At 41.2% G+C, this 288,358-nt stretch overlaps 1 protein-coding gene and 1 long non-coding RNA gene across 10 annotated transcripts; one reads left to right on the forward strand and one right to left on the reverse strand.

Moving 5' to 3' along the window:
- Positions 1–4,993: 4,993 nt before the first annotated feature.
- Positions 4,994–101,429, forward strand: ELAVL4 (ELAV like RNA binding protein 4). Of its 7 annotated transcripts, none has more exons than XM_081009510.1 (7): positions 4,994–5,269; positions 51,620–51,860; positions 76,857–76,960; positions 93,008–93,161; positions 95,541–95,766; positions 98,043–98,081; positions 101,101–101,429. In XM_081009510.1, the coding sequence occupies exons 1-7, from the start codon at positions 5,171–5,173 to the stop codon at positions 101,426–101,428; spliced, it is 1,191 nt and encodes a 396-aa protein (XP_080865636.1). In that variant the 5' UTR covers positions 4,994–5,170; the 3' UTR covers position 101,429. The 7 variants fall into 7 exon arrangements, with proteins under 7 accessions (XP_080865636.1, XP_080865639.1, XP_080865635.1 ...); XM_081009513.1 differs by lacking the exon at positions 4,994–5,269 and adding an exon at positions 21,410–21,648; XM_081009509.1 differs by lacking the exon at positions 4,994–5,269 and adding an exon at positions 21,987–22,118.
- A 2,071-nt stretch (positions 101,430–103,500) lies between these two features.
- Positions 103,501–127,157, reverse strand: LOC308479141. 3 transcript variants are annotated; one of them, XR_013987494.1, is made up of 3 exons: positions 127,087–127,157; positions 105,417–105,599; positions 103,501–104,995 (listed from the first exon to the last, which is right to left on the reverse strand). It is a non-coding gene; the product is annotated as an uncharacterized lncRNA (long non-coding RNA). The 3 variants fall into 3 exon arrangements; XR_013987495.1 differs by lacking the exon at positions 127,087–127,157 and having other exon boundaries at positions 103,501–104,767; positions 105,417–107,584; XR_013987496.1 differs by lacking the exon at positions 127,087–127,157 and having other exon boundaries at positions 105,417–107,584.
- Positions 127,158–288,358: the final 161,201 nt, after the last annotated feature.

Genomic DNA, 288,358 nt, shown 5'->3' on the forward strand with positions numbered 1-288,358 from the left:
TCAAAAACTGAGGTATCACTGTATATACAAGCTGAGCCTAAGGTCACTGGCGGAAGGAGTGCGGGGGGAGCACACCGCCCCCGGCAGCGCAATACCGGTGGGGTGCCATCGTGGCTGCCCCCCTGCCTGCGCTGGGCACCATGCCCCCACGGGAAGAGCGCCATGCCCCCAGGATGCGTGCCAGCCCCGCCCCCCTGCTCTCCCCAGTGCCAGAGCATGAAGCTCCGCCACTGCCTAAGGGCTCACAGCTTTAACACCTCAGAAGATCTTGCTTCCCCATAGCCACAGCCTTGGATTGAAGCAGAACTCAATCGTGGCTTTCATTCTCAAGCTCCTTCCTGAAGCCTGCTTCTAATTTGGTTCACACACTCAGCTTTCATTATTCACCTCACTACCAGAAAGGTGAGGGAAGGGACCCACCCATTCGTTCTTTGGCAACTTCCTATATTATACTAACAACCCATCCTTAAGGACACTACCAAGAAGCTGGCCTGCCTACTTCAACAATGGGATCCCCCATTAGATTTTAACCCTTGATGGATCCAGGAATTAGAAGGGACTTAGGAATACAGCCTACCTTCCCCACCTAAACTCACAACAATGGTTAGCCTCTGTCTTTCTCGAGAGACAATAGAGTGAAGCCAAACTGCTGGAGAATCTCAGGGATATTTACAGGCTAAAATATTATAAAAAAAACAACCAATAAAACATTTTAAAACTATAAAAACCGTAGCCACATGTGAAACAGCAGGAGTTAAAATCCATACAGTGGTACCTCAGTTTACAGACGCTTCAGGTTACATACGCTTCAGGTTACAGACTCCGCTAACCCAGAAATAGTACCTCGGGTTAAGAACTTTGCTTCAGGATGAGAACAGAAATTGTGCTCCCGCGGCAGCAGGAGGCCCTATTAGCTAAAGTGGGGCTTCAGGTTAAGAACAGTTTCAGGTTAAGAACGGACCTCCAGAATGAATTAAGTTCTTAACCCGAGGTACCACTGTACTGCAACACATCTCTCATGCCCAAAGACCCGATAAAATAAATATGTTTTGATCTGCTATCTAAAAATGAATGCACCCACACCAGAATCAATGGAAATTCTGAATGTTTAAAGACAGGTGTTGCCATCCCTTTTATTCAGTAATGGTACTATCGTTGTCGTCTAAAAAAAGAGTATTATAAAAGCTTCCCTAGCGCATCTTAAAAATGTGCATAGTATTCTTTCTCTTCGTACCAAACAGCTATTTTAAGACTCCGTTGTCTAGTCTCAATTTTAAAAAATGTGAAGTAGATCTAAATGACAAAATGATTTGGGGTGTAAGTTCACAAAATAATTTGCCTGTTGTACTCTAACAGCACTGTCAAATTTCAGATTCTACACTTAGTCAGGAGACACTATTAGCAAAAGTTAATATTTTGCTTTTGGATTTTTGTTCTGAGCATGCAGTTTTCTATAAATTGGGCCAGTTCTAATCATATCAATTTCTTCCAGAGGTTGTTATTGTTGGAGGACAAAGAAACAGGGCGGTCTGTGGGCGGAGTAACACAAATTACATGCTCAGGTACAGAGGACGCTATATAGACAAAGTAAAAACAGGTGTTTTTTTCAGTTCATACATACAATGAACCTTTGCAATTGATTAAGAATTTCATACAACACATACAAGACTTTTTCCTGCGAACAATGTAAGTTTTCATTGTTTTCATACTAATTTTAAGAAGATTGCTATTTTGTTTGTGGCAAAATTATTCTAACATTAAAACCATTAATTTTCCAAAATTATTAATATGAAGCATTTAATCTGGAGGAGCAGCTCATAATCTGTTCTATTTTAAATGAAAGTTATAACTATATTTAGAGGGTTAATATGAGTGTTTACTACTTGAATAGTAGCTTATTTCTAAACAGTGAACAACTTTGGTATAATATACTTCTGCAATAATTTTAAATAGGTTATTGCAGAAATGATGTTTGAAAATAACAACAGTTTTTGACGCATTATAATCCCAAATCAATGAACCTTGGTTTAACTGGATTATGGCTCAGGCAGTAAACATGAAGGATGCATTGTCAAAGGGATGTATTCTGAATTGGACATATTTAAAAATAGGTTATATAGAAAGAGTTGCTCTATTAATAATTGGTGTGTGTGGTTATTATTGTTTTGAATGTAAAACACTACTGTACTAGAAGAAATGACTTGTGAAAGCATCAAATCTATATTAATTTTTTAAAAATAGTTTCAGCAAGTGAAAGGTTAGGGGAAATGGTAACTATCAGATTTCTACATGTGAGACACACTATGAGTGGGAATGGTTTTAGACTGGAAATTTAATATCAAACTCATGGCAGTAAGTGTTGTCCAAAATCCTAACCACGCTGAATGTATACAAAATTACATATCTTTGTTTCCCTTACCCTAAAACATAGGAAGATGCATGTGTGTTCTGTGTCTGTCTGATGTCTGTCATTAAAACTGCTAAGAGTAGTGGTTCCCACATGCTGAAATGCTTTGGTCACTGAAGTATATTTGGTTCAGGGGCTTAATAAGATATTACAAACAGGAAATTACCATCAAGGTTTTTTTAAAACAAACAAAATGATGGAATTCAGATTAAATTGATTAAATGTGAATGCATGAGGAACACCCATCTGGCAATCAACACCCATCTCAATTTTGCGAGCTCAATCTCTGTTGGGTTTTGTCATTTATTTATTTAAGTTATGAACAACTTCTTATGAGCATCTCAAAGCAATTTCACAATACAATAAAAACATGTGTAAAACAACTGCTTACATACAAACAGCTAAAACCATTACATATTTAACAAAAAATAAAATGCAACATAGCTTAACTGGGATAAACATAGGTTAACGGGGATAAACAGCTCGACTTGTTGAAAAGGCAGTCTTCAACAGGCATTGAAAATACTACAGAGATGGTACCTGCCTGATATGTAATGGGAGGGAGCTCCAAAGAGCAGGTGTCATCACTCTAAAATCCCAACTCCAATATCATAACAGATGGCTTGATACCTTTTTGATATCTGCAGGATGCTCTCTCCAGCAGAGCAGTGATTGGTTGGGGATGTATCTTCAGCAGGACAAAACCTGACTGTTCTGGAAGGTGTTGTGATGGGCGGTTGATACTCTTGATATTTTTACTTGTTTTTTACAACTCGTTTTACATTTTATTTTTAGTATTGTTTTAGATTGCTTTATGATGACTGTTCATCAGTTTTGGTGACAAAGCTTATGCTTTATAACACTTCTAGACTCTTTCTTTTGGGGAGTATTTGTATATTTAAAAAGTTATTAGAAGTTCTCACAGAGCTAGAGGAAATGAACATTTCCTTCAAACTGACTGAACAGCTCTGCACATGTTAGAAACTTTTACCATGTATTTTATTTCTACACACTTAACCAATCAGAACCATATTATTAATAACAATCCAATTTTTGTATTTAAGTGTTTATTAATGAACTGAAAACAGCCTACATAATGAATTGGACACTTTTTGTATTTTATCATCATATAAATCATATGCAACCAGGGTTATTCTTATTTTTTTAATAAAAAAAAGCTGAGTCCATTTGGACTGAACAGATTTTGCCAGAGATCAGACGTCCATATGCTAATATTAGAAACAGATGGGTTTTCATATTATACACACTGAGTGTAATTCAATGCTAATCTGCCTTTGTTCAAGTACAGGGCATAGGGAGTAAAAATGTCTTTAGTACCTTCCTTAGTTTCAATGATAATACAGAGCAGTGTGAAAGTCAATTAACAGAATCAAGTGTCAGTAGTGCCACCTAATCCCATCCAGACAGATCAGATCAATGTTGAAATTTCCTGTGGAAATCTTAAACAGCTTAATGAATGTTAGATTATTTTCACTTTGTGATAGAAACCCCACTAAAACGAATTATAGCAACACTCAAAGTAGCAATTTAGTATTGGTACACTGGTAGAGATAATTCTACCACTTTCTAGCATTGAGACAATTCAGAGATCACTTGTACTAGCAGAGTTCTGTTAAAGACATTGAAATCACAGGAGTATCTGGTATTTGTAAATGTTGAAAAACTAAAGAATGGCTTCAGAAGAAAATATTAATAGGATAAGTGCCATGTATTTTAGTATATGCTTCTGGGGTCCTGGTTCCAGTGAGACTCTCTGGGAATTGTTAGGGAAGGCCTAAGCTTATGACACCTCAAAACTCCCCCATCCCTTTTAGCACACAAGCAGGAGTAAGGGCGCCAGGGGAGCGCGGGAAATGTCTGGCCTTCTTTGGGAGTTCTGCACAATCGCCGATCTACGTGGCAGCAACGGGGGCGAAATCCCTGAATTACGTTATATGGTTAAGCTTTGGTCGCGGAGCTGTCCTGCGCGAGATCCTGTCTGCTTGAGTGCGCAGCCCTAGTCACCCATTCCCACCCGCTTTGTCCCGATCGTGCTTTCTGGTAGATCCTTCAGGGTTAATTCACAACATGCCCCGATTGGGATCCTCGCCAACATAAGTTCCCTGCTTTATTGGTACCGATGTTCTTCCGTCTGCACCCTTAATTCCATGCACATACCGTGCCTCTGAGCAGCATGGCAATGGCATGATGGGACACGGGGCAGTAGTTGCTGTTTCTGACATTTTTTAATATTGCAAACCGCCCTATGATCTTCGGGCGAAGGGTAGTATATAAATTTAATAAAAAATAATAATACTGCTGTAAGGCTTTTGGATCCAGCTAAACAAAGAAAGAAAGAGAGGCCGCGCGCTGCATCCAGCCCCGTCAAGTCGAAATCTAACGCCCAAAGCAATTGCTCAGAACGCCTGCCAAAGATACGTAAGTGCTTGCAACGCCCGCCTGTTCTGCCTCGTGTCAGCGGCTCCCGCTTCCCCAGGCTCAGAGCTGCATTCCCATTGGGCGAGGCGCGCGCGCTTGGAACGTTGCGTTGCCCTTTACTGGCACGCCGCCGTCACGTGGCGCGCTTTGGAAAGTTCTGCCGCCTTCGAAGGAGCGTTCCGTGGTGCTCGGGCGTTGCTGCTGAGACGCCGAGGCTTCGGAGCTCAGCTTCTTCTTCCCAGGGCGGGTTGCCTTCTCCTGGGCGGGAGAGCGCGTCCCTCGCTTGCTTTCTCCTGGCTGTTGCTCCAAGAAAAAGAGGGGGAAATGCGCCTGAAAGGCAAAGTAACGGCCACCCCTCCACGCCTCGTGCAGCAGGGCCGATTCTGCCGGGATCAGAATGCGGCCAGGATCTCATCCGCTCAGGTATTTGCGGATTAGAACAGCCCCTTTTGTAGGTCGGGACCCCCCCCCCCCAAATTTCTGCCTGGGGCAGAAGGGGCTCCATGCTGACGATTTCCTTTGCTTTTGGAGATAACCTTAGCATAAGTATCTTACTCAAAAGTAAGTCCCGTTTGAATTCAGTGGAGGTTACTCCCTAGGTGGATATAAGATTTATATCAGGTTTATAACTAACCGTGAATTGAATTTAGTGAGGCTTGCTTCAAGGAAAGTAAGCGTAGGATTACAATATTAAAGTGAGAGCATGTTTACTCACAGGTAAACTCCACTGCACGTTGTGGCTTAGACCACTGGAAGTGTGTTTGGGATTCTGGCCTGAGTAAATCAGTGTTTCCCAGGTCCTGAGGGAAGTTCAGACAACTCTCTGAAATATTCAGTGTAAAGTTTACTTCAAGATCAAATATGAAAACAATTCAATCCAAGTGTTATTTAATAATTGTGAGACGTTTCCTAGTTAGCCCCGTTCCCCCTTTTAAAATAAAGGCATTGCTGTTGCACAACGTAAAGCATTTGAAATCTCCACATTTGCTGCTTGGGGTATAGATTATAGTTCTGTGGTCTCCATTCCTCCCTTGCTCTTCAGTTTAGCAATGGTTTTTGTTTTGTTGAAGTTTCTGTCAATGCTGGGTGGATAATGAAAATCTCAGTGTAGTGTGGTGCCTAAGAATTTGAGCAGGTTAGAATCTCGCATCTTCAGGGGCCTTTGCAAATGGAAATGCTGTCTCCACCTCCCATCTGCAAGATCTGCATTACAGGATCCTTAAAATGCTCACTAAATTAATATATGTCACATGTTTTCAAGTATATGCAATTTAGATGGTAATATCAGGGACTGCTGTTTATGGACAATTTCTCAGTGCCTTTAAAAGCTGCATACCGGAAATCAACTGCTGGAGCTGCTCCTTGTTACAGTGATGGGAATAACTTCACCTGCTGAAGGCATACAGCTTCTGTCTATGAAAGAGCAACAAACCTATCAAAACGCAATTGACAGTTTCCCAAGAATATATATTTATTTGGAAGCTGCTACTTATTCCCCCCCCCTTTACAAAAGGCGCAGGAAAATGTTACAGATAACACATCTAAAGGAAGGATAATTTGCAAGTCAATTGTATAAAAAAGGGCAGCTGCATACACGCTCTATAAACATTTGCAAAATATTTTTTTCTTCTTTTACAAAATATGTTCCCATACAAAGTGTTTTTCCTTTTGCAAATAGCAGTTTAATGGAAGCTTACAATTTTCTAGTTACCCCTAATTGCCGATTAAAAGTAGTAGTGAGAGTACTGCTTTCATTAGAAGTAGATGAGCGTTTCCACTGCAAACCTGAACCCACACTTATGTTATTGGATATATCTGTACAGTATGTGGATCAGCTGAGGAATGAAACCTTAACATTTTGTTGATAATACCTAAGCACATAAGAACTGTCCTACTGGATTAGATCAGTCTGTCTATTGCAGCATTCATTTTTGGACTGTAGTAAGACAAATTACCCTAGATAGCAACCAACCAAAGAATTTATTTTATTAGCCAAAGGCAATAACAATTTCATTACAATTTGCCAAACTACAAACCATAACATACAGCATACATCAATTATGTAATAGAAGGCATCAAGGATTTAAGGAAAGGGAGTCAAGAGTTCATTAGTGTAATGTGCTAGCTCATACCTATCTTACTTTCCGTTAGACCTCCAAATCTCCAATACAACTTACTGCAATATTGTCTGTCTCTCCCTTTCTTATATTTCTTGCAGTCACTTTATTTGTCACAAATCTGTAAGTGTCATTCAAAAGAAAGTGAACCATTTCTGACATAGTAAACCTGCTTCCAGGAATTAGCAAAAGTTTCAGAAATCGATCTCTTCGATCCCTATACAAAGGGAAGATTAACATATAATGTACTGAGTCTGTCATATGGAACCCTATGATAGCGGCTATCCAAGACCGCTATGGGCATCACCTTGAATCTTAGCTCTATAAAGGCGTTTCTTAAGGCACCAGGAATGAGTTGGGCCAAATAATATGCTCTGAAATGCTGTTTTCAGAAATGAGAGCCATGGTAAGAATCTGGATTTCCTAATTAAATGAAAATCCCTTCTGGGTTCTGTCCAGAAGATCCAATCCCAAAGTTGTCTCTTATGATGGGATTTGGACTTAAAAGAACGTTGAGATAGCCTCAGATTCCTCACCTTAATATTTTAATTTGGGAAATGTTATAAACCGTATATCTATATGGAACGTACTTATAATGAAAATTTAATAAAACAGGAAAATATTTTTCAATACCACACAGATAAAATCCGCAGAATTTAAAAGTAAGTATACTTAACTAAATTATATGTCCCAGGCTACTTGATAACTTAAAGTTTTTAGCTGGCATCTGAAGCATGATAATAAGGTGCCTGCTAAATGTTAATAGGCAGGGAGTTAGCGCCAAAGCAGGGCATGTTGGCAGTGACCATTCCCTATATGTCCTCAGGATCAGGTACTGAGAACTATACTGCCTCCGAACGTAACGTTCCATTTAGTTCTCATAATTTAAAGCTGTTGCTAGATTTCAGTCAGTGTTATTAGGTGATCGTAGCTCTGGTATTACAATAAGTGATGAATAATTTCACTTTCTCCATGCTATTCACCATTAATTTTTCTATAAAATTGGCACGTTTAAATTTCTCTTCAAATGTTTTAACCCATAACACTTTTGAGAATATCTGTAGTCTTAAGGGGCTCAAACCACAGATACCTGTTCCACTCTCAGCCTCCCCAAATGAAGCAGAAAGGCTTTTCGCAAAATGAAACACTTATAGCATAGGGTTTCAGATCTTGGAGAAGCTACCAAGTGTGTTTAGCTGAACCTGTTTAGAAGCTCAACATAGGAAGGTAGAGCATGGAGCAGGCATGTCTGCCAGGTGCAGGAACAGTGGGAGCAGTGGCAGAGTGTACATCTCCTTCCTCAGTTTGAGCCCTTCCACATTCTTTTTGAATGTCTGAGGAGGGAGAATGAGATTGGATAAAAACATAGAAGCTGACTTCTTATCTGAAACTTGCTTGTTTTATACAGTAGACTAGATTTTGTTCCCCAGTGTGCCTTGGAAAGTAGACAGAACTGAGTCCATAGAGGACTCAGAAAAACATATCCATGGACACCCCCAAGTTTGTTTCTCATATTTGCTATAATAAATGTTGATGATGATGTTTGTAAAACATTCTGATTTTGTAATAAAAATTAAAGCTGACAGAGAATTGGAGCTCTTTTTTCTTTGTAGTTGATTTCCTTTAAAAAAAATGCAGAGGTCAGATTGAGTGCATTCACTGAATCTCTGACTTATTTGGACATTCAGGGACTAAAGTTGACGTGAGTTGAAAGTGGATCATCAATCAGTTCCTCACAAGATCAGTTCCTCACTTTGCCATACATTTCAGCAAAGTTAGTGTTTCCATTGCTGCTCCATCCGGTCTCTTCTGCAATGCTTTTAAGAGCATTTGTGTGTCTGAAAGTAATCCCCAGGACTGGAGTTTCTAGAGGTTTTTTTGCAGGGTGTTTAAAGTCATGCATGCCCACTTCTACTCTAACATGTGGCATGGCTACATTTCTAAGTTTTTCCACATTTTTCTCATAATATGAGGTATGTGACTTTCTCATATGTTACAGGATATAAGTGCATACAGAGCAAGTGTTAATTAATACCTTGCTTGTACAGTACTATAAAATGTGAAGCCAGTGACCCAAGAACGTTAGAGAGGAAGTGTGGCTGAAACACCCTTGTGTATGTAGACAGGTGCTAATTCATGATAACCCTGGGATTGCAACCTCTGCAGCCAGATAAAGTAAGGATGGAATGCCTCAGAATAACAACCCTGAAAAAAAGCTTTAACTTCCCTTTCTGCTCAGAGGCAAGCTATTAGTCTTGTGGATTACTTACTTTCACCACAGTGCTATGCAAAATATTTTGCAGTTTTCTTCTAAAAGGTGAAACGGAGCTATTGAGTTTATATGAGTATCATGTATTTTAAAATTGAGTTAAATGCTATTGAGTTATTTCTGTTTTTTCTACAGGCTTCTCTTATGAAAGTAAATACATTTATAAGTACAGTGGTACCTCGGGTTACATAAGCTTCAGGTTACAGACTCCGCTAACCCAGAAATAGTACCTTGGGTTAAGAACTTTGCTTCAGGATGAGAACAGTAATCGTGCTCCAGCGGGGCAGCGGGAGGCCCCATTAGCTAAAGTGGTGCTTCAGGTTAAGAACGGACCTCTGGAACTTATTAAGTACTTAACCTGAGGTACCACTGTATGGTTGAGTAGAAATAAATGAATGCTATTCTTTGAAATACTTGAATGGAAGTATAGTAGAACCTCTACTTACGACCGCCTCTACTTGGGCCCGATCCAAGTTGTGACCGCGGCGAACCCGGAAGTAAATTGCGGGTTAGCTGCAATGCGCGCAGAAGCGGTTTCTGTTTGCGCACATGCAGAAGCGGCTGCCACCGTCTGCGCATGTGCAGAAGTGCACTGCTGCTGAATGCACCTGCGCACAGCAGTGCTTCTACCAGCGACCCGGATCGACTTATGGACGGACCTCCGGAACTGATTACGTCCGTAAGTAGAGGTTCTACTGTAAATGGATTGTGCCCAGCTGTCGTTTTGCTGGTGGAAGCCTTCTGTCAGTGGAAAGTGGAGGGAGGTAATTCCCCAGCCCCCCCCCCCCCCGTGTCTCCCCTAAATCGTCCCTGAATGGTCCCTGGAGAGGCACCATTGAATTTAGTCCAATTTATTTATTTGACCAAAATTAAACTGAGGCTTAGTTTGCATGTTAAATCAAACGATAGCTTAGCAGTGGGTGTGCAGGAGAGCAGATTGTGGCCGCTTTGTTTTTCCCTAGTCGTTTTTCTCATGCACTTATTTCATAAGCTTTTATTAGATTCCAGACATCATGGACACAGCATCACAGTCCTGGAAGGGACACATGGATGTTATCCAGACTGACCCCTCAATCTTATAACACTCAAGGGAATGCAATTTGTCATACAATACAATAGAATATAAGAAATAAAAGAAGCAATAAAATGCAATTAAGAATCATACAGTATCTAGTACAGTGCATCACAATTGCAATAGCAGCAATCCCCCCCCCCCCCAAATTAAGTGGTCCACCAAAGGCCAGCGTTTATGGGGTGGGGGTGGTGAATTGGGAACGGTTATAATGACAGACCTCCAGCCATCAGGCAATTTTGAAATCCTTCCACATTTTAGGCCAACATTTTAAATTTTCACTGTTGTTTTGAAATGTCATTTAAAATACAATATAGTTTATGGATAAGGTAGTAGTAGTACCGTATAGGCCCCAAAATAAGCCACATTCCCCCCCCCCCCCCACATTCCGATTGAAAAGTTAAAGTGCAGCTTATATTCACGACCTTACAGTATACAGCCAGGAGCGTGGGGCAAACAGTGGCAGGAGTGTGACAAAGCGGCGCCCAGCCCACGCCAAGTCCGTCATCCCCTCCCCCAAGGTTGGGAAGGAAGAGAGAGCGAGGAAGGGGAAAGGCCACCAGCAACACAGCACGGCTCCCCCCCCCCCCAAGTATGCAGCGATGAAGAGAGTGGCTTATATTCTGATATTTTTTCTCTCTCCCCCCCTCCAATTTTAAAGGTGAGTCTTACATTCTGGTGCGGCTTATATTCGGGCCAATATGGTAGTATACCACCCTACACCTGTAGATCTCAGGGCGGTTTACAAAATAAAACATGTTTAAAAATATGGCCTAAAAGTAATCTTTGTATGGCTTTTAGTGGTTTGTGCCTCTGTTACTTCTCTTAAAAAGTCAGGAGATTTATTGTGGTACCATAATCCAGAGTTTGAGTTATCCACACTTTGCAGTTGCCTCCTGTCCATGTGTGCATTTATCACATACAGTATTTGAGATTGGTTGTTTTCATGGGACTTTGCATCAAACATGCTTTTTTCCAGCTTTGAAAGTTTTCCAGAAAATACTGGAACTGGAAAGTTTTCATTTTCTCTAATTCATTTATATTAATTATGGCCCACATTTTGTCTCAAAGGAGACATTCATAAGCACTTACATCAAATAACAGTAAAAAAAACCCATACAATGATTGAAAACAGAGTTTAAAAATGGAGAAGAGAGACAGCAAATAAAGATGCTAATACACTTTTACAGTAAATAGATTGAGATCTGATTTAACGTGTAATGAAGTTAAGCAGACAGTGCAACCCTATGCATGTCTATTCAGAAGTATGTCCCATTGAGCACCATGGAGCTTATTCCTATTGCATGTGCACACTATTGAAGCCTTAGCAAACAAAACTAAAAAAAATGCCATCTTTGTTTTTTATGTGCTGTATAAATATCTCATTTTTCCCCAATAGCCAGAAGTAGTTGATCTGAAATATTAGACTAGGAAAAATCAATGAAGCACATTTAAAATGGTATAAAAAATGTATTATAAGAAATTCAAAGCTTTACTTGGAAATTATTTTTATTGGATTACTTGTAAATATTTGAAGACAAGATCATTCAATAGCATATAGATCCCTTCCATTATTTAGATGGTGGTAGGAATATAAAGGCACTGAAAACATACATACCAGTTTTTGCATGCCTGAGGAGCTGTGCAACAAATGTATGTGTTTCCTAGAGAGAACGACTTAAAGCAAGTTTTTTACAACTTTGATTTTAAGTTTTTTGAACAAGATTGTTGTATACAGTGGTACCTCCAGTTGCGGACGGGATCCATTACGGAGGTCGGGTCGGATCCCAAGGTTTCCGCAACCTGAGGACTGGACTGCTTCTGCGCATGCGCAGCGAAACCCGGTAAAATACTTCCAGGTTTGTTGCGCGTGCATCCCAAAGTTTACGTAACCAGAGGGTTACATAAACGGAGGTTCGACTGTAGTGATAATGTAAATAAAAGGATAACTGTTTTAAAAAAGGAGTTGCTGAGTACAGTGGTACCGTTTTGGAGCCCCGTTCGCATTCCGAAGCGAACGTAACCAGTGTCTGCGCGTGCACGGATCACGTTTTGGCGCTTCTGCGCATGAGTGTGATGTCATTTTGACGGTCTGCACATGCGCGCACGGCGAAACCCGGAAGTAACGCACTCTGTTACTTCCAGATCGCCGCGGAGTGCAACCCGAAAATGCCTAACCCGAAGCGTATTCCTCCCAAGGTATGACTGTAACTGGAATGAAATTATGGTGAATTCATTTCTAATTCCTGTTGTTATACAGTGGTACCTCAGGTTAAGTACTTAATTCGTTCCGGAGGTCCATTCTTGACCTGAAACTGTTCTTAACCTGAAGCACCACTTTAGCTAATGGGGCCTCCTGGTGCCGATGCGCTGCCAGAACACGATTTCTGTTCTCATCCTGAAGCAAAGTTCTTAACCTGAAGCACTATTTCTGGGTTAGCGGAGTCTGTAACCTGAAGCGTATTAAACCTGAGGTACCACTGTATTTGCTATTTTGCTATTTTTGAATTTTTCAGTGACGTGGAGTGGATCCTTCTTCCAGTGCTTTATTGTTTTGTGGAAAATGGATGCCAGTTGCTGATAAATACGTGGCAGTTGCAAAGTTCATGGAATCAGAATGGTAGAGTTGGAAGGGGTCTGAGGGTCATCTAGTCCAACCTCCTGCGATGCAGGAATCTTCTGCCCAATGTGGGGCTCAAACCCACAACCCTGAGATTAAGAGCCTCATAGCCCTACTGACTGAGCTTTTTTGCTTTGTTGACACAGGTAAAATAAACATTTTAAATTAGATCATTACGTAAATCATAACATTTTCCGTTTCAAATTGTTCTTAAAAGTCCACGTCACTGTTTAGGATTATAATTTAGTCAGTTGGGTTGTGTAAATGAACATTCCAAATTTCCCTTCATTAGAGCTAAAATCACTACATGCTATACGCAACTCTGTAATTCAGGATCAGACTAGAATGGCTCACATTTAGTAGGATTTGTAGTAATATATGTGAGTGTAATTGAAATGGGATTTTCCTGGGATTACTGAATTATTTTTAAATTTTTCATTGGTTTTTAGAACAGTGAGATCTAATTTAAAAACAGCAACTAAAAGTTGGCCTCTGGGATAATGTTCCTCTAACAGCACTAAACGTCCTTCCTTCTTTTATGCTGATTTTCCTACCTTTAATTCCCCTCCCACATTGGCTCCAGTGGTGTGGGGGCAGGCATTATTTTTTATGCCAACTCCAAGGTGTTGTAGAGGGAGGAACCTTATCCTAGGGCTTCTGCAATGAATGAAGGGGCCTTGGGTCCAAGGGATCCTATCCCTTTTCTGGAAAGGCCTGTTTCAAAGCCTAACACTAGGAAGCCCCAGTGAAAGGAAAGCCAGCAGTAGATCTGTTCTACAGACCTATCTGTGAGTAGGTCTTGCTCTTTCGTACCTGATAGACTCCTCTGCTAGCAAAGGTTTTCTGCCAGCAGCTGTGTTTCTTCCTAACCCCCTCCTGCCCGTGAATCTGCCAGTTAGGATTGCCTCGCCTAAAGTATACAGTGGTACCTCGGGTTAAGTACTTAATTCGTTCTGGAGGTCTGTACTTAACCTGAAACTTCTTAACCTGAAGCACCACTTTAGCTAATGGGGCCTCCTGCTGCTGCCGCGCCGCTGGAGCACAATTTCTGTTCTCATCCTGAAGCAAAGTTCTTAACCTGAAGCACAATTTCTGGGTTAGCGGAGTCTGTAACCAGAAGCGTATGCAACCTGAAGCGTATGTAACCTGAGGTACCACTGTATGTTTATTTCCTTAATGCTTGTCATACTATAAATTGGCAGGATTTAAAAAATACTGCATTTTTCACCCGGTGCAGTGTAGGAACAGGTAATCTGGTGCAATTGTTTTTGTTCCGAAACAACTCTAAAAATAAAGCACGGCTAGTTTATTAGGGTAGTTTAAAGGTCCCTTATTGTCCAGTGTCAGAAGAACAATTAAGTTTTATCTGAACAGAGCAGGGTGTCTCTAGACACAGGTAAACAAAGCACGTAGTGATATTAAGAGAGAGCGCTTGTTTCATTGAAGAATCCTTTAAAAACGTGAGGGGAAATGCTGGGGGGGGGAAGAACAATAAATCTGTTTCTGGATTGGAATATGTTCCATTGGAAGTTAGTAGCATATGGCAGTGTAGATCTCTGTGCTGCTAGTTTTTCTACAGTTAATGCCAATTGTCTTTCATTGCTAGAATATTCTAAGAAATCTCTTGGTTTGAAAATGTGAAATGTTTATACTCAGGGAGGGGAGGTGGTGAAAGGAAGGTCAGCTTAGGAATTCCTTTTTTAGAGAGATCTGCCATGCCCACTATCTTCTGCATTTGAAGGGCTCTGGCAACATTTTCATTTCATAAGGTTTTTAATGAGTGACTTGTGATTGCCTCTTTATAAATTTTTAATGTTGATATATGTGGTTGATTTCTTTATTATTTTTACGCGATTCAGTTTTAATCGTTTTATTCCTGTTCCATTGTTTTAATTGTGTAAGCTGCCTTTGAAAAGAATTATTATTCAAGGCGGAATAAAAATGACTTTAATAAATGGAGGATAAAAGAAAATCCCAGCTTGCTTGCTTGCTTGCTTCCTTCTGACCCAAATGGTATTGTTTCCACATGGGTAAAGGCTCATCCTTCTCAGGGGTTTTGAAAAAGACTTCCCATTTGAGTTTTATGTCCTGTTATGCGAGTGTGAGTCCCAGATTTAGAGCAGAACCAGCTTGGAACTCCGAGGAACAGAGATGCAGGGAAGTTGCAGAATTTCTTCAAAGGCCTCTTTACTATACAATTAAAGCTTTAATAGTGTTATGTCACAAACTTTGGTTACTCAAGAGGTCCTCTGAGCCACTTTTTGTACCTAGAACATTGCCCTAAAAAATATTTCTCTTCCAAATGACTGCTCTGTAGTAGTGTCCGTTAATTGTACAGTGGTACCTCTGGATACGCACACCTCCGGTGGCAAACCCGGAAGTATTTTTCCAGGTTTCACCACGCGCACATGGCACAGAAGTGCTCTACCGCCGCATGCGCAGAAGCAGTCCCTCCGGTTGCAGAAACTTTGGGATCCAACAGGAGCTCCGGAATGGATCCCTTTCTGGGGGAGAAAGAGCAAGGAGATTGTGAGCCGCTTTGAGACTCCTTAAGGGGCGTGAAAGGCGGGATATCAAGTCCAAACTCCTCTTCTTCCGCGACCGGAGGTACCACTGTACAGTCATACTTCAGGTTACAGACGCTTCAGGTTGCGTGTTTTTGAGTTGCGCACTGCACCAAACCTGGAAGTACTGGAACAGGTTACTTCCGGGTTTCAGCACAGAAGCACTAAATCGCGCTTTGTGCATGCGCAGAAGTGCTGAATCGCAACCCGCGCGTGCGCAGACGTGGCACTGCAAGTTGCGAACGTGCCTCCCGCACGGATCACGTTCACAACCCGAGTGTCCACTGTACTAGTTTATGTAGGACATAATTGTGGTTGCTGCATAATTTTGTCGTTTCAAAGTGGTTTTCATAGTTTTCAGTACATCTTTTAAATAACTTATGATTAGCTTGGGATCTTAACAGGATTTCTATTTCATAATGTGGTACAGGATGGCATTTGACACATTCATTCCTTGCCCACACCTTAGGTGTGTTCACGTACTTCCCTGCATGTTTTGAAGCTGAGGAACTATTTGATGGGTCCGTATAACATCTGAATTGGGTTTGAGAAAGGTGTGTAGTCGTATTCTGATCTGTAGTGTTGACTCCTTGCACATGAAAGCTTTCTTCCTTCACTAATGGATTGAAAATGAGAGTACTGCTCTTTTTGTTGGAGATCTGTTTCAGTCACGTTGGTCTGGTGTGCAGTGCGGCATATGGTGGTATGTCAGTTGTTTGATATTGATTGGCTGCGTTTCGCTCTGGGGATTTCGGCTTCTTAAAAATGTGTCTTATGTCTGCTCACCTCCACTTTCCCTTTGCTGTTTGGCTCCATTATAAAACAGTGCTCTTAACAAACAGGATAATAAAAATCTTGAAAATCTAGGAAACCATGAACATTTTATTCAAAACAGTAATTATGCTTTAAAGTTACACTTTAAAATTAATGTTCGGGAGATTAACAGAGGGACCTAATTGAACAGAAGAAAATGTGTATATCAATACTTCCTTGGAAAAGGGATATATTTATTTTCAATGTAAATATGGGGAAATAGTAATAGCAGGCAGGAAGAAATGTGATGTTTATGTGAAGAAAAAGAAAATGATTGGGATCATCATTTATTTCATTGGGAAATACTAATTGTGTCAGGTGAGGGTATGCCTCTCAAAGGAAACTGTACTACATTTTGATAACATTAGGAGACATATTCTTCAACCACCACAGTAGAGTCTGGAATTCTCTGTGTGGAATCTAACTAAGTCACTATGTGAGGGGAGTTAAATTTGCTTGCACAATGGAACTTTGCCTTCTCCCAGGTATCCATCCCTACCACCAAATCTGCTTGGAGGATTGAAGAGAAACCCAAAGCAGATTTGGGTGAGTGTGGGGGCTCAGGGGCAGGAGGAGAGAGTGAGCATCCTCTTGCACAAGTGAAAGTTGTTCTGCTTGGACAATTAATTGGATGCATCCCTTCATATACCTGGATTTCAGTGTTCTGTACCTTCATACTTAGCCTTTAAAAATCGAAGTCACCTGAGTAGATTTATTAGGACAGTGGTACCTCAGGTTAAGTACTTAATTCGTTCCGGAGGTCCGTTCTTAACCTGAAACTGTTCTTAGCCTGAAGCACCACTTTAGCTAATGGGGCCTCCTGCTGCTGCCGCGCCACCGGAGCACGATTTCGGTTCTCATCCTAAAGCAAAGTTCTTAACCTGAAGAACTATTTCTGGGTTAGCGGAGTCTGTAACCTGAAGCGTATGTAACCCGAGGTACCACTGTATTGAGAAAAGAGCAGTAGCCCAGTTTAGATTGCCACTGTGTTGCTGGTTTTCCAGAGGCAGAAAATAGGAGAAAATGGGGATAGTTTTTATAATGGAGGTAACTTGATTAGTGATAAGGTTGCACAATGATCTATATTAGGACCATTATTAATTTTGCTTGTTTTGTTTTATTACATACAACAGTATTAATGTTGGAGAAATACAGAAACAAACAATGACTTGCCTGTTTGACCTATCTGATTAAGAATTATTTAATTAATTTATAAATGCACTGTAGTCAGCGGTGATCAGCAGTGTGGCCAAGTTTACAGATGACACCAAATGTTTCAGGAAAGTGAAAAGCCAAATCAATACGGCAAGGAGTTCCACATGGACCTCGATATTGGTGAATCAGTGTAAGTGCAGAGATGCACATATGGGCAATAAGAAAAACATATATACACTGACGTTGCCTACATTGGCAGTGACTAACCAGGAAAAAAAGATGTTGACATTAGTTATGTGTTAAATAAGTACTTAACCTGGTCATTTCCCTTTGCTGTTTGGCTCTATTATAAAACAGTGCTCTTAACAAACAGGATAATAAAAATACTAATAAATTTGCATCGGTGCATTCCAGACCTTTTAAATATGGTATAGTCCAGACTACGAAAGGGGCTTTTGGGTTGTTGTTTTTATTTTGATTATGTATTTTGTGGTTTTATATTTTGATTTTATTCCATGAACTGCCCTGAGACCTCCAGGTATAGGGTGGTATATAAATTCAATAAAAAATAGTCATTTGGAGAAACAACAAACATTCTGAGCCAGTTTTCTGCTGAAATCAGTCTCCACATCACTGCTGTTTACCCACAAACATTGGGGGGCTATTTCAGCAGAAAACTAGAATGGGACCCTAATCTAAATTCAAGACCCTTATCCAGAGTACCTCAAAGCGTTGTTCTGGGCAATTTCAACATGCAATCCATAGCCACCTGAATTGTGCCTACTCAGGACATCATGGCTAACAGGACAACCATGGAGCTCTCAACACATCACTGCCCTGGCATATTGGCAGGTCATACTCTGAACTGGTCTTTTCCATGGTTACTCTGGTTGACGGTCCAACTGATGGATTTGTAATGCTTGCCATGGGCAAACCATAGAAAATTGCAGAATCTGATGAATTTCTAAAAGTTCAGGAACAGCCATTTTTGGATAGAAGTAGTCTGGCCACAATAATCCATGCTCTTGATAACCTCCAGACTAGGTTACTGAATTGCACTCTGCATGGGGCTGCCCTTGGAGACTGTTTAGAAGCTGCTGGTGCAGAATGCTGCAGCAAGAGTGTCTTAAAAGTCTTTGCTGTCTGCCTATATGCTACTGAGCTCACTTTAAGGTTCTAATACTTACATGACCCAGTTAGCTGAAAACCACCACTTCCTGTATATTCCTTTCTGGGAATTACAATCTGCTGGAGATGCCCTGTTTGTTAATTCACTGCTGAGTTGAGATTTGCACCTCTGAACTTGTCAAACTACGATCTCAGCAATGGCTCTAGTCTTTAGGAGTGACCTCCCGCTTGAAATTTGGCTGGTGCCAAATTTGCTTAGTTTTCAGGGCTGGCTAAAACCTTAACTCTGTGGCCAAGTTTAAAAGTGAGACTTTTGTGTATTAGGCTGCTGACTTTTGTAGTGAGGTGTTTTTAGAGCAGTTGGTTTTCATAATGTGTGAACGAGTGGTTTTTATATTTGCATCAACAAAAATTCTAATGGTCTCAGTGATCTAATTTAGCAATGCATGTTTCACTTGTACTTAGTAAACAAAGTTAAAAACGTGGAAACGATGAAGCTTGCCCAATAATGTATTTGCAGTTGGCCTCCATTCATTACTAATGAACTGGAAGATGTTCCTAAATGTTAAACTATGGTTAATGCCTTCCAAACAGGGCCTGTTTTTCTTGATGGCCATTGACAATAGTTTCCTCCTGGGATGTTATGGTTAACAGCAACTCCCTGTCTTCTTTCCTTGCTTGCACAAAAGAAGCAGCAAAGTGGATGTATGTGTGTGAGGCTCATTCATATCGCAGCTTATTAAGCCACATTCTAAAATTGGAAACCTCCTAGGCTACATCTTAGGTAGGTGCCTGCTGAATGGGGGTGGAAATGGAAATCTTCGTTATAGCTGAGTAGGGAAGGGGAGTGTCTCTCCTTAAGGGGGTATAGTTTAGATGCAATAAGCCACATACTCCTGCATCCCTGAAGTACCAAGAAGAGGCCCTGTAGACTTTTTTGCTCAGCAGTCCCCTAGGTCCTGCAATCATTCATTGGACTCAGAAGCCGTCTTCCTATGAATTGTCCAAGTGTAGATTACAGCACACAGTTGAGTCTTCTAGTACATATGGACTGGATCATTACAGCACTCTCTCGTATTGAATCTTACCTAGTCCTTTTCCCAAAAATAATGTTTTCTGTTAAGCTTTTGACAGAATTCCTGAAATCTCCAGCCCCTACTGAAACTTAAGGCTGCATACACATGACATTCTAGAATTAATGGAGATGGAAGTTCTTTTTTCTACGTAGTCCACATGCTGTCTAGATCCGCTGCATATTTTTTGCCCTTGAAAAGCTCTTCTTGAAAAACTTGTTTCATGCCCAAATTAAAATACCATTGATTCTGCATCACTGGGATTGTATCCACACTTACCTAGTGATGTTGTGGGTGGGCGTATACAATGGTGGGTTTTCAAATGGGTACCAGTGTGTATCAAGTAACCACACCCACCCTTGTGGAAGGCAGGACTAAATGTAGATCAAAAACAGCATGTCGAGGACAATTCTTGATTGAGAAAAATCATAGAATCATAGAGTTGGAAGAGACCACAAGGGCCATCGAGTCCAACCCCCTGCCAAGCAGGAAACACCATCAGAGCACTCCTGACATATGGTGCTACAAATGGGTTGCATGTGTACACAGCCTAAGGTGAAGTATATGCAACTGAATGAACATACATTATTCCCAATATCTCTTCATTCCATCTGCTGTCTTTCTGAGCTCATGTTTAGATTTTAAGCTCTTCGGGATGGAGAGCAGTCCTTTTAAACTTTATGGAGTACTACTACTGCTACTACTACAACTACTGCTACTAATAAATATAGTATTCCTGTAGTCTTCTGTATCTTGTTTATATTCTCCATGAAATGTCATACACAAATCTGAATTGTAGATAGCTGAACGGGGCCTTGCAGTTGTTTAGAAAAGGTACTGTTTTGTTCCCAGTACCACAACCTAAAATCAAGGGTGCTTTGTTTTAGCTGGAAATCACACACTGAAGACACTGAGATGATTTTTTAAAAAAATATTTTAATCATCACTTTTAGCTTATCCGTTCAGTCACAAGGACTATAAACATCAAGCAAGAACTTGCAAGTGGCATAAAAGCTAGGATGCTCAGCTTTTCTGTAGGCATTGTAAATTTTTCATCCAAACATTACACTAAACCTGCAATTTACGTGGGGGTCATGTTCCAGCGATCGCATCTAAAGCCAAAATCGTGTGTAGTCAAAATACATTGGATTCAATGGTGGGTGGATTGCCAAAGTCTGTTTTCCTGGAAGTCCACCCCCTTTCCGCTCCCTATTTATTTATTTATTTGCCAACCATGTAAAGCTGAATGCGCACAAGGTAAAATGCACATAAATTGCAGGGTTACTGTATTCCAAGCAACTAGACAAGTTAAATGGGATTGTTGTAGAATTCCGCTAAACTGAGCAAAGGGAACAGTGCTGAAGTTTAATGAACATTTTACTAAACCCTTTCAAAAGTGGTAATTGGGGCTTTTCATTTAAGATGCCTTGTTTTCTTAGGGGTGTGGGGGGGGAACCCTGGTAAGTAATTTTTGAAATGGCTCATTTATTCCCCCCCCCCCCAAAGCTGTGCATGATTCATTGACAAAGCAGATGATACAATCATGCAAGCCACACCTTTGTCCCTTATAAATACTTGGCATTTTATTTGTATAAGGAGCCACAGTTAGGAGCTGTTCAGTTGCAATCTCAAGATGTTCATTTTGAATCATTCCACGCTTCCCACCTGGTGGCTAGAGAGTGAACTGTTACTTTAAAGAACAGTTTAAGTAACAACCATGCTTTGGAGTAGCAGGCAAAAGAGAGCAGTACATGTTACAGGAGTGAGTCTGCTCTGTATGCGAAGAGGGAAAATGCAGCTCACTGACTAGGTGTTTTAATGTGTTAAATCTAGGGAGAAAACATTGTTGTGTGCAGGAAATTTGACTTCCCCTGTGCTGATAGAGGACTGGATTTGCAAAGGATTCTCTTTTCCGTTTCTCTAAAACCAAAATCTGTGGCAAGATGTTTGAAATCACCAGGACGCTTAGTGCTGCTTTGTTAAATAATGAGGTAATATTTTGTCACATCTTCTGGGCAGTGTTTGGTTTTTCTTCTTCTTCTCCATATGTTTAGAAAAGATTCCATCCTCAAAAGTGAGAGATTTAAAAGGAAAAAAAAGAGGGGGGGGGAATAGAAATCCTTCGCTTTATTTTTCTTTTTTCTTTTTTTAAGCAACACCTCCCATCAATCATTTTGGATAACAGGATTCTCTTTTATTTGTGGTTTTAATCAGCTGCTGTTGCCTAGGACATTATGCCACGCAAGCCTTCTTAACTGCACAGTGTAGGTAGTTATTAACGCTGAATTGGCTTCTAGTATAGTCCATCTGGACTCTGTATGAGAAAGCTTGCTGGCGGTTCCTGATGCTAAGATACCCGCAACCTTTGGGATGTATGCATGGTGGAGAGGGACACAGTGCTATGAGATCACTTCTTTTAAGGGAAACTGTCATTAATGAGTCAAGAAACTGCTCATTTATGGTAAGGAAGAAGAGGGAGGGCAAAAGGACTCGTGTGGTTTCATTTTGAAAATGGATTAGCTGCATTTTGAGTCAAGTTTTTGGGGGGAGGGGGAGATAAAGGGGGTTTCATGAAAATAGCATCTCCACTTGGAGGCTTCTCTCGGTTTATGGTTGAGAGACTTTATTGAAAATTTTGATGCTTTACAAATTGTGTCACTGCTGGTGATGCACTGGTCAGCCCCCCCCCCCCGAAAGATGAATGGTCCTATTGGAAATCTGATAATAAGACTGTTCCCCAGCCCCAACAATAGGATTCTGCCTTTGTCTTTAGAGAGAGGCCTCTGTGGACATTGGTGTATTTGCCTTGTGGTTTTTTCCCCCACTTGCTTTATTATTTATTTATTTCAATTCTCTTAAATATTTTTCTTATGTGGTTCTCAGTGTTGGTGCACATTGTACAAAATGCATGGATTTTTAGGTTGGCAAGACAGCCAATTTATGCTTGTATCTGCAATTGTATTTTAAGACAAAGAGCTGAATAATGATTCTGGACATTTAAAAAACGGTGGCTAATGAAGTGCGTTGAGATGGAGAAAAGGATGGAGAAAGGATCTCTTTACTCTGTTTAATTTTTTTTAACCTCAGAAATTAATTCAAAATCACTATTACAAATGAAACTTGCATGTTACAGTTGGGGTTCACCATCCTCTTGCCCAGCCATTTACACTACCGTCGTACTACTTGATGTTTTTAAGTTTTGAAATGGGTTAGTTGAATTTCTTAGTTTTAAGTAGACAGCAATCAGATCCAGAAGCAAAAGGGAAGCTTACAGTTATTTAAACAGTGTACAATTTTCCTTTTCAGTGAGTTGCTTTTATTTCAGTTTTCACTTCTTTATTTTCGTTATGGGTTATGTTTGCTCATTGTATAGTAATATTGTGGTCTCAGTGGAAGATGTGTATGCTGCATGGCCCATGGTAGTGTTTTACTCAGATGTGGCTGCATTAGAAACTGACAAACAAATCAGTTTCTAATAGCTTGGAAACATTTTAGCTAATTTCAGATCGCACACAGAATAGTTTTGCTCAGAACATTCAGTGAGAGCATATTTTGTGTGTGTGTAAAATTGTTAATCTGAGTTGGCTATAGTATGAGCAGGTTCTAGTTTATAGACTAGGCTGCTTAAAGCAAACATAAGAATAGTGAATGCGTTTTGGAAACAAACTCTTTTTTATTGCAAATGTAAATGAAAATATCCTTATCGAAAGTGTTTTCACTAAGTGGGTGGACAGTGAAAAGTTTGTGACATTTTGTGTCACATTTGTGATTTTTATTTTCTCAGATGCAAATAAGCAAAGAAATTTCCACAACCATAGCAAGACTTAAAAATGCTCTCTTGTATAGTGTAGAAAAGCATTACTGTCTTTTGTCTTAAACCAGAACAGAACAGTCCCTAAAACAAATCCCTAAAATCTCCCTCCCCCCATTTTCTACCTGAACATTCTGACTAAATTTTTGTCCTGAGAAATATCCCGTGACTGTAATTTTGTAAATCAAATTTACAAAATACATGAACGTCCTTTATTATGGGCAGATCTTCGGGAATTACGTAGAGACTAAACACTATAGCACCAGTGAATAAATACAGTTAAGATTCGCATTAAAGTGTTTTTGTCATATCTTTTAAGCCTAGAGGCAGATCATTAAATATGCATTTCTCTGGAAAGCAACTGTCGAGAAAGATAAGGTGGTTTAAATGGTCTAGACTTCACAGCCTTGCATGGAAGAGGTGAGAGGATGGAGTCAGTGGAGCATGGCTGAGGTGTAACACTTGAGTGTCAAAGTGCTGGAAACTCTAAGGTGTGGCCTGAAACTGCCCCTCTCTCTGAGTGACTGATGGAGGAAGGGGGAAAGAGGTGTGGGTAAAATCCATGCATGTGTGATGTTCCTAAACTGGCCCTTAATTACTAGACACAAGCAGCAGTTCAGAAATCTGGTCTCTGTTGTTGTAGAGGTCACCAAATCATTAACATTGTCAATCTGGCAGTAGCTAATTTCAATAGCACCTGATGTTGCAACGCCTCCTTTAGTTTCCCTAGCCAATCGGATCTTGCTTTCAGCTGACAGATGGTCCCATAAATGGATGTAAAAAGGAGAAGCTGCTAGCCAATTTCATCAAGGCTCTATTCAGTTGTTAGCTACGTTCTAAAATCAGGGGGCTTCATCACAGTGCTTGGGTTTTTGTTTTGTTTTCCTCATTTTGCTGCACCCTACAACAGCACTGTGTGTTTTGTGGATTTTTGATTTTGATTTTTAATTTATAAAAAAAGATACAATTCTAACACATTTAGTTCCCTGAAACCATATCAAATCCTTAGAGGAATTGAAGCCTTGCAAGACCTATTATTTGCCATTAAGAATGGTTATGGTAGGTATTAGTAGTTTTTAAAATCTGTTTGTTACAGCAGTCTTTCATAGTCTGTGTATAGAACATATAGCTTTCCCCAAGTCTGCATTTTGATCAGTCTGTGTTGTCACATGAGTTTAGTTTGCTCCCGCTGGCTCGCTTGTTAAATGTCTTTCTCCCTTCATTTATCTTCCTTCTCGCTCTCTCCTGCTCTCTCTCGCATTGATATACTTGCCTCGCTTTTAATAAAGGGCAGCCGCAATGTGCTTTGCCATTTTAAGGTCATTATCATTTCTCTTTTGGAATAAAGAAAAGGCTGGCTTCCAGCACGAGGCTGCGTGTGGCCAACAGAAATGCTGAAGGCGGGGGTTGGGGTGGTTATTTCCCCCACATTCACACGCGGGCATCACACATGCAAAATGGAATCCTTGAAAAAAATAAAATAAGGAGGCAATTGCCTTGGGACTGATACTTTTTGGTTTGGTGTATTGCGCAGTAGGCATGGTATTTCTTCCTTCCTTCCTTTTTTTTTAAGAGAGTGATTTATAGGAGCTTCAGTAAATGCTGCATATTGTATTTCAAAGAGTTTCCTGTCATGACCTCATAAAAAGAGGAGGCGGCTTGTATGTGTACCAGCGCCTAGTATATGCCGATTTGTTGCATCGTTGGGCAGGAGTTCTGTAAGAAGGAATGTCAGCTTTTACATAACGTTCTTTTTGCTTTTGACACTGTGCGGGGCTGTAAGGGTCCATCTTTGTGATCACAGATGGAGTGGAATGGCTTGAAAATGGTAAGTGGATGCCGGCAGCAAACTGTCCATATAGGCTTAGTGCAGTTGGTATGCCTTGTGAATTATGCTTGTTTAGGGTGGCAGATTGTGAGCCATAAATAAAATTACAGGTCATTTTGGCTTTTAATGGGGGCACCTGTGTATGTAATGTGTATGTACAAATATTATATAAATATAGTCAAGTGTCGTGGCACTGAGTGTTTCATCCAGTGAGCATGCATTTGGATGATCTCCGCTGACAGTCGCGGTGCTTTTGTAGTGTGTCCCCAGCACAAGACACCTTTTAATCTTCATTTGTGCTACACGATTGCTAAGTTGAAATCTAATGACTGCATGTACTGTTGCCGTAGAATCCGAACGCTATTGTGAAACAAGGGTGCTTTCTTTTCTGCCGAAGGAAGTTAAATCCATTGGTGTGATAGTAGTATTTCTATTTTTGGAGCGTTCTTCCAGCAGAGAAAAATCAGAAACTACATGACTTGTTCTTTCTACTCCCCCCCCCCTCCCCACCACCCCCTTTGCTGTTTCTTGTGCTTTCCTTATAGATTGTGCAAAATGGCTCTATCAAATATGGACTTTTGAATCTTTCAGAACAGAGCAAATCACGGAGGTGGGGGGCAGCAGGAGGGAGGGAAAAGGCATTAACATTCACCTCATTCTTCCTACTTTTGTTTCAATTAAACATTTTGCAGGCATTCCCTCTTCTCTCTCTGGATATTTATTATAAACTGGGAAACAAAGCTGTGGTCTTTTCCCTATTCTTATAGGATTTCTTTGTCTAGCTGCTTGTTTTGATGGGTGTAAAACAAATAAGATTAGACTGAGCAGCCGAACTGAAAGCGATAGCTGGGAGGAAAAGCCAATGAAAGGTTGCCGGGGAAACGAGCATTGGGGAAGCTGAGTGGGGGAGCAGGTGGCAGTCATGTGGGAATACTGCAAACAGCGTAAAAAAATTCTGGGGCTACCTCAATTATCTTTGGTGTTCTTTGTGGCAGTCACAACTTTAATTATTCTTTATAAATAAGTGTTAATTACATTTCTGGCTCAAGCTTACAGTGATTTCTAGAATCCTTTTTTTCTGCATCTGTTCTTTTTCTGCATATGGTGGGTGGGGGCTCTTTAACCATTTTATTTCTGATGTGAAATTGCATGTGCAAGAAAGTACAAGGTGCAAGGGAAGCAGAACACTATAAGGATACAGGATGCTGAATGGAACTAGCAGACTTGCAAATGCTCTCTTAGAGTATTCATCAAATGTCAGGGTGAGAACTGTGCACAAACTTACCCTAAGTAAAGGTTTTTATGTGGAAGTGCTGTTCGTTGTGTGTTTTGTGAAATGCCATGGTTCTGTAGTGGAATCATTATTTAATGCAAATACAGCCTGTCAGTTACTTTATGCATGGAATCACAGATTTCAAATATAATGAAACTACTCTTTTTCCTACCCAACTTAATTTCCACAGTCTTACAGATCTTTTATCACAATACGTTATCTGTCTTTTGTGAAGCAGTACTTAAAATACAAAAATATAAGCTAGGGGCTGTTAAGAACAAACTTAAGTATCTGTTGCTAATTTTTATGGTGCCATATGTTGTCGGGCTCAAAATAATAGCATAGCATCTCTTAAAAGAAGGTAATAGGCATGTAAAGCATTAGAAGACTTTGTTGGTTGGCAGGTGATGGTAAATATAATACAGAAGGCTAAGGATGCATATGCCCGGAATGTATGGCAAGGATAAAAGAGAAGCATACCAGAAATACAGGGGCACACCTTTTATGCTTGCCAAATTTCACATTCCCTTTCTTTGGCACATAATTTGAATCATCAGTTAGAATGGAAATGCTAGTGTTTAGAAGGATTAAAAGACGAGAAATCAAGTCTGCTTGGATTTCATTCCTTAACTAATTCTTTTGGAGACTTCAGGGTAGATGAAATTGACCATGTCGCTATATAGGAAAAGAAAGTTGTATGGGTTCATATATGGAAACTGATGAATTTTAAAAAATCATTTTCAGATGCAATATTATGTTCATAATCTTCATTCCACATTCAGACTATTGAGTGTCTCCCTCCCCATTCTCAAAGAGTATCGGCATACAGCTCTATTGTTTTCTTGAATCATTTTGGTAGGTGTTTTTTTAGGGTTCTCTTTTCATCTACTCTACACAATTTTAGTGTAGATTTTCATTTCCTCCGTACATATATCTCATTGGCATTGAACTATCAGATTTTTGGTACCAGAGATGGATGTAATATCCATAGCTTCTATGTATATGTGGCTCTTTATTTACTGTTAGCTTATACACACAAGATTTTCTTGGATGACATAAAAGCTTATGAATAGAACCTTTGTAGAAGAAAAATATATAAAACCAGCAGATTATTTATGATTGTTTCTGCACTGAACCTTTAATTGGATACCTAAAGCAGGTGAGATGTGTGAAGCATTTTATTTAAATATCTATAGTTTACAAAATTCTAGTCAGGACAAATAGTTATGGATTGTTTAAATATTGACTCCATCCTTTAATTTATAATTATTCCTATTGCAGTGCACATAACTAATGAAACTGGCATGTTACGTAGAAAGATGCTCTTCTAGGTGGACATCTTTCCTTTGGCTCCTTTCTTTTTGTTGCCTCTTTTGGCTGCGTTGGTAAAGGAAGAACTAGCATGCTGTATTAGAGAATCACAACAAAGGGGTGACCAAAAAAAGAATCACAACAAAAGGATGCTTCCAGTGGTGGGCTTGGTTATATTCTGTTCTTAATAGGCATAGAAGAGTTCTAAACCTCTAGAGTTCAAACTTCAATGGATTATTTTTTCAGTGTTCTGGAATCTTAATAAATTGTTTTTTGGTAATACCTTTTCTTTTTTCTTTTTTCAATCTTCCACACGTTTTGCCCCATAAGTTATGTTTTAAAAACTTTTGAATGCCTAGTATGTCGCTGGGAACGCTTGTTAGGAATTACTACATACGTAACATTAAGACTTATGTATGCATGACCTTGTGGAGAGGTTATGGTTCTAGGCTGTGCATGATTACCCACATAAAGTAACTTCAGCAGTATATAAATCCTTGATATTTTTGTACATAATCCAGGACCTTAAGATACAGAGTGGGTATGGAGTACAGCTTGAATATTTAATTGCACTCGCAGCATTGTCACACTTTTCAGTTTCTCTATTGTGTGGCATTTACTATATGTGATTATATGCCTTCTTATTTGGTTTGACTTTGGGGCATCTGACAGAATACCCTCTGATACACTGGCAAATACTGCAATGCAGTATTTTTTTCAATGTCATTGGGGTTTAGGGAGAAAAGAATTGCAAGAAATTTTATGCAGGGCTGAATCACTGATGGCATCAGATTTTGTAAAATTGGCCAGTACCTTTTGGAAAGGCAATTACCCATCTTGTGCCATTTCTGCTCTTCTCTCAGAGGTAGATGAGTGAGTGGGGTGTATGTGTCTGCGTGTTTATGCATGCGAGCATGTGCGCACTTGTGCTTCTATTGCTTTGGTTTAGTAAAGCTAAACACATTTGGTCTTCTGTGAGAACAGACAAGGATGCATGAGATGTACATAATCCTATGGTAGAAAAATACATAATTAAATGAAAACATTTATTCTTTTCACCCCTTTCTAAAAAGTACTTTGGCTAAACTTATCCTATATTTTTAGTTTATTATAACCAGTGAAGAATATGTTCGTTTACATTAAACACAGATTTACTATGTACAGGAGAGCTATCAGTAATGTTCAAAATTTACTTAGCTGTTCCTTCAGGCGATCTCTTAAATACCTTAAAGTGTAGAAGACTTATAGGTCACTAGCTTCAGAGTTGAAGAAAAGAAAGCACAGGTAGTAAATTTATATGCCATTGCAAAAATTGTGTAAACTAAGCTGTCAAGGGAAAATGAAGGGATAAACAGAGGAGGGAATGTACCAATCCAGTACGAGAGATAATGGACAAATTTTGAATTTGTGTAGTAGAAGTGTCAATAGCTTGACTTCTTATGCTTTTTGCTTTAATTATTATCTATGTTTCTTCTTAAATGATAGCATGGGGCAGCAAAAACAATCCCTTATTAATTGTTTTGACAATAGTTTTGCAGCAGCAGTGTACTTAAAAGCCGTATAGCTGTATATGGCGAACATATATTTAATATTTGTAATAATTTGATGGGGTTCCCACAACTAGAAATCAATTATGTATTAATTCATTAAGAATTACCTCCATGGGCAGGGCTATTTATTTTCTCTAATAACTACATTAGTTTGCTTTAGCCATGGCACAGCTTTTGTGCCCATGGGGCCCTGTAGAAGTAAAGAGGAAACTGAGAATAATTCCCATCCATTATTCTTCCCTTAACTCTACCTTTTAATATGAAGTAGTAATCTAGAAGAGCCAGGAAATACCAAGAAGCAGCGAGAAACCCTTAATTAAATTGGATAAAAAGGCAGAGAGAACATTGAAGAAACAAGGTCAGTTAAAGGCTGAACATGCTTTTTAGAAATGCTCTATGCAAGGCTGGCTGGGGCTATATTTGGGAATGGGAACATATATAAAATGCTGAAATGTTCCTTTGTTGCTAAGGTGAACACAATTATGCCCAGTACTCTACCGTGATGGGCAGATGAGATGTCCTTGGCCTGGCCTCTTAAGAGGTACTTTAATTTTAAATTAGCTTGTATCATTAAAACCAGCAGAGACAATGCTGTGGGCATATGTGGTTATCTGCACATGTAGGAGCACTGGATTGGGTGTTGATCCAATGTGTTGTGTGCCATTTCAGTGATCCTAAACCTTGATGATACAGGGGATATTCTGTTTGCCTGTTTACTTGAAACTGATGCACATGAATGTAGAAGTTGTAGTCATTTGTAACACTTCAAGGAAAATCCTTGCAAAGCGCTTCTGTGCGTGCTTAAGTGTTTCTGAGTGTTGGTTTTGGACTGTGATACCACTGGAACCTTTCCAGTAGACAACATCTTTAAATTCTGATCACTTTTGCATTGCCCTAGGCATATTTGCTTTTTGATTGATATGATACGTAGACACTCGTAATTTCTAACTCCCTGTAGATTGGAATATTGACCAGAAATACGCCTGTGTTGTAACCTAGAAGTTTTATAGGCAATGTTAGAAATTCACTTGTATTGTAACAATAAGCAGTACTTCACTCTGGCTGGTAATGTAAGTTGGCCTTGCAGAATAGCCTTTTTGATATTCACTCTGCTGGTTAGTGTATTTATTCTCCAGGTTGCACCTGAAAAATAGCAGGCTGGCTCCATCTTCATAAAGTGCCCTCTTTAAGCAGACTTAGCAGTGGGAAAGAGCTGTGAAAAATGAAGTGTAGCAGTCAAACTTGTTTAAAAACTCTCCAAGCTGAATTATAGTTAATAAAGGAGTGTTGTCTTTTCTATCGCTTTCTCTAACAAAGGTATTTTGGAATTAACATAGAAGTAAGTAGTAGTGGGGTAACTTTCTCCACCAATTAGTTCTAACTGGAGCTGGCCTTTTAATGACTAAAACCCTGGTGTATTATCAGCTTACATAAGAATTACAGAAGCCTCTGCCCCATGGATTTCAAGACATATTGGTTGCCGTAAGAAAAACCTAACCCTAAAACAGCTTTTCCATTAAAAACAACACCCTACACTTGTGTTCTACTTTTTGTGGAATACAAGGGTATTCTTATTCTGTTAGTGTTTATCATCACTAAAGCACACTGATAATTAAGATTAGACATATTTCATATGAGAATTGTGTTAACATACATTTGGCCTTGAAAGCTTCCTGTCAGTGCATATAAAAATGGAAATCAGTCTGGTGTTTATCACAAGCTTAAAAGACAAAGGCTGTGATTCTGCATTCAAGCTGCTTAAATCTTAGTGACCTCAATGAAATTTAAGAAGCCTAACTGCAGAATTTCCTGCCAAAATGTGGGCCTAAAGACAGTTGAATTACAGTATTCTGTTTACCTGCAGACCTAGAATCTAGATTTTAATTCCCTCTGGAGTAAGATAGAAATTCCCACTGAAACATTCAGATACCTTTTCTAAAATCTTCTGCAACCTTTAGGATAGTTTGAAAGGTGCTAGTAGTTGAGCTAAGGTGAAACATTCAAGTAGAATACAAAGGGAGAAGGTTGAACCATATAAAATGAAACTACTAGAACAGGGTATGCCCACCAGCTATTGGGAGTTGAAAGAGACATGTGTTTTGAAGGTTGATCTAAAATGTGTTACATTAACTGTCCGCTCATAAAGTCAAAGAAGAAGCATACATGGTCTTTTCTTCTGCCACCATCCATCTAACACTGGCACTTTTTTGGTGCTGCCTTCAATGTATGCTCCAACTGTAAGCATTTCTTAGTACTGAATTAGTTATTGAACTGAAGGTAATCCTAGTGCAGCAGTTGCCGCTCATTAGTGCAGTGAGAATGAGCTCAACAAATACATATTTTTGGGATGAAGCAGGCCACTTATTTATTTTGGATTATTCAGCAGATAAGCAGTGTTGGCGTGGCAGTCGGGCAAGGATCTGGTCTTCATTTGAATCAGTGTTGGAATAAATACTGCTGCCAGACAGTTGGGAAGCACCCATGAGAGTTGGCCAGCAGTAGACTCTGATGTGGTGTAGACCGGGCATCTGGGTTCCCACTGGGCAGCTGGGGGGAGGCTGGGCCCCTTTTGATCTAGGGGTGTGGCTTGATTAGCCCCCCCCTCCACCCCAAGACCTCCTATGGAGGTTCTCATTATGTTTAGATCCTGCCCAGTGCTGTTCCACCCAAGGTCATCACAAAGTATAGAATGCGTAACAGAGTGACCTTGACCATCCTGCCCACCTAGTACTCTCGCCAGATCCTGTGGGACCTTGCATGAACTGGCTTGGGAGGCTGCAGCCTGGCAGCTGCCGATCTACCAGACAACGGCATCCCAAACAAAAGGCATGGGAAGCTATGGTATAACATATTGGTCCAACTTTATCTACAGGTTTTGGTCTTACATTTAGGCTGAAACAAACGTGGTATTTCACAAATAGAAATGGGATCCAGACAAAATGTTGCTTGAATGCAGTGAGCAGTTTTTAACAACTCATTTTCAGTGTTAACTTTGAACTTGTAAATTTTATAATTTATATTTTATAATTTTATAATTAACATATACAGTGATGTCTCTCTTCCCCCCTTTTTCTTTTGGCCTGTATTGCTGTGCTGCTGTTGAAATGCATGTATTTTTGATTGCACAAATATCCTCATCTCTTTCTAATGTGTGCCAGGTGTGCTGTTAAGGTGCAGCTTTTACAGTGCCACATTGCAGGAGCCTTTTAAGAAGCAAGCTCCACTGAATTCACTGAGGCTTAATCCTACTTAAGGAGGGCTACAGCTTTGGAGCATCAGTTGTTCTTTCTGTAAGAACAGCTATTGTAGCGAATTAGCCAGGTCTAGACAGATTCATGCATTGTAAAGGCAAACTTATAATGCAATCCTAGTCATATCTATACAGAAGTAAGCTTCATTGAAATCATTTTGACCTGCAGCACAATCCTAGCCATGGCTACATCAATACACGTTCTACTGAATTCAGTGGGGCTTAGTCCCAATTAAGAGGGGTTTAGATTACATCTTTACTCCTAGGTAAGTGTATTTAGGATTTCAGTGTTAGTATAGCAACTAAAATGGCTTTGAATGTGCCCATTTGAAGGAACCAATTCAGTAGCTCTGCATAGTAGCATATGTGTTTGGAACACTTCAAAAACTTTACTGCGAGTTTAACCAACTCAGAGAATCTTGAATGTGGTTAATGAGTTGACATCATGTTTGATCATTCAGAAAGTGTGGTATATATTTAACAGTAGAACTGCTATTTCCGTAAAATGAGTATATTTTTAGTATCTTTTCTTTGCCAGCACTAGATCTGAAAAAAATATTTGTAAGTTGAATATTTGATGAAGTGGAAAATAAAAGCTGAAATTAACACTGTGTTTCTTATACAACTTTAGTTGGAAGTTTAGTTAGGTGTGGAAATCATGAGGTGTGAGTTAGCAACACATTTTAGTGAAGGAGGAGGAAACAATATTTTTCCACCACAGTTTTGGTCTTTAAAGGGCTTCAGTCTGGATCCCAGCGGTCCAAGTCCTGGTATACGCATGCAACAGAATGAGATGGTAGAATGAGGCAGTACCCACTTAAACCTGCAGGTGATAGGGAGTGCCAGGCCCTAAGATGCTAGTTTTCCACTTGCAGAGAAACTTCTGCATAGGGGGATTTTTTAATATTAAAAAAATGATTTATGCCTGCAGCCCATCCTGTGACCTGTCTCTGTCACCTTGTTTTGCTGAATATGCAGACCAGACCTAAGCTGCCCTTCTGCGGCTGTAGATTGCACATAACGACATAGCTAGCTTCCTGTATTATCACTTCATTGTCATGTCCTATACACTTGAAATGAACTGATAGATTATTCTCAATTTGTGAACAAAGTAGGAGACAGTATGAATGCAGGTGGACAGTAATTGAACATCATGCACCATTTGCAAGGTGTTACTAATCCTGTAGGGGCAGAGCTGTTTTGTAACCAGAATTTAATCTGTATTGTTCTCTACACAATTATTTTGTTATGGTATGCAGTGCCATGATCAACTTCAGGTGAGGAAACTTCAGTTAATTTAGGGTAACCAATTTGTGTGTTTATTAAAAAATAATAATCCTATAATCTATATTTTACCATTTTAATTTGAGATTTCTTTGTAGGATGAGGTGCACATAGGAAGAAAGGAAACACCGTTTATATTGTATGGTTATATTGGATACAACTGTAGTTTAAACTTGAATATCCCAAGTTTACCTATTTGACTGTCACAACTTCAGCTGTCTTGGGAATCAGATATTGGCTTTGATAGAATATAATTAATTTTGTATACCTTAATATTTTCAGGGTGAAATTTTGCATGACAATTAGTATACACATTTATAATCTCTATATTTGAAAACAGTTTCTTATTGGCTTGACTTGTTCATAATGATGAAACCTTGTTTGTATAACATAACATAACATAACATAACATAACATAACATAACATAACATAACATAACATAACACAAGTGCTCCTATTTTCCTCTGTCAAAGTATATATTAGAAGGCTTTATTACTGCCTTAAACGTCCAGCTGACTGTAACTGAACGGTCATTTAGAGTTTTATGCAGGAAGTATAATCCATTTGTAATATGTCATCTGCTGTTTGTTCTTCAGTGTAGCATTCGCCTGTGTTGTTACATGCTGCTCACATTTGACAGCAATGAAGTATTTCATTCACGTGCAAACTTAAGTTCATCTTTGCAAAACTTGCTGGTTTAGCAATATACCATCTTGTCTGCCTTTCAAAAGCTTTAGAATAACTGAAAAGTTGCAGCAGTAGGTGTTTGGTATCTCTGTGCAGATCTTGTGCATTTTTTGCCCTTGGAATATACTTTTCATACCTAGAGCTATGCTGGAGTCATGACCCTTAGACCATGTGTATACCATGCCATCCCTTTGGTTGGTGTTCTTTTCATCATGGTACACAGTGCACCTCAAAGCACCAAAAATGTATTCAGCTTCACCTGCTCCTGAGCATTTCAGACTCCTGAGAAATGCTTTAGTTACCATGGGACTAGATAGCTGCCACATCCTTAAATGGGGTTGCCTTTAAAATTGTCTACAGAAGCTCCAATTTGTTCAGATGCAGCAGCTAAACTTACTGGAGTTGTTTGTTGTTGGGACATTTAGTTTTCATTTTGCAACAACTGCAACTCAGAGCCTTGATGATGACCTTTTAAAAGCCCCAAGTGACGTGAATGTTGGTTGCCTAAAGGTTTTCTCCTCCCATACCATCCTGCCTATTCCTTCAGACCTTCTAGAGTGGGCTCTCCATGTCACAGCAATGACCTAGGCACAGTTGGTTGCAATGGCACATGGAAAAGATCCTTCTCCATTTGTGTACCTAAATAGCAGAACTTCTTACCTCAGGAGATGCATTTAGCCTCTTTTTATTGGTCTTGTGCCACCAGCTGAAGACAGTTCTTTCCCCGCAGGCATTTGCCAAGCAGTATAATATAATATTAGAGCACTGATCCCTGGTTTTAAAGTTTCCTTTATTTGCTGGCAGTTCTTTTTTATTTAATGTGAGGTTTTCCTTTTTAAAAAAGTGTTAGATCTTATGTTTTAATATTGGAGGGTAGATGCATTTATTTGATACATCTAATAAAGAAATAAAAAGTAGTATTGAGATTGGCGCCTTTTCATTTCCCCCCATAAGTGATCTAGATTCAGAGGTAAAAATAAGACATCAAGTTTGATAAAATCCCATCAGAGCAGTTTCCGCATGTGCTGTAGATGGAAGTGAGTGGCACATGGGGATTGTCAACCTGGGAAGGTAGCTCACCTAGGAGAAGGAAAACTAATCCTAAACCTCCGCTGCCTTACAGGATATCTTTGGGAGACGAAAAGGCTAAGGAGTAAAGCCTACACAAATCCACTGTAGAGTTTCTAAGATGGTTGGATGGCTCCTTGTACGCTTCATTCTGTCAGCTGCTCTAGCCAAGCTGAGGATACCATGCTCAGTGATAGCAAACACCACATCAAGGTCCAGAAGTGAGAACCAGGTTGCAGTCCCACCCCCACCCCCCGGTCGTGATCTCTGTAAAGGTTCCATGGACAGACCATAACCCAAATAGAAATGGATCTCAATAGAAGTGCTATCCAAGAATGCTTGCAGCTTGCCCTATCACAACACTCTCCACCACATTCCCCTAAGGGGGTTTTGTGACGGTTAGTTTTTCTGTTCAAGGAGTCGAGGCACTGTATTTTAAAAATGTCATCTATTAAATAAATATTGCTGGAATTTTAGTGAGCATCTGTAATTACAGGTGTGATAGTGTTAAACTTCTAAATATAACCATATATCACCAGAAATGTTTTCAAAGGCAAAACAAGTAACATCTCAACTGATCTGTAGAAAATGTAACTTGGAAAGAGACATTGCACATACTTTTGTAAACCAAATTTTTAAAAATAAAAATAAATTTTAAAACAAAAAAAAAATTAGATACTACTTAATTGCAAACAAAACATGTAAACTGATTTAGTAGTATTCCCCAGTTTTGCTGGGGAAACTTGAGTAACAGTGCCGTGATGTTCAACTGATAGAAGTAGAAAATAAATATTCTTGTGTTCATCCAGGTAGTGGTAATATCAGTGATAGTAATATCTGACTACATGAAGTATTTGGTGTCATTTGTGCCCTCTTCTCAGCTTCTTCCACAATTTAACATTTTGGCACACCTTTTCCCCTCTAAATTTTGATTTCTAAACTTTCCATCATTTCAGCTCTCCCCACCCCCTTTAAAAATAGTTGTGAATATGTTTCAGACCATGGGTAGGCGAACTAAGGCCCGGGGCCTGGATCCGGCCCAATCGCCTTCTAAATCCGGCCCGCAGATGGTCCGGGAATTAGCGTGTTTTTACATGAGTAGAATGTGCCCCTTTATTTAAAATACATCTCTGAGTTATTTGTGGGGTCTGCCTGGTGTTTTTACATGAGTAGAATGTGTGCTTTTATTTAAAATGCATCTCTGGGTTATTTGTGGGGCATAGGAATTCGTTCTTTTTTTTCCAAAATATAGTCCCGCCCCCCACAAGCTCTGAGGGACAGTGGACTGACCCCCTGCTGGAAAAGTTTGCTGACCCCTGTTTCAGACCTAGATTACATGTCAAAGTGTGCACCAGTGTATATCCAAAGAATCATAACTCTAAAACAAACATTTCAGTATTATCGAATGTTTCAATTCTAAGGATCTGTTTTAATAATATATATTTTTATGTCCTACCTTTCTTTCATCGTGGAAATGAAGGTTGCAAGCAAAGGAGTCCCAAGTGAGCTCCCACCCAGAGCATTCATCAGATGCTGCTTCAGCAAAGTTGTTACAGTGGTACCTCGGGTTAAGAACTTAATTCGTTCTGGAGGTCTGTTCTTAACCTGAAACTGTTCTTAACCTGAAGCACCACTTTAGCTAATGCGGCGTCCTGCTTCTGCTGCGCCGCCAGAACACAATTTCTGTTCTCATCCTGAAGCAAAGTTCTTAACCCGAGGTACTATTTCTGGGTTAGCGGAGTGTGTAACCTGAAGTATCTGTAACCTGAAGCGTATGTAAACCGAGTTACCACTGTACTTCATTCCCTTCCAACCATGCTCACATCAGTCCAAACACGAGACTTTATTTATTTTACAGTGAATTAGCACTTTAGATGGCCATGTCTCTTCCACAAGTAGGAAACACTAAAATACTTTCTATCTTCATCCTAGATCTGCCAGATAAACTGGTTGTAAATACTTTCCCAAGGAACGGTTTGTTATTCTGTTTCAAACTCTTAATTGGTGCCTGCCTGTTAAAGGCCACAATCCATTCTAAGGTTGGATATAGGAGATAAAAAGATATGTATTTGGTGAGACAGGATTATATGTTTTTATTTCCAGGTATTTGGTGAGAGAAAGTAGTATGTTTTTATTTCCAGGTTTTAATATTAAGTGCCCACTAAAGGAGCGACTCAAACATTAGATGGCCGAACATTATACGCTTGCACTGCTTTCTGCAAATTTCACTCTAGCCCCAATTCCCTTCCTAAGAAATCACTGCTGATGTTGTTCTGCGCTACTTTTTCTTTTTCTCTCTCAAGATACTTACTTGTACAGAATCAAATACATTATCATTAATCACACTGTTTTCAGTTTCATCAAATGAAAGTGTGTTTTAGGACTGGGTAACGGGGGAGCAGAAATAGATCATTAGCATTGCCCATTGCTTTGTGGATGTGTAGTACCTCAAGGTTGTATCCAGTCCTACTCAGAGTACACCCATTGAAAGTAATGGCCTTCTCTGAGCGTAGTTTACTTGGATACAATCCATGATGTTGGGCTCACCACCCATTCATACTTGACTATGGATAAAGAAAACCCATTTTCTCCGATAAAAATGGTCTTGTTTAATTGGACTAGAGGTCTGTTAAGAATAGCATTGTCTGTGATGGTGTCCAGTCTCGTGTCACAAAGATGTTTTCAAACAGGACAGAATGATTGTCAACCTCTTATTTGTCCCCAGCAACTGGCAGTAGAGGTTTATCACCTTGGCACATGTATATTTTCTTTCTGGCTTTGACGGCAAATATCCCTTGATTATGTCGTCTGAAACATACTTAGCCTTGTGATCATCACTTTATTCTGTGACGGTGAATTTTGTTGGGTTGTTACTCAGGTGGAGGTGGGAAGAAGGTGCCCCCCCCCCCCCGGGCCTACTACACTGAAGGAATTAAATCTGAAATCTAAATATATGAATGACATGTTCTGCTATTAAACTGTTTGTCATTGAACTATGACCCTTATGTCCTTTATTTCCTAGCAGTAGACGATTACAACAGATAGTTAAATTATCATCTCCCAAGTACTTAGGAAAGCAACACTGACCCTGTATGAGGATAGTTATGGTGCAACCATTATAAAATTAACTTACTTGCTTGCTCTTATCTATCTATCTGAAGATAGTAGCATAAAGATATAAAATGAAAACACAAAATAACTTAATAAAACCCCAAGACTCACAACTGAGATTGCCTCTTGCCTCCTTAGCAACCTCAGCATTTTCTAGCTGGTCACGGGCTAAGCCATTTGCAAAGTGTTTGCAGAGATGGCCTATGTATTCATACATTTCTGAAATTTAAATTTATTTTTTTTAGATAGGTGGCGGAAATTGAAAGCTCACCTTCCCATTGTGCATAGTTTGTTGGAGAGATTTCAGGAGTTAAAACATGAGAGATCTGATCATAAGAACATAAGAAGGGCTTGTTGGATCACACCAGTGGCCCATCTAGTCCAGCATCCTGTTCTCACAGTGGCCAACCAGGGGCCCATGGGATGCCAACAAGCAGGATTCAAGCGCAGGACCATTCTCCCCTCCTGTGATTTCCAGCCACTGGTATTCAGAAGCATTACTGCCTCAAACTGGAAGCATAAAATCCTATTTTTAAAGATAGAAGTTCTGTTCGTATATGTCATTCTTCAGACTCTCATCTCTGCAGATACTTGCTTGAAGTACAAGGAACACTGTAGTTAAACAAAACAAAAACAGCAAAAGATTGTTTAATACAGTGGTACCCCGGGTTACAGACTCTTCAGGTTACGTACGCTTCAGGTTACAGACTCCGCTAACCCAGTAATAGTGCCTCGGGTTAAGAACTTTGCTTCAGGATGAGAACAGAAATTGTGCTCCGGCGGCGCTGTGACAGCAGGAGGTCCCATTAGCTAAAGTGGTGCCTCAGGTTAAGAACAGACCTCCAGAACAAATTAAGTTCTTAACCTGAGGTACCACTGTAATTTTAAACAGAAAATGAATTTCTTGGCTAGAAAGCAAGTTTATTTCCGAATGCAAACTAGATAACAACAGAAAAGTATGTGAGCTGTAAAAAGGTTCACTCCATGCACACTCCGAGCAGCTTCTAACACATGCAGGGCAGCCACATTGAAAGAGAAATGGTACGATTGCTAATGCCTGCACTGTATCTTCCTTGGCTTCTCCCCCTCATGACATTTACGCTGCCATTGGCAGGCAGTTTTAAAAACTTAATTGCTATTGGAATTTCTGAGGGAGCAGATAGTAAGAGAAGATTTTACTCCTCCTGCATTCTGTGGTGTCCTCTCCATCCCCGCCCCCCAAGCCTGAAGTTTTGGGATAGTTTTTTTGGTGGACAGGTTCTGCTCTATCTGTTCATTCCTCCTTGGGCCACTTTCAGAACCTAGGTGATGGGTGTGTCTGACCTCTCTAGAGAGGCAGAGCTCAACCCAGTGACTGACAGCTCTGAGATGGGTGGCATTAGAGGTACAGAGGAAGTGTTGGAGATGAAAGCAGGGCTGAAGAGGGAGGGAGGGCTTGGGGTTCTTGTCACAGGCGAGCAGGTTGAGGGATCCTCCACTTGGCTCCTTTCCAGTATCCTCACTGTCAGGCTCCCCCAAGTTGGGCACCTCCCCAGGGTCCCTACAAACCATCTACAGTGGTACCTCAGGTTACAGATGCTTCAGGTTACAGACTCCGCTAACCCAGAAATAGTACCTCAGGTTAAGAACTTTGCTTCAGGATGAGAACAGAAATCGGGCGGCGGTAGCGGGAGGCTCCATTATCTAAAATGGTACCTCAGGTTAAGAACAGACCTCCAGAACGAATTAAGTTCTGAACCCGAGGTACCACTGTACCTGCATCGTCCTGATTTGACCAGCCCATGACTGTGTGTGTGTGTGTGTGTGTGTGTGAGAGAGAGAGAGAGAGAGAGAGAGAGAGAGAGAGATGGTTCCACTCATCATTGGCATGTGACCCCCAATAAGTTAATCACCAGGGAATGTTGACCTTGGACAGAAAAGAGTTCCTCACCTATGATGAGTGCAGCAAACTCAACAACACAAGAATACCTGTTTGCTAATATGAACAGAGACTATGCAGACAGTGGTCATTTTTGCTGTGGTTAATTAAAAATATATGTGCTATTTTTGTCTTGGAACAAACTCTTTAAAAGCCGAAGCTCTGTGGTTATGCTAGAACTAGCTCAAGAGTGCAGTCTATGTAGGGATTTGTAGCTAACACTGTTTAATTATAAGAAATATTGGAGTAAATTTGTCAAATATATCTTTGTCACATACATAGTTTCTGGGATAATTCTTTTTCTGTGAGCAACACCTTGGTGAAAAATCAGGCTTTTATTGTGAATTTTGTCAGCATTTTGACTAAAATAAGTTTATTGATGCTCAGAAACATTTATGTAAGGATAGGTTGCATATGGCTATGGAGCACTGGTGATTATCAGAAGGCACATAATTTTTGCTTTCTAATTCTCACAAATTTTACACATCAAGAGCCATCTTGGATTTGTCACACTTGGAAGGTAATAGTTGCAGGCCCCTAATAGCATACAGTAAGTTGGACATACCTTACAGATATAGTCTTGTATCTTTCTAGATAATGAAAATGACGAGTAAATGAAGCTTGTATATAAGTAAATTACTTGTACACTTCCTGCTCTGCTTTGTTTCCAACATGTCCTTCAGGACTCACTAGTCCCAGTCTTGACTTGCTCTGTGACCATGACTGCAGCAATAGCTTCACAGCATCTACACTGCTACCATTTGTCTCACCCTCCTGGTAAGGTTGTGTCTCTGCTGGTTCACCAGTGGAGCCAATTTGGTGCTCCCACCGGTGTGCAGCAGTAACCATGCTGTCACCTTGTAAGCAGCTACTGCTGGGGGCTATTAATATGGCTTTGTCCATCAGATAGAGCCGCTCCTGTCTGGGTGGCTCTCTCAGTAGCAGAGCAAGGGCTAATGCAAATGTAATATCATGTGAGATAGAGATGGAGCAGAAGTTTTATTCAATTCTTATGTCTGATTCAGTTCTTAGCTGTGATACCTGCAGTCCAATGACTCTTGGGACACTGTTCTATGATTCTCATTTAAAGGCAGACCTACCTAATTTGCACTTTTCAAACTGAAGCACAGCCATCTTTTAAAATTCTGGGACTTTCTGAATGCAGAACACAGGCTGTACCATTGAGCTACTGCCCCTCTGATTGGATTCTCCCTTTTCAATGACTTCTGTTATACTATGGAAAAATAAAAACCAGCAGGAGATCTCATCAAGTCTTCTTTGGCCCTAACGTTATGCTAGGATTCTTTTTAAAGAAAGTTGTAGCCATAAGCATATGCTTCTCTCTTTTTTGGAATTGATATTGGCCTAATTCAATGATGGCCAAACTTTTCCCTCCAGCTGTTTTTGGACTACAACTCCCATCATCCCTAGCTAACAGGACCAGTGGTCAGGGATGATGGGAATTGTAGTTCCAAAACAGCTGGAGGGCCAGGTTTGGCCATCACTGGCCTAATTCATGCACCACATTAAAGTATAGTAGAAACAAATGGTCATTTTATGTGAGAGTGCAGTCTGCTGCTGGAACACTCTCGTTCTGCTCTGGACCCTACTCTTGTTGTCTTTGCTTGTTGTGTCTGAAGCCAGGCAGACTCACAAACCAAAAGTGATAACCCAACAGTTTGATGGAAAGAAACCAAGAGCCTGGATTTGGATTGTTGTGACAAACCAGACTCTGGCTTGTTTCTGGCAGCGCAGCAGAAGCAGAGCAATAACTTTTCAGAAGCATGTACGTTAAGATACAGTTTGTTCTTGATTTAATATGATGTGCGAACCAGTCCATTTCTCTCATGCAATATGTCAAAAACCAACTAATGTAACTGAGACAGAAGTAGAAATGCAAAAGTAGAAATGCGAGTCTGGGATCAGAATTACAACCTGTTCTGGTACTTTTTCTAAAGGATTAGTTTAGAGGGGTTTCTGGATGTACAGACAGCTGCAATATCTAGGAATGCCTTTTCCCAGCTTTGAGTGGCGTACAAGTGCACACATTCCTGAAGAAAGCAGATCATCCATTGTTACACAGCCATTAATCATATCCAGTGATATGAGAGCCAGTGTGGTGTAGTGGTTAAGAGTGGTAGTCTCATAATCTGGGGACCGGGTTCGCGTCTCCGCTCCTCCACATGCAGCTGCTGGGTGACCTTGGGCCAGTCACACTTCTCTGAAGTCTCTCAGCCCCACTCACCTCACAGAGTGTTTGTTGTGGGGGAGGAAGGGAAAGGAGAATGTTAGCCGCTTTGAGACTCCTTAGGATAGTGATAAAGCGGGATATCAAATCCAAACTCTTCTTCTCTTCTTCTTCTTCATCATCCATATTAGATTATGGAAACACGCTGCATGTGAGGTTGTCCTTGAAAAGTGTTCAAAAACTCCAGCTGGTACAAAACATTTTGGCCAGAATAATTTCTACTGTTCACTTTTCTGACCATATTACTTTGGTCTTGCTTAAATTACACTGGCTTCCACTTTTGTTTCTTGCTCCAATTCAAGGCACTTGTTATTGCCTACTTTGGGCTGCCTTTGAAGATGACCTGGAAACTTCAGTTGGTCTAAAACGCAGCAGCCAGATTACTGGCTTGGTTTCCATTTAGAGCTTATAAGCCCTGTTTTAGAACAGCTGCATTGATTGCCTGTTTCCTGGCCCAGTTTAAGATGCTCATGCTAATGTTTAAACCCCTAAATGACTTAGGTCCCAATAGCTGAAAGATTGCCTCTTCCCCTACAGATCTTCTTGGATTTTAAGTGGTTCAAATGCCCTCAAAATCTTGAGGGTTGTTGGCCCAGGAGAGAAGATTCTCTCTAGCATCCCTGAAATTGTGGAATTTCTGCCTAGCATAGGTGCATCTGTTACACAGTAATATATCATGGCTGAAGATGCACCTATTTGCTCTGGCCTTTGACACTATTATATATGATTTTAGAAAGCAATTTACAATGATATGAAAGCATACTTACCCCATAAAATACAATATAAAACCCTGTAAACGTTTAAAACATAAACTTCAATATATTTTTGTTATTTATAGTTCAATTATTATGCAGGTATTTTGCCTGTTACGGTGCCCAGTAGTATGAAACCATAAAAGTGCCAATTTTTAACTTACTCATGTTACAGGCTGAATCTTACATTTTATATAAAAGTTGTAACGTTTTGTCACTCAAAACTTTAGACATTGATAAGCATCTGTTAGACCAGAAGCTTGTAATTTTTCTTGACAAGTTATTTCTGCAACTAAGAAGTTCTGTTTTTCGCTAGGGTTCTTTGGAAAAATGTTGATGATACCCTCATACATTTTTGCAGGATGTTGTGTCAAAATGCAGAGGGTTAAAGATTTATTTTGGGGATACTGGATTTGCCTGAAGGCAGAAATACTCTGAAACCTAGTTTTCCCCTTTTATTTGGAGTTCATAATGTATTTATTAAGTAAATAATAGCAAGTCTTGTTGTGCAGTACAGAAGCTTTAATAAAAATAGTAAATGACATTGAAACGTGGCAGTTTTGTTATTGAGAAGAAAATACACTTTTGAAGGTCCCACAGATAAGCTTTTATATTATTTCCATGGCGTTTTTTTTTCAGATACCAGCCTACTTAAGCAAGAATAAGTTTATTGATTGATATATTAAGAGGTTAAACCCTGTCCTTGAAGCACAGTATCAGGATTACTTCCAATAAAATAGTGAAACACTATGCAATAGCTAACACATATCAAGAAGACATTGATTGCACAATCTAAACAAATTTAAGCATTTATCCCAATGTTTTAAATAGAAGAAATTAAGTATTTGTTGAAAGCTTATGTCCACTTCTCTAGGAATAAGCCCCTGTGATCTTATTGAGACTTCCTTTTGGGTTTGCATGTATGAGATTGTGTTGTAACTCACCCTTTCAAATCAACACTCGTGAAAACCTTGGATTTGGATTTACCTTATACTTGAGGGGCATTTCTGTTTTGGTCAGAGTGTGACATGAGAGATTGGCTGGAGGTAAGAGAGAAGACATTAACTGATGTGATTTGATCACAAGGATCATCAGTATATCCTTTTGCTTTCTTCTAGTATTTTTCTAACATTTTGGCTAGAGGAAATATGGGTTTATCATGTCTGCACAAGATGAAGGATTTGGGGGTCTCACATTTTAATTCTTCATTTCCTAGAGTAGTAATGCTATATCAGCAACTGAGGATGGGTGACTATGTTAATTTTTGGCTTCTTATTTTTTTGCAATATTAAGTTCGATTCTTCACATTTTCAAATCAGGTTGTAATTTTTTAAATGCAAATTTCTCCTAATATACAATTTTTTGCACGGATTCTTTTTAACATGCATGTTTTTTGCAAAGTATTTGTATTTTTCACTAATGAATGCATTTATATGCACACTGTACCCCACTGTAGGCATATTTTACATATTACATGACTGGAGAACAATATTGCAAACACTGGAGATGTGAATTGTGGAGGATGGCTGTGTTATAGTTTGCATATTATTTCAAAAAGTGTGAATTGGGTAAATTAGCTTTTAAATGCAAACTGAATCCATTTTCTCCCACATCTCTTATCAGCCACAAAGGAAGAATCAAGAAGCTGCCAAAGTGTGTGGCACAAAAAGTTAGGAGTATCTCACCACCTAATTTACTGGAATCTGAAGACTTCCCGGGTGGGGGGGGGATCAAGAATACAATTTCCCAGTGCAATATTATTGGCAAAGTTCATTTCAGCTTTTTAGAAGTTGACACTACTAAAGTCATGATGGGTGGAACTAATACCCCTAGATTGAGTTTATCATATTAACTTAATTACTTAGTGTGTGTTTAAAATACTTGATTAATTGGACATGGGTTTTCTGTCTATTAGCTGTAACTTGGACTGAGTTAATATAGGGATTCAGACTGGATTCAGATAATCAAGAAAGGAGTATAACTGTAGATTCAGGTAGGTAGCCGTGTTGGTCTGATGCAGTCAAAATATATAAAAAATATTTTAAAAAATTGTCCAGTAGCACCTTAGAGACCAACTAAGTTTGTTCTTGGTATAAGCTTTCATGTGCATGGTATCTGAAGAAGTGTGCATGCACACGAAAGCTTATACCAAGAACAAACTTAGTTGGTCTCTAAGGTGCTACTGGACTATATATATATAGAGAGAGAGAGAGAGAGGAGTATAACTGTGTTTTGTATTTCGTTTTAAATGCGTGGACTAGCTACCGTAATCTTTCAGCTACAAGTCAGGTTCTGAAACATGGATGCTATACATGCTGTAGTTTGCAATTGCAGAATAGAGCACAGTGTTGAAAATAATTATTTTAAAGGAGTGCATTTCTGCAAGTCTTAAGTTTGCAATGGGTCCCCTCTGACACTTTGTTCTGACATGCAAAAGCATGTTGGAATGATAAAGAATTGCCTTTGACAACAGAATGCTGCATTATTTATCAGTGTTTATTTTATGAAATAATTTTCTAAGTCTGTTCATTAATTAACATTTAGAAATAATATGAAATTATAGTTAATGAATTTTTGATAAGTTATATTTTACCACAGTGACTTTCCTTGCCATTATAAACTTTCACAGTCCCTTTGAGTATTTCCCCTCCCTTTTAATTTCAGAACCCATCCAACCAATTTGGAAGTGATTCCATTTTATTACCATATTTCCCAGTTCCCTTTGCTCACTTAGAAATTGCTAGTTTGTGAATGCTTGTCAAACTTGTTTTAATAATTTTGGGGGGGTTACTTTTGTTGCTCATTCAGACATACTTTCCTATTGGAAATAGATGTTTTCATGTACATGCACAAGTCAGATTGGGATTTAATAGATTTTATTTCTACAATGTGAGGTTCTTTCCAGTTCAGTACCCAGATGTTGCTTGACATCTGAGAATATTAACATTTTTTAAGAAAATGAACATTTCCCTGTATTGATCAGGGGCAGTGGGAGTTGTAGTCCAATAACGTCTGGAATAAGCCACATTGGCAACCTCTTCTTTAGGCTATGGGGCAACTGAGTTTAGAAGCTGCAATAAAGGTTATTGTAATTTAAGTTGTCCTTGTTGATACCACCACTTTGCCAAATAAGTGGAGATAACGGGAAGAGGGAATGTAAAGAAAAGAGGCAAGAGTAACAGGATGGATATAGAGTAACAGGGAGAACCACCTATCCACCTGCCATTATATTTTTCCAAGTGATTGTTCCTCAAGGGAAGCCACTCTTCCCTTGCAGGGTTCCAGATATATAGTTGTATATCCTGTGAGATTTCAGGCATATTTGCAATGGTGTGTTGTCTCTGAAAAATTCCATCTACTGCGAAGTGCACAGCAGTGCCCCAATTCAGCTCCATCTAGGTTTGGAAACTCCACTATGCACATGATGCTTGTGCATCCTGAAGGCTTTCTTGCTAACTTAAATAGAGAGGGATGGGCTGTACCAAGTGTTCAACATGAAGTGTGTATGGGAATAGGAAAGTCCACTTATCAGGAGCTCTATGTGTGTCTGGGTGTTAGGCTTTGAATTACAATATTCTGGTCCTTGATGCTCCGTGGAACAGCATGCTTCATCTGCCCCACCATTTTATTGCTGAGCATTGTTTGAAGAAAAAGGAAGGGTGTTCCAGGAAAGGGCAGAGAATTAGAGGCTAATGCTTAGGTGCAGCACTTGCATAAGGCAAATGGAGCTCCATTTCCTCTTTTCACCTTTTAGTCCAAACTTTTTGTTGATGGACAGGGGATAGGAGAGGAACAGCTTTATGTTCTGCACAGATAGCTCTTTAAACATGGGTCAAAAAGTGGCAACTCTACATGAAGTATATACAGGCTGACTGTTGACTTGTCTGTCTTATTTAAAGGAATGCGGATTTTTGCTTCTTGAATTGTTTTGCTGGTCCACAGCATCCATCAGTATTTAGATTTGAAATCTGCTTGATGCAGCTGTGTGAGCACTGGGGGGGGGGGTATGTTCAGTTGAATTGGGACTCTAGAATACAAATAGAGATTTAAGGTTTGAAATGTGGGTGGGAGCAGGGGGGGAATGTTGCTTTAGCAGCCGCTCATATTGCCATAGCCTTTTTGTAGGAGGAAGAGCCAAGGCAGAAATTTCCTGAATGGCTGTGAGTCCTGGGAGACCTGTTCCCTGCCTTTCAGGCCTTTTCTTACCTGGCTTGGGAGGGTGGGGCCCTGACTGATTCCAGCTACAAAAGCTGAAGCTGCTGAACAGACTCTTGGGCTGGGCTTTTGTTTGGGGGGCGTTTTCTGTTGAGGGAGGTTCTTGCTGTTGGCTTTGTCTTTATTTTAGATCTTGTTCTGATTTATGTGGAAATCATTCAGGTTGGTTATGTATTTTGGTTGTGTACTGGTAGTAAGATGGAGCCATTACCTTGATCTTCTACATCAGTGGCTCCCAACACAAACACCACCACCACCAAGAGATCGCTTGAAAATTACTGAGGGTCTTGGTGGAGCACTTAATGATTTTTATGCCTGCTGCAGCTATTATAACGTGCACTGCTAGATCATAAGGATATATGTCCAGTGCCTTTGCTATACCTGTTGCACTGTATAGGCACATCCTCACTTGCACATGATCAGCACACGTGTGACGGCTGACACGTGTGTTGTTTTCAGTGCCAAAAGGGGGTGGGGGCGGAATGGACTTGGGCATGTCCAGGAACAGACTCCCCTGCATAACCAGGATTCCCCTGTAGTCCATGAAGTTGTGGCCCAATTTAATCCAATAACAGTTTGTGTCTGTCATTAATTGCCACCTGCTCCTGCGCTGCCAGCTCCACTGTTCTTAGGTCTGCAAAGTGGTTCTCAGAACTGCACTTTGTGGTATATGTGCTTCCTGTGTTTATATCTAGAATACTAATGCAAAGATTGCATTCCAGAATTTCAAAAACCAACATCGAGTTAAACACCGAGAATAATCGTATTTTGATTTTGCTAGCACTCTTAGAATTTGAAGCAGAGTATTAAGCAGTAGGCTAAATCCCCCTTACTTCCACAACTTCCAATATCATGTATGTGGTCTTTCTGAAACAAGAAAGCTCTTGAGAAAAGCTTTTGATTACAAGTGGTGCATGAAACAAAATACTGCAATGTGGAGTGCTTCTGCCTAAGATCACAGCCAGCTATGCCCTCACCCAGTTTCAGCCCCTTCTCCTTTTCCATCCACGCCCTGCCAGTCAGCATTCCATGCCTGCTGAGCCATTGACATTAGACAATGTTATTTGCATGAATGGTGTTGCTTTGGCTGCGTAACAGTTGGCAGGTTGAGAATGAGTTTGCCATAACTATACATTGGTCTCCGCCCCTGCGAGGCAGCTTGCCCACCTGCCCAAGTCCCTTGCCCAGTGCTTCCCAACATCCAACAGCCAGCTGGTTGCCAGGCACTTGGGAACCGCAGTGTAAGGGTTTGTGCCAGCCCTGTGCTTGGCATTTTCCAAGTGCTGAACACATGGCTGGCAGAGCTACTTTCTGCAAGGATCAGCTGTGCTAGAGTTTCCTACAGGGAACCAGTTTGCATATTTTATCTGGCAGACTTGAAGACATTGCCCACCAGCTGATAGGTGGTGACTTCAACCCTGCTTTGTGCATATACTGGCTGCATGATAAAGTTCTCCACAGGGAACTTGGTCGCACAGCTGGCCCAGTTGTGCCTCTGCCCCACACCTGATGTCACATATGATATCATATTAGGCAGGTATGTATATTTTGGAGGGGCCCATGCCTTGCCTAACTTCCTCACCCCCGTGTCTTTACTTTTTCTACCAAGTCAGCAAGTCCCCCCCAAACAGACCCTAAGATAGTTTTTCTGAGGCTTGTAAGAAAATTGTTCTCCTAGCCATTTTTGCAAGAGGAAGTGTCATCTTCCTGGTGGTAATTCTATTATTTCAAAAGATGCAGTGAACCTTCCTGTAAAGTGGCTGTCCAGTTCAAAGGGTAACCATCCATTGATGACTAAGGATTCCTTGGGAACCCAATAAATATTATGATTTTTCTCCTACTCCTATGCATCAAGAAGATTCTGATGCGGCAAAGGATGTGTCTATGCATGCATCAAAAGATGATGATGACAGAGCTGTGGCTTCCCGCTTCCTAACATTTGCAGTCCTGGTGAATATTTGTGAGAATTTCACACAAGGCAGCATGCACCTTACGTTCACAAACCTGTCTATGAACAAATACAGTTTGTTAATTGGTTGTTGCAGAGTAGTTTGTGTCATCAGTAGTTTGCCCCCAACTATTTTATGTTCCTTTTGCACAATATCTTGCATAATGAAAGCCTAACTAATTTCCTTTCATTTATTCATATGTAAAATTTAGTTCTGAACTTTCATTGCTATTGGCCTATGTAAGGAGACAACTTTGAAATCTGTAGCATTTGAAAATTGTAGGTTATGCTCAGAACCATGTTTTTGTTTTTTCTCTTCTATGATAAGAATAGAACTGTTAAATGCATTAGTTTGCTTTCATAACTCACTATGGCATACCCAATAATAGTGTGATGGAACAGTGAGAGATTGTTCTTAGAAATAAAGTTAAAGCATCTTTAGGACCAGGTGGGGTCACTAGGTCTAGAGGTGGTAGCTCTCCATTTGAATCATTTTAAAAGACTGAAAGAGTGCACAACTTTTCTGCCCTCCTCTTTCAGTTCCTTTGCCCATCTGCTGTGGAAGATAGGACACTGGTTTTGCACAGTTGGTAAAAGGAAATAATGATAGCATTCCCCTTTTTCCAATCCCCACTTCTTTCAAGTTAAGAAAAGCAAACATCCCTAGATCACAATCAGCATAAGTGTATGATAGAAGGTTCAGGACAGACAACAAGAAGTACTTTTTCACGCCGGCTATTTTATTCAGAGGGCTAGTGCACACATGTCTTGCTTGCATAGTTCCCAGAGGCTTCTCGTTGGCCACTGGGAAACAGAATTCTGAGCTAGATAGGTATTTGATCTGATCTAGCAGGTAATTTCTTACGTCTTAATGAATTATGTTGAATAATTCTGTATGATTTTAAAGCTTGCGTATCCTTAAAAGAAGAGAAGTTGGCTTAATAAGAGTTTTACATTCCCCATCTTGTACCCCCCTTTTAAACAAACAAACAAAATGAAGAGGTTCTTCCAGTTTCAGCAAAAGTGGGGCTGTTTACTTGTGCAACATTAGCTCAAATATATAAGTATTTGCAGTTTCAGGCCTTTAGTGTAAGAATAAATCAAAAGAAGCCCTTGGTGATAAATGTAACTGAAGAATCCGGGCCTTTCAGTGATACAAGTAAGTGTGTTCGGTAGAGACTTGAGAGGTTATTGCTTCAAGCTGATCACAGTCACATCTTTCTGTAGCTTGAATGCCCTAGATAAACCTGTCACAGCGCTGGGTGTTACAGTAATTAAATAGCTAATGTATTTTTACCTTTTCAGTTTCTACCTCTATATGGGACTCTTCCACTTACATGGAACTATGATTTTAATCATAGTCATTATACCTTAAATCAATTAAATTGGTGTGGTGTAAATACACATTTGTGAAAAAGGTTACACCAGGAAAAGAGAAATTAGCTTTTCATTAACAAAAAAAGGAGGAGAAAAAATAGACGGGGAGGTTTTATTTGCCTCTGCATCTTAGTATGTGCTCTCTGCCAAAGACTAGCATGACCTACTTTACAACAATAGCAGAAGAATCAAGCTGGGTTTTTTTGTTAACTGTCTTAAATTGGCCATGAATGCTACCTACGTATTCATTTGTAAGTATCTTTTTAAAAATAGCAACTGTATCTCAGACTTTCAAGATGGTATTTCCCTCCCTTTTCCTTTCTGTTCTAGATAATTAGCACCATGGAGCCTCAGGTGTCAAATGGCCCAACATCCAATACAACCAATGGACCTGCCAGTAACAGTAGGAACTGCCCTTCCCCTATGCAGACGGGGGCTGCTACAGATGACAGCAAAACAAACCTCATAGTCAACTATTTACCCCAGAATATGACCCAGGAAGAGTTCAGGAGCCTTTTTGGGAGCATTGGTGAAATAGAGTCCTGCAAGCTTGTGAGAGACAAAATTACAGGTAAAGTGCTTCATTGTTTTCTTATTTCTTGAGATTGGGACTTGCATGCCGTGGGCTTCTTTTTCTTTGACTTCTGACAAGGTCTTTACAAGTTGCCAAAGTTTACTACATCTTTTTTATAAAAACACTTTACATTGCCCAGCAATATAGAAATCATGTGTCCATGTTTCATTACGATACTTCCCTCAGTCATCCAACACCAGTGGCATGAGGTATGCTAGATATTCTGAAGAAGAGCAAATCGCACAAGTGCCTGTGTGTGAAATTACAAGATGAGGAAGCTGAGATGCCTTAGACCTAGATGAAAGTAGTATCATCCATATGACCAGGCATTAACCATAGCTTTGATGTAACACACGAGGAGGGGCGCTGCTGCACACCTCACCTCCAGGCTACACTGCTACTTACCAAGGGGGTGAGGGGTAAGACAGTGGGGATGTCAGCAATATGTGGATATAGCGGTGGAGCCAGTCCAGCGCTCCCACCAACACGCCTACAGACTGCCCAATGAATACGTATAGATGTTTACTGTGAATGTAGTACCATGAGGCCTAGGTGGTGGAAGTAGATGCAGGGGTTCTCATGGGGACTGAATTTCTAAATCAACGCAGAAAGGGCTGGAACCATGGAGGTGAACCTGTTTGCAAGTAGGTCACACAACTAACTCATAATTTCAGCTCCCTTTCAAAATTAGGACCATTTTAGTTTCTTTTATTGTAATCAAAATGTGTATTCTCTTTTAAGTTATCATCCTGTTCCTCTCCCTCCTCCACTTTATAAATTAAAATATGGTTCTTATGTTGATTCAGTTTAGTTCATCATTATGGATTGTTTTCTATAGACAGTTTGGTACAGCTTAGATACAGTATGGTAATCAACCTTTTCCCAGTACTAGAAAGGTTGACTAAATTTGGTGTATTCTGGACATAGTTTGTTGGGGTTAACAAGCCAGGGTGGCCCAATTAGCTTGGTAAAACAGCTCATCTTGTTTGCTTCATTCGTTATTGAGAAGAGATGACTGCTGCCAAAATGTGCAGAGGAGTTAACAAACTTCCTGCTTTAGTTTCTTTATTTCATGGTAACAATAATAATATATGACACATTGTGAAGAAGCAAGCCTTTTAATCCAGAGGGTTTAGGAACTGTATTAAATTGACAGGAGCATGTGGTCAAGGATGAATGGTGTCTTGGGAGGGGCTGGTAAGTTAGGGAGGTTCAGGAAAGGGTTTGGTGAAAGAATGGGTATTATAAAATCAGCTGAAGCAGGAATGGATATGACTTGAATAACAGGGAAGACTTGTAGACAAAGGGAACAGTGATGAAGCTTCAGGGGGAACACAGAAGACCTGTAGACATAGGGAATAATGATGAGACTGCAGAGGGGAACAGTGGTGGTTCAGATGATCATGGAGAAGGCAAGAAAATGCAGATGAGAAGAGCTAATTGAGAGTGCAGTAATTGAGAAGATTTAAAAGTAAGAACTAGAAGCATAGAACATGATAAGGAATCAATGTAAAGGCTTGAAGTGACACATTTTGACTTGGTTGAAAAGAGTAGAAGTGGCTGAAGAGGACTTGGAAAGGGGAAGTTTGGTTATCTATGAGAGAGGTGACCAGAGAATGAGAAACAATTAGAGACTAAAGAGCTGTGTGTGGAATTTAGATGTGCACACTGGGACTTAAACCTCCCTCTACCACATTTAATAGACCCGTACATCATTTCAAAACCCAATTCCAAAACTCATGAGACTCTCCAGAGTGTCACCCTATATATATACCATGAAAAACTGAAGCTGGAGCCAAAAATTTATTGGGGTTATCCGTGGGAATCTCCATCCCAGCTATAAATAGGAAATTGAATACAGGACATTGAAAGAGATTTAGAGGCTGCTTGAGTGTAAGTAAAGAAAAAAGCAGGAGGAGTCAAGGAAAAACTGGTATCTCAAAGAGTGACCAAAAATATCTATATACAGTTAGTGGGAAAAGCAATGAGAATGGATATCATCTACATGTAGACATGCTAACAAGAAGTAAGCAGAGGATGATAGAAAAGGCTGAAGGCAAGTAGATGAGAAAATTGAAGCAAGGCTGAAAAAACCCCAAAGGAGATGGGATGCAGGTAATGGAACTGAAGCTGATTCAGAGCTGGAAGAGCTGGAAAATAGAGACCAAAGAAGATCATATGGAGGGTTGGAGAATGTACAGTAGATAGAAATTTTAACTGGATTGTGTCCACTTCTGCTTGGCTACAACATTTCCTGTAGGGTAAGAGGAAGGTTTATGTTATATGGAAGATGAATTTATGGGTCTAGTAGGTGAACAGTGCTCATTTGTATTTCTATTGAGATTCAGATGTTAAATGCTTAGTATATATTTTAGCAAATAAGCCCTGCCATATAATGTGCTGAATTCAAAAAAGTGTAATGTGCGGCACAAGCGGTATGGCACCTGGCCTTCTCATCAGCATCTTAGTGAAGAAAGAACTGCATTTGTTAGTCGCTGTGCAGTTCTGTGGACAGAGAGATGGCTTGCAACATCAGCATCCTTCCTGATAGGATGTTTACTTCTACATATGTGAGCTATATATGAGTTGTCACCCTTGTGAATGATACTTTGTTGGAAGGAACACAAGAAGCTGCTATATCCCAAATCAGACCATCGGTTCATCTAGCTTAGTATTGTCTACCAGGCAAAGTCAGAGATTGAGCTTGGGATCTTCTGCGTGCATCTCAAGTGCTGTACCACTGAGCTGTGACACTGTCACCAGCTGCACTACATTTTAGGCAATGCAGCAGTGGACAGAATAAATCTGAAGAGATTCAAGGTAGACTCAAGTTGCTAATTATTAAGTTGCATTGCTCCTCTTGATAGTGAGCCTTCATAAGAATTTTGTTTTTTTGGTACTTGTTGGCCCATGCTTATCCTGTCCCAGCTGTACTAAGAGCCAAGCAAGGTTCAGCTGGAGCTGGAGTTGCATGGTATCAATTAGGGGCCATTGAGCAACATTCTTGGGAGCCAGTTCCATATAGCATGGAGAGCTCAAGATTCTGGCAGAGCCAGCAGGCATTGTTTTGGCGGGGGCCTCAGCTCATAAGCTAAATGGCAAAGCAGCCTCATGAGCCCCAAGATCCATTCTCTTTCGCGAAGAGCCACCAGACAATGAATCGGGTAGAGCCTTTCACTCAAGCACATAGCTGTCAACTTTTCCCTTTTATTGTGAGGAATCCTATTCAGAATAAGGGAATTTCCCTTAAAAAAGGGGAAACGTTGACAGCTATGCTCAAGCATTTCCTGCTAGTCTCCATGTGAGCATTCTCTCTTCTCTGCCAGCAATTTAGAGGGAATGATAGGTCTTGGGCTGTAACTGAGGTTGTGGAGCTGTACATTTTTGTTCTCTTTTCGAGAGAATCCCTGGTCTTACAATGTTTCTTCTGTATTGCCTTAGATTTCAATCTGGCTTTGAGTCTGAAATTCTTGAGGCAAGCACCTGCTGGCCTATATCCATAGAGATCCCCTGTAGTTTGGAAATACTGTCTGCAATATCTGAAGATTGGGACATTCCAGGGCAGGTATTGACCCAGATTCCTATACCCCAAAACTTGGTTACCAGGATGCCGTTGAGTTCTAGTTCAGTTTCATAAATTGTGACTGATTTGGTTTCACAGTTTGACATGTTTGGGTAATATATTGATAGGTGTTGAAGGTATGTATTGATAGGTGCTGGAAGCATTCATGTAACTTCTTTCTTATGTCAAAACAACTTGCAGTGGCTTTTATGTTGGAATGGCCATGTGCATTCCCTTTGAGGAATTAGTTTTTATTGCGGGTTTCACACCTGTACTATATGAAACTGTTCATATTTATAACCCACAGTATTTATAGTCTAGAGTGACTGGCATAATGAAAACCTCAGTACTTCCACTTCTGCAAAGGAAGTAGATTTTAATAGGCTAACACTTAACATCCAAAATAATTTGATGATAAATTCAGGGTGTGTGCAGTTCTGATATTTTAGACAAGTATTTAAATGGCTATTGTAGGGCTGAATAAATCCCAAATATCTACCTGCTGGAGTACCTAAAATGGGGGTGCTAACACAACAGAATTTAAAATATTTTTCCAGCTTTCAGTTAACTTAATAATAATGTTCAGCGTCATCATGCTGGCTTTTAGGTAGGTAGACTTTAGAATCTGATTCATAATGTTGCGCATTGCTTTTGAATATGCTTTTAAACAAGCATATTCTTTTACAGAAAAAATGCTAATTTGGTAGTATATCAAACCAAGTTGACTGGGAATGACAGCTTCTGAGACAGCCTTTAATTTGGACTTCAAAACCAAAATTGTAAACTTCAATTGTGTTTAGTAGCTTCCTGGAGCAGGCATAAAATGCTAGTGATCTATATTTGCTATAACTTGGGACAAACTTTAATTGTGACAGAGTTTGCAATAGGGGAAATGTCTTAATTTCAGAGTTTTAAAAGAATGAGCCCATAAGAAAAGGAAGTCAGGATAGGCCAAAGATGTTTAGCTTTGTTTGGCAGAGATGTTTAATAAAAGCATAACTTCTAGTTGTAAAGTGTGCTTATTAAATTCTTCATTTACACTACCTAATTAATTCTAGCATTTTAAATTAACACTGAAACTGGTCCCTGCTGTATCATTTCAAAGCTGCAGCATATTTTGCCCAATAACCCAGTTGTGAGTTTTAATCAGCTGCTCTTCCAAAACAAAAACAAAACAATGGAACCTTGAGTCAGTGAACTATCTTGCACAGAGAAGGTACAATATCAGAAAGAGGAAATACTTTTCTCATTTGGGTGGGGTGGGGTTTGAAACCTAGGGCTTAAAAATTGAGACCGAATTGAAGCAAATTATTTTCCTAAATTATATTACTCTTCATGTATGATAAACAACATATGATTCTTCCTACGGATAAGCAATAGTGCCAGAGTATTTTGGCCAATAATTAAAATACAAGTCAGTTTTCTGTGCATTCCTAAGAAGTACCGTATTTTTTGCTCTATAAGACTCACTTTTTCTCTCCTAAAAAGTAAGGGGAAATGTGTGTGCGTCTTATGGAGCGAATGCAGTCTGCGCAGCTATCCCAGAAGCCACAACAGCAAGAGGGATTGCTGCTTTCACTGCGCAGCTATCCCTCTTGCTGTTCTGGCTTCTGAGATTCAGAATATATTTTTTCTTGTTTTCCTCCTCCAAAAACTAGGTGCGTCTTGTGGTCTGGTGCGTCTTATAGAGCGAAAAATACAGTAATTTAGGAAAAACAAGAGACAGAGAGCTGGATGCTGCACATAAAAGTACAACGTGTAGTATGATTCTTTGTCTGGAGCTCAGCACCACTTGGTTCTCTCAAACCCTTGGGCAAAGTGGTATATCTGCTTTGGTTTTCATCTGTTTTCCTCAACTGTGGGGGAGAGCCCATTTAATCTGAATGATGTGATGAAGTAGCTTCCATCTAGCAGTGGGTAGATTTTTTTCTTTTTTAATGGTTTGAGTCGCTGGCCAGGACTCCCAGTCCTACTGTAAAGAGTTCTACAAGGACATTTTCCCATTATGTAACTGGATGTTAGAATGCCACAAAGAGTCATTGTGAGGAATTAATCCATTTGTGTAAATTAAATTAAATAATTAACCGCATGGAAAAATAGATCATGAGTTCATGGTAGATAGCTCAGTGAAAATACGTACTTAGTAAACTAGGAAATTTCCATGTTAGGGATGGAAGTTAATACTACCTGTATTGTAGTGCTGTTGTTAATAATAATAATAATTTTATTATTTATACCCTACCCATATGGCTGGGTTTTCCCAGCCACTCTGGGTGGTTTGCAACACATATAAAAACATAATAAAGCGTCAAATGGACTATTGTAGCTACATTTGGACTATTGTGTACAATATTATCTTAAATATTGTGTACAATATTATCTTAAAAATTATATTTAGTAATGTCGTCAAACATCAAGAGAGAGAAGGAAATAAACAAGAACTATAAGGTTTTCATTGCCTGCTTAAAAGTGAACAAAGGTGAGGCAAGTCAGACCTCTCTGAAGGGAGTATTCCATAATTCGGATTCTGTGTTGAAAAATGCCTTTCCCTTGTCCCACCAACCAAATAAATGTCTGCCAGAAGGGCATCCAACGCGAAGGGGATGTAGTAGAACCAAAATTACCACGGGGGCTTCTAAAGCACTTGGAAGCTTTTCACTTTAGAAATTATATCTAAGGAGGGGTCATGATAGCGGAGGCCTTTAAAGAATGCATAGAGGAAGTGAGTATATCTGATTTCTCATTCTCTGGCGTAATAATAGAAGTCAGAGTCACCCAGTTAAATTGATGAGCAGTGGAGTCAGGATGAGAAAAGGAAAGTCTCCTGGAATTTGCTGCTACAAGATACTGTGACTACCACTGGCTTTAATAGCTTTTAAGGGGAATTGAGACAAATTTCTTAGTTCTTTCAGCGGCTGCTAACCATAATAACTCATCAGAACCTCCCTGTTTGGAGGCAGCGTAACTTTGAATACCAGTTGCCAGGGAGCAAAACAATTGGGGAGTGATGTCGCTTTTGCTCTACTTGTAGATTTCACAAAGGCATCTGGCCACCTACTGTTAGATACATACCACTGGTCTGATCTAGCAGGCTGCTATTACATTCTTAACAGTGCCTGCCTTTTGCTGCACTATAGCTATGAAGCAGAAATTCAAAGAAGAGACACTGAAATATGGATATGTTGGTTCTGTGAAGCTTGGAGTTACTAAATATGTTTTTAGCTTGGTGCATTATTTTTGCTACTTAATCCACTGTTTTTGTTTTTGGGGGAAGAGTTATTATTTCTTCAAATGTATCTCTGTGTGTGTGTGTGTGTGTGTGTGTGTGTGTGTGTCATACACATCTGTGTGTCATAAAATTCATTTACATAGACCATACAGTGTTCTACCATCATTTGTTAAATCATTGAACCCAATATTTGTAGTATGTCATATAGCACCAAGAAGTAGAAAATAACAGTTCTCTGATACCTGGATTTGTAAAATATGTTTGGTTGATATGATGTTTGCTCTGTCTGTTTCCAGGCATTGTCATTACATTTTTTTACCCATAATCCTGCTTATCTCCCGCATAAGTTTTTTATTTTAGAAAAATATGCATTTAAATGTGCATTTTCTCTAACTATATGTATTTAAACATGTAGTTTGATAGGTTTAAACTGCATAGAACTATCCCAGTGTTAAGTGAAATATGAAATTGGGGTGGTGGTGATTAACACCTGATTTGCAAATTTGCAGAGAGTTAAAATATATTCCTATAAGAGACCATTATTCATTGGTTGGATCTTGCCTCGATGGAACCAGACAAGCATGGCTAAAAGCATCTTCCTAGGAGGAGGGACACCTCCCCCAGCAGTTTCAGGGAGGCTTTAGGTTTCATATCAGAATCCAGCATTTTAGCAAGAAGCACTCTTTCCTCTTCTCCTGTCTAACTTCTAGGGTACCAATACACCTTTGAAAGGCTACTTAACTTCCACTTATCCAGGGATTGGTAGTAGCCCATGGGTAGGCAAACTAAGGGCCAGGGGCCGGATCCGGCCCAATCACCTTCTAAATCCGGCCTGTGGACGGTCCAGCAATCAGCGTGTTTTTACATGAGTAAAATGTGCCCTTTTATTTAAAATGCATCTCTGGGTTATTTGTGGGGCATAGGAATTCTTTCATTATTTTTTTCAAAATATAGTCTGGCCCCCCACTATCTGAGGGACAGTGGACCGGCCCCCTGCTGAAAAAGTTTACTGACCCCTGTAGCCAGCCATGCCACATGCACTCCAACCTAATTCTGAATATTAAAAACCCAGTGCATTCAGTACAGTATTTGCGCAGAAATAAAACCGCTAGCACATTTGCAAAGCCCAGCCGGGTCCAGCATAGTTCCCCGCAAGCTCTCTGCTACCTCCACCTACAAATAAAAATTCTGGGATGGTCACGTGTTTCACACCTTTTCAGTGTGTTAACAGGACAGACACCTTCACTGTTGTACTGCAGGGTCTGCTCCAGTCTCTAGGGCTCATCATGGTATTTGTGTCGAAATGTATTTTAAAAAATTAAAAAATTGTCCAGTAGCACCTTAGAGACCATTGGTCTCTAAGGTGCTACTGGATTTTATAGAGAGAGAGAGAGAGAGAGAGAGAGAGAGAGAGAGACAGACAGACACTGTGTCAGACCAACACAGCTACCTACCTGAATCTAGAACCATAGTATTTGTGTGTGCAGGATTTACTACCCTTCCTTAGGGTGTAGATTTTTATTTTATTTTTATTTTTTTCCTCTTCTAATTTTCAGTGTTCTCATCATGATGGGAGGAGGGGAAATTAATATTTTCAGAATTTCTGTACTTCGCTTGGAAAGAACAATCTGCCCACCCTGGATAGTCACATGAATCCTTCTCAAACAGATTGTGCTAATTGCTGCTTTGTTAGTGTTGGACTCATTTGCTGGTTTTGTAGTAACTTTTTTTGTTTGTTTGTTTCCTATCCACTTCTTACTTCAAAGACCTTTTCGTTTTGCTTTGAGTGCCGCTCTCCCTTGCGTTGCTTGAGATTGGTGGGATAGCCCTCCGCACAGGGCAAGAGGTATTTCATTCACAGGAAGAGGTTTTTAGCGGTGCTTAGACTCAGCTTTGTGGAAGTCTTTTAAGTGCCCTTCTAGTATTTGTTTTATCATTTTCTTTTAACGTGTGCCTTGTGTTTTGAGCAGATAAGATGATGTGCCCTAACCTCTAATCAGAAAGAATCAGTGCAGTCCTCATTTATTTTATCAATTAATGCCATCAAGAAAACCTGGCTGTCAATTTGTTTCTAAGTTGTGCTGATAAAGCCTGTTACGACTCAGGACCCCATTTCCCATGCCCAACGATTAGCATCAGAGGCCTTTATGTTTGTGTTCTGAATTGCGGCTGTTCAGACAGTGGTAACAAGGTAATCAGCCTTTTCAGTAGTAGCCCCTTTTCTATGGAATACTTTCCTAAAGGGGCTTGATTGAAAAGAGGATCTCTCTGTCACCTTTGCCTGCACCCTGTCATTTCACTGCCAGTTGCTCTGAATGGTCAGCTTTATTGAGGAAGAATACTTAAGACTTTGAACTGCTGTACACAGTCTTTTTTTTCCTTGTCTTTTTTTAGAAGGGTAAGATTTGATGTGAACTAGCGGGAAGTGATTAAATGCCTCATTTTGAAATACAGATGGTTATCTCTCATGCTATCTTCTCCTCAGGGACTAGTTAGGAAATAGAAACTTGAATCCCTTTCAAATTGATCACTATTAGGCACATTACATGTGTCATTCCCCATCTCCCAATTTTGTAAACAAGATACTAGAAATACCAGATATTTGCCAAATACATGCACCTAGAAACTCACTTCTTTTTGTTTTTGGAGGTAATTAAACGTAGGTCTGATTGCATACCAGGTGTGCTCATAAGAATAAAATGTGTTATAAACGAGGACCAGGAAATATAAAAATACCCCTTTTATGGGGTTTTTTCTTCCCATTTGTAGATTTGCTAGAGATAGATTTTGTGCTAGTGCCAACCCCATATGGCCTTCACATACTGCTCGGCATATAGTGTTTCTAAGATTGGCATTTAACCAATATAAAAAACCCCCCAAAAAACTTAGAGAAATATTACCAAATAATAGCCAAGTACTTAAACATTAATTTTCTACAACAGTATTAAATAAAAGTGAATGAAAATTCAGAAAATGCTGTCTTCAAAAGGATAGCAGACCCTTCCAGAAATTTCACTGAACCTCATGCTCCCTGCACATGGAGACCTTTCAGATATAGTTGAGTCAATGGCAGTGCTGATTCATTGACAGTTGTGATCTGTTACCTTTTGGTCACAAAGTTCACTTTTTGAACTTGGGCTCTCCTTAGGAAATCCCATTATCTTCCGTATCCTCTCTGCCCATCCACCATCATCCACCCGTTGGGCAGATTAATGTGCAAAGTTCCACATCTGCAGTTGCACATTAAAATCTGTGGACTGGGGATGAATAAGTATTCAGAAAGTTAAATTTTCCACTAGTTTTCCTCATTTGATTTCTCCCGACAGTTTTGAGGGCAGATGCCTATAGTTTAAAATGAACTGATTCTCTATTGTACCTAGCCACGCAAGAGGAATTGTTAGTGTCCTTTTTACTTAGCTCTGTGAATTGGGTTCCTCAGCTGATTCTTCCCCCCTCCCCACCAACCAGCACAGCTTTAAAGGTTTTTCAAAGTGCTCCAAGTATGAGATCCTTTACAAATTTGAATTTGTAGATACAGCTTCCTGTGAATGTGTGAACCGGACAAGAGTCTTCCTGGACATGAAAAAATAAATTTCAGAAGCTACTTTTTTTAAATTATTTTGCTGCTCTTTTTGGCTTTAGGCTTTGTGAAGGTTTTCAAATAATGTATGCTATAAAACAGGTATCTTGAAATACATCGATAGTTATTTGAGGTACTAACTAGGCTTGAGTTTAAGAAGGGTGGATTCTGGCAGGGGGGAAGTAGGGATGGGGATTTGCCCTTTGGAGATCTATCCAAGGGTAATGTTTTATGAGTTTAATATATATTACCTAGGTTTGCCTTTAATTGATGTCTTGAGTAGCTGAATTGAAGTACAGGCAGCCCCCTGTTTACACAGGTATTACATTCCAAGTCACCATGCCCATCAGTGAAATCGCATATATTTGTACAGTGGTACCTCGGGTTAAGAACTTAATTCGTTCTGGAGGTCCGTTCATAAACTGAAACTGTTCTTAACCTGAGGTACCACTTTAGCTAATGGGGCTTCCCGCTGCTGCTGCGCCGCCAGACCACGATTTCTGTTCTCATCCTGAAGCAAAGTTCTTAACCCGAGGTAATATTTCTGGGTTAGCGGAGTCTGTAACTGGAAGCATCTGTAACCTGAAGCGTATGTAACCTGAGGTACCACTGTATCCCATTGAAAAAGCCTGCAAACACCCCGTAATGTCCCCCTCCTTCATTCTACCCTTTTAGTGACATTTTTATGGCATTTCTGGGTTCGGCGCAATACATGTATTCACTGTCATGTACATACTGAATGTGCGTAAACGGGGGGCTGCCTCTACTGAATACATCCTAATGGGTGCTTCTGAATTAAACTAGCTTCTTGAGCCTGCACCATTTTTTAATTTTTAAAAGAAGAAGTAGGATTTTGCCCTTAAGAAGGCTGTCTTGAAACATTGTTCAAAATGACCCCTCTTCAGTCCCAGTGCAGCTCACAATGAGCCCTTTTAAAAGGCCGAAATCTGTCTGATCACTTGTTTGGAAGGGAAGACACCTTTTTCTCTTGAACAACATCTGTGGAAGCTTAGCTTTTTAAGTACGTTTCCATTTCCTAAGCAGTGGAGAGGGGGACCCCACATGCAATGCCCACATTGCATATTCCACCTAAGGATATGTACATGGTTGCATGTCTCTTAGTATTGGGGATGAGAAGAAATCTCAGTGGTGGATTGCTTGGGTGGGGCATAAATGCTTGTGTACAAGGTAGTTTGTTTGTATTTTGTGAAATGGTTTTGATTTTGTCAAACGATCAAATTGCAAACACTTTTCTTAAAATCTAAGCACCAGAGGGTAAGATTACACCTAGCTCTATGGACTTCAAGAAAGCCAGGTGTTTGCACTTGGTTTTGTTCATGTTTCAAAATAAGTGTGTCTTTTGTTGTTGCCCTCATTATTTTTCTATTAATTTCTGCAAATGCATCTTGCCCTTCCTACAAACATAAACACTGTTTTCCAAAACATGCACTGCTTAAAATTCTGCAGTTTAATAATTTTTTATGATCTCTAAATAGCAGTTTTATTTCTGTTAAGATGGTATATTATTGATAGATGTGATTTCTCTTATCAATTATTTTTGAGGTATCTGTAGAGTCTGCATTGCTTCCACCCCACCCCAGTTCATTTTTCCAATTTGGGGACTGCGTCCATTTAAGTTGCAGAAGTAGATAGGGTGCAAAGACCTGTTCAGCTTTTACCTTTCAATTCATGATGTCTACATAAACAGTGCTTTTGGTATACGTGTTCCAAATCTATTTAACCATTCGTATAGGATTTGATGAAGAGGAAGCTTGCCTTCTAATTTCTCTTCTGCAAGTTGCCTATATTTTATAAATGGTTGCATTTTGTTTGTTCAGCAAACGATGCACAAAATGGATCAGATGTTTATAGAGAATTTAAGTAGCTGGCAGAAGCAACCCAAAGAGGAGAGTTCCCATTAGAAATGCCACTTGAATCCTTACGTCATCTATATCCAGTTATAGTGCAGAATAATTGCTATTGTTCCCCATTAGTATTGGCAGAATTCAAATACACGTAGGCTGCTAAGGCTTTTAGTACATTCCCAAAAATAATTCTGTATCCTCTCGCATGTGTGTGTACGTATTAAGGATGTGTGAATAGTCCTCAATCCATTCCGACATTTTGCACTTTCACCTGGCATTTTCTGTTCCCCTGCAATTGGTTTATTTTGTGCAACTTTTTCTTTTGTTTCATCATCCACTGTATCCCCTTTCAAAGTTGATGCATTTCCAGAGGGGTAGCCCTCTTACTATTTTGCAGCAAAAACAAGAGTTTGTGGCATCTTAAGAACAATGTTTATGAAGGGGCTGATGGCCCATTACAAAATCATCAGTTGCTGCAATCCTAACCATGTCTACTCAGAAGCAAGTTCACTTCTGAGACTTACATTTGGGCTTGCTCCCAGGTATGGGAGGTTAGGATTGCAGTCTTACTGTCCTGATTTTATGGTTCAGTATAAACATGAGTCCAGATGGCGACCATTTTGCGTGCGTTCAGTTGACACATAACCACTGACACACAGGTTATTTTTGACCCGGAAGATGACCAGGGCGGGCTTATGCATGTTCTGCTGATGTGCATGGGGGCCAGGAACAGAACTCCTGCACAAGTTAGGAGTTGCCTGTATATGTGTGTAAGATAGATGACTGAGTGTGTTTTCAATAGGTGCATAATCCAACGTATTTGGTATTTGCTGATCTATTTCTTGTATCCAGAATATCAACATTTGAGTGGGCAATTTATGTAATTTATTTGTGTATTAAATTTCTTTACCTCCATTCATCCAAGGATCACAGGGTGGATTACAACTAATCCAGAATGCATCAGCTAGACTGGTGACTGGGGGCAGCTGCCGAGACCACATAACATTGGCTCCCAGTACGTTTCCAAACACAATTCAAAGTGTTGGTGTTGACCTTTAAAGCCCTAAACTGCCTCGGCCCAGTATACCTAAAGGAGCGTATCCACCCCCATCATTCTTCCCGGACGCTGAGGTCCAGCGCTGAGGGCCTTCTGGCGGCTCCCTCACTGCGAGAAGCAAAGCTACAGGGAACCAGGCAGAGGGCCTTCTTGCTAGTGGCGCCCACCCTGTGGACTGCGCTCCCATCAGATATCAAAGGGATAAACAACTACCTGACATTTAGAAGACATCTGAAGGCAGCCCTGTTCAGGGAAGTTTTTAATGTGTGACATTTTAATGTATTTTTAGTCTTTGTTGGAAGCCGCCCAGAGTTGCTAGGGAAACCCAGCCAGATGGGCAGGGTACAAATAAATTATTATTATTATTATTATTATTATTATTACAACATAAAAATACATAACATAGTATTTTACATAACATATACATAACATACCCTCCCCACAGTTTCAAAAACCATAGGTTGTTTAAATAGCCAAAGGCCTGGGAGAAAAGGAATGTTTTTGCCTGACGCCTAAATATATGTAAACAAGGCGCCAGGCGAGCCTCCCTGGGGTGAGCAGTCTACAAGCAGGGAGCCACCACAGAAAAGGCCTGCTGTTGTGTTGCCACCCTCCTGACCTCTCGTGGAGGGGGCATCTGAAGACGTGCCTCAGATGATGAGCGCAGGGTCTGGGTCAGTTCATATAGGGAGATGCGGTCCTGAGATGTTTTGCTACCTCTTCCAACCGTGAATTGTTTGCATGATTCTTCTCATTGTATTTTCTTCTATTCTTGGGCTGTCCAGATAGAAGAAAATGAACAGTTGAATTCCTGCATGATGTTTAAAAGCATCAGTTCATTATTACAATTTGTTGACATATCAAGCCTGTCCCACTTGTTTTCTCTGTATAATACTGCTATATTGTAGGAGTGCCATGGTGGGTTCTCAAAGAGAATTCCTGCATTCCTAGATGCAGATATGCAACACAGTCCTGTGCATGTTTACTCAACAGTATGATCTAATTTCAGTGGAACATGTTCCGTAGTAAATGTGTAGAGAATTGCAGTCTAGTTTCTTGGTATCAAGGAGAAGCGATTAGGAGTAATAACATCTGGCAAGGATAGGTCTGTCTAGCTCACTGGTTTCATGAAAGAAGTTGAATGTGTAGGGAGGCAACTGTTTTGCAAGCTGTTACTTTGTTACAGAAGAAGATATGGGATGTTTTTCTAGGGGATGCATTATGTTACATTCTAAATGTTTTTAACAAATGGAGCAAAATATATAATTTATATAGTTGTATTCAGAATTTCCAACATTGTTTTCCTTATTTATAGATGACTCTGCCCCACTGTAAGAGCTAATTCAGAGCAGACCCATTGAAATAAGTGGGTTCAGCTTACTTTAAACCAACATTGAATGCTACCCTTAGAGTCCTCTGGCCCGTTCTATTTTCAAAGTTTTCTTTCTCTTACAATGCTGTTCTTTTATTATATTGGTCAGAAGCAATCCTGTTTTTGCAAAACAGACCTTTCCCCCAAACATATTTTTTACATTTTCTTCCAGTGTCTGCATAGTGTTACATGGAGTGCAGTGTGTTAACATGAGACTCTTGTTGTCAGAAGTTGGCCACTTGTCGTCTCCGGCTGACCACGCAACTAATTATTATTTATTAATTTACCACTTAATGCCCAGATATCTACATAAGCTGATTTATTATTATTATTATTATTATTAGCTAAATTTGTATACCACCCTTCATCCGTAGATCTCACAAAATATACTTTAACTAAGGGACATTCTTTTATTGTATCTGGAAAGCTGTTTTGATACATTCTCCTATATTGCCTAGGACAGTGGTTCTCAAACTTTTTTCTCTGGGCCACACTTTAAGAATAGAAATTTGCTCGTTCCACATTGGAAAACAAAAAGAAACAACAACTAGCAGTGTTTGATTTATAATGTAGAGCACGACTACTTTATATTACGATCATGGGACATCCAGAAAGTATAAAACAATGCAGCTACATAATAACATGAATCATTCCCAAAATATAATTATAAATGAACCTCTTACATATGTACCTTAGGTATGTATACAAACCCAATGAGAGGTGTGAACTTGCAGTATCATGTGATTATCTTGCACTTTGTTTTGATAATATATATCCTGCAAATAATAATTTAAAAAATATATTATATTATATTATACTATACTATACTACACTACACTACACTACACTACACTACACTACACTACACTACACTACACTAAAATGTTTAAATGTTTCTTTGATTGTCCTTGAATCTTCCCGCCATACTTGCCATTTATGCTGCCACACCCTTTGAGAACCACTGGATTAGGATGTCCTTTTAAATCACGGCTTAGTAACCAGTCCTGCATAATTGTTCCTAGCCAAAACCTAAATCATCTTCAAATACCCAGTGATATTTCCAAGCCTTGGCTTAAGTATTTAATGGCAGTTTTTACACCTGCTAGCACAATTAACACTCCAGTACTCCAGCATTTCAGTGATATGACATATCCATATAAACCAATTTGCTTTCATCACTAGACCTGCCAAGTTTGGTAGCACAATCCATTATTGGTTTTTTGAATATTACAAAAGCAGTTTAGGGCTGTGGCTGGAAAACAGATTTGAGAGAAGAGCACAGGACCAGAAACTGTAAATGGCATTATACTCGCAAGATAATGTTGGTGCATTTGTTATAGATTTGTTACTGACCTTTCTCATTTACTGAAGGAAATGTTTTTCGGAAGCCAAAAAGCAACTTTCCGGAGTACATTTCCTTGCATTTAAAGCTTAAATATATTTTTCCATCTTACTTACAGTTTACTACAATTTTTGTCCTAAGATTATTTTCCTGATTCTTATAGGGAATCATCAGTTATTAGTCACAATCACTGATGCTTGCTGACTTCCTGTAGCTGTCAGCCTGCCTTGCTTAAGGTAGGGTGGTTCCCACTTCAGGGGAATACTGTGCAAACTTCATGCTGTCATGTATTTCAAGATCCCCACTCCATTTATCAAAATTAGCAGGATACAGTGTTCTGCAACATAAGGATGGCAATATTTTGCTGAAATTCTGTAGTTACTTCATCTGTTATGGAAACACTTCAGTGATAACGACCGAGAGGTCCTTTTTTCTTTTTTTCTTTTCTTTTTTTTTTAAATGATATTTATTCCAAATTTAAAGTTACAAAAAAGAGAAAGAAAAACCTTACAAAATACAAAGAAAAATTTAACCTTAACAAAGCGAAAAGTAAAAAGATAAAAATGAACAATAAAATAGAATAAAAAAAGAAGACTTAACAAAAAGTATAAAAATGCATTAAGTTAAAATGAAACAAAAACAAATTAAACCTTTACATAGCCTTTTCCCTTTACTTATGTCCATGACCTCCTCTCACCTCCCAGTTTTGTATTCTAGTTCAGATCGTATTTCCAGCAAGTCCTTCTAACCTTATTTTCATTTACGTATTTTAATTTAAAATAATGTAATTAAACCTCCTCTATTTCGTCAATTTCATCAACTCATTTTACTTAATCCTTTATATCATATCTACCAAAACGACCTGATTTTCATTTTCCAACCTCTTTCTAACAGTCTTTTATATTACAATATTTTTGAAGGTATATTTTGAATTTTTTCCAATCTTCTTCCATCGACCCTTCTCCCTGGTCTCGAATTCTGCCGGTCATCTCAGCCAGTTCCATATAGTCCATCACTTTCATCTGCCATTCTTCTCGGGTGGGCAATTCTTGTGTCTTCCAGTACTTTCCGATGAGTATTCTTGCTGCTGTTGTAGCATACATAAAGAAAGTTCTATCCTCCCTTCGCACCAATTGGCCGACCATGCCCAGAAGAAAGGCCTCTGGTTTCTTCAGAAAGGTATATTTAAATACCTTTTTCAATTCATTATATATCATTTCCCAGAAGGCCTTAATCCTTGGGCATGTCCACCAAAGGTGAAAGAATGTGCCCTCAGTCTCTTTACATTTCCAACATTTACTATCTGGCAAATGATAGATTTTTGCTAGCTTGACTGGGGTTAAGTACCACCTGTAAATCATTTTCATTATATTTTCTCTTAAGGCATTACAAGCCGTAAATTTCATACCTGTGGTCCATAACTGTTCCCAGTCAGCAAACATAATGTTATGTCCAAAGTCTTGTGCCCATTTAATCATAGCAGATTTAACCGTCTCATCCTGTGTATTCCATTTCAACAGCAAGTTATACATTCTTGATAAATTCTTAGTTTTAGGATCTAACAATTCTGTTTCCAATTTTGATTTTTCCTCCTGGAAGCCAATCTTCTTATCTAAATTATAAGCCTCCCTTATTTGATAATAATGAAGCCAGTCTCAAACTTTAGTTTTTAATTTGTCAAAACTCTGCAGCTTTAATCTATCTCCATCTTGTTCTAAAATTTCACAATATTTTGGCCAATTTGTCTCCATATTGATTTTTTTCAGAGCCTTAGCCTCCATTGGTGACAGCCACCTTGGTGTTTTACTTTCCAGCAAGTCCTTATATCTCACCCAGACATTAAACAATGCTTTCCTGACAATATGGTTCTTAAAGGCCTTATGTGCTCTTTTTTCATGAAGCAAGCTCCATACTGTTTTAATTTTATGTGAAGAATATAAATTGAGCTCCTAGTGAAGCTAACTCAATTCATTCCACATCAGCTATTATGGTTGGATTCTTCCACATCAGCTGTTTGCTTGTTTGGCTATTTCTATATTGCCTTCCACCAAACAGTCACAGGGCAGTGTACAACATATTATAACACACCAATACACCCTGAGGAACTTAGTCTCCACACAGGGGAAATAGTAGAGGGGAAGAATTAGGCAAGGAAAAGATTTAACATTCACTTAAATTGTAGTAGCCAAATGACTTTAAAGGGGCCTATCTCTTTTTGTGTGATAGTTGAACTGCTGTGTGAGGGGTCATTTTGGTGTGGGATAATTTCCCCACATCCGCAGCTGTTATCAAACTGGAAAATGTGCAGTGCTACTTACAAAAAAAAAATGTGTTTTCTTACTTGCAGAAAATAACTTTGTAAGGGGCAATTTAGATGGGGGAATGATGGAGGGAAGCTTCAATCTAATTTCCCCAGATGTGTTTACTTTTGAAAAACTGGGGACTCCTACATTCTTACCTATTTTCACCCTAGGACTGTCCCAGACAATATTACCTCTTAAACTAATGCTGTCATAGTTGTACAAACTATCCAGTTGACATAGTGTACTTGGACTTTCAAAAAGCTTTCGGCATCACCAGAGACCCATGACTAAGTTTAACAGTCATAGACTAAGAGGAGAGGCCCTCTTGTGGAGTAGGACTGTATGGAAAGTTCTCCAAATGGAGGGGTGTAAAAAGTGGCTTCAGTCACGGGGGGGTGGGGGTGGGACCTGGGCTTTTAAAATGATTTAGAGTTGGAGGTGAGCAATGAGGTAACCAGGTTTTCTGTTGAGGCTACATGGTTAGGTTGGTTATAACAAAAAGGGATTGCTAAGAGCCCCAAGAAGATTTTTCTAAGCTGAATGAATGGGTGGTGAAATTGAAAATGCAATTCAGTGTAAACAACCATAAAGTGATGTACGTCAGGACAAAAATGTATTAATTTTACATGTACCTTCCTGGGGTCTGAACTGGCACTATTGATTAGAAATGAGTGCCTAGAATTGTAGTCCAATGCAGTGCAGAAATCTCTACTAAAGCATCCATGGCAGATGGCCATTCAACCTCTGCTAATAAACCTCCAATGAAGGAGAGTGCACCACCACCTTCCTACGTAGGGAATCTGTTCCACTGTTGAACAGCTCTTGCCGTCTTGTTGATGTTTCGTCTGATTCTCCCTTCTTGTAACTTGGATACACTGGTTTGGGTCCTACCCTCTGGAGCAGGAGATGTCAACCCAATATGTGGCGACTGTGAAAAAGGCAAATTCCATGCTAAGGGATCATTAGGAAAGGAATTGAAAATAAAACTGCCAATGTCATAATGCCATTATGGAAATCTATGGTACGGCCACACTTGGAATACTGTGCACACTTCTGGTTCTTTCACCTCAAAAAGGATATTGTAGAGTTGGAAAAGGTTCAGAAAAGAGCAACCAAAGTTATTGTGTTGCCTCTTGGTTGCCTTTTCTCTTGGCTTGAAGCCTCAATTGCTGTAACCTTTCCTCACAGGGGAGTTTGCAGGCTTCCCATAGGGGTCTTGGCTGGCCACTGTGAGAACAGGATGCTTCGTCAGGTGGGCCACTTTCCTGATCTAGCAGGCTCTTCTTAATGTACTTAAGTTTCAGTATATGGTCTCTTTTTAATCGAGTTGTTTACTTCTGATCCAAACATGGCTGTGTCTGGTCATCCTTACAGTTGGTAATACTTAAAGGCAGTCAATCCTGTGACATGTCGTATAAAGCTAAGGTAGCCTTGGAAAATAACCTCTATTAAGGTTTACTAGCCAACAGAATGTTTTACTCATCTGCTTTTTATATAACAGGGCAGAGGAGGATGGACAGATCACTCTGTTCCTCCTTTGCCAGTCCCTCTTATGAGTAAATAGTGGATGAATAAAACATTTTGTAAGCTAGAAATGAGCACTCTGGGCCTCTTTTGACAGCCCACTTGGTTTCTGTGCTGACCGTGCAGAAAGAGGCTTTGCTTCCTGCACATCCAGCCTTGAAGCAGATGAGAGGTGAAGTGATCCATGCCATTTTATTTCTACGGGAGAGGGCTTCAGCTCTCGCACATTCAGCATAAAAAACTCTGCATAGATTACTGTACCCCTTCACCCACTGTGCACCTGTGCTAGATGTACATCCAGCATAGAAACCAATCATGTGGCAAGTGGTGGCACAAAACCACTCAATCCCTTTGCCATCAACCTAAGTTGGCATTTATGTGCTGGATATGCAGGAAGCGAAACTTTCCTGCACACCCAGTCCGCAGGGTTTCTAGGCTAGATGCACAGTAGGTCCTCTGGGTTTCGTAGGAAAACAGCAAGCCGGCAGGGGAGCGAAGGAGCATTCTTTTCCTCTTGCTTTCTGTTCTTATCACACAGGAAAGAGCTTCACCTCTTCTGTCTTCAGTATAGAAGCATTAAAGGGCTGCCAGCAGAAGGATGGAACGATTCATAGCTCCACCAGCAGCCTGCTTGGTTTCTAGGCTGGGTAGAAAGCATGGATCTTTCCATTCTCGAAACGCAGGGCAGGATTCACCCAATGAGCCCTATCAGCGGAAGCCCCATGCAAGGACCTCGTCTTGTACAACAGGGCTTTCCACCGCGCCTGCAAAAATGGCTCTGGGGAGGTCAGGGGAACCCCCAGAGCAGCTAGGGGGCAGGGAGGAGAGGGGGAATCATTCCATCTGCAAGCTGAAATGCTTGCACAGACAGGATGATGTTTACAGTGCAACATTGAATTCCACCCACAGAAGGCCCCAATTGTTTAATCCTCCCTTTGGGGGCCTTTCATTTTCTGCATCAGGCATGGAGGAGTCAAAGTACTTTCCTCCACACCCAGCATAAAAATGCTGGAAGTACCTGGAGAAGGGACTGGAAACTTGATCTCACTTCGGCTTTCTTGCTCACTCACCACCAAAGAAAAATTACTAGTCATCTAAGCAACCAAGTGGACCAAGTTGGACTGAGGCTCAAATTACCGTATTTTTTGCTCTATAAGACGCACCAGACCATAAGGAGCACCTAATTTTTGGAGGAGGAAAACAAGAAAAAATATATTCTGAATTTCAGAAGCCAGAACAAGAGGGATTGCTGTGCAGTGAAAGCAGCGATCCCTCTTGCTGTTCTGGCTTCTGGGATAGCTGCACAGCCTGCATTCGCTCCATAAGACTCACACACATTTCCCCTTACTTTTTAGGAGGGAAAAAGTGAGTCTTATAGAGCAAAAAATACGGTACATATTACAGGCAGAGACCATCTAACATGTGTCTGATTGTGCGCATGCTCCTTGCTGCCGACCCAGAAGAGGCCCCGAAACATTGTGGGCTTATGCGCTTTGCCCATGCGCACAGGGGTCAGGAACAGAACCCTCGTGCAAAATGGTTGCTGCCTCTACTTCATTGGCAGTTTTATATGTCTTTTTAAAACAAGATACTTTCAGGAATCGGGCTTCAAGGCAGGGAAGATATAGGCCTACTTAATTATTGATAATTCAGCTCAAAATCACCCTTTCCAAATTGATCTTTTTGTTCATATGACTGTTCGAGAGAGAGAGAGAGAGAGAGAGAGAGAGAGAGAGAGAGAATATATAGATGTAGGCTGCTGGGGGTGATGGAGGTTGTAGTTCAACAACATCTGGGTGGTCACAGGTTGCCCACCCCTCTTGTAGGTGAAAAGCACCAGGAAATCGGTGATTTTAAGCAGAGTAGCCAGAGGGGAAAGAATTAAGCAAGCTTCTTTTCCCTATTACACAGCTTGTCTAAGCTGATTTTGCTTTAAAAATGTGGGCTTCACCTTAACATGTACTTTATTTCTGAAAGCAGCCATTTTTTGGTATTCACACTCCTTCAATATTGCACTATCCAAATTGTTCCAACTGCAGAAACGTTGGAATATATCACAAGATATTGAGAAGACCTTTCTTGCTATTTCTATTACTCTTCCTATTCTTTCTTCTTGAGAGTTTACATTGTAGCACCGGTTGGGAATTTTTGGACATTTCACTGGGACCAGTGCTGGTCCAAGATATTTTGAAGCTGCCCACTCTCCCCCCCCCCCCCCCCCCGCTTTTGGATTAATATTGAAGGGCAGGCAATTTTTAAATAATTTTAATTGTACCTTTGCAAACAAAAAATTACTCCTTTATTTTAAAAGAAAAACAAAAGCCAAGCCTTTTCAAGCCCATTTTAAACATAAACACTATTGTTTGATTTCCATGTGAGTTCATTAGGCTGGGGGAGATCAGAAACCAAGTGGCAGGCACTCATTATTTCTGTTTTCTTGGACAATCAATTCTTCTCTTCCCCATGTCCATTCTCTCTTCCTGGGAGTTTACGAGAGAGCATGCTTAAAAATAAGTTTGGTGATAGAGAACACTAATGGAGGACTGAGCTGTTGTGCACTGCTTGTTTGACCATTTCCGATTCATGGGCAGCAAAATTGCCATGTTTCCAACTTTCCTTCTCTGCTACACAGCATTGCACTGGAAATTATGGCATGAGTGCATAGAAGTGTGAAAACTATTTCTTCACCCTTTACAGAATGCTACAGATGTTCTAAAGGAGGCAGGTGACAAATTCTTCACTTCGTAGTTTAATTAAAAGATTAGTTAAGTAGCTGTCACCATAGGGGAAATGTCATTTGCCTTCCGCTGCAGCAGAAATGTTGCAGCTGATTGGAAGTTGAACCAGCACTTCTGTTCCTCTTTGCTTGCGCCGAGACGGCAGTAGCAAAGGAAATAGATCACTGAATTTCATCCCACTGCATGTAGAGTGCTTTGGCTGCTGACATTCCCATTGACAGGACTTTCTAACCATGATTACTTTCCTCTGAATTTGTTCTTCAAGTTCTTCACACCTTGATTGTGGTTATCAGCTGGGAATCTGTGGTGCATGATGAGACCCATCACGTATCATTGCCTCGTACCTTAGCGTAATTCTCCTGAATGAGGAAGAGAAGTGAGGTTGCTAAGAGACAGTGATGCATCCCATGACGGTGGCAGTGCTTAGAAATCCTAGCAGTGAGTCAATCCCATAAATTATCTTGTTGCAGCCTTTAAAACAATCTTGCAAGGTAGGTTAGTATTAACTCCATATTGCAGGAAGTAAGCTGGGGGGAGAGAGAGCCGTTTAGCCACCTAGTGAGATTTGATCCAGGTTTCCTTGGTTGTAACTCAGGGCTGTTTCACACTTACCTTTCGTTCATGCTTTAAAGTTCCCTGTCCGAATTCAGTTTGAACCTGAAAACTCGCCCTTTCATCTTGCCTGGGTGCAGTTTTCACTGCCTTGTCCGCATCTAGTCCCCAGTGGGTAGTCAGGCATTTTGTAAATTCAGGGTGTTAAGACAGGCAGAAAACATGGCATCTCCTTCTGAATTTCAGTCTCTCATTCTCTTGCCTCATAATGGAAAAAGATGGAGATCTCCCACTAGATGTAGGAAAGCTGCCTCCGCTTATCGTTTAGTCAACCAGTTTCTCCATGTACATTGAAATCAGTTGTGTGTATTAAAAGCTGTTGAATCAAATCAAATGGGGAAGATGCTATATAGAGATAAAGGGGCATTTAGTCTGTGCACACACCCTACATTTAAAAGCTTTGCCACCACTGCTCCCAAGAACCTTGGGAACTGTAGTTTGTTATGGGAGCTATAAGGGTTAAACTGCAGTTCCCATTATATATTTTTTGACCAAGTGGGGTACGCTTTAATTGGATGGTGTGTGCCTCCTGTGGGGGGACATAGCATATGTAAAACAATGAAAAACTGAATATATTGAGGCAGAAGAACTGAATATGAACTTGGGCAAACCTGTAAGCTGCATGTGCATGGTGTTGATTGGCGTTGGTTGTCATTTTTACTGTAATTATACTCATTACCTTTGAATTAACGAGGGGTGGGTTCTGATAGATTATAGGGGGGTGACAAAAGTTTTCCTTGGTCAAATGTTCTTACTGCGTTGCAAGGCCAAGATCATCCCTGACCTGTGTGAGTCCCTATGGTATGTAGTTAGCACCATGTTAAAAAGCTAAGCTGTTTGTACTGGATAAAGTTGATCTGCGAAACGTAAACACGAAACACGACAATAAAACAGAAGCTGTTGAAATTTTGGCTGCTAAAATGGGCTCCTGCCATCCGAATGCAGAAGCAGATTTACTGTTTTGTTCTTCCTAGCATCACCACATGAGCACAGTGCAAAGAGCACAAAGTAATCATCTATCCTGCCATGTGATATTATGTCATTTCCGATGGTGTATGTGCTGTCACAGATAAGGCAGTAACATAGATGCTAATTTATTGGCTTTTACATGTTCATTTTTAGAGTTCATCCTGATTTTTAGATAATCTTTCTGTTTCTTTAAGCTTCTTATTAATAAGAGCCCTTCCCTGCTGAAATGCAGTATATAAATATTGTAAATAAATACTATTTTCAACCAAATCAGGTAAAATAAATGCAGGGTTTCTTATTTGTAAGAAAGGTTTCTTATTTGTAAGAATTTGGTTAGCTACTGATATGTGTTTTAGTTTAAGCATTTCATTTATTTCACTTTAAATTGCAGTTGAGTTGCTTGTACAACTAATTTTTATTTTTTTAATTCTGTCTGTTGATTAAAATAACACAAATCGTTTATAAATTCTGCATGTAATCCTGCTGCTACCTCTCTCTTGTCTTTTATTCTCTTAATGTGATTCCTGTAGGGAAAAGCTTCAGTAAGTGTGGCCACTAGTAAATTCTTAATATATCCGTTTAGTTTTCCTAGTTTTAAGGACACTATGGAATCTAGAAGAATCAGCACCTGTTAATGACAGACTCTCAGGATAAAAATATTTCTAAGCAGTCCTCCTGAAAGCTGTGTTGGCTGTATGGGTGTGCTTTCTGGATTGGAATGGAAGTGTTAGGTGAAAAAGTTTATCAGAGAAAAAGGATTTCATTCCCCCATTTGGAAATCGTACACGTGTGCTGCAAAGAATACTGAGTCCTTTTTTTTTGTTTCTTATGTTTCAACAGGGCAGAGTTTAGGGTATGGATTTGTTAACTATATTGATCCAAAGGATGCAGAGAAAGCCATTAACACTTTAAATGGACTCAGACTCCAGACCAAAACCATAAAGGTAAGAGAATACAAAGAGTATTTTGCTAAATTCAGGAGGAAGAGTGTAGTTAAGACAGTGTCTGGCTATCTCAGCAATGTTGCATTCTTCACAGCCCAAAGGGTGCAACTAGCTCTTACTTTGGAACAAAGGAAAGGTGTATAGCAGATGGCACTTTCTTCTTCTTTTCAAACTGCCTATTGTTTTTGTTTATAAAAAGAAAAGAAAAAAAGCAGAAAATCTTTAAATGACTATTACAGGATTTCAAGTCAGCATGTCAAAAGCACAGCGTTTAGAGAGTCATCCACAAAAATCATAGCAGCAAATTAGGGGGGAAAATAGGCTTTTTACGAAATGGCTACTGCATGGGGTTTGGTTGCTTATTTCGGCTATCATTATCTTGCCATGAGATAACTGGGCATACGACTGATGCTCTTGTCAAGATGCACCTGTAGTTACCCTAGAGTAAATGGTGATCAGGTACCAGTTTTTAGCATTAAGTTTGTTTTCCAGAAAGCAGAACATTCTGAAGGAAACTCAAGATCAAGTGATCTTAAAGCATTTGTCTGCATTCTGTTAGCATTTTTGGTACTGTAGTTCTTTATGGGGGGAACTAGAGTACTGGGCTGTAACGTCTTCCTGATTTCAGAGAGAAAAACTCCATGCAAATTCTTTCATAATATAGCTACATGTACGTTGTAGTAATTTAATATATATTCTATTTTTAGCATACTCCTTCTAAATCCACTTAACATAGTATCAAATTTGATATCTTTTACACTAAGAAAATGCTTACTATAGGATTCCCTGCAATTACTACACATTTTGCTTCAGTGAGTTAATATGAGGAAACAAAACAAAAATATTCTTATTGTTACAGTGTAGTACTGAGTCAGCAGCTTCCTTGTCTGCTTCCAAATTAAAGGAAGAAATTGCTGGCTTCACCTGAAAGCCCATAAGCAAAAAAAAGGGGGGGTCCTCCACTTTTTAAAGAAAGAAATAGAAAAATAGATTGTAGATGTCTTAAATAGTCCAACTTGCATTAAATTTACCCTCAAGGTAGAGATTTTTAGTGCCGTGTTCACTTTCTGTATTATTTTTCTGCTTGAAAGCTTGGTCATCTTTGCTGTTTTATAAGTTGCTTTCTCGTGTTATTATCATAGTGCTATAGACTCAAATTCGGGGTGGGGAGAAACCATGATAAGTAGGATCCTAGAACCCCAGAATTTATTGACTAGGACTCTAGTATCCACTTTTAGATGCACGCATTTAAATAGGTTTTCATACTTAACCAGTTAATGACTAAAAAACCATTATATTTTAATGGTGTTTATCTCTTGTTTTACTCTTTAAAGTAAAATGTGTATTTTGAGGGGCAGGGGTGGTCTTGATCTAAAGGCTAAACTTCTTTTAATTCAAATATGTCTACCATATCAAATTTGGATAGTTATTGTTTTTTAAAGACTATGGGTATGATTTTGGTCCAGGGTACATCAAGGTGGTTAGCGAAGAAATAATAAAGGAAAAACCCAATAGAACTGTGCTGTGCAAAGGTATGAAATAATATGTAAGAAGCATTAAAAAAGTTTTTAAAAAAACATCCTATCTCTTCCCTAAAGGTTTGTTTTGCTGGTTAGGGTGTGAAAGTAAAAGAGAATGTTCAGCCATTTCAACCCATTTGTTTATGTATAACTCGTTCTGTGTCCTTGTTTATTTTTCGATTGTGATATGTTCTGATCTGTGTAAACACACTAGAGAGGATTATGTTCATCCGTAATTTTTCCTATAGCATTGAAGGTTTTCTTTTCTTCTTAGTATCTGCTTTGTAAAATGACAGGCTGTTCTCCTTGGTGTTAAATGGGACACCTTCACCTTGAAATTTAATAATTTAACAATTACTTATTTTATTATTATGGCCTAGAAATGTTACTGCTTCTTTGTTTTAAACCTTCTTGTTTCCTACACTAAAGTGCCTCCCACACATGTGCACTGAATATGGAAAACAATAAATAGACAGGGATTTGTTTTTGCATTTCTTCACATGAAAGAAAGCCTAAATTCTCTCTCTGCACATGGGGGAAAAATATATTGTGAAGAATGCTAGAATTCCCTCAAAAACTAACACTGTGGGCAGGGTTGTGTTTTTTTTATAAAAAAAAAATTGGGACAGCAGGGTCACCTAACTGCAGTTTGAAGTGATACAATTTTATATAGATCATGTTAAAGAATTATATTTGTTATCATATAATTAAAAAAACAGAGGGGGGGACCACCACAATTACCAGTACTTAAAACACCATAGATGTGTGAAATAAGGACATAGAGCTTGCTTAATTCCTTCTGATTGGTAGAATGCTTGATTAAACTATGGTGGGGTTTGATTAACTAAAGTTGCTCTCAAAACAAGGGTAGTTAGTGATCTGCATGTGGAATTACAGAACCAGGATAAAACATCTGTATGTAAATTGTGCTAGATAATGAGATAACAGTTAGTCATCTTGTTATAATCATAGTACATAAGAACAGATTGCTGGATCAGGCCAGTGGCCTTTGTAAACCAGCATCCTGTTCTCACAGCAGCCAACCAGATGCCTGTGGGCAGCCCACAAACAGCATCTGAGCACAAGAGCCCTCTGCCCACCTCTGGTTCCTAGCAACTGGTACTCAGAGGCATTTCAGTGCTGTAAGTTTACAGTGTCCTCATAATTTTAAACTTCATGTAAAATTATGAATGAATGAATGAAACAATGAAAATACTTCCTGAAGAAATACAGCCGCTGAACAATATTGTCTAGTTTTAAGATGGCTCCTTCTGTCCATCCATGACCACGATAAAAAGTGTAATTACACAACTGTCACTATTTTCTGACAGTTTATTTAGTTTTAATAAAGTTTACATTTTATCATACTTCTGGTACTGAATTACAAAGTTGATTGGCTAGAAGATGAAACAACGCAAATGGCATCAACGAATCTGAAATCTTTATTTTTATTTTATTGCACTGACAGTGTGCATAACACTTCTAAGTATAAGAGGATAGGTTTCTACTCCAAGGTGTGAAATCTGATGCTGGTCAAGCTGCAGAGAGAGAGAGAAGGAATGGGTCTACATTTCAGTGGCACATGCTTAGTCTTAATTACAGTAGGATATTGCGCTGAAGGCTTAATGGAAAAGCTGGGTTTCGAGAAGTCATTTGAAGGAGATGAGATGTTGCATGTTGAGACCCCAAAACCACCCCCTCATTGATGAATAAGACACAAGAACATGTATATTCGGTTAATGGTTATTGGGCAAATTTAGGCCACAGCTATATTGGTTACAGAATGTGAGCGGTATTGGCTTAGGCATTGGAATTGACCCGACTATATCTGACTCCTACCCGTCATGCAGGGAGTCTGTAAGGGTCAACCACTGGTAGGAGGAGCCCTGTTGATGCAAACCAACTCAAGCTCCCCCTGGGTTCCCGACAGGGTCGTGGCATGGCCCTAGCCCTGCCCCGGGCTTTGGACAAGATCCACACCCCCGAATTCCTTTAACAGAATACCCTTAAGCTTAGAGGTGATGGCCACACCTCACCTCCCCCATCATAAGACCAACCAATGCCTAGCCACAACCCTAACAAAGTTGTGACGATTGCTACAAGGTAGGCAAAAACCAAATGACCCATGCCAATTTGCCAAGTGGAAAAATTCCTACCAGGCCCCTCAACGGCAACCAACCGATGTCCATAGCAAGGCCAATTTCGAAACCTGAAACTAGGGAGGGCAGGTGGAAGATCGAGGAAGTGAGCCAAGAGGAAGCTCTCCGGTTTAAATGGGGCCCGGCCACGTCCCACGCCCCCCCACCCCAACCAACAGATTGGCTGGCTGGACAATAACGTGGCTGGTAACCTCTGGGTGACGTGGGACTTCGTCCCCCGCCCCCGGAGGGGAGTGGGTGGCCATGTGGTCCACTGCAAGTAGAGTTTATTTAGCACCATTCCGGGCTTCAGGGGCAGCAGTGGATAAAGGGGCACAGCATTTGAGGGAGCAGAAGATGTTTGCACACTTGACATGGGTGGAGCTTGAAGAGCAAAGACCACAAACAGGAATGCATTGGGATGTGAGAGCAGAGAGATCAAACTTGAAATAATGAAATAATGTTCACAAACAGTCAAGTGAGAAAATACACGGGAAGTACAAGGCTTGGGAGCAGGGGGGAAACAAAATTGAATTCTTGAGACATACTGTAACCCTAGAAACTTCTGTAGGGAAAAGTAATTGGTAGAAAGTGTCGGGGGAAGGAGGGAATCCTCTTTCTCAAACATTTCCTATTATTAAAGGGAGAGGGCAGGGAAATAAATTTTATTATTTTGCTGTTTGAATACCATAGCTGTTCTACCATACTTGTCTCAGGATGTGGAAGTAGAAAATTGCAGATTTAGTGGTGTGATTCACATCCCACTGAAGTTAATGGCGAAGTTTAGTTGATGATAAGGGCTGTGGATTGCCGCCTTACAATAACCAATGGGAAGCGTTCTGTTGGCTGTGGTGCTTTAACCCACTTGCGAATTTTATTCCCATGGTATTGCCAAAATAAGTTACTGTGTAAGTTTTGCTTGTCAGGACCACAGTTGCTTTTACAATCAGTAATAGTTGCTATGATGCTTAGTTATATAAATATTCTTGACATTTTTAGCATTAGTTAATGTCATTGGCCTGTCAACAGTATTGTTGCTTTTTTTTTTTTTTTAAGTGACTGCTTTTGGGTGACCTGAGTGAGTGATTCCACTTCAGCAACAGGCCAAGTAATTGCATGAGGGCAAGTAGTTAAATTTTGTCACATAAATGGTTGTCATTAAAAGGAAATACATTGCTAGTGTCCGGTATAATTAGGTTTTTAAACTCTCTCATGTGTCATCTTTGACATGATGTCAGAGACCACTGTAGATGACCAGAGCATCTATCTGCAGCCCTAGCTCTTGCAATGACAAGCATTTAAGAAAAAGGAAGATGCTAGCAAATAATCACACTTTTAATGGAATAATGATCACCATATATAATAACATTCCCATGAGACAACACAAATTTCAAATACCCTTGTTACAGAAATTATTTTGACATCTTATAGTGTGTGTCATGGTGTTGGTCACCCTGTTATGCCCATCAAATTTCAAACATCTTGGCCATTGGGCAACATTTAAATTTTTGGTCTTCATCTTTGGAGGCGTAACAAGTGGAGAAGTTATAAACCTTTTGTTTGAACACAGACAGAATTTTTGACCAGTATAAAAGCATTGGCTCAGGGAGGTCAGGCCAGGGAAGAAATGCATTAATTCAAATTTTCTTAAAACACAGTTTTGTCAGAGAGGAAGCTGTAGCTTTTGGAGTGGGGGGGCTGAGTCCACAATGTGAGACCGCTGGCACCTGTCTGTTTTGCTGCCGTGATAGATGTCCATTGTGCACACGAGGAGCTGATTGCAAAGTCAGGTCTCACAGTTTAACTGTCAGGTGCCAACCATGCACTGAAAAATAACAGCATGCCCAAAGTTGTCGTCCACCTTGTACTCAAAGATCTATATAACTATCACATTTGTCACTTCTGTCACAATCTTCACACCGCATTTATTTCAGCCTCCAGTGAGGCATCCAGTGCAGTGGCTGCTGTGACATGGATAGGTTTCAGCTGATGTCACCTAAAGATGTGTGCAAGATGCTTGGAACAATGCACCCAACCATTTGCTTCCTCAGCCCTTGTTCCCTCTTGGCTTATTAAAGCACGCCAAGCGAGGTTGACCGGGTGGGCCCTGGGTGTGGTCAACACATCATTGCAGGATGGAATGGTCCTGGCAGTTTTGAAAGATGCTTTGATTCAACCACTCCTGGAAAAGCCTACATTGGACCCCCTCGTTTGTGACAATCACTGCCCTTTCACAAATACCAATTCTTGAGGGAAGGTGATTGAGGGGGCTATGACAGGACAGTAACAAGTATTATTGAGTGATATGAGTTATTGACATATTCCAGTCAAGAATCAGGCTTGGTTTGGGGACTGAATCAACAGTGAGCACCCTAGCGTATGGCTTTTATCAGGAGTACAAGGGATGTGTGACCCTGTAATGGTGTGTGATACCATTGAACACGATGTGGTCCGGAACTGATGAGATGAGCAGTGTTTTTAGTGTTTGATGTTGTATTGTGTTTTAATTTGTTGGAAGCTGCCCAGAGTGGCTGGGAAAACCCAGTCAGATAGGCGGCATATAAATAATAAATTATTACTATTTTACAGTGGTTCTGATCCTTTCTTTGAGGTCAGTTTCAGAGAATAGACTGGTGGTTTTTCAGCCCCCTGGCAGGGGGGTGCTGCAAGGTACCATCCTGCTCCCCCCCGGTGTCATTTAGTGTGTATGAAGCCATTGGGAGCTAACATTAGGAGATTTCAGTGTTAGAAACTGAGATATGAAAGCTAGGAGCTAAATGGCACCTTAAACCTAGGTTATGGGTGCAACAAGAGAATGTCTAGGCGCACTTTTTTAATAACAAGAATGCAAAGCTGAAAATGAATGAACTGCAGCTAAAATACTGTGTTCATTTTTCACATGGTCTAGTCCTTCTCCTGCCCACCCCCCTTAAATTTTTAGGAGGGTCTGTTCCAGTCTTCAAAGAGTAGCTAGAAGTGGGGAGGCAGAAAATGGTCCTCCTTTCCTTCCACTCTGCAGTTTTAATCTCATACCTTAGGTGCAGTACTGCGCCCAGAGCTCAGAAACTGCTCACACTAAAGAAATTCCCAGTCACAAAATGTGCCTAGAACAGTAGGAGTTTCGAACACTGGCAGATTTTAAGGCTAGGGTATCTAAAAGATTAACTCACCCACACATACCCAATTGAACACTATACCCTGCGCATGTCTTCTCATCAGGAGGTATGATATAGGAATCATACCCTTAGTGTGGTTTGGGTGCGTAATAAAGATATTCCTCTTGTCACAAGCCTTTCAAGTGAAGGTTTTTACCTAATATTTATCTGCATTGAACTGGAAATTGTATTTATATATCTTTTTATAGTTGATGTATGTTTGTTTTTATTTATTGTTAACTGCTTTGGCATGTTTCGTGGTAAATGATTCTTACATGAAAACAATCCTAGTAATAACACACTATCCTTCCTTTGAGGATCTCAGTGCAGTGCAGCATACATGGGGTTTCCCCATTTCATCTTCACACCATTACTGTGAAGTAGGTAGCCTGAGAGTGATCTGGGCCAAAACCAGCATTTAATACACTACACTACACTACACTACACTACACTACACTACACTACACTACACTACACTGGCTCAGTGTGAGGTCCATGTGAACTGCCCCTCCTGAAGATAGTGTGATCTCTTAACCTATAAACCTATAAAACCTCTTAACCTATAAAAGTTGCGATGTCTAAATAATTATAATGCTAGTATCCTGCATCATAGTTTTATATCTAGCTTAAAATAAATTCAGCTCAGACACACCTGCTTTAGGGCTTCATGTAATTCTTGCCTCCTCCTTACCATGTTCTAAGCCCTAGGACTGAATTACCAGATGGCAGACCAACTGAATAACTTCAGCCAAGCAGTTATTCTAATCCATTTGATGTTGAATTAGAATAGCAAATTAATTTGAAAATAGCAATATAAAGCATCATCTGATGTTACTGAGCAAAGTCCTTAAGCGGGTGGTTGCTAACCAGAATCAGGTTCTCTTGGATCCCGTCTGGTTTTCTAGATCCATTTAAATTGGGGTTTAGGCCTTGTTTTGACACAGAAACTGCCTTGGTCGCTCTGTATTTGTTGGGTTAGGGATGGATGAGAAACAGGGAGAGTGTTGATTGACCATGGTATTCTTTTAGAGTGGCTGTCCAATTTGGGAGTGGGTGGTTCCACTTTAAAATAGTTCCTACCCTACTTAGATGCCCATCTCCAGAGAGTGGTGTTGGGAGATGCTGCTTGGCCCCATGGATTCTCCAGTGTGGGATGCCACACGGACCAGATTTGTCCCCCCAGGCTGTTTAGCATCTACATGAAACCACTGGCTGGGCTCATCCAGGGATTTGGACTGTGTTGTCGTCAATAATCAGATGAGACACAAATCTGTTTTTCATTACCTGTTCTGGATAGAGTTGAGCTTCTCCTAAAGGAGCAAGAATACAGCAGGTGTCTGTGGAGACACAAGTGACCTCAGTGGCACAGAGTACCTTCCATCAGCTTTCACTGGTGGCACAGTTATGACGCTGTCTTGACAGGGGTAGCCTAACTTCTATTATAAACACTGTACTAACCTCTTGCTTTAGATTACTGCAATGTGTTATACTTCAGGCTGCGTTTGAATACAGTTCAGAAACGGCACATAGTGCAGGATTCAGAGGGCAGACTAGGTGATCTGGTGATACCATACTAATCCTGGCACAGTTGGCTGCTAATTAAGTTCCAGACTCAGTTCAAAGTGCTGGTCAAGATTCCAGTACCTTAAGGACCAGCTCCTCACACATGAACCTACCCAGACCCTGTGTTCAACATCTGAGGACCTTCTTTGTGGACCTAAAGGGGTTAGTGGAGGGGGTTGGTGAGGTCTTGGGGGGGTGACGAACGAAGCAAGCAGGGACACAGCCCCTAGCAATAAATAATACTGATAATGATGTTCCTAATAGGATCCAGTTTGGTCTTTTTTTCTCCTTAGGAAAGGAGTGAGTTGATTATTATCTTGCTTCTCACATATATTTGGATTCACACATTTTTTTAAATTGCTAAGAGCACATTTTTCTTCACTTTTCTCAAAAGTAGCTCTCTGGTAAGTGGGGAATTATTTGCTTCCCCAACAATAACATTTCCCCATTTGGAAGAGTTAACGGTGTCACCAAAAAGATGCTGTACAAGAAGGAATATTCATGCCACATTCAGTTTTGTGTTTCAGGCATGAAAACAAGCACCTGGATTTTAGGGTTCTTTAATCCCGAAAATATGCATAACATGAGCAGATCTCTTTAGGTTCCTCTGTGTTCCCCTGTAGAACCCTTCCTGAACTGTTGTGCATCCATTCATTTAGGTACATAATGCTTCACATTCCCTTCTTCCTTCCTTGTTGCTTTTTCATCAAGTCTAATCTTTCTCTCTCATTTGCATCTTACCTACACTCCTTAATGTGCACCCTCAGAAGCTACTTAGTCACCTCCATATTAAATTACCTATTTGTGCTACTGACTGGCACAACTTAAATATTAATAATGAACATGGTAATAAACATTACATTAGGATAAAGGTGACGTGATCAAATGGCCCAACTCCTGCAGCGTATTTCACCTCAAGCAGTTGATGAAACCCAAGAGCAAATGGTGACAAATGGAGTGATCTATTTCTTTTCCTTTTCATTGAACTTCCTGGTTTAGGTATATCCTGAAGCATTATCTGTATCCCCTAGAACATCTTGACTTAATAGTTATTGATGCTCCTATTTCACTTGAATTACATAATCCCCCTGTGCAGCTTGTTATGAAAGGTAAACAAAGCATTCTGGAAAGTACTGTCCGCACATGAATTCGGTTTTTTTCTGTGCTGCCTCCATGGGTACCACAGCAAGACACTTACTAAGCTCCAACATATTTAGTACTTACGCTCTGTGGAAGTTCAGAGTTAACAGATACAGAATAAATATACAAAGGGTGTAACTGATAGCCGTTGCTTGGGAAGGGGAAGAGAGAGGAAGCCCCAGAACAGCATATAGGGAGAGGAGAGGGGAGTTAGCTTTGTCAAGAAAGCAGAAATAGTTGAGCTGAATAGTCTCTTTAGCACTATATTGATTTCTACCTATTGTTTGATTGGGTAACTATATCACAAAATTTGGTTAAGTGTGAATTTCAAGGGATGGTTGTGTTTTGGTTCTCATTTTGTTTTGGAAAGCGCAGGTTTGATAGATTCGCCTTTAAATGTGACCTGAACCAAATTGGTTCCGATCCCTACTTTGCAGACAGCTTATATAATTTGTGTTCTTGCTGGATGGATTGTGGAGGGATTTAGGGCAGATCCTGAAAAGGCTCCGGCTGCGTGCATTCCCAGAGATCCCTCTTGTTTTTTAAAAGACATTTCAACAAACTTTCCAGACCCATGATTCTAACTAAATAGTACATCCACGTTTCTATATATCCCTCCCACATCTGGAATAGAGCATAGATGTTACAAGAAAATGGCAGAAAATTGAATGACGATCAGAAGTAATTGTGCCATCTAGAGTGACCACTGAAAATGAGCCTTAAAAAGTGGCTTTATAAATATAGAAGCTTCAATATATGCAGGAGGGAATCAAAGAATTGTAGAGTTGGAAAGGATCACGAGGGTCATCTAGTCCAACCCCCTGCAATGTGGGAATCTTTTTGCCCAACATGGGGCTTGAACCCACAATCCTAAGATTAAAAGTTTAATGCACTACCTACTGAGCCCCTCCCTGCAACACTTCATTTTAGATCCTTTCAGCAGGACGTTAACACACACAAATTCACTGGGCAGTAGTGAGCGCTCTATGCCAGCGTAAAGTTATTTGGATTGCTCTGTCTGAAAAACAGCTCCCACTGTACTTTTCTATGCCTTGTAACTCTGTGGGCAAGAGGGGCTGATTATCATTGGGAATCATGATTTGGGAAGGGAGGGCTAAATCTTCCCTCCTTTTGGAAATGACCGTCACACCTGGTATCTAATTTTTTTAATAAAAAAAATATATGCAGTTGCTAACCACACTTAGTAAATAAATGTGTGTTTTGGCCTTCATTTTAGGATTTGTCAAACTACTACTCTAGGCTCTTCTTTCCAGTTGTGATGTATTGGTCAAACTGCCTGTTAGCGCTTAATACATAGTGTGCAGCTACATTGCTTGTTTGTCCTTAACTGCATGCTCAGGGGGCTCTGTTATTGGGATTGCAGCATGTGGGGAGAGGAGGTTTATCCCTGTCTTCCGGTGCCGCAAAACACACAGACGCTGCATGGCTACAAGGCTTAGAAAATAATTCCCACCTCTCTTTGGAGTGAAACATTTTATTTGCAGCTGTCTCCTGAGTCCTTTCTCTTTGCTGTCTCTGCAGCTGAACTACAGTGCGGTCTTCTGACCTACCCCGCTCTTATTTGAAGCCCTGTTTCTTATCTGCATCCATTAATATGATCTACACAACTACCCAGTTACCACTGTGTTTAAATTCCACAGTTATGTCCCCCCCCCCCCAATTTCAAGTAAGTGAAGGGAGCAGCAAGAAACATTCACGCAGCTCTGCGTGCTGCTGCTTCCACCACTTTATCAGACACTGTCCTGCACATTCTAGAACCCTGACTTTCCAGGGTATTGAAACAGACAGGGAACCCCAATGAGTATAGGAAACTATGCAATTGAGACATTCACCCTCCACAAGTTGGATGGTGACCAGTATGGCCAAAAGAGACAGAGCTACTGCCTCCTTCCCTTTTCCTGTAGTAACTTAACACTTAAGCCAGGCATAGGCAAACTCAGGTCCACCAGATGTTTGGGACTACAATTCCCATCATCCCTAGCTAACAGGACTAGTGGTCAGGGATGATGGGAATTGTAGTCCCAAACATCTGGAGGACCAGAGTTTGCCTATGCCTGACTTTAGCCATTACAATTATCTTGTTATGTGAATAGGAAGGTGCTTACCCACCATAAACAAAACTTTAAAATTCCAGCGTTAGGAATGTGTCCTTTACCTTCCAAGATTTTGGGATGTTTTGTTGTCATTCATATAAAGCATAGGTTGTATTATTTAAGTTAGATTTGTCCATTTTGCTTTCTCCTGGTTTCTTGTTTTTCCAGTGTTCAACTTGGTAAACGAGAAAAGGAAGAGCACCATGAGGCTAGTAACATTGAATGTAAAAGAGGCATTAGCTGCTTCGTATAATTATTAGAATATTAGACTTAGAGGACAGCTTCCAAGAAAGTTAAAGCTCAGGTTGCTTGGGTATTGAAGTTTGAATACATGTAGTTTTCATTCTCCAAGTCTTACATCTGATGCATTTGTGCATGTCACCTGAATGAGTACTTTCCATTCTCCTCCCCCCCCCCCTTCCACTCCTTGCGGTCTTATATGTGTCTTAGGAGTCAGAATTAGGACAAACCTATGATCCACATATAGGGATGCGGGTGGCGCTGTGGTCTAAACCACAGAGCCTAGGACTTGCCGATCAGAAGGTCGGCGGTTCGAATCCCCGCAACAGGGTGAGCTCCCGTTGTTCAGTCCCTGCTCCTGACCACCTAGCAGTTCGAAAGCATGTCAAAGTGCAAGTAGATAAATAGGTACCGCTCTGGCGGGAAGGTAAACGGCATTTACGTGCGCTGCTCTGGTTTGCCAGAAGCAGTTCTGTCATTCTGGCCACATGACCCAGAAGCTGTCTGCAGACAAACGCCGGCTCCCTCTGCCTATAGAGCGAGATGAGCACCGCAACCCCAGAGTCGTCCGCGACTGGACCTAACGGTCAGGGGTACCATTACCTTTATGATCCACATATTTTGAAGACACTACAATGGCAACAAGTAGTTTTACTATATACTGATGAATGCATTAAATTATGTTCACAAACACAATTTATATAGAAACACTAGGACTTAAAAAAATAGCATGTATTATTTAGGCTATGAAATTTTGAGTGGCACCTGTGTTGGTATGGTATAGTTAAAATAAAAAAGAACTTTTGCCTCCTTAGACAATGTTATTGTGACATCGGTTTTTGTGAATTACAACACACTTTATCAGATGCATGCCATGTAATCCTACATTCACACAAGTGCTGAGAAGAAGTGAAAAAGTCTGTATATAGTAGAGCCAGAAAGTCATTACAGTTAGGGGATAACAGTAGGTGTTTGCTACATTGCTATGACGAATCTAATTTTTTCAAGATAAAATCAAACTCTACCTGGGCACTCCATTGCCTCTAGGTTGCAAATCATAGTACCCTGGCAATATTCCTACATTGGTGGTGGTGGTGAGTAGCCAGGCTCATTTGTTTTATTGCCAGAAGAAATAGAGTGAGTACTTTGCTGCTAATATGCCTTACCAGTATGTTTTTAATTCTCCTTTTGCTCCCCAATCCTTCCTCACAATACATGGCCTAGTACATTTTTGTGCTTATCTGCAAGATCATGTGAGATTAGAGGAAGAAAATCCAGTGAGTAGGCAGTTACAGGATCACTGCAGGCAGTCTTTCATATGTCCGATGCCTGACTAAATATTGGGATTTTTTGATTACATCCCACAAAGGAATAGAACTGATGGCTGTATTTTGTATGTAAGCCTCTTTAAAAAAATTGTAATCACTGCAGAAACAAAATAGGAATTAACTTGATAAAAATAAACATGTTTTTGACAAGCTATGTTTATGTTTATTGCAGCTAGTTTTATGCATACACAGGTGTTTTTAAAATGCTGAAGTTAGGCTGACTTCCAAACCTTTGCTACCTAATGGCCCCTCAACCCAACTCTTATAATCTGTTTCACATGCAGATATGCCCATTTCCAGCATATGAGGACTTGTTGACTGGGGTAATAATATTGTGCAAGTATTACAAGAGGAATAGCCAATATATCTTTGACATCCACCTACAACCTTGCATGGGGAAATAAAAGAAGAGAGCAGTAGCTCTTTCCCCAAAACAATTTGGGATGAGGTGTAAGTAAGGAAATGTTATCTTCACAAACCCATTGTGGATAAGTGTACATTTGCCACATCACAGGCTTTGCTGATGACGAATGATAGCTGATGGGGCTTGAAGACACTGTGTCTCAGTATCCTATGCCTCTGTAGAGTTTTGTGAAAGACTCAATGTTCCCTGAACCTAAAATTTGAAAACCACTGTCATACACTATAACCAGTCCCTCTAATTGTTTGTTCCCTTTTTATCACAATTCTTTTTAACATTTATATTTATATGCACTGGGATACTTTAGAAAATAAGTTATGTCTGACTCCTAAATATTGAAATGTGGTTTTAAATTCTTTGCAGTGTAAACATGTGTAACGTGTTTATCTTCTTCTAATGAAGATTGTGGAGGCAAATATTAGTTTTCTCTGATATTTTCTTTGTTGACTCATCTGTTTTTAGAAGTGGAGAAAATACATCTATCAGTTGCCTTTTTGAGAGACAGGTGTTGCTTGTCATGTTACTGACTTGAACCCCCTCCACACATGCTGTTGCGTGAATGTAATACAGCAATTTATGGATAAGCTAGACTTTAAATACTTAGTTTTAGACAAAAGTGAAAAGCTTCACAAAGTTGTTGGGTTTGTATATTCGAGTATTATAGTGTGCCGGAAAGCTTAATCTCTTTATACTCTGTGTGGAATTGCTAGCAGTACAAGGAGTGGGTTAGCAAAATGGCTTTTTGTAAGATGAAAAATACATATTTTCAAACTGGAGCTTGTGGAAATAGGAAACAATATTGACAAATTAAACAGACCTCTATATATAAATCATACATTGTATGTTGACTGCAGTTATTAAAATGAATATTAAATCATTCTTTCACCGAAATGTGTTGTATTTTGCTAAAGCATTATTAGAATTCTGCATAATATTTTAATATGTATTGACTAGCATCAGCTGGATGTTTTTCCAGTTTGAGGGGCAGTTAGAACTGAGTTGAAAATAGCATGATGCTGAGAATGGGTTCACTAAGCAGATGTTTCGTTAGTTATTCTGTAATGCAATCAGGGCAGATCCTGCCAGTTTAGTATGAATACATAAAGAGAAAATATCTCTCTGTAAAAAGCCTCATCTGTTTCTAACCATTAAAGCAAAACAACACTGAACCTGTACATACCAGGTTCGTTCAGATTGTGCTGGATACAGTAAATCATTTTATACACCCACAGCCCAAAGGGGTAAATTTACAAAGCTGATGTGTGGGAGGCTGCACATTAATCTGCCTATCTTCAGTCACTGTTTTTATTCCTGCATTTAAGGACCTTATCCTTGCATGTGTTTTAAAATTATTTCCAGCTTTCCTTTTGTTCTCAACATTTTTTCTACTTCTCAGTTTCTATAGTAAGAGCAGGTAGAATCAAGTGAGAAGGTTATTTTAAACAAGCTGTCGGAACTCAAAAGGTTGAAAACAGTCTGTTAACCAAGTGTGTGATGTAAAGGTCTTTGTGGGATTTGTGCTTTTAAGCTTGTCCACATATGATCTAGGATTGGGGTGAGTAGTGAGGCAGCCACGTTTGCTGATAACAGTAAATTGTTCAAGGTCATTAAAACAAAAAAGATGGGTGGCAAAATAACAAATGCAGTTCAGTGTAAGCAAGTGTGAAGTGATGCGTGTTGGGACAAAAAGGTCTTAATTTCTCTTAAAACTCATGAGAAACTCAGTGACTGACCAGGTACAAGACCTTGGGGTCATGGTGGATAGTCGACCTGTGTGTGGCAGCTTTGAAAAAGCACTAATCCCTGGTGCAACTGCGTTTGGAAGACGGTGAACGGTTCTGGTTCCTCACCTCAAAAAGGATATTGTAGAGTTGGAAAAAGTTCAGAAAAGGGCAGCCAGAATTATTCAGGGGATCGAGCAGCTCCTCTATGAAGAAAGGTTACAGCCTTTAGTTTAGAGGAACGGCATTTAAGAGGTGACATGGCTGGAGTTTATAAAATTATGGCATGGAGAAGGTGGGTCGAGAGGAGTTTTTTTTCTTCCTCTTTCATAGTACCAGAACTTAGGACATCCAGTAATGTTGGAAAGCTCAGGACAGACAAAAGAAAATGCTTCTTCATGAAGCACATAAACTATGGAACTCGTTCCCACATTTAATGGCCAACTTGGATGGTTTTAAATCGGGATTAGACATATTCATGGAGGACTATGGTGATGTTCCTCCCTCACTGTTGGAGGCAGTGCTTCTGAATACCACTTGCTGGGAATGGGCAGAGTGCTGTTGTGTTTTTGTCTGCTTTCAGGCATCTGTTTTTGGCCACTGTTAGAACAGGATGCTTGACTAGATGGGCCACTGGTCTGATCAGCAGGCTATTATTATGTTTAAAACATAATACATTATTTAACCACGTGTTGTTTAACTCCTAGGTTTCCTATGCCCGTCCAAGTTCGGCATCAATCAGAGATGCTAATCTGTATGTCAGCGGCCTTCCAAAAACGATGACCCAGAAAGAGCTAGAGCAGCTTTTCTCGCAATATGGGCGCATCATCACCTCAAGAATTCTGGTTGATCAAGTCACAGGTTGAAAAACGTTTTATTTATAAGCACATTTCTAAACTTGAATTTGTTTGGAAGGTCCTTCATTTGCTGTTTTAATTAAAGCTCTCAAGTGCTTTCGCTCTACTTTTTCTACACAGGAATATATATAAAGGAAATTGCATATTTAGATTTGCTGACAAAGGGAGGGGAGGTTGATAATCAGCTGTAATTTCCAAATGGTGGGTTGGGGACAAATCAGTAATTTGGGGAAGTCTTGTAAATGTGTGATCAGTTGGAATGGGGGCAGGGAATTCTGGTTCAGGCTGAAATAAACATGGTTTCATCATAAAAACATTTCGACAAATATGATATTCCACATTTATAAGAGGGAAAACAGCCATATGTTTACAACTATATCAATTTTTAAACTTTTTTTTTTTTACCTAACTGTGTATAGGACCATAAATGTTTGTATATAGGTGGAGTTATTAAGGCTGTATCTTTGTAAACAGCGCAGAGATTACATAAATAGTGTGTGAATTATTTAAATTAAATAAAACGGTTGCAATTGCAATAGGTTTCTTTAAAGGCCAACTTAATGCATGCAAAGAAATAGAGGAAAACAACAGAATGGGGAAAACCAGAGATCTGTTCAAGAAAATTGGAGATATGAAAGGAACATTTTGTACAAAGATTACCACAATAAAGGACAAAAGTGGTAAGGACCTAACAGAAGCAGAAGACATCAAGAAGAGGTGGCGAGAATACACAGAGGAATTATACCAGAAAGAAATGGATGTCTCGTACACCCCAGGTAGTGTGGTTGCTGACCTTGAGCCAGACATCCTGGAGAGTGAAGTCAAATGGGCCTTAGAAAGCACTGCTAATAACAAGCCTAGTGGAAGTGATGATATTCCAGCTGAACTATTTAAAATTTTAAAAGATGATGCTGTTAAGGGGCTACACTCATTATGCCAGCAAGTTTGGAAAACTCAGCAGCGGCCAGAGGATTGGAGAAGATCAGTCTACATCCCAATCCCAAAGAAGGGCAGTGCCAAAGAATGCTCAAACTACCGCACAATTGCACTCATTTCACATGCTAAAAAGGTTATGCTTAAAATTCTACAAGGCAGACTTAAGCAGTATGTGGACCAAGAACTCCCAGAAGTGCAAGCTGGATTTCGAAGGGGCAGAAGAACCAGAGACCAGATTGCAAACATGTGCTGGATTATGGAGAAAGCTAGAGAGTTCCAGAAAAACATCTACTTCTGCTTCATTGGATACGCAAAAGCATTTGACTGTGTTGACCACAGCAAACTATGGCAAGTTCTCAAAGAAATGGGAGTGCCTGATCACCTCATCTGTCTCCTGAGAAATCTCTATGTGGGACAAGAAGCTACAGTTAGAACTGGATATGGAACAACTGATGGGTTCAAAATTGGGAAAGGAGTACGACAAGGCTGTGTATATTGTCTCCCTGCTTATTTAACTTATATGCAGAATTCATCATGCGAAAGGCTGGACTGGATGAATCCCAAGCCGGAATCAAGATTGCCGGAAGAAATATCAACAACCTCAGATATCCTGATGACACAACCTTGATGGCAGAAAGTGAGGAGGAATTAAAGAACCTTTTAATGAGGGTGAAAGAAGAGAGTGCAAAATATGGTCTGAAGCTCAGCATCAAAAAAAATAAGATCATGGCCACTCGTCCCATCACCTCCTGGTAAATAGAAGGGGAAGAAATGGAGGCAGTGAGAGATTTTACTTTCTTGGGTTCCATGATCACTGCAGATGGTAACAGAAGTCTCGAAATTAAAAGACGCCTGCTTCTTGGGAGAAAAGCAATGACAAACCTAGATAACATCTTTAAAAGCAGAGACATCACTTTGCCGACAAAGGTCTGTATAGTTAAAGGTATGGTTTTCCCAGTAGTGATGTATGGAAGTGAGAGCTGGACCATAGAATTGATGCTTTTGAATTATGGTGCTGGAGGAGACTCTTGAGAGTCCCATGGACTGCAAGAAGATCAAACGCATCCATTCTGAAGGAAATCAGCCCTGAGTGCTCACTGGAAGGACAGATCCTGAAGCTGAGGCTCCAATACTTTGGCCACGTCATGAAAAGAGCAGACTCCCTGGAAAAGGCCCTGATGTTGGGAAAGATTGAGGGCACAAGGAGAAGGGGACTACAGAGGACGAGATGGTTGGACAGACTCTGGGAGGCAGTGGAAGACAGGAGTGCCTGGCATGCTCTGGTCCATGGGGTCACGAAGAGTCGGACACGACTAAACGACAACAATGCATGCAACACTTTATTTTCTGTGGTGTTACGTAACTTCCTGTGGCCTTGTGTAGTAGGTTCTTGAAACTTTTTTCCCTTTCTTCTTTTGCTTATTTAAATGCAATATTCTTTTCACAGGTGTTTCTCGTGGTGTAGGATTTATCCGTTTTGATAAGAGAATAGAGGCAGAAGAAGCCATAAAGGGACTAAATGGCCAGAAGCCTAGTGGTGCTACAGAACCGATTACTGTGAAGTTTGCTAATAACCCCAGTCAGAAAACAAGCCAAGCCCTCCTTTCCCAGCTGTACCAGTCTCCCAACAGACGCTATCCGGGACCTCTCCACCACCAAGCTCAGAGATTCAGGTAACATTCTCCAAATAATTTATTTTATTGTTGTTTACCAAGTTATAGGTTAATTTTCAGTATCTTATGACTGGGAGTTCAGTGGGCCATCTTTTTGCAGGTTCCTGAGTTGACAGAACTGTGGTTTGACCAGATTTTTTCGGGCAAAAGGAATGATAGGACAATCATGTAAACAAGAAACGGAATATGTGTGAATTATTACCCCACATAAAAATGAGAAACAGAATTCATTTTTCATTTATACATGGTGCATTGATACAAAAAGATACAAAAGATTAACATAGCAGTTGGGTAATAAAAAATAAAAGCCCCAGTTGAGGGAACTAGAGTTACAGTAAAAAAAACCTATGTACTTGTTGCCATATGCCCCAGGATATGATTAGCTTGCAGCAATCCCTTGTTAAGCAAAAGGTGCAGGAAGCAGGTTATATACTAGATCTTTTCCTCTGGCAATCAAAGTTGACAATACTGATCACCTGTTAGATGTCTCTAACACAGTATAGTTGCCCTGCTTATGAACTACTGTTGTGGGGACTTTCCCTATTCATGGCAGCCTTTTGCGTAAACTTGTTTCTACATTTGGATTGGTTTCCATAGAGAAAGCATTGGTACCTATTCGCATTGCTTTTAAAGTGCTCAGATAAAGTACAAAGAACACACAGCTTTATTTCAGTATCTGTTCATTGAGTATAATACATATGTAGATAGAAATAAATATAAAGTGGCCTCCCTCACACATAATACTAAACCATGGCTAGTTTAACCAAAGTGGCATGTGTTTGAGTGTCAGCCCATGGTTTTTTTCTGGTACCATCACAATGTGAAGCCATGGTTTGTTGTTGACTACACAAATCCTAGGTTGTTTTTGTTGGGATACTGCCAGGGAGACAAAGTCCATCATGACTCCATGTCGCCTCCGGACGTCCATCAATCTCCCGTAGATACAGTATCAGCAATTAGCGACACGAGGTCCAGAAATAGCTTGCCACATTCCAGAGCTCATGCACGCTCTATCAGCAGAATTCACACAGCGAAAGATGCACGCAGGAGAGCATTATTTACAAGTTTATTCAGCGTTGGTCAGAACAAAGAAAACATGACTGCCTGCGTCGGTGTCTCAGGCACAGAGAGAGAACGAAAGCAAAGACACAACAGAAACATCCTGTGAACAGGAAATACGCAGGCTGTGACACAAACATCCTGCTCCCTTTTAAGGTGGAACGGAGATATCCTAACAGTTTTAACTGTGGTTCAATGTTATGTCCTCTCTCTCAACAGTCTTGCCTAATGATGGTTTGTTGGCCACCTTTCCTAGATGCTTGCCGAACTTTGGCGGCAAGAGCAGCTGGAATGTAAACCCAAGTTCTGGGGAAACAAGCCATGCCTTGTTTACTTGTCAGTTGAGACAAATTGATATCTGCTTAAACTAACCAAGGTTAAAACAAAACCACAGTTTAGCATTCTGTGCAGATACAGAATTCTGAACAGAATATTCACAAATTGTTTCACATTTAAAGCATTTACAGAACACTTCTTGTTTTTTCTGATGAAGTGTGATGGATGTTACATTTTTATTTTAAAGTTAATTCTTCTGAACAATGTAGCTAATTTCAGTTCGTTATTTTTTGCCTACAACCCTGACCCCTTGGAAAACAAAAACCCATTTGCCTAATACATTAATATGGAAAGCTCCGTATTTTTAAAGTTGGGGAGGCCTTTATACATGCTACATTGTGACTGCCCATCATACTAAACATTGTCAACTTTGTTTAATGATCTGATCTGAAAAATGTTAGGATAATCTGCTCTGGCTTTTAGGCATCAAAAATAATTTCTCCCAACAAAAGAAAAATGTCTACAATTCACAATGCTAGTACAATCCTAAACGGCTGCCACCAGTGTATTTTTTATTATTATTTCTATTTACAGGTTTAATGACAATGGAAAGGTAAATAGTGGAAATCATAGCAAAAGTTACAATTTCAGGCTAATATAGTGTGCAGAAGCAAAACCGCAAGGGAATTCTTCTGTGATGAATCAAATTGTAAGATGGTGGAATGTTACCTTTCTTCATTACCAGCACATTTTTAAATGTCATTTGTTTATTGTGGAAGTAAAAGCAGCTCTATGGCTGCTGATTCATTAGACCCGCTAGATGTACAGGAGTTGATGTTACAAATTTCTTCTTTGAAAATGGAGCATTATTAATAAAAGTTCCATTGAGCAATCTTGCCATCTGTGAGACATTAACCCAGAGACCCTCCTTCTCTTTTCAGGCTGGACAATTTGCTTAATATGGCCTATGGCGTAAAGAGGTAATTAGAATTGAACAGATTGCCAGATGTCCATGTTGGCACAGATTGGTGCTATAATTTTTTTTTTAATCACTAACTTTATTTTGTTTTTAATTCTTTCCTTTTTTTCCCCCCACCAGCATGCCAAATGTTTTCTGTCTTTTCGTTTGGACTTCAGTTCGTTTTCTTTAACACCATGCACAAACACACACACACACACACACAAATAGTGTGTGATTTTTGTGCGCATGTTCTACTTTTTCTTTTGTTACAGGTCTTCTAAGATGGTTTAGGTGCAACAGCTACAAGCATTCTGATTTCCTAAGTGTATTGTTAAATGACTCTTTAAAAGTCTCACTCAATCAGAGTTTATTATAACAAAGATTTGGTGTCACTGGGCTTATAGTGTGAAATTGTCACTGAAAATGTGACTCAAACCCAGTATTGTTTAGAAAGGTAAGGGAGCTGCCCAAGTTTCATAAAACGCTGTAACTGTGTGCACCTTAATCAGGCCTCTTATTTTCTTTGTTGCAGGTTTGACAAGTGTTTCCAGTAATTTGGAGCTTGTGGTTTGCCTTCTTTTAAGTTAAATTGCTTGTTCTGATTTTTATTTCATAGTGTCACTACTGGAAATTTGAAAATACTGTCCTGATGGCATGAAACTGTTACATTAGTATGACTTCTCTGTTAATAATCCACATACATCAGCACAGAGGTTAAAGGACTGTTTCTTACATTTATAATCCAAAAATGCTGTATGTATAGCCTCTCACCGTATCATGACATGGAACATACACAGCTGTGTGCACACATGTCCAATTGTGATCCATCCATGTTGAAAAAGTAGGGTGTGACAAAACAGGCCCACCCACTCCAGTCTTTGAGATGGGGTGGGCTGCAAGGCACTCTGTGGATTTCCAAGTAGGACAGAAATTCACCAGTGGGGAAGCCCCCTCTCCTTGACACCACATTTGTCACATCCACAGAAGAGAATTTGATCATTAGCATTTGCCAACATTCCTGCGAGGTGTGAATGGGGCCATTCTCCTCCAGATGGCAGACACAGGAGGGGACATGCCCAAGGAGGGAGATGCTTTGGATGTGCTTTTGCTTTTTCAAAAAATAGATTTTATTGACACATCAGGACAACAATAAAATGGAGGGGGGCATAAATAACATAAAATTTTGACTTCCTTTGGATGCGAATTGATCTCTCCTAGTTAATGACATGAAAATTTCTGGGTGCAGATATTTTCTTAAAAGGACAGCGTGAGGTGGGTTGGGGGCTAGCTTTTTATTACAGGGTGTAGGTATCAGAAATATAGAATGCCACCCACAGACTGCAGGTATAATATTTCATGCTGCATGTCAATACTGTATGCACAGTGTAGGTGCAACCACACACACGCAATATTTCTGGATTGTAGCTTTGAACCAGCACTTGGTCTGCCTTATGAAATCACACAGGGTGGGGCAGCCATGCTCCCCAACATTTTGAGATTTTCAGCTGTTTTATACATTCCCCAAGTCTTTCTGATCATTGTACTCCTGGCAGGGTAAAAAAAACATTCCTACTGCACTTTAGAAGTAACAGAGTACCTATTTTTCCTGCACAGATTCAGTTGAGAGTGATCACTTCAGAACTTACCACCTGGTGCTTGAAAGGATGAACTTAAACTAGGGTGGTTAAGCAGTTTTGCTTGAATAATCTCAGCGTTAAACTTTGTTCCTTTTTACCTCCCCGCTTCCCTTGATTTCTGGGGTGGTTGTGGCGCACCAGTTACAATCGGCTTAAATTGCATGCTACTGAATACTACCTCCCCATGTGATTTCAGGTGACCATGTGGTAAGTTTTTAAGCAGCTACCATATAGTTTCTGGACACTGGAATCCATCTAGATCAGGGTGCTAATGTGAACTAAAGCTCCCATCATCCCTGACCATTCACCATCATGGCTGGGCCTCCCAAATACTAGAGTCCACAACAACTGGAGGGTGTCCTGCTGACTACCAGGACCTAGATATTATATCCATGTAGGACAAAGATTTGCATGAAGCAGTCTTTAGTTTTCATAACTTGTCATGTTAATGGTATAGCAAGTAATAAGTCTAGTAAATTACAGAAAACAAAAGTGCTTGCTGCCCTCTGTGGGGATCAACAGTTGTGGTTCAGCTAAGCTAGCCCCACACAGATTTAAATATATCTATGTAAAGAGACAGAACTCACACATGTAATACACATTCATATTGCACACAACATCTTAGACAGGATAGCAATGCTTTTTCTAGGGCCTCAGTAGTTTCAAATAAAGGTACTTGGTAATTCACTGATGCCTGTGTGAATACAATAGAATTGTAGAGTTGGAAGGGTCCCCGAGGGTCATTTTGTCTAGAAGTCTGCAGTGCAGGAATCTCATCTAAAGTATCCATAACAGATGGCCATCCAACCTCGGCTTAAAAATCTCCAAGGAAGGAGAGCCCACTGCCTTCCGAAGGAGTTAGTTCCACCGTTGAACAGCTCTTACTGTCAGAAAGTTTTTCCTGATGTTTAGTCAGAATCTTCTTTCTTGTAACTTGAAGCCATTGCTTTGGGTCCCAGCCTCTGGAGCAGGAGAAAACAAGCTTGCTCCATCTGCCATGTGGCAGCCCTTTAGATACCTTTGATCGAACCAATTAAGCTTTCATCAGGCAATAAAGGTAGTAGCTACAACCTACTCAGATAAAACCATGTACTAGATCACAACATAAAGGAGACTTCATTTGATTGCAGGGTGCAGCCAAGTTCTCCAAGGGAACCACTAATACACACTCAATTTCAGTTCCTTATATTGAGTTCAGCAGCTGTTGTTTCAGAGGCATTTAGTAGTGCTTTTTAAACCGAACGTTACGCCGTGTGCTGAATGTGCGTTCTTCACTGCAGAGAATTTAACAGGCTCTTTTTCTTTCCTTGGTCTTGGTTTTATGTAACGTATGCTTGAAAACTGATCTGTAGATTAGCCCTCCTCTCTTTTTTTTGTCTTTTGTCTTTGTTAATCCGATAGGTTTTCTCCGATCACAATTGATGGGATGACGAGCCTTGTAGGAATGAACATCCCTGGCCATACTGGGACTGGGTGGTGCATCTTTGTCTACAACTTGTCCCCTGACTCCGACGAAAGTGTCTTGTGGCAGCTCTTTGGCCCCTTTGGGGCAGTCAATAACGTCAAGGTGATTCGCGACTTCAACACCAACAAGTGCAAGGGATTTGGCTTTGTCACCATGACCAACTACGATGAAGCTGCCATGGCAATTGCCAGCCTTAACGGATATCGCTTAGGAGACAGAGTATTGCAAGTTTCCTTTAAAACCAATAAAACCCATAAATCCTGAATTTCATATCCTTAATAATTATTATAAATATATATATATATAAATATATATACGAACAAACAAACAAAAAACTTTCAAGGCTTATACTCAACCATGGACTTTTATAAGCCAGTGTTGCCTAAGTATTAAAACGTTGATATCCTGTGAACAGGAAAGGATTTTATAATGCTTAGAAAAAAAAACAAAAAACCTTTGATGCATTGAATGTTCTTTCATAGCTGTCGTTGTTGAATATAATATACATAGATAACAATGTGCAGGGATTTTTACCCGGCCAGCTAGTTTTACTACCTTCCTTGAAGGTGGGTCTTTTTAAGATGACCATTCACTCATTTGAAAAATAAATAAATAAATGAAAAAAATCTAAAACCATTTTTACAGACTAATGGGATTAGCAGATTTTGCTCTCTTTTTTTTCCAAAATGTTTGATCCAATCAGATTGGTAAACCCCCAACATAAATTAAAGAGGAACAATAAAAATTGCAAAATGAAAAAAAAGAGAAACATAATTTTGCAACTTTTTTATTTTTCCTTTTTTATTTTATATCATGTGAACTAAACAGTCTTCTGTTAGGGATAGGGTAAAAGGGGGGGATACCTGATGACATAACAGTTTAAATAACATTAACAATGTTGCCAAAGAGGTGGTCTCTTTGCTGAAAATGGGTTTCAAGAAAAATCTATTTTTATAAAATATAAAGAATTTTTACAAGAGAATCTGGATTTGAGAAAAAAATATTTTGACTGGCTAATTTAGGGGAAATTGACAACTTTGTCATGTTCATACTGCACTGGTAACTTTTTAGAGATCAAGATGTGTGTTTTAAACTGGATTAAGTAGATTGTTTTTTGAAGGATGGGCTACAAACAGATGATCTTCGTATCTTTTCATAGCATGTAATAAAAATATTAAATACAGAACGGGAGAGTGTTCTTCCCAGGCACACAGTTACCCACAGTCAAAACCCAAAAGCAAGGAGATGAGTTGCAGGATGGTTTTTCTTTAAGTCATCAGTATGGGATATCAGCAGAACAAAAGTTTTGGAAAAAAATTAATTTTAATCAAAAAGTTCCTTTCTTTGAGCAGTAGGTGCTACAAAATTATTTACATATCTTAGTATCATAGTTAAATGTAATGTGTTTAGAGGGGAAAAAAGTACATTTGCTTTAAATTTGTTAAGAATTTTCAGGTTCACTTTCTAGCCCATACTGATATAAATTGGGCTGTGTGGGCACATTTGAAACACTCTTTACGTTGCTTGAAACACTTATTTATTTAATTGCTGATGTGACGCATATGCCAAAATCAAATATTGCTAGTTTGGCTAGTCTACTTATTTGTTTACTTAAACTATGGGAAGAAGCATATTATTGTGTCATTTTGTTGTGTGTGTATGTGTATATATAATATAAATATATATATATATATATAAAAAGAAGTTATTTTTTTCCTTTTGGTTAACTTATTCTAAGTTGTAACACTTTGCTAGTTTCGTTTGTATATGTCTTAAAATGTTTTCTTAATGATACTTAAGTGGCAAGAGGTATCAAGGTAACCTGTGTAGAAATATTGTTTGATATATTGTCATGTTTGTCGTGAATATTATTTTTTTTTCTTACTGCACAGTAGAAAACAACAACAACAACTGGGTCTTTATTTTAATGTAATTCAGATTGGGGAAAACAGAGCTAAGGGAACAAAATGACTGAGGGAGTCCTCTCCCATGTTCAGTGCACTGATCCTTTTCGTATGTTTGTGCTTTGTATGGTTATATATTTAAAAGAAAAAAAAGTCATGCTCTTCCCTGAGTACTAGAAACAGTTACTCGCTATGCATAATCTAGTTGATAGTTAAATTTGCTATTGCTTTTCTTGTCTTGTTATATACAATTTTTTCAATACCAGTTTAGTCTTAATGGTAATAAAACGTTATGGTTCTTTATAACTTGTGCTTATTTTGTGCATTCCCCTCCCTCCCCGCCCCATGCTTATACCCACTAACTGCATGTAAACTACATACTGGTTTTATTTCATTTATTTATTTTCCACACTGAAGCAGCAAACATTTTGTAGTACAAAAATAATTTAACAGCAAAGGCTGTGCATCCTAAATGTCATCAGTTCATTTACATTTTGAAATAATTTTAAATTTCAAACAAAACAAAACAAAAAAACTGAAAATGCCCTCATTCAATGTTTGGGGAAAACCTTTCTACACCATCTGCTGTGAATGAGCGCAGTTTGCTGGGAAAGTTTTGATGCAATTTCTAAGCATTAGTGGGGAAGGCATGTCAGAATCTTTTCTCTACAATGTGTTTTACTATCTGAAATTTAAAATAAAAAAATCTTTCTTAGGACCAGGCAGTTGTATATTTTAGTTATAATGTATTACTTCATGTTTAACTTGCTAGTTTAGATCATTTCTGAGGGAAAGTATTGTAAATGTTTTTTTTCATAACCTTGTTGTGTTTGAATTATTTGTATTTAAATTGTCCAGACAATAAATGAAAGTGTGTAGAATGGCTATGGACTTGCCATATTTTTAAAAGTGTTCAACTGTTTTCATAACCACAGCTTCATCCATATATCTTAATAGTTTTTAATCCTGTAGATCCCATTTTTAAAATTCTGGTTTCATCTTTCCAGCCCTTATAACTTTTCCATGCATACAGTTAACAATGCACTTACTAGGGGTGTATGCAGGCACTAAGATTTGCCTTGAATCTGTCTGTTTCTGTACTTGCTCTGCTTCAGTCTGTGTTTTGAGTTCCAAACCATTCTGTATAAAACAAAGTTGTGTGTTTTCCCATTAACTGTAATGCAAGAATCTAAAAACATCTAAACAAATTTACCATTTTTTTAAAAAAAGTGAATGAAATTTACAGGTACAGGGAAGTCTCTCAAGAGTGGCCTTAGCCTCCCAAATTGTAGACAAATAGTTCCAGGGATGTTTTTATAGGAATTAAAAGAGAGCCGGTTTCCTACATAATGCCCAAGTCTCTCTTCCTCATCTAGAATGTATACATTTTTGTCTCATAATTATAAGCTGCCAACCAAAACCAGATTCTCTTTGGGATAAGGTGGAACAGTGTCTGTTCCTCAGGAGCTGTGATGATGTAGCTGTAGGTCTTTATTGTCTGAGTGATGCTTGTCTGCAAAGGGCGGGTCATAGCCATAGAAGCCCTAGCAGTGAAAGGCATTTCTCATGGCTTTTGTTAATGATTAACTATATTGCTAGTGCAGAATAGAAAAATAGTACTTCCTACTTAGTAATCACAGTTTTGGAGAGAGTGCCGCTGAATAATCCAGTCAGAAGAAACAAATATACTGTGTGGCAGCTGGAAAATAAAATGTGGGAGGGACAACAGTGAAAATGGAATCATAGCAGCCAAATCTTGTTCCTAACCTTTAAGTGTTTGTAGGGATCAGAGAGTATCCATGATCCACTTGGGCCTCTTGAATGGCTTCTTCCCCACCTCACTGGTTTTCCTGCAGTTCCCTCTTCGTCAAAGCTGAAGGGAATGCAGGCTGAGCCCCTGATGATTATTACCTCCTTTGTATATATCCTGACAATGAGAAGCCACAACATAAATCTGTTAACTGACTGACTGACTGACTAACTAGGAACAACAACTTGGGAGTCGTAGTGGATAGCTCAATGAAGATGTTGCTGATAACAATTTCACAGGATTTAGTAAACCTGGTGATTTGAATGGCATCAGAGAACTCACTTAAGTGATCAACCAACCTATAATCACAGCACCTTAAATGGCCTGGAATTAGAATTTCAAGAGTGAATCAGTCTCTAAGCTTACTGAAAGAATCAAAACAAAATAAAAAAATTCCTTCCAGTAGCACCTTAGAGACCAACTAAGTTTGTTATTGGTATGAGCTTTTGTGTGTATGCACACTTCTTCAGATAGAATCAAGAAAGAATTCTTCAGAAAGAATCAAGAGCACTTGTTAACATTTAGACTTTTGACTCACCTGCCTTGTATCCTTGGTTAAGTGGCCATACACACAAGACGCATTGGCTCTAGTATACAGAAACTGGTAAAGGGATCTAGAAAACAAACAAGCCAAAGCAGGTTGAATCTGGAACGCCGGAACACCTGGAACTCCTGTTTCAAATGATGTAGTCATCTTAACCGTCCAGTGATAATCTCTAACCTGTGTAAAGAAGCAATGAATCACTTCAAATAGCATGAAATAGTTTAAATGACCAGTTGGCCATCCATTTTGAATCCCCGAGTGTTTGTATATTTTGTAAGCATCTGGAGTCCAGAGAGAAATCGCTCTGTTCAGCATCTCTGCTACAGTACTGTCTTCAGCAACCTTTGTTTGCTTCTAATGCGCATAAATAATTGGACGCTGTGGCTGCATGAAATCAGTTCATTTCCCTCATACTTCTAAACCCTACTGGAACTTGCATAGCAGTAGTGTCTGCTGAATTATGATCCTCTAGGTTGTCCTAGATTTCAGCACTTTCCCATGGATACCTTTAAAGCAGAGATGAGGAACCTGTGGCCCTCAAAGTATGCTTGGACTCCCACTTCTATCAGCTGACCAACTGTCGGGGGCGACTGAAGTTGGAGTCTAGCAACATGGAGTATCACAGGTTCCCCTTCTCTGCTTTAAAGAGTAGGACAATATTTTGACATTCATTTGCAGTTTAAACAGATTTCTCCACTTTGTTTATAGCCCGGACAGCCTCCTAGAGGTTTATATGAATCTCATAAATACAAAAATTTGCTCCACATTTATCTTTTCTTCAGGTTCTGTTGCTAATTGGAAATACATAAAACTGCAGCACTGCTCTTCATGTCCAAGCTTTGGAATAATATATCAGCTATCTGCTTGATGGTGTGCTGTTCTACAGGACTTTTACTAATAACAAATATTTCTTTCTTGCAAGAGATTAACAATGGTGACAATAATTAGTTTCATGCTGTGGGATGAGTTTTTGCAGCTTACGGCCGTCTTAAATAAATTTGAGTATTCATTTTAACATTGCAAGATCATCAAGTTTCTTTATGTGTGCATTGTAGATCACTGATCAAATGATGATTGTGGATTATGTGTGGAAGGAGGTTGCTTGTATTCCAGGGAGAGTGGAATATAGAAACTCTTTATCCATGTATTTTATGGGTTCTAATTAGTGGAAACATGTCCACCAGAGGTTGGGAACTGCAATATTGTCCCCAAATGTTGATCTGTTTTCCTTATGAAGAAGACATAACTGTGTGCCCTCTGGACTATGACTACTGGAATCCCCAATTCTAGTCAGCTTTCTCTCATTCTCCAATCTTTTAAAAAAAGAATTGCTGCAATAGTTGCTCAGAGGCATAGATACCTTTCACTGAAGACAACCTCCTGAGGGCACATCAAATCTGGCTAGTCTCATGAAAACTCACTGTTTCCTGTTGACCCTCAGTGTCTAGAAGTTTCCAGCATTAGATATAGAAATGTGACAGAGAACAGGTACCCATCGCTATTCTCTTTTACTTCCCAACCTTGCTTAACTTCCAGTCTAATCAGTGCTGCTTGGTGGTCCCAGTTTCCATTGCATCGGAACAGATCTAGGTATTGCTCTCTGATGACTACTATGACTGAGCTGTCAAGAATTCATGTAGGCTGACTCCTTTGTGATAACTAGCCTACTCTAGACTTCACCTGTGCCGGATTTCTGTTGATACCTGCTCATGTCACAGCCTGGAGCTGACACTTTCCTTAGGTAAGGAGACTGATTTTAATTGTGATGATGCATAGGTATGTTCATAGTTCAGTAACAACATCTGCATGACCACAGAGCTCTAGAAAATGGATACTGTTAACTTGTCAGATATTTCATCCTGACACTTGTATTTGATACACAGCTTCAGTTGCACTACCAGAAAAAAATAGTTTGGATATGGGCATCCTTCCAACAACTTCTGCGGTGAATATAAGAATACTTCACATCCACCAGTTTTTCTGCAATCGGCTCTTCCCTGTCTTCATTCAGTGCTTCCTGCCTACCCGTTTCATCTGATGGCCCTGATGTCAGTTTTTGGTGCTCTATTTCTGACATAAATTGCTACATTTATAATAAATATTTGCAGTAATGTGAGTGCCTATAATTTACTTCAGCTATTAGAGCAGGATTGTCCAAAATGTATATTTAATATGAAGCTCTGCACCCGGGGGGGGGGAGGTGTTTCCCAAGAATGGTTAGCCAAGATTACTATAGTCACATCTTGAGCATGAGGATATCTTGCTAATGTTTAAGGGCGAGGAGAGATTAGAATGGGTGATGAAAACTAAATCCTGCTACTTTTTTATGTTCCTAAACTTTTTCTGAGATTCGGTATTTGTCACTATTGTAGGCAATACATTTGGCTAGATGAGTTGCCTGTTTGCCTAATAGTATGGTGGTGCTTTAACCATGTATTTGGTATTGACCGTTTCCAAACATTTTCAAGCACACTTAAGTTCTCTGTAAAAAGCAAGAAGTTATCTTTTTACATTTTCATTTCTTATTTCAAAGAACTCTGTAGGATATGGAAGCTTGTGGAAAACAAGCATTCTGAGAGCGCCATTGTACTGCGTATAATTGAACACTGATTGATTTCCTTAGCAACCTTCTGCATAGCAACATCTGGAAAAACTAATACTCCAGCCAAAAATATGACACTTATTTACAAGTGAATTTCAAATTTACAACAGCAGTAGCATTTCAGTCTAGAAGACATGGCTGCATTTACTGACTAATTAAAGGAAATACTCGAAACACCAAATCTTGTGTTGTGTACATCCTTAAAAACCAGAAGCATGAATTAGCTTTTAACAAATAATACAATTCTGATTTTAAGTCTCAGTATGAAGCACTTAATTAATTTTGTAGGATAAGGAATCTGTCGCAAATATACAGCACTTCACCCACTCAACACCATCTGCTGTGGAGAATTAAATGTACAACTCGCAAATGAAATCCTACAGAGCTGGTGCAAAAAGGTCTTTGCTTGAATTTAAACAAGGCTGTGGAAACCAGCAAAACACATTGCAAAAGATCATGAAAACAACAACAAATGTGTCCATCAGTGAGTCATTCTCACAGTGGTTTTTCATATACTGGTTCTGTTGCAAGAACATTTGCACTTGATGCTAATTTTCCATATGCAAAATTCTTGCTTCAGCTTCTGATTGTACTGCCTTGCTTTTGCCAAAGCTTTCAAACATATTAAGTCTATGATTAGCCCAGCAATGTAAGCCAGAGTTAAGAAAGTAATAAAGTTATTTACCATAAAACCAAGTTGTCATTTTTAAACCATTCTTCTGAGTGTTACCGGGGTATTACTGGTATTTAATTTCCCTACCTGTGCCTATTAGACCAATTTAAGCTGGATTAGACATTATCAATGAAACATCTTGTCAAATTTTAAAGTTGAGATTGTCTATTTGAAAATTTGGCAGATGTGGATATTGTAAATCCTGTCTCACAAATCTGTTCAGATTTCTTCAATAGTGTCAGCAAGCAGATGTGATCCAGCTGACATAGTACACTAGGACTTTCAAAAAGCTTTCGACTAGGTACCTCCCCAAAGACTCCCAAGTAAGTTAAGAAATAAGAGGAGAGGTCATCTTGTGGATCAGGAACCGGTTAAGTAATCAGGAAGCAGAGAATAGGAATGAATGGACAATTCTTCTAACAGGGATGTAGAAAGGGGATTCTCCCAAGGTAAGTATTTACCTGTGATTTTTAACTTGTTCATAAAGTGTTCAGGGTGGCTTAAACAAGAGATTGTGAAGAGCTCCAAAGGGGCTTCTCCAAACTGGGCAGTAAATTGGCAAGTGCAATTCAATGTATGTAAAAGTAAAGTAATGCATGTCAGAGCAAAAATAATTTAATTTCACATCTACATTCATGGGGTCTGAACTGGTGGTGACTGACTAGGAACAGCAACTTGGAGTCACAGTGGATAGCTCGATGAAGATGTTGCCCCATGTGTGGCAGCTGTGGAAAAGGAAAATTCAGTGCTAGGGGCCATTAGGAAAAGAGTTGAAAATAAGACCGCCAATATAGTGCTATTAAGCAAATCTATGGTGTGACTGCATTTGGAATACTATATGAGCAGTTCTCGTCACCTCACCTCAAAAAGGATATTGTAGGGTTGGAAAGGGGTCAGAAAAGGGCTGCCAGAATGCTCATTGGGACCAGTGGCGGAGCATATCTAAATAGTGCCTGGGTTGGGGGGAGGAGCTTGCTGTGGCACCTGTGCAGGGGTGCCCCAGTCCAGGAGAGTGGGTGGCAGCCGCTCTCCGCCCCCAGGGAAGGAGGAGCCTCAGCTTGGCATGCCACAGCTGCTCTCTGGAGTTGCAGCCAGGCGCGGCAGCTGGGCGTGCCAGGCATGGAAGGACACGCAGAGAGTGATCTTCACCCTCTGTGCTCTCCAGCCCCCACTGCCAGCAGGGTGCGAGGCGGGTCTTGGGGGTGTGCCTGGTTCATCCCCCCCCCCCCGATTTTGCACCCGGGGCCACAGCCCCCATGGCGCATCCCACACTACGCCACTAAATGGAACTGTTAACAGCCTTTAGAGTTTTTAAGTTCAGAGAAAAGGCAAGTAAGAGAGATGGTAAAAGTATAAATTATATATGATCTAGGGAAAGTAGATGGAGAGAATGTTTGTCTCCATCTGTTATAACACTAGAATTCATGGACCACCAATGAAGCTGAATGTTGGGAGACTGTACAGGCAAAAGAAAGTACTTCCACACAATGCATAGTTAAACTAGGGGCATGATGGTCGCCAACTTGGATGGCTTTACAAGAGGATTAGACAAATTGATGGAGCATAGGGCTACCAATGGCTACTAACCCTGATTCCACAGTAGAAGGCAGGGTGCTTCTGAATATTTCCACCCACTCCATTTTCTGTTCCTTCCAATAAGTCTGCATTCTTTGCCCATTTAGTATGATCAGTCCAGTTTGCACTATTTGGTGGAATTCCCTCCTAGATCTGCAGCTCTGCAAACATTGTGGTCTCCCCAGGCCTGCTTGTTTCCTATTTTGCATGGAGAGTACCATTTTGGCTGCATAAGAACAGGTAATAGGAGAAATATGGGTATTGCTACGAGACTGCCCTTGGATGGGCTCAGTTTGCAAGGGGAAATTGCCCTCAACCTGCCTCCACTACTTTCCTCCCCCCGCCCCGCCCTGCCAAGGTTGGATTAACAGCAATAGTGGGGGAGGGAGATTTAGTTCTTGCAGGTAGGGTGTGTTATTTTAAAGGGTGGAACTTTTTTTTTTGCAAATTTCAGTGAGGCGGTCTTCAAAATACGTTTCTGGGTACGTTTCTGAAGTCACATTTGCTATTTTTGTGATTGGACATTTATCTTGGTAAGTCTACATTGGATAAAAAAGCACATAAACTGCTTTGAGTCAAGCAAAGATGTTTAATTTTACCTTATGAAAACCTCAGGTAATGCTGAATAATAATAACAACAAATATTAATATATATAATATAACAGCAATTACTTGGCGATCATTTTTAATGATTTCTATGCAATTTTACACACATTTTGCTTACAAGCAAAAGTAAATTATATCAATTTAATCAATGTATGTTTTGGATTCCCAAATCATGTTACAACTTTTTAGCAATCCTCATTTTCGGAATTTGAAAGTTAAAAAATCCAACACACCCTTAAGCAGGAGCTCTTGTAACTCCTTTCTGCTGATCTCATGACTTGAAACTGCTTTAATTAACTGTTTTGATTATTATACTGTTTTAATGGAATTGTTTGTTGTACTTTTTAATTGTGGATGTTTATTTTAAAGCATCTCTGACCCACAGGCTTAATTGGTCCTGTCAGACCATTTTGGCCCAACCACACTTAATTGCCCGTATGGGGCAGCATAAAAGTGCCACTTGGCTGGGTTTGCAGGCACCACCGATCAGCTGTTTGGTGGTACCTGAAATGCCTCCTGCTCAGCAACAGTTGGCTGATCATTGGAGATGACCTTGGTCTAGGAATATTTGCACAGGTATCAAAAATGTGTCTTCATTGTATTCCTAGGCCAAGACAGTTATATGACTAATGGTGATAGGAAGGCATGGTATAGTTCAACCTTTGCCAATCTGGTGCCCTCCTGATGTTTTGGACTACAACTCCCATCATCCCTAGCAACACATGCCTTGCTTGCTCTGTTGGTCACTCATTTGCCTCTTCTGGACCAGAACGCAGGCAGCCATTCTATAAAGGATCAGCACCCTGGGCAGAGTTCTTGTGCTGGCCCTCCGTCAGGAACTTGGGTCTCAACCTGTGCCCAACCACACCAGCCCATGGCACTGCACCATGGACTGTTCATAAATGTTAATAAAGATACACTAACCTCTGCTGAGTTCACATTCTGTTTCAGTAATGTAAGCATTGATGTAAGTAATACTGGATGTGCTGCAACATCTTACAGTTGTATGGTTACTACTCTGCTGATTTTAAACTAGTATGAAAGATTCTTTTGTTCCCCTAGACAGTCTTTACCGCAGCTCTCCCTCAGAGCTAGTCAATGGGAATTTTAAATATTTGCCAACGTTTTAATGAATTCTCATTTTCAGTGGTCCTCCTGAGAGAGAGAAGAACCATAGATTATCCAAGTGTTTTGGGTTTCCATCCCTCACCCCCGGGCATTCAAATTAATGTAGTTGCAACAAACATAAGTTTGAGCTTGCAAAACTGTTCCTTTTCATTATTAGAAATAAAATGTGCTTGTGCTATATATTAAACTGCATTTATATGCAGATGCAAATTCTTTCAACGTAATTAAAAGCACAGGAGAGGTAGGACTTTTCATAACGGAAATGCTGACAGATTCCTTCAAACGGTACAGAGGGATTTCTGCTGCTCTTTTGACCAGATAAACCAAACAGGTAATTCAATGTGATGTGCCAGCCATGAACTTGCCCCATTTTAGTTTTAGGCACTTAGGGAAGTTAAATATAAAACAGTGCAAAACTACACTGGCTTCAGGGCTCTATGGTTACACAAGCACTGGGGGTGAAGCTTTTAAGTTTTGCTTTTATTTTTCTCAAGGGCAATTGTTTCTCAAGTGAGATAGGCTTCCTCGAAGAAATGCAACTCCCTACTCTGCCTGTTTGGACCAGAAAACAGAGTGGAACTGTCTGTAAATCAATGCATTTCAAAACTAAACCTCAATCACTGCTTGCCAATAGTGGTAGCCAGCAGTCCCAAAGATGACAATTTTGGGGAACAGCAGGCCTGCTTTTCTCCACCCTTTCTGTTTGGATCTTCTTGTTGTCTGGCTGCAAGAAAAGGTGAATATTTCCAGCAATCTACCTTAGTTTTAGTTTCCTATGCATGCCACACCTCATTTTTAGCTGCAGCGTAGCAAACCAAATGAACTAAAATAACCACTATCATAAAATTCTTAGAGCGACACAGAAGCAACCGCTGTGCTCCCCAGAGACAAACATGAAAACATCCAGCCAGACTAGTAGCTTCTGCAGTGCAATAGGCAAGACTACAAGCTTGGAACTATTAAAATTTCTTGTGGAGCCTAAGAGTTCTATTCTCCACACTTTTAAGAATGTTGCTGTAAAAACACCTGCTTTAGAAACATTTGTCTTCTGTGAAGACACTTCCATTAGAACTGATTTAGTTATTTTGATTCTGTTATCATCCCTGAACATGCCTTTTAGACTGGTTAAAAAACATAGGATTCCGTCTCGAATATTCCTAGACTTTGCCATGTGTTTATGGGGGAGCTTCTACTTTTGCTTTTCTGCATTTGAGATAAATGATGGGAAGTGTGACTAGTACCTGCAAATACATGTCCACTTACACCACAAACTGAAGCATGGATGGGGGAAGAGAGCCTAAACAACAACAGTGTGCCTATGCCACCGGTGAGCAGTCCAGAGCTGACAACATGGACAGAGTCTGTATCGTTTTTAACTCGACTAATTTCTTTAAAAGGAAAAAAAAACTTAACTCCCAACATACCAAAAAAATAATAAATCTGAAGCTCCCCAAAATCAAACATGTTAATTAAAACTGAGTTTAACAGCATGCCTAAACTGAAATGCTTTACAAATAACAGGCAATAACTTTCACAGATCTCAGCAGGTAATCTGTTTTGCATCGTGGTGGAACAATAGAGAAGTCCATATCTCAAGTCCCTGCCAAGCTGCCCCTCTTTGTTTGCTGCCCTCTCCCCAGATTTTAAAGGTTAGGTGACCGAAGTAACATTGAGGAATGGCCAGATGGAAAAGGGCAATCGCTAGGGTACATGAGACTCAGATTGTTTAAAGCTGACATGGGGAACCTTTGGCCCACCAGATGTCACTGAAGTACAGCTCTCCCCTGATGTTGGCCATGCTTGCTGAGACTGATGGGAGTTGTAGTTCAGCAGCATTTGGAGGGCCCAAGTATCCAACACCTTGTTTAAAGCTGTTTAAGAGAAACTTTTGGCAGTGACTACTGTTAAAGGAGGGACATGGGTGGTGCTGTGGGTTAAACCACAGAGCCTAGGACTTGCCGATCAGAAGGTTGGCGGTTCGAATCCCCGCGACGGGGTTAGCTCCCGTTGCTTTGTCCCTGCTCCTGCCAACCTAGCAGTTCAAAAGCGCCTCAAAGTGCAAGTAGATAAATAGGTACCACTCAGGTGGGAAGGTAAACGGCATTTCCGTGTGCTGCTCTGGTTGGCCAGGAGCGGCTTAGTCATGCTGGCCACATGACCCGGAAGCTGTACGCCGGCTCCCACTGGCCAATAAAGCGAGATGAGCGCCGCAACCCCAGAGTCGGTCACGACTGGGCCTAATCGTCAGGGGTCCCCTTACCTTTACTTACTGTTAAAGGAGTGGGACAAACAGCTTTGTGAGGTGGTAAGCTTTCAGATGAAGATATTCAAGCAATAGATGGTCTCCCAATATCTCTCCTAACTCTATAATACTATGTATAACCAGAATTGGCAACAGAGGTGGCCAGGGTCACTGTTTTCAAATTGTGTGGATATGACGATGCATTCCTGCTCCTATCGGGAGGAGAAGCAGATAGCCCACACAGACTGAATCTATGGGTCGGACACCAGTGCCTGTGTGTCATGTGGTTTGGCTTGGACACGTCAGCAATCTTTTCTTTAGGGGGAAAATTGCAATCAGATGCAGGAAGGGTTGAAGCCAAATGGGTAGAGTACATGGTTTTTTCCTCCCTGCCCTAAGTTCCAGTTTCAATATCCTAAGACTTTATACAGTTTCCACAATCTCTGGTAGGAAGGCTGGGAAAGACCCCTGCTTGAGACCTTGGAGAGCTTCTGCCAATCCAAGCAAACAATATGGAACAATAATAGAGCAGGCAAGATGGAACAATAGGTGTTTATGTGGCATGCAGTTAGACGGCCTCTTACTGTTCTAAGAGTTTTGTAGACACTTTGAGGCTTGATTATGGTTGTCTGGAATTGTTTCTTCTTCATTGCTCTTGGTGACCGGAGTAACATTGGGGAATGGCCACCAAGTATTCTAGCACAAAAGGCACAGTCACAGTGAGAGTCCGGCAGCTTATGAAATGCTAAAAATGCCCCAGAAAAACAGTGAAGTATAAATTCTATGGTCTTCTCATTCCCCACCCCCTTAAGCTCTGAAGGAGAGAATTACTATCTTCTGAGATGGATAGCATCATTAATCAGAATCAGACAGTTCAGTTTCTTGCACAATGCCAAATCATCCTGGACTTATATTTGCTCTGACTGCACAGGAAATAAATATAGTCAAGCAACTGTTTGATTAGGAATGCGGACAGAAGAGGGGGTGGGAAAATATTAAAGGGGAAATTTTTGAGGCATAAACAGAATTCCAGCAAAAGGTTACTTCTCTAACATTATTATAAATAAGATTATGGGGGGTTATGCATGTGTATCTATGTATGTATGTATGTATGTGTATGTTTTTATGAGCTTAGCAAAAGGACATCATAAAATAAAATGAAATTATGTGTTTCAAGAATTTTAGATGCTTTTAACTAATACAAGTTGTAGCCAGTTTGAAAGTATTTATGAAAACATGTTTTAATTTATTAAGTATCCCAAGACAGGCATAATTCTAAACACTTCATGATCTCACCTGTTTTGGTTTCACAAATGAATGGTGTGGGTGACTATTTAAGACAGCTTCAAAATAAATGCAAAGCAGCAATAAACAGAACACCTCACAAAAATAGTAAGCGAATGCATAAACCTTTTTCCATGTAGGATTAACTAATTCTTCTCTATTCCTCCTATACTCTTAACAACATCTGTGTTCTCTGGCTTATATATGGGATTTAAATTGCATATTGTAAACTGCCTTGAGTGGAAATAGGAGGTGCAATTTTAAAAACTCAATAAATGTGTACTGTTTTTTCTCACTAGGTTCTTAAAGAAAGTCTTAGACCTAGTTTTCAACTCAACAACCTTCTGTCCTTCCACTCTGGTCAAAAATGTCTGCTAAGGGCTCATCCACACTTCCTCTTGTCCCATTGCTTCCACCCAGGGAAAACTGCTCTTTAACACTCAATAGGAGCAAACAACAATACAGGTTTTTTCCAGATTCACATTTGCTCCAATTTAGCACTAAAGAGTGGGTTCTCCATGGCAAAGGAGCAGGCAAGGGGAAAACCACTCAGACCTGTGCCTAGAAACTGTGGGTCAAGCAGAAAACCACTTGGACCCATGTTTTCTAGGCATGAGACAAGTATTGATGAGTTCTTACTCCAAGTTGGCCTCTATGCAGGGCCATTGTGCTGATTTAGCTAGTGCTGAGAGATTGGGGCTGTTGAAATAGTACTAGCTCTCCAGCACCATTACGAAGAAGAATAGTATCCATCTCAAACTAAGCCACTTAAGCAAATGAAGATTGACGTCAACAAGTCCATTGCCCTAGAATAATCGCAGAGCCTCTTCACATATTCAAACGTTAGCAGGTTCACTGTGTGAACTACCTTGTAACACATGAGAAGATTTCTTGCTGCTCTTCCTCCATGTTTACGCAATGTGTACACACTGCACAGGATTGCAGTGGGACTCCTACAGGTACACACAATATACAATTGGAAAAAGAAAAATACATTTACTAGGTCACACATTACAGGATACATGCATAGCACAAGTGATAGAACCAAAGTATCAAATGTGAAGAGCTTTTGCAGGATTATTTCTAGGGGAAGGCTGGCAGTGTTTCTCAAACTTGGGTCCCCAGCTGTTGTTGGGCATCATCCCTGCCACTGGTCCTGCTAGCTAGGGATGGTGGGAGTTGTAGTGCATTGGCAGCTGGGGACCCAAGTTCAAGAAGCACTGTGGGAATGAAAGCTAAGCCTATATGGGAGAACATAATCTTATGGGCATTCATAGAATCATAGAATTGTAGAGTTGGAAGGGGCCACAAGGATTATAGTCCAACCCCTGCAATACAGGAATCTTTCATCCAGTGTGGGGCTTGAACCAAAGACCCTGAAGAGTATTGTGCTCTACCAAATGAGAGCATCCCCAGGAAGAGTGGATTCCTTACTTGGGTAGTCCCTTTAGCTTCAGTCAAACTATTCTGAAGTTGTTAAAAAAAGAAAAGACAGTGAAATTTACTGAGAGCAGCTAGAGCCTATTCTTAGCATCAAAACCTTATGACACCCTTCATTGTTTAATCACAATGGTGTGGCATGAACATTGCCATTCAAGTATCAAGCATGTCAGAAGAGTGCTGTTAGTTCAAAGGTTAGAGAGTTCCAGTATATTTTCAAGTGGACATGATAAAACAACCAAATGACTGATTCTAAAGGTATGGTCAAAGCAACAGCTGCCAGTGTGGGGTACTAGGACATACACTGTCATGCTTCAGATGTTGTAAAGAACTGCTTTTACTGAAATTTTTATTGTTTCCCTCCCACCCCCCTTTTGAAAGCCACCCCAAGGTCTTATTAAACCAAGTGGTAGATAAATCTTGTAAAATAGACAGAGAAATCAAAATAGGATACACGAGTCAATAAGAACCTGATATTGTGCACTGACAATGAAGTTCATTGTCCTCAAACTGATGGAGATCACAAAAGTTGTCTTCAAACTGGTGGAGCATTGGCTCCTTCAAGTTGTTACCTGATGCCAGACTGTAATAAATGTAGGGGTTGCTCGTGCGCAAGTTGGTGCCACTCCTGGCTAGGTTGCCTTGTTAAACCTTTTCTGTCTGGACAGCCCTGCACTTCCTGGCTGTTCAGTCACTAGCAGAATCCGTCAGTGGGCGTTTCTTAAACCTTTTCCAGCATAAACGTTGTTTGACTCCAAGTCTCCTCCTACTCTCCCTGCACGGAAGCCTTCTGCGCAGGGAGGGCGTGGGTAGCGGAGGACCCGTGCTCTCCTCGCTGATCTCCGGCGAGGAGTCCTGGAGCCCCCTCGCCGATTCCCCCATCTGCCCCCCTTTATCCCTGGTGTTACGCTGATTTCTTTCCCCAGCTGGTGAGCCGCCTCTCCCCCTGCTGGGCCCTTCTCCAGCATCGCTTGAGAGCCTAGCCTCCGCCTCTGGCTCCGATGTCAGTTCCCTGACACATTTCCCTGACACATACGTAGCTTCCTGGGGGTGGAGCGGTGATGTAGGGCCAGTATGCTAACTTCCAAGCAGGTGGGTCCTTGTTGCTTGCTGAAAGGGAGAGGTGGTGGGGAGGTTGGCTCAGTGCAAGGAGTGTCTGATTGCCTCTGCTGCTGCATTTGCACCACGGTGGCCTCTGCATTGCCCCATGTCTCCCTGCTCTCCTGGTAAGCAACCCACCTGCCAGGAAGTTAGCATAGTGGTTTCACCTCATCCAGCAAGCTGCTGCTGCTTAAACACTTTTATGCTTAAAGAAGTATCAGAAGACAATTGCAATACAAAAAAAGAAGAGCTTGTTGTGCTGTGAACACACTGCCAGCTTTGCCTCGAGCATCTGTGCTGCTATCAGAGGTCAGAATCACCGGGCACCTACCGAGGCTCAGTCCACAGCAGGGCAGCCAACTTCTAACTCCTGGACTGCTGCCCCTGACACTGCTGCCAGTTCGTCAGCCTTTCTCTGAGGGAGGGAGCAACAGTGACATCAAGGAGAAGCAGCTTCTACTTGCCTTGCCCTTTGAATGCTGGTGCAAATTGGGCCCTTTGAGAGAGGACAAACAAACGAGCAGTTGTCACTGTGACAAACAAGAAAGGGACCTACTGAGGACATATTGACAAAGGACTCCCCCAAACCTGTCTGGTGTATCAGCCAATCAAATACTATGTCATTTTTGCCCCACTTTCTCTCATGCACACCCATCTCCTACTGCTGTCCACCTCCTCATCCAACTGGGAAATAAAGCAATTAGGTGACAAAGATGGGAGCAGTGCAGCCTCCTGCAGTCAGAGGCATTCAGCTGATGGGTGCCCTGCTTCCCAGACGGAGGGTGATACCATGGCAGCAACTGGGTAAAAGAGTGAGTGAGGAGTGCCAATGGCAAGTTTGTTTGATTCTCTGGGTTGCTAGAGATGGATATTAATGCTAAAGAGAGATCTCACAGCGTGTTTACAGCACTGTGAGCTTCCTTTTTATATGACAAATGTTTTCCACTTAAACCTAGAAGATTCATACTGAACTAGATTGTCTGATGCATGGGCCTTGAAAGAATCTTGAAATATATTGGAAATGCATTCTATTTAGGGGGGGCACTATGCTTCCCTGATTCTGAGAATTAATATTATGGAACAGTTCATTTGCTTAACCCATCCAGTCTTTTTTTTCTTAATTAATTGTTCACGGTAATCCTTTGTCCTCCAGCATCGTATACGTTGCCAGCAGCACACTATAATGTTGAGCTACTGATGGCAGCAGGAGGATCCTGCCTCTTATCCACAGCTGCATCATAATTCTTTATGATACACAATTAATCTTCTGCATAATTGGCTCAAAGCTGGTTGTCCCATGTAAAACCCATCCAGCCAGTCTCTGAATTTCTGGTGTCCCGAAATGTTCACAAACATTTTAACTGCTAAGGGGAAAGTTTCCATCAAAGAACATCAGCAAGCAGAACAGATTCTATGAAGGAAGGAATTTCCAGTTCCTTTGGAAATTATGAAGCAAACAATGTATATCAGTTTGGCTGGCAAAACTGGACGCAGAAGACTGGCAATTCATTGTAGGGAAAAATGTGGGGACACAGGCAGGATGCAGAAAGGTGTGGAAACACATACCTGGAAAGCTTGGAGGAAGGTACCTGAGGAGCAAGGGCCCAGATCGCACGTTAGGTCGATGAAATGGGACAAACATAGACATTTGAATTTTGAAGCAGGAACTAAATGGGAGAATCAAGGGAGAAGGAAGGAAGAAATAGTGAGGAGGAGGCAGGGAATTGTAGGAAGGATGAGTTGTTGAAAATGTTGTGTAGGAGGAACAATTCCACACAGTGCTCGGAAATGGCGATAGATGTGCTTTTTGACTGAAGCAGAGCAGATAAATCACACAGATTCATAGGTCTGGAACACTGGGGAGAAGAGAGACCAAAGGAAGGAGGAATTTGGTTCCTTGATTTGAAATGACTAGTCAAATAATCTGGTTGCAGATTTGAGTATATGTATGGTGATTTACGTTTTAAAGGTCAAAATTCTCAGAGTATTGCAGGAAAGAGCTCTAAATTTTTGAGCGCCATCTGTAACCTAGACTAGATCTAGACACATCAAAGAAGCATTCCAGTTAAAAGCGTTGCAAACTTTGTATGAGAAATCGGGTTAGCAAAAACGGAACTCCACAGCACCATCTGGTGTCACGGTGTTAGAATGCATAAACAAGGCATATAAAGCATTTTTTCTTTACCAATGTAGCTGAGTCCCTAGAATGCATATTAATCTGGAGTTTATGAACTAGCAAAGTTCTAAAAGGCATTTGTGTCAGCATAACACTTATAGATACCAGGCTGCCAGCTTACTTGGGAATCTGAAGAAACCATTGGCTGTGAAAAGCACTTGTTACTGATCTTTAACTTAGTATGATTTAAAACTGTCTAAATATACAGCTAGTTGCTGAGTTATTAATAGTGGGACTTTCACATTCATTACTGCTATTCCTCACTTTTTGGAGTGTCTAATTAAAGGAGTGATAGAGGAATTGTCATTTGCTGTTAAAACACTGCTGGCTGAGAGGTGTGAAAGTAAAGACTCTTTTCAAACATTTGAAACCCTAATGGATTATGTCTATCAGAAATCTCAAATGCAAATGGAATTACCACTAGTCTTCAGTCATTGCAAACAAAATTAGACTGAATGGAAATTAGGCACTGCAGAATCTACATAGGAATTTTCTCAGAAATGCCACAAAATATATCAATCTAAAAAGCCAAAGCAGCATTTTTCTGGGAAACAGATGCTTTTCTCCGACTTCAGCTAATTTTAAAATATGGAGAGGTTGTTTTTAATTTCAGAGATGGATTCAGACCTTCCAGTTTCAATGTGTACTTGGCAAAAAGAAAAAAATCGAGATTTATTTTTTTTAATCTCTACTGGGATTCTGTACAACTGTGCATTGCAGAAAGGATGCGGGTCATTGCTCCCTGCTGATTTTATCTTCCCCACAATGAACATGCAGAATCAGCAAGCTCCTGCCTTCCTTGTGCATGTTTATGCATTGGTCAGGACCAGGTGTCATAGCTGCACGTACACATACCGGAAGCCAGGAGATGGGGGAGTTGTGGAGGGCTTCTTTGTTTTGTTTTTTTAATGTGGCTGAGTGCAGAAGAGAGCCTGCTGATTCTGTATGTTCACTGCTGTGGAGGGGTGGGGGGGAATCAATATGAGAGCTGAGAACGGGTGCAATGGTGTACTGCAAAGTGTAACGTTAAGCTGTTTCTGGATGGAAACAGAGCTGATTTATTCTTAATGACTTCACTTTGCTGACCATCAGGTTTTTGTTTCATTATTCAAAGGCAAACACTGAGCAAGCATTTTCTGAAAGTGCCAAGCACTCTAGAGCAGGAACAAGCAAGCACACTGTGTGTCCTTCGGATGTTTGGTTTATTTATTACACACAATTTGAGGGAACTGTTTGCTCTTGAAATGCATCCGGAGAAGAGCTTTTCTAGCAGGCCTTTCCCCACCAAGTTTTGTGCAACTGCTCTTTTTTCTTATAGGCATTTCAGATTTACACAATATCTATGGTGAGATGCAAAGAGCTTATTTTAAGCGCAAAAAAACCTTGTGTTTCTGAAACTTTCTCTTACATACACACACACACACACACACACACACACACACAAACACGTGTGTCAATTACTTGTAAAATTCTCCTAAGTTTCAACCTAACCAGATATTTGGAGGGGGCTGGATCTCTTCTGCCCCACTGCTGCAGGCAGAAATAGCCCAAGGCTTTTTGCTGCCTGAAGTGAAGGACAGAGTCAGTAACCCCTACCACCACCACATTTTACATATAGAAGGCAACCGGATGGGCAGCTGGATCATATTTCAACATCTGCAGCAGGACAGTGCCCTCCCCAACACCTGAAGGCAGCAAGATAGCTGCAGCTTCAGTGGTCCAGAGCAGGCCCCATGGCACACACAGCTCTCTATCCTCCGAACACTTGCTTTGCTCACTGCTTCCCCTGACACCTGCTTGCTGCCTACTCAAACACGTTGTGTGAGCAGAGTGGAACATGCACACACAAGTCGGCTGCTGGAGTGTGTGGCCGGAGTTGGCAGGCTCTCTGCCTGCTCACTCGGTCAGGATTTAGGAGTCTTTCAAAGTATTTAACACACTGGGAGAAGGCAACATGGTAAGGCAGCCTGCAAGCCAAATCCAGCAACAAGCATCACTGCCTCTGGGGCTCAGGACCATAGGATTGGCCCAGTGAAGGCATTCCGGAGGACAAGGTCATATTTTGTCCACTTATTCATAAAATTGTTTTATTTTTAAATTACATCGAAAGCACTGCCAGCTAACATAGTTTCCTGAAAGGTGACACTTGCAGCTGAGATACACTCTACATTCCATTTCCACAAACCCCAAAATTCACCCAGTTATATAGAACATTGAAGACAATGGCAAAGATTTATGTACGACACAGCTTTTCTGTAATTCAAACTCAGATTTCCCAACTGGATTAATTTACGGTGCTGCTATTAGTGTCACTTTTAACTAAGTATGAGCAGAGCAGGATCTTGGGTAATTGAAACTGCACGAGGAAGTTTTATAACTTTGAAAGTGAGATGACACTTTCCTATTATAATATATTTCTGGATGTAGCATGTGCCCATTAAGATTGATTATGCTAAAATGGCTCCATCAAAATCTGCACAAGTCCTTTTGGAGGCAGCACTAGACAGATACTGAATAAAGAATTGTTTTCAAGGAATTATAGATTTGGAAGGGCCCAAAAGACAGACTAGACTTGCTTAGAGCAACCCTCCACCACCAATCAAGCAGAATAACCAGACTATTTGTAGATAATCTAACATCTACAAATGCTAAGAGTTCTCCTTGCAAAGTTTAGGAATCCATTAGAGATATGAGGAGCTCACATGTTGGCAATCCCTGCCAACTATGAGCCCAATCATAAATATATTTACATATGTTATAAACACATGCATGCTTCACACACTGAGCAAAAACTGAAGACTGCCCAGAAATGTCCCTTAGATCAGAATACAGCTGCGAGGTTACAAACTGAGACCAGGAGCATGAAGCATTTGAACCCAGGGCTTAAATAACGGCACTGGTTGTCTGTCAATATAAAGGGGATGTGTAAGTCAGACAATGCAGATGTTGAGTCAATATTGTAGTTATATCACTAGATGTTGTGCAGAAACAACAGCAACAACTAACCCCATGTGGTTTCTTTGAGATGTCACTACTGCTTCATTATAATTATGAAGCAGCATCCAATTAGGTCAGGCCTTCAATAAACGTAACATTTCTTAAATACACCATATGTACATCTGCTTCCTAACAAAAACATGACCACCAAGTGGCTTGCAATCATAAAACCACACATGTAATCACATATGTAAAAAGATAAGATCATTCACAGACACAGTTTATACTCTAGATACCCTATCCGGATTGATTAGTAGGCAAAGTTAAAGTTCCAAAGTGCACATTGAGCAGTGTCAATGTTAAGGTTCATAATTTTTATTTCAGTTACAACTATGTTTTGCCCTGTTAACATTTGATTTGACCCAGCTCTGCAAAAATGAGCTGTGCAGACATTTTGGAGTTTAACTGGGGAGACCTGTGTTCAAATTCCTGCTAGGCCATAAGGCTCTCTGAAGGTTAACTGGGGCTGATCTCCATATCTCAGCCTAACAAGTCTGTTGTAAAGATAAATGGGGGGAAACAGTCTATGCTACCATGGATGCTTTGGGGAAAGGAAGAGATAAAAATATAACAAATCTATAAATACATTCTCTGTTTACCAAGCAAGCTTTCATACAGCCTATATTAAGCCACAGCATACAGAAATTTTAGACTGGGTATGACTTCAGTGTATTTCCTTGCCTGAAGTAAAGCCTTCCGCTGGATAGTTTCGGCCAAGTTGAGAAACTACAACTCCCATCAGCCCCAGTCAGCATGGCTAATGGCCAAAGGTGATGGGAACTACAGTACATTGGAGAACCAAAGATTCCCCACACTTGGAGTAGGTCCTTGGGGTATGCAAAGATCAAGCACTAACTGCAATGCCAATATCCCTTCACTCCCACCTGTTTTTATTTCATTTCACTTCCACTGGGAAATGCTGTCACCTTAGAAATAAAAGTTCCCCTCTCTATTTCTGCAAAAAACTCCAATGTGAGCAGAGCAGCTCTTCTGCATTGTTCTCCACATGACTCTTTGTTTTAGTCAGTTATGGCTGTATATACTCTCATTTTCTCTGATTCCGAAAGCTGTTATGTATTTAGGTGGAAGATCTGTCAGCCCATGCTCCTAATAAGAAACGTACACATAGACATGAGCAGGACAGTGGGTGAAAACACTGACCATTAAAATGTAGTTAAAATGTTAGTTAATCTGATCTACAGAGCTCTGCAAAATGATTTTGTATGATTTCCCCCCAGCTTAACATTGTAGCATTAATATTTCATTGCCTAGAATTCACTATGATTGTAGTCCTGTTACTGTCTTGCTCAATTTATTGCTTGGGAAAGTTATTTTTAATCTCTTGCAGGAACTAAAAATGCACACTTAAGAAAAGCCCTCCCATTTGGAACTGGCTTGATACATTTCTGATTAAAGCCATGTGAAGATGGATCCTGAAGCACTGTTTATTGGAACAAAATTATACAGTAATTTTCTGCTGCAGCTGAAACTCTATGCATGACGATATTAGATCACACAATTAGTTTTAATAGACGGCATGGCTGGGGGGGTGAGAAATATGCCACGGATGGCGGATATGATGTGTAGATCCACTCTAAGTGAGCTTGCTTGAGGCAGCTTGCTGACATGGTTACATTGGGTGGTGTCATGGACCGGATGGACAGAAGAATGGTGGGAGGCACCAGCTGGGGAATGCTGAAGAGAAGAAGACTCAAGAGCCCAGGGACTGGTGGTAGGTTGACAATGAGTTTTAGAGGGAATGACCACTCCCCACATCAAATGGGGGGGTGCCTTTTGCATGGTCATGCACAACCCCCCGGACCCCAGTGCAGCTCCCGGTAGTTCAGGCCAGCTTCACCCTCCCCAGGCTGGATACCTGGAGGTCTCCGCCTACCTCAGCCAATCGCCCAATTCCGCCTGGGGAGGCATTGCCAGGGGATCGGCCAGGTAAGGGGAGGGACCGCCCTACCCACACAACAGAAGGTGAATCTTACCAGAGGCAACAGGGTTTAGTGAGCAGGGAGAATCTGTGGCAGAGAACTCCAGAATCAGAAGCGGAAGCAGAAGAGAATGGAGACCAAGAAGCAGAGATGAGTCAAGCTAGTGAAGAAGCAAGGGTGTCTCCCCTTCCTGCTGCAACAAGCTCCCCAACCCTCTGGTCTCCCAGGACCAGGAGAGGTATGAAGTGGGAAGAGCAAAGGCAGACACGATGATGTAGTCTCAGATTGCATTGGGAAAAACCCATTAGAGGAGGAGATTTAGACAGCTGTAGGAAGGCAGTCTCCACAACTTGCCTCACAGGGTCAAGACCTATTGAAGAAGAGTTGCTGTGTTCATTAGGCCTGGTACTCCCAAGCGGATCCTGTTTCTTCTAATAAAGAATTAACTTCACTTACTCCATATGATTTATTGCTAGTTCACTCCTGGCAGGTGGCCAGATGCTGTTTGACTCCAACTCCCATCTAGCTAACATGGCCAGTGGCCAGGGATGATGGTGTGTGCGGTCCAACATCTGAGGACCAACGGTTGGGGCAGACTGGTCTAAAGGATTTATCTTATTATGGGAAATTAGCAAAAGAGCTAGAAGACAGGCACTCCTAGGTTTTATCATGTTTTGTGTTTTGTGGTGGTCCACCATGCCACCGCTAAATGAGACTTTGAATTACATGTCAGTCAACAACAAAGATCATCCTGTCACAATCATGCTCTCCTTTTTTAATTTCTGGCAATCATAAACTGTACATGATTGCTACGCTCTTCTTGTGTGGCTCTCTCTGCCTTTAACAACTACAGAGTAAGGAGATGGAGATAAGCTTTCCTCATATAAGGGGGGAAAGGTGGAAACCCTAATTGCAGCATGCACTCGCACAGCAATTGTTAACCAACATGTCTGTTGTGTCTTATTGGTGAGGAGAAATTGGAGCTGCATACAGCTGAGGGTGCAGGGGGCAATTACTTGAGATGCAATTGAGGCCAGGTGCACCAAACGGAGTTAATCACTGAACTCAGGTAGATATTTGAATCCTAAATTGGTAGAATGCCAAAATATCATCAATCAATGCTACAACACTGGCAAAATACCATGATTAACCTCGGAATATGAAAATCCTTTAATTGACATACATGAAAAGAATTTGAAAGAAAGGATCAGCCTCCTTGCACACTTTAATTGCTCAGATTGTGTGAACAAAAGATGGCTAATGATGATTAAATCACATTCAAGGGTATACTAATCCAAGATAAGCAGTCTTGACAACATGCACCCGAGATAGCTCATTTGATAGGCCACTGGTAGTAACTTCTATGATTTTTGCATATTTTTAACCAACTAATTCACCTAATCCACTCTGTTAATAATGGATTCCTGGGGGGAGGAGCCATGTTGGCTCTCTGGAGAGTATACACAATAGAGTTTTTTTCTATATTGAGAAAGGGGAAGAGTGAATGGATTGTAAATCTTTGTGCTATTTATTGTTCTGCCAATATGCATCACAGCAATATTGTAATATATGCAGGCAAACTTATGGATTTTATTTATGTTCAAAGAAGTCAGTTACTTGCACTCGCTGAGACTCGATAGTCTCATTTTACCATTGGGTCTGCTGAAAACCTCTGGAGAATTAAAATTCTCATTAAGTCCACGGGAAAGCAGAATTTAATCAAATGTATTCTAAAGCTCACTGTTAAAAAATATGCAACTATAAATTGAATTTCTCTTAGTAGCTGGCACAGCTCTTCAGCAACAGCTAAAGTCTTTTTTTATTTATTATACTATGAATGCAAAACAGATAAAATTAAATCCTACATCATCAGTAGCTCCAATCTCAATACATTACTTACTAGTGAAACTTTTCTGCAGTACCTACAAAAAAACACCATCATGTGTCATCTTTCCAAGCCTTAAGGAACATCCTAATCTGAAATTGAAAGATAAATATTGCAGTTATGAGTCTTTCTGTCATGACTCAAATAATTTTAAAATTGCTGAGATGTATTCCTCTAACAATGGTAAAATGGGTCTAATGCAGGATAAAATGGCAGTTTTAGTCTCAGTAATTTTGATAGCAGCTTGTAATTTTCATGTACTTGTTACATTTCTCAGATCGGCAAAGATTACAAGAGAACACTTTCCCATAAGGGAAAAAATATCCCATTTTACTGCTCATATTCTTTACACACAGTATACTTCAGCTTTGAGAATGATGAGGACTTTTTTGAGTTTGATGCTATAAATATAACATTGGACCATTTGGCACTGGAACAGATTGCATGAAATTAAGATGTTGTTAGGAGCCACCTGGCCAGTTCTAAACCAACCTGAACTGGGATTTTTTTGTTTACATTGGTAGTTTCTTTAAAAATCAGCCTTAGCGTTATTTACAATTTGTACGCAACTTAATTAAGTTCTGCAAATGAGTACTGTATTGGAAAGTGACAATTCTGTTCTCCCGATTAATAGTGCTTACTGCGTTCCTTTGTACCAAGAGCTGGATTCTCCTCAGGATTCTGCACGGTAAATGTCACAATGATTCCTGTTTTGTCTCTCGCAGAGGTTATTTCAACTTTAACAGGTGAACAAAAAGACATGCAATACTTTTTTGCTTATTGTGAATGGGAAACCTGCCCTTGGTGCACTTCTACCTGTCACACCACTGTTAATAGCAGAAGAGCTTTGGAGAAGTGGGCTACTTCATATTAACCCTGATGGAACAATTGTCATTCCCAGGACTAGTTACTTGTGCAGTGATCCCAAGCAAAATTCCCAAGAAGTATTAAGTGCCACTTGGTGGCCCCTCCCTTCCAAGCAAATCTGTTCAGGGTTTAGGTCCACCACCCAACCCAAGGCCGGAATCCCTTTTCCAAAGAATGGCACGTTTTCAAATAACTAGGTGCCTTAAGCCTTGTTCAGATGTTTTTCCTTGTAAACAGCAGGAAAAGAACTCAAGAAGGTGCCAAAGTAAGTAGAAATACAGTGTAAAACCATTTCTCACACACGTTCAAGAATCGGGCTTACAACCAGGTAAACAGGTATAGGATTGCAGCCCAAGATTTTAAGTGTTATAGCAACAGCCAACAGGCTGGAAAAGCATATTCACGTGTGGAGTTCACTCAGAAGCCCGTTTTCAATCTATTAGTGTTATAGTTCATTTCTTTTTCATATTAGCAAATCACCAGCTTACAAACTATTTAAAATTCAAAGTGGAGGAAGCTTAAATATACAACTGAAGTTTTTCGCTGCTTTGCATAAAACTTTGGAGACACTGAGAAAAGGCTATCCATGACCCTAATATATAAAGAGGATTATTAATGTCCCACATTTTTTGTTCCCTGCTATTAATTTAAGACCAGATCACTAGATTTGGTGCCCCAGTTAACAGGACCATGTTACTGAGATAATAGTGAATTATTTTTATCCTCCCTTTTCCTCCCGCCCCCCTTTTATTTAAACTCTCTGAATGTGAAGCAATGAGGATAAACCCAACCATGCTGTCCTTACGGAGAGAATGAAACCATCACATAACAGCTCCTGCACATAGTTTTCTGTCAAATCTGTCCCTTGTTGCCATTGTAATTAATAGTTATCGGCAGCACCGTCCAGTAAACATTGCTCCCAAGTAACCTGAACAGAAATCGGGTAGAGAGATAGGTATAGGGTGTGTGTGTGTGTGTGTGTGTGTGTGTGTGTGTGTAGATGTGCAGACCTTCCATGTGTCCCTATTTTCCAGAAGCCATCCTGATTTCTGATTTGGTCCTGGAATGTCCTGCTTTTCCTTAGGATGTCCCTAATTTCATTGACAAATATTGGAGGGTATGGAGTTATGTGACCCTTGAGCCAAGGAGATAAATAACTATACAACCTTTAGTAAACATCTGAAGGCAGCCCTGTATAGGGAAGCTTTTAGTGCTTAATGTTTTATGTTTTTATATATGCTGGTAGCTGCCCAGAGTGGCTTTAGCAACCCAGTTAGAAGGGCAAGGTGGTGGTGGTGTTGAATAGAATGTCCCCATTTTCATCAGGAAAATGTTGGGTGGGTATAGGCGAGAGCTGCAGAATATATCTTGCTTTTTATATTGCATCCTTGGTAATCTGTGTGGCCTGCTATGGTCTATGTAACAAACTGTGCTGTAGACAGTTACACTTCTTAGAAAGTTTATTTCCCATTTTGGGAAATATTTTATTATTCTTTGTAAACAAATGTTAAATTTACTAAATCACAGCCCTTTATTGGAAAAATCTGGTAGTGTCAAAATTCTCTACTAAACAGAAAATAAGGACTAACTCACATCTTTAATTCTAAGACTTACAGTGTATAGAGATGTCTGCTCAGAAGTAAGCCCCACTGGGTTCTGTTTGAACTTACTCCTGGATGTGTATAGGACTGCAGTCTTATTTCTTTTGTCATCCTGGACCAAATGTGGAAACAATGGTTTGAATATCCCAGCATGGTCATGGAACACTGATTTATTGCAGTGCTAGACACAATATTTTTGAAGTGTTTGTAGCGGTGCACTATTAAGGGTTGGACTCATGGTGAAACATTCAGACAATTGCATTACTACCTCACCTTTAAATTCTGAGTTGACACAAAGAGTCACTTTAATTGCCAAATGGAAAACACGGCTCAAAAGTGGTTATATGAATGGCTCTCACTGTTACAAAGACACTTTGTGTGCTGATTCAGGTGATGTTTTCAAGAATGTAGTGAAACATTTTGCTTGCATTATGTTCTATCAGGACAGAAACCCATTTTAAAAAGCAAACAACACAGCACGGAAACTCTGAACTATTGTCTGCCCACCTAATGAAGGAAACAAGTCTTTCCCACATGTAATTAGAATTAAAATGTCTGTGCTAACTTTAACAGTCTAGCCATTGCAGCTTGTCCTACCCCATTTTTCCTGTTTTAATGCTTTAAGAAATAAATTTTAATCCCTAGAAATACATTTTAATCCCTAGCAATCAGAATATATGTCAAGAGAAGATATCATTGACCAGAATTCACACCTTAAGGAAATGTACTCTATGTTGGACTGAAGAGAGCATCCTCATTGTTCAACATAAATTATCATTCATGCATAGTATTTATTTTTAATTTAAAATCTAAAACAGTGAATAATTAAGTACCACAGAGAATACTAATATGCTGAACAAAGTGGTGCTAAATGGGACTTCTTCTGCAAGCTTTTGGTGAGCCTCTTCCTATTACTATAAAAAGAGGTTCTATCGGGTATTTGCATAGTACATTGGATAAGCGGCATTAACACAAAATGAAGTGATTTTTATTTATTAATAGTTTCCCCTTCAAATCCAATAAGTTTCCTGAATTTGTGAAACATTAAAATGCAAAATGCACAAAACAAAAACAATATTAATGAAAACTTTGAATTATTAAAATGTATGGCCACTAATTATTGATCTGATGCTGTTCTATATAAAGGCAACATGCTTGGCTGCACAGAAATATTTGAAGATCATTAATATACATGTGTTTATTTTGCTGAGCCTAAATTGGAAGTGGTAGATTATTCCTATTGTCTAACAAATTAGGAAGTGTGACAGTTACTGCCATGCAGGCATGATGTACAATTTCTTTCCCCATCTACTTATTAATTTCTGTCAAATTAAAACTAAAATACCATTGCAAACCTTGAAGAGCAATAATATGAAAACTAAATGTGAATAGCTATTAGGAAAACGTACTACTTCTGATTGCAAACACACACAGAGAGGAAAGGAGCAAGAAAGAAAACTAAACTCTGTATTTGTATAAGTAAAAAGGGTGGGGGACTCTTTGAGGAGCTGCTGCCAGATCAAACTTAAAACCTTGTCAAAACAACATTTATACTGTGGGGAAATTCTGAAATCTTAGTCCATCCTCCTCCCCTTTCAGGTTTCCCCTTAAAACAAAAACCAAAGTGAAACTCAGTTCACTATAGAATTGCCAATGCATGGTTTCACTCCGAGGACAGATTAATAATTTCTTATCTTGTTTCAGATGAATTTCATGACCAAGATATCCTGTAATTTTACACCTCCTTGTGATGACCTTTCTACTGTACTTATTTCACCAAATATCACCGGCAACATTCTTTCCATTCCAGCAACCTTCAGGATACATGGATCTTGATATTACTTTGGAACGGCTACACTATGAAGCCCTCCGTAAATAATTGATGACATGTAGCTCATTCATTGTGAAATTCTGAAGAGTCTTAATACTGGCAGAGAGCATTCATCTTTAATGCATTTTGTATAACTCAAAGTTAACCTTTAGAGAAGGTACATGCTTCCTTTCTATGAATCCCCAAATCAGCTTTTCTAATCTTACACTGGATAATCACATATATCTCTCAGAGCAAAAGCTGAGCTCATGCTGTGAGTTTGACTTCCAAATATAAAGCGTTACAACAAAATGCATTTTTGGTGTAAGCTGAAAGAACCTGGCAACTGGTCCCAAAAATCCTTTTGTTAACGCTTCAAGAACGCGTTTCTGCTCAGTGACATCGGCTAAGCTTTTATTCCCTGGGCAGCTCCATTCTTGGTCACTGTGAAGAGCAGTTTATTAGCAGGCATTTATCCCACTACCATCACAATATTTCACTAAATATCTGAATTGATAGAAACGCCATCAAACATAGCAGACTTACCCAGCCAATGAAGAGGAGGAGGAGGAGGAGGAGTAGTTTGGATTTGATATCCCGCCTTTCACTTCCTTTAAGGAGTCTCAAAGCGGCTAACATTCTCCTTTCCCTTCCTCCCCCACAACAAACACTCTGTGAGGTGAGTGGGGCTGAGAGACTTCAAAGAAGTGTGACTAGCTCAAGGTCACCCAGCTGCATGTGGAGGAGCGGAGACGCGAACCTGGTTCCCCAGATTACGAGACTACCGCTCTTAACCACTACACCACACTGGCTCTCCTCAATGAAGTTATCAGGTCCTCATGACTGACCACTGAATAAACCAAACAAAATGGCTGAAGCATACCCACGGAAAGGCAAAATCTAGTTGACCTATACAGCTGTTCAATCAGGTCACATGATTCCAAGACCCAGTTATTAGCCAGAAATAAGTTAGAAAGTTCTTAATTGTTGCAAACAGGCTTTGTGGACTGGTCAAAATACTGTTTGTAACACTCATCATTTGCAGCAATGTCACACAAACAAATCAAGAACAAAAATTGCATTGTTCCAGTAAGCATACATAGCTTACATAGCCACATGTATAACACAAATATTTGCAGCATGTTATCAAGGAATTGAGCATTCAAAAGAAATTCTGGAAATCCATGTACTCATTTCACAGACAGGAAACACTGAAGCTGAGAATTTCAAGTCTGAAGGACAATTGGTCAGTACTGAGGAACTCAAAACCTATGTAAAGAAGATCTCCCAGGGAACTGAACCATGTTGCAAGCTTCAGGTCAAGCAATCCATGGAGAGAAGTCAAAGCCCATGCAAATATCTTATTCCTCTATTATTCCAGGAGTGCTCTGATGGTGTTTCCTGCTTGGCAGGGGGTTGGACTCGATGGCCCTTGTGGTCTCTTCCAACTCTATGATTCTATGATTCTATTCATTCCCTCTTTCTCTCACACACATTACATGCAAACACACACGTCCCACTTCACATTTGCTCACGGTTGTGTCCCATTAACCACGGTTTGTCAGTTTGGACAACATGACAGGTGGTGGTTAAGCAAAAATGGGAGTAAAAACTTCCGAATGTCTTGTGGTATTGTTAGAAGCAGAGAAGAGTTTGAGACCTGTTGCAGCTTGTTCATGCCATGTTAATTTACAGTATAGTGTGGTGTCTGAATGCACCCTTCTACACAGAGAGACAGACATATGCCACACACATTTACTCTTGTATATATACAGTGGTACCTCAAGTTACAAACGCCTCAGGTTAAAAACTCCGCTAACCTGGAAGAGTTACCTCGAGTTGAGAACTTTGCCCCAGAATGAGAACGGAAATCGTGTGCCGGGGGCGCAGTGGCAGCAAGAGGCCCCATTAGTGAAAGCACGCCTCTAGTTAAGAACAGTTTCTGGTTAAGAATGGACCTCCAGAACGAATTAAGTCTGTAACTAGAGGTACCACTGTATATACTTTGTCATCTGTGAGAAGTCAGAGGACAGTGGCTGGAGCAGAGCTGCCCAGTTTCCTCTGCTTTTTGGCAACTCACCACTTATCCTCTTGAAAGCCCAATATGAAACTCTATGCCAGTGCAACTCAACCACCGCTCCACAGCACAGAGTTTCGACTGTAGCACCAGTTCTACTTACCACCATTTGGGGGCATGCATATTGCTACCCCAAGAAGCCATCAAGCCAGCCAGCCATGGCTCAGGATAATGGCTATTATCAGGTACAGAAACTATTTCAAACTTTGCACATATATCCATGAACACGCAGACACGCTTCATTCCTGCTATTTATCTCTGAGCTCATTTTTTTAGAGACTTTTCATATTAGTAAGCAATGTCCTAAATTTCAGTTGGCTCACTTCATTCCACTTGCTCATCACATGTGTATTGAGAGTCTTTGTCTGCCTGGGTTTTATTGCAAATACATGCTATTATCTGACCACAAAGGGTATACTCTGCAGGTTAAAATAATAATCATGTTGTCAGGGCTGCCTCAAGTCTCAGCTGACAAAAGACCAACGCCTTTCTTTTCTTATATACAAAAGTGTTTATTGCAGTTCATTGTTTGCTTCACATCCGAGGCGCGCAGCCCTACGTCTGCTAGGCTTAGACCGCTGAAGTCCCCTCTGAATCCGTCCCTCCCCTGCACCAGTTTAAGAGGCTTGCGCTGCTCCACCTCTTTCTCTCTTTCCTTTTCCGCAGGGTCTTTCTGCCCGCTGGGGTTTCGCCCCTCCTGGATTCCTCCGACGCGGAATCAGACTGCTCTTGCCCCCTCCTGCGGGCTTTGGGACCTGGCCCCTCCTCCGGGCTCCCTGTACTTCCGCGCGCCTCTACATTTGAACTTGGCGCGCGCCCCCAACCTCTAACTTTCCTTTTGACAGCTACGCTACTCCCTTCACTACTCCCCTCCCCTTCCGGGAGGGTGGCTTGCTCCGACCTCCCTCCTTTCTCTACTGCCGGAGCCGCCTCCCCTGATACACTGGAACCTCCACCCCCTTCGCTGCACTCTGGCGGGGAGGCTGGTCCTGACGCCCAGCTGCCACTTTGGGATCCCCCGCTGGCCCCCTGCTCCTGACAAGTCCCCCCTGGGGCTCCCCTGGCCTTGACCACCGGCGCCCCCTTCTGGGAATCCTCTGATTCGCTGGAAAGACTCATGGAATCTCTAGAGTCATTGTCATCCTCTTCCTCGCTGTCCTGGGATTCATCCCCATCGCTCTCCATCTCCTGCCTACCCTGTGCCTCTGTCCCTGAACCCCTGACATCCATCCCCCCCTCGAAGCCCCCCCTTCCCCCCTCCCGCTGCTCGGGCGCAGGTTCCGGGAGCTCCGTTGTAGCGGGGGTAGACGCTGGATACAGTTCATCGACGTCGATCTCCTCTGCTTCCAGTTCAGTGTATGCGTGCTCGAAACCGGGGTCCTCCCCCAACACATCCAAACCCTTCCCTCCCCCTGTTACTTCAGGCGATGCTGCTTGCCAAGGCCCCCTTCGCCACCCCACTTCTGGTTGATCGTCCCACCAATAAGAGCGGTCCGTGTCCACCCCCGAGCACGATCCCCTTGGAGGGCTCGATTCCGGCGTGGTCTCCTCTGCGGAGGAGAACCCCCGGAAGGTGCTGCCTGAAAGTGTGGGCGTAAAAAGCCAGTCGTCAAAATACTCCTCTGGCATGGGCCTGTGTGGGAAGAGTGCATGGAACTCGTCTTTAAGAAGAGGTTCCTCCAGAGCATAATCTGGCACCCAACTGTTGGCGCTGGCCGGGGTACCTTCCCTGGCGAGGAGGTATTCCACTCCCTCCTCCCCCCATCTCGAGTCCAGAATTTCCGTGACCTCGTTGAGTATCGGGGTCCTCGGTGACTCCCCCCCCCCTGGTGATTCTCTACGTGGGTCTGGTGCCGTCCCTGGCTCCTGAAATCTGTGTGGGGCCTTGTAGGGTGTAAGCACCGACCTATGAAAGACCGGGTGCATTCGGGAACCTTCTGGGAGGGTCAACCGAAAAGCTACGGGATTGATCCTGCCCTCAACTTGGTATGGCCCTAGCTGTTTGTGTCTTAGCTTCTTCTTAGCTAACGACTTGGCCGGCACCGCCTGGGCTGCTAACCATACCCAGTCCCCCACCTGGATGTCTTCTCCTGCCCTCCTGTGCCTGTCTGCCTGCACTTTGTAGGCGTGTTTAGCTAGTTCCAAGTGCCGTCGTAGCTCCTCGTGGACCTCCTGCAATTCTGCTGCTAAATGCTCAGCTCCCTGCGACTCCCCCTGCGTCGTTGTCTCCAACGCCGGGAAGGTTCTGGGATGTCGCCCATTGTTGGCGAAGAACGGTGTCACCCCCGTTGACGCGTGCTTCGTGTTGTTGTAGGCAAACTCGGCCATCGGTAAGTAGTCCACCCAAGTTGCAGGCTTTTGATTGGCGTAACATCGCAGGTACCGCTGCATGATGGCGTTGACCCTCTCCGCTTGGCCGTTGGTTTGCGGGTGTCTCGCCGACGCTAAGTTGATCTTGACATTCAGGATGCCCAGGAGCTTCTGCCAGAAACTGGAAATGAATTGGCGACCCCGGTCGGACAGGATGGACCGCGGTAAGCCGTGCACCCGGAACACGTGGTCTATGAACAGCTTGGCGGTCTGTTCCGCTGTTGCCATCTTCGCGCAAGGAATGAAGTGCGCCATCTTGGTGAACAGGTCTACAACCACAAGCACCGCCGTCTTGCCCCGCGAACTGGGCAGATCAGTAACAAAGTCCAGCGCCACCCGTTCCCACGGCTGTAGTGGCGTCTCCAGCGGTTCCAGCAATCCCGCTGGCTTCTTGTGCACTGGCTTGGACCTCTGACAAATGTCACACCTGGCGACGTAATCCGCGACCTCTCCCCGCATCTGGGGCCACCAAAAGTCTCTGGCTACTAAGTCCGCCGTCTTTTCTTTGCCGAAGTGACCCGCGCTGGGTGCGTCGTGTAACTGCTGTAAAACCTTCGCGCGGAGATCGTCTCCGGGCACGTAGAGAGCACCTTTGCGGGTCAGCAGACCGTCGCGTATCTGGAATTCGCCGTCCTTTGCTGTCCCTCTTTGCACCTCCTCCATCTTGGATTGTGCGAACAGATCCGTCTGTAGCGCGCGTCGTACCGCGTCCAGGTCCACGGCGGCGGAAGCGCACGCCCACGCTTGCGGTGCGAAAATGTGCCTGGCTGCCACTGGTGCCGCTTCCTCGAGATACTGCGGTTTCCTGGAGAGCGCATCCGCTATGACGTTGTTGTCTCCCGGGATATACTCTATCCGGAAATCGAAATCCGCAAAGAACTCCGCCCATCTCATGTGCCTCTGGCTCTGGAGCTTCGCCGTGCGCCAATACTCTAGGTTCTTGTGGTCCGTGCGGACCTGCACGGTGTGCTTGGCTCCGATAAGGAAGTGCCGCCACGCCTTGAAAGCCGCGTGGATGGCCAACAACTCCCTGTCCCAGATGGTGTAGTTCTGTTCCGACTTGCTGAGCTTCCGGGAATAGAAAGCGCAGGGCCTCCAGTTCCCTTGCGGATCTTCCTGCAAGAGGACGGCCCCCACTGCTCTGTCAGATGCGTCAGTCTCAACCCGCATGGGCCTGCCGGGATTCACGTGTAGCAGCTGGTCTTCGGACGCGAAGAGACTCTTAAGTCTCCTGAAGGACTGCTCCGCCTGGTCCGTCCAGGTGAACTTTTTCTTCTTGGAACTGAGGGTGTCCGTGATAGCTGCCGTCTCTTTCGCGAAACCCCTGATGAACTTGCGGTAAAAGTTGGCGAAACCGACGAACCTCTGGACCTCCTTCCGATTGCGCGGACTATTCCAGTCCAACACCGCGCGGACTTTGGCGCTGTCCATGGCTAGTCCCTTGTCGGACAGCCGGTAGCCCAGGAAATCCACCTCCGTCACGTCGAACTGGCACTTCTCCAGTTTGGCGTAGAGCCTGTGCTCCCGTAGCCTCTGCAGGACCTCCTTTACGTCTCTCTCGTGAGTCTCCTGCGATTCTGAGAAGATCAGAATGTCGTCGAGGAAGCATACGCACTTCTTGTAGAGGAGTCCTGCTAGCACGTGGTGCATGAATGCTTGGAAACAGTGGGAGCCATTTTGGAGACCAAACGGCATAACTCTGTATTCATAGGTGCCCAGCGGCGTGAACATGGCCGTCTTCCACTCGTCACCTTCCCTCATGCGTATTAGATTGTATGCTCCGCGTAGATCCAACTTGGTGAAGATCCTCCCCTTCCTCACCGTCGCGAGCAGGTCGTCAATCTTGGGCATGGGGAAGGCCTTGGGCTTTGTCATCGAGTTGATGGCCCTATAGTCCACAATGAGCCTTTTTTGGGGCGTGTCCTTCTTCTTCACGAAAAACACAGGACTGCCCCCCACGGCCTTGGATTCTCGGATGAATCCCCGCTTCAAATTGTGATCTATGAACTCCCGGAGTTCCTGCATTTCATCTTCAGACATGGAATACAGCTTCGCAGTCGGCAGCGTCGCCCCTGGTAAGAGGTCAATTGCACAGTCGTAGGGCCGGTGGTAATTGGTCAGCTTCCTTTTCACAGAAGACCTCCAAAAACCCCTTGTACTTGTGGGGCACTGCCTGCACCATGCCTAGATGCAACTGCTGCCCTTCCTCCTGGCCCTCCTCCTCCTGGCCTGTCTGGATGCAATGTTGTGCGCAGTAGGACGAGCCAAAGGTGAGCTGCCGCTGGTACCACGCTAATGATGGGCTGTGTCTATCCAGCCAACTCATGCCTAACACTATAGGCGTGTCTGACAGTTGGGTGACATTGAAACTGATGACCTCGCGATGATTCCCAATTTTCAGCAGCATGGGTGGCGTCTGTTGTACCACTTGCCCACCCAGCAACTTTCTGCCATCTACCGTGACGACGTTCAGAGGCAGCGTGGCTGGTAGTAGCGCTATGCGATGCTGCTTGATGAACTGCATCCCCACGAAGTCTGCGTTGCTCCCTGAGTCAATCGTAATGGGGACTTCCAGGGTGAGTCCATTAGGTAGCTGGAGAGTAGCAGTGAGCTGCACCACTGGCTTGGGTGGTAAGGGGTCTGTAGGCTGCAAAAGCGCTGGGGACTGCTTCACTGACTTGCCTGGTGGAGCCCCAGCATCTCTGCTTCCATCCAGGCATTCTCGTTTCCCTGAAACTGTTCTCCTTGGAACTCTTCCCCTGTTACTGTTGCTAAGGCTGCAGTGTGCTTCTGGAGCCTCTGGGGACACTCTTTAGCCATGTGCTGTGGGCTGTCACAGATGTAACACTTCCTGGTCCCTCTAGGAGGCTTCGCCTTGACTGCTCCGGACGCTGAGGCTCCGGCAGCTGACTGAGCCTTTGCACGACCCAGCTCCATTGGCTCCTCCCCTCCCTTCAGCATAGGCGAGGGATTTGTACGTCCCAGGTCCCTGGGAAGAAGAAAAGGAGGCGCTCTAGCTGGTGGGCGGACGTGACGCCCCTCCTCACTGTGCCAAGGGCGTTCTTCGTGGCGCACCCCTATCGTGAGTGCCCTCTGGACGACGTCTGCTAGGGTTTGAGGTCTGTCTCCCCTAGCCAGCTCATCTTTTACTGAGCCATGAAGCCCCTCCCAAAACAAGTCTCTCACTGCCAGGGAGTCTTTTTCCCAGCCCAGCACATTCAGCAATGCAAAAAAGCGAGAATGGTACTGACGCACTGTAGCCTTGCCCTGCCGCAATCCATGCATCTCCTGGCGCGCCACATCAACGTCAACGGTAGATTGGAAGCAAGCGTCCATGGCTTTGATAAATTCGTCAGAGTCCCTGCGGGCAAGACCATCTTCGCGCCACAAATTGCGTAACCAGGTTCTAGCTTCCCCATGCAAATGGGACACAATAAAGCCTACTTTCTCCTCCTCATCTTTGAAGTCTTTTCGAAGCAAATGCAGCGCGTATAGGACGTCTGCTCTGAAATTGGGATAATGCTTCAGGTTCCCATCGAAGTGGGCTACTAAATTGCCCCCCCTTCGTCCGAGAGCGATTCCCTCTGATCTGGACCCCGGGAACCCCTGTTTGCACGCCTGATCCCACCTGGCTTGCAGATCCTGGCATCGCGCTTCTGCTTCGGCAACTGTCTTCTGAGAGACCCGTACTGCAACGGAGAGTTCAGCGACTGCGTTTTGCAGGGTCGTTATCTGCTCCTCAGTAGTCATGTCTGCCAAACTTCGTGAGCTTCGCAAAAAAAAATTTTTTGCAGTTTTTTAGAGAAGGGACTTACTGTCAGGGCTGCCTCAAGTCTCAGCTGACAAAAGACCAACGCCTTTCTTTTCTTATATACAAAAGTGTTTATTGCAGTTCATTGTTTGCTTCAGATCCGAGGCGCGCAGCCCTACGTCTGCTAGGCTTAGACCGCTGAAGTCCCTTCTGAATCTGTCCCCGCCCTGCACCAGTTTAAGAGGCTTGCGCTGCTCCACCTCTTTCTCTCTTTCCTTTTCCGCAGGGTCTTTCTGCCCGCTGGGGTTTCGCCCCTCCTGGATTCCTCCGACGCGGAATCAGACTGCTCTTGCCCCCTCCTGCGGGCTTTGGGACCTGGCCCCTCCTCCGGGCTCCCTGTACTTCCGCGCGCCTCTACATTTGAACTTGGCGCGCGCCCCCAACCTCTAACTTTCCTTTTGACAGCTACGCTACTCCCTTCACTACTCCCCTCCCCTTCCGGGAGGGTGGCTTGCTCCGACCTCCCTCCTTTCTCTACTGCCGGAGCCGCCTCCCCTGATACACTGGAACCTCCACCCCCTTCGCTGCACTCTGGCGGGGAGGCTGGTCCTGACGCCCAGCTGCCACTTTGGGATCCCCCGCTGGCCCCCTGCTCCTGACAAGTCCCCCCTGGGGCTCCCCTGGCCTTGACCACCGGCGCCCCCTTCTGGGAATCCTCTGATTCGCTGGAAAGACTCATGGAATCTCTAGAGTCATTGTCATCCTCTTCCTCGCTGTCCTGGGATTCATCCCCATCGCTCTCCATCTCCTGCCTACCCTGTGCCTCTGTCCCTGAACCCCTGACACATGTAGTATAAAATAAATACGAATAATGGTAGTAAATGTCTGTATGTAAAAATATTCCTGATCAATTGCCTATGCTTTTTTAAAGCTAGAGATGCAGGAAGTATAAACAAGGCACGAATGAAAAAGCATGCTGCCTTATTAACATTTCCCCTAAGCAGGCACAAAACACTGCATCCGCTAATATTGTCTTCTAGACCTTGTTTTTTATATATTTTCTTTTATTTATTGAGACCACTTCTTAGTCATCTTTCCAATTGAGTGGGTGCTCAAAGCAGTGTAGAAAACAATTTAAGATCCAAAATTTGAGGACATTTGGCTCAAATTCCAGAATAGCTGTTGGGAGTATTGAGTGAAGGTGTGTGGCGGGTGGCTACATAGCAAAGTGTTTGCAGGATTTCTGTTCAATGAACAACAAGTTAATTAAACTTGCAAACACGCATTTTTAAACTTCTCTTATTGAGTGTCAAATGAAAGCTGGACGAACGCTGAAGCTATCTCAGCAAATGACAACGTAATCAATAGACTGCTTTCTTTCTCCTCCCTTATTTACTGCAGCTTTTTCTCAGACAAAAGATTTCCAGAGCAGCTGACAAATATTAAAAAGAAACAAAGGAAAGAGATGGTAACAAATATCTAAGAAGCTGAGAAAAGGGCCTATGGTGATGATTTTAACACTTTATTCATTATTAATATTATTAATATTTGTAATTCCTCCAAAGATCTCAGGGTGGTTCCCAGCATTAAAATACAGAATAAAACCACAAAGTATATAATAAAAACAAGGACAGAAATAAAACTACTTCTCAGTAGTGGAGCACAGCCTGTGGAATGCCCTCCCATCAGATGTCAAAGAGATAAACCACTATACAACTTTCAGAAGACATCTGAATCAGGAAGTTTTTTATGTCTCGTGGTTCGTTATGCTTTATATTCTGTTGGAAGCCGCCTGGAGTGGCTGGGGCAGATGGGCAGGTTATAAGTAACAGAAAATAATCATTAATATTATTATCACACCTCCCACAAATATATTCATAAGGACATAGACTATTAATTAGCCCAAGGCCTGGTTGAAGAGTAACTTTTTTTTTTTGTGCCTAAAGATATATAGTGAAGGTGCCAGACAAACCTCCCTGGGGAGGGCATTCCACAAATGAGGAGCCACTGCAGAAAAGGCCCACTCTCATGTTGCCACCCTCTGGACTTCTCATGGAGGATGCATACAAAGAAGGGCCTCAGATGGTGATTATAGGAACTGGATCAGTTTATATGGGAAGAGGCGGTCATTGAGGTATTGTGGTCCTGAGCCATTTAAGGCTCTATAGGTCAAGAACAGCACTTTGAATTGGGTCCAGAAACCATTTGGCAGACAGGGCAGCCAGGGCAGGATCAGTGTAATATGCTCAAACCAACTTGCCCAGGTGAGCAACCTGGCTGCCAAATTCTGCACCAGCTGAAGTTTCTGAACCATCTTCAGAGGCAGCTCTACTTATAATGCATTGCAGTAATCTAATTTAGAGGTTAAGGGAGTCGGGTGGCGCTGTGGTCTAAACCACTGAGTCTCTTGGGCTTGCTGATCAGAAGGTCAGCGGTTCGAATCCCCGTGACAGGGTGAGCTCCCGTTGCTCGGTCCCAGCTCCTGCCAACCTAGCAGTTCGAAAGCACATCAAAGTGCAAGTAGATAAGTAGGCGGGAAGGTAAACGGCGTTTCTGTGTGCTGCTCTGGTTCGTCAGAAGCGGCTTAGTCATGCTGACCACATGACCCGGAAAAACTGTCTGCAGACAAATGCCGGCTCCCTTGGGTCCTTTACCTTTTACCTTGTTTAGAGGTTACCAGAGCATAGACAACAGAAGTTAGGCCATCCTTATCCAGATGGGGCACAGCTGGGCCGCCAGCCCAAGCTGGTGAAAGGCACTCTGTGCCACTGAGGCTACCTGAGCCTCAAACGACAGCAAAGGATTCAGAAATACCCCCCAAGCTATGTACTCATTCCTTCAGAGGGAGTTTACTCCCATCAAGAGCAGGCAGCCTCCCAGGTCTCAAGATATTTACAGCTTTAAAGGGCTATTTAGGGCTTTAACCAACATTTGTGTTGGTTTGTTGGCCAGTGTTTTGGTTTTAGGACTGATGAGATATGTTTCCTTCAACTGGTCCCAGTGCATGATCTTGCCACTGTACTTTGTCTCAATCAAGGGGTCTTCAAAGATAGCCCACAGACAATGCATTACAGTAATCTAAATTAAATTAAAATTAACTATTGCCAGAGCATGTGCCTTAGCATTCTCTATTCAGAAACTGTCTCAGGTGACTGATGCTAGTGAAGGTATATCATGCCATTGAAACCACTTGACTCCCCAGATAAGGCTAAATAATAAAGGACCCGCAATCCATGAGCTTGATCTTTGAGTCCTGCCTAGGATAGGCTGAACACCAGTTTTCAAATCAGACAAACCACTCATTAACAATAGCTCAATCTTTTATAGTGCAAGCTTCAGTTTCTTGGCCCTGTTCCAGCCCATTACTGCTTCCAAACACAAACTTAGCATCTCACTTGAAGCAGACGAAAAGGAGAGATGGAACAGAGTAACATCAGTTTAACACTGCTTCACCTAAAATTCCCCAGATGACCTCATAGAGCCATTTCATGTAGACAGTAAAACAGCTTACAAGACAAAACAGTCTGATGGCACGCCACAGCATAAGAGTCATGGGATCAAATCACTGAGCTAGTAGTCCTTATGGAAATGACTGTTTAGATAATCGTGTGATGGCTGGGGCACAGTGTCCCCAATTCCCATCCTGGACAGTCCCCAACTTTGCTGATTGTGCAAGGTTTTAAATCACTCAGGGTGGCTCCCCACTTCAGAATTTGGCCTTGTGGAGAGCTCTAACCCGGAGAGTGACAACATAACTTCTCCTCAGTGTTTGTTTACACACCAGAAGACTGAATACCCACCAATGGAGGTTAGGTACCATACACATCTGAGTCACATGACCTCTGGCAGCATCGTTTACTTACTTTCTGGACTGGCTGAAGTGCCCATTAGCAATGCAATTATCAAAGCACTCTGTCATGGTTGCAAACAGTTATTCAATGTGTCCCCACAGACAGAAGGCATCAAAGGCCATACAAATTAGACTTCACTCTGTAGCATCAAGGGTATTATTTTGTTTTGCTGAATGTTCTCTGGTGTTTTAGAGTATTTCTTACCTGTAACATCTTGTTAGCTCCATGCCCAATCCTCTACCACTGTCTCCATGGAAAGGTGGGTATGCTCTTCAACTTGATGGGTCATCAGCAATTATCCAGGCTTGCTATGCTTACGTGCTAAGCCTCAGTTCACTCTAGCAAGGCCTAACCACCACTATCCCTCTTCTGTGAGAGAGGGAACAATGGTATGTCAGGCTAAGATTCAATCCAGTTATGCCAGGCACCAGGCCCAGTTTTAGTCCTAGGGCACTTTAAGGTAGAAGGAGAGCACTTCGCCATTCTAGAATATCCCAGAAGGAATCCCATCCCCACCCCCCAAAAAAAATCAGTAGGGTAAAAATAATTACAAACATTCAAAAATGTTGCTGAAATTTAAAATGTCATATTCAGTGACAGTTATTGGAATCCAATGGGACTAGACGATTTTTACACCTCTTTCCCCCTGCCCTCTTAAAAGTACAACATTCATTGAATTCTAAGAGGATAAAATTGCAGTATTTATTTATGGAATCTTATCCTGCCTTATCCCTGAAGTCTCGGGACATATAACATTAAGAACACAATCAAAATGCTAGTAGTAAGCTGTGGCAGTGGTTGTATATATTTAAAAAATGTATAGCTTGTGTAGCTCCTTAGAGACAAATGTCATATTATAAGGCAGTAAGATTTCATACACGTTGAGTCTACTTCATTGGATGCCAGAAAATGGAGTTATAGCAACAAGGCTATAGAAACAGTCACTCAATTTCTATAAACAGATGAGGTAGGCTGCAGTCTGCTTGTGGGCTCTCCATAGGTATCTGGCTGGCCACTGTGGGGAAAAGATGCTGAATTGGATGGACCTTTGGTCTGATCCAGCAGAGCTGCTCTTGTGTTCTTATGTTCTAATTTAAAACAAAAACCTGAATTTCCCCCTTACAATAAAAAAAATTAAGTCTCAAATGTGCCTCATGACTCATACATTCAGAACAAAAATCTTAAAATGCTGCTTAAAAAACAACTACTAGCACAACTCCCTTCTCATTGTTGTCCGTAAAGTGAATAAAATAATCTTATATCACTTAAGGGATATACTCACCTATACCACAAAGTTAAACTGGTGTGCAGAACAATCCTGTCCACGTTTACATGCCAGTCAATTCCACTGTGTTCAGTGGGATTTACTCCCTAATAAGAGCTGGATTGCATGATACAATAATGCAAGCTATGGTTTACTGGTACCATGTAGGTGGATACCCTGAGAGCAGCTTATTGCTGCTTTGCTCCTCTCTGGTCTTTTTCACTCCTGTGCCACATTGAACTCAGTGTTGACTGAACCCAGGCTTGTGGTTGAGGTCTCTTCTCACATGCTCTTCTCACAAGGTTCGTTCTTGGCTACAGCTTGTGGTTAGTGAGAAGAGAGCTTACCGTAACCACAAGTCCCAGTTCAGATGACATGCTAAGCCAACTTTGCCTTAGCTCAGGACAAGAAGCAGGGAGGAGCAAAGGCTTCAGGTTCACATAATATTATTAAGCCATTGTTTCGCTCACCACACTGTGCAAACCAACTCCAAGAGTTTTTAAGATCAAAACCTTTATAACCATTCAATCTCCACAGGCAACTCTGGGAACTGCAGGTCTACTCAGAAGCAAGTCCCATCAGGTTCACTGGGACTTACAAGCAAGTGTGTGTAGAACTGCTACCTTGCAGACATATACATCTATTATATTTCTCTCTGCATTGTAGAATTATAGAAGTCACTTCCTATTTTTGGAAATGCAATAAAATAGGAAATGGGTGGAACGTCATTCAATACTCCACCTGCATTGTATGTTCTGGTAAAGCATTTGATTCTATTATCTGCATTAGGAGAAGATTAAAACTGCACTAATTTGTGACGTGGGAGAGGTTCCCAGTAAAAGCTTCCATAATACATTTATGGCATATCTTCTACTCTCTCTAATGTGCCATCTAGCCATGAGACCCCATTAAGCCCTTGAAAGCTTAAATGCCCATGAATTTGATTAGAAGGGGAGAATCGTTTTAGTTTGTAACAAGAAAAGGGGTTTGTACATATGTCTCTTTAATAGGATTTTCTTTGGAACTAATCAGATAGCAACTTGTTATTAAAGGTTAAGATCATTTTTCCAAGAAGTATGTGTACCAACAGCATCTGAAATTTCAACGTCAGTTGCATCGTTCCATCCCCTGCTTTGGTTTACACATGACTATATTAGATTTGCTGATGATATAATGAAATGACACTGCAGTGGCTAGAATGAAGGAGGGTGCAGCTGTTTTATTACAGAATATTCTTGGTGCCTTCGATGGACAGATTTAGACAGTCTAATGGACTGGAAACATTACAGGAAATTTTAAATACCTTTGTGGATCTTTTTCCTCTCTCTCTCTCTTTTAAAAAAAGCTGCTTTAGCATCAGCTCACCTGGTACTTACATTTTCTGTCTAGATTACAAATTTTCTATTCCTGCCAGTAAGAATCTTTAGGAGTTTGATTCCCATACACTATTTTGTGCTGAGCAAGTCTCCTTCATCGATTCAGGCCCTGTAACCATGGCCTCTTATGAACACTATTGACTGCAACAATCTCTGACTACCCAGCCAGGATTGCTTGTTATTATGAAGTGCAGTTGTTTCATGTCAGCACTATGGACCCTCGCTCTGCTGCTGCAGCACCCTGTACCATTCAACCGTGAATTAACAAAGGTGACCTTGTGGCTTATAGGAACTGCAATACTTTTGATTTGAGTTGGTTTATTAAACTTGCATCATACCCTTTTGATATGATTGACTTGTAATAAGTACAAACCTTGCAAACTCATTAAGAGGGCTTTGGCTACATGAGTCCCTCAGCCACCCAGTGCTCCTACTGTGCCTTATTATGTCTTCTGCATCTATGCTTGCTTGCACGATTACCACACCTAAGATTCTGCTTGCCCTGTGTTTTTGTTTCTTCATCTTGCCAGTTTTGGCTAGACCACCTGTCTTTAGATGGGTTTGTGGCACCTTGCTCTGTGTTTTTGGCCTTTTCTATTGACACTTCTTTCAGCACTTGGTATTTGGTGGTGGTTTTGATAAGTGCATTTAGGCACGTGCATGAAGGAGTGCATTCGGCTTATCCTTCCCTTGCTATATGAGAACATGGAATAGCCCCTTGATGCCAAAATACTATGTGATATTTGAATATGTTTGTTACAATTGCTTTCTCTATACATATGTTATGGTTAGAACATATCGGGCTTTTTCAGCTACTGCCATTATGGTTTTGATTACAGGGGCACCTTAGCTGGAGGAGGGGGAAAGTCAGTTGGGGAGCATAAGATGGAAGGAGACATAAGCTCATACAGAGATGAACCCGAAAAGAAAGGGATCAAGAGCTGAGCTTATCGAACTATGTAAAAAGTTTGACCATCATATCAAGCTGGAATATCAATCTATCAGAGGTTACTAGAGAGAACTTCAAAACTACTATGCAGTGGAGAGTCTACGTAGTACCAATTTGCCATGAATTGTGCATTTGAATCCGCTTTGCTTATTTCTTTTCTCCTGTGGCAGTATTCACAATGATTCACTCATTGTTTCAGCCACTTAAATTATGCTGGTTATAACTATGCCTATCTCGTTTCAAAAACAGATGTAGCTTGCGCTTACTAAGAAAATTAATATCTACATCACACACCAAATGCTGCAAATCTACAAATCCATAAAAGCATAGGGTAGAATGAGGAAACAAATTCAGAACCATCTTGGGTGATTTAGGCTGCAATCTTATGCACGCTTACCTGGCGGCAACAACAGGTGTCAATCTGCATCATAATGCTTATCTGCATAGGGAATGTGAATTTCCTTTCAGGGGTCTTTGTTGTATGTAGCTAAAACTGGATTGAATCTCTATACATTCTGATAGTAAGAACTGTTTGGCAGTGGAACAGACTCCCATGAAAGGTGGTGGGCTCTCCTTCCTTGGAGGTTTTTAACAGAGGTTGGGTGACCATCTGTCATGGATGCTTTAGCTGAGATTCCTGCATTGCAGGGGGTTGGACTAGATGACCCTTGGGGTCCCTTCCAACTCCATAATTCTGTGATTCCCCATGTATCCACAAATGACTATGTCCCTAGAAGCACTGCTATCTAAAATGTTATATTAATGTTTTAGATGTCCCAGCCATTTGGATGAATGAAATTGCACACTTTTATAATTGCCACAGTCAGAGATTACAGCTGGATTTTGTTGGTTTTGTTCCATAAACTAGCAGCAGAATGATCAGAATTCCCACATCTAATTGATGGAGAGGCTATGGACTCTGCATTGGTGTAAAGTGAAATTGTTAATGAGAAATTAGGGTTGCAGTCCTATATACACTTTCCTAGGAGTAAATCCAACTGAACTCACTTGGGCTTACTTCCAAGCAACCATGCATAGGATTGTACTGTTGGGGTATCTGTACTGAGGAAAAAAGATATAGGATATATTAATACTGAAAAATTGTATTGTTTAATTAGCAAATGCTAATTGCACAATGGAATATTCAGTGCAAGAGCAAAATATCATGTGGTAAGAGAAGATAGCAAAGTATTCTTATGCTGAAAAGGCACGATAGACAAAAAACACAAAACATGATAAAAAGGGAAGCATGATTGTTCTTTCAAGCAGCAAAATGCTATTACCTGACAAAAATAAATGAAGGCTATTTTTCTTTCTACTCTGTATAAGGCATCCATAATATGTTCTTGTTTCATTTTCCATTTGCATATGAGTTCAAAAAGAAATATATTATAATTTGGACAATTCAGCTGGATAAATCAAGAAATTCAGTGAAGTAGGGGGGAAATCTACTCAGAATGGATACATTCTTATAGGAAGGATGTGGAAGATGCACAAATAGCATAAGAAAAATACAATAGCAAACAAGCAGAGTATAGTACGCATTTCCTTGTTACCAAAATGGAATTCCAATAACTTTAGCAAACCATTTTTACAAGCAAGGATGTTGGACTCAAAGTGCCATGAGCCTCAGCCAACATGGCCAATCATCAGGAGTGATGGGCAAGGCCAGATTATCCATGGTGTAACTGGAGCAATTTCACAAGGACCCATGTCCAGGGGGCCCAGAACCCGAGCTTTCTTTCTTTCTTTTCTTTTTTAAAAAGGAATCTAGCCCTGCTAGATGGCAAGTTTTGAATCAAAATGTGCAGGGTGCCAATCTGACCAGAGATAACATTTTCCTAAAGTCCAGGACACAAGTATCATTTTACTCTGTGGTTTCATAAATTGGAATAGCCTATAGCCTATATATTCAAGACACTGACTTCAATGGGTAGGTGAGGAGTGTCCATCTCCCACTTTTTGTGGGATATATCCAGCCTCATATAACCAACATGCTTAACTCTAGTTAATGTATGATGGAGTTAAGACCATAGAGTAAACTGTCCTGCCAGGCTTAGCTAGGTCATACCCTCTCATCTTGGGAGGAAAGGTTACCAAGCTCTTTGTTCTCTCCTTTTTTCCACCATGTGAACCCAACAAGTAAGGATGTCTATAGTGGATGCTCCAAGCTTATATCGTATGACTTTATCTATCCATATTTATGTTTCTATGCAAATAATTTAGAAACATTTGCCAATTTTGAAACTAAGTTGTACTGCCTGTCTTTTCTTGCTGCTGTATGGAAAAGCACATGACCTTTGAAGAATTTGTAAGTAAACAATTTTTAATTTATCAAATGTGTGGTCTCTTTCTATGCTAAGGGTAGTGGGAAACTTTGAAAGCGTTGTAGAAGGGGATATTTTAAAGGCCAAACAGCTTATATATCCATGCTTTACTTTGCTGCATGTTTTGTGATTTTAAATCTCTGCTGGGGCTCTCTCACCAAAGTCCTTGCCCGAAATTCTCTTTTTCTTTTTTTAACCAAATACACAAAACCATCACTTTTTAACCTAAGAGAAAATTTATTTATTTTTGCAGGTAACAAAAATGTCATGAGAAGGAAGACACGCCATTTTCTGTGCTATGTGCAAACAGAGGTATTGCCATTGGAAGAGTTCACTAGAACTTAACTAGAAAGACAGGTACGTGTTATAAAAGCTGCTAGCTGATTATTCTTTTGTTGTTAGGCAAATCTGGGCCCTTCCCTAGAAAGCTGATTTGGCACACGCTTAGTCCAGGATACTCTGATGAAAAGAAAAGTCTAAAAGTGTGTAGGTCTTTCCCAAGAGAATTGAACAAAACATATATCCAGAGACAATTGTGGCTTTCATAAAAGTTGCCAACTGACCACTGCATAGTCTCTTGCCTGTTTCTCAAACGGAACTGTTTGACATGTTTAGAAGTTAATAAGGCTGTAGATCAGGGGTGGTGAACCTGTGGTCCTCCCATCAGTCCTAGGCACCATTGCTATAGCTCAGAGATGATGGGGATGGGAGATGAACATCAACTGGAGCGTCACAGGTTCTCCATTCTGAACGTAGAGGGTCAAATGTAGGAATTCTGAAATCTGTTACAGTTCTACAGCCTGCCATAGGTTCAGTACCTGGGCCATAAAGCCTAATCCTAGGAACTATTCTGATGGGACTATTGTTTAAGGATGCTAGCACTACCAAGAAAGCACAATTGTTTTCTCAAACTGGGACCGGCGTTCCATGTTAATGCTGTCCAAAGGTTTTTTATTTCTGCCATGAACAAGCATGGGATTATAATCATCCTGTATGAAGTATCATACAAGTTCAGGGGCCAGGATTAGCAGCACAATCATGCATCACAGTTCCTCATATGAAAAACTTTGTAATGGCAAACAAGCCATAAGAAAATACTTTAGCTTTAGCCAGTAGAACGCATTTGTCGCATTCAGCTTGCTGCCTAAAATGCACAAGGTTCAGTTCCGGTTGTGTAACTGGCATTCACTAATCATCCCATTAGATTTGAAATATCACAGTAGCAATGCCACTGCCACTTATTACACAACTAGAATACATTATTTGTTATGAAAAACACAGTAAAAAGATGAAAAAGACACAGAGGACTTAATTAAAATGAATTCCACTCCAAAACCAAAACCCTCTAAATCATAATGAAATCCTGCTAGCTGTGAGCTGAATCCCACATGTAAGCTGCACCTTCGCTGAAATGTAGATACTTTGATAAGAATCGCAGTCCCAATATAGGTATGCTAATAATGCAATATATGGTGAAGCTTCACTGCAACTCATCACTGGGGTAAGTCTAAGGGGATGCACGCAGAAGCAAATGATCCAGCTTTGCATACATGCTGATTGGATCTGAACTGGCTGAGATTCTCCAGGAGGAAAGAGGTATTAGGGGTTTGTGAAGGACAGCTCATTGAAAACATCTACTCAGCATTCAATAGCAGGGATAAACAGAAGATAGCATGTTAAGGGAATATTAGGAAAGATACTGAAAAGAAAGCAGACATCATCATGGTGTTGGTGAACCCTTTTGTCCAGTGGGCCAGATTTCTCCACCCCTGCAGGTACACTCTGACAGGTGTGTGGTAAAAGGTAAAGGTAAAGGTAAAGGTACCCCTGCCCGTACGGGCCAGTCGTGTCCGACTCTAGGGTTGTGCGCCCATCTCACTTAAGAGGCTGGGGGCCAGCTCTGTCCGGAGACACTTCCGGGTCACGTGGCCAGCGTGACGAAGCTGCTCTGGCGAGCCAGCACCAGCGCAGCACATGGAAACGCCGTTTACCTTCCCGCTATAAAGCGGTACCTATTTATCTACTTGCACTTAAGGGTGCTTTCAAACTGCTAGGTGGGCAGGAACTGGGACCGAAAGACGGGAGCTCACCCCGCCGTGGGGATTCGAACCGCCGACCATGTGATCGGCAAGCCCTAGGCACTGAGGTTTTACCCACAGCGCCACCCACGTCCCTGACAGGTGTGTGGGGAAACCACTATTCAGCCACCTGGTGGTGTCTCCAGAGTTGGATGTGGCATTTTAGATTGGCCCCCAATTTCTGGATCAAATTTCAGAAATCTTGATCTTCAGTCCACCCACTGACTTACATTGGGAAACCAAAATGGGCATAACATTCCCCCCCCCCCACATAGGCGCATGAAATTTGGAAGCTTGGTAGCCCATCATGAGGAGATTAACTCTGCCCAGTTTCAGACAGATCAGATCCAGGCCTTTTTGTGCTGGCTAACTTAAATTTTGCTTTATTTCTTAAAAAGTACAATTCAGAAGGCATCAGCTGTATCTTGGGATAAAACAGAAAGTCATTTTTTACCTCTCTTTAAACAGAAACCTACTAGTATGGGGACATTCTGGGAGCTTGGACAGTCTTCTGGCTGCTTTCCATGTTGGGGAGATCATTTATTCCCCTTAGCATATTACACTAGAAATGCGAAAAGTTCCCTACACTTCCTTTTACTTAAATTTCCCTCTTAACTGATAGTCCATATATGCCATAGATGTTAAAGTTAAGAGTGCAGTAAGAAAATATCAAGAGCATGGGCATTTTTCATGAGAGAGAAGAAAGGGGGAAATTACATCCCCTCCAAAGAGGGGATCACTCACAGAAAACATGATTGGTCTAGGGCTTAGAACAAATGAAAGAACAAATTAGAATAGCCAGGAGATCCCAAGAAATATGAATGCTACACAACAAACAGCACTCTGGTACAATGTCAATTTTGGGGCCTTTCCACACTGACCACTAATTATGGTATAATTGCTTCTTTTTCTTTGGATTATTTTTTTTGTCAAGATCAATTTAGGTCTATTTAGTTCTACCATTTGGTAGTCTATTAGGTCAATTTAGTTCTACGATTTGGTAGAACTTTCTTGGATCCAACCCAAAAGTTATTTTCTACAATTGTTTTTCTGCGAACTCCACACAGTACCTCAGAAGAGCAAATTGATATTTAGACCTTTCATCCTGCTCTTAGTTGAGCAGGCAGAGAGCAAGCAGTCTCTTTCAAATGCGGCCCTGTCCCAGCAATACTCTTTTCTAAATGACTCTTCATCTGCAAATAAATAAATAAATAAATAAATAAATAAATAAATAAATAAATAAATAAAAATTGCTTTATTTTGGGAGCACAGTATTTTGTTTTGCAGTAGTCCTGGGGGCTATTTTTCCCCCAACTTGGACCAAAGAAACAGTATTTTGTGTACTTCCTAGGATGGACACTTATGCGTTATCTTTGAAGGACAAGAAAGAGCACAGATATGCATATGCTAAAATATATGCACAGAAGCAACATTATATACTATAATTTAAATGTAAATACAGTATCTCTCTTCATAATGAGGAAGACGTAGCTGTGTGCCTGCTCAGTCTGTTCTCCAGGTGCAACATGTTGATGGGGAACTTCAAGGCTGCTGCTGTCCTAAGCCCAACTTGTATTAGTCAGACGTTCAAATGGAAGACTCTATTCTACAAAGTAAGACACATGGCCACCCCATGTCTCCAGATTGGGGTCTTCCTTATTTTTCAAATTAGCTCAGACAATTTCCCTTTACTGTAGAACTGTGGCTTTTATGTTCCTTTCTGCTGCCTCTCCACACTACCTCCACCTTGCCAAAAACCCCACATACTTTCCATGCTCAAATCCAAATGGGAAAATGATGTTTTCGTTACCTGTGCTGGAGAGACTGTTGGGCTGAGCCACACTGAAGTGCGACTTTGTCACTTTAATAAACCGCTTCCATAAGAGAAATGTCCCTAGCATTCAAACACAACCCCTGAGAACTTCAATTATTTTATCTACCAATCATGAAGATTACTGACACCTTCCCAGGGGAAAGCTGTTTTAGATTAGCCAAATCAGATCCTGCCTTGCCCTCCTTTGAGATGGAGAATGATTTAGCTGCTTATCCTTGGGAAATCTGTGTAATCCAAAAATTAATCTAGAAAGCCCTCCTCTCTTTGCAGTAAAACACCATTTTTAACAAACTGCTTTCTTTGCGCAAGCATCATTGTCTCAGTGCCTTCCTCACCCCAGAGTAAAAGCAGCTCTAATTGTCCTAATAAAAGTACCTTAGCATCAAAAGGCAGCAACTGTCACAATATAATTTCTTGCCCAAATACAAATTTGTCCAGGGACAGGAATGGCTGCTACTTTTCTAACTCATGAGAAAGGGAGTTAATTACTTACTACTAGTTAAACCAAAGCCCAGAGGAACTGATGAAGCAGCTTTCTCTTAGGCTCCCCCGCCCAACGTATCCTAGCCTTCCATACTCCCACTGCCATATGCAACACGGCTTTCAAGGCATTGTGACAAACGAAGCCACGCAAGTTGCACCACCTGAGCTGCTTCATTAGTCTGATTTACCTCCCAGGTTCCTGTTTTCAGCAGTCTGCTGCTCTTGTGTGAGAGAGAAACAGGCACAATCTCCCTCCAGAGTTATCAGAGTCTTTTGTCCTTCCAATCAAAGGAATATGTGCAGCCAATATACAGGAACTCAAACACACCAAAATAAAAATAAGACTCTTTTAGAACAACTGGGGGTGGGTCTAGCACATTTTAAGGCCACCTTTTCAGATTCAATTTCTATTATTTTTCAAAGTTCATTAAAATTCAACCCCACTATAATTCTGAATTCTTTTCTTAGAAAAAAACCCAGCCTATTCTACTGATTTTTCTACTACAGAAAAACAACCAAGTCTCAGGAGTTCAGTAGCTCATGGTTTAGTATGAAATAGCACACTTTCCATTGTATCCATCAAAACAACCTCCCCCAAACTGGGACTTGGGCTGTTGGGAGTTGTAGTCCAAATAAGGAGGAGGGCACCGGTTTGAGGACGGCTGTCTTAAAATATAGTTTACATGATTAAAAGGGGAGGGTAAATAACATTGTTGAGGAAGCACAGATTTGACCACAGTATTTTCATATAACATGGAGACAACAATATGGTAGTATTTATATTCTTATAAACTCAATATATGTATCTGCCAGGATATATATATACATACAAATGATATCAACCTCACTTAACCTCGTTTTCAAGCTTTTTCTTTTTCTTTTTGTGGCTTCCCAAAACAGCCTTCCTCTTGTTTCTCCCCAGGCCCTGTTATTCAAAGTTATGCTCCTCTTGAAAATGGAAACTTCATTAAGCCATCAATAAATATTCATAGATTTATTTTTCATAAACATATCCAAGCATTTTTAAGCCAACTCAGTTAGTGGACATTACTTCATCTTGTGATAGCAAGAGCATAAATTACACGTCAAACGAACAAGTGTCCTGCCAGTCAGTTTCATTGGATGGCCCCATACATAGTGACTAGTTCAAAAAATTACCTCAGTCTGATCTCTCTATACCAGTCAAAATTCTATTAACCTCCTATTACTTGTTTCTTTGTTGTGTGTCCCCCGCCCAAGCTGTAGGGTCCCAAATACTTCAGCTTTTCCTCCTAAGGACTCCAGCACCTTGCTGGTTTTGGTTGCCAAGCTCTTTTCTATATCTTTTTTCCAAGTCTACAAAACCATTTTTTTGCCATTGTAGCTGTTTTTCAAGCAACCGTATTTGCAAACAGATATGAGAAAGGGTGGGCCTCAAAGCTATAGTTTGTAAGATGTACTCTTGGAATAAAGTAAAATGGCCAACATACATTATTTGTAACAAGCTCAAACATCGGCATGAGATAAAGCCCATCAGAAATCGATGCCCTCAGCTGCCTCAAGACCTAGCCTTTAAAGTTTGTGTGTAAGACCTGGAGTGGAGCAATCCTTGATCCTGGTGAATTGGAATACACATAAATCGTGGGTTGCATACCCCAAAAGTTCACTGTACTGGACATGTGGCCACCCAAATAGTAAAGCAATCTGTTTTACAGTGGTACCTCAGGTTAAGTACTTAATTTGTTCCAGAGGTCCGTACTTAACCTGAAAATGTTCTTAACCTGAAGCACCACTTTAGCTAATGGGGCCTCCTGCTGCTGCCGCGCTGCCGGAGCACAATTTCTGTTCTCATCCTGAAGCAAAGTTCTTAACCTGAGGTAATATTTTTGGGTTAGCAGAGTCTGTAACCTGAAGCGTATGTAACCCGAGGTACCACTGTATATATTTATAATGAAGTAGCATTTGAAGACAAGTACCTTTAAACACTACAGAAGTCCCAAATGATAACAGAAGAACCTGCTCCAGAATGAGTGGTCACTTCAACTTACGTAAACCGTGTTTGTGCCACAATTCCATAGTTTCTTTTCTTTCAAGTCAAGTGGAAGAAGATCCTGTGCTCTGTGTCAGCAGATAAACAAGGTAACATCTGTGGCTGAGTGGTCCAACAATAGTGTGTGCGTGTGCACCCCCCAACAACAACAACAACAACAACAACATGGAAAAGAGAGTATTCAAAGCTATGTTGGTAAAAAGCTTGCAAAGTTAATGCAGTTTTCAGTGTGAGCAGTTGCATACTGAAGTCAAGTGCCGCTTGTAACTGAAGTACGGTAATCTAAGTAACTTACTCTCTTGCTAATCATTGGGAACAGCCGAAGAGATCAAGCTTCTTGGGGAGGGAGGGGAGAGGAAATGTTTTCAAACATCTTCCCTGCCATGGAGATCTGTAATGCAATGCACCACAAGTAGACCTTGTTGTCAACAGCATGCTACAGGAGAGGCATAGGCCCTTTCTGTTTACATTTATTTGTATTCCCTTATTGGTTTTTCCTCCACCTAAATGACTGCCCTCTGAATTTTCTCAGTTTTACGTGCACTGCAGTTAAATGACTTTTAACTGATAAATATGGAAAACTTGATGACTTGGAGAGAGAAAAAAACCTTCCATGTCAATTCGGCAGTTCATATTCATGCTGAGATTGTATCTAATTTTGAAAATCTTCACACTTGTGCCCTGCCATCATGTGTAATCTTTTATGCATGGCTACCTCCACTGCTGCTGATGCAGTTGCTATGCGACAGATGAACCTGCACCGTAGGGCCCTGACATTAGTAAAAGCAAATTGACCACGGGAGCACTAATCTAGCATGAAAAGCAGTTGGTGCCGCACATTTCCTTGAGAAGGATTACCTAATCAACAAGCAAAACCTCCTTTCAAACGTGAGGTGAATTTACCTGGGCTCGGAGTTCCCTCATTCACATCTTCTTTGCTACATCATATTAGCTTAAAGGGGTAAAAAATCTATACATGTGGTAGTCACAAGCTTGCTCTTTGCAGAGCCTGTGGCGTTTGCTGTGCATATTTGTAGATTTCATGTCTTCCTCTTGCTTACTGAAAGCAGCTTCTTTTTCGAGGTCACTGAGGGTATATTCACAAATCATGATGCCTAGGATGCCCCTGGGTATTTGAAATGAATAGCTTTTTACTTTCAGGGATCCCTTTCGAGATCAGCTCCCCTGCTGAGAAAGGTTAGCACGTTGCCAAGGATTCTACCACTCGATCTGCACCACACATTGAGTTTGTGTGGGGCATTTGCCATGTTTGTTGGTCTTCCGTATCACCACCTGATGTTTGGTTCTGATCTTGAGCAGAGCATACCAGCATACCCTCCAACATTTCTCCAATGAAAATAGGGACGTCCCATTCCATAATGATAATTTTACTATTTATACCCCACACATCTTACTGGGTTGCCCCAGCCACTCTGGGTGGCTTCCAACATATATAAAAACATAATAAAACATTAAACATTTTTTTAAAAAACTTCCCTATGCAGGATTGCCTCCAGACAGCTTGGGGGGGGGCGGATAACTCCATACCCCCCAACAATTCTCTAATGAAAATAGGGACATCCTAAGGGAATGTGGGACATTCCGGGATAAGAAACCAAGACAGCTTCTCTAAATCAGGGACATCCCTGGAAAATAGGGACACTTGGAGGATCTGTAGCAGGCAGTGAAAGGAGGATGCAAGCTTCTCCCCACTTCACCCCATATGGGGGTGCTATACTACGGAAGAAGCTCTCTTTTTTTCATAGAAATGGGCAAATCTGACAATTCTGGTTTGTCATTTTTCCATTCTTAAGCTCATTTCTCCATATTCACACATGACTTTGCATTTTTTTAAAAGCCTCATGAAGTATTTCTCCCAATATACACATTTTTATATCCAATTATATGAGAATTTCTGGTTTGAAAAGTGTGTGTGTGCGTGTGTGTGTTCTCCTAAACATTGTTGCTGAGTGGCAGCATTTTTTCATTCCTGCTCAGTGATGCCTGGTGATTCCCTGTGACTCTTTGCACTTGGTGAATAGGAGGCATTTGACTTCCTTCTCTTGAGCAGAAGCTTGAATTTTGTACACCAGCACAACTCCTTTCTATGTTCACAGTGTGGGTTTGAGCAGTGATGTGAGAAATTCCAAATTAGGTTTGCAGGAAATATGTCATTTGCCATAAGCAAAAATCACACAGGACCAGCTCTACCATTAGGCAGACTGAGGCGACTGCCTATTAGAAGGCTAGTGTCCTTTGGTGCAGCCATTGGCTCTTCTTGGCAGTGGGATTTAGGGCAGTGGGGAGTTGGTGTGTGAGAGTTGTACAGTGTTTTCTTGACCATCAGAGAAGTACATCAGCAGCAAAGCTGCAGCCTCAGGGTTTTGAGGCTTTGGTACAGAAGCTGGTGCTAGTGGATCTGCTCAGTATGGTTCAGGTAGTCTGTTTCCTTCATGAAGGACTCTGCATGTGAGAACTTGGGGTATGGGGTCATGGCAAGAGGTGCATACAGAATTTTCAGATGCCAAAATAACTTGGCTGGCCTTGGGTGCTATGTCCCTTGATTGGGGGTGGGTGCTTGAAGCTCTTCATCAGCCAGCAAAGTGTCACAGGCAAGCCCTGATGTGCACGGTGGCACCAATGGGCAGATATTTAAGTTACACAGGTGTATGCAACATCCCGGAGCATGCAAGTGTAACAGATTTAGATTCCAGAATGTTCATCTATGTTGCCCTGGGTCATCTTGGGTCATGTCTGCGTATTTATTCAACTTCCCTCACTTGTGTCATTTTTTTCTTGCTTTAATGTGACAGAGTCATCAATCAACTAAGATATTGCCAAAGGTGAATGCAAGGTTTTGTTTTGTTGCTTATTCTCTTCCTTGTTTCTTGCTAATTGTGAGTAGCACTTACTTCTCAGCTGTCACCTTTTATCAATATTAACACAATATCTGAGCACTGCAGTACACAAAGCAAAATAAAGGAGGAAGGAAGGAAAGCTTACTTACTGCACTTTACGGATCTAGGGATTTGGAGCATTCCTGAGAAAACAGGCAGAACGCCTTTAAACATTTGGCAATGATGAAAATAATTTGTGGGCATTTTATGTTGTCAGCTGGAGCTACCTGAACAGGAAAAGTATTTTTGTTCACTTATGAAGTGAATTTCCAACATGAAATCATTCATTTAAGATTACAAATACCAAGGCCATTTTTTCACAAGTTATGTCAAACCTCTCTGCCCCAACCCCTATTGATACATTTACCCAAATTTAGTGAAAAACCCTGTATATCCATTTTTGTTTTGATGCCTTTTAAATGGCTCGCTTTCCCCCTTTCTGCATTCATAACTTCATCTTATGTTATGTTAAATATATGTAGCATCTTTTAAAAAACAGCTGCCACAGGGAAAGGAGCCCTAGTCTGGATCTTGACTGAATCAGGGATTGTGGGTGTGCTTGGTATGGTTGTGTGGGTACACCTTGCCATTATAGCAATGAAAATTACCACACACACACCACCAGCAGCGGCTTATCACACATGCAGTAGCTGTTTTTCTCCCAGGGAAAAGAGTAACTAGGGAATGACTTGGGTGGAGACCATAGTTGGGGAAGTAGGGGAGGTTACAATCATAAGAATAGCCCTGCTGCATCACTTGCAGTCAGTTTTCACAATGGCCAACCAGAAGCTTATGGGAAGTCCAAAGAGAGGACATGCACCCAAGGGCATTCTCCCAGTCACAATCTCTCGTATCTAGTATTCAGGTGCATACCTTCTCTGATACTGGAAGTAATATAGACATCATGACTACTAGCCACTGATAGTCCTATCCTCTGTGAATTGGTCTAATTGACTTTTGCAGCTGTCCAATTGAGGGTCCATCACTACCTCTCGTAGGATAGAATGCCATGGTTTAACTCTGCACTTTCTGAAAAAGTGCTTTCTTAGTGTCTGTCCTGCATCTTCCAATATTTAGTTATTTGATGACCCTGTGTATTATGAGATAGAAAATGACCTCTAGACACTTCCCTTGTACCATGCATAATGTTATATCCTTCTGTCATGTCTCCATTTACTTGCCTTGCTTCCTAAACTGAAAAGCCTCTGGTGTCGTGATCTTTCCTCATTGTGGAGTCTCTCCCTCTTCATCATAATTTAGTTGCCCTTTTCTAGCTCTACAATATCCTTTCCAAAGTGTGATGACTAGAAGTGCAGTATTCTGAGTGTGGTGAACCACATTCTACCCCGACTGTGGTCCCACTCTGAGTGGCTTCCTTTGTGGCTCTTTTTATTTATTTGTTATTAAATTTATATTCCATCTTTCCTCCAAGGAGATCAGAGTGGCCATCCCTCTCTCTATTTTATCCTCACAACAACTCTGTGAGGTAAGTCAGGCTGAGACACTGTGGCTGGGCCAAGGTCACCCAGTGACCTTCACAGCTGAGTTGGAATTTGAACCTTGGTCTCCCAGATTCTTGTCTGACACTCTAACTACTACATCACACTGGCTCAGTGAAAGAAAGAAAGAAAGAAAGAAAGAAAGAAAGAAAGAAAGAAAGAAAGAAAGGCAAATATGAACTATGTATTTATTGATTGATTGATTGATTGATTGATTGATTGATTGTATTGTATAGTTTGACCCTAAATCCCATTTAAGATGGGGATTATTTTCAAGTAAATAAGAATTTGATCTGTTTCCATAGAGTACAGCATAACTTCCAAATTCTTTTCATTTATATGCTGCAAAAAAGATAGCATTTTAAAAGCAGCAGAAATCCAGTGGTGTGTTTTGGGCCATATGAGCCTTTCTTTAATGGCTTCAAATAGAATGCTGTTGCTACATTGACCCCAGAGGATGAGGGACACCAGAAAGGTAAGGAAATGGCTTTTATAGGTCTAGCATCTGTTAGTGAGAGAGTTCAAGCTTTTCACCCCAGTGAACTCTGCATGAAGAATAGCACTTAAAAGCTTGCACATTCCCTAACCAACAGATGCCGGTCCAATAAAAAAGTATCATTTTACCCCCTTGTGTCTTTGTGTTCCTTTAATTATTTCATAATGAGATCTCACTTGAGCTCTAAAGCAGAAGGCCCACATTTCTGAGCTGGAGGGTCGTGGTTGTGTAGGTTCTGGAAAATGCGAGACACAAAATTGGTAAGATGCTATCTTTATTTGAATCGAGTGATACAGACAAAAGACTGTGAGTGCTTATGAATAGATAGAGCTATTTGTAGTGAATTTGGGGGAAGAGCATGCAAGCTTTTGAATGACACAATGGACTTGGTCTGTTCAAAGTCTTGCATACTTCAACTTTCTAATCCAATTACTTTACCTGAGTTTAATGATGAAAATGGAATGTTTGCTTTTCTTTAACTAACTTTCTATAACCTGAACTGAATGATCTATGTCGGTAAAATGTTTTCCCTTCCTTTCAAACTACATGATGTTTTGTTGGTGCTTCGAAGCTCATATTGGGTGCTCAGCACTTAAAATTACTAACTGGAAAGTTTTAAACCCACTTGGCCAATTTGTTTCTAGTGGCTGGTGTACAAGCAGGCTGACAGATACACAGGAAGAGAAGTTCTGTCTCAGTAGAAGGTGTGTATGCAAAGGATTCTGTCTTAATCTCTCTTCTATTTTTCAGTGTACCTCAGATTCCAAATGTAATCATTATTAAAACCGGTTTCTCACTGTCTTGCAAAATTGCAGTTTCATTTAACTCATCCAATGAGCTGCCTTTCCAGTGCTGCCGCTGATGTTTACTTCTTAGTTCCTGCCAAATCCTGGCATACAGGGGTGGCAGACTATTCAACATGCTATGTTTAGGGATTTAGCAGTGTGACTCCCATTAACCTTAATGGGGATTCATGCAGCTTAATCCCCACCCTGAATATTTAACCTCCGCTGTCTCTGTCTTTTCCAGTCGGTATAAATTGCCTTGATAAGTGAAGTAAATAACAACAAACACACTCTGACTTTAATATGATATTTAAATGTATGCGTTTTCAAACTAGCCTTTTGTATATTGCACTTAACAACCATCCACTGCACATTCTCTTCCATGTATTGAGCCATGAAGCCTCTCCACAAACAGCACATGTGCCAGTCTGGGAAGAGAGGAGATGAAGGTCAGAGTCAAGAGGTATGCACATTATTACCCACGTTACAAAAATATGTCCAAATAGCCTTCCCCCTGCTATGGCCAGTTAAATCTGAATAGAGTATGCTATATAGCTCCTTTCCAGATTAAGTCCTCCTTTTGAGTTTCATGTTTTCTTTCAGCAGAATGAGGTCCTCAAAGCGTGGCCTCCATAAGTAGCAAAAGAAAGTGGGAATGAGCTGCTGAGGTGGCAGAATGCACTGTCCACTTCAGAAGGCAGGCATAGAATCCCATTTTTAAATGTTCCTCCATATTATAAGGACGGGGTGAGCTCCCGTTGCTCGGTCCCTGCTCCTGCCAACCTAGCAGTTCGAAAGCACATCAAAGTGCAAGTAGATAAATAGGTACTGCTCTGGCGGGAAGGTAAACGGCGTTTCCATGCGCTGTTCTGGTTCACCAGAAGCGGCTTAGTCATGCTGGCCACATGACCCGGAAGCTGTACGCTGGCTCCCTCGGCCAGTAAAGCGAGATGAGCGCCGCAACCCCAGAGTTGGCCACGACTGGACCTAATGGTCAGGGGTCCCTTGACCTTACCATCTTATAAGGGAGATGTCTTTAGTATATTATTCTCTGGTGCGGAATTCTTTATTTTATTTAACTTTCAGGGAGTTTGTTTACACCAGGGACTATTCAAAAAGGGTATCTCCCACCTGAAATTTGAAATGGTACATACCATAATTATAGTGCCTCATGTTATCCCCCAATTCTGCTGCATTTGTAAAGGAGGCCTTAATGTGCCCTTTTGGAGTTACAATTTTTCCTGAAGGCATTGATATAGGAAAACCAGGTTATAGGAGACCAGACTGAAATAGGTCCAGATAATTAGCTTCCTCCAAGCACACCTGAAGTTGAATAGCCATCAACAGTGTTGGACACCTTGGCCAGAAAAGGGATATTTGTGATTTGACAATAGTTGTCGCAAACCTCTAGAACTATGGAAGGCTTGTTGAGGAGGAACTGTGCCAGCGTTCTTTGGACCCACCAAGTGAATCTCTCCAGCTGGCTCGTACCAGCAAAGATAGACAAGGGTTGAGAACACATATGGTAGGCTAAACTCCCCCAAGCACTCTGTACACTTCACCAGGCCACAAAAACTGAAACTGATCCCACACTATCGGAACAAAGGGCACTCTGTACACTTCTAGATCTGAACTACAGTGCTGCTTGTGGCAAATACAAGCAATTTTACTAACTTCAAAGTCAAACTAAGGTGAAAAGAAAGGGGGGGAAATCTTAAAAGTTAAATTTATATATTTACAGATATATAAACTTTTCCATAGATTCCTATGTCTGAAAATGCCCAACAATAGCTGCACAGTGTATTCTTCAGGGTCCCAATTAAGATACTGAACTGCTGTTCTCTGTATGATAACAACCTGAAGTGCTGACAACATGCTACCTGTCAACAGGCAAATGAAGGCCAACCATCTGTTCTACTATAAATTGTCTCCATTACCTTAGATGTGGAAATCTCTTTTAAAGACACCCTAATTATCTGGTAACCTGAGCTAAATGATGCAATATTATTTTAACTAGACCTGCCATTAAAAACAGGGGGAAACAAACATTAGAAAATTTAAAGAAAGAAAAGTTATTGAAAACAACATTTGATTGCATGTCTGGGAGTCTGATGAACATGCTTGCTTAGGTATGTGGATGGTTGCTTTCTAGAATCAGAACTATAGAAAGCAGCAGTTTAGGACACTTTCAGATGTCATACTGAGTTTCCGTTGTCACAGAGAAGTACAAATCAAGACTCCCAGAGTCCTCTTCTCTCAAATCACTGTTCGAGAAAATTCCGAGTAATACGTGAAATGGCACGTTGTTTGAAATTCATATATTCTACTAAGCATATATGGAAATTAATAGATTTACCTATCAGACAGGCAGGAAAACAGCATTAAAGGCAATGACATATTCTGTAGTTTTGATGATGGAATATATTTTCAACAAGCACTATATTTCTGCATTTAGCTGAAATAATTAATGCATAAACAGCATATTTACATAACTAGTTGAAATAATTAATGCATATACACCAAAACTTGATTCTTATAACCAGCACCCATATAGTTAGTGAATGGTGGTTATGAAAACAGCAAAACAATGGGAGCTATAGTGATCAGAAATGCTATTATGAAGATACTTCCATACAAAATTATTAGCATCACTTCAGTAGAGCTATTAAAACATCTTTACATATCTGTTATATAGTTATTTCATGGTTTTTATGTGAAATTTTATTTATTATTAATTTTGTTTAAGGGTGGTTTACAATAATAAAACACAGATTAAAATGCATTTTATACTGTGCTGCTTTTTGTATTTCTATTATTTTTGTGAAATTGATTTGTCTGAGGAGAAACACATTACAAACACCAAAAAGACAAATGGCAGAATAGTATAAAATAAATATACCAAAAAACAAGTCATTGGTGGTTTTTTGCGGGGGGGGGGGGTTAAAAGTCAATCTTAAAATGAAACCACTAGCTGGGAAAAATGGCTATGAGTCTAGAAGCCAATAGACTGTTGCTATTTTGGGGTGGGATTCTGTCACATACCAACATACTGAGGTTGTGCAATTATCAGGACCAGCAAGGATCCACAGGTGCCAGAATCCACAGAGGCAGCAAATCCCAATGTAAATCTTTATTTTTACATATTTCTACCTTGCCAGTGAGGCAAGGTGAAGCAAGGTGAGGCAACTGGGGCAGCAGATGCAGATGTCAATCTTTCCTCCCCTTGTTCCTGATGTAGAGCACCTCTGACCCCTTTCTTCCTTGGTGGGAAGTTGGATGCCATTTGGGGGTCTACCACAGGGGCCAAAATGTCTTGGGCCAGCCCTAGCAGTTATAGTTGATTGAGAGGTCTTGTGCAACAAAGCCACTTCCCAAACCATTGGAATTTTTTCCAGTAAGGAAAGTGACAGGTAAATGCACTGCAAATTGTGGGGTAACACTTTGGTGCAACATCATCTAATCTCTCTGCAACAAATTCAAATGACTGCTCATTAAATATTGTTATTGTTAGCCAACATTGTCTGCAAACAAATCAGGATGAATGCTCAATAATCAAATTGTCTAGAAGCACTCTGTGCCATCAAAATACTGGCTTGTCAGAAATACACTAGACTATAATATCATAGATGTTTCAGGAGTAAGTTATTAATCTGTAGCTAAAATAGTGGACTCAAGACATTATACACAAATTGGAGTTTATCAACATCAAGAATGAACCATAATTTGGAGCAACAACCAGCCTGTTTTTATTATGTCATTTGCAAGTTGTTTTGCTTCCAATGTTTTTGGTCATTGGGTTGGATCTAGATTTTATGGATGGAGAGTCTTCTTCTGTACTTGGTGATCTGTGATCTGTGGCAGATGGGGTAGACAACTTTTCTGATACCCCTACCCTCTATAAACTCCAGTGGCACCTACTACACTATTTTCAGAGGATCCCCAGAAGAATGTATTTGGCATCCTTTGATGTCTTATACATTTCTTGCTCCACCTACTTTTGTATCTGACTCTGCAAGGTTACCCAGAAGGGAATGTGGCAAAGGTTCCCAATCCCTGACATATTCTTTCCTAAGCTAACTCATGACTTTTAGGAAAGATGGAATAACATCTCCTCCAAAATAACAATTTCCCATTTGTTATAAATGGCATTATTCAGGGAATTGGGAATTGTTTAGAATTCATGTTTCATAGTCCAACAAACGGGTTGCATTCACTTTTAGCATGCCAGCTATGTGTGTGTATATGTGCTTTACATTTCTGTTATCTGTAAATCTCACATTCATGTCTTACTTTATGGGTCTATGTATATCAACCAATGTCTATTTCAGGCTTCCTCAACCTCGGCCCTCCAGATGTTTTGAGACTATAGTTCCCATCATCCCTGACCACTGATCCTGCTAGCTAGGGATCATGGGAGTTGTAGGCCAAAAACATCTGGAGGGCCAAGGCTGAGGAAGTCTGGTCTATATGCACCTAGCATCTTCAGAGTCTGTAGGTTGTTGATAGTAGGTTGTTGACTACAAAAGATCATGCCAAAATATTTTTTTTAGGCATCACAGCATTTCCCCCCTCTTTTTTAATGTACACTTTGGACACTGTTATGTGCAAGCCACCTCGAGGCGTTATATATCATGAAAGCACAAATAAGAATCCAAAAGGGAAGTGCGATAGATCAATGACAAAGCATCTGCTTTGTATGCAGAATGTCCCTGGTTCAATTCCTGGTATCTCCAGGTAGGAGAGTAGCCTGTCAGAAATCCTGGAGAGCCAGGGTTACTCAGTATAGTTAATGTGTAGCCAGATGGACCAATGGTCTGGCAATAAGTGAAGTTTTTTCTAGGAGATACTTTTAAACCCAGTATCTAAATTTTGGATGTTATGTACAGTACTGATATACTCTTTAAAAATCCATTTTTTTCTGCCAGATTTTAATCTAAATTCACTTTGTTTGTTGACTTCTTATATTTCAGAAGGCATATCTTTTAAGAAATTGAACTCGGTAGCTGTTCCAGGAGACCTTTCTATTAAATGAAATTGGATCAACTCATGATTATGTGAGCCAAAGTTATGTCCAATTTACCACTTTTCTCTCATGATTTTGCTGTTCTCCTGGAACCAAATTTGACTTAGCATCTCATCTTGGTTGAGTAGGAGGATAGATGATGGAGAACAGGATTGGTTATCACATACATGAGTAGTTGGGGTCTCCTTTTGTTGGTGGCTTTTATTTATTTCCAGATCTATATCAGGAAAATTAAAGTCATTCATGATAACATAATGCAGATTGGTATATTGTCCAAGATTGCAGGTCTATAGCACACCCTTAATTTTAACTCAGTTGGAACCACTCTTGTCATTCTTGCTTCAAGAGATCTTAGGCCACACTGATTATGACTGATTGTTCACACATTATTATCATCAGTACAGTTGTGTTGTTGGATGTATAATGCAATCTCATCATTAGCTCAGTCTTTCCTTTATAGCTCAGACTCATCAATGTCAGCATTTCAATCATGGCTACTATTTTATCACATTCAAATGATCTCTAAAAATACCTAGGTTCTATCCTGCATCTGATTCATTCCTCCATGTATGAGTATATACATGCCGTGCCAGGCCGCGTTCTCAGATGAGAGTACATCTTAAATCTTTATAGGTGTAAGATTCCATGCTCTTAGCAGGCACTGATATCAGAGCCAATAACAAGCAAAGGCCTGTTTTTCAGAAGTCACTGACCAAGACATGGCAGCTTATTAGAACAAGTATACTAAGTAGCCCATGAACCAGAGGTTCCATTCTAGGAAATCAGTTCAAATCCAATGGGCCAAACTCATCTCAGATCCACCCATCCAAAAACCCTCGTAGTTGTTTAACAACAATAACAATAATGCTTTGCTATTGTTTCAAATTCCTGACCTATCACAATGGGCAAAATCACAGAGAGACCCAATCACAAAAATCAGGCAGAAAAAAATCCTATTATTCTAGTAAACCTTACTAAATCCTTTCAGATTTTCAAATCCTAAAGTGGCCAAAACAACAACATCAACCCATGTCCCTTCCGGATCTGCACTCTGGGAAAAGGAAGGTTGGTAAAGGAAGAATAGGGAGGGGAGCTGTGGGGTCTGTCTGTTTTCCTCACAGTTCCTTCTTGATTTTTTTTTAACACAACCTTGCCTTCTTATTCAAAAGGTGGAAGAGAGAAGCTATAAAGGAAAGCCATGAAGTCACCAGGCCAGTTAAGTATTCAGCAATTTGGGCCACTCCTGGGCAACCTTCTGCTCCTTACCTCCACAAGAGGACACAAGGCCTTCAGCAGACCTGCTCCCCTCTCTTCCCCAGGCCCCTCTCATGGCCACAAACCACTAGAGGTCTTCCTTTCCCCTCCCATTTTCCAAGGGCACCTTAAAGCCTTTCATAGGTATTCGTATCTCTTGGAGGTCTTTATCAGGCTTATAATATCCCTCAGACCTTTTTGCAGGCCTGTCTCATCATCCTACACACCAACTAGCACCGCACAGCAAATCAGTCGGCTCTGTTCCTTCTTCCTTTCTTAATTTTTCTCTGCAGAACTTCTCTGCAGCACCAGCACTTCTCAGCTGGTGCTGGTAGTCACTCACTGAGACATCCTTCTTACTCTTACTCATGTGCACTTCAAATCTTCCCATTGCAGAGTGGGTCCAGCCAGTCAGTCACTGCCTGGCCAGTTAGAGCTCCTCCGTCCACCTCCCATCTTATTTGTGGCTTGGTTGCACTTTTCATTCCACACTCCATCATATAGCTGATTGCCATTCAGGGGAAGAATGAGTTAACGTTGACTTTTGTATGCAGGCAAGCAGCTCCTTGAGCAACAGATCAGCACCACGGACAGTGTGGGCAAGCCACGCAATTGATTCGGGCTTCAAGCTTCACAAGTAAGGCCACATCCCTGTACAAGGGGCAAAAGTGAACAGTGGAACAAAAGAGAAGTTGCTAAAGCTACTTAGGTCCTTAAATATACTGGTTGGAAAGCAAAAGCAGTGTTGGAATATACAAATTCCCAGAAAACTAATACCACAGGCTCCCCAAATTTCATAATCTTTGTTCAAAAACAAGGTCAATGAGTTTCATATGGAAAAACTGAAATGAGAACTACATCATGGCAGAGACGAGAACAGCTCAATTCCCAGTTTAGAACTGGTTGTATAGAGCAGGGGTCAGCAACCTTTTTCAGCCATGGGCCGTTCCACCGTCCCTCAGACCATGTGGTGGGCCGGACTATATTTGGGGGGGGGGGGAATGAATGAATTCCTATGCCCCACAAATAACCCAGAGATGCATTTTAAATAAAAGGACACATTCTACTCATGTAAAAACACGCTGACTGTCCACGGGCCAGATTGAGAAGGCGATTGGGCCATATCTGGCCCACGAGTCTTAGGTTGCCTACCCCTGGTATAGAGCATTGGTACTTTGTGATTTGAAAGAATTTGAACCTCCAACATAAAAGCACTTCTAGGACCCGTTCAACATTTTGATGAAATTTAGTTTGAGTCAACAACTGAAGCTCTAGAACTATGAGACAAAATTGGTCAGCAATATTCCCCTAAGCACAGATAGGAAAAAGTATACAAAATGTTATTTCTGCCATAATTTTAGGCTTTGATGCACTACAATACAGATGTGCAAATATATGTTAATCAATATATTGTATTAAGAGCAAAAACTGCTTTTGCTACATGATAGATGTTTCATAGTATCTCATAATTAGTTTTGTTAGGTTATTTTAATTCTGTTTCTATTGGCAAGATGCAGTATGAAATATCCACTAATTAGATAGGAAGTTCCCCTAAAGACATCTATCAACTGTTTCTATTAATATGGGCATCTATGAGTAGGTAGGAAGGAAGAACATTCAGGAACAACTTTTTAGTTAATTAAATTGATGTATGGCTGCAAAACATTTTTCCCACCTCAACAAATGCTTGATCATGTCTCCTTGACAACCATTTTAAAACTTTCCACAGTCTTATTTCTGAGTGAAAGATAATCCTGAAGCCCACAGGACCAGAATATGTTGAATCCACACAATATACATTCTTCATATATTAGGCAAAATGCATCTCAGCTCTATTAAGTACATAGAACAACAGACAAAAGATTTGTTCTTTTCTTTGTTGTTACCGTAGATAATTATATTATCATTATTTTTATTACAGGGGTACCTCAGGTTACAGATGCTTCGGGTTACAGATGCTTCAGGTTACAAACTCCACTAACCCAGAAATAGTACCTCGGGTTAAGAACTTTGCTTCAGGATGAGAACAGAAATTGTGCGGCGGCGGCAGTGGGAGGCCCCATTATCTAAAGTGGTACCTCAGGTTAAGAACAGTTTCAGGTTAAGAACGGACCTCCAGAACTAATTAAGTTCTTAACCCGAGGTACCACAGTATATACTCTTCACCATCAGGTTCCAGGGCAGGTTGCAACAATTTAAAAATCAATACTAAAAATAGTTAAAACAATTTACAGTCACAGGAATAGGGTGGGTCTTGAAAATGCACATTTCAGGTGTCAAAGGCTAGCATAAAGAGGCATAATCTGGCTGCTGTATTTTGAACCAGCTGAGGTTTCCAAGTTGTCTTCAAGGGTAGCCCCGTGAAGAGCACATTGCAATAAGCCAATTTGGAAGTTATCACAACAGGGAGTACCATTGTCAAGCCATCTCTGTCAAAAAGGAGCTACAGCTGGTAGACCAGCCATAGCTAGAAATGGGCACTCATAGCCGCTGCCTCATTAAAGGCAGATGGTGCCTCCTCGCCTCCCCTCCAGTGTAGAATTGATCATTCCCTGGATCTACTCAGGCAGTTCCTAATGGTTAGCTTTAAGAAGCCAACATAGGCCACGATTAAGGGGGCAAGTGGTCAGCTGCCCTTCTTCAAGCAATTTGTTTGCATTATCAGGGTGCAATGGAACAGATGGAACAGACAGTATATTGGATACATCCATTGAATTTGATCTAATTGTGAAATCCAACTCTTTGAATCTGAGCAAATTTGCCCCAAAGTGCCTCTCAGCATTGTTTTTGTGAGCTGCTGAGGGTATCCGAGCAACTCTCTCTTGGCCAGGTGACAAAAGCCCATTCACCACGCAGAAAAACTATTCCAGACTGCTAACTGCAGATGCAATGGTAATGGAGCAGAAAGTTTTTGCCATCACTGTCGCGTGGTAGGGACAGTTATGGAACCTCACATGTGTTTGGCCAGGTTTACACCAAGATTTACACCGTTTGTACTCTACCTGTCAAACTTCCTGTTTTATTGAACACGAGGACACTCAGGAGTGATTGTGTTGAAGACTTATCGCTTACTATTTCACATTATGACCACAGTCTCAACAGAAGCACCATCCATATCAGCCAGAAAACCCCCCAGAGCATTCAGGAATCCATCATATACCATAATTATCCAAGGGCGGACCACTTCAGTACATCCTCCACCCCTGCAATGCGAAATTCAGCCCAAACCTTACTAGGGAATGATCCATCCATTACAACACACTCACAATAAGACCCCAATCAGCTGAATATTATCATTCTTCTCTGTGGTATATACCAGGCCACAAAGGTTCCTTAAAACTGTGTTAAACTATAGTTTGTCTAAGTATAGCCAGTGAGTTACTTTTATAATGCTTACTCAAGGATAAAAGTGATTGCTGTGGGTGACTGCATATTATTAAAATCCGTAATTCTTATAACACAACAAAAATATGAGTCATTTAGTTCAAGGTGTTTGTAATTAATTTTCCATTACACACTTCTATAGCCTGCATAAATTCACCCACGAATTTGCCCTTTTTACCCAAGGTGTTTCTATATTTAAGGAACATATTAATTATAAGTAGGTAAAAGTTTCTGGACATAAAACCCTCTTCTTATCCAACTTAAATGTTTCTGAGAGTAATTCATAGATATTAAAATACACACACAAAAACTTGAGCTTGATAGCAAGGTTCCAGAAACGTTGGTTGGTTTCCTTAACTTTATTTGAATCTCTATGCTTTAGCATGGCATCTGAACGCATATAACTCACAGCTGTTACCAACTAGAGTTTGTATTCTAACCAGAGTTTGAAAGCAGGTTTAAAGTTAGCATCAAAGCTTAACCCAAATGAGAGTTTTGTAGTTGTAATTTGAGTCCTCAAGAAGACATCCAGTAGAGCAATTCTGCGTTGTTCAGAATTGATTCAGAATTGATTAAATCTAGCAGTTCAAAAGCACGTCAAGTGCAAGTAGATAAATAGGTACCACTCCGGCGGGAAGGTAAACGGTGTTTCCATGCACTGCTCTGGTTCACCAGAAGCGGCTTAGTCATGCTAGCCGCATGACCCGGAAGCTGTCTGCGGACAAACGCCAGCTCCCTCGGCCTATAGAGCGAGATGAGCATGCAACCCCAGAGTCGTCTGCGACTGGACATAATGGTCAGGGGTACCTTTGCCTTTACCTTTTTAGCTTAGTATTTGGGACTCTATAGCCAGAGGCCTGCTGTGACAGATTTGCAAGACACTCAGAGGATAAAACCACTCATTTCCATGCCAGCTTCACCATTGTTATGATAGGTCTGGGACAGCATCCAATGCACTTTGTGGGATCAGTTTCAGTTTCTGAAACTATATTTCATTTTAAAATACCCCTATTCCACTCTCCATGCTCTCCATTCCAGTATAGAAACTGATGGTATCACTTGTGGGCTTTGTTGGGTCATCATACCAAATCACACAGACATACACACCCTCAAATCATATGATTCCCACAACCATTTTAGAGGTCTTCAAATGAGGGTAATCCCCACAACCCCTGCAAAATTAGGCTAATGTGTTCACCTACAGTACACAATCACTCGCAAGCAAGTCTAAAGAGTGCAGACAAGTATGTGTGAAATCGCACATGGGTATCATTGTACATGTTTGCTCATACACATTTATAACATAGCTAACCGAATGGGAGCATCCAAACAATGAAGGGTTCTGCTACTTGGGTTTGGTTCAACAGTCAGTATACCATTTCAGCTCATATGTGAGAAATAACAAGAGGAGATCAATCAGTTTGATGCTAGCTTATTTCACTTCTCCCTCTCCCTCCCACTTCTTAAATTCAGATTCTTTATCACCTGCGTGTTGAGAATGGAATGAGTAATGATTGCCACTGTGATGGAGGGTGTCTGCTTAAATCCCAGTAAGTCATCAAATGGCTGTTATGTACAAAGATAGTGCAGTCAGTAATCAAGAGTTTTTTCAGTAGGGTTAGGGAGCAATGTTATATGTGCATGTTATAGTAGTTACAAAAATGGGTATTTCGCTATAAGCACCACATGTAGATCAAACTGACAGACTCCTTGGGGAATAAGCCCCATCACCTTCTGAATGCAAGACAAGCATAAAACTACTGCAGCAGCAGGGGGAAAAATATCAGTTTGAAAATAATTAAACAGCAAGTCAGCCACCCATAATGATATTCAGCAGTGCACATTAGGGACAGTTTGCTGGGAATGCACAAGAGCACTCCAGTTGTTTAATTAACATTGAAACGGCAGTTCCACAAGAACTAAAAATCCTGTTAATTTATGTGTCTCTTAATGATGCTCATTTAAATACTGTCAACTTTTCTTGGGTTTAATATTCATGATTTCTAGTCATTAAAACACCAAAGCTCCGTTTGCGGATTCATTGCAAAAACACACATTGTTTGATAAGGATGAGTAGGACGACAGTTCTTTAATAAAAGTTAGGGTGCTTCCCTAAAGTGTACATTTCCAAAGAGGTCATGGTGACTTGCTCTATAAATGATCTCACTTTGCTCACTGTGGCAATACAATAAACCACTTGGGCTTTCTTCAGATTTTACATGTAACTCCAGCTCACCATATGAAAAATTATGTCCATAAAAACAATTACTTTTCCATCACGGAGCATGTTAGCTCCATGGAAATGTGTCTATATATGGAAATTATGTGTTTAAATATAAAAATAATGCCCTACAGGCCTTGAAATACTGCATCCAATATCATTTGGGTTCAGCTAATGGCCTTACAGTTTGGCTTCATCAAGGAAAGGAGAGTTTTGACTGGATCAGCTACCATACATGCAAAAGTACTGAATTCACAGTTGAGAACTCAAAGGATAGAAATGAAGGAACATGAAACAGAAAAAAGGGAAAGGGAACTGACATTTCTGCCTGTTGCCACTACTGACATGTAGCCCAGTCCTATGTATGTTTATTCAAAAGTGAGTCTAAATTCAATGGGCGTTACCTCCTGGCAGGTATATAGGTATTAAAAATAAATTCAATAGAGACAAATGCAAAGTTCTACACTTAGGCAGGAAGAACCAGCTGCACAAATATAAGATGGGGGACAGCAGAACTGCCAGTAGTACATGTGAAAAGGTTCTAAAGGTTTTAGCAGCAAAAAAGGCTAATGCTATTCTAGGCTGCATCAACAGAAGTATAGTGTCTAGATCAAGGGAAGTAATAGTCCCACTCTATTCTGCCTTGGCCAGACCACACCTGCAATACTGTGTCCAGTTCTGGGCACCACAATTTAAGAAGGATATGGACAAGCTGGAACCATGTGCAGAGGAGGACAACCAAGATGACCATGGGTCTGGAAACCAAGCCTTAATGGGGAGCAGTTGAGGAAGCTGGGTATGTTTAGCCTGGTAAAGAAGAGACTGAGAAGAGATATGGTAGCCATCTTCAAATCCCTAAAGGGTTGCCACATGGAAGATGAAGCAAGCTTGTTTTCTCCTGCTCCAGAGGGTAGGACTCAAACCAATGACTGCAAGTTACAAAAAATAAGATTCCCACTAAACATCAGGAAGATGTTTCTCACAGTAAGAGCTGTTCAACAGTGGAATGGACTCCCTCAGACTTCCGGGTCAGCGCCATCGTTAATGGCGGATTCCCTCTGAGTCTCGGAGGGACCAGCTCCGCGGGATCGGGTCTTACCGCTGCGGCAAAGCGGGGACCCTTTAGAAATCACAGGCGGGGGAAGCCTGTGAACGTGGGGACTTGGCGGGCACCATTTGCGCCCCCCGCAAGCTGCGAAGGGACCCTTTTAAGGGCTCCGGAGCGGGATGGGGTGAGCGGCGCGGTGCTGAGAGTCGACTGCTTCTTCCGCGGAGTGAAGCCGCACAGCCGTTATCGGAGAGCGCTGACTTTTTCCTGGGACAATTGGACTTTGAAAGCAACTACCCGTGAGTAGGATTAAATTGGATTTAAAAGGAGAAAAATTAAGTTAATTCGACACCGAAGCGGGAAGGTATAACCAGGAAGTCTGCCTTCCTTTTTTGTAAATAGAACAAAGCAAAGAGACTGTAAAGCGGTAACTCGGAAAGACGTTTGGAAAAAGACTTAAATCTTAACATCTGGAAAGCGGTCTCCCCTCCGGATTGCAGAAGAGGAGGGGGGAAGCTTTGAACTGTGTTCATCTGCAAAAAAAGGGGGGGAAAGGAAGCTAAAATCCACTGCCTAAAACCTGGGAATGGACTGCCCCTAGACAAGGAATGTCGTTCAATGGAAAGCCTATCGGTAAGCAGTAGACTTTGACAGCTAACTCTGCAAAAGAGATACAGTGTTTCTGGACCTCTCCTGATTCTAAAGTTCTAAAGTAACTGTTTAAGTGCAATTGAAACTGTTGTTTTTAGGTGAATTGGGGGACTTATAAGGACCATTTTTGTTTTTAAAAGTTGCAAGCTCTGGCTGTTACTGTGTCCCCCTAGAGGAGCTTTGACATTGCTACAATAACAAGAGGAAAATTGGCCAATTGGTGCCAAAGAAGGATAGAACCTTTTTTATGTACGCCACAACAGCAGCAAGAATACTCATTGCAAAGTATTGGAAGACACAAGATCTACCCACTCTGGAAGAATGGCAGATGAAGCTGATGGACTATATGGAACTGGCAGAAATGACTGGCAGAATCCGAGACCAGGGAGAAGAGTCGGTGGAAGAAGAGTGGAAGAAATTCAAAGATTATCTACAGAAATATTGTAAAATTAATGAATGTTAGAATGATGTTGGATAGAAATTAAGTGGTTTCCAGCTGTAATGCTTTAAGGGAATATGAAAAAAGGGTTATAAAGAGGTAAAAATCTAATGCTATTATTTTTAAGATCAAGGATTAGGATAATTAAAGAGGGTAAGGATTTGCTGAACCAACAGATTGAAGTGGAATACAAAAAAGGGAGGTATGAGGAGGTCCAGGAAACAAGCTAAAGGAAAATGAGTAATGGAAAATCTGGGTGTTTTTAACCATTTTTATTTTGTATTTTTGTTATTTTCTTTTCATTTTTATTGTAATATTTTAAAAAATCTTAATAAATACCTTATTAAAAAAAAAAAAGGAATGGACTCCCTCAGGAGGTTGTGGAGTCTCCTTCACTAGAGATTTTTAAGCAGAGGCTGGATGGCCATCTGTCATGTATGATCTAGTTGAGATTCCTGCAATGCAGGGGCTGAACTAGATTATCCTTGGGGCCTTTTTTAACTCTACAGTTCTTTGAGTCTATGATTCTATGGTTTAATATTCATTCACCTGTCTGATTTAAGTCCAAAACGCTGGATGCAGAGTTATGCGCAGATGGGCAGGCCTTTCTGGTGGACTCCTTAATCCATGCCAAATCCTTACCCAATAGTTGACTGCAGCTGGATCTGAGGACAAGGTAGAAGAATAGTTTATTAGCTGTATCCCAAATAATTGAAATGAATATTAATGGAGTTTCAATATTACCATCTATCTGAAAGAGTTTTTGGCAATGAAGCCTTGGCCAACTATATAGAAATGTTAAGTGCTCCCAAGAATTATTGCACTAGGCTGAATTTGCAAAATACCTGGGAATTAAATCATTTCCTAGTGAGAGATCAGCATCAAAGCAATTTACCAAATTCTCATTCAGCAGTTCATTTCAATTTGTGTGTGTGTGTGTTAATTAACAACAGGAACTAAGAACATTCTGTGGATGTAAAATACAATTGTAGTTAAATTATAAAACACAGTTTCTTAATATTCCAAGCACTGTTTAGTAGAAACAACATCAATGCATTCTTATCTCTCTGGAAGTACATTTTTTATTAAAATGAAAAGTTTATTATTTATGATTATCTTAGTGAGAGCATAGGCTTATGCCTATATGGAGGAGCTAAAACTTTCATATTCTCTTGTGCCCTATATTTGCCTGGCTGCCTTGTTCACTTATTGGGGGCTCTTTAATGTATCAGCTTTCTCTGGTTATTTTGTACTTTATACAAACAACTGTGAATAAATTGTTATTTGTGTATAGAGAGTACTTTCTCGGCTCTGGAATGTGATAAGGTGAGGCCCGGAAGAAAGTGATCATTTAGTCCACTTTATTTTAGCTTCTGAAGGGGATGGGTTTATGGAGGCCATTGAAGGTTCAGTTTTACAGCCTCATTCTACCATCCATTGTACTGTAAAGCAGTACTTGGGAGGAAGAACAATGACCCTGACACCAGCAGGTCATTGCTGTGGCCTTGTGAGCTAGCCCATTATCTCACTATGGTTTGACCTCTCTGCCAACCGCTACCACTCTGCTGATTGTGATTTAATGACTGGGTGGATGGGCACAGGCAGCAGGGCAGTTAAACCTAGTGGTGCAGCCATTTTGTAAAAAAAAAAAAAAAAAAGAGTTGCACAGCGTCAGTTCTTGTTCCATGATTCAGTTGTCTTTCATGTCATTTTGGACAGTTTGCCATTTCAAATATTACAGCCATCATCACCAGAGATGTCACATACAGCCTGTATGTGGGAGACAAGTGGGCAGAGTGGTTGGGGGCTTTGGCTAGATTAGGATGAGCAGATCAAGAATATGTCTCCTTTGGAACAAGACCAAAGGCAATATTTACTAGGGAGATGAGAAGCATAAAGCTGCCATCTACACAGTGATTACATTCTGAGAAGCAAACTACATGGAAATGGACTGATAGGTAAAAGCGGACACATTTTGTCTGGAGGAGGATTCAGTCAGGTTAGTCATACCTGAAATCTGGAGCAGTACAAGCCACCAGTGAGAACTAGGCCCCATCTGCACTGTACATTTAAAACAGTATCATACACTATCTCACTTTAAACAGTGAGAAGTATGATTCCCCTCCCAGAGCTACAATTTCTAGAGTTCCCCAGAGATTGACTGTTAAACCACTTTAAGAATGGAAGGCCTGTGAGGGCAATAGGTGTCTCCTAACAACTCTCAGCACCCTTACCTTGGGGAAAGCCACACACTGTAGCTCTGTGAGGGGAATAGGGGTCTCCTAACAACTTTCAGCACTCTTAACAAACAAATGGAACCAAGATGATAGGCAACAGCGATGGAGGGGAGTCTGTGGAAACAATTTTCTGGGAACCAATTGCACACAATGAGTTCTTGTAATGAGACAAAATTATGTCCAGGAACAATCAAGTTGTTACTTGCTGTGACCCAGCATTAGTTGGTCAGTGAAGTGTGGATACACCCAATGATTCCTCGAGCAAGACACTTGCCCGAGTCTTTAAGATGTTCTGTTTTCAGACTAGTGCCCATGAAAGTAGGAATAGCAAAATAAAGGAAGGATTGGGACAAGGGGCTAGTGGCCAGAAAAGTTGAAGGACTTTCTCTCCCAATATAGACCTACTCACATATATCTATTCATCTTCTGGGGTCCTTCTCCGGGTGCCACCACTAAATGAAGTGAAGCGGGTGCCACTGGCTACTAAAGTGTGAATTTATCTGCTTTTATTGGGGAATAGTTTCCTGTTTAAATGAAAGTTTTATTGTTCCCCACCTTGAAATCTTAGGCTAAAGGGTAGGCTGTAAATATTTCAAATGAACGGATGGAAGGAGGGACATTGTGAAATGCTTTCCCTGGATATTCTCACCTAGCACCCATTTTGAATTCTTTTCAACATCATGCGAAGACCTTTTTATTCACCCAGACCTTTTAGAAAAAGTGCTTTTAATGCCATTTCCTCTGTCATACATTTTTATATCAGTTTTAAACATTGCTGTTTTATTTTGTTTTAGATTTCACATGCAGATGTTTTACAGTTTGGGTTTTAAAATGTGTGTTGTAAACTGCCCAGAGAACTCCAGTTATTGGGCAGTATAGAACTGGAATAAATAAACGAACCTACATATCTGTATACCTGCAGTGAGCTTTAATACTAGGATTGATAGGACAGGTTTGCCCTACGAAGTATGTTGCTAAATCAAGCCACTTATTGCATCATTAGAGCTCTGCATACCTGGAAGACTGCAGTGGCCATCTGATATCTCTATAGCAGCCAATTCTCATTGGGTCAGGGTTTCTAGATATTCTTCCTCTTTCTGTTCTTTGAGTCAGAAAAAAAGACAGCTAAATGTTCTGACTGATGTGGGAGCAGCACATTTATTGATTTTATTTGCATTCACATGGATGAAGTATTTGTGAATATTTTTCTATATATGTATATTTTTTAACAGGAAGCGACTGAATGAAATGAAGACAGCAGCTAAAGAAGGGAGAGAAGAAGGAGTTTAATTTTACACTGTGTAAAATTAAACTTTGTGGGGAAGTAAACCCTGGGATTTTGGAGAGGACATCAGAAAAACTGAGCTTTTAATATTTAAATTAAGGCAATTACGGTACATAGAGATTCAGGCAAGATTTTGAGGCAAGATGATTTTCCACATCTATATTCATATGGCAAACTGGTTTCAGAAAAGTAACCCTATATCATAATAAATCAAGTTACCACATCCTTAGTACGCTAGACAACTCTGTCATCTTAAAAAAATGATCATATGAATTGGTTTTTAGTCTGCTTAATGGTGAAGTATAATTATCAGAAGCTGGGTAATAAAGAAGCAGCATTTGGCTCATTCCACTTATTCTCATATTTACAGGACAGTTCATGTGATAAATCATGCCATGACTACAACTGCATGTTTTATTCATTTTGCTGTTTATTTTTTAATCCTGCCTTCTATACATGACGTGTCCTGTCTTGAATACAGGATCTTTTGAGTATCCATTGACCATGGGAGCATGGCTAACATTTACTATTTTGTTCCTACCTCCTGAGACCTTGAGGGACGGAATTGACCTAGGAGAATTGTTTTGGGGGGAAACATTAGAAGATGTGTGGATTTTTGGTTCCAGTTACCTGTCTTGATTTTACTGGTGGTTCACCACTGAGATGGCCAAGCATTTGATCCCACTTTTAGTTGCTATTTTAATGTTTGGTTGTAACTGGATTAAAAGAACAAAAGAAGAAATCCCAGGGTCCCTAAGATCTAGGTTTGGGGCAAATATTCTCTTAGTGAGAGAAAGCTCCAGCAGAGATTTAAAATCACAAAACATTCAGCAAAGTAAAGAGTGGAAATATGGGCTGTTAGACATTTAAAATATTGCCTTCTAAATATCTTTCCAAAATTCCCATTTTGTTTTTCTTCTTTTAGCATAGAAAAAAAGAGCACACATGTGCTAAGTTAAAACTGTTTACTTACAAATGCTTCGAAGGTCAGATTCTTGTGCTTTTCCATACAGCAACAAGAAAAGCCGTGGAGTTTAACTTAGTTTCAAAAAGGTAAGAGTTTCTTAATTATTTGTATAGAAACACAAAGATGGCTTGACAAAGCCATGCAGTGTAGGCTTGGAGCATTTATCTCAGATGTCCTTTCTGGCCGGATTAACATGGTGGAAGAGAATAAACAAAGGCTTTGGTAACCCTTCTCAAGGTGAGGGTGTGTGACCTATCTAGGTCTGGTATGAATGCTTACTCTATAGTCTTAACCCCTTTGTACATTAAGTAGAGCTAAGCATGTTGGTTACATGAGGCTACACACTTTTGCATTAAGTTTCAGTACTTGAGGTTTTGCATGCCTTGTTTGAGGTTTGTGTGCCCTGAATGTAACCTTCCATGTTTCGGTGTGGGTGTCATCCTACCCAACCTTTAAAGCCAAAGACAGTCCACTACAGTGTGGCAACCAACAAGTTTAGCAGGACTCAGCTGGAGGTATCCAATGCCCTTGTTCCATTAGTGAAAGGATTTCTGTGTGCACAGAGGAACTTGTCCCTTTCTCTTCCCTTTCACATGCCCTGCATTCTCCCAAATCTGCTCTGAAGGGTTGTGTGGGGACCCCCCAAAATAGCTTTGGGGAATGCATGGGGAAAGAAAGGAGAGGAAGTTCCATTGCGCAAGCAGAAATATTAGAGCTCATGGAATGAGTGACTTTGTGCTACTTTGAATATAAGCCCACTATGGGTCCTTACAGCAGGGGTAGCTGATGTGGTTCCCTTCACAAGTTATTGGACAAAAACTTCTATAAGCCACAGCCAGCATGTTTAATAGTTGGGAATGATGGGAATTGTAGTCCATTTTTTTAAAAAAACACACACACATGGAGGGCACCATTAGACAGTGGAGAACAGTGCTAAAAACTGAGTTGTGGACTAGGGGAATGAAAGAAAAAAGATTGTGAGAACAAAGCTGATATGAGGTTTGCTACTTGCAGTTACTTTGGGAGCAATTGCCTTTATTTTACAAGCACTGAAATGTGCGAGAATAAGCTCACTGTTATCATTGGCTGCATTTGGTGCTGAGCTTTTTATTTCCAGTCTCTTATGAACTCAGTGTTTGGCAAAAGCTCAGAGAAATCCCATCTGCTTTAGCATGTGGTAGGAGGTTAATGGTGACAAAAAGTCACACTCCATGAGAGCTTTTCTCATTTCTTCAGTTTTCCTGACAAGTGGCTTTGCCAGCTTTCAGGCCTCCTTTTCCCACAAAGGGCATCAATGTTTCATTAACCCTTCCCCCTCCAGAAGATGGCCTGTTTTATGTCAGGAACACCGCTCCTTTTTCCTGCACCTTCTGCTTTTCGCAGGCAGGGCTGTATGGGGCTCCTAATTTAACACAGTTTGGGCAGAGACCGTTTCTTTTCTTTCTTCAAATGCCAAGGTGAAGCCCAGTAAACTCCTCACATTGCTTTGTGCCATTCCATCAAGGAAGGAGAGAAAGAACTTCCATTATTGGGCAGGTCACCATTCTTTCCTGATGTCAAGTGATGAGTTTCCAGACTGTAACCATGCTGACATTTGCTGCTGCCCTTAGAAAGCTGAAGCATTGAATTGAGTCATAAATGACTTTTTGACTGAGCTCAGTCTTGCTTCTTGTGAATTTTGTTACTTCGCTTGATACAGATTACTACTGAAGGGTTCTGGGAACAAAATAAAACATCAGCTCATTTCCTATGGTATAAACAAATGCCGTGGATAAGAAGAGAATCATATGCCTGGTATTTGTGTCGATTTTTAAAAAATCACAACTAACTGTATTGGGGGGCTGCCTAATGCGTGTAATAAGACATTGGCAGAATTTGGGGCATGCAGTGAGTGCCTGGTACCTTACCAAGTGAGAGAAATATATACATATTAGAGTGGAAGGTTGAGAGAAAGATGTGTGTGTGTGATAGAGGGAGAGAGAGAACTTATGATCAGAGAGATCTTATGATCAGAATCTCAAAACACAACATTTACAATGGTGCTTGTGATCACCGTTGGCCAAGTGAGGGACTACAGTGCAATCTTACCTATACATGCCTACTCAAAATTCAGTTTCACTATTTTCAGTGAGTATTACTATCAGCTATCTGTTTATACGATTGCATGCTTACTCTTTTGTTGCTTGGCAGTCAAAATAAGGATGGATTTGGCCCCGGGGTTTCTTCCTTGTGCAAAAGTCGTATGGCGCTAGAGCTTGTGCAAGTGGCCTCGCAAAATTAGCCACCTATTTCTGGTTAGAGAAATTATGGGGTTGGAGAGGTACCGTTTCACCAGATTTATCCTGGGGAAGAAAAATTATCCAACAGTGTCTTAAAAGGTGATGCTCACCTTCAGCGGTGGCAATAGTGCAGCTTATTTCTTTTTTCCAAAGGGAGTGTTGGTGGTTGTTGCTGCTGAGCCTTTTCACTGGCACTGTCCACAATGCCCCAAAATGTTGTAGCTGTTGCCTGCCCCTCCAGACTTTGGGGTATCATGTTAAAGGGGTCCGGAAAGAGTTGGGGTTCTTACTTGATGTATGTCATAGGACCCCCTCACCTTTGATTGATGTCTACAAGGTGTACATCCAGCAAGTGGGATGGTTGTCAATGGTCATACCCAATGCCTATGCCAAAACCTTTACACCTGTAATCAGTAAAGTTGTGGCCTGATTTGACCCAAAGTAATGTTGCCCTATCCGTTTATGGGAGTCAGATATTGGGGGGTGGGGGGGTGGGAGGGTGGCGGCACCTGGCCCTTGCAACTTGCTTAACCAGCTAACCTGCTTCTGGTGTAAATGGGCTGACTCATCAGCACAGGGAGAACAACGAAGCATACTACTACTATCACCAGGGGACTGCTGACCAATCATACTAGACAAGAACCACAGCTCCTGCCACTGCAGCTGGCCAGCCCAAAACACAGTGTGGTCTGTGCAGGTGATGATGGGCAGTCAGGCACACAATTTCTGCTGCAGCTAGCATCCCCAGGTAATTCAAGATAGGGGATGTCGTCACACCAACAATAATGCTTCTTTTGCCACAGCAATCATGCTGTTAGTTTTGTTACCACCATATTGCTCTCCCCCCCCCCCTTTTCCTCTCTCCTTTCAAACAACTGGAAGAAGCCAGGAAAAGGGCAAAGCAGCGCAGTGGAAGAAAATGGAGGAAAGGATAGACCACACATTGCGCATCTTAGCTCGGAGTCTGAGCACAGCCCTGACCCCAAAATGTAGCTTGGAGAGGGAAGGGCTGGAGGCACTGGGAAGGGCAGTGGCAGATGGGCTGCTGCCACCACCTCTTCTGCTGCTGCCTGAGGAAAGCAACTTAGTTTGCCTCATTATGAAGCTGGTTCATTTCTGCATCCCCTTCATTTTGCACCTTTCATTTTAGATCAGCTGGACTCTTTTCTTCTCTTTATTTCTGCTCTTTTTAAAAGCAGTGCTCTTTTTACTCTTCTGCCTTTCTTCCACTCTCTTTTAGGAGGGTGTAGATAGCTTCTGTGCACAACATACAAATTGCTTCCAATGTTCTCATTTTGTTTCCTTTGGGTATGCTTGCTAACTTTTAGAGTGCAAAGATGCCTGCACCCATCACATCCTGTTCAGCCATTTTGAGATGTGATAGCCTCAAATGCCATTTCTGCACTTAGATGATTATCTTAATAGCCCTTGAAACATCATTATTTGTTAATGTGCACTTAAACAAAGGGCAGTCATAAACGTCCCATTGAAAGTGGGGGGAGGAATTGGCAGCAGTATTTAAAAATGCATTTAGTCCATTAGTGTACACCACATACATAAGAATAAAAAATGAAGGATCTGGTATTTGTTTCTAACATTATACAGCAGTTTTATATTTACTGCCAAACCTTGGCCTAATAACTCTGCACACTGAAAAATGAAAGCAACCTTTCTTACTTACAAGTGGCCTTTTGCTGGAATCCAAGTGGGGAGTGTGCATTCCACAAGGGTCCTTCATGAGGGCTTCACATCGGCAACTGGTTGGCCACTGTAAAAAGAGGATGCTGGGTTAGATGGGCCATTGGACTCATATGTTGTGTATTTCCAAGAAAAGAAAAGAAAAAAAGAAAAGAAAAGGGCTAAAGTTTTAAATTTTAAAAGGCCCTTATAGAAACTAGGGTTTATTCACAATAGTTTCTCTATCTTGAAAACAGCATGTAGCCATACAAACTTTCTCTTTATAGCAGATTCACAATCCAGATCCTCCTCCTCCCCCCGTTGTTATTTTTTGCCTGGTTTATTGCACTTTCCCCAATTCTAATAATTATCTTGAACAAGATACCTGCAAAATATGCCTGCTTAGTTTCAGAAAATAATGGCAGTGGCCGCTACCAGCAGATGCCCATGTCATACTATCTTTTGTCAAAGTCTTTCTACAATTGCCTTCTCTGTGGTTATTCAGCCACAAGGGAGACAGCTTTTCAGTAGTGGTACCCAGCTTCGCAAGCCCCTTCCTAATGACAAGGAAGGGGCTCGCAATGGCAAGCCTAATGGCAAGCTCCTTGCCATTCCAAAGCATGTTTATTTATCTAGACACTTTAAATTGTCTAAGCCAGGTATGTGGCCCTCCAAATTTTGTTGCACTACAAGTCCTGTCATCCTTGACCATGGGTTGTTTGGGCTGTAGCTGATGAGAGCTGGGGTTCAGAAACTGAGGAACCACATTTCTCCCACCCCTGACCCAAGCTCCAGTTTACTTGATATTTTAAAATAATTTTGAGTATCCTTGTGAAAAAAATCCATATTATAGTTAATGGGTTATATCCAGTCATGTTGCTCAGCTGACAACAAGGCTTCTGTCAGCAGAAGAAGGATGGTAGCCACTGCCAGTGATTCCCTCTCCTGTTGCAGCCCCCCGCCCTCTGCCATAGATATAGGAGAGCTCAGAAGGGGAAACTGCCAGAAATTCCTTCCCCCTTTTGCTAAAAGAAGGTTTACTGTCAGCTGAATAATACTGTGAGACACAGCCCAGCTGGTATTCAACATGAACGCTTGAGATCAAAAGTCAAATGTGGCCTGATTAAGGAGGAGCAAAAGATACTGAGATTTTGGAGATGTAGCATCTGATCCCAAAACTCTTCAAGCAGTAAAGGGCCGTCTGACACCGCTGCCCTTTGGGAAGCACATCAGATGCAGTCCCCTACTCTGGTGGGGCTGCCAATGTTATTTGATTTTGTGAGAACATGCATATTGTTGTACACTGCTCTGGAATCTGAACTGAACAATGGCTATGCAGATGTTTCAAATTAATAAATGCTATACCCTTTCTGAAGGGACGTGGGTGGTGGTGCGGGTTAAACCACAGAGCCTAGGACTTGCTAATCAGAAGGTCGGCAGCTGGAATCCCCGTGACGGGGTGAGCTCCCGTTGCTCGTTCCCTGCTCCTGCCAACCTAGCAGTTTGAAAGCACATCAAAGTGCAAGTAGATAAATAGGTACCACTCTGGTGGGAAGGTAAACAGCGTTTCCGTGCGCCGCTTTGGTTCGCCAGAAGCGACTTAGTCATGCTGGCCACATGACCCGGAAGCTGTACGCCGGCTCCCTCAGCCAATAAAGCGAGATGAGCACCGCAACCCCAGAATCGGTCACGACTGGACCTAATGGTCAGGGGTCCCTTTACCTTTTATACCCTTTCTGATAGCCAAGGAGAGGCAGCCGGTGACAAACTGTGTCTGTTGCTCTCTGAAAGGCCTGACGCTGGAGAGAATCCTATCAGCCCCAGCTTGCATAGCCAATGGTCAGGGATGATGGGAGTTGGAGTCTGGAAGGCACCAGGCTCAACTCCCCTGATACATACTGTATGAGAACCAGCCAGGGGAAGACTAGTTCTTATGCATGGGGATGAAGATAGCATTAACTAGGTAATTCTGTTCATATCCTCCAGGGCACTGAGCCTTATTTCCTACTTGCATTTGCAGCAACGGCATTTGTTAGCTTTTGGTTTGCCCATTCTAGAAACACAATTAGCATAGGCTAAATATGATTTCTGATGCAACATATTGTTGTTGTAGTTATTCTTATCAGTGGGAGGCAGCCACATTAATACAATGGTAACTAATACCTGGTGCTTGGAAGGCGGTAAAATAAAAAGCTACAGAACATGCCAAGCAAATTATCCATTGCTGAACGGGGGAAGAAAATTTTCTTCCTGATTTCCACAGATGATCAACTTATGCCTTGAAGCATTAGACTTGATTACGCTAATCATTATTTTAGCTTACATAGCTACAAACTTTATTAGTGTTGCCCAGTGACTTTGCTACTTTGGGAATTTAATCAAACGGTTAGAGTAAATGGAGCTATTTGCTTTATCCCTAGAGGTGTGCATATATATATATATATATATATATCTCCACTTCAAATATCATTGAAATAAATATTTGACTCTATACCCCAGTGAATTTTAGGAGGTTATTTATTTATTTATTTATATTCCACATACTCTGGCTGTATCTTAGCCATTGCAATTTCCCAGGGGCTTCTTCTACAGTTTCAGTTGCTTTGGGGCGTTTATAATACTGGATGCCAAACTCTGGTTTTTATAATATTTTGCCTTGCACCACAATAGATGTGCCATAGTATTGTTTTCTTCCCCACCCTGCCACTTGATAGCCAGAGCTGAGCTGGATGTTGAGGTTTTAAGAGTTCCATATTTTAATTTGCTTTTAATAATTAATGTATATGTGGCATTGCTTTTAAAATATTATTCTCCACCTATGCTTTTACAATCCTTGCTGGAGGCCTTTTGGTACAAGAGGGAAATGCTTTGGGATACTGATTTCTACTTTTTAAATACTATATGCTGCTCACAGAGCTGGCCCAAGACATTTTGCTTCCTGATGTGGAAAAGCAAATGTCACACACAAATCAGGTTGCATAATAATACCTAAGGCCAGCCAGGTTATTTAGGCACCTGAGGCAAAAAACCAAAAATGAAAAATGAAACAAATTTCCTGCTTCTTGGAAGAAAACAGAATAATGATGAATTAATAAGTTTTGCTGCCCTTTCATGGCACTCAGAATCATCCACCTGATGCACCTGCCTCACTCTGTCTAATGGTAGAGCTGGCTCTGGCTACACGTCTAAACTATACACCAAAATGCCTTCAGGAGGGGGAAAGTGTGAACATATAACGGAATAAACCACCAGTGGGAGATGTGTTGGTGCATTCATTGTTGGTTCAAGGGGGGCGGGGAATTGACGCACAGCACAAATTAATAATGCAGAGTTTTAAAGAATAAAAGCTTTACTGAGTTAAAATAAACTTCTTTATAAACAACATGGTTCCAAACAGTTTGACTGAGATTACATACTGACTCTGTTCACAGCTGAGGCAGACAGACTCTCACTGAAATCTTACAGAGAGCACAAAGTGAAACTGGTTGCTACATCAGGTGTCAGAATGACTCAACAGTTAGCAGTTAGGCTTGAATAACTTTAGTAGGCCCAAATGATTGTGCAGTCCCAAGCACTTCCCAGCCTGCTTTGCTGCTTCTGCTCTAATGTGTCTTTGTCACATGACAAAAATTGTATAAAATAAGAATTCCTGCACACTAAGATCAAAGTTTGGGGCATGCTCAAAGCAGATGCATAAAGTAGACAATACTGACCTAGATGGAGCAATGGCCTGACTCTGCTGCTATGATCGAGCATCCCTAAAGCACTGTGCTTAGCCAACTGCCACCTTTGCATGCCCAAAGGCTTCATCTCTTCAGCAGGAGGACCTGGAGTGGGGCTGATTCTTTGTAGGGTTAAGATCAGCACAGGCCAACACCTGAGGCAACACAAACCCTGTCACAGCAAGACAAGACAGGCATTCACAAGCAACCTGCTCCACCTACATCACCTCAAAAGGATTCAAAATCCAGATTAACACCGGTGACTTAATCGTGTTGTCAAGCTTATTTGTGAAACAATTGGAAAGAAAAGCTTTCCAATGTTCAGCACTGGAGCATTACACCTTTGAGCCTCACACCTTCAAGATCGTGCCCCTTCTCACTGGGCTCATATGCCATGTGGAGTAGTATGCATCTCCTTAGGGGTGGTGACACACAGAAATTCAGCCTGGGCTTCACTCCCACAGAGACAGGAAGATCTGATGCTAGTAGCTGCTCAAGTTTCCAGCCATTAGACATCACAGAATCTAGCTCTTTCTGGAGTTGTAGCACCCTGTAAACATAATTTACTGGTACCTGTAAATATTCCGCTTCTTCAAGTATAGCTTTCCCTGTGAGATCTCCATGTCAGAGATAGTGCAGCAATAGTCCAGGTTGCATTTCTGTCTATTAAGTCACCAGCTGTGACTTGTTGTAGTCAAGGTACAGCTGGCCTGGCAGAGGCAGAAAAGAAAGCTTTTGGGGTCCATGCAGAGCATCTGCCAGGTGCCACCTACACTCAGCCAGATCAATTCCTGGGGGTGCTGACAAGAGAGGGAGGGGCAGGAATAGCAACTCCCTTGCAGTTGTGAAGAAGAGGAGCTGCAACAGCAGCAGGAAGCAGAGGTAGATCTGGGGTCCACATTAAAAAGAAAGGCACAGTCCCATTTGTTTTTCAGTTCCTCTCTCCTGTTGGCCCAGAAAAAGTTCATGTCTTTTAAAGGCTGTTCTTTCACAATACAGGAGCATGTCTATAATAATGAACAGTATTTCTGAGCAGCTTTTGAAGCCACTTTTGAAGAAACAGCTTTGTATTCCATTATCTTTTCACAATGGAGAGTAGTAGTTTTTTTTACCTCCAGTTTCCAGACAAATCTGTCAGTTCCATGAGACCAATATATTCTTTCAGTGCAGCTGCTTGTTCCATGTTGAATTAATTCAAATGTTATCTGTCAGACCTTCCTCTGTTTGAACCCCATTACTAGAAGCCCCGTCTTCAAGGAGATGTGCATAAACTGCTACTTCTCCTTCACTCCTCCCTGCCTCCTGCTGCTTGTTTTTCCTCCTTCCATCTCCCCCTCCATTCCTAACTTTTTCATTCCTCTAACTGTGGAGTATTTATTCTAAACAATTCACTTTTACTTGTGTGCCTCTGAATTGCAAACTGCCCTGTTTCCCTGCTGAATGTTGTAATCTCCTCATTTGCATCCCTTCAACTTGTGTAGATTTATTTCCTTGGCCAGGTCAACAAGGAGGTCAAACACTTGATAATTATCAACCTGAACTGAGGCTGCTTTGCTCAGGTTGATTAGTATGTTTCCAACCTCATAGGTAATCACTCAATCTTTGTCTTTGCTTGCCAATTCACACTGCCTTTCTGGCAAAACAAATCACTTCTTAGATCCAATTTAATTCCTTCTTGTTCTTTTGTCTTGATGACATAAACCATATATCCCTTATTACAAGAGTCTACAGGGCATTATCAAATGTCTATGTGTCCAAACACCATCCAGGATTCTGGAAGGAGAAAATGGAAGCTATATGAGAGAAAGCAAAAGGAAATAGATAATTCTAGCATTGGGAAATGACAGCAGGGGAAGTCTTCACAACAAATGCTCAATATCAAAGGCCTGCTAACAAAAACATAAAGAGCACTTGCTTTTCACTGCCACAGGCAATTGCCCCAAACTCAAAAGTTGCAGGAACAGCAGAAGGCTGGATAACTGCTCTTATATTTGTATACATTATTATTATTATTATTATTATTATTATTATTATTAGATAGACTTGTTAGTAGCTTGTTAAACAAAAGTCTCCAGGTGACCTTGCATTTAAAATCATTGATGTAGATACATTATAAAATTGACACATTCATACAAAACTACATTCAATTCATAAAAAATACACAGAACACACAAACTGTAGATATGCAGTCCCTAGTAAACAAGTTTATGCTGTCATGACCTACAATTTGGGGACCCTGCAGTACATGGCAGAGGACTCTGATGAGGATGAGGTTGAGGATCCTTCCGGGGAGTGGGGAGAGAACCACCAGTACCTCAGTTAGGGCCCTTCCAGCCAGACGCCACAGTCTTGCAACTATCCTCTGATTCAGAGGGTGAGTCTCCTGCAGCACCTCTGCCTCCCCAATTGCACACAAGCCAAAGATTCCCTGAAGGTTGCTCAGTCTAAAGTCTCTAAACGGCTCTCTAAAATGCTCTACAATCTTTAAATGGTGACCTAAACTCAAGAGGCTGTGCCAAATTTTCATGGTTCCATTTGTCATATTAAAATTTGCAATTTCAGTTGGGTAGACTTCATCATCATCAGATCATTCAGCAAATTATCAAAAAAGGCCAGATCCTTCCCTCATCGCCAACTACATTTCCAGTCAAGCTGCCCATGAGCTGCCAAAGCTGTTGCTGCTTCTGCCTCCATCTTTGGCAACAGTTCTGTAAGTGGATCTCTGTGCCAAATCAGATGCCATGTAGCAAATGGGGTGACGTTGCACTGTGATGCATGAGATGGCGAAAGCCAACAAAATGCTTTATAGTAAATAGTATACTGTATGTCATCATGTACTGATGGGAGGCATGGCAAGGTCACTTGAACAAGCACAGGGCTTCATGATTCAAAACAGGTACACAAATGCCAAGGGGTGGGTGGGTGTGTCACAAATTGCCCTTGAATAAGTCATTTTTTGACATACAAAAATGTTTTTCCTCCTTTGTCAAAAGAATCTGAAAACACATGAGTAATTTAGGCTTGGATTTGGACACTCTGCAAGGAGGGGGTAGAGACAGTGCAGATGGTGAAGTGGAAAATATATATAAATGCTCTCAAATTGTATTAGTAAGACAATATTATTTTTTCAAAAGTTCTAACTAATGCTTCTTTTAAAAATCTACATTCAAGGGATATTCAGGGATGCAATCTACCGTATTTACGCAAATCTAATGTCCCATCGAATCTAATGCACACTTCCATTTTGAAAACCTTGAAACCAAAAAAGGATTTGCTGGTGAATGTAAATGTGCCATCAAATCTAATGCACACCCTAATTTTCATGATGTGATTTGGCCAAAAAAAGGTGTGCATTATGTTAGAGTAAATACGGTATTGCTATGTACGTCCCATGTCCCTGCACAGAGCAATCCCCATGGGGCTCAACTGAACCCTGTTGCCACTTTTCCCCAAGTCCTCATGTGACCTTCTTCTTCTGCTCAGTAAAGTTATGCAAGCTCCATCCAAGGGAAAGATGTGCAATACAGGAGGTGCACATAGCCATCCATTCGCCACAGTGTCTTGCTGATGTCTGTGCTCATGTGCACACATGGAGGTAAAGAGTGGGTATTTTGGATAAGTCAAATGAAAACAGAAATAGGAGCAGAAATCATTGCAAGGAATATGATCAGTATTCACTAATGTTCTTGCTTTCCATCTGCAAACAATTTATAATTGATTGCATCACCCCTTTTCCTTCCCATTCCTTTACACTGAGATGAATAGTGTGGAATAGAGTCATGCTGACATAATTTACATAATTAGTTATGTAAGTTAAGTAATTTTGACACAGAAGTTTTCAGCAGACGACGAACCGCAGTGGAGTGGAAACACCTCTGCATGTGACAAATACAAAAACTGATGTCTTCTTACTGATCTTTAGTGAGTGGGGGAAAGATCCATGAGGATCCATCTGTTTATAGGTGAGTAATCTGTGTGGGGAACTGTCATATCCTTTGTTTTCTCTAAATGGTCATGCTGTGATTATATCTTTTTAAAAAACAGCACAAACACAATATTTTCATATGAATTGATAATGAACTTCTCTTTTCTAATTACAAATCTAAGTTTATTACCTAAAGAGGAAAGTGCCTAGAAAGCATTCAGTAATACTGGAAAAGGCAGACCAAAGTGAGAGAAAAGTTCCCAAAGATACAAAATCACCATTTCTCCAGAGTCCTATCTCAAAAGAAACAACTTTCCAATTAGCTTACTCCAGACAAAATGTCGTCTTCATTCTCAGAATTTTTTTCAAAATCTGTCTCCCATCTCTATGTTGGCTTTGTCCTGAAAATCACAGTCAGTCTCCTACAATGAACATCTACTCTGAAATGCCGTCTCAGCAAGGCACTACAATGGAAGAGTCTGCTATATGACCCTTCTTTTCTCACCAGTAATGTACATAATGTAACCTATGTATCTTGGCAACACAATGCTCTGCAGCAGAATGTTCTGCTCATTTGAAGATGTTGGTATAAATCCATGATGTGTTATGGAATATAACAGGATATTGCTCTAGTGAAACTCCTCAGAGCAGTATCTCCCGTGATCTTCTGCCCAGACACTGAGGTCCAGCGCCGAGGGCCTTCTGGCAGTTCCCTCGCTGCAAGAAGCCAAATTACAGGGAACCAGGCAGAGGGCCTTCTTGGTAGTGGCACCCGCCCTGTGGAATGCCCTCCCAACAAATGTCAAAGAGAAAAATAACTACCAAACTTTTAGAAGACAGCTTGTGATGGCCTGGGATTCGGACTCAGAGGCTGAACCTGAGGAATCCCAGCCTGCACAGGAGTCCCCGCCTCCAGAACCAGCTGAGCTGGGGCTGGGGCCTGAGCCTGAAGGGTCCTCAACTGTTAGGATAAGATTTATTGCTTTATTGTTGTGGTCCGGCACACTTCCCTGCACCTCTGCAGGTCGTAAAGCAATTAGCAGAATTGCACAGCAGTTCGTGTAGAAAGGGCAGTAAAAGACGTCCCACACGTTTCTTCTTTCCTAGTAGCACTTTATTTGCTCAAAAATAGCATATTTACAGTCCATCTGATTCAAGTTGCATTTTGCGACCTGTCTCTCTCAGCAGCTGCGTAGCAAAGCCGCTTTCACTTTTCACTCAGCTCACAGCATTCCAAGCTGCTTTCGTCACGTCCTGGCTTACTTCCCTTGTAAGCGCCTCCTCTCAGCCTCGAGACACAGAAGGTTAACCCTTCACTACACCCAACACCCCCTCTTGTCTCGCGTCTGAGGGGAGAATCGACCCTTGGTCGTCCCAAACCCAGACCTTCACAAAACTCTCCATGTCTTTGGAAGGTGAGTGGCTTCGTGAACCCATCAGCTAGGTTCTTGGCAGAGGGACAATACTTCAGCGCAACTAATCCCTCCTGAACACTCTGGCACACATTCCGAAAGCGAATGTCTAGGTGTTTCGTTCTGGCCTTGAACTGACCTGACTCTGCCAAACGCAGGCATGGTTGATTGTCCTCGAAAACACGTATCGGCAGACAATCCACTTCGCAGAGTTCCTGCACCAAACAAGCATAGAACTCTACTTCTCTGCACACCTCTGAAAGAGCACTGAACTCAGCCTCAGTGGATGAGAGCGCTATCAGACTTTGCTTCTTGGACCTCCATCCAACTACTGAGTTCCCAAACTTCACCACTAGGCCAGACACAGACTTGCGATCCTCAAGATTCGCCCAATCCGAGTCCACAAAGCAAGTCAGTTTGACTTCTCCTTGTGCTGGCAACCTAAGACAAAAGTCTTTGGTCTCCTGCAAATATCTCAGAACTCTCTTGATGCCATTCCAGGCTTGCACACTAGGGTTTGATGCCTCCCTGCTGAGCAGATTGACAGCAAACGCTATATCAGGTCTGCTCCACTGGGACAAGTACAACAAACTCCCTAGGGCTGACTGAAACACTTCAGTATTTTCGAACGCAGCGCGTTCTGCTTGCTGGCTGCCCTTCACAAAACTAGTCTCCATAGGACTTCTCACTCCTGCACAATCACTCATCCTCATTTTCTGAAGCAGTTGCTCAATTTTACCTCTCTGGCTGAGCAAAAAACTTCCATCCTGTGCACGCTCAACATTGACACCTAGATAGGTTTTGACAGCACCAAGCTGTTTAAGCTTGAATCGTTTACCTAGCTCTTTGGCAAACTTCTCCGCCTGTTCATCTGTTTCTGAGACGAAAAGCACGTCATCAACCCAAATCAGCACCAGTTCCTGTGAGTCTCCTGATCCTCTAAGGAACAGGCAACTGTCAGCAAGACTCTTCCTGAAACCTAGCTTCTCCAAAGCTTCATTCAGGCACATGTTCCAGTTTCTAGCAGATTGACGTAATCCATAGATGGATTTGTGCAATCTCCACACAACATCCTGCCTTGAGTTCTCAAACCCTGGAGGAGGAATCATGTACAGCTCCTCCTGGAGATCTGAGTTAAGGTAGGCAACATCCACATCAAAGTGGTTTACCTTCCAGCCTCTCTGTGCTGCACAAGCTAAAAGCGTTCTCAGAGTCTCCGCTCGTGACGTTGGCGAATACACCTCCGTGAAGTGTATTCCCTTCCTCTGCGTAAATCCTCGAGCAACTAACCTGGCTTTATACTGCGGCTCTCCAGCGTCAGTGGGTTTCAAGCGGTAAACCCATCTGGAACTCACAGCCTGCTTCCCCGGTGGCAACTCTGTGAGTGAGAACACACCTAGATCTTTCATGGACTTCATCTCTTTGTCCATTGCCTTGTGCCACTTGCCTGCTTCTTCCTCAGGTAAACTCTGAATATCCTCGAAGGATTCAGGTTCACATCTTGCAGAACCTACCCAGACGCCTGAAGCGCCGTACCGATCAGGAGGCCTCCTTGTCCTCGCTGATCTCCTCAGTGTGACTCTTGGTGACCCTGCCGCTTCACTGGGTCCAGCTGAATCATCCTCAACTTCAGTGTCTTCCCCCTCTGACCTGCTGCGCCTCTTGGGCCTTACAGCTGGTCCAGCAGGTGAAGAAGGCTCACTCTTTGGCTCAAACTTGACACTTGCCTGAGGAGGTGTTCTAGGTTCCCCCCTCTGAGGGATCCTGAGCTGTCCCTGCCTTGGACTCTGTCCCTCTGGACCGTGGTCCCCAGCTCCAAGTTCCTCCTCCTCTTCGTCTGAGTCATAGAACTGCTGTGGAAGCACGTCTGGATTAGCGTGCAGACGCTTCCAACCAGCTTGCTCACAGAACTCAGCGCTATTGCTGATAACCAACCTAGACTGGTCTCCACTTGGGTATGCAAACCTCCAGGCCTTTGAGCCAGGCTCATACCCTACAAAGATCATCCTTTTGGATCTTGGCTCACCTTTCTTGCGTAGAGCCTTTGGAATAAGCACCCAAGCCTCACAACCAAACACACGAAGGTAGTGTACCTTGGGCTTCTCTCCATGAAGTAAGAAATACGGTGTATTTCCTACACTAGAGTTGTACACTCTGTTCTCGGTATAGACCACATATCTCCAGGCCTCCGACCAAAACTTCTGGGGTAGCCCTGCGTCCCACAGGATCGCAGACACCGCTTCCTGCACCGTCCTGTTCTTTCTCTCTGCGACCCCATTCTGTTGCGGAGAGTAAGGAGCGGTCAGTCTGTGGCTAATCCCCTTCTCCCTAAAGAAATCCTGTAAAGCAGAACCAGTGAATTCAGCACCTCTGTCACTTTGAAAACCACGAACTTTGGTGGAAAAGGTTACTTCAACTGCGGTGATCCAATCCCTGATCATTTTAGCCGCCTCCCCTTTCATTTTCAGAGAGAAGGTCCAAGCAGACCTCGAAAAATCATCAATCAAAAGCAAAGAATACTTCGAACCTCCCAGTGACTCAACAGACATGGGTCCACACAAATCTGCATGAATTAATTCAAAGGGTTGCGTGGTCTGCCTCTCTGACTTTGGATATGAGCATGTCACAACTTTCGCCTGTTTACATGCATTGCAATCTAGAAATTTGTCACAAACATTAAATTTGCACCCTTGTGTCAGCTCTGGTGCTTTCTGGAGAAATTTCCAATTTAAATGAGCGAAGCGTCTGTGCCAAATATGTAAACAACCATTGTGGGGAGCTACATTCACACATTGGCCCTTCGCATCTTCGGTGTCATCCTCTCCTGTGGAAAAAGGCACATTTACAGCAAACAAATTATCTTTAGACTGCACTGTGTACACGTGTTTCCCATCCTTGGAAAATTCACATTTGTCACCTGAAAAAGAAATTTGAAAATTATCGATCAATAGATCATGCACACTTAACAAACAGTTAGTTAAACCGGGCACTGCATAAGCTTTGACTTCATGCTTAAGGAAAGGACAGAAGAACAGTCCTGTTTCTGTCAGCTTTTTTCTGCTTCCACCTGCAAATGTAACATACTTCTCAGTTTTTACTGTCCTGCAATTCCTCAGAAGATCAGCAGATGGCACTAACGAATTTGAAGCACCACTGTCTATGATTATAGTGAGAAAGTCTTGTTGTTTACATTCCTGGGTCGCCAGGGCAACAATCTCCTCACTACCCCCCTCCTTGGGGCTTCTGCAGATGTCCTCTCTGGTTGTCACGGCAACAGACTCCCCCCGGCAGGAAGACTTGCCCACGACCTTCACAGCTTCCGTAGATGCAACTCTCTCAGTTGCCATGGAGACTGGACTTGTCTCGGCGTTCCCACACAACTCTGAAGCGCTTATCTCTACTTGCTGCAGGTGGCTGACCTTGAAGCCTCTAGCACTTTTCAGCTTCCCAGGCTCCGACTCACGACGTAAACAACTCTTGGCAGCTTTTGGAGAAAGAGGCGTCTCTGAGCTTTCACTGCTCACTGCCCCCCCCACTGCTCTTGGGGTCTCCAGGACGTTTTTCTGCACCCCCTCTGAAGGGTAGAGGGCTCTCAACACTTGGCCTCTCTTCAGGCTTCACACACAGACACGTTGCAGCATCCACACAGCTCCCAGGCTCAGCAAAAGCACAAGCAGCATTGCTAGCAACAACAACAACAGGAACAGCAACAGTCCCTTCGCCCCCCTGTGGGGGCTCACAGCTCCGCCCAGCTGTGTATCGGCACTCAAGAATGTGGCCGGCGCCATCTTGCCTCTCCCTTTCGGATGCAGCCCCTTCTCGGCCCTTGCTTCCCACTCCAGCTCCACAAGCTTCTTGGAGTGCTAGCCAAGCGGCCTCTGGCTTTCTTGCACCCAGGACAACAGGCACCAGATGAGCATCCACGCTTTCTGCCAAAAAAGCAAGCACACGCTTCTCCACTTCACTTTGCTCTGCAGCCCTTTCAGCCTCTGCTTTCCCAGCTGCATTCTGTGTGGGGTGAATTACATTCCACAGCTGCTCCCCCACCAGCAAAAGCTCCACTTGAAAGCTCCACTGCAGCCAATTTTGGCTAGTCAGTTTAAGCTGACATGGCAGCTTAAGCTCAAAGCCAAGTTCACAGGGCTGAGCCATTGCCCTCCCTTCTGTTGGCTTTTCCCAAAGGTACTCACTCAGCCAAACTGGGAACTCCGGACGTCATGGCTCTTAGCTCCCACTCTCTGTCAGCCTCCTCCGATCTGCCCCTTTGAAGTCTCCGGCAGTCGATCAAACTGACGTTCAGCAGATAAAACTTCAAAGCCCTTCCTTACACGCTTCACGTTGACCCATAACCATGTTAGGATAAGATTTATTGCTTTATTGTTGTGGTCCGGCACACTTCCCTGCACCTCTGCAGGTCGTAAAGCAATTAGCAGAATTGCACAGCAGTTCGTGTAGAAAGGGCAGTAAAAGACGTCCCACACGTTTCTTCTTTCCTAGTAGCACTTTATTTGCTCAAAAATAGCATATTTACAGTCCATCTGATTCAAGTTGCATTTTGCGACCTGTCTCTCTCAGCAGCTGCGTAGCAAAGCCGCTTTCACTTTTCACTCAGCTCACAGCATTCCAAGCTGCTTTCGTCACGTCCTGGCTTACTTCCCTTGTAAGCGCCTCCTCTCAGCCTCGAGACACAGAAGGTTAACCCTTCACTACACCCAACATCAACTGTGCTGGATCCTCAGGTGCAGGCACCAGCTGAGTCTGCTCTGGCCCCTGAGGTGATGGAGGACCCATTGCCTGCAGGTGCTCCACTCTCAGCCCCGTCAGGGAAGAGAAGGTTGCCTTTGGGTCCGGTAACCCTCCAGCCTCTCCTGAGTTGCAGAGGCTGAGGGCAGAGAGGCGGAGGGAACTAAGTTCCTGCACGAGGAGTGCTCGCCTCCAGGCCAGGAGAGGCAAGTCACCTGTGGACCGGGGCCGCCCTATGCCTCGGGGCAGATAAAAGCCAGTCAGCCCCAGTCCCAGGTTGCAGGAGCAACATTGTTGGTAACCTGTTCCTGCCAGCACCCTGTCCTGCTCTTCGGCCAGGGTTCCTGACCTCGCCCAGCTCCTTGCCTTGGACCCCGCTTCAGCCTTGACGGACAGCCTCCACACCACACCCTCGACCCCGGACTGGATATGGACCTCGCCGCATGGTAAACCCCCCCCCCCCCGGGACCAGCACACATCTGAAGGCAGCCCTGTTTAGGAAAGCTTTTAATGTTTAATAGGTTATTGTATTTTAGTGTTTTGTTGGAAGCTGCCCAGAGTGGCTGGGGAAACCCAGCCAGATGTGTGGGGTATAAATAATAAATTATTATTATTATTATTTATTATCTTCTAGAACAGGTATGTGAAACCTATAGCACTCCAGATGTTGTTGGATTCAATCATCCTTATCCAGCATGCTCGGTGATGGGGGTTGGGAGTCCAACAACATCAGGATGGCCACAGGTTCCTGTTCTTTTGTTTCTTCCCCTGCCTTCTGCTGATGTTATGAGGTGTTGCAGGGTTGAATGGTTAGCTCTTAGATGTCTTCCGCTGTCCCTGGAAGCTCAAACCAAATAGGAATAGAGCTCCAAAAAGACCTAATAACAAGATAGATATTACATAATCTCATGTTGTGTGACTTGAAACTGAACATTGATTCTGGATCCATATAATAAGACACAAGGTGTGTACCACAATAACTAGGGAAGTCTGTACTGGAACCATTGTTCAAAGGATGCCTGCCATTCTAGGAGAAGCACATGACTCTTGCATCATGTTCAACTTAGTTGCCCTGTCATTCAAGCAGAGAACACCCCTTACAGTTTTCTGTGATACTGATATGGTTTACTTTCACTGGGAAGACAAAGGTGGAATCTACACACATATAAAAAACACTGTGAAAATGCTTTTTTTAAAAAACGTTTTGAAAAATATATTGAATTTGCCATAGCTCACCATCATCACCTAGTGTCACTTTTGTATATTGCCCTTCACAACACACTTAAAACTTTTTATTTGAAGCTGTATAGCTGAGTCCTAAGTCTGTTTAGGGGGGCTCTCAATTTATTCGGAGGACTGAATGACATTATTCTAAAAAGAAAGGCTGAACTGTTTCAGACTCCTATATTTTCCTCATTTTTATTTTTGTTTTCTGTATTCAAAAATTTACCCCAGAACAATCTAATGCATTTGGGAATTATTAGTTTAGAACAGTGGTGGCTTTTGAGAGGTTCTGAGGCAGAAGTGCCTCTGTCACTACAGCAGCAGTGTGGTCACTGAAATGGGGATGCGGCGAGTTTCGCGGAAGCGTATAACTCAGGATCATCAAATGAAATAAATTAGCAGCAGATGAAGGATAAAAGGAAAGATTTCTTCACAAAACACATAATAAAAGTGTGGAATTTGGTACCAGAAGACAGCAACTAGCTGACATGGCTGCTCTGAGGTTTAGAAGGCGTATGCCACTGAATACCAACAGCTAGGGAGCAATAGTATAAGAGATTGTCCACTGTAGAAAACAGGATGTGGAGTCTGGTGGGTCTTGGGCCTGTCCCATTTGAGCGCTTCTCTGAGATCGTCAACATGGAAGCTCTCAACAAAGTCATTTCTACTGCAAGTTTCAACCAAAAGAAAACTAGCATGTTCTTCCTTCACAAACTTTGTGATAGGGCTGGTGACAGTGAGTTTATTAAATTTAGCCTCAGAATGGGCAAAAGATATATGACATTTTGGTGGCAAATGTTAATTTCTCCACATAGCCATATGGCCACATAATAGTTGGAGCTGGTTTTTTTCTGTCATTTAGCAGTTATTAATAGGCTTAACAATTCACTTTTTCAAAAAAAAAAATATTTAACAGAACACATTATTAATGTGTTCCATAATATTGGGTCTATTTGTCTCATTGTCAGTTTATTTTAGACAAATCCAAATACCATGGAATTGAGGTGCCAGGAGCTGCAAGCAGCTTTCATTCTCTTGATTGTTTCAGCCCAGGCCATACTGGCTGTGCTACAAAAGGCACCATCTGGTGCTGTTGATGCTTGAAAAGAAGCCATTTTCCTTTGTGCAAACCCTGCAGTCCACAGCCCTGAAGAAGGTGTGCCTATCAACTGCTTTGCCTCACTAGTATATGGGTCACTATTTGTAATACTGAACAGGATCTGTCCTTATCATGGCATCTAATGTCTGCACTACATCTTTCTTCTTGAATCTATAGTTAACTGAAGGGAGCTGTTGTGCTATAAATGGCTAGTAGTCTATATGGTAGCTGTCACCTAATCAATTTAAGGGAGGTTGAAGACCCATAAATGACCTGCCTGTCTCTAGCTTATCTTGGACCATAGAGATCTCAAATATTTTAACCAAAATGGACCACATGATGGATTAGCTGATGGAACAAAACCACTACAACAAGTATTTCAGTGAAGCATCACTGACCCACCATTACCATACCATTAGCATACCAGGAACAAATTCCTATCATATTTTGGAGGAAACTTCATTAACTTGAAGGAAGCAAGGCAACAGAATAAATGATATTAGAATGCACAACGTAACCACCACTTCTTTCTTCCTTTGGTCCATCGCATGGCATAAAAGCATTCATTCATTCTTCCCTCTCCCCTTCTTTCCACCCATGACCTTTCCACTCATGGTTTTCATTCCTTGTGATGGCCCAAAGGGAGAAAGAAGAGGTTATTTGTGGTATCTGAAAGCCAGTTTACCTCTAGATACCTAAAGATAACACAGAATTAATGTAACATGCTAGCTATGCTTTGTTGCTTTGTTGTTCCTCTGCCAATTCAGGGGAGCAAGCAGGGATGTCTGTAAGTTTTAAAGCTTCTTAATGGTTGTTCAGTAGCTCAGATGCCTAAGATGGTGTATTATTAAAGCATGAGACCATAGTGGTTGAGCATCATCGTCAAGATGACCACAGGAGGGAAAATATCCCAATTTCTGGTTCTCGTGAGTAACCTTCCCATCAATCCTAGCCAGCATATACTGACTGGGACTGTGAAAGTTGGAGCTCAAACATGTGGAGGGGACCAGACTGTATTGTTATGAGACTGGAAGTTGTGTGTCTTGTCCAATGGTCATCTCTATCCTGCCTTGACACTAATCAAACCTGCCTTAGTATTAACAGCATATTAATTCAATTCATGCACTTTGTGCCGTATACAACAATGCATGCATAATAAAATCAGCCACAATATACACCCCCCCAAAGTCCCACTAAGCATGTTTACTAGAGAGTAAGGACTGTTAGAAACAGTAGGGCTTACTTCTGAGTAAACATGCTAGGTTTTTGTCTATGGACTCAGGTAGCATCTGCACCAAATATTTAAATTCCTCTTATACCATTTTTAACAGTCATAGCTTCCCCCCAAAGAATCTTAGAAACAGCAGTTTGTTATGAGTGCTGGAAATTGTAGCTCTGTGAAGGGTAAACTTTGGGATTCTTTGGGAGAAGCCATAGGTGTTAAAGTGGTAGAAGAAGGCTTATGCTAAACAAGGACTGCTTGTTATGGACCAGATAACTGTATGCTTAGTTATGGAATTGGCTAGTTAAATCAGAGGGTAAAGCTAATTCATTGGTCCTAATCCAGCACACAGCATTTGGCACATTTAAGTCCATTGAAAACAATAATAAATAGCATTAAGCAAAGACTTTTCAAACAGGCAAAATCATTTTATGTGAATTTATTGTGAATGTGTCTTTCCTGGTTTCTTCAAAGACTGGATTGTTTTTTAGATGCAGAACTTGTGGCATTCCAGATGTTATTGGACTACAACTCCCATCATCAGTGACCGTTGATCATGCTGGATGGAACTTGTTGGAGCTGTAGTACAGAACATCTGGAGGGACACAGTTTGCCCATCTCTGCTTTAGGAGCAGGAGGTGGGGGTGGGGGTGAGCTGCTGCATTTCTACATAAAATGGTTTCTCTTGCTAGAATGCTTCCTACAGTAAACTCTTTGGCTTAATGCTAGCTGTTATTGTATTGGCAGAAGCTGCACACATCTGTAAATTTCCTTCAGCTAAGAATGTCATTATACTGTGATTGTTCATAGATGGGTTTTTATTGTTAATTAAGAAGTATCCGGTTGAATCATTTCCCCTATATTAAAATAAAGATCTAAACGTAACCTACAGTTACTATCAGAATATAGCACAGAAACTGAGCATTGTAAATGCAGAAAAGGGGAATGCTGTTAAAATGGCAACATGATCTTCCTCGATGCATCTTGCCTACTGATTATCTAGAGTAGGACTTTATTTTTTTAAGTGCAACTCTCTTTGTCCAGATATAATACGACTTTTTTAAAACAACAACAACACCAACACATATTTTGAATCTTCAGAGCACAACTTGGGCAGTCCCACTAACAGCACCAGCATTGCTACAGCTCTGCCAGTCTTGCACACTGACTCCAGTATATTATGCAAGTGTTGTCATGATATGGCACTGATGCCGTAGGGTAGATCTTACATGCCATTTCACCATCCCAGCACTGACATTTTAAAAAATCAGCTAGTGTGGGTTTTGTCACAATACAATGGTTCTGCTCCATTTTCCAGTTGTGGACATCCATGTTATGAGCAACAGTACAGATTGCGCTTTATGTGATTGATTGATTGATTGATTGATTGATTGATTGATTTTTTTCAGATCCTCCCCCCTGGGGGGGAATTGCCACACAGCTGCATGTGCTTAAGATTCATTTATTTCAATGGGACTGACATGTGTTGTTGAGCTGCATGCAGGATTGCAACCCAAAGTTGGCAAGTGAGCAGAACTAACAGGTGAGAGGGGTGCTCACAATGCATCCTCTATGCAGACCCATGTTAATGTAACCCTGGGCAAACAGCTTTTCCTTTTGCACGAACCTCTGATTATCCAAATGTGTTGGAGATCCCCCAGGCAATTCAGGTATAGAAGGTTAGTACATTTCATATTTCACTCTAGGAACTGCTTTATGACAAAAAGCAATTTTTCATTTTAGCACATTTGCATGCAGAATATAATTTACTCACTTGCACCCTCTAGTGGATTCCTTTAGATTAATACAAATACCGGTACCTTTTCTTCAGAGGCTTCATGGTGCAGTCCTGCCACTGGTTTTGAGCAGGTGGTGTTTTGGTTTTTTTAACTTCTGTGGATTTTATACGTGGTCAGCGGTGTGAAAGGTTGCTTCTTAATCTCCTTTTTTTTTTTGTCTGTGTTAAACCACTGCCATACTCACAATGACTTACTAGTGCAACACTTTAAATACTTTTAACAAAGAATTGTTCTTACTTTTGTCTGAACATTCCACCACTATTTCTTAATTGCCATGTGGCTGTTATGCTTTGCCATGTTGGTTGACATCTGCAATATATACAGGATGAACTCTCATTTTTAAAAAAAAAAAATACTTCCATTTATCAGACTTTTAGCTTAAAAAGTAGCAATTAAATTGATGCAGCTGAAGATAACAAAGGAGAAAGAAAAGAGACAAAAACAGGGGGAAGGAACACATAGTGCAATAAAAAGATTCAGCCATTTAGTACATCAATTCAATGCCATTTGTGACAATCCTGGCTTGTTCTCTTATAATTTCTTCAAGCTTTCTTCCAAAGTCAGGGCCCCTTATGCTGGACTACAGTGACAATGGAAATGGCACAGGAAAACTGAATTGCATATAGCAAGCAAAAATAAAGTCATTTTGCAGAGCCACAACTGACACACCTAATTTTTTTCTTTATTTAGGTGGTTTCCTAGGAAGGCAAGGTGAAAGAGAAGTGGAAATAGAAAGGAATCTATCAACTCCTGAAATAAAAAAAATACATGAATCCGAATTTCAAACATGCTAATGGGGGTCTGAGTTAGCAGTGACTGGCTAGGAGATGGTTCACGAGGTTACCTTGAACAGCTCAGTGAAAATGTTGGCCCAGTATGCAGTAGTTGTGGAAAAGGCCAAAAGACGAACTTCATGTTAGATATCTTTAGAGAAAGGATCAAAAGTAAAACTATTGTGATTACAATGCCTTTACACAAAGCTACAGTGCAGTCATACTGGGAATGTTGTGTACAGTTCAGGTTGCTACACTTCAGAAAGTATATTGTAGAGCTGGAAGAGATTCCAGGAAATAATCAAAGGGCTAAAGCAACTCTCCTGTATGGAAAGATTGCAGTGCTCGGGGCTTTTTAGTTTAGAAAAAGTGAGAAAGGAAAGACACAAAAACACAACAGAGGTATGTAACATTGTGCATGGTGAAGTCTCTAACATGTCACTGCAGCAGACAGGTTTCCATGATATAAACACATGACATGTAGCCATAGGAAATCTGAGATCATGTCACTTGTCATGTATTTACCATGTTTTCATGTATATGGAAAATGCTATACCAGAACCTATTGAAAAGGCCACATATAAACCAGCCTCTGAAGCTTGCAAAGGTGACCTCAACTGATGATTCACACATGTAGGTCATGACTGGCTAGAACAGGAAAGTGCAGATCCACAAATACATTCTAATCAAAGAGTCATATTTTGGGGGATGAATTGTCTCCTCTACCCTGTCATGCATTATCCATATTTACAGGTGAAAAAATGAAGTAGCAGTAGTGTTCTTAGTGTCAATTTGATCCAATCCATGTCTTCCGAAGTGCAGATGAAGTTGCACTAATAGTTGTAAGAATGGTCTGAAGGCACCTGCTTCAGTTCTGGTGGCTTAGGCTTTGCTATATCTGGATGGGAGGCCACCCTGTGGATGCCCCTGTTAGCTCATGAGAAGAAGAGTAGGATACAATTGCAAAAGCCAATTGTTTCCAGCTAAGCGGAGCACAACAGACACCTTAAGCCTGCAAAGCCAATCTGATTTCATTTTGTCCATTGCATTGATTCTGCACATGCACATTCCCTTCCTCCACAGTAATATACACCCAGCTTTACATATGGTAAATCCTGATTCAACAAATCACATGATCAGGTTTATTGTACATTTATAATACACACATTGACCAAGTCTATGCAACTTTTTGGGGGAAGGAAATCTAATCGGTTGTCGTTACCCCCTTGATAATTAATGCAAATTCTGCTGACATGGTGTATTATATTAAATATGCACAGCAAGATCTATCACCATGCTTCTCTCTGCTACTGTGATTTAATGTACCAGGATATGCATAACAATCTCAGATACTGGGTGACAAGAAGAAGAAGAAGAAAGTAGATATCTAGCTGATCTTTTGCATTTAGATGTATTTTAAAACTGAGTACCCCCCCCAAAAAAATCAATGTCCCTCTCATGAATCTAGTTCATTTGCCTTTCAAGACACGATGGTTGCATTCTGTGTAAAAATAGCCACATGAAAAGTCTGCAAAATCAAGCATGATAATTTACCGACCTCACTAACACAAGCCCTTGGCAATCCACAACAATAATGCCTTTTTAAAGAATCAATTATGTACATTATAAGATTAGCCTTAAACTGTGGGCCTTGGCAAGACAATTTGCTCATTGCATGGTAAACCACTAATACATATTTGGGTTGCATATTTGAATGTTTGTCCATCTCATGGGGGGGGGGGAGGCTGCCTTAGTTCTAGAGATATAAAAACTCCCAACAGCTCAGTTCAAAATGATCTCGGATAATTTAAGCTGTTTTCCAAAATGAACAAACCCGTTTCTTGTGAGTCCATTCGAAACTTTGAAAAGTTCAATACACTTTTTATTACATGATTGTGAACATGAGATTCAAATGCTTCCTCCAATAAGCTTTATATCTCCTTACTGCTCCAAGATATAAATCCTGATATAACACATTCAATGGCCAGATATTGTATTGCTATGGTTGACATACGTCAGAGGGTGGTATGTGCCACACAGCAGCTCTAAAACTGAATGTTTGATTTACATGTTTTGTGTGCTTTTATCTTATGCTTGTCTACTGTGAGAATATGAGTATGTGTATCCTCTACTTCTGCAGTTACTCTATTGCCCTTCTAACATGTTTTATTTACATATGGAGGTGCTTTTACCTTCTGCTGATCTATGACCGTAATAAAGATTTGGATGATTGGAATAAGCTTCCAAAGTCCACTGTGAACCCTGCACACTTCCAAACCATGAGGTTGGGATGAATTTTGGGGGAAATGCTGCTCAATTTGCAATACAGGGAAGCATTATGAGCTATAATTCATATTCTGAACCAAGTAATAATGAGTTTTGTCAACCTCATTACCTGGACTCCTTTCCTCTGGCTGGGTTTTCTCTGTGCAGGATGTTGCTTGGAGTTTTCCTACGGTGGAGCATTTGATCAAGCAATCCTTCCATTTGTTGTCTGAAGTGGTGCATCCCACACACAAAAAAAAGTTACCACATGGTGTGTCGTTTGTCTTTCACAGTTAAAAACCTTTGTTCATGGGAATGAGGGCCAGACATATGTTTGATTTAAAAAGAAAGGAAAACAAAGATTCTCGGGAAACAAGATTTTCTCTCAGATACTCTACTGAATGGCACCACATGTAGGCACACTGGATACATACAGCCCTCTGCTCATAAACTGCTAATGAGATACTTTCAAATGTCATAGGATGCTGCCTAGCACCAGCACAACTCAGTTATAATCAGTTGCTCTATTCTTAATCACACAGCATTGGTGTGGTACAATATCCCTACAAAAGTCCGCAGCCTAGAGTACAGAAACCACTGTTTTACCGGTGGGGGGGGGGGAGGTTAACTGCTCAGTCTTACCTATAGGAAATATGGGTCCAAACCATCCAAGGTTAAGGTACTGTCTGACTTGCAGGCAAAGTAGTGAAGGGATGCCATTTTCAGAGAAACACCTCTGGAGGTAGAGATTATACCTCTTCCCTCCTCCTGCCTACCACTGCTCTGAACAAATTGACAGCCTGCCATGACAGCATTTCAGGGAGAGCTGGGGGCAGAGGAGTTAGGAGATCAACTGTAGATCTCCTGCAGAATGTGTTGTTTGGCCCTAACCTACATATTTCAATGGAAGAGATTAATCACATGCAGGTATCTTCCTCACATGTTGAACTCTTAATATTGAAATTGATGAAATACGAAAGTGCATAACTGTTGGATAGATAACGTGCTTTGTTTTTAAAAGGTGCCTTTGTCTAAATGAACATTTTACATTTTAAAAATATTTATTTCTTTAAATTCACCACCACCATAAGCTTTTCTTGATAGTCCATAGTAGATTTTATACACACACAACAACAACAACAGGTTGAAAACCAGCAAATAATAAAATGTAGAAAATAAAATATAAAATACTATTTTCCCCTTAGCATCATTTTCTGACAGAAAACAGAAGAAACATAAGATTGTGTTGGGGAAGGCAAAATGAAAGAGAAAAAAATAATTTCCCATATCCTTACAACTGTTAGTGTCATCAATATCCTATGTGTCATCTGATCTGACAGAATAAAAAGCATGATATTATTGTCTCTCCTAAGGTAAGCCTGAAGAGCATTCACCTGTGCTGCTTTCCAGAGTATTGCTGATGATGGTTCAGAATCATAGAAACACAAGCTATGTGTGCCATTTATTTCACCTACATTGATAGTTTCCCAGTGTATGTTTTATGCAAAGAAAATATGATTCAAAGTTATTGTAGGATATATGTAGCCTTATACAGGGTGAGTCTTTTAAAAGAGGCCCTGTGGAACATGTGTACTCTGTATTCACGGGGCCTCTTTTTAAGGAGACACCCTGTATAACCAACATGATTAACCTAATTAATGCATGAATGGGGTTAAGACCATAGAATAACCGGTCCTCCAAACTTAGCTAGGTCACAGCCCACTACATTGGGAGGAAGGGTTACTAAACTCTTTGTTCTCTCACTTCCACAAGATGAACTCTACCAATAAGGTGGTCTGAGCTGGATACTCGAAGCTTAGACTGCATGGCTTCAGCAAGCCATCCTTGTGTTTCTATACAAATAATTTAGAAACCCTTATCATTTTAAAAATAAGTTAAACTGCCTGTCTTTTCTTGCTGCTGTATGGAAAAACACATTAATCTGACTTTTGAAGAGTTTGTAAGCAAAGCTTGTAAGTAAATTACCAAACGTGTGGTCCCTTTCTATGCTAAGGGAAGTGGGAAACTTTGGAAACAATTCAGAATGGAATGTTTTAAAGGTCTAACAGCGTATATTTCCACACTTTACTTTGCTGCACGTTTTATGATTTTAAATCTCTGCTGAGGCTCTCTCAACAAAGAGTCGTTACCCCAAACCTGGGTCTAGACATCCAGGGAATTCTTTTTTTATTATACCATAATACAAAATTAAAAGCCAACGGTTAAAATGTTTTATGAAGTAAGAATCAAGTCCAGTCCTTGGAATACAGTTTTAAATCTGAGCGATGCATGTAAAACCAATCCAAAACATTTGCAGCTTTCAGATATACAAATGTGAATTATTTGAGTTTCTTTTTCCTACTGCCTGGGAGGCTTGAGAATAAAAAAGTTTTATAGGCCTGGGCAGTTAGTCTGGATATCATCCATGGGTTTCTGTTGTGGAGGGTGGGGTGATTTAAAAAATAAATCTTCCTGTCAGACTAGGAATATGCCCTCACTTACCGAGTTTAGGATATTCCACCATTTTTCAGCAGAGTTTCTTTTCTTTCAGCAAAGAAAGTGGCTCATGTGTATGTCAAACAAAGCTTTAATAATAAAGAAAATTGTAACACAATAACAAACTGTCTGAGAGAAACTGAAACAACATCATGAGGCAAGAAGCAAGAATGACAGTTGGTCTCTCTAACTGAACTTAACTGAACACTTGAAGGGAGGGGCTGATTCTGGAGCAGAACACAAAAGCCCCGCTCACCAGATGCCAGACATTCTACTATTCAAATTAGGCCCCAGTGTTTTTCTAACCATTTCATCCATGCCTGTAGCTTAATTTGTAAGATGAAATTCTGTAGTAGAAGGAACTACGGAAATGGCAAAACTCTGACCAAGTTTGTTAAGTATATTTTTGCATGGCTAAAAAGCTGACCCAATCCAGATGTGTTGCCAGAGAAATGACTAGCTAGTGATGCTTCCAAAAGAAAAGGACAGGCTTTTCCTCTGCAGGCATAAGACCAGTTTCATTCAAGGAAACCAAACTCAGGATATGTGCTCGTACTCCATAAGTCTCTCGACCCTCGGAGATTGGGGTGTGGGTAACATTGTATACAGCCACAGTCATGCCACAAGTGGTGACAAATTCATAGAGCATAGGCCTATTAATAGGTAAATGAAAACTCAAGACTTGGATGTTGTAGCCTTTGGAGTTACCAGATACTAGGAACCAGGAATACGGTGTGGCTGTTGCCTTCATGATCTGCTTATGAAATTAAGCTTCCAGAAATATATCTCTAGTTGCTGTTGGCAACCATATGCTGAACTAGATGGACCAGCAAGGCAGTACTTACATTCTTATAGCACCATTAATTTATAAAAGTAGTGAATTACTAACCCTACAAGTCATTGAAAAACAGTTGACAAAGCAAGAGGGGGCCTCCTAGCACCTTTTTGTTTGCATGCTTTTACAAGTTTAAGGATGCAATCCTGTATACTTAATTGGAAGGAAGTCTTACTGAATTTACTGGGACTTGTTTCTGGGTAAACATAATTGGGATCATGGTGCAAATCCATTTGGCTTTGGGACTATTTAGAAGAGGGGTGGGCAACTTTTTTTTTCTGTCAAGGGGCACACTCCCTAGGGTGAATCTGCTAGAGCCAAAGGTGAGTGGGCTTGGGCTAAATTGGGTGGAGTCAGAACCAAAAGTTTGTGGGCCACACCTCTCTCTCTGTCTGTGTCTCTCTCTGTCCCCCTTACCCACTACCAAGAAGAAATTAAGTCGATGGTGCCACCACTGATTTAGAGAGTAGATAATTAGGACTGCTATTGCAGTGCTTCTTCCCCCCTTCCCCGTGTTTTATGATAGTAGAATTTTCTTGAAATAAAGTCTGGAACTCAATATATCAGAAGCATTCCACCAAAGAAGTCTCCTGCACAAGCCTCATCCAAATTAATGAGAGGTGTGCAGGAGATTAATATGACTGGAGAAGGCCTACCTAAGTGGTTTCTACCCATGATCCTTTGCCTTCCTTGCAACAGCTCTCGCCTAGTTATTTCTTTACTTTTAGTTCTGGTAGGAATTATAAAAATGATCTCTACCTTTTTCATAGGTAAATAGTTTTAGAGCTGCTGTGTTTTTATTTGCTATATGGGGGGGGGGAGTGTAGAGAGAAAGAAAGAGAGAGGTTTTACTTAGGTGAAAAGATAGAAATAAATTGAAATAAATAAATGAATGAATGAATAAATGTTGACCAAAAAGAGTTCCAACCTAAACATAAATACTGTGTTATTTGCAGGTTCGATCAGAAATCCGAGTGCCATGCTCATTGCAATCATCATTCATGATGTGACTGTTATAGAAGTAAATGGTTTCTCTCTCACAAACCAGAATTATCTCACACAAAGCTATGGATGTATTAATGGCGCATGGGAGAAAGATTTATATGCAGGATGGGCCCATTGGAAACAACCCCCCTCTGCTTGTTATTGAACAACTGACAAAAAGAAGATGTACAGTGTCCACATAATTCCTTATTCTCAGGAAGCTCTCTCACTTTATAGGAGGGTACAGCCATGAGATTTTCATGCCTCTAAATCTGGGAGGAAGCAAGCATCTATGCTCATGGATCACAGAAAATACATTGTGCGCCTCAGTATGAGAAATAACCACTGATAATATTAGCCCACATAGTGGTAAGTACCTTTCTTAGCAGTTTAGTCCATCAGAAGCCCTAGAATCCAGTACATGTGTGTATGAGAGGCAATCCTGGAATGTGCCAGCCTCTGGATTCTCACTTCAATAATGCTGAAGTATTGTTAATGTTTTGTTTGTTATTCTGTTGTGTAATTTTGTGTTTTTCTATTGTGATCCTCAGATGAAAGGCAGTATTTAAATTTACTAAATAATAATAATAAATTCAGGTGAAGACAAAATATTGCCACAGGAAGTCCAAAGCTATGAACACATCACAGCTGGAAATTGGGTCAGAAAATACTGCCACCTTAAAAAAAAGAAAGAAAAGGCTATTACAGATAGGAATGCTATGTGAAGCAGAGAAGAAGACCTCTTACATAAGGACTTCTTCCTAAAAACAGAGATTTCTTATGTGCAGCCCAAGCATCACATGTGGTGTACAAAGAAATGAATAGAAGAATAAATTATCAGCAATTTAATTTGACCCAAATAGAAGGAGCCAGGATGCCCTGCTTAAGCTGTCAGCAGCCCTCATAAAGTCAATCACCTGTGTTATTTAATTCCACCCTATAATACCAGGTACAGTATGCAATATGGGTTATTATGATTTGAGTTGAATCACATATCTTTACTACCTTGCCTATAATGACTGAAATAGTTACAGAAAAATACTAAGGGCAAACCCACACATGATAAGGTTGGAGAACCTTTCTTTGTTTGTTAGTAGAAAACAACACATGAAAATTAATTAATTAAAGAACATCAGCTATCTTTCCCATATATAATGGTGTCATGATCCTTTAGAATTTTTACCTTTTCTTCTGCTATTTTTTTTCCCTAGCAGCAAAGAGAACCCATATAATTTCATAAAATATCTGCAATTTTTTTTTAAAGAAAAAATAATGCTTTTGTTGCAAAAATGTTGGTGTGCAATTACTTCCATCTATTTTTTTAAGGCCATAAAGAAAAAGCACCTATTTGTTCTGCACTGCAACAATGCCAGCTGCATTCAATCAACTAAAAAGCTGCAAGCCATAAACCTTCCTCCACAGCTATAGAAGAAGAAGAGAGAGAAAAGGCAGGGCCATAAAAATTCATCAGGATAATGTAGAGATGAGACGCGTTTGAATCACCATCCCTGCAATCAACCAATCACTCATCCTGTGGCATTTACAGCACATCTCATTCCCCTGTTCCTTAAGGACAATTGATTTTCCTGATTCCATTAGCATAACGGCGAGGAAAATGACTGCAGTGCAATATTTCTGGAAAGTTCCAACAAGTAAGCTGTGTGCTGGAGTGTGACCACAATAATAAGCTACCTAGCTAGCAACTGTGTGTGCTGCTGTTGCCACTGCCGCGGTATCACAAACAGCAGTAAAAAGGACACAGCCTAAGTAATTTTGGGTTCAAGCATAGAGATATTCCCTCTTCCAGAGAATATGAAATAAAAAAACAACTTAAGCAAATAAACATAATTTCAAGGTGGACTGAACAGTTGGCAACATCCAGCAGCCTCTGTGTGTCAGTGTGTCATGGTTAATAATTCCATTTTCTGAAACATTAGCAAATACTCCTGCATTCGTTTTCCGGGGCTCCTGTTTTTCTGCAGCTTTATAGAGAGAGAGAAAGCAGCATCTTTAATAACCCCAGTTTCTGATAAATATACAAGAATAACTCCTCACGGATTCCCCAAAGAACACCTCTAATCATTCAGAGCATTACACAGTCATCAGCCCCAAGCAGGGATCTACTCATTTCTCAAATTTTCTCTTTAACTTGCAATGAGATAATAATGCACATATTGTCTTAAATTATTCAAGATGATGAAAGTTTACTAGTGAGCATGCACTGTCTACATTTAAACACTGTACACAATTATCTATGCCCTTGCAAATGCTCCTTAAAGATGCGTGCAATTTTTTTGAAGTGCAATTCAGAGATGGCTCTATCTCAAACAACATAAAATGCATTTCCATCTTTTGAAGCATCCTTTAAACTTCCGGGTCCCTATCTGTTGTAAATATTTGAGTCCCTTTATTGTTGCGAACCCAGTGGGTTATTCATGTTAAGCTCGGTCTCTAAATTGAATCTGGAGTTGATACAAGCGCTGCCCACCAAACAGCCTTCCAGTTACAACCAGGGAAAATCAATAAACTCCAACAATTTCATTGGACAACAGAAGCTGTAGGACTATATTATTGTAGGACTAGGACCCAAAATATGGGATGCGGGTGGCGCTGTGGGTTAAACCACAGAGCCTAGGACTTGCTAATCAGAAGGTCAAAGGTTCGAATCCCCGTGACGGGGTGAGCTCCCGTTGCTCGGTCCCTGCTCCTGCCCACCTAGCAGTTCGAAAGCACGTCAAAGTGCAAGTAGATAAATAGGTACTGCTCCGGCGGGAAGGTAAACAGCATTTCTGTGTGCTGCTCTGGTTAGCCAGAAGCAGCTTAGTCATGCTGGCCACATGACCCAGAAGCTGTACGCCGGCTCCCTCAACCAATAAAGCGAGATGAGCGCAGAAACCCCAGAGTCGGTCACGACTGGACCTAATGGTCAGGGGTCCCTTTACCTTTACCTTAGGACCCAAAATACCCTTCGTTGTTATTGGGTCCATAATGGCAATAGAACCCATTGTGTCTCAACCAAATATCCTGGTGTGTTTGGCATTTGCTTTTGCATCCAGTGCTTTTTTCAGGGGGATGCATACCCCTAAACATTTTGTGAATCTTTGTACTTTTGTCTTTTTACTGTATTTATTCTCCCTGATTTGAACTATAAAGTGGTGATTTTCTTGAGTCAAAATGAGAGTACCCCTAAACATTTTTAAAGAAAAAAAGCACTGTTTACATCAATTTATTTTATAAGATAGTTAACATTATTTGTGTTGATTTTGCACACAGTTCCCCCCCCCAAAAAAACTACTGCAACACGCTCTACATGGGGCTACCTTTGAAGGTGACCTGGAAACTGCAATTAATCCAGAATGCGGCAGCTAGACTGGTGACTGGGGGTGGCCGCCGGGACCACATAACACCGGTTCTGAGAGATCTGCATTGGCTCCCAGTACGTTTCCGAGCACAATTCAAAGTGTTGGTGCTGACCTTTAAAGCCCTAAACGGCCTCGGTCCTGTATACCTGAAGGAGCGTCTCCACCCTCCTCATTCAGCCCGGACACTGAGATCCAGTGCCGAGGGCCTTCTGGTGGTTCCCTCATTGCGAGAAGTGAAGTTACAGGGAACCAGACAGAGGGCCTTCTCGGTAGTGGCGCCCACCCTGTGGAACACCCTCCCTTTAGATGTGAAGGAAATAAGCAGCTATCCTATCTTTAAAAGACATCTGAATGCAGCCCTGTTCAGGAAAAATTTTAATATTTAACGCTGTACTGTTTTTAACATTTGATTAGGAGCCTCCTAGAGTGGCTGGGGAAACTCAGCCAGATGGGCGGGGTATAAATAATAAATTATTATTATTATTATTATTATTATTATTATTATTATTATTATCTATGCCTTCATAGTGAAATGTCTCATTTGTAGTCCCATAAACAGCACTGATAATAGTAATGTTCCTTAATTATCCTATACTTAGATGTGCTGCTGCTATTGTAGGTCAAAGGACGGGAAAAATTTTGCTCAGGCAAAGTGTGGTAGATCAGTTGCAGAGCGCAAATTTTGCCTTCAGGCAGTCTTGAGATCAATTCCCAGAGACCTCATGTAGGACCTTCTCTGAAATTCTGGGCAGCCATTGCAGAAAATACTGAGCTAGATGGACCAAGGATCTGACCTAGCATACTGAGCAGCTTCCTATATATGTTTCTATATTAACAGAAAGCACTGCTTGCCCACCCTCCCCACACTGGTATGGTTCCAGTTGTTGTTTCTCCATTTGCTGACCTGTACCTGCTGACCACGAATTTCAGTAAACCATAATGATCTTCACTGAACTGAAATGAACTTCAAATTAAACTATGCAGCCAACCGTTTGGTGTGTGGATGGCACTGAAAGAGGCATGTAGGACTCTTAAAGGGCCCTTTATACCAGCTGTCTAGGAAACACAGTACAAAAGAGAACCAAAAAGAAATAAACCTGCTCTCTTGGCCCTGCAATAACCAAGTGTTTACACTGTGAGAGTATTTCATGGTTGTTTTGTGGTGGTTTTATTGTGGCCGTGATGCTTTTTATTGTGTGTGTTTTTGTTGTTGAAAATTGCTTTGGCTGTCAATCTGTCAAAAAAATATAGTAAAATAAATCTAGGAGAGCTGGGCTCCAAAGGAGGCCATTGGGATTTCTTCTCACTGTGCCTGACCTTACATGGGGTGGCTAACCTCTTTCAGGCCAGGAGCCACATTGACTCGTGGTCAGGCTTGAAGAGGCTCCAGTGTAAAGTAGACATGGAACATTTTGCAGAGTTTGGGGGAGATCCACAAATACCTTTTTTCATCACAGAATCACATCAGGGGGCCTAGAGGGATATATAAACTAGCAAATGAAGGGGCTTGGGAGGGTCACACAAAAAAATTCACTTCACAGCATCACAGTGTGGGTTCTATAGGAACAGTCGATGGTGATGATGATGATGAAGGAGGAAACAGGACCTCTGTAGAGTAGGACACATGGTTACCCTGAGTGAGTGAGTGAGTGAGTGAGTGAGTGAATATATGACTGACGATTGTGAGGATTGTGAGGTGAGGATTGCCTCTCTTGGTATCCCATAAAGCAAATCCCCTTGCTAATTGTCTAGATGGTGATGAGAGAAGCCTAGAGGGAAAACTACAAAGGCAGGGCAGCCAGACTGGCTAAAGCTGCATGGTGAATGAAAGACCTTGCTCAAAAGGAGGAAAGAAGAGGAGACGCAACAAGCAAGGTAAAAGGAGGATAGGAAAATGGAGGGAATGGGAATCAGGAATTGATAACTTTGAGGAAGCTGGGGAAGTGAGAAGCTAGCAGAGATGGTGAAAGCAGAGCTTGGGATTTAGGAAGGTTCAGACCATAAGCCTTAGGGAAATGCCCCGCCCATCCGCCAGAAAGGCCAGCCAAGAATGGGAGATCCCAGGAACTAGCCCACCAGTCAGATCCAATTCCCCATGGCTGTCATAAGGGGACAGCAGCTGAGAACACAGTGGGGAATGCCAAAAGGATGGTTGGATGGGCAGAAAGAAATCATTGTTGCCTGTAAGCAAGCTATGGGCTCACAGGGGGAGACGTGCGCACGCACACACACGCGCACACAGGCGCACGCACACACACACACACACCAAACCAGGCTTGGCTAACAAGTGAGAATGACAGATGTAAGAGCAGCCTTACTGAATCGGAACAATCCCCCCCCCCCCCCGAAAATATCAGCACCAAGGTGATACAGCTTTGTAGGCATTTGAGGTGGTGACCATGACAAAAAGCTTTGTTTACCCTTGATTATTCACATACATAGATTTCCTTGCTCTTCCAGCTACCCTTTTTTCACACAGGAACTCCCCACCCCACCCCCACTCTGTTTTGTACAGTGTTCTAAAGAGAGCAAATGCTCCCAGTGCTCCTTGGGGACACTGTATGATAACTCATGCAAGCATTATGGCTGCTGAGGGGGATGAAAATCACCCTTATTAGCAAATTAAAAACCTGTCTGTACAGCAGGATGGAGAAGGACAAATTTGGAAGTTCTTTGCTCCAGCCCACAATGTAACACTTCTCAGATTACCATTGGGTATCTAGATACAGGCTCACGTGCTTGACTCGGTTTTTAATTTATTGGCCTCAGGTTTCTGTTTTTAGATTCCTTTGCTGTCCCAAAGGCAAAAACTCTAGTTGATGTTTATATTACACATTCGATCCAACCTAATCCCAAAGCATTTTACAAATTATTATACACAGAGATTGTTCATAGGTGCAAAGTGACAGCCGAGAGCTATGCGTCTGACTTCAGGACTCAAATGTGAGTCACAGAGAGTTGAAGAAGCAGAGGAACAAGGCTGCAGTGTGAAGCTGATACTTCTGTCGTTCTCATCACCCAGCCTCACAGCTTTGGTGTTATGTTAATGCGCTAATAGTATGAGCTGCTGTTGTGAAACCAGGAGTGAGCCTATATAACATCTTCAGGATGTGTGCAAATGTAAGCAGTGGCTGCTTGCTTAAAAGTGCTGTCAGCACAGAAGCAGTTCCCCAAATATAGATGGGGGCAAAGGGTGCTGATTCAGTTGTCCTGCCACACAGGACTGTGTCCATCCCCAGTCCCAAATGTAGATCGGAAGACTACAATAGGTGATCCAATCCAAATGAGCCATTTCCTTGTGGCTGAAAATCTCTCTCTCTCTCTCTCTCTCTCTCTCTCTCTCTCTCTCTCCTGTACAATTTTGTATCCCTCTTCTGCAGTACAACTTTCTGGATCTCTAGTTAATGAAACCAATACTAAAGGGAAGGCCCTTTTGATGTTAACCAAAGTCTAGTCTATAGCAACACTACCAATTAGATAGATGTCATACTTTCTAAGGAAGAGTCTGCTTTTGCAAATGATATTGTACATCTAACACCAAAAAAGTGAACCAGGGCATTTTGCCGCCTGAGGCAAAGAACAGGATGGCTTCCCTGCTCTATTCCACATAAAGAAGCCAATCCTATGTCAACACAAGTGATGGGACAATGTTCCACACTGCAGGTGATGGTAGTCAACTAGCTTAAGGGCTGCAGGACAGGCTGTGTGGCACACCTAGCTATGTTCATCAGCACCTCACTGCCACTTCCTGTTCCCAAGCAACTGCTGTTCAAGGTGGGCACCTCACTCTGCCTAATGGCAGCACTCCTATATTTGAATTTGCTTCTTCTTTCCGGTAATTCATGTTATATTTCTTGTAGTGGGCTGCAAGTACCTACCATGTGGCTCACATCTGCATCATACATTTAAAACACTCCTGTATCACTTTAACAGTCACGGCTTCCCCCAAAGAATTCTGGGAAATATAGTTTGTTGGGGGTGTTCTGCCCGCACAGGGTTCAGTTATTTAGTGATAGCAAATCTGTGTATTAGTATTAGGTAGAAGGAATAACAATGCTGCCTCTTGCTGCTCCTTTAAGAAAAAATAGTGTCTTTCTTCCTTTTTAGACCCCAAGGCAGACTGGGAAATGTAGGCACAATATTCTACTTTTTATTGGTTCTGTCAGATAGCAAGAAAAGACCTCCCTTCTATTGGCTCTGGACAGAGCGGAAAGAAACCCCCCTTCCTCCTTTGCAATCTAGTGGCAGTCTAGTTATGGCAAACCCAAAAAGAAGGGTGAATTCACTTTGTCCTTACAGAGCTCCACAGAAAACTTCATAAAAAGCTTCTAACAATCTTCATTCAGAGTCATAGAACAGCCTATTGGAATGTGAGTTATATTTCTACATGTGCCTTGATTTTCTTCAATAAATCTTTGTATGAGAGCTTTGTGGAGTTGTGTTAATCCTATCCAGAAAGAGAGAGAAATATCCAGACGGAACAGGAGGTGCTGGGAATTATAGCTCTGTGGAGGGTCTTTAACAACTCTCAGCACCTTTAACAAACTACAGTTCCCAGGATTCTGGGGGAGGGGGCATGACTGTTAAAGCGGTAAGAGAGTGCTTTAAATGTATGGTGTGGGTGTCACCATGGACTGTATTCCAAGGTGACCAGGTAATATCTGTCATCCTGTATAAGGATTTATATAGGATTAAATCCTCCACCTATTAATATTGAATAACATCTCGTCTTCAAGACAAAAAGTTTTTCATAACCAGGCATTTGTTTTGAGATCTGATTTTTCAACAGGGTAAACGGTTATTCATTAGAGCAGACATGAATAATATTCACCAGGAAATTCACACTCACTGAACTGTTCATAGTCTACACATGGGAAGTTCTCAGAATGATTCTGTGATGCTCATGAGAGAGGTTGAGAGTTTAGTGCTGGAAGAAGCACACGTGCTGCCTTTTATGCATTACAGATTGCATGTATTATTCAAACACTGGTTTGAGCCTCGGTGTCAGAAAAAGTAACATATAAGGCAGTCCTCAGAGGACACAAGAAACAACTCAGAATCTGAGGACAACAGTTACCCTTCCCAACTGTAAATGAAGCAAAATAAAACCCTACTCCATCTTTAAATGTTTTTTCTGCACTTATACCATCCATATTTAAAACAAATGGGAGCCTTTGTTTCCATGGCTGATGAAAGAACCCTTTTTCCAGAATTTCACCCTTGCAGATAGAAATCTTCTTTTGATCTTTACCCTAGATATAATAATGAATAACATGTTCATTTGTTCTGCTTTAACCTAAACAATTCTCCTACTTTTACTGCATTAAACATCCTGATGAATCTATAGAGGACAGCCTTATTTCCATATTAATAGAGCAATTACATCCGATAATGAGGAAATAAATTGTAACTACTTTGACTATCCCAGCTAGAGAAAGTTCAGTTCCGATGCACTTAAAAAGACATAAAGGTTTTCTATCGATGGTTGCAGGTTGCTTCAGACTCGAGTGTAATGAAAAGGTTAATTTTTCAACAGCACACTGTACTGAAGTGGCATTTTGAGGCTGCACAATAACTTTGAATATATAGAAGTGCTATAGTTCATAATGAGTGGGGCAGGCATGGATCAAACCACATTGGCTCCATGCTTTGTAGTCAGAACTGGAGAATTAGTCCAAAGTAAAATGATGGCTAATGTTCCAGGTATAGTAGAATAGAGTAATAAAACATCTATCCCAAACTAGAGTATGCTGCAAAATATATGAGCATCAGGAAACTCAAAAGAGTTTGGCAAACAGCAATTACAAATTCATGGAAAGATATGCTTATTTGTGACTCCACAGTAAGGCTAAAACCACTGTTGGGGAAGTATCTCGGCAGAGGACATGCAGAAAGTGCTCAGTGCAAAATGGCAACGAGAGGTTGCTCCATTTCTTGTATGTCACGTAGCCTGTGCCTAGAGATCTTAGATTTGTTGAACTGAAGTCTGACATGGTTTAAATAAAGGAAGCCACTGAGTCAGAGCAGAGAAAATAGAAAGCTCTAGGCTTCTGATCCTGGGCACAGAAGCAGCAAAATACTGCATTTCCAAAATCAAAGCCCTGGCCAGCAGTGAAAAGGTACTGATCTTCAGTTACTTTACATTTCTGAAGCACTCCTTGGGGGGGGGGGAATCATCCACTTTTTACTGTCCCTTCTGTTATTGGGATGATACTATACCCCCGTGATTTAACTTTGAAAATGGGAACTATTATGGGAGAAAGAGGGAAGCAGTCGTTTTAAGGGGTCTGTCTGGCAGACACAGTTTTGAGCAGCTTTAACAAACGACTGAAATGGCTTTTGGCCAGTTTTTTATTATTAAAGTTAAAATTGAGAACATAAATCCCACCCTTTTAGATTTCTTAATAAGAATCAAGCTCTTAGGACTGGCATAGTCATGTGTAAAAGTAACTAGGGAATGCATGGCCACTTTTGATAAACCTTGTGAAAGGTGAATTGAACAGAAAATTTGGGCAGTGCGTGCCGGTCGATGGAGACAGAAACAGGGAATTGTGGAGGTGGAGTCTGTGAGGGATGATGTGGGCCAAGGGTGAAGCAGATAGAACAGGAAGGCACTTTGTTGTCATTTGCTGCTACTGCTGCGGTAATTTTATAGCACTTTGAACAGAGCTAAGCTTTTAGCATGTGATCCTAGAGACCTCAATCAATTTGGAGGAGGAAATGCTTGAAAATGCTGTAGAAGAGATTATCTCCAGGGCGGAGGTGGAAGAAAAGTGGGGAGCAAAGCCCAAGAGGGGTAGAAGTTGATGGCCAAATCTTAAAAAGTGAAGAGCATCATAAGAGCCCTCCTGGATCAGGCCACACATCTGGTCCAGCATCTTCTTCTGAACCAGATGCATATGGGAAGCTCACAAACAGACCTGAGTGCAACAGCACTCCCCATACCTGCAGATCCTCTGACAGTGGAGACAGAACATCACCACTGTAGTTAGTAGCTGCAGATAGCCTTATAATCCTCCATAAATTTGTCTAAATCTTTTTTTTTTTAAAGACATCTAACTTTGTGGCCACCACTGCATCTTGAGGGAGTAAATATCATAGCTTAACTGTGTGGATAATTTTCTTTTGCCTATCCTGAACCTTCCAGCAGTCATCTTCACTGGATGGCCCCGGGTTCTACTATTTAGGGAGAAAAATCTATTTCTACCTTTTACATCACACATAACCTTATACACCTGTATCACATTCCCCATTACCATAGCTGTCAACATTTTCCCTTTTTTAAGGGAAATTCCCTTATTCCGAATAGGATTCCTCGCAAGAAAAGGGAAAAGTTTACAGCTATGCCCATTACACACCTTTTCTCATGAAACCCAAGAGCCAAGTTGGACTGACTTAATTTCACTTTGTAGCAATGGGCAATGATAAGAGTGAACCACTGTCTCCCATTGCTTTGGGCTGGAGCTAAGACTCCATTCATTCGCTAGCTCCTGTGATTAGTTTTGTTTTCCAATCCTGCTTTGCTTCTGGAGCATAATCAAAGGCAGTCCTACAGAAGGTATGTAACAATTGCGTCATCTGGATGTAACCAAGGAATGGGTAACCAGAGGAAAGATCAGATAGAAACTGTTAGTAATAATCCCACCAAATTAGAAAATAAGCATATACTCTGCCACCACAAGAGTGACGCGGGTAGCGCTGTGGGTTAAACCACAAACCCTAGGACTTGCCGATCGGAAGGTCAGCGGTTTGAATCCCCGTGATGGGGTGAGCTCCCATTGCTCGGTCCCTGCTCCTGCCAACCTAGCAGTTCGAAAGCACCTCAAAGTGCAAGTAGATAAATAGGTACCGCTCCAGCGGGAAGGTAAACGGAGTTTCCGTGTGCTGCTCTGGTTCGCCAGAAGCGGCTTAGTCATGCTGGCCACATGACCCGGAAGCTGTACGCCGGCTCCCTCGGCCAATAAAGCAAGATGAGTGCGCAACCCCAGAGTCGGTCACGACTGGACCTAATGGTCAGGGGTCCCTTTACCTTTACTGCCACCACAGTCAGAGGCAGTATGGTTCTGAATAGCAGTTGCTGGACACTACAGAAGGGAAGTGTACTCTTGTATGCATGTCCTGCTTGCAGGTTTCCCATAGGCATCTGGTTGGCAACTGTGAGGGCATTCTGCTGGACTAGATGGGCCATTGGCTTGATCCAGTAGGCTCTCCTTATGTTCTCAGAAGTGGAATATGAGATGAAATATTGTATAGTTAACTCACACTTTCTTGTCAGGAGAAATTACTAATTAAGCATCTAAAGGTGTTGCGGACCTAGCTCTATGTAGGCACAAGGAAGCAGAAATTAGTTGGGGGGGGAGGGTTTCATAGCACAGTCTAAATGGCTATGGCATCTCTGCTGTGGGGGCGAAAGCACATTAAAAGAGAAATAACAAACCCCCATGTGCTCCTAAAGGAGCTATTGCCATTTACATTTTATTTAGAAAGCTTAATCAGGAATTTTTTTATCACTCCCTAAAAATGTTTTAAAATAAAGACAAAACCTTGACTGCAGCCCTGGGTGTATTTTGCAGAAATCCGTAAATAGCAGGGGCTCTTTCAGATAACATTTTTTAAACCTTCCAGGTGTTGGAACATGGGCAAACAGCTGCATAAAAACAATGGGAGCCATGCTCCTGTAGGTGAGCCTGTCACAACCTAGTATCTTCCAGATGTTGTCAGACCACCCCCTTCCAAGTTTCTATGCCTACATAACTCCATGCAATGTAAGGCTTTCTGTTCACCCACTCACTACTAGGGTAGTTCTTTTGTTTATTTGCAGAACATCAAGAGCATGAGGAGAGTAGGCATGTGTGAACTCCAAGCTGTGCAGTTTAAAATGAAATTCTTGAAGCGTCCTTCAGTATTCAAGACTGTGTGAGAGAGAGAGTGAGAGAGAGAGAGAGAGAGAGAGAAAGAGAGAGAGAGAGAGAATTTCTTTTGTCAAGTAACTTGAGCACTTACTTTTTGGGACGTATCCAAAGTTACCTTGTTTACTTTTGGGGAATTTAGCAACAACACTATCTTATTTGTTTAGGGGAATTTGCAATGATCACACACATAGTTATAAGTATCATATTTATTCACAAAAAAATGGCTGACGAAGAATAAGATGGTTTTGCACTTACACAAATATGAAAGAGGCCGAAGCTAGTTTGTACATCTGACAAAGGCTACACACCCCAGGTTGCCTGGACCACATGCTTTCAACATGAACCAACAGAGAGGTAAAGATAGGTGGACACAAGCCTCATATGGCGTTCTGGGGTTGGCATTTAAACCAAGCAAAACTGAAAGGAGAATTAGAAGATGAAAAGCTCATGTGCAAATAATTGAGGTTCAATGTCCAGTTCTCATGGGAGCGAGAGGTGAGCAAGACCCATAAAATAAGGAATGTAAATAAAAGTGAAAGGCTTGGCACACAGTGGTTATTTGTCTTAGAATGACAGAAGCATGGACTTGTAGAGTTGGAAGGGACCCTGAGGATCATCTAGTCCAATCCCTTGCAATGCAGGACTATGCAGCTATCCCTTGGTGTTTTCAGCACCATGCTCTAACCAACTGAGCTATTCAGCCTGAAGTAAAATGATCATGGAGAAGCAATTGTGTGGATTTACAGCATAATGTGTTGATACATTTTCACAGCTAGGTTTAAGGGCTAGTCAGGGAGTTCACCATTTCCTTCCACATGTCAAAACCACGATCTACATAGGATCTTGCGTTGGTGCCGACAGCGGCGTAGCGTGGGTTGTCAGCAACCGGGGCAAGGCAAGTAATTTGCGCCCCCTAACCCGGGGCAAGGCAAGTAATTTGCGCCCCCTAACCCCTAACCTGCCACCGCTGCCAGCTTCTTCTTGCTGCTGCCTGGGCTGGTCTGGTGTGGTTCTCTCCCGCGCTCAGCGCTGCGCTGGGCGGCCGCTGCACTGTCCCTCCCCCAGATAGTCCCTCACTCTCTCTCCGCACCGCACGCCTGGCACCCACCCCCTACACAGTGGGCGGCGACCCAGCGGCTCGGATCGGATTCGCACAGCCAGCACTGCAGTGAGAGAGAGTGAGTGAGCCAGGTAGGGGCAGAGAGCTGCGAGTGCGAGCGCGCGCGCCCCCCCCCCAGATGTTGCGCCCGGTGCGGCCAGCCCCCCCTGCACCCCCCACGCTATGCCACTGGGTGCCGATTTCAAGTAAGATCATGCTGGTTTGGGGTACAATCTCATCAAAGTCATATGAGAGCTTGTGTAATTTTGGTGAGCTCGCACCAGAAATTGGGACCATCTGACCCAAAATGGGCACTAATGTCAGTGCTGCTTCTCCACTGGTGGCAGAGGTGGCAGAGTGGCAGTGCAGTGAGAGCATGGCACTTCCTGTTTCACCTCAAACAGTAAGATGGGATTGTGCTGCCTTAGAATACAGGTTTATAGGTACACATATATAGGTATCTAAAAGGAACGCGGGTGGTGCTGTGGTCTAAACCACTGAGTCTCTTGGGCTTGCCGATCAGAAGGTCAGCGGTTTGAATCCCCACAACGGGGTGGGCTCCTGTTGCTTTGTCCCAGCTCCTGTCAACCTAGCAGTTCAAAAGCACACCAAAAAATGTAAGTATCCATGCGCTGCTCTGGTTTTGGTATTCCATTGCGCCAGAAGCGGCTTAGTCATGCTGGCCACATAACCCGGAAAAACTGTCTGCAGACAAACACCTGCTCCCTCGGCCTGCAAAGCGAGATGAGTGCCACAACCCCAGAGCTGTCTGCGACTGGACTTAACTGTCAGGGTTCCTTTACCTTTTTTATAGGTACCTAAACAAATCTAGTAACAACTCCACTACCCTCCTGCCCAATATATATGGGGGGGGTTTTGCTGTTGGATAACTGAGACATTAGTTCCAGTATTATTTACCAGATTGATTTTGGGTATCCTTTTAAATTATTCTCACCTTTCTTATTCCCATCCTCCATTTTTCAAATGAGAGTTCAGTTCAGACTTAGTGCTATTCATATGTTTTGGACATGGAGTTCTGTAAAGGAGCTCCACGTTTTTCTTTAGGCAAGCATTTGTCTTTGCCTTCTATTTAAAAGTTTGTAATCTCTCAGTTAAATAGCTTTGCTTTGTGATGTCCTTCTTGTAGTATTATGATCTTAAAGTACCTTTTTGTATTGTTTTTGCATATTGTATTAGAGTGGGGGGGAAGCATGGAGATGGGAATGAAATCAAACTGCTACCACAAACTACAGCAGATGTTGTGAAGAGGCAGGCCAGAAGACAGATTGTAGCACACTGACATAGAGAATTAGATCTGCTATAAAGCGTGGGAGTATTTACTGCTAGACTTCACTTAAGAGCACTGCAGCATATTATAATCACAATCAGACAATGGGCATTCACTAATGCAGGGTCACCGACATGGCCACTGTAGGCACACTTGCATCCACAGAGGCCTTCCCTGCTGCCCACAGGGACCTCTCCACACTCCTGCTGATATCAGTCTTGAAAAAGGTTTTGGTGTGTGCTTGGTTTGAGCATGTGTGTGGTTCTAAAGTGCCTATAAGCCCAAAAAGCTTGGTGATGCAGACTGACATGGAGTTCTCCCCACAGGCATTTGGTTACCATAGATTTGCATATTAATTTTAGGTGCCCCTTCTCCAAGCAAGAGTTGTTACAGTTTCCAATCTTACAGTATTCAGTCGTACCTTAGATTTTCAACAACTTAGTTCACGAACAATTCGGAACTCAAACGTCACAAAAAAACCCAGAAGTTTGCAAACTTTGCCTCGGAAGCCAAACATCCGACGCGGCTTCCATGGCTTCCGATTGGCTGCAAGACACTGCAGTCAATTGGAAGTCACGCCTTGGTTTCTGAGCGTTTCGGAAGTTGAATGGACTTCCAGAACACATCCTGTTCAAAAACCAAGGTACACCTGTATAGAAAATGAATTGTTCATTCTTCCAGCCTGGGGTATGCTCAGGGATTGACAGGGATGATAGGCTCATTTTGAAGTACTGTGACCCAGTCAGGGGCGACCCATCCTATTTCACCAGCTGAAGCAAAACAGACCTTCACACGCCTGCCACCATCTACTGCCCATGCCGGCCTCGCTTATTGGGGTTGGGCAGGTGTGTCTTCCAGGTTCTAGTGAGATCTCGCAAGATCCCCACAAGCTCATGGGGAGGACTCCAGAAGTCACCACAGCCGCTTCTCTTCACTTCTCTGGAGGGATGTGTGTGCCCATGGAGGTGCCTCTTGGATTCCGCTTCTTGAGGTGGCTGCTTCAGTCTGCCTCATGGATGGGCTGGCTTTGAACCCAGTTATAGGTGGAATGCACCCAAGGCACAAACAGCAGCTTGTACTCCATCCATTAAGGCCAACCCTTGAAGGGTGATTCATAGCAATTTGTGCTGTGTCCATTAAAGCTGCCCAGTGTTACCTTTTGTTGTAGCACTTGGCTCAGTTTTGAAAGTAGACTAAAACATTGGCCAGAACAATGACTGTGCTATTGAGCTACATCAGATACTACTGTGATATATTGGCGAGTCTGGTTATCATCAATTCATTTACTGGAAAAATCCTTCTTAATGTCATTTTTCCTATGCACCAAATCTTTCTTTTTCTAAAACTATATTTCTCTACCATTGTGTCAATTTAATAGCAATTGTCATTAAGTGATTTTTTCCATTTAGCATCAATTGAAAATTACTGATTTCCTGCTCCAAACAGCAATTAATGTCAATTATTCAACACAGTGCCATGCAGTGCTACAGATTTTTCCATTTTCCACTTAACTTCACTATGTATATGTCACATTTGGCACTTTTTCAAATCTTTGAAAGAAGTTCCAGAATGGACTTGAGGTGGTAATAGCTCTTTAGGATATTAAATATATGGCGCTAGTCACATTAGAGGAGTAGATTTATGCAGGAAAAGCAGAGCAGAAACTAAAGAGGCTGGGTGGGCATCCTTTTATTTATTTTTAAAAAATCACATTTTAGAGGCGAAATTTGTTTACGTTATATGCCATCTGAGAGCCCAGCCAGGACCCTCTTGCTGATTTTAGCAAGAGAAAATTCAGAATAGTGGTCTTACTCCTGAAAAACTGTTACATATATATAATCAGCCAGTGCCAGGGGCACTATGTCTCTGAATACCAGTTGCTGGGGAGAATGCTGTTGTACTTAGATCCTGCTTGCAAGCTTCGCATAGGCATCTGGTTGGCCACTGTGAGAACAGGATGCTAGATAGATGGACCTAGCAGGGTTCTTCTTATATGCTTCTGATAAACACACTGTTGTTGTTTAGTCGTTTAGTCGTGTCCGACTCTTTGTGACCCCATGGACCAGAGCACGCCAGGCATTCCTATCTTCCACTACCTCCCGCAGTTTGGTCAGACTCATGTTTGTAGCTTCGAGAACACTGTCCAACCATCTCGTCCTCTGTTGTCCCCTTCTCCTTGTGCCCTCCATCTTTCCCAGCATCAGGGTCTTTTCCAGGGAGTCTTCTCTTCTCATGAGGTGGCCAAAGTATTGGAGCCTCAGCTTCACGATCTGTCCTTCCAGTGAGCACTCAGGGCTGATTTCCTTAAGAATGGATACGTTTGATCTTCTTGCAGTCCATGGGACTCTCAAGAGTCTCCTCCAGCACCATAATTCAAAAGCATCAATTCTTCGGCGGTCAGCCTTCTTTATGGTCCAGCTCTAACTTCCATACATCACTACTGGGAAAACCATGGCTTTAACTACACGGACCTTTGTTGGTATGGTGATGTCTCTGCTTTTAATGATCCTGTCTAGGTTTGCCATCGCCTTTCTCCCAAGGAGCAGGCATCTTTTAATTTCGTGACTGCTGTCACCATCTGCAGTGATCATGGAGCCCATTAAACACATTAGCCTATTCCTAAAAATGAATAGAATTAATACGAATGTGTAGCTATATGACTGTGCCAATCAAAGCATTGCTTTCAATTCAGAATATTGGATGGAATACCAAACAATTGTGACTTCAGTTGTGAATGACAGATGGTGGACATTGCAAAATTGTCTCAAGGCCGCTGTCAGGCATGGTCTACTTAACTAGATTGATACTGGTTTGACCTGACATGATCACTATTGTGCTCTGAGGTGCCTTGTATTGTGTCATACTATTGATCTTGTTAGTGCATATTCGCAAACACATGTGTCAGTGATTACACATGTACAAGAGGAAGATGTGTTTGGGTCCTGAGCCAAGAATGGTGGTGAACCAATAGAAGCACTGGAGCTTTCTGGAGGTGGGGGTAATTGAACAATTTATAAAGAGATTATGTACAGATCAGTCCAGAAATTGCATGGTTAACTCTAAGGGGAAGTAAACATAAATATGAAGATGGGGACAGAGGGGGAAAGGTTTGTGAGCTAACTTACCCTGACTGTACCCTTTGATGAATTGAGCAAAATGTCAATTTTAGATAGTCTCCTAAGTGTACATTATTGGAAGAAAAGCAATCTAATCAACAATAGTACAGTATCAGTATCCCACAAAAGCTTTTAAAACAATGGATATAAGATTTATTAATTCATTTGCCTCAACGTCCATTTTTATTAAATTATGAACATAATTAGTGTTATCTAATCAATTAAAACTCAAACATCATCTCTATTGTAGTAATGTATAGCATCAGTGGTATTCGATCTATTGTTAGTTTTTATGTAGATGGGACATAATTTTTTATTTAATTAGATGGTATTTATTTTTTATTTTTTTATTTAGATTCCATCCCTTTCTCCATGGAGCTGAAGGCACTAAATTTTGGGTTCCCAGGTGGAATAGTTGCATGAATCATGTACCTTCAGCCCATGCCTTGATTTGAAATAAAGACCTACATATCACTGGACAGAAACCACTCACAGTCTCTCTGGAGGAGTTCCTTTGCCTTGTGGTTTCACCTTAGGGACTCATTTTTATTGGGCTAAACTTCAGTACTAAAGAGTGAAAACATCTTGCTTGGAAACATTCTTACTGCAATGACAAAGCCTCAGAATCATTTCTTTTTTGTGGCTAAAATCCAAGACCATAATCCATGAATGGTACTGAAACTTAGTCTTTCCTTTTTGTGATAAAGCTTGCTGAGCCACTATACAAATAAACACATACAGTTTTAAATGAATAAATCATGCAAATACATGCTAATGTATACTAAGGAGAATGAAGAAAGGAGATTACCATTTTTTCCAGCACTTTCAAAATATGTGAGCGATATTTGCTTTCCAAAGAACAAACTCATTTAGACAGAGTTTATACAGAGCCAAACAAACACGAATCAGCAGTGAAAGCTAATTTTATGTTCAGCAAAGAAGGAAGATGTGCTTCCTGTGTCAATAGGCAAAAACCAATTAAATTAGGCAAACTTGAAAACATGGAAACAAAAAATATGTTCTAGTACATAAAAGAAGTTTAGGAGCTTCATTCTGCTTGCACATAGTGAGCTGGAGGGGCTTTTGTGAGAATGATGAAGGTGGGATCATCATGGGAAGTAAGATGGTAGTAGAATGTAGTACACTATTCCAGTTTTGAACCAAAATCAAGGATGCAATCCCATACCTACTTATCTGCAACTCAGTCCTGTTAAATGGAATAGGATCTGTTTCTGAGAAAATATGCATAGGGTTGCATTTATGCTTTCTGGAGCTATTTGAAGCTAGAAGATCTAGAAGATCTGGAAGATCTGGAAAATAGCTGTGGGATCTCCTGATAATTCTGTGGTAGTGGGTGGACACAGACTGTTGAATGGCTGACCTAGTTGAAGTTATTAATAGTGAATTCTGTGGAAATAGTAACAGGCCAATGCTTCAAAAAAAATAAGATTACAGTTGGTAGTGTCTTTTGACATCAGCAAATTAGCTTCGCCCCTGAAAGACATAATACTTCACTGAAGTATAGCAGAGGTCTGACTATTCCTCTTGTAAATAATTATTACATTCAAACTAGCTACTGTGTTTTGTAGAAAGAACATACATAAATTTTGCTTTTGAAATTTGAATATACCACAACTTTATCAGCAGTCAAGTGGGACATCCAAAATAATTAGATTATCAGAATTTTTAGTATACTGGAGTGGTCATACTTTAATGGCTCTTATTATGGTGTTAGATACAATGGTTGTTCTGCAAGCATTCTTTTAAATCCTGTTATCATGCAAATTTGCAAAGATTCAGTTAAGCCCAGATTCAGAGGATCAAGTTATAGAACTGTGAGGACCACTCACTAGAACAATAAACTATTTAGCAGCCACCAAAGCTGACATTTCATTACCTATTTTTATCCCAAACCATCAAGCCATGAATCATTTCTCTTGCATATCAAACTTTTAACATCAGAAATACAAAAATATGTGTTTTTTGCAATGCAAACAAATTCAAAAGATGAATAGTCATCAAGCATATCACTACAACAATGCTGCAAATTTAACTGACCGCTTTGTGATCTCTAGAGATGTCAGCAGTTATTATAAATGACTTTCTAGTTAATTACCTGTTTGGGAAATGGAGGAGACTGGAGGTTCACAGCTGCTCGGCTAAGTAGCTTCCGTGCCCACCTCGTTCCATTGAATATGATAAATAATATATTGTCTACCACCCAGGCTGCCAGACAGTGGCTCAGTCAAACCCCTTTGAGATCTTGTTCTGTCTACCATGTATGAGAATAGAAGCAGAATTGGATGGTGTTTAATCTTGGTGGTCTCAATCCCATATGGAAGACAGCAGTGATTTATACAGCAGCTCCTTCTCAAAAGCAACAGCTTTAGAAACAGGGAGATATTAAGTCAAAAGATGTTTTAATTTAAAATGTTTCAATATACAGTCTAATGATATCTCAATATCATTTCAGCTTTTAGAATTTTCTTCAGAAAAGGGAATGAGTGGGAAGAGAAAGGAAGGAAGGAAGGAGAAAATATCAGCAAACTAATTTAGGTGAATTATGCAATTGCAGTGCAATGTCCTGCACTACAATCCTATGCACATTTGTTTAGAATTTAGTCCCACTATGTTCAATGGGGCTTAAAGGGTAAAGGTAAAGGGACCCCTGACCATTAGGTCCAGTCGTGACCGACTCTGGGGTTGTGGTGCTCATCTCGCTTTATTGGCCGAGGGAGCCGTTGTACAGCTTCCGGGTCATGTGGCCAGCATGACTAAGCCGCTTCTGGCAAACCAGAGCAGCGCATGGAAATGCCGTTTACCTTCCCACCAGAGTGGTACCTATTTATCTACTTGCACTTTGACGTGCTTTCAAACTGCTAGGTTGGCAGGAGCAAGGACTGAACAATGGGAGCTCACCCCGCCACGGGGATTTGAACCGCCAACCTTCTGATCAGCAAGTCCTAGGCTCTGTGGTTTAACCCATAGCACCACTCGGGTCCGTTCAATGGGGCTTACTTCCTAGTAAATGTGTATAGCAGCTGTCCCCAGTATTGTGCCATGTATATGTTTTGAACTCCAACTCCCATCAACCCCAGCTAGCATGGACAATGAGCAAGGATATTGGGGACTGGAATCCAAAAAAATACAGAGGGAACTAACAATGAGCTTACCATAGAGAGAATGCTGGAAGCTTGATGCGAGGGTGTACTTTGTCCAGGAGCAATGATAAGAAGACACGGAGAGGACAATAGCACTATGTCTGATATCCTTCTGCATCTTGGGCTTTTCATACTGTGCACATTATTCTTCCTATCATGCAGCTGTAGTGAATGGATAGTGAGAATTACCTGAAATACTGATTCAAAGATTCAGCACAAACCCTATTTTTATGCAAAAACTCAGTGTTCAGTTGCTCGGCTAAAACAGAATCTCTGCTGGAATCTACTCGGGAATATTTATATTGCATTTTATTATGGAGCCAAGACTACAGAGTTGTAGCATTTGAATTATGCTCCACCTGCTACTGTGAAATTTACAGATAAATTCTTATTAGTCAACTCATCTCTGCTCCTTTTGGGTATGGAAGCCAAAAATAGCTTATTTATGTATTTAGCTTTTAATGGCAAATGTAAGATTTTTAGCTAGGTTGACAACACTGCCCTCCAAGTTCATAAATATTTGTCTCCTCAACAGCAGCATTTATCTCACATAGGCACACAGACCAGTTTTGCTTCTGACAAGTTTCTTGTTTATTTATTACCCTAATAACAAATAGACTGTCAGGTTTGCTGGGCCTCAAAGATGAACTAAATCTGCTGACACAACTGATTGGGAAAGGCTGTAAATTTCATTTTAAAATTGTGCAATAGCTTATCTCCAAGGGAAAGTTGTGGAGATCACAATTCTTCTAGTGACCCCCATATTAGTAACAATGCTCTAAAAATGCTTTCCCTCACACAGGGGCGTGGCCAGATGTGATATGGTAAGCCTAATCTCACACACTTTTTATTGTACACACAAGTATGCAGCAATGCTGAGAGGCCATGATTACAGAATTTAATGGATTCTGTGAACTAAATACATCTTTGCTATGGGACTACAGTAGGATACTGGTTGTATGTTACAAAAGTCCCCCTCCCCTATATAGTTAGCTGAAGTGTACTGGATAATTCATAAACTGCTTTTCCTGATGTAGGATGCTTCTGCGACCCAGGCAAATCCAGAAAAGGTGTTCAGGCAAACATAGTTTTATTTAAATGATTTTTCAGACCGTCATTGAGGTTAAGCCAAATACCCTCACCACACTTTCACAGGATAATTCAGAAAGATTAATCTATCTTCATTGCACGGCTTCACTCTTCCTCCAAAAAGCAATGACAATGTCCAAGCCACATACTTTGACCCAGTATTCGTAGAAACAGGCATATAAAATGAAGCTGACCGTAATTTTCCATGGTTTCCTAAACAGGTATTGGAAAAGGGAGAGAGAAAGAGAGAGAGAGAGAGAGAGAGAGACTCCAGATTCTGGGGGGGTATCAAATCCAATGTGCTAGTTTTACATGTGGTGGTTTTCTTAATATCTCTCTGTATATGGGAAATAATCAACACATGGGATGCCCCCAGTTCCAGCTTAAACTGGGGCAGCCCAGTAAATGTTGAACTATGGGACTCATCTGATAGCGTTGATTCTTCATCTCATAGACTAGCTGACTAATGACTCCATCTCCTGTCAGCAGAGCAAAAACAGAACTAATTAGAGTTCTTACCTGAAGGTGCCCAATCCTGCAGAGACTTTTTGAGTTGGTGCAGATGCCAGGGAGAATTCAAAGCTCTTTCATCCTCCAGGATAATGGCACTGTTAATTCACTGTGTTAATTCATCTGATCAGGAATGGGAAACATGGAAGGAAGGTTGGTGAGGAGCATGTATAGAACTTCCCACCAACTGTCCCTTGTTGACAAGGAGAGGAAGGTCCCTAATGTGCCTGAATTCAGAGAAGCTACAAAGCCTGGCATTCTCTAGGCCAAAGGCCAGGGCAGTACTTAGTCAGATCACCCTAGTACACTCTAGAAGGCATGCCATGGCACAACTGCCTCACCATACCATCGGATTGTCTTACAATTTATTTGAGCAAAAGTCAATCCTTCTGCCAGTGTTTTATTTGAAATTGCTTTAGAAAAGACTTCAAATCTCCCCACCCCCGCTCTGTGAAACAACTTGTGTTAGATTTCTCTGTACTGCTGTGCGTTTTAAGAAATGAAATCAATAGTGTCTAGGCAACTGGCATGTCCTGGCTCTTGGTTATCATACTGTTCACAGCTGCTTCAAAATTATCTTATGTGAGGTGGCAGCCATCTTATCAGTTGTGCTGAAGATCTGACTAGAGACTTCTAGCATAAGTGGAGCTGGACCGTAACAATCTGCCTCTACCTCTTTACAGGGAGGATAAGTAATGCATAAAGAACATCTACTTGTCCCTTTGTTAAACCTCCTGTGGTCTCCAGTGTTATACTTAGATTGTAGACACCTTGAAATGTGTATATATTTTAGCTGGATTTTCAAAATTGATGCCAACATGAGGCTTTTGGAGTAAGTCATGTGATGATATTTGACTGAATTATATTCAGGGTAGACCCATTGAAATTAGTCTACTTACATAATATCAGTGGGTCTACTCTGAGTATGACTTTGTTGGATACCACCCATAAGGACTAAAATCCATATTTGTTCCTGATGTTTCAGGAACATCAGGAACAATGCAAAAGTGGATCTCTGTTGGGAAGAATAGGAAAACAACAGCTGCTATGTAACCTGTTTTACAGTTTCCCCTTGTAAAACAAATCCTTGATATTAACCTGTGTCCTATGACATTTCATTTTTTTTTACTTACTTATATTTTTTGTAAATCTATCCCACCATTCCAGTGCCAATACACCACTCAGGCTGGCTCCTAACAATAAAAATATAATAATTGGTAGTATTAGTATTATTTACTAGTATTCACCCTAAAGTCCTAACATAGCACTTTAAGCACAACATAGCAATATAAAATATATTAAAAAACAGTCTAAAACAAATCGCAAGAATATGCCAGATTAAAGAAGTGTGTCTTCAGAATTTGACAATAACTGTATAGTGAAGGTGTCAGATTGTTTGGGAACAAATCCAGAATATATTTGTATCACAAGGAGTAAGAAGTGATACTCGGCAGTTAACTCCTTTGGATGCCCTCAAAGGTACTCAGTCACAGGCCTTACTTAGACTTGCTTGTACACTAGAGTTCTGTAAAGGCGTCAATAAGTTTGCTAGAATCAGCATTTATTATAGTAAGACCATATGATGGATGGGGTGGAAGTCTGACCTGTTGCCTGTCCAAAAAAAGAAGGGATGGGGCCATTTGTTTCCTCTGTTCTTTATTTTCCTCTTCCTGTCAATAAAACCTGTTAAAGAGCAACTTTATTGGTCTACATTGCCTATCTGAATCCAGAAGAACTGCTGCATTTGTCAAAGGAACCCTTTGGCAGAATACAGATGCATCTCTGTGGGGAAGGAGTTGCACCACTTAGGGGCTGCCACAGAGAATGCCCTCTCCTGGGTCACCACTTCCTGAACTTCTGAGGGTGGTGGAACAATCAAGTGATCTCCTGATCTCAATATTTGAGATGTATACAACAACAAAAATGCACATTAAAATTCATGGTGGGAAAATTAGGATATGAGCCAGGAGTCAGCTTTGCCTTCTGAACAGCAGCCTGAAAGGGGAGAAGGTGGAGTGACTCCACCTGCAGCTGATCAGCCTTCAATGACACAGAGAAGGCACTGATGAGGACCAGCTGGCTTCAGCCTTCTTAAGCACAGCTTCTAGCAGCAGTCAGGTGCTGATAACAATGCTTGTAGTTCCTGGCTCTACCTTGTTGCTTCCTACTCATCTTGACCCCATGATCATCGGGTTCCCTGACCCCTGGACTGTCTGGCTATGCAGATTGCTGTTTGCCCAACCCTGGGACTGGACCTGACTTTGGATGCTGAATCTGCCTCTAGACAAATACACCTCAGTGACTCTTCTGGTTGGCTGGCCTCCCACTCCACTGACTTCTGCACGTTGATGCCCAGCAATGAGACCATGACAGGATAATCTGCAACTGCCCAGGTCAGTCTCAGCTATTTGACCAGATTATCTGCAAGCCACATTCTGAATACATGTGTGACAGGGTGGAGTGGCAGTGGCAGACCATTGCCACCAACCTCACTACCACCTTATATCTTCCCATTAGCCACTCCACTACCCTCACAGAATGCTGCTGGTTATAACTGGTGGAAAAGCAATATAATTTCTTCAACAGGAGAGAGTTTGTGCTGTTAACCAAGAACAGAGTTCAACAGACACCACCTTGGTTCTTCTTTCCTGATGAAGCCTAGCCCAACACGAACCATATAAATCCATTAAAGACTCTGTGGGTTTTACTGGTTCTACTCAGCCCTCACATTTATAGCCACTTGGCCCTTACTTTGAGACATTTAAAAATAAACCCTTTGATAACTGTGTTTAAAGTACTACATTTTTTGGTGTGCAAAGAAGAATCTGCTTTACTCATTTTATATTACAACAATTTATTATGCAATGTGATTACATGTTGGCAGCATCTCTGATTAGGACTTTAAACAGGAACTAGCAGCAGTTATGTTGAATGTGGTTTTCATTGGACAAAGCACAATACCATTGATTGGATGGCGATTATATTCAGCATTAACTCCAGCTCTATAAAAATATCACAAAGGAAATGGGTCTGGTAGCATCAGATATTTCTAATTGCATGGATGAACAGCACATGTTGTGACTTTTGATTTTAACAATCTGAGTAGACAAAGGATGCTGTAGGTTGGAGCAAAATCATTAATCTCGGTGGTTATTAAACATTTCTCCAAAAGGCATTAATGACTTGTTTTTGACCTTGCATTGTTCAACAGAGTTAAAACAAAAAGCTGAGTCAAATATTTGCAATGACCAATGAATTTCACAGACCTGATAAATTATCTTTAGAGGCACGCTTGTTTCTTTTCACAGAGGTGTTTATGACTTTTTAATTCAGTATTTGGTAAATTCAGAACTCACAATATGGTTTCCTGATTAACAGTTTGTCGTTTGACATTCATAATTGTAGGGTTATGCATCTTGTTTGTGTAACATATGGCTGGTTGACTGTGGGCTTCTACTAATGAAATACAAATGCTACTGTAGGAACAAGGCTCTCGTAATTGCTTTTGCGCTGGACTTGTACATACAGCTTTGGATAAGACTCAATGCAGTCCCAGTGGGTCAATTCCTGTTCTTGCTGGGTCCCATTTCGATATAGTTTCTGCCTCTTTTTCCTACTGCCACCTGATTCTTTACCATGTGTCATGTGCAACTGTACCTCCACAATGTATGCTTGTACTGGAGTGCAGGAACACCCAAATACAGATCCAAAACTTAATATTGCTCCCCATATAGCACTACTGAGAATGTGTAGGTGTAAGGAGATACCATACTGTAACTCGCCAGATAATTTTGTTCACACCCTTGTTCAAGTAATTTGTTTTGGCAGGCTGTGTGCCCATGTACTCACTAGTCACCTGCATAATATCCTGTGCATTTAGGCCTTGACCTCTGTCAAATTCTGATTCAAGTATCCATTGTAAGGAGCATTTTGTTCATTTCATAAGGTGGTCACAGGTAGTGATTTTGGAAGGACTTGAACAAAGGAGATTAGAAAATTCTGAATTGGAAAGTTTCAGGCTTTTTATGATTGTCATATCTGGATCTGGAACAGAAAAATAATTACCAATAACTACCGTACAATGGGTAGACAAAATCTTTTGTGGATACAGGTTTAATAACCTGGAGCACTGTCTCCAAGGGGCTCAGGGTGCTCTACAAGGTTTTCCCCTGTATGTTATCCCCACAACAACCTTGAGGGTAGGTTAGACTGACTGGCTTGACCTTCTGCCTTGAACCAATGATTTAAACAGGAAATATATTTCCTATGTATATTTAATAGTGGGTCTTACTTATTAGTGTCCTGCCTTATAGCTGCCTGGTTTCCCTGATTATAATGATATTCATTTAATAATAATAATAATAATAATAATAATAATAATTTATTATTATTATTATTTATACCCTGCCCATCTGGCTGGGTCCCCCCAGCAACTCTGGGCGGCTTCCAACAAAACACTAAAATACAATAACCTACTAACATTAAAAGCTTCTCTAAACAGGGCTGCCTTCAGATGTCTTCTAAAAGTTTGGTAGTTATTTTTCTCTTTGACATCTGGTGGGAGGGCGTTCCACAGGGCGGGCACCACTACCAAGAAGGCCCTCTGCCTGGTTCCCTGTAACTTGGCTTCTCGCAGCGAGGGAACTGCCAGAAGGATGCCACGGAAAGGTCATCTCAAGACACGTGGTTCATTTTGATCAGCAAAGGAAAGCTGAGAAGACATGAACTATGATAGATTTTTCTGTGGGTCTGGTTGATCTGGGAATGAGACTTGGGTGAGGAGCTGGAGCCAGCTTTGTAGAAAAATCTTTGGTTCACCAGGTAATTTCCCTTGGTTTCCACCAATATTGGGCAAAACTCCCTCAGAACTACTCATTGATGGTTTTATAATCCAATTTGATTGGTGCGTATTCACAACATAGGCAACACCCAATGTTGGAGGGAGTGCAGAGAGATTGGAACTCACTGGCGCCTTTGGGGGATAAGCACACATTTGGGAGAGAGTAACTGCAGAAAATCAGCTTAATTATTGGCCGACAAGTAGAATCAGATCCTACGCTTTGTCTTCTCTCATTATTCTCAGCTGCTACTGCTAATCTAATTTTGAAATATCTACTGATATATTGTAACTGCCTGTTTAGTGATACCTGAAGACTGGAAGGGCCAATTACACTGGACTGCTGGTAGAATAAAGCCTTGTATATTGCAATTTGGGGAGTGGGGGAGCGGAGCCCACCATCTTAAGGTCTTTGGGGAGCCATGGACATGGAAGTCTTGGCAACCATTTGGTGGCCTTTCATTAAATATATCACTACTCGGTCCTTCTGTGAATGTATCAAGTATGATTTTATTTGCTGGTATCTTCGAGTCATTTTATTTCTATTGCTGCCTCACTGGATCCTGTCATGTTCTTTTCTTTGTGGTCCATTTTACTTTCATAAGTGTTTTCATAATGCAGGGGGAAGTAGGGATAAGTTGTTTGTTGTTCTTTTGGTTGTTTATCCTTGACTCTTTGAATTATGTAAAAGGCACTACATTCAAATACGTATTGCTGGTGTATACACACACGGAGAGAGAGAGAGAGTGTATGTAATAAGAAGGTAAAATGCCACAAGCCACACAATCTGGAACAGGATTTGTACTAGAGTGTACAAAAATACTGACCTATTGAACACAACTATTCGCAAACTTAAAGGTCATCATGGAACTGGCCATTTAACAGCACATATAATAAACTCATAGTAATGTTTGAAAGCTGCCAAGGAAAGTGGCATGATGTGGGAATTAATTACCTAACCTTTGCATTGAATGTGTCATATCAGTAATTTGACTTTTATTAAAAGACTGTATAATCAGAAACATAATCACAAATGCAGTGTTAAAGAAAAAATGTGATATGAACCTTTGTACTCGGGTCACACATAATGTAATACAATTTTACTTTCAGCTTAATGCATTATATGTATGAGGTTATGCAGCAACACAAAAATGCAGAGTGAGAAATGAGAGTCAGCTCCAAAACCTCAATAATTAATCCTTAGAGCTGTATTGAATTTTTTGCAGCTCTTGACTTTCATATCAAAATGTACATTTTTACAGGGTACAATTTTTTTTATAAAAAAAACCCTAACCTGCTGTCAAAATATGCAAAAAATGTAATTTTCTTAAAACCGTTAAAAAAGAAAATGTTCCTATCTTTAACAATAATATCCACAGGTAGGATGGGTGTCTCCTTCCAATTCCATGTAGAAAACAAGCTGCCATTGAGTCTGTTATCCTACACCTACTTACTTAGAAATAAGCGCCATTTAACTCAGTGGGAGTTACTTTTGAATAGAATGTCTACTGTACCTGCACTGTAAAGGTGTGATGTATATCATGATGACATCCTCAGTCATTGTTTAATAATATTGTAGAAGCTGACATAACCAACCAGATACCTTAACATTAACATTAACATTAAAAGTGATGGTGCAACCAAGGGCCAAATGCGAGAGAGCCACCTTTTTTGAGATTTGAAAGTAGCTATAGGATGCCTGAATTGGGCTGTGGCTATGATGCTGGAGGAAATGGTTTTAACTCCTCTTCCCAATTTCACAGCTTTGATTTAAATCAGAGTCCTCCCAAGTAAGCTTCCATTAGCTTCCACCACCCAACCCTGCACATCCCTAGTGTGGGCAACCCAGCCAGGTGGGCAGGGTAGAAATAATAAAACATTTATTTATTTATTTATTTATTTATTTATTTATTTATTTATTTATTTATTTGACCTGGGGAAGATGCGGGGGGGTGGGGTGGAGAATGAACCACCCAAAATCGGATCACAGGTCTCCTGAATCATGAATTGTTTGGCCTTGCTTGTGAGCACAGTGCAGTGCAATTCAAACAAGGGTGAAAATAAAAACAGGAAAGGTGGAATTGATGGGGAACCAATTGCTGTGAAAGGGTGGCAATTTTCAAAAGGTAGTGGCAGACCTTCTTGCAGTGGTGAGGGGCCACTTAGGATCGCCGACCTCTAGAGGCTAAGGGATTCTGAAAGAGTCCTGAAAGACTCAATTTTTTCAGTAGAAAGAACCAGTGAATAGTGCTGAGGGCTTTGCTGTTGAAAAGTGAGATGTGGAGCTACATAATGGCTCCAGAGAACACTCTCCATAGAATTGTAGAGCTGGAAGGGACCCAGAGGTGCAGGAATCTCAACTAAATCATACCGGACAGATGGCCATCCAACCTCTGTTTAAAAACCTCCAAGGAAGGAGAGTCCACCACATCTCATAGGAGTCTGTTCCACTGTTGAACAACTCTTCCCTTTAAAGTTCTTCCTGATGTTTAGTGGGAATCTCTTTTAACATGAATCCACTGGATTGAGTCCTACTCTCTAGAGTAAGAGAAAACAAGCTTGCTCCATCTTCCATGTGACAGCCCTTTAGATATTTAAAGATGGCTGTCATATCTCTTCTCAGTCTTCCCTTTTCCATTCTGAACATACCCAACTTGATCAACCATTCTTCATAAGACTTAGTTTCCAGACCCTTGATCATCTTGGTTGCTCTCCTTTGCACATGTTCCAGTTTGTCAATTTCCTTCTTAAATAGTGGTACCCAGTACTGGACAGAGTATTCCAGGTGGGGGGGGTCTGAATCAGCCTTAGCCATCCTGATAGATGGGAAAGAGATGGGGAGGTTGGCCTTGCAGCTTCTGTTCTATCTCTAGGCAGCTTTCAATGCCATTGACCACAGTATCCTGCTACACTTGCTCTGTTGGGTAGATACTGGGAGTTCTGCACTGACTTCCCATCCACTACAAGGAGGCCTGGTTCTAGGAACCTATCACCGGGTGTCTCATCTTTTAAAACTAGTGTCTTATCTTCATTTTTCTAGAATTATGTGGCTTGCATGTGGGTGTGGTCTCATACACTGGAAAAGAGCAGGGCAGTATTTTTTAGCACGCTTTATGGGCTAATTCCCCAGGGTTGCCCAAGGCATTTCAGCACTTGAGGCAAAACTCCCTGCTGCCACCACACAATGTGGGTGTGAATTTCATAATTAGTCTCCCCCACTGGACACTGGGGGAGATCCTTTATGGATCTACCCTCCTACCTGCCAGTGACACTTTGCATTGGTTCCTCCCTTTAAGAGAAGCTACTGCAAATCCCCATCACACCACTGGCCTGAGGTGGGCCAACTCTGGCTAATTCACACAACCACTCAACCGACCTGTTGAAAATATGGGCTGACTAGATCCTTGCAGAGTTCAAACATGTAGCAAAGTGGGTGTGGGTTTGATCTGCCACACACCCGGTTTGCAATGCCACCTTAACCTTACTGTACTCTGCAAAGCCACTTAGATACATTCAGTCGACATGCTGTCAAATTGCCAATTTGGTTGGTGTGAATAGGTCCGCTATATTGCAGAAATGAAACACTTGCTTTCAGGACACTCGTATCTTCTGGTAAATGTTAGCCACCTAGCCCTCACATGTGAGCTGGGAGATATTTTGCGATCATTCATTTTTAGCCAGGTAAGAAAGGAGTTTAGTGTCCAGGAAATAAATGAATCCTTGATTCTCTGTGAGTGAAGCTTTCTGAAGCTAAAATGCTTGCTTTAAGTCTCTAATGTTTCAAAATACGGTGAAAAATAGCAACAACATTGCCTCCTGTAGAAGCAAGGCAGAAATAAATCAGAGGAGTAATTTACTTCAAAAGCCTCTATGTTTGCCTCTTTCCCGTCTCCTAACTGGGAGAACAAAAATGAAAATAAACACCTAAAATTGTCAGGTAATACAAAGCTGTCACAACTAGAGTGATTCTGAATGCATCAGACACTGGATTCACTTAGACTATTTTGAGCACTTGGTGGATATTTTTGTTCCTTGGCTGCATTTCTAGTGTCAGTCAATAAGGCTGGGAGGTTCAGACTGGGAGGTGTATGGTACAGCCCTTCACACGACTGGTCCCCAGAATGCGCACATAGGGTCTGAATGATGCTGCAGTTGGGAGGATTAAGGAGAAACCTTCCTCATGTATGGGAATCTAGCAGTTCCAATCCTGATCAAAGGCTCACAACTTTAGGCCTGCTTCTGTTCCCTTTTATTTTCCTCTGAACCCAATACTTCTGGCTGTATCTCACAAACTTTTGAATGGGGAGTCACTGCAGAAAAGTAAAACCACTGCAAAGAGAATGCTTAGCATGGAATTGGTGCTATGCCATGTGCCCAAGGGAGGAGCTGAACCCTTCCGGGAAAGTCTGTAAAATAAAAAATAAAAAAGTTTTTCACATTGGATGCCATATGCACAATGTCAGAACCTGTCTAACTTCAGTGCACAGTGTGCACTGCTAGGGAGGTGTCGCTGTGTTGAAGAACCAACTCCAAGTCACCATTTCCCACCCTGAGCAACATCAATCGCATCTGACCATTGGCCAATCCTGGCTGGGGCTGTTGGGAGTTGCAGTGTGCAGCATCTGGAGGGCACCATGTTGGCTTCCTTGGTGTAGACCCAACTAAGTGGTTTGGGACCAGAGTGCCTGAAGGTGCAACTTCTCCATATGCGTCCACACTTCAGCTTTAAGATAATCAAGCAAAGCTACATTCCAAGGACCATTCTTTGGAAATAAAGAAGCCTTGGGGCAATGAAGGAACAGGGCCTTTTTTCTGTGGAGCAGCCTTCCTGCTCTGAAGAGACTGGGTGGCTAGCTTGCTGATTTAGGAAGCTGGAGGGCAGGACCTCTCTGTTCAAGAAGGCATTTAGCTGACTGACTAATGCTGCTTGCATGGTTTCTTTTTTGCTGCTTTTGTATCAGTGATTTTAATGTGGTTTTTAAAAGTGGATTTTAGACAACTTTAATATGATTGTCAGCCATCTTAAGGACCTTTTAGGCTGGCTGGTTGGGAAAGCATTTAACAATAAATAAATAAAATTGCCATCTATTCCACATTAGCAACCCTGAATAAATCCACTTTGCATTGAGATTAATTTTCACGATGAAATGCAAACATGGCATAAGTTGAGACTGACAATCCTATCCATGTCTGCACAGAAATAAATTCAGCGAGACTTTCCCCCAGATAAGAGTGTATAGGGTTGCAGCCTCAGTAATCTAATATACTGAGCACTAAAGAATGGCTACTACAAGCTGGGACTGCCTGCTTTTTAACTATGCCACATAGTGCTGGAGTGCTGGATGTGGAAACGGACACATAATTTGGCACCTTGAAAATGCCAGCTTTCATTTAAAAATAATGCAATGATCTTGCTCCGAAGATAAGCTTCAAAGTGGGTGGGGAATGCCTGATAAAGTGGGATGGAAACTGAACATAAGAGTCCTGCTGGTTCATGCAAAAGGTCCATCTAGTACAGTACTGTTGTCAAAGTGGTCAGCCAGATGCCTTTGGAAAGCCTGCAAGTACAAAGGGAGCAGAAGGGCACTCTTCCCACCTGTGATTCCAGCAACTGGTATTCAAATGCATAGTGCCTCTGACAGTGGACAACATAGCCATTACGGCCATTGATAGTCCTAGCCGCTTTTTTTTTTTTTAAGTTGTCCATGTTGGTGGCTATCATTACCTTCTAAGGGAGCAAATTCTATAGTTTGGACTATGTGCTGTGTGAAGAAGTGTTCCCTGACTCTGCAACCTCTTGCCTCATAGATGTGTGGAATCATTTTACAATGAATTAGTGAACAGAACTGAATCAGGTGTGTTGAGATTTATTCTTTCTGAAATGGATTGAGTAAAAAAATTGGGGAAAGGGGCTTCCTTGTTTCAGATGGCAGCGGAGCAAATTTCAGCCAAGCTTCTCACAGCTGCCATTTTGTTTTCTCATAACTTCTTGCGCATTACACTGCTTGCCATGGTGGGGTGACATGTGCCACACAAACAAAAGGAACATCCTAGCTGGAGGCTGCCCTTTGTTCCCAGATGTGTCCTTGTGCAACACAAGGTCCAAGTCATTCTGCAATTGTGACAAAAGGAGGCAATGGACAAAACAACCACTGCCAATGAAACAGAAGGGGAAAGGAGTGGAGAAAGACAATGAATGGGTGGTATTCAACAAATGCATCCCATCAGTTTAAGGATTTCCACTTGCACAATGGGACTTTCCCCCTCTCTTGTCCACCCATGTGCACACTCCATGCCCTTCCTCAATTTGCTCCAGAACATTGGGGGGGGGGGCAAGAATTGATTTAGGGGTCACACAGGGGGAGGAGAAGCAGATAAAATTCCATTCTGCTGGCAGAAATTATTGCACTCACAGAATGTTCACTTTGACACTACATTGGATACAGCCAAGTGTAAGTACCAAAACAAATACAAGTTGAGTGAATGGATAATCAAAGGAATATGATTTAACTAATACATAATTTTATGAATGTAGTCTTTAATCATGAAAACAAATGGAACAAAAAGGTGGGAGGGACTCTTGCATACCCCTACTGCCCGCTGTTGTAGCTCACCCACCTTCAAACACATCTGTATCCTTTATTCTGGAGAAGTTATACGTGGCTAGATATGTGACTACATTTACCAGTGGCCTTAGACCCTGGGAAACCTCTGCCAAGCCAATCTAATGGCCTCTATGACTTAAAAACAGCTCTGACTTTAATTTATACTTCTGCTACCCTGGAGTGTGTTATTGCTTTAAAAACAAATGAACTTTATTTGTTAAGTCTTTCACTAACACAAAACGTGCTTACTGTCTGTTAAAATATATTTAGCATTGTTCGGAAACTAAAATCAATATATCTGTATCTTCTGCTCTAGCCAAAGGAATTGCTTTTATTCAGCTTCAGGATACATGGGGAATTATATTGCTAAAAGATTTCACACTTCCTACAATGAAGTTTAAACTTTTTCTGAGCATTCAGTGCAAGATAACACAATATCCAGGTGGTGATGAGAAAAGAAAGGTTTATTTATATAGTTATTTATAATGTATTTAACAAAGAAGGTTGTTTTTTTTAAAAAAAAAACTGACTGGAAAAAAAGGCTTCTCGTTTGACTTTGTTGACTGCACAAGCCACTATCTTTCCTGGTTTTGCTGAGGAGAACATAGACTTGGATCCCATGAGGTTTAGAAAGTAATTAATGCAAACAATTTAAATCTGATGTGGAAAGATGAATGAACTAAACAATGAAAGGTAGATTACTTTTTTTGCTGGCTGTTCACCAACTTGGGTCAGAAATGACACAGAAAAGATTAAATGGCACACTACACCAAGCAACATTCTTATCACTTTCATTATTGGAGAATGTGTGCATTTTATTGAGAAGTACATAAATGCATATGACATTCTTCACAAAGAAAATACATCGGCATTATTATCATGTTTATACCATACCAAATGGAAACATATCAGGAGATACTGCATACTGACTGGTGGGGAGATAGCAGAAAGGAATTGTTCTGATCTATGCATAAGGTGAGTTGGTGCCATTGTCCATAGTTTTGAAGATAAGGTTTATAGAATGAATTGAAGAAGGGAAAAGATTAGAGGAAACACTGAAGAGAATAACTAAAGTAGGGATGAAGGAGAAATTTGACCCAGTATGCATTTAAAGTCAAACCTATCAAATTCACATGTTCCAAATCAAAATGCAAACCAAAACCACTAACCTTCAAAAACACACTTACCCAAATTTTGCAATGCGGTTATCCATGACTGTTTACAAAAGTGCAGATACTAGGAGAAAGTGTGCATAAAAATGAAGGTGCTAGTGAAAATATACAAAAATGCAATATGTGAGTAAATTGCTTGCAAAAATGTGTACATTGGTAAAAATGTTATTAGGAGAAATTTGCACTAAAATTCTGTTGCATATTCATGAGGAGGCCCCTATTCCCTTCAGAGAGCTACAATTCAGAGTTCCCTGTGAAGGATTGGTTATTAAACCACTCTGAGAACTGTAGATCTGTGAGGGGACTAGGACTCTCCTAAAAATACCCAGCACCCTTGACAAACTACAGCTCCCAGAATTCTTTGGGGGAATTAAACAGTGACTGTTTAAAGTGCTATGTTTCAACTTTTAATGTATAGTACAGAGGGGACCTGATTCTCCTCTTCTTTGCAGATTGGGAACAAATTTAGGTTACTGAGTAGGGTTATATGTTCAGGACCCTAACAGTGTGGCTTGGCATAAGTGACTTGAAAAGGGAAGCACTACATAAATTATAATTCCCTGACTTTTTTTTCTGTTGAGAGAATAGCCACTGTTGAGAGAATAGTCACAGTGCAAATGCTAAGAGGTTTGTTGGGTGTCTTTCCTCTTCCAGCCATTGCTTTGTGTGCTCTGCAATGTAAAATGAGCTGGTTATGGAGAGGCTTTGCTGCAGTGAGCCAGTAGTCACTTGTGTGGTCATGTGATGCTGGAGTGAGCTGGTGTGGAGAGCATTCATGACAGAGAGAACAGGAACGAGACCAAAAAGAGATGCCATTTGAGAGGCTGAACGGCACCTGTCTCCGCTCCAGCTGGACTGGAGAGAAGGAGAGCCCTTCAGCTCACCAAATTGCCAGTCCTTTACTATTCAAGTAGAAAAACTTCACAAAACTGTGAGGAACGCATATTGTACGGATTTCAAAAGAACTCATTCAGTAGTATTGCTTTAAAGCAATGGGGCCTATGTTTCTTTAAAAACATTTATTCAAATGCTTTCTGAATACCGGACTATTCTTTCTTTTCCCCCCAGATTAAATGCACTTGGTAAGACAAATACTTATAATTCTTTGGTTCATTCCTAGTACTACTCATCCTTTGGGCCTTGTTTAATAGTGAAGAATCATCCAGCGTACTTTGAGACTCGAAAAGACACTGTGTGTCAATAAACGAGTTTGTGCTTGCAATACTCAGGAAAGTTGTGTGTGCACATGATTGGAGGGTATGTGTGTAACTGACCGGGGTGTGATTTGACATGACTGAAGCAGTCTTTGAAAGCTGTGTGACAGGCAGACATTGAGCAAGGTTAAGGTATTTTCAGACAGAATTGAGAGAGCTATAGCAACTAAAATTCTGCCTGTGGTGTGGCATGCAGTTGTTAACAACACAGGGCCTCTGCTAAAAAAGATGGTGATGCTAACTAGAAGGGAAATTTCCTTCCACATTTCTGTTGTCCCCCCTGCCTTCTCTTCTCAATGCTTTCTATCAGCCATATGCTACCCTCCCACTTAGTCCCTTCATGCTGCTCAGCTACTGAAACCAAGAAACAACTAGCAAATGGAGAGGTTCATGTACTTTGCCAGGTTGTTCTTGCACTTAACTTTCCCCCACCCCCAATCATATCTTCTCAGGTTCAAATTGTTGTCTTAAACGGCGTTTCCGTGCACTGCTCTGGTTCGCCAGAAGCAGCTTAGTCATGCTGGCCACATGACCCATAAGCTGTACACCGGCTCTTTCGGCCAGTAAAGCGAGATGAGCGCCACAACCCCAGAGTCGTTCGCGACTGGACCTAATAGTCAGGGGTCCCTTTACCTTTACCTTTTTACCCCAACAAAAGGAACAGGTATTGTATGGCGTCATGTTCCTGTCTAGCTTGGACAGCTCATTGGAGGGAGGATCCTGCTATCGTATGGTGGTTTTGGTTTTCAAAAATAAATAAAGGCAGCATTTATCCATCCCTGGGAAATTGTGTTATTTTATACCAAAGGTTTCCCAGGGGCCGAGAAGAATCCATTTTGTGCTGTTTTTCAACTAAAGGAGCAGTGATTTTCTTATAAAGAAATGTCATGTCTTCTTCCATGGGAAAATTTTGTATTTTTTTCATACTTCTATTGTGTGAGTATATATAAAATGGTAAGCTGATTTGAAAGGTTTTCTTGAAGAGCAGCATAAATATGTGGTATGAAGTGAAAAGTCTGCATGCTATGTGTACAAGCAGTTAACCAGACCACCAGTGCCGAAGGTGGAGGGCAGGTTTTGCTCTCCTGACATGTGTCACCAAGTACAGTGACATACTTAACAGATGCACTCTCAGGGCACCCAATGCTATGAAAGCTAAACCTGCTACCTGCTTCCAATGTCCCTCATGATTGAGAATCTAGCCTGCTACTAGCCCTACCTCTTATTCTACTCAGGAGCCCAACCTGGGTTCTTCTTCTTGGAGAAGAACTCCTGTTTGGTGGTAATACTCATGTTTTGCATGTAGAAAGCCTTAGCTCAGACCTCAGCATCTCCAGTTAAAAGGACCAGGTATTAGGTGATAAGGAAAACCTTCTGCCTGATCATCAGAAGACCTTCAGACCATACTGGACTGTATGGAGAAACAATAACTACCACCAGAAGAACTGCTCATACATTGAAGCTATGTAGGATTGAGGAGCAAGGCTGTACTAACTAGTCTCACTCCTGATGTCACCCATACCAATTTCTTAGTTCCTGACATCCACATGTATAGCCTTCATGCATACAGGCTTCCCTCTTGCAGATGTTCTCAGTGGATACTGCCCTTACAGCCTGGAGAGCTCAATCACTGACTAGGAAACTATGGGCTGGGGCTCCTTATTCTATTTCAGTGTAGCTCTCTATGCTTCTTGGTCACCCTAGAGTTTGACAGAATGTTGGCAGTGTATACAAAGGAGACTCTCTTGTCTTAACTGGGGTTGCCCCTGATGTTGCAGCAGCATTCTAGATATTATACAAGAAGATATAAAACAAGACCTCCTTTCCTGTATCCCATCTATAGAGCTAGCCAAGAGCAGCCTTCTTGTGTTGCCCTCTATATACCAAATGGGTATGTGGGGAGGAAGCGAATGCCACATCAAAGTTGTTATTTTTCTGACCTCACCCCGTTTTGGAATTCGTTCTCTTTAGGAGTTCAAAAATGCCTGACTTTCCAGAAACCACTTACCTAAGGATTTGGGGGGAGCAGGGCAGTGATGACCAGTGGACTTTAGTGTTCTGATTATTTGATTTGAAATATTTACCTACCCCAAGGCTTCAGGAATAGGATAGGCAACCTGCTTTGAATAAATGAATATATTAGTCCCTGTTCAGAAGAAACACAATCTATAGTACATACATTGTATCTCTCTTTATGCTGCAAATTTCAAGGAAGTGTTAGTGCTGAGAGATCTTCATCTCTGCTAGCTCTTTCTGGGATGAGCTGATACGTTCAAAGAATCAGCAGATTTTATGCCTGTTGCTTTTCCTTGACCTGTTTCCAAATCTGAACCCAGCATCCATAAAGTCATTCTGTCTCTGCACCAGTTTATGATGCATTCTGAATCAATAGCATAGAGTGGGGAGAAAAGACGAAAAACAAGCTAACTGAGGCAGTGCTGAAGTCTTCAGAGCTATATTCAAATGCTCCTCTCTAGCCGGTTCAATATAATGTTCTGAATAGCACACAGCAGGAATTCATTTGCTACAAATAGCTTTACACCACCAGCATCTTCAATAATTTTGTCATGCAGTGTTCCCTAGATAGGGCCATAATTCATTTAATAAACAGAAAATTAAAACAGAAAATAAACAAAACTGAGTGAAGACAAAGCCTACATAGATTTCCTTCAGCGTTTAAAAAGAAAACATTGATCTTTTGTTTTCTATCTTTTTTTTTAGGACCTCTGTTGCAACTCCTAAGGTCACCTTCTTGACAATTCCAACAGGGGTTTATCTTGTACCATTTACTCTGACATACAGCCCAATGATTTATTATTGCTTAGTTCTTGATACTCTTCACTGCACAATCCAATCTAAAAGACACACATATTTCTCAATTCGGGGACTTCTTTATTTTATGAAAAATCAGCTTGGTGCTTTGTGGTAAATGCTAGACTTGCCACTTGATCCTAATTTCTTTCTTAAGTATGTTTTCCACATACTGTGTTCTGTTTCCTGCACAGGTCTTTACCAAATGGCATCCCTCCCCCTTTACTTCCAACAATCCCATTGTGCTCACATCCGGAGGAAAGATGAGTGGCGCTGTAACACTGGAATGTTTCTATATGCATCTAAAAAATCTATAGTGTTATATCCCTCAAGTGTTAGTAGCCGGTGTAGGGGTTTTGTTCTTTTCCTGTCTTCCTTTTTTTAAGTTAAGGTTTATATTTAGACTAAGGGCTTTACAACATTGGATGCTAATTATATTGCCAGGGGAGACAGAATAAGAAAATACTTGTGCCTTTAACTCCTTCCCTGCTTTGCAGCTCAGGGAACAACAGTAAAAATGGGCAAATCATGTGTGTTTTATATAAGGTTGCAGTGATGCCTTTAAGAACTGCATTGTGGGTAGAAATTCAATATAGGCTACACACTTCATCTGTTGAAGTCTTACCTGCCACACAGTTGCATGTGAAAATGTGCTTTTAGATGGAGGAGGAGGAGGATTCTAACCCTTGCAATGTGGGAGAAGCAAAAATAAAGATGCTGAGCTTTTCCTGCAGTGCTCTCCTATCTTAACTGCTTCCCAAAGGGCTAAATTTTTAATTGGTGAGGCTTTCTCCTTATGGAATCTCTGATCTAGGAAAAGATTTGCCTGTCTTGCAGTGTTTTAAGGCACAGGAACCCTGCTGAAAAAACGTGGCAGCTCTTTAAACTGGAAGCTGAAACTGTGTGTCACTTGCACTGCTCACCACTTAAGCAATGGTCTGATGTTCTTTGTTCAGTTGGTAGGAAAATCCAAGGTGTATCTGTATATACTACTAAAGGTGCGGTGATTGCTTAAGAACATTAGGAGAGCCCTGCTGGCTCAGGCAAATGAGCAGTGCTTTTCTTGTAGGAAACAAAGGTGCCGGCACTGTGTACCCTTGAGTACCCCCATGAAGAAGAAGAAAATCAAGGCCAATGACCCACCTAGTCCAGCATCCTGTTCTTACAGTGGCCAAACTGGTGCCTGTAGGAAGCCTGCAAGCAGGACATGAGAACATCAAACTCTGCTTACCTGCAGTTCCTGACATCTAGTATTCAGAGGAATATTGCCTGTTACAGTGGAGGCAGAACATAACTATCGTGGCTAACAGCTAATGACAGCCTTATCAATATGATATCTTTATTGTCATTGTCCCATGCAGAACAATGAAATTGAAGAAACTACATAAGACATTCAAAACCCCCTAAAAACTCTGAAACCCCATTTTAAAATACAATATACTCCTACAGAGATGCCTTATACTGCATTTAAAACCAGAACTGCATTTGGGTAGAAACTGTTTCTCAGGCGGCTAGTCCTAGTCTTGTGTATATTTATGTGTGTCTATTTTGCCTTTCTTTACAGTATATTAATATCTGCTTCAAAACTGTGACAGAATGCTTCTTAAAATCTTGGTCACCACTAAAGTTTTTGCAAGTGTTCCTGCAGGCTGTTTAAACCATTTGGTGTCATTAACCCTCCATGTACCTAGATCCTAGAATGCAGCTGCTTCCTTTAAACTGTTCCAGTCATTAGCTGGTACGTTAAGTAGCTAATGATGCTCTTACAGGATCTGCTGCCATCACACAGGTGCCAGGGAGTAAACATTTTTAAAAGGCATTTTTGTGATGTGTCAATTAAGAGCTCAGATTTGCAAATGCTCTCCTGAGTAAGTTTAGTCACAGGTTCAGACCTGCCCTTCACTCAGTTCGAATGTCTCTCTTTGCAGAATTAGGTCTTTAATGAGCACAAATCAATATCAGACATTGGGCTAAAAGCTGTGGTATGGTAACTTAAAAAAAATAAAATCTAGCAAAGTAGAAATAAATGGTCCAGCAAGTACTTGGTAATCTATATTTCCACTTGCTGTTTATAAAAATGATGATTTGCCTGTTGTTGTTTTTGCAAGAATGTGGATTTTACCCCTCCGTTCTGTGACATCATTGTTTTCCCACAAATTGATCAATGTAAAAAAAAAAAACCCATCAAAGAATGATGTTTACTCCCCTGCTAATTAGCTACATATAAGGAAGATTAATTGGATGTATGTAAAATATTGAAGCCTTAAGCAGCTTCTGGAGTCTCCCCTATTCTCATGGGGCAGGTGGAGGACCCCTATGGAAAAGATGCATAGCAAGGTTAAGTAAGCAATCCTCATCTTTCTGTCCACATCTGTCAGACACCTTTGCGGTCCTGCTGGCGCCAGGAAATCAGACGCCAGCCTCCAAGCACGGAACCAGAGAGGCGCAGGAGGCTGCCAATGTTGAATTTGATACCACAGCAGGAGGTGCCATTTGCTTTCCCATAGGAAAGCAATTCCACTCCTTTCCCTTTCATGCTCATATAAACAAATTGAAGATGATGTAATTGTTAAAGGCGTTGCAGTTTGGGATTCTTTTAAAGTATGAATTTTCTCATTTGATTTCACTTGCTTCTCTGGCTGGCAAAGGCTAAAAATATATCCAGTGGACTTCCATATAATGGTGCTTAAGTTTGCAGCCACATAGCCTGATGCTGTGTGTATTAAGTCCCACTGAATTGACCAACATTTTCTCCTAATTGTGCATAGGACTACAGCTCTTGCATGTGTATGTACTGTTCCTAATCCAGAACAAAACTGCATACATACAAAGTCCCCTTCGCGTGTACACCCAGTAGTGTGGGAGCTGTTTCATTTTGATGCAAAACCACACCACTGTGGTATGGAAACATTTTAATGAGTAGGGCAGTCATATGGGTCTTCCCCACCTTGTCAGCATATGTCATAGTGACAACAGGCAATAGAGTTGTTGCAAAAATGCTGTAAAACATCGATTTTACAGAAGGGCCAACTTTGCAGTGCAGTACTAAATGAGCCAAACAGGAAGAGGCATCAGCCCATATGCAGGTATTTGAATCATGCTTTCTTTCTGAAGTGAAAGACCTTTTTGACAAGAGACACAGCAAACAAAGTCAGTGCATCAGACTAGGACCTAGAAGAGCAGGACTGAATCTCCACTTGACCATGAAGCTCACTGGGTGACCTTGGACCAGTCACTCACTGCCTCTCAGCCCAAGTTACCTCACAGAGTTGGGGGGATTAAATGACAAGGATGTACGCCATCTTGAGCTTCTCAGGGGGGGAGGCAGGATAGCCATACGGTAAAGAAATAAACTGCACAACCCTATACATGGCTATTCAGGTGTAAGTCCCATATACAGTGGTACCTCAGTTTAAGAACAACCCTGTTTACGAACTATTCGGTTTACGAACTCCGCAAAACTGGAAGTAGTGTCCTGGTTTGCGAACTTTACCTCAGTCTAAGAATGGAATCTGAATGGTGGAAGGGCACCGGTGGCGGGAAGCCTCATTTGGGAAGGTGCACCTCGGTTTAAGAACGGCTTCGGTTTAAGAACGGACTTCCAGAACGGATTAAGTTCGTAAATTGAGGTGCCACTGTAATTCAATGGAACCTAGTTCCATATAAATGTGTAGGGATTGCAGCCTCTTTCACCCCAAATGCCAAGTGTAAGATTCTGCTTTACCTGCCTTGGGGCTGCTTTGCACATAATGGTAAACCAGAGTTAAATAAAGGATGACTTACCAGAAACAAGCAAGTGCACTGGTGTTTTTTGTTCAAATTGTGCCTGCCTTCTCATCGATTTGCCACACCAGGGGGAGACAAACCAGAACGCTGGCTTAGTGTTACATGTGAACACTTGTTTACTAAAATAATAATAATAATCCCCAGAAGAACAAGCCAGTGTCCTCCCAATGTGGCAAAGGGAGAAGGTGGGGTCATTCTGATCAGTGCTTGCTCATTCCCAATAAACCAAAGTTTCCTAGCCCTTATGTGCAAACCAAGTCACAGCAAAGATCATTGTTAGTGTCACCGAAAGTAGGGCAAATGCTTGGTACTGGACTGCCTATTCCCTTACTGCTTTGACAGAGCGCTTCCATAGTATCCACAAAATATTTGCATTTCCTGAACCTCCAGCTGGCTGAGAGAATACGATCCATCTCTTTGTTCTCCTGTTTAATAAAAAGACATGAGTACATAGCTTTTCCCTGATATTCTTTGACATGCTGACATACTAGTTTTTTCCAAGCACAACCATATCCTAATGGACTAATGCTGGCTTCTTCTAAAAGCTGTTTTCGTTAACTATCTGGCCAGGCTGGGCCTGTGCTTGTGTAACTGTTTTTACAATAAATTGTGCCCACACTGCATTTTCATGTATTAATACTTCATTTTTTAAATAGCTACATCTTCCCAGAACTCCATCCTGAGGCAGCGAGCTACCAGTTGTCATATTGTTATGCTTCAGTCTTAGCTGACAACATATTTTTCAAATGTCCCTGGTTTTGCCTTTAAGTTTCCGCTCTCATTCTTGACCTAAAGTTGTCCCCAAGCAAACATTAAAATGTCAGATTAGGGGTGATGGCTCAGCTTTACTTCAGATGCCATTCCTTTCTCTTTTCAATATATTTTTGATACCATTTGTCTCTCTATTCTTGCTATTTGTTTGATTGGGCTTCTTTTTAAACTGATTTTTAAAATGTATATTAAATGTCTAGAAACATTCTGTTCAGGGACATATGCTACTTACTAGCCTAGTCATCAATTAATTCTTAAACAGCAAGTCTCTAGCCCCTGTGAATGCCAAAAATAAATAAATAGCTACACTATCTGGTGCAGATTTTCTCTCCATCAGCCATGACTGGTGGCCCACCAGAGGCTTCATAAACCCTTGTTTTTGTTGCCTGCCTGGATTGCAAAAATTGGTGTGTGTGTGTGTGTGTGTGTGTGTGTGTGTGTTAAGCACCTGGCAGGCACAATATATATGGCTTGTGAGTTTCATTGAGCTTGGTGAATAACAAGTTGTGCTGGTGAAATTGCAGAAAGGCGAGACAAAAGCTTAATGTTGTCAAAGTGGAAAGTATAGTCAAGGGAAAGTATCGTGTCCTGTGTAGCAGAATCAACTATGTAATAGAAGTACATGAGCATTAGCTTAATTTTAATAATTACAGAATTTTAACAATCACCAAATTTAGCTAGTATTGGCAATTTATTTATTTCTTAATTGGTTATTTATATTTTTAGCACAAAAGATTAGTGTAAGCAGCAATTGTTTGGCAAAACGAATAACCCATAGGGAACTAAAGCAAAGTTAATTTGTGCTTGCATAAAATAAACCATATACTGTACAGGATGAGTTACTTTTGGCTATTTGAAAATACCTTTATCTTTTTACCCACAATGCAATGCTGTACACTTACCTTGGAGGAAAACCCATTCAACTCAGTGGTTCTTACTTCTAGATAGCTGGGGTAGCTCAATTGGTAAAGCATGAGATTCTTAATCTCGGAGTCATGCGTTCAAGCCTTACATAGGGCAAAAGATTCTTGCATTGCAGGGGGATGGACTAGATGACTCTCATGGCCCCTTACAGTTCTATGATTCTATGCATAGGACTGTACCATCTTTATCAGAGGCCTGCCTTTCTCACTCCCCTTACAACTTTTAGATACTGCTTTTCTTCTAAAGAAAGCACTCAAGTAACTAATTGTTAAAAGGCCCGTTTCCAACACTTTTGCATCAGTCATTTCCACACCAGTTATTTGCAGATGTGTCAGCAGGCTAAAGTTTGAAAATAAGAACAATGTTTACTTTATCCTGATGTTTGTTGTAGGCATTTACAAACAGAAAATTCAAATTATGAGTGTGATATATGCAAAGTGGTTAAAACATTTGTCCAGGCTTCAGAAAATCTAGAGGTAAAAATATGCACATTCTACTTTAGGAAAAAGTTAAGTTACTATATAGATGGGGATATGGTAGCAGTTTGAAAATTCACATTGCAGATTTAGCTTATTTCCAAAAGCATGATAACACCATAATGATACCAGTGTCCTTTAGCAAAGCCCTGAAGCCATCCAAACTATATCAGCACCATGGACAGCAGCTAATGTTTCGACAAACTGCCTAAGGCCTGAATGAGTCTTTTCATATACAGGCCAGATGTTCACTCTTTCTTAGGCCAGCTTAAGGCTAAAACAAACCTTTTCAACCAGGGTTTATCAGAGTTTCTAAATTACATACTGGGAAGAAATTTAATTGGTTTAATTAAGAAAGTTTATTTCATGGTAATTCAGTTTTGTTATGCTGCAAGATTTAATGTGTCCTCTGGTAGAAGGGATTTGTTATAAATATTCATAGCAATTTTTTTTCTCCAGCCCAGCCAAAAAGCAACTGTATGGAGAAAATGTGAATGGCTGTAAATAAAAAATGTAGAATAGTTGTTTTAAAAGTCAGAAGGATGTCTGGTTTATAATCTTCCCTCATACCGCTATGCTTATTTGTTTATGTCGATATAATTAAATGTTATCTGTCTCTATCACTCTGCACTTACTTCATTGATTTGCTGTATATTCTAGAGAAATGTCATCAAGATGAACAGACAGGAAGGTTAGAAGCTGATTTTCTTCATTCCCCCAAATTTAGTCATTACTTTGCTGTTTGTTCAGTTTTTATCACACTTTAAACACAAAGGACATGACTGACCAATGTTAAGCACTTGTTCTCAGCTCTCCCATTCAAATCAATGAGACAATTGGTCCAGATTCAACTAAACAATTGCACTAGTGGGAGCCAGAGCAACAAGCCCCACTAGCACAATGAGGCTTCCCCCTCTTCCCCTGGCACCCCCACAAATCAGCCTGAGGGGCGCCCCCTGCTTTCCACCCTGGCCAACATGGTGGGGCTGTGGATGCACTGGTGGCTATGCCCTGTGACTGCCTGGCTGGGATTAGAATTGCTCTGCTCTTTATTAGCCATGATAGTGAAATCGAACCTCTATGTTGAGACTCTGTATACCTCTGAAGAGCAGGTGTTAAGAACAAACAAAAAACCATGCCTTCGCTTTCATGCCTCACTTATAAGCTTCCCGGGGCATCTTGCCAGCTATTGCTAGAGACAGGGTGCTAGGAGATAAGAGCATTGGTTGAATGCAGTAGATCAGTTCCTCTGTCGCAGGAGGAAACTTGCAGCCCTCCAGTTGCTGAAATACAACTCCTATTATCCTGGATTGTTAGTTCTGTTGGATGGTGCAGATGGTAATTTGAGTCCCAACAACCTCTAGAGGGACACAGGTTCCCTCCCCCTGTCTTATGGCTGTCTGTTATGTTCATGTGCCATAAAGGTAAAGGGTAAAGGGACCCCTGACCATTAGGTCTAGTCATGGCCGACTCTGGGGTTGCGGCGCTCATCTCGCTTTATTGGCCAAGGGAGCCGGCATACAGCTTCCGGGTCATGTGGCCAGCATGACTAAGCCACTTCTGGCGAACCAGAGCAGCGCACGGAAACGCCATTTACCTTCCTGCAGGAGCGGTACCTCTTTATCTACTTGCACTTGATGTGCTTTCAAACTGCTAGGTTGGCAGGAGCTGGGACCAAGCAACGGGAGCTCACCCCGTCGCAGGGATTCGAACTGCCAACCTTCTGATTGGCAAGTCCTAGACTCTGTGGTTTAACCCACAGCGCCACCTGCGTCCCATATGTTGGGCCAAATGGGAAGATGAAATCATGGATATGTTAGTTGTAGGTGTGAGCTTTTCACTCATGTCTACACTGAGATATCCTGATGTAAACTTTAAAAAATGGCTGCATATGATGTTGTACGTGATAAATTTTCCCCTGTTGTTATTACTCTGGGACTGTGCACTCTACCAGCCAAATTTCCTCCAGGGAAGATGCAGTGCTGTTTGTAATTCATGCCAAACAATACCTACTCTTGAGCTGGCAGGACATCTTTTTTCTCAATTGGTTAAATTAAGAAGAACAATGATCTCTCCCTAGATTACTGAAATCCATAAATAAGCTGTCTTGACAAAGTATCTCTGCCAATTCATAGCAGCCAATTTGTAAGAGAGGAGATTGGATTGATGCAAAACATATTTTCTTTAAATCTTTGATGCATTTATATGGGCATTTTAGGCAGCATGAAGTTAAGACTGAAAATATATGTTCCTGATACCAGGTTCATACATCTCACAAAAGGCAGCTTCATCCAGCCAATCTTAACCAGAAAATATGTGCCTGATTGACAATAGCCAAATAGAGCTCTCTTATTATCAGCATTCAAAAGTCAACACCGAAAAGATAACAGAGTAGGGAAATAACAAACCTTCTCACTCTGGGGACAATCCAGGCAGGGAGGGTAACATGAGTCAAACTCTTTGATAGTGTAATGCAGAAAACTTTTTAAGTTAACTTTTTGATACTGCGGCCAGCACTGAATTACTGTATGTGGGGCTATTTGTCAAAGCAAATACAAGGGCCCCATATTATCTCTGACCTATACAATACAGTCCTTTGCCAGCACTCATGCTTCAAGGCAGGCATACAAAAGTTATTCACAGGCACACATTTTTGAAAGCATTCATCCCAAACACTCTTATAAAAACAACTTAAGGTAATGATAGCTGATATCATTCAGGAGAAATGCAAGTACTACCGATAGGAAAAATGATTTAAAAACAGGAGAGACTAGAGTGTCCCAGAAAACTACAGGTCCAAGCAGAATAGGAAAGTATTTTTTTCCCCGGGCAAGTCGACTTGCATCTTAAAGATGTCTCCATGGAGGTGCATTAATGTGATCAGAACATTATTCAGACATTGACCTTAGCCGCATTAGGACCCTTTAACCAACGATCAGACAGAGGTTAATGCCATCAGCTCCTTGGAGATGTCTCCATCCACCACTTACATACCTCCAAAGCAGTGAGATTGGTTGAGGTTACGGCTGATGAGGCAGGCACTTTCAGACTTCCATGTTCAAATGTTTCTCACCTTGACTATCTTCAAGTCTAATCTATGAACTTTCCATTTGAGGGCACTTAATATTTGACTTTCTGTGTGTGAGTGCTGCTCTATTAACCAAGAACTGAAGCAAGGATTGGACCATTGGGTCCATTGTTGCTGCTGCTGCTGCTGCTGCTGCTGCTGCTGCTGCTATCATGGGCTCCTTTGGGAGGAAAGGGGAAATATAGGTTTATTACTTCCCCCCACTCTGTTCTGCCTGCAATGTATGCAGCAAACAGTCTATGAAACAAAATAAATACTTCCAACTTTACTAGAAGTCTCCAAATTGATTTTATTTATTTTTTTGTATAAAACTAATGAACTCAAAAGATGTTCACAAAGCAGATAACATTAGCTGGAACTATCTGGATTTACTACACAGCCCTGCAGTATGCAGTCTTTCCCATGCTGACTGCTACTTTTTATACACAGACTTTCTGTAATCGATTATTTATTGCTTATTGGGAAAGTGAAATTTGATAGATATTTGCTTCTTTGTTAGTTATACTTTTTTTTCCCCTACTCCCCCCCCCCCCAGCCCTACAAAGGAAATCAGAACTTGTGTGTTGCAGCAGCAAAATAAAAATAAATGCTACTTTGGAAATCCATTATTGGATCTCCTGTCTCTTTCTCTTAAAGCAGCCATGGGAGGGGTGATGAATGGATCAGGAGGGCAGCATTGTATACTTTTACCAAAGTAAATCACAGACTTTCTTCTTGAAATTACTATTTGCCCCATATAAGACGAAATATACTTGTATTTAAAATTTAGAGCAGTGGTTCCCAATTAGCTAATTACTGAGGGCCCCCTGTTTTTCAAAAGCCAATCCATGGACCCCTTACCTCTGTAAATTTTGGTAACTATGGTAGTTACCTCTGCAAAGCATTTTTTGAACAAAATGTGGGGCCCTAATAAGCAAAGGATTTTAGGTATACTAAAAAACAGACTAGAGCAAAGTGATATCTGATTTTCAACAGCATTATATATCGGCAGCTAAACATCAGGATATTTCTGGTATATCATGATATCTGAAATTGGAGATTAGGCATGGGGATGAGGTAAGGAGCAGTCACGGCTATCGGAGGTGCCTTGGAATCAGCTGCTCTGCTCTCCCTTGCTTGAGTAGCGATATATTGCTGTGTATTGCTGGGTCAAAATCGTTATTGCAGTGTGATATCAAAACCGATTTTGGCCAATATATTGAAAAAATGCACAGCACTAAAACAAACCACCATCCCCTCCAGACTGGCTGCCCCTGCCCTGCATGACTTCAAACTTTTCCTCTTACAGACTCAGCCCCCTTGTGCACATTTTCATTCCTGTAATCAAAGGGTGGCAGGCCATTCACTTGTCTGAAGTTTCTGGTCCCAGATTTGTGGAATGAACTGCAGGTGCCCATTTAAGAGTGGAAAACACTCTACATACACCCAAAGGCACAATGTACCTTATTAATATTTTGTCTTCCAAGCCTAAAACCATGAGAAAGCATTGCTGGGGCCAAGGGCTTGGTGGCATGTTTCGATTGCCTCCTGCTGCCCACCCCTTAGCTTTTATATATAATTCCCTCTTTGCTGATGGCCTTTAAGTTTACAGATGTTTGTTAAGCATATCATCTCTTCTTTCCCCAGATACTTTTTCATTGTAACTGAGAACATTTTAACGTGTTGATTGTATTGATTTTTCCCCCTTTTGAAGCAGAAATAGCAGGCTGCTCCATTTCAAATGAAATTTCAAGGACATAAAGACTGCTAGAATGGAAAAAGCCATTTAGTTCAACAACCCTGTTCCCTTTATTTTTATCTCAGCCAGGCACAGAAAGAACCGAGAAGAGCCCAGTTTCCCTCTCCCTGCCCTTTATCCAAAGGCAGAATCCTGATTAATCTAGATCCCCAGATGAACTGGGAGGAGTCGTGCTGAGGGCAGAGGACACAAAGAGTAAAATAGACTGTGTAGATAGATACACATGACACTGGCTGTGTTTATAATCCTTATATCTGAAAGCACGAAAGGGACTTGGAATTGTCACGGCCCATTTCTAAAGCCGCTGTGTTGCAGCAGTCACCTTTGCAGTCCAACGTTAAAAGTGTTGAGTTCCACACTAGGGCTAAGCTCCTTGTGAAGCACAGGCACACTTTATTTGGGTCTCACTCTATCTCTGTTGTCAGATGCACCACAAAATGCCCTCCAGCTTTTTGATTATCATGAACTGCCTTAGTTCTCACGTGCCTGAACATCATTTGATTAGTGTGCACTCAATGTCTTGAAGCATGTGCAAACTGACTGGGTCAAAAGGTGTTGTGCTTGAAAGAAAAGATGAAGTAATAAGAACATTCCATGACTGGAGCATCTAAATTCACACATGCCATTACCAATATCATGTCACACTAGGGGTTGCCAATGTAGTGCCCACAGGTGCCAGTGCGCCCACCAGTACCTCCTACAGCACCTGCAGAAGGTCTTGGTACATATCCCCTCAGAAATCTGCAATACAATACAATGCTACTTGACCGTCCTGCTCAGATCCTGTTTGCACTGGCCCAGATTTTCCTACACTGAAAATGCCTCCTTAAACATGTAAAGACATTTCATGAGTTGCCAATATTGAGTGCCCAATCTCCCGTCTGTTCTGAACAGAGGAGAGATGCAAACATGTGGTAGTGGCTCATATGGGTGCCTTCCCCACCCCCCCCCACCCCCATGGTTGAAGCAGTTGATGGGGGGTGGGCATATGCCTTTTTCTGCTTTTTTATGAAATCATTTTTATTGGTTTTATAAATACAAAGTACAAATAGTAAAAACATACATAAAGAGATTCTCTGAATCTCGAGACTTCCCCCCTCCATCCTCTCCATGGCGTCTCATTTTAAACATCTACAACTGCATATTCATCCGTACTCCAGTTTTTATATCAAACCATATTATCCATAGTGATATTTTCCCTACAAGTGAATCAAAATCCTGCTCTTGTTTTCATCTGCTTACAGTGGTCTCCTAAGTAATTTATAAATTTTTCCCATTCTTTTATATAAAAAAAAATTATCCTCTTGGTTTCTGGTTTTTCCAGTCAGCTTTGCCATCTTGGCATAGTCCATCAGTTTGGTTTGCCATTCTTCTCTGGTAGGGACTTGGTCTGCTTTCCAAGACTGGGCTTTTCTGCTCCTTTGTTATGTTGGTACCTGTAATTCCTAATAGAAAAGCTTCTTGTTTCTTAACAAAAGTTATCTAAAGCATTTTTTTCCCATTTCATTATATATCATCTCTGGTTTCGTAGATATGGCAGCCACACACACACACACACAGGCAGCCACTGTGGAAACACAGCCAGCTCCATTGCCATAAACATGCCCCATGTATAAAGAGGGATAAAACTTTGACACAGACTGCAGTGCACAACCCTGACCTGCTCTTCTGTCCATAGTATTAACAAACAAGAGAAATAAATACCTTTAAAATGCAGGTGTCAAATCTATTGGTAGGAAGTTATGGCTAGCTTTCAGGTCAAATAACTAATTTCATCCAGAACTTCCTGGATCCATTATTAACAGCTTTGCGGAAAAATGAACTGATTGTGGCTTCCATTTCTCTTTGCCCAAGGATAAAATTATTCTCTGTGGAATGTAGCATCAATAGTTTAAGAGGAAGTTAGAAATGAAACCACAAAGCGTCTCAAACATTGTATTGTACAGGGCTCAAAATTAAAGAGAATACAAAACCAAAACAACTATGGCATATGTGTGACAGAAAGAGATTGCTGTTGCTCCTCTGAACATGGATGCTCCATAGAGCTGTCATGACTTGTAGCCATTGATAGACTTAGGGTGCTTCTAGACTGCCACTATTTGGGGTTAGGATTCAGTCACACTCTGGCAAATTCAGGTTACACAATCAAAGCAGATTTGAAGCTCAACAAACCAACGATCCAACTTTTTGCAGTAAGGAAAGTGACAGAAATGCTGTGGAAAGTGTGAGGTAATGCTTGCTTTGATGCAGTGGGATTGTCCACACTTGAGCAGTATTTACCTGTTAATCCACTCCCCCCCCCATTCAAATTAGACTGAAGTAGTCCATGCCCACACATATTTGAATTTGCATAGTGAGGAACAACGTCTGTCTATTTGGCAAGAAAGAACTCCAGGTTCCGTTCAAGGCAACCAAATGAAAATATCCCTCCCTAGAGATGATAAAGGCCCATACTTAGGGTTGCGAGACCTCCATTTTTAATGGAACATCTCTTGTTTTTAAAAGATTGTCTCTTTGCTCAGAGCATGGTTTTCTATAGAATATAACAGATGTCCAATCTTTCAGAGCACTGCTATCCGCAGCACTAAATTTAATTAGACCTCACAGTGCTATTGTGTCCTTTTATCTATTGGATTTTGATCTAGCAAATGTACCTAGAATAAAAGCTCCAAACCACATTCATGTAAAGTGCACAGCCCTGTGAATTCAATAGACGTTTTGAATGCACAAGGGTTTTAAAACTACTTTGAGAGAGGCCGACAGACAGATATTGAGAATGTTTACTCAAAAGCAGATCCCACTAAGTTCAACGGGACTTAACTGGGTTTGTATAGGATCCTTGGCTTCCCCAGATTTCAAGTGCATGCAAGAGCACACTAACTAATACATGGATTATCACATCTCATATTTTCACATGTTCAGTGCTACAAATGGCAGCTTTCCAAATGGTAAAGGCTGCCATGATGTAAGAGCTTTAAGTGTTTCCTACGGGTAATCTTTCTTTCTTTCTTTCTTTCTTTCTTTCTTTCTTTCTTTCTTTCTTTCTTTCTTTCTTTCTGTTGTTTTACATTTTGTATTCTAGTTTTTTGGCTACAAATGTGTATATGTACCTATCTCTTATGGAAAATTTAAAAGTGCCCACTACAGAGACAGGTAGAAAATAATTTGGGATTTACTGGCTTTGAGCAAGAGTTTTTCACTCTGTTGTTTTACAATGGAAAAAACAAAATGACCCCTGCAAATTATGCTTCTGGAATGGGAGTGGAAAGACCGTGAGCTCAGTTTAGTTATGAATCACAAGACAGGTTCCTGGGCTCAGAATTCATTAATTCCAAGGGTTGTCATTGGTATTTGACTCCTGTGGTGGATCTTGGTGCTCAAGTGAAATAAATAGATAGATTGCATAAAACTGATGGTTGCCCAGCCCAGTTGCCTATGGCTATGGTTAAGTGTTCATGTAAGTCCAGCCTCATTATTTTGCATGCTCATGCACATAAGTGCTCTTCATTCTGTAAAATACAGAGATACTGTTTGCTTTAGAACATTTTTATTTCCTAGCAGGGTCAACTTCCAAAACAGAAACTATTTTAGTCTTTTGAATTTAACACAAAATAAAGGAACCTGTGGGTCCTAGAGAAACTGAAGGCTTAAACAAAAGAAATAGTGTACAACCTTTTTGAAATAAGACTCAGCTTTGCCCAAGGTACCTCAAAATAAGAGGAAATATCAATATATCACATTCTTCTAAATATCAGGTAGTAGCCTACAACATCCCAACCAGAAACTGCAACCTTGCTAAAGAAAGGAAATTAAACTCAGCAATATAGTTAATTAATTTTTTGTGTTAATCCTTTTAAGAAGAACCGAGAACATGAGGCTACTGAACCAGATAGCAATGTTCAGAGTTTCGGCTTCCAAACATTGTTTTTGGGTCAAATGTTCAGATGCTGAGTGTGAAGGGAAGTGACCAAATGTATTCTTTTGTCCTGCAGTGTAATGTGCTGTTTCCAAAGCTGCTGCTGACATCTATTGGCAGCAGCCTACAAGAACACTCCTCTCGTGAGTTTTTTTTGTTTGTTTTTTTAACAGAGGAGCAGCTATATGTCATAGAATCACAGAACTGTAGGGTTGGAAGGCATCCTGGGGGTTATCTAGTGCAATGACGCCTGTTGCAGGATCTGGCCTGAACTAGCTGCCTCTCTGCCTGTTGTATCAGCCAGGGGCCTCTCTCAATTTTGGGAGACTAGTTGAGACAGGCAGACAGCTCAGGTCAGCAACAAGCCACCGTTGCTACTTCCAGCTGAGGAGGATGAAATAGCTCCAGGGGGGAATATATAGGGGTCAGCTTGTGCTGCTCCCTCAGCATCCACCACCTGAGATGGTCACTTCACTCTGCCTGATGGAAGAGTTTGCCGTGATAAAACACATCTTTAATACGTTATCTTTAAAGACATTTATTCAATGAACCCAGTTCAAGAGTATTCCTTAAGATCAAGTTCTCTTCCTCAAGAACAACTCTGCTTTATTCACATTAAAAGTATTCACTTGCACAATGCTTAAAAGTGTACAATTTTATTTTATTTTAAAAAAATTATTAAAGTTTTGATGATACAGAAGGAAAAAAGAAAACACACAAAAATAAACTACTATTTACATGAACAAAAATCCTTCCTACCCCTGTGACTTCCCATCACAACACCCCACTGCTTCCTTCCACCACACCTCGACTTCCATATATTTTAAATTTAAATATTGCAATCTTTTAGGTTTTAAATTCTAATCTCTTTATAACATGACTTATTAATGCTTTCTTTTCCACTTTCCTCCTTTAGTCTAAGCATATCAGCATATTCTTTTTTGAACAGTGTTTACCCATATATTCTTCGAAACATTGCCATTCTAGTCTAAGTTTTTGGTTTGACTGCATTCTTATATATGCAGTTAGTGTTGCCATTTCTATAAATTCACTTACTTTATATAACCAGTCATCTTTTGTAGGTATTATCTCGCTCAAACACAATCCTGGTGGCTGCTGTAGCATATAGGAAAATTTATCTCTTTTTCTGTAGTATGTCTTTCTCCAGCAGGCCTAATAAGTATGCCTCTAGTTTCTTTTGTATAGGAGTTTTTAACATTTTTTTAAGTTCTTCGTGAATCATACCCCAGTATGCCTTAGATTTTTTTTGCAGCTCCACCAGGCATGGAACAATGTTCCTTCTACTTTTCCACATTTCCAGCATAGGTTGAACATCTAAAAGTATACAATTTTCTTTACCATATTTAATCACCCTGCAAAGGAACACTTAAAATAGATTAAGGTAAGAAATGCTCATTTGCCAAAAGCCAACCAGTGAACTTCAGGACTAAACAGATCTGTGTCCCAAGGCAGTAGCTTAAGTACCATACTAGACACTGTCCATTCATGTGTGTGTTTTCACATGGGAAGTGCAGTACATTGTCTTGCCATACCAGGAACTGCTTGTGTTTCTTCTAGTTTCAATTCTACAATTGAACAACCACCAGCCCAAAGCATGGTATTCCCTCTCTATAAAGCGCTTGGCATTAAAGTTGTGCTTCTTATGCACCCTGTGTGTGGCTTCCTCTTCATTATACTTCTCAGAAATTACTAGGGATAAAGGAAGGGAGTGAGGAGTAAATCAGAGACGTTAGAAAAGAAAGGAAATGGAAGGATTCTAAATGTTTGATACGCCCTCATTAAAAAGACACATACTCTGTTGGACATACAGTGCTGAGGACTGGGAGTTGGAGCAAAATGCCTAGCTGTGGCTAGCAGAAAACATTAAGGCAGGTGCAGTTATTAATTGGTCCTTTCAGCTGGACCGCGCTATCCCTCCATCCCAGCGTCTGCCTGCCATTTGGATGCATCTGCAGGGATGTCAGCTTTCCATCAGGATAACGAGGCAGGAAAACGAGAACTGGCACTTGGAAAGAGAACTCCATAAACCGTGGCACCAATGACAACATGTTGTGTTTAAAAAGGACATCTATTTTTATTCCAGTCCTTTACTCTTAGGCCCAGTTTCCTCCAACAGGCAGATGCTGGCTTCTCTTTGCTGGGAATGTTTTTGTGTGTTGGAGCACATTCAGTCATATGTGAGACCCCCACCTGAAGTCTGAGGCAACAGTGCCCAGATTATAGGTTTCCTGTCTCGACTGCTGCAGACCCTCCAAGTGTCCCTATTTTCCAGGGACGTCCCTGATTTAGAGAAGCCGACCTGGTTTCTGATTTGATCCCGGAATGTCCCACTTTTCCTTAGGATGTCCCTATTTTCACTGGAGAAATGTTGGAGGGTATGGAGTTATCCAAGTCGTCTGAAGGCAATCCTTTATTAATGTTGAATGTTTTATTATGTTGTTATATATGTTAGAAGCTGCCCAGAATGGCTGGGGCAACCCAGTAAGATGTGTGGGGTATAAATAGTAAAATTATCCTTAGGAATGGGAAGTCCCTAATTTCATCAGAGAAACGTTGGAGGGTATGCTGCTATGCTCCAGGGCTGGATTCACTTGCAGGGTTGTGGGTTCAGGGCTGCTGGCACAGTAGCAGATTCCCTCTTCAGGCAGACATAGAGACAGAGAATCTGAGTTTGGTTGGCTTAATTCAACTTTGCCTGGAGAAAGGGAACAGGAATTGAAGACCTGCCATTTCTTATAGATGCACGCACATATTTGATTTCGTACCTCCCTGACCTCATGCCCTCCAGACTACAACTCCCATAATCCCTGTGCATTAGCCATGCTCACTGGACTTGATTGAAGTAGTAGTCCAAAACATCTGGAGAGCCAAATGTTCCTCACACCTGGCCTATCCTGCAGACTATGGAAACAGCCATAAGAGCCCTGCTGGATCAGGCCAATGACCCATCTAGTCCAGTATCCTGTCCTCAAGAGGTCAGCCAGGTGCCTATGGGAAGCACAAAAGCAGGACCTGAAGGCAACAGCACTCTCCCCTCCAGCAGTTTCTAGCACCTAGGTATTCAGAAGTATGATATTCAGACCATGGAAGCAGAGCCATCCTGGCTAGTGAGCACTGATAGTCTTATCCTCTTCTGAAGTCATTGTAGTTGGTGGACATCCCTGCCTCCTGTGGGAGTGAAATCCACAGTTTGACTGCACTGTGGGAAGAAGTACTTTATCTGTTCTGAATCCTCCAACTTCATCAGATGCCTATGAGTTTTAGTGTTATTGGAGAGGAGAGAAAAGAGGTAGACTTGAAGAACTGATATCCCTTGGTACCACCTGGGAAGTGAAAGCAAAGGCCACAGATAGCAGCCGTGGAAGAGGAGAAAGTGGGAGAAGAGGCTGCATCAGAAGGCTATAACCAGGGTAGTTCAAAAGAGAGAGGAAATTGTTATAAATGCTATCATAAGTGTACAGTGATAGTGCTTTAAAGAAGCTAACTATTTGCATGGTTCTTTTCCCAGGCAAAAGAGAGACAAGGATTCTTGCTGCTGTATAATTTTTGCCTCTCACTGCTGCTTTATACAAATGGGAAGGCTGGTAGTTCAAAACATTTTGCTACTTGGCTTTTGGAGATACGACTGGCAGTTTCTGTTCCTCGGGTTGGTAAGAGATGAGAGAGCTATGGATTGGCAGAGGACAAATAGGATTTCGGTTTTTCTCAGCATGCGGTGGGCTTGATAAAAGTCCTTGGTCATTTCTACATCCATTTGGAAATATTTGAGAAGGAAACCCGGATGAAACAGGCACTTGGATGAGAGATGCGCCTTTGAACGTGGTTTGTTTGCCCCATTCCAGAGTAAATGAAAGCCTCACCAGCAGTGGATTATGGGATATTTGCAAGGTGTCAGCCACATGCCGATTAAGTGTTACCATGCCAAGGTTAAGAACTTTCTTCAGGAGTTTCCCTTAAAGCCTGGGCCACTTGTTTTGTTTGGGAAGGAATGGAGAAGAATGATTAGGCTGAGCAGAAAGATAAAATGAACCTGAAGACATTCCATTTCAAAGAACGTTTTGTGACTCTTCCATTAAATAAAGCATTTGAAACAAAGAAGGACATGCAATTGGATGCAAGAATTGTTACAGAAGTAAAATATCAAAGCTTGTTGTGTTGTACAGTTGTCACTGCACAGACTAGGCTGGCTAGCCAGCACAGAAAATCTGCATCAACAGGGTGGTAAAAAGAGTAAAAGGTAAAGGTAAAGGACAGTTAAGTCCAGTCAAAGGAAACTGTGGGGTGCAGCGCTCATCTCGCTTCAGGCCAAGGGAGCTGGTGTTTGTCCACAGACAGCTTTCCAGGTCACGTGGCCAGCATAACTAAACCGCTTCTGGCGCAACAGAACACCAGAGCGCACGGAAACACAGTTTACCTTCCCACCGCAGCAGTACCTATTTACTTGCACTGGTATGCTTTCTAATTGCTAGGTTGACAGGAGCTGGGACCAAGCAACGGGAGCTTACCTCGTCGCAGGGATTCGAACTGCCGACCTTCTGATTGGCAAGCCCAAGAGGCTCAGTGGTTTAGACCACAGCACCACCTGCGTCCCATGGGTGGTGAACCAGAAACGGCCCTCTATACCTCTCTATCTGGCCCTCAAAGCTCCCCCAAGGCCACATCCCCTCCCCAGTCACTCCTCCTATTCCCAGACAAGACTCTTCACCACTCTTTGTACCCTGAGTGTTTTTGCCTGGCTGTAATGTTTGTTTGAACTCTGATCAATCTTCTTGTTTGCCTGGATAGAGATGGTTTGGGGGGGTGTAAAGAAGTCAACTGTACAAAGGTAAAATTCACATTCATTGCTCTGCTCACTTTCGCCTACTGCTCAGTCCAACTCCTTTACAAAGAGTGCATTTGTCAGCACCAAGAGAACCCTAAAAGGATGGCACATGTAATCCAAAGTCACAGCAGCACATCAAGCTGATAGCATCAAATAGAATTTAGTGTTCCTTGGCAGAGGTTTTGAAGGACAATGAAGATATTAGCTAATGTAGGTGGCTCAGACAAGTGAGCCATACTGCAGGCTCCAAAAACAGGCAACAATCCTGGGATCCCAAGGCAATTTGGTCAGGAAGAATTTTGAACAATGCCAAATGTTTTGAACTAGTTAGATGAATACATTTGAAATTCATCAGGCAGTTTTGAAATGTCATGAAAACAGGGTTTGGGCAGTCTTTTGGATTAGATCTATATAAATTAATTTAGCCTGGTGTAAGGCCAGAAAGCTACATAGCTCATGCAATTTGGCTGTTTTCACTACTGAAAGTTGACTGCTGCTGGATAATTAAAGCAGACAGGAGCTTGAAAAGTCATCAAACAGTGAAAGGACATTTTACGGAAAAGGGTAAGGAAAACGGTGTGTGAATCCAGAAGCAAAATGTTACCATTTGCACTGACTGGATAACTGAGGGGAAATGGGGAGGAATGAATGAAAAATCTTCCAAGAATCTATTAGAAAAGGACAGCATGTTATGAAACAGAAGGAACCTACCAGCTAAACTATGAACGATTCAGTTGTGTGCAAAACCTGAGGGCCTGGAACTCAAGAATGGGGAAGTCTTTTTTTCAGCAATGTGCTAAAACATCTGTGGAACGGTGGTTGTAATGGGCCTTAATGAAACAAGAACAATGTACGGCTCCCTCACGTCTGTTTCTTTGAAGCTGGAGAATATTATTTTTCCAGGAAATATACAAGTTGGGTGTTGTTGTTTTTAAGTGGATTAGTATCCACAAGCTCAAAGTAAAAGGGTTTTTTTGTTAAATGTTGGGGGGACAGCTTTGCCAGTGCTGCAAATTGTAAAGCAGCTTTGAAAATGCTATGAAAAGAAACTTGTATACCAGCAAATTGCAGCATTCATAATCCATAAAAGAGTCTCTACACAGCTGCAGAGCAGAACATTTGAGCTGCAAAACTGCACTAGGGCAGATTTCTCTCAACAAGCCTGGTCATTTCAGTTTAGTTTGCCAGGGAAAATGGAATCTGTGGGTCTTTTTGGAAATACATTCCCCAGCTAAGTATTTAAGGTACTGTAAGGAAATACTGTACAGCCTTTCCTCTTAAAGCCTAGGATGTAGAGCAACTAATCTGAATATTGATTATATAGGGTAGGAAATGGATTCTCCTTTTAAAATACACCACCTTTAAAAACACACCACCCCAATCTCCACTGAGGGAGTGTGTGAGATTTCGGGGGTTCTAGGTACTTACCCAGGGTCTCGGTTTCCTTTTGGAAAATGAGGCACAGAGAAGACTGTGGTGTCTTTAGGATATATGATTTATTTACACACCACACGAACACACATATTTATTTATTTACACACACACACACACACACACACACACACACAGCATTGGCACACCAAAAAGTCCCTGCTTATTTCATATGCCCTGTCCTCTCTCCAGCTTACATCCCTGTTAACTCCCTTCTATAACTCTAGCTTACTCTCTAAGAGACCATTGCTTTCTATCCCTCCCTCTTTCTCTAAGCCAAGGTGATCCATTATGCAACCCTGGGGCCACATGTGGCAGTCAAGGCCTTTTTAGGTGGCCCTCAGCAACATTTGATGTCCACCACATGCACACAACCCTTCTGCTGCCTTCCCAAAGGTGGGTAAGTGAGACACTGGGCTTTGGGGAGGAGGCATGAGGGTCTGACAGGGTCCTAGAGTCCCCCTCTTTCTTTCCAAAGCCTACTTAGCGCTTTCCCTGCTTTGGGACCCTTCCCAATGGGTGGGAAGGCTTTAAGACCCTGCCAGAGCCTCACGCCTCCCCCCCAAAGCCCTGAGCCTATTTGTCAGTGCATCCTAAGGCTGAAACCTTCTGCACACTTTCCTATGAGTAAGCCTCAATGGACACAGTGGGATTTGTTTTTGATTAATCATGCAAGGATTCTGTTGCAATATGAAAATCAAATTCAGGAAAAAAGTAACAAACTAGGATAAATTGGAAGCATCATTCCTAAAGGATACGCATGCAAAACCTAAGGGGTGAATTAATAAAGAGACGAAAAAATTGAAGGATGGATTTCCAGCTGAAGCCCACTTATTTAATGCAACTTAAACATCCAGGAACAACTGCCACTTATGTGAAATGTAAAATGAAAAGCTAAAAGCACAATCCTGTGCAGGTCTACTCAGAAGTAAGTCCCACTGAGTTCAATGGCGCTTATGCCCAGGATTGCGGGCTAAATGTTGAAGGCTAACTGACCCACGTTTGGCCCACCCATGAAGCAGGGTGAAGCACTGGTGCTGATTTCCACTGAGATGATGCCGGAAGCTGCCATCATTGGCTCTGTTTTGCACCTCTGCACAACCTAGGTAAGGCATGTTTTGACAGGGGCGGGGCAGAGGCAGAGCTAGGCGACACTTCCTGTTTTGCCTCAAGTGGCAGAACAGGACCTGCTGCCCCAAACTGACCTAAGATCTCCTTTGCAACCCACAACCCAAACTAGCACTAGCACATGTGTTAAAAGCAACACTAGCTTAGCAGTATTTGTGATGCAATTACAACAAATCTGAGAGGTATCTTTGACCCAGAATGAGTATGATGGCTCAGTTCAGTTTTTGCAATGGTTGAACTGCAAGGCATGCAGGTAATTGTTATTTGAACTTAGCACTGCGTCCATTCAAACGCTAAAGTTAAGTTCACATTTCTGGGTGGATCAGTGACAAAGATGACAAAACCTGGGAGATGTTCTCATGTGCCAGGACAGTGGAGCAGTTCATTCCCTGACAGACAACCAGCAGTGTCATAGCATAAGGGAGCTGCAGGACCCTTCCTATTCAATACATAGGTCACCTCCCATGTGAGCCAGGCAACCCCAGTTGCACAGAGGCAACACTCACATGATATATCCTCCTCAAAAAAAGGGAAAGTGAAATCACCCAAATTGGGTGTGGTGGCTGGGAGCTCACAGTAATGCAGTGGTGTTTGGAACTCATTAGAACCAGTAGGACAGGAGGCAGGAAGGCGAAAGGTGGGAGGAGTCGGAATCACTGATAGGCACACCCTACGAATTCTAGTCCTCCACCCCCATTCTCCCTATAAGGCAATACTGAGACTTAAGGAGCTGGAAGCTGACAACCATTACTGCCCCCTGGAGTGGTTCTAAGTATGAAGGCAGGTGAGTGGGGCTGGCTGAAGTTAGTGGGGCCCTATTCACCCTAGTCAACCAGCCTACACGGCAAGAATGGTTTGGTTTACACTGGAGGCTGTCAGTCATTTGGTTTGCACTGCTTGGAGGGCAGAAAGGGTTTGATGTCTGATGTTCATTTCTGAAGCACAAAATTCCCACAAGTTTCCACCTATGACAACTGAGCCCTTCACCCACAAATGCTATGCAGTTGTGCTTTCAAACAAACAAAAATACAGGTGAAGAGGAAATATATTTCACACACAAAAATAAATGTAGCCTAAGGGAATGGAGCCACATTGCATAGCACTGGAGTGAGTTTCAATGTCTCTGCGGAAAAGTCGTTGTCATAACAAGCTGGCGTGCATTTACAGTTGGAGAGACGGCAGCATAAGAAAGCAAAAAAGCAAAGGGGCCAGCAGCTTATTAGTTTATAGATGAAGATGATAAAGGAGTAGCAGGTAAAAAAAATTCCCAGAGGGTGATCTGAAGTGAAGCAGACAGGGAATGTAAGTGGATTTGATGAAAAAGTTAATTAATTTATTTTAGTCAGTATGTTGGTTTTGGCAGAAATAGTCGCTACTATCCTAAGCACAAGCTGTTCATTTTAGTTTGAGGAAAGAGGGTGCAGTTTAGCGGAATATTTATGCACATGCTACCTGACCTACAGCACATGATCTGTTACACTAAAGCAGTGGGTCTCAAATGACACTGTGGTCCATCACTTCATTTTAAGGCCACATTTAGTCCAAGGCTCCCCTCTTTGCTAAAGCTATCAAAGGTAACCACACACACACACACACACACACACACACACACACAATTACATTGCATGAATGTCCTAAACATACAGGCAACAACCATTTTGTGCATGTTCAAAGTGTGCATGCACACATCGCTGCAACCCAGAGGAGGGCAGAAAAGGAGGCAGGGAGGGCTTAGACACACTCCACCAATCTGCACATGGGTCAGAAACACAAACCCCATGCAAAAAGGCCATTGCCTGTATTCCTACTCCAAGCATTGCTGATATGTCTTGGGACATATTCTGGGAAGAAAAAAGCAGCACAAAGATACCGTGAGTCTATGATTGGACTTAAGGGTTCCAGTACTAACTGAAATGAATCAATGACTATTTCTGTATGGCTTTTATGACAAAGTTATAGGTATGTACAGACTTATTTCCTCCAAAAAGCTCAAGGCAGTGCACATGGCTCCCTCTCTTTAAAAAAATATATATATCACACCAAACCTGTGAAAAAGATTAGGGTGTTATAATCCAAGGTTGCAACTACAGGGGAAGCAAGGTGTTAATGTTGTGAACCCCTCCATCAAAGTCTCAGGTTGTATATATGTGTAAGCAAACCATATATCATAAAGACACCACAGTCTCCACTGTGCCTCATTCTGAAGGGAACACAAATCCTGGGTATCCCTGGAATCTCACAGCACTCAGGGATTGGGGTGGTGCATAACAGTATCATGGTGCATTTAGGATCAGCAGCAGAGTTTTGAATACTAATGATAAGGAACAAATTGCTTCCCTAATCATAGATTACAGAAACACAGTCAAACATTTGTGAAAGGCACCCCCAAGATATAATCTCTTTTCGGTGCCCAGGTCTACCCAGCTGAGACTGTGCATCAGCCCCACTGAAAACAATGGGAGTTGAGTACTTAGATGTGCACTGAACATCCACTGTGAAGTAAACTCACTTAACTTTCTCTGAATTAATTTTAGAGCCAAAAGCACAATGACTTTCTTAGCCACCCTCTGCCCCTTTAAGCAGCTGAAGAGGAGAATCCTGTTACAAAGCAGTGAATCAAAAGAATGAAGGCAGGAGGAAATTAAAGTAAACCTTGCAATACTGAGCTGTTACATGCATCAGTAGATCAGGTCTGGTGGAGAGTTCTGCTGCATGGAAATGTAGATGTTGATATTCTGCTCACTTACATTCTTAACAGAGAATGAACAAAGAGGAGGAGAATGCCACTACCTCCTTGCTAAATCCAAGAGAACCTGCCTCGGGTACTTTCTTCTTACATCAAGTTTCTTAAAGTAGAATCCACAGCCTTGGTATCTAATAATCTAGGGGAAAGAGCCCTTAGGAACAATGGGACTTGAACCTTGTGTTGCCATAAAAGCCAGTGGAATAGCCATTGACTAATTTCAGGTTGTACTACAGCCTTTCAGCCCATCCCTGGAGGTTCAATCCCTTTATGACATTTTTGTGCACCTCCCCGCTGGAATTCAGAGGCTTACTGCCTCCAAAAGTGGAGGTAGAACACAGGATTCATGGTTAGCAGCCAATGAGATCCTCCACCACTTTGTCCAATCCTCTTTTAGCAGCATCCAAGTTTATTTGTTGGTGCAGAAGTCTGTTCTTGATCCTGAGTACAGCTCCACTTCTGGAGTTTGTAATAGGAAAGTTACTACCTCATGAAAGAGGTACTAGCCTTCCCACAATGTAAGCACAACACAAGGAAAAATCCTAGGGGGAACACTGACCCTTTTTCAAGCTGGAGCATCTACCCGCCAGCAAATCTACATGTAGGTGGTCATCTCCACCCCACCCTGTTCTTTCAACTGCCTGGTCAAGCCACAAGGGCACTTTTATGCTCTCTTTTTGCTCCTCGGCCAAATTTTTAGGAGCATTGTAATTTGTAAAGCACACCTGAACGTCTGTTGCCTCGCTCTTCTTGCCTCCTCTCACCTCATTTCTTTGCCTGACTATTAGGACCTTCATCTGAGGCCCTGTTCAGTGCCCCCTTCCTTCACAAATGTGGTTGATGGCAGCTGAAGACAGGACTTTTTCTGCTGTGGCACCTCTGTTGTAGAATGCCCTTCCCGAGTTCATTTTGTCAGCATGTTTAAAATGCTGTTTTCATGGAGACTAGAAATTTTTCTCACCAGGCTAACACATGTAAAATTTTGTAGTTCGGTTAGTGCAAGGATTTTGGGCTACACAATGCAACTTCCCCTCCCCTTCCTAGCCCCATATGCACATGCCCTAAATCTGTTCTGATGGCTCCCCCAAGCCTCCAGAGCAGATTTGGGGGGTGCAGGAGCACTGGGGAAGAGCAAGGATGTGCCGTTATACCAATGGAAATCCATGCACTAGTGGAAATACTTTGTTGGATGCTGCCCATTGCTTTTATTACTGTTTTCTTGCATTTTTTTTTAATTGCTATGAGCTGCCTTGACAACTAAAGCTTTAGAGGCAAGATAAAAGTATTTTTTTAGTAAATAAAATAACACATTCCTATAATTTTGCTTCCAATGAGTGCTTTGGCAGGATCCCTTATTACTGAGTCCAATGCGCTTCTAGGAATATCAGGCCCTGATCCTGTATCATAGTATTTATATAACTAAAAGTTGACATCACAGTCTTTATATAACTACTGGAAATAGAAATATGTCAGTTCCACCTTTAAGCAAAGCTAGGACTAAAAGGTAGGTAAAAGGAATATTCAATGAAAAACTTGGAGTTCCAAGACCTTCTGACTAGTAATATTTGTCCTAAAGGGCATGAAATATTGCTTCGCACTGTGTAGCCACAAGGCTATTTTAAAAAGTTTGCTTGAATGGACAAAAATGCTCCTGTCAGATTAAAAAAAAAATTACGGATCACATAATGCCAAAAGTTGGCCATACTTCTTCCTGGCTGTTCCAACAACACATGCACATCCCGATATTGTTTACGCTCCCATCGCCTTAAAATTAATAGCTTTCCATGTATCTTTTGACTTCTCCGTGGCTACAAGGAAAACATCTTAAATATATTCAAGGCTAAGTGTCATTTAAACTGCCTCTGATATACATGTATTATAGTAAATTACCATAAACATGCTATGTGGTGATCGAGACAAATGCCCAAAGAGAGAATATGCATAAACACAAAAAGTAAAACTGTCTTATACATATTTAAGGGGATACATAAAGGAGAGATAGCTGTAAAGTTGGTGCAGGTAATAGAAGATATATGTTAAACTTCATTGTGATAAAACTGAGGTTTAAAAGGTAGCATATAAGTTTTAGATGTTTATGCAAGACTACCGTTAAAGACTTATAGCCTTTCTGTTTAAATTTAAGCTGCCCACATAAGATTCTATTTAATATGGAACACAGCCATTGCATCTTCCGCTAAGGCTTCCATCCATCTATGCCAGTACTTCTTGCTCTGTGGAACGGTTGGATTTGCAATCCATCCTTTAACCCATTGTGCTTTGAGAGAAAATGGGCCAGAAAGACATTCTTTTAGATTCAGTAAAGAGAGAGGAAATTGGTAGGAATATTTGTAGGGATTAAGAGAAAACTTAAGTGTGTGGTTAGTTGTATAACGCCAGGTCGTTAATGTAGAACTGAGGTGTCCTATTGCCTGGTGACTAGAGATGGTGTGTACAGCATACATATAAAGTACACACACACTTAAAAATGTTGGGAACTGTAGTTTACCCCTCACAGGGCTACAGTATACAGTGGTACCTCGGGTTAAGTACTTAATTTGTTCCAGAGGTCCGTTCTTAACCTGAAACTGTTCTTAACCTGAAGCACCACTTTAGCTACTGGGGCCTCCTGCTACCGCTGCGCCGCTGGAGCACGATTTTTGTTCTCATCCTGGAGCAAAGTTCTTAACCTGGAGCACTATTTCTGGGTTAGCGGAGTCTGTAACCAGAAGCGTATGTAACCTGAAGTGTATGTAACCTGAGGTACCACTGTATACTATTTATATCCAAGGCCAGGTCAGAGAGGACCAGCAGGGATCCTTCTAATAACACACATAGAGAAGCCTGTGGAGGAGAATACTTACTCCTCATCCATCCTTCATGTGACCGGAATGGCTTACAAGCAGAGGCATCAGGGTGCAGATTTAAAGAGACTGGCTGTGATTGACTATTCCCACAGACTTAGAATCTGGCCAGCTCCGACAGCTTGCTAGCTTTCACCTCCACCACTTATCCTCTGTAATCCCTCAACATGTAGTTCTGGCATGGAAATCAAGCTACTGGGCTTCTGTAATCCAGTGGTTGGCCCTGGCCAACTGGAAATATACAATGCTTGCCTTTTGAAAAGTGTGCATTCACACTTTCCGAAGTGAACCATTGGACACCTTTCTCAGAATAAAGATGCATTCACTGGTATATGGGAAAGAATGCCCTATAGCTCCCATAAAGTGACTATCTCCTGGCCTGCATGATCTTGTATGATTTTATCATTGCGCAGGTTCAGCGTTAGAAACCAATTCTTCAACTTCCCTCTCCAGGCACAGGAAAATGAACTGGCAGTTCCAGGGAGTAACTGGCTTGGTGCAATTCACTAGCAAGCCAGAAAATGATTTCACTGTGCTAAATGTGGAATTTGCACGCATAATATGAAAGCTATTTGTGCAGTATACATAAAACCATTTGCATTTTAAAATGAGCATGTTCTGGCTGTTTTACTCATTCTTCATAGAGCCTCCTATACATCTTAGGGAAGAACAAAAGAGGAAGTGTTTGTTGTTATTTTTCTTTCTGTTCTTAGTAGTGATGCCCACCATTACATGTATAATATGCTCCTACTCCATTTTATATTTATCCATTAAAATATGCCAGTTTCAGAATGAGTTTTATAGTGTATTTCCTCCTGAATTTGCAGTAGATTATATTATTATTATTCACAAATAGCAGCATGCTTTCAAGATTTCTACACCTTCCCGAATGCTTATTTAAAATAATTTTTAAAACTCCAACAAAAACCCACATAGATTAATCAAATTTTACTTAAAGGAAAACCTGTAAATGGTAAAATACTTGGTGGTCATGGGAGATTCTCCTTACCTAGCCATTTGGGGATGCCACAGCTTAAGAGGCAGGAAATTAAAAGAAGGAATATTCCCACGAAAGCTTTCTTTTACACTCATTTCATCAATCCATTATAAGAAGGCTTTGGGGTAAACATAAAGGTTGCTGGTGTGTCTGTGTGTGTACATTGCAGTTATCACTTAAAGGCAAGACAGAATCATTTCATTGTATTGTTCTGTTTTAATCACAAGGCTATGAGTAAATTTGGTAAATATGAACAGGCCGAAGAGGAAGTGCAACCCTGAATCTAAAAAGAGATGCAGTAGCAAATATTCAAGAATTAGAGCCGAAGGGCATATTGTAATCCCCCTGCTCTTCCAATGCGCTTTACGCATTGATTTCTAAATATCCTGTACCTTTTAAAGGCTATTTTACAGTAATTGCTTCCTCTTTTTTCCTCTCCCTTGGAAGAGAAGAGGAAGAGAGCAAAGTTTTCTCTCCAAATTCATTGATCCTACTTCTTCTCCTCACTTTGCTTTTTGGTGTCCTCCCACCAAAATGTGTACATTTTCCTCTCCATTAAATCAGCTGCCAATCCATCCATAACACAAACTCTCAAGCAAATAGATATGGAATTGCTCTCTATACAACTAGGAAAGGATATCAATCTTTCTCTCTCATAAAGGAATCATAGTGAACATTTATCTTAGTCTCACTAATAAAATGCGTTTTGCAAAAATTCATCCTCCATGTTAGCCAATGCTAGTAAGTCAATATGACAGCAAGGAGAAATTCAGCCCTGTTTGTTTTTCTTTTCTCCCAAGCAAGGGTGTTACACGTTTTAAAAAATAACCCTCAGTTGACTGAAAAAGTGACAAATATATATATATGGCACTTCCATCATTTCACAAAGAGGCCCCCAAGCTTAGAACTGTCAGTCATGAGACAGATGTACAGTCCTTCTCCAAACTTCTAATTCATTACCTGCAGGTCCAGATACTAATTAGGCCAGAAGTAATACCTTGTTTATTATAATCAGCTTGGAAGGGTACAAAACTCATGATTCGGGGCTTCTGGCAAATACTGTCAAAGTTCAAAAGAGAACTGTCACTGGATTCAATTTTCTATTACCATGGAAGGATTTCTGCACTCTGCTATAGAAAGCCCTGTTCCTACAGTCTGGAGGCCAAATAAGACAACAGAGGAAATGTGTGATTGCATTTTCCTTATCAGCCATGGAGACCCCAAACTGCATAATGACTGTGGTACACAGGGAAGTCAATTAACCGTTTTCTTCCAAAGAATAACCCCCCCACACACACACACACATGCACTGTGAATCTCCTGTTAGCCCCTTGTAGAATAAACTTTGGAGGAATAGGTATTCACTGAGACTGCAGCACAGGAGGAAAAGTTTAAAGAGCAGCTTTCTGTATGTCACCGTCCTCATCCTGTTCACGAGGTTGGATCTAGGGGAGCATGACCGGTCACACCAGGCACATAGCTTCTGGGGCTCATCAGCAGGTGTCACAGCAATGACGTCCAATGGAGGCGAAAGGCTGTGGGTGCCAGATTTTGCTGTTGCACAGGGAGCCATTGAAAACTGAGGCACCAAGACCGGCAGCCACTGCTCTTCACACACCTGGACTACCATTTTGGTTTCAAAAACAGTTCTATGAAATGCAGTCTCCCATTTTTCACAATATTGCATAATTTTGCCTTAATACTGACTTACCCTTTTGGGTCACTGGTCTGATGCAGCATGGAAACACCTACATTTCTAGCAAATCTGTATGTTTAGACTTAGTGTGAGCAAGAAACATATTGGAAGGGACTAGAGAGTTAAACCAGAGGCAGATTTAGGGGAGCGGGGCTGGTTTGGCCGCACTGGGCACCAAGTCGAGTGGGCACTGCAGGGGGCGCCACAACAATGACTAACAATGGAAGGTGAGAAGCAGGAGGCGCTGAATTTCAGTGTCATACAGGGCACTGCTAAAATTTGAAAGCTTACAGTCCACCACTGATTCGACTGAACATTTCTAGAGCTGAGCTGGATAGTTTATGTTCTTGTTTATCCATTTTCACCAGCCATTTCTTCTATAATAACATGGAGGGCCACAGATTCCTCACCCGTGCACTAGATGGACCTCATCATCATACCTTGCAAGTGGAAAGTCCATTTCACACATTGCGTAGTGGCAATGTGTTTACCATCCTGTGCAGACATAGGATGATCCTATGGCCAATTTCAATGAACATGTCTGTATAATGCACATTTGTCACATTCCATATTTTTGGACAAATGTGCATGTTAAAATATCTTATGTATATACGGTACCTAAAATGTGTAGCGCATGAAGCAGGAAATTTAAATTGGGTTTCTTTTCCCCCCTTCACCTCTCTCTTAACAGACTGGTTCATTTCATTTTACTAGAGCATATCATCTGGATTATGAGAGTTGATCCATGTGGAATAATGAATAAGAAGAAACCTGTCTCAGATGTGTGGAAGAAATAGATTGCCTTTGGGCCCCATGCAGCTGGCCCTTCTATATAATCCATGAAGTAAGAAACTCTTTCTCAGAGGTGGCCAACTCAAAAGTAACCTGTCAGAGACGCGCTCTAAATCATCATGCTTCTACTGCTAGAAAACACAGGTTGTGTACATAATTATAAAATAAGTCTTAAATTATGGCAATTTGTTGATGAACCTTCCAGTCAAGAGAAATTCATTTTTTGCTCACAGTTATTCTCCATTTTACACTTCTGATGGAACACAGTATTATTTTTTTAGATATTCTGGTTGCATAGCATTTTAAAGAACTCTGAGAATTAAAGACATCTGTATTTGCATACACACGCAGCTGTTTAGCCTGACATTTACACATGTAAATTAGATGTTCAGTTGTCATGCCCGTTATTAGCCAATGTTCCAGGGGTGGACACCCATGTATATTCCAAGAAGATTATTGCCAAACCTCATGAACAATACATTCATCTATATAACATATATTGTTGAAATACCAGTGGAATGCTTCGCCCCCTCAATCATAGATAAAACTGACATCTCTGAAAGCAGAACAGTAACATCAAAATGTTACTGCAGCAGAAATTCCAGCTGGAGTCTTAAGGCAAGGCAAAGCCTGAAGACTCACCACCTGGAGTAACTTCTCTAAATTTAGCCTTCAACTAGTAAGTTTCAGATTGAGGTAACCACCCATTTTGTCAAGCTATATGAAGTAAGAGTGGACTGGAATACAACTAAAGGAGCAGTGAATTACGCCACTGCAAATTTGCTGTTCCTTACCTCTGGGAGGTGCCTATCAATTTTATTTAGATATTTACATACATGTTTATCCCATTCTTCTCCCAAGGATCTCGAAACAGTGTACACACTTCCTTGCTCCCCATGTTGCTCTCAGGTACAACAACCCTGGGATGATGAGCTGAGAGAGACAAGTCCAGTGTCACACAGTGTGTTTCATAACTGTGTGGTGGGCTGAACTGGGATCTTCTTAATTTTTATTGACACTATAAGCGCACAGCATTCAGTCAAAGGAAGATATAAGGCATTGCTCCTTCCATAGCTGAGGAGGGAGACCTGGCTTGTAGGAAGACAACAGGATCTTGCTGTGAAATATTGGTAGAAGCCAATATTCTTTGTCAGGACCTTAATATTTCATTCTGTCTTGCTCTGAAGTGTCTTCACTTTCCTCTTGGAGTCTATATTTGAGTAAGCATGCACTTCTCAAGAGACAGGTCTTATGAAGCAGATGTTATGCTTCACAGAACTGTAGCAAAAATATTCATATTCAAGGCAGTAAAAATGCAGGATGTTAAGCTGAAATTGACAGCAGTAGCATCTGACATCTGGGTCCTCCTGAATGTGGCCTTAGATGTCTTTCTTTACAGATAGGGGAAGAAAATAATGCCCTTTGAAAAAGTATCATGCCACAGGAATTGCTCAGGGCTTGTGTGAATATAGCTAAGGATAAGAACAGTTTTCTAAATCACTGGGACAGGCCTTTAGTTCCAAGATATTTCTAAAAGAAAATTGTAGTATTATCATTTGGTAAACACTGTGCCTTTAGAGCTGACTATGTGTATATCTGCTGTAACATATATTGAATGGTAAATGAAGATGAGAAAACACATCATTCTGTTATTACAGTGCAGAGCACCTTCAGCTAAGAAAATTTAGAGCATGCAGGTAGCTTCTTTGTGAAGGTGCAATGGAATCGTAGAATTGTAGATTTGGAAGAAGTCCCAAGGGTCATTGCGTCAAACCCCCTGCAATGCAAGAATCATAGCTAAAAAATCCCTGACAAATGGCCATCCAAATCCAGTTTAAAATTTTCCAGTGGAGAGTCCACCACCTTCTGAGATAGTTCGTTCCACGGTCTAACAGTTCTTACTTCTTTCTGACATTTAGACAGAATCTCCTTGTAATTTGAATTTGTTCAGGTCCTATCCTCTAGAGCAGGAGAAAACAAGCTTGCTTATCATCCATGTGACAGTCCAGATATTCGAAGATGGCTATCTTATCACCTCTCAGGATAAACACACCTGACTCCCTCAACTGTTCCTCATAAGGCTTGGTTTTCAGACCCTTTATCATATTGGTCACCCTCCTCTCCACACATTCCAGCTTGTCAATATGGCAGCCTGTCAAACAGAACATTGTTAGAATATAATCAGAATACCCAAGGCAACAGAATATGTGTAGAAGTATATTGCAATGAATCTAAGTAACAGTTTTTAAGGACCAAACTAGATGCAAAGACAATTTGAGTGAAAGCAGTTCATGTGCACATTTTAAGATGCAAATGTTTGTAAGAGTTCTAGGATCAAATGACACATAATGACACATGGCTTGCTTTAAGTAGCCAGTACAGTGGAGCTTCTTTCCCATGCAAGTCCCAGGTACAGGGGACCCAATTCAGATCAAGACCACAGTTGGGAAGAAAAGGTAAAACCCCCTAGAACCCTCATAGCAAGATTGCAATCTGGGTGAGGGGTCACATGCTGAAAATTTTTCAAAGAAAAACTCAGCACCTAAGCGCTTGTTTATTTATTATTAGTATTTATTCATTACATTTGGGACGTGGGTGGCGCTGTGGGTTAAACCACAGAGCCTGGGCTTGCCGATCAGAAGGTCAGTGGTTCGAATCCCTGTGACGGGGTGAGCTCCCGTTGCTCGGTCCCTGCTCCTGCCAACCTAGCAGTTTGAAAGCATGTCAAAGTGCAAGTAGATAAATAGGTACTGCTCTGGCGGGAAGGTAAACTGCATTTCTTGGGTCCCTTTATCTTTACTGTTCATTACATTTACATGCCACTTTTCTGCCAAGGCACCCAAGGCAGTTTTCAATTTTAAAGTTACTAAGACAAATTACTCAGACAAACATGCAAAATTGGGAAGGGGGAGAAGGAGGCAATCTGACTGGATCAGGCCCTGATGTTGTCTGCGCCTTCCTTCATCCCAGTCTTCTTCTTCTTCCTTACAGGGCATATATGGTATCCATAACAAGTAACTCATTGTGTAGTTTTGTCTTTTAGATGAAGTTCACATGGTGCTGCCCAAACTTAATTATATTATACTGGATGCAAAATGGGTTTCAGATTGCAGCAAATGCTACTGAAACAATGAGACATCATAGCTGTTTCTGATTTGAAAATATAAAAGCCAGCAGTTATTCAGAACTCTAAAACCTATTCTGTGAAATTTAAAAGTTGGCTACTTAGAAGTTATTATCCAACTACTACTTTTGGATTTTCACTCAGGGAAAACACAGGCATGGCTCATCTGCATTGGCTTTCTAGGTGTACCTGACATACTTCTGTTACAACCCAAGCAGTGCGCAATCCTCTACATGTCAACTCAAAAGTATGCCCAATTAACTTCAGTGAGACTTACTGCTAGGTAAATGTTTTTGCAGCTATTCCTTTATCCATGTTTTCCTTTTTGCCCCTGTACAGCATGCAGTCTAGCAACTGCCGGAGATGCCCAATTTAATATTTCTGATAAAGCCCTGGCCATTGGTGCAGAAGTAGAAAAACAAACCCATGCAAATATTGGAAAGGTCTCCCATTATGAAGATTGTTGAATATACAGCAACAGGTTTAAAAAACAAACAAACCTAAAAATAAAATCTATAAAGTTGTGAAGGATGGATGAGGAAAAGACTGGGAGGCAAGGTGTTATAATACATTTTGTCAAAATAAATGCCTGTGTTAAGACTTAGGAATATTGTACCAATTTTGTGAAATAGCAGTGCTGTTCTTGTACTGAAATAGGGCACAAAGTTATAAGTATGGGCTGCATAAGACAGATAGAGCTCGGTCTTCCCCCAAAAGTGCTCAGAACGGCTTGCATGCAATTCTCAGGGGTAGCTTTCCCACCCTTGAGTTCTTCTGGAACAGAACTCAATCAGCCACCTTCAGTCATTCTTCTGGCTACCACAGATAACATGCTTTCTAATCTTTATCCTCTACAGTCACTCACTTGTTTCATTGTGTGTTTTTACAAACATTCTGTATCCGTCTCTTCCACCCAAAATTGGATCCCCAGAGCAGCTTACGGCAGGTCTAAATAAACAACAATAAAGCAACGACTTGAAAGAAAGTAAATGACAAAGACAGAGCAGCGACAGCAGAGAAAATTCAAGCAGTAAAAGTCATCCGTGAGCAACTCCACAACAAGCACCCTCAGAACAAAACTGCAAATGGAGCCAACAAGGTGGATTGCTGGATCTTCCTGGGCAGTGAGTTCTGAGCGCTGCTAAGGAAATGGTCTTATTGTGAGTTGCAAACCTCAGTTTCTCACTGGGCAGAAGGACATGCAAAAGGGACTTCCCTGTGGGCTGCAATATGCAGAGAGGCTCATTTAGGAGGAGATATCTTGGTTCCAAGCAGCTAACAGGTTGTATGTAATGCTGTCTGTGAGTGAGCAGAGCAGCCTACCCTTCAACTGTCCCGATTAAATCAGGACATCCCATTTTGGGGCTCTGTGCTCTCTTGCAGGTCACGTGACACATGCAGGAGCACAGCCCAGAAAAAGCATGTCCTGGTCTTCAGCTGCAACCTGTTGAAGGGCATGGAATGGACTTCTGCTCATACAAAAAAGGACTTCACCATTCTCTCTTCCTCCCCTGAGGCCCTCCATGCACTCTCAAAATCTGCTTCAAAGGGATGGGAGACCCTCCTGAAGGGACTTTGAAGGCCCGCTGGAGAAGAAGAGATTCCCATTGTATGAGTGGAAATCTGCTTGCACATCTTGGGTTCTGCCCTAGGGATTTAATAATAAAAAGCACATTAATCTGGTTAAAATTGCAGGGGGGGAGTTAAGTCTATGGATTTCTTCCAAGGCCCACCAGCCCTTCTTCTATGATATGAAAATGGATGTTTACTTCATATCACTTTATGATATGAAAATGGATGTGCACTTTAACATATCTTTTAAAGGTGGTATATAGCGCATAGAATAATGATCCTTTCTCAACAGTGTGGGTGAGATTAGATGACTTCAGATCATTTTCAGCTTCACAGTTTGCAAAATCAAGGGATGTAAGGCATGAGTTGCTATATACACATCACTTCCGAAGCAGGGTGGGGGTGGCGGGGGAGGAGGATGATAAGTGAACTACTTGCTTGTTTTATCTCTCCAAATAATTTTGAAAGGGGGGGAAACAGTTATGATGGCAGCAAGTAATTGAATTGTATAGATAGAAGCACAGATGGATAACAACTCCCTTTCTCATTTGTTCCTGAAACTTCCTAAATGAAATTCACATCAAAATGTGAAAATCTGCAAAGCATCATTAATTTCAAGGGATCAAAGTAAGATTTTAAACAGGAACTATGAAATAGTTTCGGAGTGTATGCTTCTGATGCCTTTCCTATTTCATCTAATTAACAATAAAACAGATGTCCCGTGACACAAACAGTTTTTCCCCATCCAGTAATGCTCCTGACAATCTAAAAATGCCAATCCTTTCACATATGTAACTTAAATGTCAGTGCAGACAGTTGATGTGATTTGGAAATAAAAGCAAAGCAAATTATTAGCATTGTCTAAATCACTGCAGGGGTTCATCAATTCAAGGTGTGTGCCTCAGGAGAAAAGATGTTTTGTTATATGTTGTTATTTTCCTGACAGAAAGTAAATTAAATTAGTGCCACTTTCTTTTCTTGTCTCTTCTAACTGTCACTCACAGCTGTGCAGTACAGAAAGGAAGTTTGCTAGTCCAGGATAGCCATTTTGAGCACGCCCAGGCCAGGTGATTTCCCCAAAAGTGAGGCCTTCTGCAAACCTCGCTTCATTGACCAGCTTGTGCCAATTACAAAGTGGGTTTGAAGGCTTCCAAGAATAGTTTCACTCAGGTTAATCCCACCATGCAGCTAGCCAAGTGCTTGGTCACATTCATATTCACCTGGCAGTGAAGCATTGTCACCTAAACATATATAATGAGGGCACCAGGCAAGCTTCCCTGGGGAAAGCATTCCACAGACAGGAGCCACTGCAGAAAAGGCCCATTTTCGTGTTGCTAAATTCTGGAGTTCCTGTGGAGCAGGCACACAAGGAAGGGCCTCAGATGATTATTGCATGGTCTAGGCAGAGTCGTAAGAAGGTCAGGTGGTACCCGGTGCGGAAAATTTCTTGTCACCCCTCCACACATTAATTTTTCTCCCCCCTGCAAAAATGGTTTTACGTTATTTCATATTTTCTTACAAAGGAATGTAGATTCTGGGCCTCTGATAACAAGTAGGCGACTATGGACAGATACTTAAATCTACAGGATGGATTGTGTTTTAGCTTGTGTTATTTTATTTATATTATTGTTTATTTAATAAAATTTATTTTTAAAAACCTGCAAAGTGGTTTACCAAAAAAAAAAAAAAAACCCCACAAAAAACCACAGCAGTAAAATCAAGAAAAATTAACAATTCTACTTTAAGATATAGAAAAGCTAAAATATTAAGATTAAAATTACTTCAACTTCCTAAGCATCTAGGTATGCTTGCCTAAAGAAGAATGCTTTTAGCAGGTGCCCAAAAAAAGTCTAGCAAAGGAACATGCTTTGCTGAAATTTCAGCCTTCACGACATAGGAAAACGGCCAAATAAACAGCTATTTCTGAGGAGGAGGGTCAAGATATGCATGAAATTTCATATGTAGCTAAATAATCCCTAGTGTAGTAAGATAAGACCTTTGGAGCAGGCATTTTCAAAAAAAAGTTTTTTATGAACCACCCTAGTAGGGCAGTAATTGTTCCTTGATAACACTGGGCAACAATTTTTTACTTTTTGAATGTTGTCTAGATTTCTACAACTGATTTAGGGTATTTTTGCGCTGCTGAATCAGGAAATGGCATCCGTTTCTCTCCATCAGGTCAGGTTTACTGTAAACTGAATGGTGGGCATTGATAAAGGTAAGTACATGTAAATTGCATGTTGCTTCACCATTTTTCAAACTTCAGGGCTTGAACTTCCATTTCCTGGAACTCCAGGAATGCTCAGCGGCAGGGAGGTCTCTCTTCAGAGTCCAACAGTAGTCAGCCATCATGACTGCGTCCCAGTGACCCTGATACCTGGTCTCCATCTCTTTCATGTCCTGATGGAATCTCTCCCCCTGCTCGTCACTCATTGAACCCAGGTTCTCAGGAAACCGGTCCATATGTGAAAATAGGTAGTGCATCTTGACACTCATGTTGCAGCCCAGGTTTCTGAAAGCAGTCAGCATGTTGTTGACAAGTTCTGCGTAGTTTCTGGCCTTATTGTTGCCAAGAAAGTTCTTCACTACCAGAACAAATGCCTTCCACGCTTCCAGTTCCACTTCGTTCATTGAGTTTCTGAACTTTGGATCTCTGATGAGCTGACAGATCTGAGGACAGTCAAAGATGTCAGCTTTCAACTTCTCCATGGTCAATCCTGGAAAAGCCTGGCACAAGTAAGTGAAGCAGTCACCATCCTAGTCCAGAGCCTTGGTGAACTGCTTGATTAAGCCGAGCTTGATGTACAGCAGTGGGAAGAGTATTCTGTCTCTGTCCACCAGAGGGTTGTTGATGACGTTCCTTTCTTTGCAAGGCACCAATTCCTCCCGCACAGGCCAGTCCTTCTTCGTGTAATGC

The sequence above is a fragment of the Podarcis pityusensis genome (genome assembly GCF_964106645.2).
Source record: "Podarcis pityusensis genome assembly, chromosome: 6".
Taxonomy (NCBI): domain Eukaryota; kingdom Metazoa; phylum Chordata; class Lepidosauria; order Squamata; family Lacertidae; genus Podarcis; species Podarcis pityusensis.

Coding starts and splice junctions, on each gene's coding strand:
- ELAVL4 (XM_081009509.1), top strand. CDS start 22,002: ATGCTAAGATACCCGCAACCTTTGGGATGTATGCATGGTGGAGAGGGA. Junction 22,119..51,619: donor CAAGAAACTGCTCATTTATG/GTAAGGAAGAAG, acceptor TTTCTGTTCTAG/ATAATTAGCACCATGGAGCC. Junction 95,767..98,042: donor CACCAAGCTCAGAGATTCAG/GTAACATTCTCC, acceptor TTCTCTTTTCAG/GCTGGACAATTTGCTTAATA.